This window comes from Vombatus ursinus, unplaced genomic scaffold (assembly GCF_900497805.2).
Source record: "Vombatus ursinus unplaced genomic scaffold, bare-nosed wombat genome assembly UNPS02006779.1, whole genome shotgun sequence".
Lineage (NCBI taxonomy): Eukaryota > Metazoa > Chordata > Mammalia > Diprotodontia > Vombatidae > Vombatus > Vombatus ursinus.
In genome coordinates, this window is record NW_020946557.1 from 16,495,349 (window position 1) to 16,783,706 (window position 288,358).

Below are 288,358 nucleotides of genomic sequence, written 5' to 3' on the forward strand. Positions count from 1 at the left end.
ACAGGAGTTGGCCACAAGGGCTGCCAACCAAACAACAAAGGATGAAGGATTGCTTCTAGAAAATATGGAATGCAAAGAGAATTTTTTAATGTTATATTCTGAATTTAACAAATACAAGTAAATATAACTTCCATGTACAAATGAGAACAGAAAAGGATTTTATATGAAACTGAATTCCCAATATGAACAGCTTATTTTTTAACTATATATTATTCTTAGCAAGTTAGTTCTAAAGCTTTCTAGTCTGACTGTAAACCGACAAGCAACACAAGTTTTGCAATGATTTGCAGAGAGCATCTTATATTTCCTTATATTTTTGTTTCTGTCAGTGACCAGTAATAGCTGTATATAAAAATTCATTTTGGCACAAGCATAACATTGGAAAGAATGCACTCTGTCATGGGTAAACATTTGGAGTATTGTGCCAAGTTTTGGTGTCACATTTTAGAAAGGAGATTTTTAACCTGTATAACATCCTGAACGTGCCAACGTGGAGAAAGCTTTCATGACATAGGAAGAATACATGAATATTTATCCTGGAGAAGTGAAGATGTGGGGAGGTCATGATGCTGTATGCAAATCTCTGAAAGGTTATCACAAGGAAGAGAGATTGAACTGCTTTTGTTCGGCCCCTGAGAGCAAAACTAGAAACAATAGCTAAAAGTCAAAATGAGGTAAATTTAGGTTGGTAAAGAAAAACTTCTTAATAATTAGAGCTGCTCAAACTACCTGGGAAGTTCATAAGTTTCCCACTCACTGGAGGTCTTCAAACAAAGACTGGATGACCACTCATCAGATATGTTGTAAAGGCTATTCTTGTTCAAATATTTGTTGGACTAGAAGACCACTGATCTCCCTTCCAACTCTGAGATTCTGTGACATCCTTTTAAAATTTTAAGTTGGTGGAAGATTTCCCTGTCCATTCACATTGGTCTCTTAGATATCTCTTTTTCTCCTCATAAAATTATTTATCTTTATGTCCTCAGAATTTCATTCTTGAGAGCTTACCAACCCTCCTGAGCTAACTTAACTGTAAAATTTTAGTCCAAGGAATACTGGCTGTCCTTTCCCTGAACCTTTCAAATCTGCTCTCCAAAACCTAGAGCATTTCAGACTGTGCCCATCTTTCTTCTCTTGTATTACATATTTTTTGATAAAGGAGTCCCTTCCGCCAAGGTTCGCATCATTTCTTTTCCTAGCTGTTTCTTCTAGAATCATTTATAAACTTCTCAGTGTGTCCTTTAAAACCCTCCACAGCCTGGCTCCAGCCTACCTTTCTCGTTTAATTTCTTATTATCTTCTCCTCTTCCCTATGCTCTATATTCCAGCCAACCTTTATTATTAGGTATTTCCTGAACTTGATATCCTATCTGTCATCAATCAATGCCTGGAATGTTTCTTGTTAATTTTTTTTTCCACCACTGAATCCTTAACTTCCTTTGAGTGCTACCTCCCATGTAAAGCCCTTCCTGATCCCACTATTGTTAATGTTCTTTCTCTCCTCAAATTACCCTTTTTAATTTATGTACATGTCAGATCCCATGAGTCCAACGTGAGCTCTTTGAGGGGAAGGGCTTTTTTGTTTTGCCTCTGTATACACAGTGCCTGCTTCCATACATGCTTCATACACAGAGCCTTGTCATATAGTAAACACTTATTAAATGATTGAATTAAACTGAAATACTGTAGATGGAATCCTTAATCATGATTGGACTAAATTGTATCTGAGGTTCCTTCTAACATTAACATTTGGTAATACTATGTGATATAAGTTCTAATTTACCTGTTGAAAAAGTATTATTTAATAGCTGTATTTCATAGTCCTTTGCTGATTGCCAGTAACAAGACTTTGTAAAGAGAAAAAACACTACATGTGACCCACATGTATATATGGAATAGATGTGCCTTTTAAAATATGTTGTTCAATATACCCTGGAGTAGATTTCATTTTCAAGTTGGCAATGGAGATTGACTAAGTGATTGATTATACCGGGTGTCTCAAAAGTTCTAATGCTGTTTTAAGCTTTAATAGCTTAAAAGGTTGATTCAATAATTGACTTTTGGTGTCACAAAAGTTTTAGTTCAATTTTAAGCTATTAAAACATTTAAGCTATTAAAACTTAAACCCAGGACTAAGACTTTTGGGATACCCTGTATTTGTAATAACCTTGTATTAGGCACTGTTGATGGAGTGGCCTTCTTTGGAATAAGACATAAAATTGTTTTCACCAGTTCTGATCATCTGAATTCCAAGAATATTTTGAGAAGAATAAAGATATGAATTATTCTTCTAACTTCCAGAAAAATACCAAGTGTCACTTCCTATGGAAGCTTTATTTGTTAATTTTATTTCCTTATTCAGTGTCCTCTTTCAATTATGATATGTTACTGCTGGTATAGTAGATATAATCACATCTGTTCCACCAATATTACTAAAATGGTATATAAAGGGTCACTGATACATATTCAGAGTGTTTTGATAAAGGTTATTAGATAATGATGAAATAATTACTGGCTTTTCTTGGAGTTTGTTTTTTATGCACATCCTTTCAAAATCAGTAGTGTTCCCCTCATTAGGGGTATGTGAGATATGTTTATACATGAATGGAACTTGTCATAAACACTGTTAAATAATCATTTGTAAATAAGTACCTGCAAACATCACAAGGCCTCCATTCTAGACCCCCAAACCACCTTGCATTGAAATTTCATAATTGCAGCTTTTAAAAAGCTATTCTTTTTAAAATCTCACAGAATCAGTGGCTAGTCCAATCTAGTCCAATCCACATTCCCAAAATTGTCCCCATTATAATAAACCTGACAAACGGTTATTCAGCCTTATCTTGAAGACCTCCTTGAGGGAAACCTGCTGCCTCCTGAGGAAGACCATTATATTTCTGGATATCTCTAATTTTTAGAAAGTCTCCCCCCCCCCGCTAAATTTACTTTTATAGTCTCTAACCATTGCTACTAGTTCTGCTTTCTGGGGCCAAGTGGAATAAGTTCAGTCCCTCATCCACTGACAGCCCTTTAAGTATTGACAGCCTTTTAAGTATTTGAAAATACTTAGTATGTCTTCCCTTCTCTGCCTGAGGTTAAATATTCCCACCTTCTCCAATTGATCCTCATTATGGCATGGACTCAAAGTCCTTCGTCATTTTAGTTATCCTTCTGTGGCTCTTCTCTTAAATTGAATAAACCAGAACCAGGCATAGTGCTCCCAGTGTGACCTAACAGGATAAAGTACAGCAAAATAATTATCTCCCTAGTTCTAGACACTGTTTTTCTTTTAATATAGCCTATGTTTACATTAGCTTTTTGGGCTGCCATATAACTTTGCTGATGCATATTAAGCTTGCAGTGAACTCAGATCTCTGGATTTTTTTTTTGGAGAAAAATCACTGTTTAACCATGTCTCCTCTATATTTTGATTGCAAAATTGATTTTTTAAATCCAAGTGCAAAACTTAACATCTGTCCCATTTTAATTAGTCAAAACAAACATGATCACACTGTGGAGAAATGAATTCTCCAAAGCAAGCTGGGCAAAGTTTTCCCAAGTCTTATCCATAGGGTAGAATTTCAATACAAATAGCAGTTCACTATTGTTTATTCCCCATACCCAAACTTAAAAGTACAAAAATTATAGTGTTACATCAGAAAATCTGATAGTCAAACATTTCTTCCTATTGAGTATTTCACAGGGTTAATCCTTGTGCACATATTTAAAATTTAAAATTTTTTTCAGTGATTATTATCAGTTCATAATTTCATGCCTATTTCATTAGGACAACTATTTACATAATTTATGATTGTGTGATTCATTTTTTCTTTGATCCAGGAAACAAAACGTTAATATGATAATAATAGATATTATTTATTTGGGCCTTTAACATTTCAAAGCATTTATACGTATTTTCATTTGATTCTCAAAAAACCCTGTAGTATAGATGCTATTATTATTAATATTATATATAATATTACAGATGAGGAAAATGAGACTAAAAGAGATTAACAAGTGACTTGTCCAGGGGCATATAGAGTAAATGTCTGAGACAGGACCCAAACCCAGATCTTCTGACTTCAAGTCCATTTATCCACAATGCCATGTTTTTTTCCTATTTCAGATGAAGTTTAAGGGGAAGACATGCTTTGAATATTGTCATCATATAATCTATAGGCTCTTTTCTGAGCTGTCTAGACTTTTTCTCTGAATATTCAGCAGCCAGTATTTAACTTCCTCTATCAAACATTTATGTGCTTGCTCTGTCCATGGTGCTGAGGATACATGGTGCGAAACAACATAGGTCTTGTTCTTGGTGACCTTATAGCATAAAGAGGACAAGTGCACAAATTACTGTGATACACTGAGGAGTGACATAAGTACAATGGGAGGTCCAAGAAAAATGTTATAAGAAATCTAGAGAAGGAAAGATGACTTCCCTGATGGAAGGTTTCCTAAGAAATCTAGTATTCCTCTTGCCTTAGCACAGTGTCTGGTATATAGTAGGTGCTTAATGCTTATTGGCTTTACTTGAGAGAGGCCATCAACTTAAAATGAATTCATACTGCAAAGGAGAGGAGAAAAAATTTAGCAGCAAGAGCAGATGAGAAATGAGGCAACTAGGTGGCACAGTGGATAGAGCTCTAGCCTTGGAGTCAGGAGGACCTGAATTCAAATCCAGCCTTAGACACTTGATACTTACTAGCTGTGTGACCCTGGGCAAGTCACTTAACCCTGATTGCCCCACCAAAAAAAAGGAGCAGATGAGAAACCAATAAAATATATAAACCTTTGGTTAATTTGATTTAAAAAAAAGAAAGAAAACCAAATTACCAGTATCAAAAATGAAAAGGGTAAATTCACCACCAATGAAGAGGAAATTAATATAAAAATTAAGAGTTATTTTGCCCAACTGTATGCCAGTAAATCTGACAATCTAAGTGAAGTGGATGAATATTTATAAAAATATATATTTCCCAGATTAACAGAAGAGAAATAAAATACTTAAATAACCTCATTTCAGAAAGAGAAATTGAACAAGCCATCAATGAACTCCCTAAGAAAAATATCTCCAGGGACAGATGTATTTACAAGTGAATTCTACCAAATATTTAAAGAACAATTAATTCAAAACTATTTGGAAAAATAGGTGAAGAAGGAGTCCTACCAAATTATTTTTATGACACAAATATAGTGCTGATACCTAAACCAGGAAGAGCCAAAACAGAGAAAGAAAATTATAGACCAATTTCCCTAATGAATACAGATGTAAAAATTTTAAACAAAATATTATCAAAGAGATTATAGCAACTTATCATGAGGATAATACACTATGACCAGGTGGGATTTATACTAGGAATGGAGGGCTGGTTCAATATTAGAAAAACTATCAGTGTAGTAGAGCATATCAATAACAGAAATCATATGATTATTTGAATAGGTGCAGAAAAAAACTTTTGACAAAATACAACACCCATTCCTATGAAAAACACTACAGAGCATAGGAATAAATGGAGTTTTCCTTAAAGTGATGTAGCATCTATCCAAACCTATCAGCAAGCATTATATGTAATAGGGATAAGCTAGAAGCATTTCCAATAAGATCAGGGTTGAAACAAGGATGTCCATTATCACCACTGTTATTCAATATTGTACTAGAAATGTTAGCTTTAGCAACAAGAGAAGAAAAAGAAATTGAAGGAATTAGAATAGGCAATGAAGAAACAAAGCTATCACTCTTTGTAGATGATATGATGGTATACTTAGAGAATCCTAGAGAATCAACCAAAAAACTACTTGAAATAATTAACAACCTTAGCAAAGTTGTAGGATATAAAATAAACCCACATAAATCATTGGTATTTCTATATATTACTAACAAGGCCCAGTGGCAAGAGATAGGAGAAATTCCATTTAAAATAACTGTAGACAATATAGAATATTTGGGAATCTACCTGTCAAGACAAACCCAGGAACTATATGAACACAATTACAAAACACTTTTCACACAATTAAAGTCAGATCTAAATAATTAGGGAAATATTAATTGCACATGGGTAGGCCAAGCTAATATAGTAAAAATGACAATTCTACTTAAATTAATGTACTTATTCAATGCTATACCAATCAAACTACCAAAAAATTATTTTATGGAGCTGGAAAAAATAATAACAAAGTTCATCTGGAAGAATGGGAAGTCCAAAATATCAAGGGAATTAATGAAAAGAAATGCAAGAAATGAAGCTGTATTATAAAGCAGCGATCATCAAAACTATTTGGTACTGGCTAAGAAATAGAGTGGTGGATCAATGAAATAGATTAGGTATACAAGACACAGTAGTCAATGACTATAGTAATCTACTGTTTTTGATAAACCCAAAGACTTTAGCTTCTGTGATAAGAGCTCATTGTTTGACAAAAACTGCTGGGAAAAATTGGAAAATAGTATGGCAGAAACTAGGCATAGACCAATATCTTATACCATATTCCAAGATAAAGTGGGTACGCAATTTAGACATAAAGGGTGATACCATAAGCAAATTAGTAGAGCAAGAAATAGTTTACCTGTCAGATCCATGGAGAATGGAAGAATTTATGAGCAAACGAGATAGATAACATTACAAAATGCAAAATGGATAATTTTGATTATATTAAATTTAAAAGTTTGTGCACAAAGCCAATGCAACCAAGGTTAGTAGGTAAGCAGAAAGCTGAGAAACAATTTTTGCAGCCAGTGTTTCTGATAAAGGCCTCATTTCTAAAATAAATAGAGAACTGGGGAATTTATAAGAATACAAGTCATTCTCCAAATGATAAATGGTCAAAGGATGTGACCAGGCAATTTTTGGATGAAGAAATTAAAGTTATCTATAGTCATGACAAAACAGGAAAGTGATAAGTGTTGGAGAAAATGTGGGAAAATTGGAACACTAACACATTGTTGGTGGAGTTGTGAACTGATCCAACCATTCTAGAGAACAATTGTGCCTAAAGGGCTATAAAACTGTGCATACCCTTTGATCTAGCAATATCACTACTAGATCTGTATCCCAAAGAGATCAAAAAGGGAAAAGGACCCACATGTACAAAAATATTTATAGCAGCTCTTTTTGTGGTGGCAAAGAATTGGAAAGTGAGGGGATACCCATCAATTGGAACATGGCTGAACAAATTGTGGCATGTGAATGCAATGGAATACTACTCTCTTATAATAAAGGATGAGCAGGTGGATTTCAGAAAAACCTGGAAAGACTTACTTGAACTGATGCTGAGTTAGTGAGCAGAACCAGGAGAACATTATACACAGTAACAGCAACATTGTGCAATGATCAACTTTGATAGACTAAGCTCTTCTCAGCAATGCAATGATCTAAAAGAACTATGGAGTCTGAATGCACATAGAAGCATACTATTTTCTCTTTTTTGTTTTTTTTCTTTCCTGGGGTTTTTCCCTTTTGTTCTGATTCTTCTTTCATAACATGACTAATGTGGAAATGTGTTTAATATGATTATACATGTATAATCTATATCAGATTGCATGTCACGGAGCGAGGGAAAAAAATTAGAACTCAATCTTATAAAAGTGAATGTTGAAAACTAAACATAAATAAATAAAATTTTAAGAAAAGAGCAGATGAGAAGATAAATACAAGTATTTATAAACATCTCTGGATCATCCAACTATTGATAGGCGAAAGTCTTATACTGGAGCTAATCATGAGGTTGTAGGGAATATTCATTCTTCTATTCATTCAATCACATAATACAATATAGCATGCTGAATTTGGAGTTTGAGGCACTGGGCCACATCTACTTCTCAGGCAAGCCACAACCTACCTGGGCTTCAGTGTCCTTGTCTGTAAAATGAAGGCATTGCTCTATCTGACCATTAAGGCCTCTTTTGAGTCTAAATCTATGATCCTATGATGTCTGAGGTTCCTTTCAGCTATAAATCTGTATTCTCTATGCTAGTGTTCTTTCACTACTCATTTCAAATTTCCTGTCTCTTCTGCTATGGTCTGTTGGTATGAGGCCTCTAAGGGAGAATGTGAATCTAAATCTGCTTTTAATCTTTTGCCAGCTTAAAAATAAAGTTGAGTTGATATAACTATAAAAGTTAAACACAAGAACACACTGATCTTAAAACAAAGTAAGTTTTTACAAATTTTGTTCTGTTTTTGGTGTTTTACCTACAACAGAATCATGTTTACAAAGTTTTGTGAATGTGTGTGCTGTGAAGTTGTTGGACTAAAAGAAGCACTTTAACTTTTGCTAAATGGAAGTGACAACCTGATTATTTTTTTACAAAGCTTTTAAAAAAAGCTTTAGATATTTTCATCTGCACATCTGTTATATTTAATGCTGAAGATATGAAAGTTGAAAGATACTTTGAAAGGAACTGTATAAATATACAGTAATTTTTTATGACTTTTTTTTCAGCTGGAAAATTAATCATTGCACCTCTGATCCTAGTTTTGGGACTGGCACTTGGGGCCATAGCCGTTGTAATAGGTAAGGCTAATTTTCTTTCCTCAGTTTTATGTTTCTGAGAAGGGAACTCTTTCAGAATGGTGAAAACATGAGAACAAGTAGACCAACAGGAATCACTTATGCCTTTCTGTTAACCATTTAAAAGAACTGACTTTGTTAGAGTAGTAGAAAAATTAATTCCTTGGAAAAATAGTCATCTCATGATTATTAAGAGCAGTAGCCATAGAGTACCAGCTCTGATACAAGTTTTGTGTCCTTGAGCAAAAGGCACTTTATCTCTCCCGACCTCTGTTTCCCCATATATTATATTCAGATGAACTTACCTATGTTAACCAAATGACGTTCTTTTGAGGAAAGTGCTCTGTATAATTTTAAAACACCATATAAATGTAAGCTCTTGTTAATTATAATTATTAAGTTCAGACTTAGAAGAAGTGTAGCATAGTGGATAGAAAGCTTGTCTCAAAGGGCAGAAAGTTCTGAGTTCAAGCCTTGACTTTATGACCCTGGTCAAGTCACTTAACCTCTCAATAACTCCAGACAACTCTCTGAAACTACAAATTGCAGAGAAGTTGCCCATCTGTATTAGTAGAAGTTTCTTATTGGGAGCTGCCTACACCAATGAAATTATAGGTTTGAATTTGTTTGTTTGTTTTTTAAATTGTGGGGATAGCATGCTTTAGTACTTCAAAAAAAAAAAACCCTGCAATTTCATTATAAATTGCATGTTCTGACCCTGTCATGCCTTAGTAAGTAGTCTTCATGAGTTGCTGTGTTCAAAATATATCATGATCTTCTGGCAAGCCTTATGGAGATGGGCATTTCTGTACCTGGCTAGGCAAGTCCCAAGATAAGAGATTGAGACTGTTACTGGACTTTTATTTAAAGCCACGATAAGCCCTGTCAGTGCTTGCTTCCCCTGAAATAGTCTTGGAGAACTAGGGCCATATCCACATCATTATGCAGCATCAAAGTAAGACTTTAGTGTTGGCAGTAGATTTCATTTAATAAATAATTCACTATCAAATTTTCTCTTTTTTATAACTATGGGCTTAACAGTTTGAGAAATTTATTTTTTGACTGGCATCAAAGAAATAAGATTATAGTCTTCTGTAGACATTTATTTCAGCTGAAAGTGACCTATATAAAAATAGTATTTAACATGATAATAGTCACAGTGAGGAAGTAATACATGAAATCTATCGGTATTATTGTGGATTTATTTGAAGAAAAAAAAATTCATTGAAATATTTGGCCATGGAAATTTGGAATAAGCTCTTGTAGTCTTACCTTATTATATATTTAAACAGTAAAATATTTTCATTTGGCTAAAGTAAGAAATCATCATAGCAGAATTATTCAAAGGAAGATGCCTGGTATAAAGTCAGCTGTCCATATGGTCTAAGAAAATGAATGGTATGGGACATGAAATGGCATTCCACCTTCCCTCAAGTCACATCCTTGGAAAATGGGCATAGGCTTTAACAACTTGTGGTTGAATATTTGATCCTTTCACAAATTAGGAGCAATTCTCAATGACTTTGTTGAATAATTTTTGAATAACATCTAAAGGATGATAGCTTATGTATAGTTCATAAATCACAGAAAAATATAAACTTCATGGTATTAAGTGTATCTTTATCTAACACATATTACATGATTTTTTTTCCAGGTTTATTTGTATTTCCCATCTATTGCCTTTGTAAAAAGCAAAGAAAAAGATCACGGACAGGTATGCCCTGGTAAAAAGCAAACTTTTTTCATCTGCACTGATCTGAGCCCTGCCAAGGGCTATACAAAATGGTGCAACGAAGAACATGGGCATCCATATACAAGGCGCCATCCTAAAAACTGAGAGGGACTTCTTGCCATCTCCTCTCCTCTTGGTTCACTGCTGCAGGCCAGAATGCCTCCTTGCTATGGTGCACTTCAAAAAGGGTAGCCTACCCCTTGTCCCCTTTCTGATTGCTGCTTTAAAAAAAAAATTAAGGATGCTCTCCAGGTTACTTTCATAGACTTCTGTATTTAAACTAAAATCCTTCCTGTTGTCCTATTAAGAAAGCATTTTTGTTAACAACATGGAGTTTATCTGTTTAGGATTTTTATGAGAAACAGTTGAAGGTAGTTTAAATTGTCTTTGTGTCCTGAACACTGAACCTCTTGCTCATCTTTTGGGATGTGCTCTGAATAGCTCACATCCTTTGTCTACCATTAAGCAAAGTCAAATTTCAGAAGACAGAGGCTCATCATGTCCACTTATTTCTACCTATGGACCAAGCAGTGTAATTCAGCCATTTGGCAGGAGTTGCAGTTGCCAAAAATCTCAGTGCCTAAAAGGGAACTAATGAAAACAAATCAATGAGAAGAAGCATGTGGCATAGTAAAATCCTTGTGTAGGTGTGTAAGTAAACATGTATTAGAGTTGGCCCCAATAACTTCGTAGTTGTCTAGTCACATGATACTATATTATTCTTCCATATTTTCATAGGGCTGTTTCAAATTGGGCTTAGGTCCTCTGCTGGCTCAGGATATACAAACGTCAATGTGGAAGATATCCAAGAAATACTGTTAAAAAAAAAACAGTGCTATTTAGTAGAGTATCAAATTTTGTGGACCATAGAATTGATAAAATGGTCTCAGAAGCTGAGTCCTGGGAAAAATGCTCCTTATTTTCCTACTGGTGCATCCTTTATTGTGCAGAGAACAATATGAATTTCCTTCCATAAAAATGCATGAGAATTTCATTAGTCAATCCAAAGAACAGATTTTATTTGAAATGAAAACTGTTTAACATCCTTTATAGAATCAGAAAATTTTTAAATTGTGGTCATAAAGAATTTGCAAATGTCATAAAAAACTCTGTATTATTTCCTTTCCCTTAATTTTTTTTTATCTTGGACTTTTCGCAGAAACAAGCTTTGTTTTCAGATGTAAGTCTCATGCCTGCTGTTCAAGTTTTGTTACTGTTAGTGATATTATGGAAGGGGTTCACTAAAAACAAGGTTCCTATGATCATGGTTATGTACTTTTTAAACAAACAAACAAAACCCTAAATCGCTGCTAGAGAAGAAAATGGAGAAAATAAATGAAGGAAAATGTTTCTGGAAGTTTTTCAGATCCCCAGTTTCTTCAAGAATAAGGAGACAAATAGATTACTATTTGCCAACCCTTGTTTTAATCATGAAAGTTCACCAGCAGAGTGAACAAAATGGAGCCCAAGAGGCTCAAATTCTTCATAACTGCCTCCACAACTTTAAAACATAGCTGTATACCCTGGATATAATATTTCATTGATCAGCATTCATTTTTTTTGAAACACTTGAAATCGATACACATAACTGCTCTTTGTTGGGAAAAGTGTTATTTTTGGTTGAACTGACATGTGTGGTAGAGGAGTTTACTAGTGTTAGTCTTGAGATAGTTTGCTTTCATTCTTTCTCATTTAATGCATTGTACAGGCGTAATAGAGCTCCTGGAGTAATCTTTCATTTCATGGTAAAGATATGCTATCCCTTAATGGTTCTAGAAAGACATCTTTTGAAAGAATAACTTCATACAAGAAAAGTAGTACTATTGTTTCAAATAGTACCAAGTTTGAAAGGGTTTCCAGATAAAACCCATGTATTTATATGTCTTAAACTTGTTGTATCTTTGCAATGCGTATTTTCCTGACTTGGGCCTTTGTTTTTATAATTTATGTATATAAGCATTTGCCCTCAATCTTGTATGTGTGCATATGTGAATGTGCATATGTATGTTATACATATATATGTTTATGTAAAATCTTTTTATGGTTGCATATAAATTGTATGCACATATATATTGACTAGTTGAATAGTATATGTCTGGTCCTAGATAATCTATTTTCTTAGGTCCATTATATCTGTTGTCTATGGCTTACTCAGGGATTTGTATTCCTTCCTTTAAATAACTTATCTTTTGGGAGGGGGGGTATTTTTATATTATTTAGAAAACTTTCCAACTTCTGGATGATAGAGTTGGTGTGTCTGATATGAAGTCAGTAAAGGCTTTTAGTACTTTGAATTGTTTCTGCATTTGGTTGCACAGGTTTTCCATTATTCTGTTTTATTGATTTTTTTAAAATGTAACTTATACATTTGTCACAGCAAATCGTTAGTATACCTACCCTTTTCCTTCAATATCTTGAAGTAATAATTTCTGAAGTTCTGGTGGTAGTATAATGAAGATCTTAAGAAAAGAGAATAGAATGAAAATAATTTTTATTTTAGTGCCATCATTGAGGGTAAAACCCTATTTGTAACTTGCGTGTGAATTTTAATTTTTCAAAAAATCCACTGTTAGAAAAATTTTAGTAGCATGTTTACAAAATATCTTTTGTAGTTTTTTTAGTGTAATCAAGTAGAGGAAAGTAATTTGGCTTCTACCTTGTATTTAGTTGTGGCATTTTATTTCATATCTTTATTTAATATTTTGCATTTGCAAAAAAAATTAAATAATCATTGTAAGTTCTGCATAGCATGTGCTTTTCTATCATTGTCCTCCAAAGAAATTGAAAAGACTTAGTCTAGAAGGTTATGATTATGTTTTTGTTTTAAGGACAGGGTGTTCATTTCACATCTTCGTTTCATCTACTCATTTATTCAGATTGGATACCTTGCCAAAATAAGGAGCTAGAAGATAATTTTCATCTTTTCCACTCAAAACAAAATATATGATTTGGTGCCAGTAGTTTGACAAGAGAAGTACAGTTGTCAGATCGCCTTATTGCTTTAAAGTAATCTACTTAAATAATGAAAATTTAGAAATAAAAATTACTCTCTAGAGCTATTTGAAAATATTTTTCACATTTTTCCAACATACTACCATTTTCACATTTACTGCCCCACTGTGTCATTCATTCTTGCTGTAATTAAGGGTCTTTTAAAATGTTAGCAGGTTAATGATATTGTTATTGCCATGAAAACCCACACTAATTCAAGAAGTATCAAAATGGGGTATGGAATACTCCGTAATTGGAAGGCCTTAGGATATGTTGATTTTCTTTCCAGTACATCAAGTGATGATGTGACATTTATTTTACCCCAAAGCCCACCAAGCTTCCTTGTGATGAAAGTTAAGAAGGGAAAATCTGTGTATTTTGATGTCCTGGCATGGGCATCATTTATTTCCTGTGGCTTAGATTTCCTGATAGGAAGTATTGTATCCTGACACTTGGACAGAGAGGATACAATCCATGATATCAAGGGTTACAACCTTCTATCTGATTGTATTTTTCTTGCTGAGGTATCAAGATTCAGAGGTGCCCATGAAACTATATCTACCTGCTTCTCCCCGCCCTTCCTTCTTGAATGGGTGGCCTTATTGCTCTCCTAAATCCTTCACTTTGTAACATCCTTGACTTTCTTTCCGCCAATCTTCTATCTCTCTGTTCCTTCTGGTTACTCCCTACTTTCCTTTCTCCTTGACCTCCATAACACAGATACACACCTCTTACTGATGAAATAATGAAAAAAATATTTCTGATATATTATGCAAAGGAAACCAGTATTCTTTTCTCGCCTTCTCTGAATGTGTTGAGAGCTAAATTAGAGTACTTCTATCAAACTGATAAAACTACTTGTATATTACATAGAATGTTTTTAATTCTTGATTTTATTGCTGCTTGTTATATTTGTATTTATATTTTTAATGGTTAAAAAGACATGGATAATACCGTATTTAAAATGTTTTCTTTGTTACTGAATCCCACAAGAACTTTCATACCAAAAGCCATAATAATATTTTAAATTCCAAAACAAAATGAATATATGCCTTAAAATTCAAGTTGTCATATTGTAACCTGTGTTTAGCCCTCTTTTGCTTCAGAGAGTGAAAGGTGATTCATTTTTGTCACTGAATTCTATACCATTGGTAGTGACTTTATTTTATTTTTCCAGCTTTATTATTTTTCTTAAGACCATAATACAGTTATAGCCTTAAAGTTAGCAAATGCACTTTAAAAGTCCTCTGTGCCATTTGAGTAATTATATTATGAAGTTGCGGTTTTTTATAAAGCTATGCAAAATTGAGCTGTTTTAAAAATACATTTTCATCAGCTATTCAATATACATATTTTGTTTCCTTAAGAGTATGTAAAATATTTTGCAAATATGTTTCACCCTTCATTTTTACTTCTGAACAAAATTTAAAACTGTAAAACAGACGAAGTAGACACACAGTGATCTATGTTTAGTTTTAGGATGAAAATGATTGAAAGACTAAGTTTATAAAAAACTTAATTCTGGCAGTTTGTAGCAGACGTTCCAAGACAGCATAATTTTAATATATTCATTAATATGCCTAGTATATGATGGATGCCTAAAAAATATTCATTAATAACCTTGTTGAAGCATTTATTTGAAAACATCTGGTGCCCATTACAATCTCATTGTAAGAAAGCTCTGCAACAGGGCCCTTTATTAAAGAATACACTAACTGGATTTCCTTTGAGTAATTGAAAAGTTATAACCAATTCAAGCATGTTGAATTTTCAATTTTGTTTATTCCTTACAGTTTCTTATTATTATTTACAATAAGTTCATAGTCCTTCCTGAGTATACAAACCAATAGTCCCTATCTTGTCTCAAAATAGGAAAAAGCAAAGAGGTTGGGAGACCATTTCCCCAAGTTGATTTCATATTGGAGACAGTAAATGGCAAACATTGATACATACAATTAATTTGAAGCAGGCAGGTCTGACATTTTTGCCTATTTAATGATCTGTGATAATACTTTTTTGATGCAACCTATGAATATAAAATTTGAATTTTTTTTAATTTAAAAGTTAGAAAACAAAAGACCATTCCTTCTTTCCCTTAATATTGGCTTTAGAAGCTAAACTAACATACATGTTAAAACTAACTGTCCTATTTGGCTTCTCTTTATGTGGTTGTCATGGTTCTGTGAATATAATTGGTCCATCCAACTCAACATCATTTTATCTATAGCCATGTTATAATGGAGTTTTGAGAAGAAGTATGGCACAATGGATAGTTTCACATCCTGCCTCTGACACATACTGTGACCCTAAACAAATCACTAGTCTCTTAGTGCCCCAGGGAACTCTCTTAAGACTTTAAACATTCAGTGTAGTTGCTAGTCTATTTCAGTAGTAGGAATTTCCCAAATCCTGGGGTCTCCCACATCAATGAAATCACAGGTCTAAACAAAGAAGTATAATTGGGTTTTAATATAGTTCTAATGTTTAAGCAGGGCATGTTTCAATTGCATGTGTTTTTATTGAAGTAAAGTTCAAATCAGAACGCCATTTGCCTTGTTGATTACTGAAAAGAAATGCTAACAATTATAGAACAGCAGTTGCAAGATCACTGGACTTCCTTTTGAACTGTGGTCATTACGTTCTTTTGAGGACCATGTGCTATACTTCAAATGCCATAAATAGTAGAAAGCATAAGGCAATATTATTACATTTGATCTTTCAAGGAATATTCTCATATAAGTAGGTTATTTTACATAGCATGGCAGTAAAATTTATGCATGCAAGGCAAGTTTAAATGACAGAGGAAAAAGATATCTTTTCTCTTTGTACCCCTGATCCTATCCCATTTATTTTCTGATCATATGTCACTTTTTTTCTTTAACATCAAATGACTTTCCTCCCTCAACTATGTGGGGCAATTTCAGCACATTGCAGTTTTTCTCATAGAAATCCCTACTTATTCTAGTCCTTTGGGGTGGTCGCTACCAAAAATTGCTTTGTGGCTAAATTGTAACTGCATTGGAAATAAGCATAATTTATAACTAGGCCTTACTTTACTTGGAAAGAAGAAAAACAGCAAATTAAGAGTGAATGCTAGCAGTGTGACCCTGGGCAAGTCACTTAACCCCAATTGCCTAAAAATAAAAACAAAAATAATTTTTTTTTAAAAAAGAGTTAATGAAAGAATTTTCCTTCTTATTGGTGCAAATGAGAAATGCCCACCATTTCCTAGAAAGAAGTTAACTAAATTGATTTTAAAGCAGTGTTCTGATCAAAAGACATAAAAATAAAGACCATCTCTGATCTATCTATATCCCTTCTACACAATGGGAAAGGCCAGTGGCCACATAAAATCCTATTCTTTCTCCTCTGCCTTTACTTGGGGTCTACCTTCCCCCAAGCCAATAGGAGAAACTCTGAAATTACATTCTGTTCTGTAATGAGCCAGGAAAGAAAGAAACCTTGGTCAAGAGCAATAGATAGTATCAGTAGAAAATGAAGCAGGTGGCTCAATCTCTAAAGCATGAAAAAGAAAAAGAGGACAAGGAGCCAGGCAGGACTAAGAAGGAAGTGGCTTTGAGGGTTAGCCTGAATATTTCTTTATCCTTGCAGGAAGCCCTGGACCCTTACTCCCCAAATAATTAAAGCCTTCATTCCTGTTTCCCAGTCTCCAACTTGTAGGAGTTTCTGTAACTGCTTCAAACTCATAGAATCACCATTAGTGACTTGTTCTGGTGTGGGAATCCTGCAAGGAAATGTTCTTTTATCCCAAATTCTGGGTTCATTTCCCCATAGAAACATTGTTTACATATGGTGGTCAGAATCTGTATTACTATTATTAGTACAACATTACACATCTCAGGCACATTATGGATTTAAATAGACTTTAGCGGGCTGACCCAAGAACCTAATTATCATGTTTCAAGTTTCTATGGAAAAATGAGTTCTGATTTCCAAATGACTAACAAATGAACTTTTAGAAAACAAGATATATTATAAGATTGGTGCTGCTCTAACTTTTCTAAAATTAATGTACTTTCATTAATTTGATGATATTTTTAAAAACCAACATAATATTTATTAATTAATTGGCTATTTTTTTGTCATTAGAGCAGAGAGTGGCCTTGGGCAGCTCCAAATTCTGTCATCTTCCGTCTAAACTGATACTAAGAAAAAACATGATGTAGTGGGGCTCTAAACAAGACATCAGACGACTCCTGCTCTAGTCTCAGCCCCAACCTGTGTGTTATTAGGCAATCCCTTTGCCTCTCTGAACCTCCATTTCCTCATCTACAAATTGAGGGTAATAATACTTGTCTTGCTGATTGCCTCAGAATTACTGTAACGATCCATTATCTCATTTGATTTGAAAGCACTCCAAAAACTTAAAATGCTATTTAATTGTAAAAGATGATTTTTAATGGAGAAACTGATAAACATGCAGTAGCCAAATGGAATTAGGTTACAGAAAAGTTTTTCTTCCTAAGGATTCTACAGAATTTTGAGGGGCCATAATATAGGTAGTATAGCTCATTTCTGTATGAGATCTAACTTGATCCAAATGTGAAACATTGAATTAAGGGTGCCATGCCATTAAATAATTTCTAGTAGATCATGTAAACTATAGTCAATTATCCCCTCTCCAATAGAAGTTACTTTATCAGTTGCAAATGCCTTGATTTCCTCTTTTATATAAATGTATAGATAAATGTTATTCTTAGACAAATAAGTGAAAATGATTTTTATCATGTATCTAGCTCCTAAAACAGTAGCACCAGTTAAGCCCAAACTTCAAGATGGATTGTGGTTTGGAAGGGGAAAAGGGATACTTATTTTGGAGAAGAGTTTGTTTAAGATATATGCTTATCAGTCAGATAATGCCCTTATTTACCTGAAATTTAGAACCAGGAAGTGCTAAAACAGTGACATCAAGCTGACCTGGATTGCTTTTTCACAACTGTTGACTTAGAAAAAAGCACACCAATTTGTCGAACATTTCTGCTGCATTCACCCCATGGCCTAAGTGGCCTATTGGTACCAAGAGCCTTCCAACACCCTCCCTTTTATTTCCCCTCTTGGAGTATGAGGAAGGAGATTAGAGAAGGGTGTAAACTTGGTACAATCTCTATAGTAGTTTAAAAATTATTACACTGTAGTCACTCAGGAATCTTAGCACTTTTCCTATCACTTTCTTTTAGTCAACTCCTATAGGAGCTCCAAGATATCTACTGACTGTCATTTAAGAAATACTCCTGTCCTGAAGCAATTATTATGTCTTCAATCATAGTTTATTTTCCATATACAGGGCAAGAAGCTGAGGAATGTGAAGATTGGGATGAAAGAGCTCCTTAGTGTATGTCTTCTTCTACTCAGACAGCATAAGAAAAAATAGCCCTTTCCATACACATACTGACACACACATACGTACACAAATATTTCTAATGATTTTTAAAGAAAGTTATATATTGCCACTCCTCAGTTCCTTAATTTTGCCATTTGACCATCTCAGTCCTACAAGTGTAGTAGCTGAGAGTATAAAGTTCTGCCATGATGAACAGTAAGACCTTACAGATATTACCTAAGGCATTAGAGCTAGCATTTTCATAAAGAAGATGTGTGTTCTCCCATTCATTCTCACAAGACTCATCTTCAACATTCTGCCACTAAGTTTCAAAAAACCATATCTGAAGATGCAGGACAGTCAAGAGAGAAATCAGATAACCTTCATTTACTTCACAAATACAAAGGACAGTAGTATAGTAAGAAGTGCAAGTAAATTAAAATACATTATGTATTGGGGGGGTACTTTTAAGTAACTGCGCTAAGAAATAAAAACTGATAAATCATGAAAAAATAAATCCTAGCCACCTACCAAACCTATCCTTCCTCCTGCCCCACCTCAGAATTTCGAAATATTTGGTCTATGTTTAAACAAAGTGGCTGATTAAGACATGGTCATAAATTAGAAGCACTGGGGCATAGTGGCTAGAATGCCAGATTTGAGCTCTAGATAATGAAGCTTCAAAATCCTACCCCTGACACTTACCTTCTCAGTACTCCAGGCTAAACCACAGAGGAGCTGCAGATAGACAAGTTTCCTATACCATTGAAATTACAGGTCTGGACCAGAAAAAAAAAAAAAATGGTGGGGAAACAAGGGGGAGGGAAGGACCATAAAAGTGTTCAATTCCATTGAAAACACATGGATGAAATTGATTTTTTTTTTCAGTGAGGCAATCGGGGTTAAGTGACTTGCCTAAGGTCACACAGCTAGTACGTGTCAAGTGTTTGGTCTGAGGCCAGATTTGAACTCAGGTCCTCCTTGACTTCAGGGCTGGTGCTCTATCCATTGCGCCACCTAGCTGCCCCTGAAATTGATTTTAATCTATCTTAACATTTTTCACATAAAGTAAATATATAAATGAATTTTGGTAATATAAATTATTGCTTCTAGTGAAATTGCCAATTCTAAGAAATAATTATTTCATCTCTTTCACAGACTTTGCCATTACTTACAGTCTGTAGTGAAAGTTATAACAAGAGAAAACTGTTAAATCTAAAACAATGCTTTAGCTATTAGCTTTTGGCTAGTGGTCAGCAGTTCCTGTAAAATGTTTCATTAAATTGAATAGAATTTATTCCCTGATATTTGTATCTGTTTTACAATCAGAATAATATAACAATTTATGGTATTTTGGGTTCAATATCAGAATACACCTTGAGAATTGATATTCTTCTTTTCTTTGCTTACTCATACAAAAGACAGTTAGCTTTGTGATTTCTTTCTAAGTCTTTCATACATTTTATCAGATGGCATCAGATTTTCAGTAATTCACTATACTACAAAAAACATAACACCAGCTATAATTAAAATAAAATCCAATCTATAAACATCACTTGAAAATGTTTGAAAGAGAATTGGAGAAGTGGAAGAAAACTTTGCCTTTTGTTTTTATGAAAATGTTGGAAAATAAGGAATTTACATTGCTATGGAGCTGGGTTTTGTCCAAAGCCATTATTTACTCTCACATTACTACAATATTTCAGATTCTTAGAGTTGCACATTGTTTTAATGAATAAAGTTTTCAGGACATTAAATAAGGTATGTATCATTGTAGTGCTTGTGCATTGTTTAATTAAAGGAAGAAAGAAATTGGTAATTAAGTGCTTGGAAAATGGGTTTATACTCATTTCCCATTAACACTAAAGTCTCCTCCCTTCAACCTTCAACTTTTGGTGCTTTGTGTAACTATATTTAACATTTTAAAATCCTTTATTGGTGCCTTATTGTTTCATTAAGTTGGACTTATTTCTGCTCTGAAAAGTCTCATGAAAATTCAGGAACTTTTGTCAGAGTTGTCTTTGCTTCCCTCTTAAAAACACCAAGGGAACTACATATTTTTCATGTGATAAAGACATGCTATTTCAGTGAATATAGCCAGTTTTATTATCATAGATAAATAATTGGATTTTTATCTAAATGTTGGTACCTGTTTTTAAGTAGTTGGTTGTGTGAAGGGGAAAAAAAAGGTATGATATTGAATACCCAAAGTTTAAACTGGTAAAATTGTAATTTCTGTAAAATCCACTAAGATTATAAACCTTCAAAGTTGATCCCAAAATGCACTGTGTATTTAAAATATATAGTACTTCCAAAGAAATTTATCTTCCCATCAGAACTTGAGCAGTTAAAGTATCTCTTAGCCTTTACCTGTCATGCTCTTTATTTATGAGTAGAACAGAATCACTGTAACAAAGCACTCAAAATTTGTAACCTCTGTAACATTTCCAGAATAGATTTTTCTCTAGCTCACGTTTGGCAATATCTTACCCACAATGCACCTTTCAAACAAACTCTGTAGAGTGATGGTGTGAGGTATTCACTTGATACTTTTTCTTAGCTTCTTGATCTGCATCTCACTGATTTGTCCATCTTGCTGGGTGATTCTGTCAGTCCCTTTTGTTTTAGGTGACCCACACAAACTGCCCTTTATCTTGTATTTTCTGTAATCTGTACCATAGTTGTATGGCATTTAGTTTGTCCTGATGAATGTATCATTAAAGCTAAAATAAATCATGTCCTCAGAAAAGATATTGACAGGATGTATATGCACTTGTACAAATATCTGAAGAGAAAAACAATTCCTCCTGCCAACAACTGTCCTGCTGGCCAGGATCTTAAAATTAATAGTTTGGTTTTTTTTAACACTGAATTTTGAAAAATCTTTTACCTACTATTCAGTTTTACATTTATGTATTGTGTTGCATGAGTGAATGTACTACTCCATTTTAGTAAATTTAATTTCATTTACTGCTGGCAGTTAGAATAATACAAGTGTCAAATCACAGTGACAAATTCTAGGTGAAAGAGCATTCTCAAGTCCAAAGTCTTGGGGATATTTTACCAAATAACTTATAGACTCACAACATTAGTCATCAAGTCTTTGGTTCTTTTTTTTTTTTTAAGAACTGAATGGTAGCATTATTTCATCCAAGCCTATGAAAGACTACAAAGACACTATGCTCTTATGAAAACTATTGTGGGAAATTACTTTGCTTGTTGTTATATGGATTATGCCATTTGAATTACAATGGGGTTCTTATTGACATGCACAAGCGAGTGCAGTACATCATGCAGTGTCATCTAATAAAGTCTAATAAAGTTTGGAAGAAAAAGACAACTGTTGTCTTTATTTATATGTTTGTGTTGATCATTTTTGCTTTTAAGGAAGCTGAATGATAGTGTCATGGAAAGAAGAAAGGATGAGAAAATTCACTTCTTTTTCTTGGAAAGGTGGGAGACTTTGAGTATAGAATATTCCACACACTATTAGACATAGCCACTGAGTCAGTTAATTGTTTAAATGTTTTCCTTTGTCACAAGAGAAGGTTGAATGGGGATAAGATTGTTATATAAAAACAAAAAATATTGATGAAACTTTTTTTTAAAGGGAGAGAATGGGCTGGATTTAGAGTCGGAAGATCTAAGTTCAGATCCCAAAAAGTGACCTTGGTGAAGTCTTTGAACATCAATTTCTACATGAGTTCTGGGATACACATTTATTAAGGATATTGATAAGCTGGACAGAGAAGGGTGACCAGATTGGTAATGAGCTTTTAGCTCATGTTTTTTAAAAGAACTATGGATGCTGACCTGGAGAAAAGATTTAAAGAATATCTAATAGCTAACTTCAAGTTTGAAGTTAAACATGTGACAAAGAATAAACTTATCCTAAGGTTTAGGAGAAATGGGTGAAAGTTGCAAAAATGTCAAATTAGCCTTGATTTTTAGTATGAACTTCCTAAAAATTAGATCTGTTCAAAAGTAGAATGGGGTGTCTGGGAAAGTGGTGGGGTCTTTTTCACTAGAAGGCTTTAAGCAATGGCTGAATGACCAGGTATGCTATAAGAAAAAAAAATTTATTTAGGTATGCATTGTATTAGATGGCCTCTGAGGTCCCTTCTAGTTGAAATATTCTATGATTCTGTCATTTCCATCTCTGCATTATCTCTTTCATTTCCTATCTATTCCCACTGCCACTATCCTATTCACACTTTCACTGCCACAGTCCTATTCATGATGTCATTAATAGCTGCCCAGAAATTATTATAACCTCTTTGCAAGTCTACAACCTCTTTGTCTGCTGAGAAAAATTCTAATTCATCACTAGACTAAACTAGAATGTAATCCACCTGCCTTCTAAAGTTTATGAAGATACCTATTATACCTCCATAGCCTGCCTCTGCAGCCCTAACTCTTGGACTCCAGCCATTTTTCGATGAGGCCAGGCCCTCTTTAGTCACTAACTAAATGACTAGGCCTAGGGGCAAATAGTAAAGGCATGCAGAGCTAAATAGAAAATACAAGGGATTCCCAGAGTAGAAAAACTGGCAGCTATAGCAATGATCAGGGTCAGGATAAGGAGGTGAAAGAGAATGAATACCATCTTGGTGGAATCCAGCCCAGAGGAACACCATGCCTAGCCTTGGAACTCCATATATACCTAATGCATTGACTTCGCTGAAGCAGCAGCAATAGTGGGTTTTCAAATTTGAGCATGCTAAGTTTCCTTCTCTATTCTAAACATCTTTAGTTCCATGAACCAGTCCTTTCATGGCATAAACTCAAAGGTTTGTTGCTTAAACATCCTGGATGCCTTATTCTGGACACTTATCAGTGATGTACTTCTTGAAATACAGCTCCCAGAGCTGAACACAATACTACAGTTGTGGTCTGAACAAGGTCCTTCTGGACCATAACCTTATTCCTGAACTATACCTCATATAATGCTGAATAGCCATGCACGCCCCTCCCCTTTTGTATGTGTGAGGTTTATTTTTAACCCAAACAAAATACTTTAAATTTATCTGTTATATTTCATCTTACTTGATAAGTCCCAATATTCTATCTGGTAAAAAAAAAAAATTGAATCCTGATTATGTCATCAATTGTATTAGCTATCCTTTTCAGTTTTGTATCATCAGCAAAACTGACAAAAATGCCACCATTGCTTTTACACAAATAATAAAAGTGTTAAATATCACATGGCAAAGGACAAATCTCTTGGACACTCCACTAGAGATCTTCCAAGTTAACCTCAAACCATTAATGACTATTCTCTGTGTCATATTATTCAAACACTTCTGAGATCATATAATTTTACTATTAGCTAGCCTATATTTCCCTACCTTTTCCAAAAGAGTAATAGGAAAACCTATATAAAATTCTTTGCTAAGTCTATTTATAGTATTTTTAAATGTACCAGTTGGTAAAACAAAAAATAAAGTTAACATTAATGGAAATAAAAAGGACATAAAAGTAATTCTTCATTAAACAGCCCAGTCTCTGATTTCCACTTTTTCTAGTTGTTCACTATCCACCCCTTTAATAATAAGTTCTACAATTTTGCCAAAAACCAACGTCAAACTTACTGACCTTACTGTCAGGATCCTTAGAAAACCATAGCTTATGAGCCCCCACTGATGTGTTTATTTTTACTAGTCATCCAGAAGACAGTTCGGAACAAAGGTATTTAATGGAATAACATAGGAATAAAAGTACATATGAAATAAAAGTAAATAAAAAATCTCCCCATAAACTTGGAGCTTGCCCCCTCAGTAGGAAAAATAGGCATGCATAGATATCTAGTGTGTATCATTTCAGTTGCTCCCCATTTGGCAATACATCACTGCTCTAGCTGATCTTAAACTAATCAGAGTCACCTAATACCCTATACAATATCAACTAGGGATGATATGATTACACACAGAAGGACTCCAGATTTTTCAATTTGCTCATTCAACCTCCCCATATGCCTTAACTGTAATCTTCAAATGAAATGTCTTTAAGTCTATTGCTATCCTGTCCTCCATCCACTGGGTGCAGCCATGTTTGGTAAGCTGTAACTCTCCTCAACCACCTCCATCAGCTAATGGTGATGAAATTTTCAACAAAGGGTAATGAAACTCTTCCCCTAGCTAGGCTGCTCACAGAAGAGAACAGATGCCTAGGCTAATAACACATCTGTTTTTTTTAATACTTCTTTGAACTCTAAATTTATGATCCTGTGACCATATGAATGCTTTAAAAAAAAGCTATTTTCTCTCTTACTGTCTCTTCTCAGTTCTTCAACTAAATTCTCATCTGAAATATGGTCAGAAACCCCTATCAATTGCCTATCCCTATCATACCCTCTGGCTGAAGCAAATTTCCCCCTATTCTGCTTCCTTAAAATGGAAAGGAGGTAAGTGATGCTAGAAGGAGGAAATGACTTTTACCTTGCTCCTCTGGTCTATGCAAATTATAAGAATTGGTCTCATTGGAAAAGAGTGAAGATGCTGGAGAAAATTGTCTTATTTCCTCTAACAAGAACTCAAAGCCTTTTTTCTCTCTAATCTTATAATATCTATTAGATCTTTAACTAATGATAGCTCATAGCAATAGCTTTTAATTCCTCTAAAATAATTATTTTATTATGTATGTATTGGATATATAGAAACATCTCAAATTTAAATTTTGGGTTCCCTTTAACCCATTTGAAATTTACTGATGCATTTTTGATAAATAACAATCTAATAAGCATTTAAAATTGTTCTATAAAAATAAGACCTGTTCCCCTATAAATAAGTGTCCATAAGATATAGGAAGTTCTCAAATGAAAAAAAATGCAAACTACTGAAGACCATATGAAAAATGTTCCAGATCGCTAATAATAAGAGAAATACAAATTAAAACAACACTGAGGTGTTACCTCATTCCTATCAGAATGGCAAAAGTGAAAAATAAAGGGAAACAGCATGAGAAAAGATGAGGACAAATAACAATGGAGGCAGAAAGAGAAATAATTTCTATTGCCATGGTCTAATTTCCAATTTATAATAATTTCTAATTTCTAATTACTAACTTATATATAAATAAAATAATTACTAATGACCATTTCTAATACTCCTTATATTTGTCTTAGAACATTTCAACAGGCTCTTAACTGGTCCACTTACCTCTAATAATCTCTTCCCTCTCCAATCTGATCTTCATATGATTGCCAAAGAAAACTTTCTAATTAATTTCTCTGATCACTTTACTGCTCCAAAACCTTCAATGATTCTTTAATACCTGTTAAACTAAGGCCACACTCTTTAGTACAGCATTCAGTGTCCTCAAGCCTAGCCCCAGCTTGCCCTTCCAGTTCTTGTTTATTCCCATTATTTCCACTCACAAACTATTCTCTAATCAAAACACATCCGTCTGCTCTCTTCGGTACCTTTGCTCACCGTCTTCTTTGTATCTCTTCTACCACCACTCTATCACCACCTGTTGAAAGCTTCTCCAACTCTAAAGACCCAGTTCAAAGCTCCCCTAAGATATTTTCCATAAATCTCTCTAAAGAAAATTGATGAATTTTCAAATTTTCAAATTTTCAAAATTATGAATTTTCAAAGCACCACATTTGAATTTTTCTTACATATATTCTGATTTATACTATAATTATTTGAGCAAACATTTTATTTCCCCCATAGGGACTTGTGATTTGGGGTTGGGGTGGGGGCATAGAGAACTCCTGTATGAAGAAACTCCCTACTAATGCATGTCAGCATCTTTTGATTTATAGTCTGAAATTTATAGTCTTAGAGAGTTACCTAGAGAACTGAAGGCTTAAGTAACTTGTTGAGGGGTCACATATCCAATATATGGTAGAGACAGAACTTGAACCCAGGTCTTCATGGATCCAAGGCCAGTTTTCCAACCATAATCCCATAATCATCATTATCCCCATACTAGATTTTAAGTTCCTTCATAGGAATAGGGATAGAGACTAGACTTGTGTTTTTATTGATTTAAGAAATTCCCTCTACCAATGCATGTCAGCACCATGTCTCATAGTCTTAGAGAGTTGCCAAAGAACACTGAAAGGTTAGGGCAATCAATCAATCAATAAACATTTGTTAAACACCTAGTAGGTGTCAGGCACTGAGCTAAGCACTAAAAATACAGAAAAAGTCAAAAGACAGTCCTTGCCCTCCAGGAGTTTATAATCTAATAGGGGAGATAATATGAAAATAAATATTTAAAAAGCAAGATATATACAGGATAAGTAAGAATTAACAGAAGAAAGGCACTAGAATTAAGAGGGATTTGGGCAAGCTTCCAGTAAAAGATGGGATTTTAGTTGGAATTAAAAGAAGCCAGGGAAGTCAATAGGCAGAGTTGAAGAGGAAGAGCATTTGAGACAAGGGATACAGCCAGAGCAAATGCCCAGAGCTGAGAGATGGAGTAGTTTGTTTGTGGAACAGACAGCAGGCCAGTATCACTGGATAGAAAAGTAACTCACTTGTTCTAGCTGACACATTCAATATGTGTAAGAGGCAAAATTTGAACCTAGGACTTCCTCGTTCCAAGGCTAATCAACTATGTCACGCTACCTTTGAATTCCTTGAATATGTATATATATATATGTATGTATGTACACATACATATTTGTAGACACATATGCATATATTTGCTTGCTAATGTATCTTTGAACCTCTCCTAGCATCTGTTTTGCATATACTTAGTACTCAATATTGCTAGATGCATTTACGAATAGCATGTAGCCAGTAACAGTTAATTTTCCTTTCCTAGAAAGCACATAAGTCATCTACCTTCCAGGGTTGTGGTGAGGGTGAGCACTTCGTAAACTATAGCACTTCAAACTTTATAATTAATCTCATCATCTTTATTCTTTATTCTATTGTTCCCAGAACTTCATGTAATGCCACAACATTATGATGGTGATGGTGGGACGCAGGGAATACTTAGTATGAGTTCTGAGACTCTTGAGTACACTAAGGGAACATTTCTAAAGTGTCTATTGTTTGGCACCACCAAGTGTTCATATAGGGTACTGTAATTCAAAATCAGCTAAAATGTCCAATACACCTGAGGTCATTGTCTGACTTGCTGCCTGTGTTTTAATTCAATTAGCAGTTTAGTGTGTTTCAGCTGTTGGTTAATAAAACATTATTGATTTATAGTGAGAAAATGATTCAGATACTTCACAATTGACTCAATGGTTTTTATCCATAAGGTAGATTACCTACATTTTGACATGACCAAAGTACTCAAAGTGAATTGATATGTTTAAAAAAAAAGTTCTCCCTGCCTGCATGCTACATTAAAGTCACTTGTTCTAGAAAGAAATTTAAGGAATTAAAAATCCTTGTATTGAAATAGGGATTTTTTTTTTGAGAGAGAGAATCTTTGTTAGAAGAGATTATACAGTAGAAGAGACAATAAGAGTAGACAAACAGTTACATTTCACAACAGGAAACTAATAGTACATATAAATCAGAAATTAGAGCAATGTCTGGCAAAAACTGAATGTGTGTGAATAGAAAATCATGAAAACAGAATCAAAAGTGTGTTGCAATAATTCTAACACAACCCATATGCAATTATTTTTCTTTCAGTATTGCATATGACATTTTAAAATACATTCTGGACTTCAGAATTATTTTTCTGGTAGTTGAGGCAGCAGTTAAGTCATCTGAATGGCATACTGTGGGTCATAAATTCCTAAAAGGAGCCAATGATGAATCTTAACAAAGTAAACCTTCAAAGTCAAAGGGAATCAGGGGTGGGGGGGGGGAGGGGGGGTTGGGAATATCAGACAGAAGAGAGAAAAAAAGGAACAGGAAAAATAGATGGAAAGGGCTGAAAGCAAAGCTCCTGAAGTTCAAAAGGAATCTAAAGACTGAAAAAATTATTTGTCACTAGATATTGAATTATTCGAGAAAGTTTAATGGGTTCTGTTTTTCTTTCAAATTGATATTATTCATGAACTCTTAGTAGACCTAATTTACCCATTTGACAGTTCTGCTGCAGTAATTATGCATTTTCCTTGCTGAACTTGTTTGAAATGTCAGATTTCTTCACATTTCTTTCAGCTTGTCAGAGTTTGTTAATTTGGCTTCATTTTTCTAGTGAATACATTAAACTAGGGACCTAGCTTATCATCACAGTAGTCTTGTCCTTTCCTATTTTCTGTGCCTCCTACTACAAAAGATACATGTGATTGGATAAAAGACATCCTTCTATACAAGAAAACAGAACTCTGCATCCAAGCATAAGATGCCATCTAGTATTTTAAAGTGAAATCAACTTTATTATTTCCCTTTTCTATATCCCTCCTTCACTGACACTCATTTCAGCCTCATTCAGTTACTGAACTTCACTCACTAGTTAAAGTGCTATTAGGTTTGTTAATACTTTTTACTATATAAACTAGGAGAAACAACATGGGGTAGTAGATAGAGTTCTGGTCTTGGAGTCAGGAAGACTTAAGTTCAAGTACTGCTCTTGTTACATACCAATTGTGTGACCGTGAGCAAGTCATTTAACTTCTCAGGGTCCCAGGCAAGCTTCTGAGACTGAATTACTGACCAATTGCCAATTTGCATTTGAGGAAGGGGGTTTAACACTGGATGATCCCAATGACATCATCAGTCCAGATTCAAAAAACTAAAAGTACTATGATTATGTATGCAGTACCTCCTCTAGCCTACTTCTTCAACTTGACACCCACAGATTGCATGTTAGGTTTCTAAAGGTGTGACTAGATTCTCACAGGTTCCAGGGGTACTCTCTGGATCTATACTTCTACAACACAGTTCATTAGCCCCCACTGGTATGTTTGCCCTTAACAGTCAACAAGTAGACATAATTAACTCAAAACAAAGGAATTTACTAAAATGGCATAATAAGAACAATAGCAATACAAGATTCCTCCCATAGACCTGGGATCCACTCATTCAGAAATACATGTGGAATCAGTTTGAAGAGTGGTTGCAAACTGGTAGTAAGGCACACAGGTAGGAAATACATATGCAACTCTTGCCTTTGATACTGCAGGACCCAAATTTCCTTTCTTTTCTCATGATGTGAAGAAATATGGCTCAGGACTTTTACTAAGCAGGTCATTTAGCTCTCTTTGCTCTCCCCCCTCTGTCTCTTTCTTTCTTTCTTTCCCCCATCCTCCTTCCCTTTTATTTTTCTCTCTTCCCCTACAACTCTGATGCAGAATTTCCACCAGCTCAGAGTAATTCAACTGAAAGACTTCATGGCTGATGGTAGGGAGGAAAGCAGAGTCCTTCCCAATGCTGTCCTTTAAACACCACAGGTCACGGATTAGGAATCTAGAGCAGACTCAAAGTCTTTGCTTTTCCATTTGGTGTTCTGTTGCTAGCAGGGACCTCTTATGGTTTTCCTTGCCATAGGTAGTTCATCAACATGGAGCAAGGGCAATCCAGACGCAGAAACTCCCCACTTCTCTACAGACCATAAGGCCTCTATTGTCTCTCTCTCTCTCATTAGTCCAATGACCTTGTCTGAGGCCCTTTCCCTTTGACAGCATATCTTGTTTTCTTTCCCAGGTTCAGTTCCCAGGGCAGCCAAACTCCTGACTTTTCTCAAAAATGGGACTGGAGGCAGGCCAGACAGAGTAAGGGAGATGCTTCTTATAGGTGAGAAAACTAAAACACATGGTGTTGAAGTTCTTGTCTCAGGGCAACATAACAAAATAATGATTGGCTGGGAATTATATTTCTCAGTTCATAAATGTATGGCCTGGATACCGACTGAATTAACTTGCTTGGTTTCTACCAATAATTATCTATTAGAGGAAAAATGATGAACGGTTAAAAGAAATAAAACTGGATTTGGAATTGGGGACTTGAGTTTTGAGTCTGAGCTCTGTCACTTAACAACTGTGTGACCTAAGATAAATCACTTCCCTTCTTTAAATGCCCATTTCTTCATTCATAAAACAAGAGAATTGGACTAGATTAGGTTTCTCTATTCTAAACCCTATGAATCCTATGTCAGGAAAGATTGCTTTCATTTTAACCCTGAAGAAGCATATGGGATCATACTAGTGAAAACACTTTTAGTGTTTTCTTTAGGAAGAAAAGTGTTATGTAGATAGAATATTTACTTGAAAACAATTACTTTTACTTCTTCAGGGCCTAGCATAGGGTACAATATTTATTGCCTGAATGAATATGGTTTTTCCCCCATTGAAAAAGTATGAATCTGATACTAGAACAAAGGGTAAAGGAATAGCAATCAATGCCTGGTTATTTGTCATCAGAGGAAATGGAAAAGGAAAGGAAATCAGTATTAGCTCATAGAAGTAAGGCACCCATAAACCTTAATTCTTTCCCTTCCTTTCTTCTTTTTCTGCAGGCAGAATGAGCTTTTTCATTCAACAATTCAATTTCGATTCAATTCAGTAAATGTTTATTAAGTACCTATTATGTGCCAGACATTTTGCTAAACTTATTTGTATCTGCAGTGCTTAGCTCAGTTCCTGGAACCTAGTAGGTGCTTAATAAGTGTTTATTAATTGGTGGATTGGCTTAATCTTTCAGTGTTCTTTGGCAACTCTCTAAGAATATAAGTTACAGACGTGGGATGACATGCATTGGTAGAGGGAGTTTTCTTACCTGGGAGTTTCTTATATCAGTGAAAACAAGTCCAGCCCCTATACCTGTTCTGATGAAGGAATTTACAGTCTAGTACGGGGATAATGAAAAGTAGCATGGGATTATGGCTGGATAATTAGCCTTGGATCCAGAAAACCAGAGAGGATCTTGGGAGTGTCTGAGTAGCTAACCCTAAATTAGGTAAATTATCTGTAACAGAAGGCTTTGATCTCCAGCCAGCTATAGGGTCAAAAAAGAAAATACATAATCTAAGCCTTGGGGGCACACTTCCTGGCTTTTGTTAACTGGTTGTGGTGATGATGAAAGAGATGGCAGCTTGCCCTTAACAGAGAAGCTTCTAAGTAATTACTCTAAAGAATTAAAGTTGAGAAGGTTTAGCTGGTTCTGCCATGAGACCAGAATACAGTAGCTCAAAAAAGTGCCTGTCAGAAACGATTCTCTCCAACAATTACCAGAGCACCACTCAGCAGAGGCCAGTAAAGTAAATTCACTAACAGAAACTATAAACATAGCACTCACCAGGAAAACAGCAGAGCTATCTGTGGAACAGAGATCATGTAGATAATACAAGCCAGAACCAACAGAGCAATAAGATATGAGTGTTCTATACTGTTAGAGGTATCAGGATCCCTTTGCCATGACCACTCCTCTCTTTTTACTATTAGGAGACACCATGTTTCCAGAGCTAAGACCCAGCAAGCAAGCTGAGCCTTGAGCTTGGCATAACAACAATCCTTTGTACTCACCCTCTGGATGAACTCTGCTGCAGCAAAATCCCAGAATTGTTTCATACCAGCATCAAGTGGTCTCTGAGTTTGGACAAGGACCTGTAGTACTCATGTTCTGGTCATGAAGTCCTGCTATGAATCAAACTTGTCTCATTGTTGCTGTTACCTCTCATTGTCAGGGCTACAGCTCACTGCATAGCCACTAGTATAAAGAATTGAGATTTGTCCACACTAAAGTAGGTCTCCTACAGAGGGGGAAGGGAGGCCATGGCACATACATGTCTAGTTTCCCTCCTCCCATGGTATAAAGAAAGCTTTTTTGCTTATAATCACTGTTAGCTCTTTGGTTTTATTTTATTTTTAGAGTTAACTGTGGTTTTGATAACCTGTGTGAGCTCTCTGGGTTTTTTTAGAGTTAATAGCAGTTGCAGAGCTGCTGTGGCTCTTTGGTCATTTGGTCAGGGTTAACAGTTGGTGTCAGAAGTGGGATCAGAAAAGGTTAATTCCTTCTGTACTGCCCCCAGTTCAACTCGAAGTACAGTACCTACAGGAGCCCTTTGAGTTCCCCTTGATTTGCACTTGAAGAGTGGCAGTGGGTAATTTCCCTTCTCTGATTCCTGAGCTCTTATCATTTGGTTGAGCTCCACATCCTTGGAAGACTGAAATTCTGGTTGTCATGACTGAGGAGAAGATATGTCCTGGCTCTTCTTGATGAAGTCATTTGGCTTCTTAGATCAGGTACCTTTGTTTTTGTTTTTGTTTCCCTCTGGTTGTAATATGGGAAACCTGGTAACTAATAATGAACCACCAAAAAACTTGGCTTCAGGGCATATGCATTCAGTCCACAAAACAGATACTTGCAAGATTCTTAAGTAATTGGCATAATTTGACATCACTGGTCAACTTGGAGTTCTTTTGATTGGGATAAATGAAGCCAGCAAGAAAATTAAATACCCTGAGTGAGATGTTTTTAATAAATGGCTACTCAAGACTATCAAGTGAGTAGCCTTTTGTAACTTAGATTCCCTTAAGAAAAGCTCAGATAGAATTATCCTATGTGTCTGTCTTGTCTTTCTGTCTGGGTTTGTGTCTTTGGAAAATGTAGGAAAATCTTTGTCTTGTATCATGTTTGTGTTGTTTGCATATTCTGTTACTTTGAAAGATTTAAAATACAGTTGGTCAGAAAAACTGCTACAGGCTGTACTCAAAGAGTTTAGAATAGTGGAAAAGATTAATGAATCTTCATACTTGAAGCAATTGTCCCAGTAAGCAGGACTAACTCCCACTTTAGGCTTTCTGAGGGAGATTAGGTTATAAGAAAAGAAAAAAAGAGGGAGAGAGAAAAAAAGAAAAAGAAAAAAACAACTTGTAAAACACTTTATTTTTTCCTGTCATTTCAACTTTGGCCACATTGGAAGTACAGAAAGAAAATCAGATAATCAAAGATTATAGATTTGCTAAAAAAAAAAAAAATCTTAGCAGATCAAGGAGTCTGGAGATTAATCATTTTAAGATTGCAGGGGAGAACTGGGATTTGGGGTAATTCCAGGAACTCACTCCCTTCTGAAATATCCTAGTAAGTTTTGGGGTTCTATAGAATTTATTTTAAGGAAAAATAAGAATTAAATTCTATAAGGTTTTTAAAAGTAAAATGGCATTTTCCCTGGAAGATTGATAGTCTCATTGTTCTAGGGCAATGAAGGAAGACAGTTAGTTGGGTAGTAATCTCGGAGTGAAGAAAGAAAAAAAAATAGGCAAACAGTTTGCATTTTATAGCCACCTCTTGTTAACCATTCCTTGACCATGAAAAAAGAAACAACTGTTTAAACTAGAGATGCCCTCTGATTCCCCCAATTCGGAGACCTTCTCCCTCTCCCTATTAACCCCTCTCATCTCAGGTCAGGTTCCCAAATAAAAGTGTTGAAAAAATCCTGGAAAAATGTAGGGAAACTTGAATTATATTCCAGTTACAGAAATTAGTTGTGAAATCTTAAGCAAGTTATTTTATCTAGGTTTTCCCCAGTTTCCTGACGTGTAAGGAGAAAAATAATAATGGTACCTACTTCCCAGGGTTGTTGTGAAGATAAAAATTATATAATGATTATAAAGTGCTTAACATAGTGACTGGCATATGCTAAGCAATATATTACTATTACTTCTTTAATTGAATGTAGTTGCTCCATGCCTGATATCTCTAAAATGAGTTTAAAATGCCAAAGGTAATAAGATTAATGATTTTTATATGGAATCATTTGGAAATGCAATTGATTGAATTGATGTCATCTGAAGTTTTATTTCATGTTTTGAATACCTGATATTGTTTATGTTATTATTGTGTTTCTAAATTATATGGTGAAATTTGAGAGACCCCTGTAACAGAAATGCTATTAGACAAAATAACTTCCCTTTTAGTCTGAATGCTGTTACATATGAATTGGGCTTTTAAAAGGATGTGATAAAACTAGATATTTGAAAATTGTTAATTATTTAATAAGGCATATTTTGTTATAAGATAGATAATAGTAATAATGTTTACTATAATAGTGAATTTTCATTTGAAAATTCTTGACTGTTACGAAAGTGTATAGGGTAGTTTAATGATGTAGCTTCAACATATTAATGATGAGTCAACTATCAGGTGTTTGCTGTATGTCTGAAGCTTCAGAATATGGTTAATTTTAATTTAAAAGTAAAGGAGAGATGAAATGTTAACTGTTAGGAAAACATCAGGAAGGATATTAAAACCCTAAATTGTGGTTAGTGAAATTTTGCTATTTAAGGTAAAAATTCTTGGGACTGTAATTTACTATTGTTTTGAGCTTTGATTATAGAGATGGTTGTCTGAATTGTCACAAAGCCAATAGTAGAAATGTGTCTAGGAAAAGTTTTGAGGACAACCTTTACCTGGTCTAAGGTAGGATCCCCCTGATTCTATTTCCTCATTGTGCTATTTCCTTTCTGAAAAGGAAATTTCTCCACTTGGTTAATCTTGAGCCTTGTAGTCACCGTGTGACTACATGATTGGCCATCAGATATAACTCATGCCTGGGATCAAACAGCTAAAGGAAATTTCCCCCCTGTTATGATATATGACATTGTTATAACTATGTCCCTTCTTCTCCTTTTACAGCAAATTTCTGTAATTGAGAAATTTTGTAAGTACAATACTAAATCTCTTAAATAATAGATTGATACCGGAACATCTCTGAATTACTATAATAGGATGCAAGTATAAACATAATTTTAACCCGTATTTGTGGTCAAATTATAATATAGGGATGATATCCTCATAAGGGAGAAATGATTAGACAATGTAATAAGACAAAGATGTAACGTGAAAGTTTTCTAAATAAATGAAATACTAAAATTTGAAAAAGCAACAGGATTAGACTGTTTTCTCTAAGAACTATATACAGAGGTATGTGATTGGCTTCCAAATTTATCTATCATGGAAATTCAGGCTATGAGTATGTTTTAGTAAAAAGTTCTCAAAATTGGATTAAAGATTTTACACATAAATTATATTGATAATGGTAAAGAAAGTGAAATTATTTCCCCACTTTTAAAGTGTCTGTTTGATAATTTTAAAAGGCAGAAGTGTTCATTTTATGGTTGAACCCTCATAAATTTTTCAAAGATTCTTATATCACAAATAGAATTTAGGTAAGAATAGAAACAACAAATGGTATATAAACTGAAATTCTCTAAGGTTGCAAAATTGGAGAACCAAATTTAAGTGATTGTACTAAATTACATTAAGTCAGAATTATCCAGGGACCTTTAGATTTGGAACCAGAGAAACAGAGCTCTTTTTAGAGCTGTCCTGAAAATAAAACCTATTGTCCAAGAAAAGATATCTGGGGACGAGATGACCACATGAGACATCTAGAACTCAAAATGTGCTGATTAAATGGATATTTAGAATGGATCACTAGGATACAAGGAGACCTGATGTTAGTTAATATTGGTGATAATTATTGCATTGATTTGCATGTTTAAGTTTTTTTGGTTACCTTGGTGACATGTGAATCCATTGTGAACCCTCTAAGTAGTTTGATCTATAACCTAACAGTAATGTAATATGACTCGTAATTATGATTGTGGATTTATAAAAAACCTTATTGCATTGTTGGAATCTAGCCCTGCATGGCTGGGAAACTGGACCATCTCTATGTATTGTTTAAAGACTCTTAAGCAAGGATCTACATTATGCTGATAAGAAACTCAGATGTAAAGATTGATGCAAGAAGTTTTCTCACAATTGTACATATCAAGAAACCCATATGTCTTATCTGAAAACTGACCCCGGGATGATCAATGATCAATCATTGTTTCTAAGGGCCCCCTAGCAGGTCCTTCTGACTACTCCCACAGCGGCCAAACTTGTGGGTGTGGACTCCTGTACCATCTGAAGAAAGCCCCCACTCCTGAGTGAATAGCAGAATCCTCGTGGGACCTCAAGGTTCATCTTGTCCAGACTCAGAAGCAGCCAACATCCAGACGAGACAGCTATCCCAAGATTCTGGATGAGGACTGAGTATACTGTCCTAGGTTATTTTTTTTTTCTCTCTTCCTTTTTGTTATATGCCCAAACCCCTGATTCAAGTGTGTTGACATTTTCTCCCTCTATAATCTTGGCCCTCCTACCAGGAACACACTTCCCAATAAATCCCCTCAAGGAATTGACCTCCTGGAATAAAAAATGACATTCCATCATTGCTAAGGGGAGGGGCTAACAAATTGTTAGATCTGCCACCTTAACCCCTAAGCTCACCAACCTAACCCTACAGCTGTCCCTCAACTCAACATCCCATCCTGGCCCAACTGGCCTCTTGTGGCATCTTGGCTTATACCTGCCTCTTTTTTATTGGTCAGAATGGGAGGGGTACTTTTAGATTCCCTCCCTTTGGCCAAAAGGGGAAAATGTCAGGATCTCTGTGCCAAGACAACCCCTCTCTTTTTACTCCTCTCTTTTTATTATTAGGAGACACCATGTTTTCTAGAGCTAAGGCCCAGCAAGCAAGCTGGGCCTTGAGCTTGGTATAACAACAATCCTTTGTGCTCACCCTCTGGATGATCTTAGCCACAGCAAAATCCCAGAACTGTTTCATAGCAGTATCAGCTGGTCTCTGAGCTTGGACAAGCACCTGTAGTACCCATGTTCTGGTCATGACATCGTTCTATAAATCAAACCTGTCTCACTGTTACTGTTATCCCTAATTGTCAGGGCCATGGCTCACTGTGTAGCCACAAGCATAAGTATTGAGATTTGTCCACAATAAAGCAAGTCTCCTACTGGCAGGGCTCCGGCACATATGTGTCTAGTTTCCCTCCTCCCAGGGTATAAAGAAACCTTTTTTGCTTATAATCACTTTTAGCTCTTTGGTCTTATTTTATTTTATTTTATTTTATTTTTAGAGTTAACTGTGGTTTTAATAACCTGTGTGAGCTCTCTGGTTGTTTTTTTAGAGTTCACAGGCAGTTGTATGACCTCTATGACTCTTTGGTCATTTGTTCTCAGGGTTAACAGAGATATGAGTTACCTATATATATATATATATATATATAGATAGATAGATAGATAGATATATCTATATATATCTATATATATCCTACATTTATTCTTTTGTGTGGATGGAAATACTCTTTTTGTGTTTAAATATGGTGGGCCTCTCATTCATAATCCCTATTCATGCTCACTTTTCCTAGTCATGGTACAAGTATATTTGTGGGAGAAAGTGCTCCAGGTTTATTGGGGGGTGGGGTGGGGGTAACGGGGAAAATGTTCTGTTGAAAATTATCCTACTGTGTTATTTCATTAAATGCCTTTGTTTTATTTTGAACTAATTATGTCCTCTGCGAGACCAGAGTAAAAAGTAAATATATTTGTAGGGGCTTATGAATTTTTTTTTTGAGGCAAACAGGGTTAAGTGACTTGTCCAATGTCACACATTTAGTAAGTATCTGAGGCTAGATTTGAACTCAGGTCCCCCTGACTCTAGGGCCTATGCTGTAACCACTATACCACCCAGCTGTTTGGCAAATGTTGTTTTTAAATTTTCTTTTGAAATTCTGAACTTAAACACCAAAAAACCTTATTTCCATATACAAAGTAGAAACAGAAGAAGAGACTTATATGTGAAACCACAAAGTTCTATTACATACAACTTGCCCTTTTCAAAAGTACATAATAAATTCAACATTACCATAAAAGGTATCCTACTTGTTTTGTTTTTCCTTCTGAATTTCACTTTGTTCTCTTCCAAGAATTTTTAAAAAATGCTTTGATGACACCTTTTTTCTTTATTTTCTTTTTTTCCCCCAGTACTATCACTAGTTCACCTTTCCTCACCAAGTGCCACCCATTGGGGAAAAAAAAAATTAAAGAAAGACATAATCCTTGTAACAAATAAGCATAGTCTAGCAAAACAAATCCATAGTCTGTCATGTCCAAAGTAGTATGTCTTATTCTGCACCTCTAATCTATCATCTCTCAGTAAAAAGAAAGAAAACATGCTTCATTATCAGTCCTATGGAGTCCTGGTTGGTCATTTCATTAATCTAAATTATTAAATCTTTCAAAGTTGCTTTTCTTTACAATGATATTGTTGTTGTTCAATTGTTTCATACATTTCTGACTCTTTGTGATCTCATTTGGGATTTTCTTGGCAAAGATACTGGAGTGGTTTGCCATTTCCTTCTCCTGCTCATTTTATAGATGAAGAAACTTAGGCAAACTGAATAAAGTGACTTGCCCAGGGTCATACAGCTAGTAAGTGTCTGAGGCCTGATTTGAACTCAGGTCTTCCTGACTCCAGGCCCAGCACTCTATATGCACCATCTAGTTGTCCTTCTTCTGATTCTGCTTACTGTATTCTGCATCAGCTAATACAAGTCTTCCCAGATTTCTCTAAATCATCATTTTTATTTCATTTCATGAAAGACAGTAATATTTCATCGTATTCATATATCATAATTTGTTCAGCCACCCCCAGTTGGTGGACATCGCCTTTGTTTGCAATTCTTTGAGGCTATGATTTTGAATGGATGTTAATCCACAGACTACGTTAAACTTGAAGTAGCTATTCTGGAAGCCTTATGTGAGATAGGATTGGGCCTACAGCTCTGTTTCCATTCTTCTATACAGAAACTGGGGCAGGCAACTCAACATCTATATTTCCAAGTGACCTAGTAAAGAGAATAAATAAATATGTGGCTCCTCTGGGTATTTGAGATTTAAATACATCTTCCTCTCTACCAGGCAATACTGGACATGAAAGCCAGGAAGGAAGCAACTGAAACCTTTGTAATCTACTCACTCTTTCTCTGGCCAAAGCAGAGGGAGTAATGGTGGGCAAAAGTGAAGGTAAATAAAATCAAAGATAACAAAAAGATGAGAATAGTCAATGTTGAAGGTGTTATGAAAAGACAAACATACTAGTCCACCATTGGCCCCATCATTCAGGTAAGTAATTGGGAATTATGCTGTCAAAGTATCTAAAATAGCTTACCCCTTGACTCAGAGATCCCATTGCTAAGGATATTCCTCAAGAAAGTCAATGATTAAAAAAAGAAATGTCCAACGCACATTGTGCACCAAAATAATTATTACTCAGAACGTCTATGAAGTAGCAAAGAATTGGGAGCAAAGAGGATGCCCATCAATTGCAGAATGACTAACCAAGTTGTGGTACAAGAGGGTAATGAGATATTGCATTACTGTAGGAAACAATGAATATTATAAATACAGAGAAGCATGGAAAGGTTTTGATGAATTGATGCTGTACTGTAAGAAGCAGGAAAGCAATATATATAATGACTATGACAATGTGGAAATAATAAAAACTAAACAATTGAAATGGAATGTTAAACAATTTAAAATGACACTTTTGTCCCAAAGAAGAAATATGTGAATATACCTCTCTCCCTTTTTTGCAGAGTGTTAAGATCCCTATGCCAAGATCACTCCTCTCTTTATACTCTTTTCTTTTTACTATTAGGAAATTAACCCTTTTTTCCAGAGCTAAGGGTCAGCAAGCAAGCTGTGCCCTGCGCTTGGCATAACAACAATCCTTTGCATTCACCCTCTGGATGAACTCTGCTGCAGCAGAATCCCAGATTTGTTTCTGCACCAGCCCCAGGTGGTCCTTCAGCTTGGACAAATACCTGTAGTATCCATATTCTGGTCATGAAGTCCTGCTATGAATCTAACTAGTCTCATTGTTGCTATTAGCCCTCACTGTCACAGCTACAATTCACTGTGTAGCCACTGCTTTATGTATTGACGTTTGGCCTCACTAAAGTGGGTCTCTTCCTACAGGACACCCCTGTACATGTATCTAGTTTCCCTCCTCCAACGGAATAAAGGAAGTTTTTTGCTTATGACCACTCTTAGCTCTTTGGTTTTATTTTGGATTTTTGTTTTGTTTTTATTTTATTTTAATTCTTAGAGTTAACTGTGGTTGTGATAACCTGTCTGAGCTCTTTTGCATTTTCAGAGTTAACTGTGGCTGTATAACCTCTGTGACTCTGGTCATTTGTTTTCACACTTCACAAGAGATAGGTAATTATGGATGTGAAATACTACATATAATGTTAGTTAATTGGGAAATGTCTGTGATATAAAAACAAAAAAATTGCCAACTTTTTTTCCAAAAGTGGTTTATGGCAGAGCTGTAACTAGAAAAAGGTGATTTGCCTCTGGTACATGGAAATTTAAAGGGCTTTTAATAGTACTTTTACTCCTTTAAAAGGTCACAACTGAGCTTTGAATCTTGTTGGTTTATCACTGCTTCCGTACCTGAGGTAAGCTCAGTACCTTTGGAACATCCCAGGATACTGCCCACATCTCCTTATGTCCCAGAGGGCTGAAGTCTCTCCTTACATTCTCTCCCCTACTTTAACTGAATTTGCCTTAAAACTTGATTTGAGGGTATCCTTTCCCTGTTGTTTTCCTTGGGCACATGTTAGGGTACTTGTCCTGAACCCCAGAATTTGCTAGTTATAGCTGTGGTTTATAGTTTATAGTCTGAGAGGACTTCAGTTTATAACCACACGTGAAATTTCAAAGGAAAAGAAATCTTTTATATAAATGCCACCTTTCAACCCCTTTATGAATAGTGTATTTACTCTCATAATTGTCCCCTTCAGTCAAACTGGCAAAACTTACATAGAGAAAATACAGCATAAAATCGTTGTTATTAATAACAATGAGAACTAGCAACAATGAGGAATTACGAATTTTATAGACAAAGAAAGTGAGGCATAGAATTTAAGTACAGGATAGATAGACTAGAGCTGAAGGATGATAAGAGATTTTTATTTCATTTTCACAGCTGGAAGTCATCCTTAAGCTGATGCATAATTGCCAGGGTAGAAAGGATGTGAACTGCTTGTTGATTTTGAGGAAATCCCACATACTAGTGGATCTTCAGGGTCCTAGGAATCCATGGTTTTATCAGCATCCTGTGCCTCACTTTTCATATTAATCAATAATCATTAGGCACCTACTATGTCCCAGGTACTGTGTTTACTGCTGGACACAGAAAAGTCTCTTCCCTCAAGGAGCTCACAATCTATTAGAGGAGACAATATGCAAATATATACAAATAAGTTATCAGGATAAACAGGACATCATTAACAGCAGGAAGACACTAGAATGAAAGGATACTGGGAAGGGCTTCCTGTGGAAGGAGGGATTTTTAGTTGGGAATAAAAGGAAGCCAGGGAATCCAGCAGGGCAGAGTTGAGGAGGGAGAGGCTTCCAGGCATAGGGAATAGTCAGAGAAAATACCCAGAGACAAGAAATGGAGTGTCTCATTCGTGGAACAACCAAGAGGCCAGTATCCCTAGATCAAAGAAGAGTACGTGTGGGGGGTGTAAGGTGTAAGAAGACTGGAAAAGCAGGAGGCGTAGGTTATGAAGGATTTTGAATGATAAATAGAGCATTTTGTATTTGATCCTGGAGATGATACAGAGCCATTAGACTTTAATGAGTGAGGGGGGCAGGAGAAGGTGGCATAGTCAGATACGTACTTTAGGAAAATCACTTTAGTGGCTGAATTGATAATTGATCAGAGAGGGGAGAGACCTGATGCACGCTTAACCACCAACAGAGTATTATAATAGTCCAGGTATGAAGTAATGAGGCCTGCACTAAAGTGGCAGCAGAGTGGAGGGAGAGAAAGGGGTTTATGTAAGATATGCTGCAAAGATGAAATCAACAATCTTTGGCAACAGATTGGATTGGGAGGGGGGTGGGGAAATAAGAGATAGTAAGGAAGCCAGGATGACTTCTAGGTTTCGAACCTGAAGGACGGGAAGATGGTGTTGCCCTCTACAGTAATAGAGAAGGAAGGAAATGGTAAGGGGTTAAGGGGAAAGATAATGAGTTCAATTTTGGACATGTTTAGTTTAAGATGTCTACTGGATATTCAGTTCAAATGTCTGAAAGGCAGTTGGAGATGCAAAACTGGAGGTCAGCAGAGAAGTTGGGGCAGGATAGATAGATTTATGAATCATCAGCATAGAGATGGTAATTAAATCCATGTGAGCTGATGAGATCATCAAATGAAATACTATAGAGGGAGAAAAGAAAAAGGCCCAGGATAGAACCCTGTAGGACAGAGGGTATGACTGGATGAGGATCCAGCAAAAGAGATTGAGAAAGAGCAGTCAGACAGGCCGGAGAACTAGGAAAGAGTGGTGTCCTGGAGATCTAAAGAGAAAAGAATGTCTAGGAGAAGAGGATCATCAACAGTGTCAAAGGCTGCAGAGACATCATGGAGAATGAGGACTGAGAAAAGGCCATTGGATTTGGCAAATAAGAGATCAATAGTAACTTTGGAGAGAGCAGTTTCAGTGGAAGTCTGACTGTGAGGAGTTAAGAAGAGAGTGAGAGGAGAGAAACTGGAGGCACCTATTGCAAATGGTGTTTTTACCAGGAGTTAAGCTACAAAGGGCAGAAGGGATACAGGATAATAGTGGGGATGGAAAGATCAAGGGAGGGTTTTTTCGGGATGGAGAAGATATAGGTATGTTTGTGGGCAGTAGGGAATGAGCTAGCAGACAGGAGAGATAGAAAATAAGTAATAGAGTGGGGATGAAAGAAGGGTCAATCTGCTGGAACTGATGGGATGGAATGAGATCACTTGTGCGGGTAGAGGGGTTAGCCTTGTTAATGAGTAAGGCCACTTCATCATGTAAGAGAGGGGTGAAGGAAGAGAAAGCAGCAGAAGGCATCTCAGTAATAGGAGGTGAAGAAGAGGGGGGAGGAATTGCCTCAATTATTTCTCTAAAATATGAGGCCAGGTTCTCAGTTGAGAGGGTGGGGTAGGAAAAGCCATGAGAGGTTTGAGAATAGATGAAAAGGTTTGGAAAAGCTGCTATACAGAGTGGAAAACTGAGCTGATGAAATAGGCATAGAAGGATTGCCTCACAGTAGTGAATTGAGGTGGTGTAAAATAAATTTGTAGTAGACTCAGGCAGAATGGATGCATACTTTTCTCTCCCTTCATTTAGCAACACGTAAGTAGAAGTGAAGGCAGTGAATGGTGGCTGTCAGCCAAGGATGAGGCTTAGCAGGGTTTAATCAGTAAAATGATAAGGGGGCTAAAGATTCAAGAAAAGGGGACAACATATATTCAAACTGGTTCACCAATGGGCCAAAATGGGAAAGAGGACAGAGTGGCTAAAGCAGAGGAGATAGCCTAAGAGAGAACTGAGTGGTCAAGGGATTGTAGGTCATGGTGCAGGTGAAGAGGAGAGTTTTGTGGGGGAAACCAAAGGGAGGGGTGAAAAGCCTCAGATAAGAGGATTTCAGGATTTTTTGAACATTATTGTGGATGATGGCAAGATCAAGGTGATAAGTATCTTTGTGTGTGGATGAGGTGGGTTAGGATGAAGGAATGGGAAGTGAGTAGGATGAGGAACTTAGTAGTTAGGGTATTTGAGCGAGAGTCAACATGTACACTGAAGTCCCCGAACATGAGGACAGGAGTTGAGATGAGAGGAAAACTGTGAGCCATGTACTGAATTCATTGAAAAAAAAGAAGAGGAGTGACTTGGGAATCTATAGACAACAGCTACAAGAATTTTGATTTGATAGTAGATATGAATAGCATAAACCTCAAAGGAAGAGCGGTTACCAAGTGATGAAGGTAGAAGGGAAACCTGGAAGTGGCAATGGGGAGCAAGGAGTGAACCAAGGAGAATGACCAAAGGTGTAGCTAGTTCTAGAAAGGATGGCTATAACAGCCATTCCCCAACTGATAAATGATCAAAAGATATGAACAGTTTTTAAATGAAATAATCAAAGCTATCTATAGCCACATGGAAAAAATGCTCTAACTTACTATTAGATTAGAGAAATGCAAATTAAACCAGTTCTGAGGTACTACCTCATATCTATTAGATTGGCTAATAGGACAGAAAAGGTAAATGATAAATGTTGGAGGAGATGTGGGAAAAATGAGACATAAATGTACTATTGGTGGAGTTGTGAACTGCTTCAACCATTCTGTAAAGCAATTTGGAGCTATGCCCAAAGGGCTATAGAACCATGCATGCCCTTTGACCTAATAATGCCACTACTGCGTGGCATTATTATATCCCAAAAAGAGATATCCCAAAAGAGATAAAAAAATAAAAAGGAAAAGGACCTATATGTACAAGAACATTTATAGCAGCTCTTTTATGGAGGCAAAGAATTGGAAATTGTGGGGATGCCCATCAGTTGAGGAATGGCTGAACAAGTTGTGGCATGTGATTATGATGGAATACTGTTGTACTATAAGAAATGATGAGCAGGATGCTCTCAGAAAAACCTGGAAGATTTGCATGGGGTGATGCAAAGTGAAATGTACTATATACAAAGTAATAGCAATATTATAAGATTATCAGCTGTGGGTGGCTTGGCTATTCTCAGCAAAACAGATTTATATTAATAAAGGAAGTTTTCTCAAAGAGAGTTCCCTATACCAATGAAATCACAGGTCCTGACAAGGCCCTTCTCCCCCCATCCCCCACACATATACATACACATGCAATTTTTTTAAAGTGTAATAGTGCTGATATAGATATGGATATTCCCTCTTCTCTTCCCCTAAAATGGCTTTCACTTTCAAGCAAAAAAAAAGAAGAACTCCTTAATGTTTCCTGGCACTAAACAATATCTTGGTATTCCTAATTTCCCAATGTAAGGAGACACTTGACTGTTGGATGAAATAGGGTTCCACTGATCACAATCAGTAGTGATTTACTACCCATCTGATGTGTCCAGCACTGTGGGGAATACACAAGTATGAGACAAGTATGAACAATAAATATTTTGGTGTATAGCCTGGTTTTAGAGAGAAAACTAGATCAGATGCTACAGAGATTCAGGGGAGAAAATCAATGGGAACAAGAGTAATAAAGGAAGGCTACTAAAGGAGGACTTAGAACTCAGCCTTGACGGATTGCTAGGTGGCTGATGATGACAACATAAATCAACCAACAGAGCTGAAAATTAATATGGTGTATGCTTGGCTTCATAAAGAAGACCATTTAGAGCAGATCTGAAAAATTCCATTCAAAATAAATACAAAATTATAAAATATTTGGGAATCTACCTACCGTGGTACACATAGAAATTATAAAACTATAACCACAAAATGTCCTTTATACAAATAAAGACAGACCTAAGTAAGTGCAGAAATATTAATTGTTCATGACTGGACCGTGCCAATATGATAAAAATGGCAATAATAATTAAAATGATTTACTTATTTAGTATTAGAACAATCAAACTACCAAAGGGTTATTTAATAATACTAAAAAAATTCAGGGGGCAGCTAGGTGGCGCAGTGAATAGAGCACCGGCCCTGAAGTCAGGAGGACCTGAGTTAAAATCTGGCCTCAGACCAAATACTTGACACGTACTAGCTGTGTGACCTTGGGCAAGTCACTTAACCCCAATTGCCTAAAAAAAAAAAAAATTCAGCTGGAGGGAAATAAAAGGTCAAGAATCTCATAGGAAATTATGAGGGGGAAGAAAGAAGTGGGGAGGAAGATGATTATACAGTAGCAGATCTCAGACTACACTACCAAGTAGTGATCATCCAAACCATTTGGTATTGATGAAAAAATAGAATAGTTGACCAGTGGAACAGTTTGGATATGTGACATAGAGAAGCATAGTGTTTGGTAAACCCAAAGCTTCCACTTCCTGATATAAGGACTCTTTGGAAAACTGAAAAGAAGTATGGCAGAAATTATGCTTAGATCAACATCTCATACCCTGTATCAGAATAAGCTTCAAATAGATACACAATCTAGATAAACACTTTAAAGGCGCAGGGAAAGAGCTATCTTCCACAATTATGGATAGGGAAGAACCATTTCCTGAACAAGGGACAGACGGGATCAGAGGAGTTAAAATAGACAATTTCAATTATATAAAACTGAAAAAAAAATTTGAGCAAATTAAGTTAAAATTATAAATAGTTAAATTAAGGGGAAAAAAGCTTTCCAGTAATTTCTCAGGTCTGATACCTAAGACATATATGGAAATGATTCAAAAATATAAGAACAAGAGCCATTCCCCAGTAGATAAGTGTTCAAAGGATTATGAACAGGAAGGTCTCAAAAGCAAAAAAGCAAACTCTGACAACCATATTTTTAAAATTATACAAATCACTAAAATGAGATAAATGTAAATTAAAAGTGCTCTGAGTCTATATCTGATCTTTAGTAGATTGACAAAGATGACAAAAAATGAAAAATGACAATTGTCAGAAAGGATGTGGGAGTCAGGCATGCTAATACTTCCTGAGTGGACCTAAACCTCTTTCTAACCATTCTGGAAAGCATTTGGAACTATACCCAAAAAATCAATAAACTCTTTATATCCACTATGTGGTAATACCCAGTAATACCACTCCTAGGCACATATTTCAGAGGGATCAAAGGAGGAAGGAAAGAACCTATATTTCTAAAATGTCTATAGCAACACTTTTTTGTTGTAGTAAATAACTAGAGGATAGAAGGGTACCATCAACTGGGGAATGGCTGAATAAATTAGAGTATATGCATATGATGGGGTATTATTTCAGCTGAAGAAATGCCTAAAGCAATGAATTCAGAAAAACCTGGGAAGAACTGAAGCAAAGTAAAGTGACTAGAACCAGGAGGACTATGTATACAATGATTATAACATTATAGAGAAAAATAACTCTGAAAGATATAAGAATTCTGATTTATCCAATGACCAACTAACCATGACTCCAAAATACAGATGATGAAGCATTCTACTGACCTTCTGACAGAGGTGATAGGTTAGAAATGTATAATGAGACATACATCTTTGAATATGGCCAATGTCTGTATTTATTTTACTTAACTATGTTTATTTATTATAAGGAAAGATTTTTTTTAAACATTTGGTAAAGGATTGGGGGAGAGGACAGGGACAGTAAGAGTAAAGCCAGAATGAAATAAGAGAAAAGAAAAGAAGAGAAAAGAAAAGAGAGAAAAGTATGTTATCAAAGTATTTTTTAAATTCACAGCAGACAGGAGAAGGAAATTCAGAGGTAGATACAGCTAAGCAGGACAGCTTCAGAACTCACATGTTGAATTTATTATATAATGTTTTTAAAATCATGTAATAGAGTATCATTATTTCATATGCCATCATCTTTTTCTATTTTTCTTCATAAATAGAAATGGTCATATTTGTTGGTACTTGTCAAGTTTAGAATAAAAAAAATTAAGAGAATAATGCCAAAAGCTGTACTGTTACCTATTTTATATGCTTTTCTCTGCATTTTTTATGTTTACTATTTCATATTTGGTTTTGGTTTTATTTTGATTTATTTCAATCACAGGCTCATATTTTGTAAAATTGAAACAAATACTTTGACTTTAAATGTAGAAGCAATGGATAGTTGAGTAATAGAAGTGAAGGGTATCCTAGGGGAAAAAAAGAACAATGGTCTAATTTTTGAGCTATGAAAAGATAAATATTTGCTAGTGGACTTTTAATTATAATTACAAAATAAGGCAAATTTAATTTTTAAAAAATCCAGGTGATTTCTGGTGACTTTTTTAAAGCATTCTTTTAAAAGTCACAATCTATTTTTCTGCTGGCAAAACATCTCTGATCAATAAAGTAATATTAAATGTGAACATAAAACTAACAAAATTGTCTTTTAAATACTTTTAATGATTCCTATCTATTTGGGAAAAAAGAAAAACCTTTCTTCAATTTCTTCAGATAATTTTCATCCAATCCTCTTAAAAATCTTTTTATCTTATTTTAATAGTAATAGTGGCAGAAATGTTCCCTTTCACATTTCTTATTTTCAAATTTTAAAGCCAGGGTAACAATGATGCTATACATCAAATGCCTGCCTTTCAAGATGTGCATCTCTACATTTATATGCATAAAAATGCATATGCATAAGAAGCACCATGGTGTCACTGATATAGACTAGGAGCCAAGGAGACCTGGATCCATATCCCTGCCTTTGACATGCATGTCTCCCTCATCCTTAAATATCCCTTATATGATTTGACCATTCCTGCTAGGTATTGTAAAATATCTCTTGTCCCCTTTCCTATTAAGGTCCTTAAGAAAGCTTTCCTGACTCGGTGCCTCCACTTCCCCTCTTCTCTCTCTGCAATCTGGTTTCCAACCTCTTCATCCACCTTAAGTTGCCCTATTCAAACTTACCAATGATCTCTCAACTGCCAAAACTAATGGCCCTTTCTCATCCTTCTTGACCTCTCCAAAGCATTTGACACTTGATCTCCTCCTAGATATTCTCTCCTTTCTAGCCCTTGGTGACACTGCTCTCTCCAGGCTCTCTTTCTGGCTGCTTGGCTATATTTTGCCAGTTCTTCATTCATGGCATTTCCACTCACTGTAGGTGTCCCTCAAATCTATGTCCTGGGCCCTCATCTCTTTTCCCTGTATACTATCTCACTTGGTCATTGAATCAATGGGTTCAATTATCACTTCCATTCTGCTGATTCCCAGATCTACAAATCCACTCCTTGTTTCTCTCTGAAACCTCGGTACCCTCAGATGAGGAAGAGAAGATAGTAAAAGATGCCTTCTAGTTTGAAAACATAAATGAAGGTCTTAACAAAAATAGGTAAGTTTGGGAGACAGATAGATTGAGGGTGAGGGAAATGTAATGAGTTTTCTTCTGGATCTATTGAGTTTGAGATGCCAATAAGAAACCCAAGTGAAGATGGCCAAGAGACAGCAGTGGCATGCTACTGGAGCTCTGGTGCCAGATCAGTAATGGGTTTATAGATTTGGAAGTTATCTGCATAAAGCTAATAACTGAACCCACAGAAGATGATGAACTTACCAAGAAAGGGTATGGAGGGTCTAAAGCAGAGTCTTGAGGTACGCGTATACATTTTTTAGAGTGGTAAGAAAGGGGCTAGTAGATAAAGAAAAAGATTAAAGATAAGAGAAAGAATAGAGATAATCAATCAGCTGGAGAAGTCAGGAAGGGATTGGATCAAGAGTACATGTAGAAGACTTGCTGTTGGAAAGGATCAGAACTCCCTTTTCATCTGAGACTAGAGTGAAGGAGGAGAAAGTTGGGGAAAATGGCTGAATGATGTAATATTAGGAGGACAGAATGCCTTAGTAGACAAGGAAGGACAAGAAGGTTTGATATAGCCATTGTGGAGAGTGAGATAGTGAATCCCTTAGGGAAAAGTTGAATGACTCCCTTGCTGTAGTGAGGGTGCAGTTTAGATTAGATAACATAAATTTATAGAGGTCCCAGTAAACCCATTTTCATGATTTCTTTTGGCTCTGTTCAGCTTCATGTGAATAGAAGTGAAAAAAGATAGATAGTGAGAATATTCCAGACACAGAGTTTGACAAGGTATGACTAGTGATAGGAGAAAGAGGCAAGGGTTTCCAGGTTAGAGGATAGTACAGAGTTCAGCTGATTAACCAAAAAGTTGAGATAGAAAAGAGAGGAGTATAGCCATTGCAGGAGCAATGAATTGGGAAAGAACTGTGAATATACATGAATACCCGGTGAAGAGAATGGAAATTAGGGTGAGAATGAAGAACAGGGTTAGATGTTATAAAAACATAAGGAAAGATGGAATGATAAAAGGTTACGATCAGATATGAAATCTTCAGAGCTTGGGAATATTGAAGTAAACACTTAACAGGTTTGGCAAGATCAAGGGTATAACAATTGTTGTGTGTAGCTGACATGAGGAGGAATAAGTTACAGAAATTTAGGAGATTCTCCACATAGTTGCCAAACTGATTTTCTTAAAGCATAGGCCTGACCAAGTCTCTCCCTCCTCCCTCCCACAGATTCCAGTGGCTTCCTATGGGCTCTAGGATAAAAACACAAACTCTGGTTTGACTTAAAGTTATCTCTATTATATCTTTTATAGAATAACTACCTTTTAAGAGTTAAATGAATTTGCATTTTAATGTTTCAAAAAAAGGAACATTTCTAATACATTTTTGAAAGAGCATTAAGATACTTTTGGATACCACTTTGTGTACTAAAAATGTGGGATTTCTTACTGTGGAAATTAGTACCATCATTGGTTAAAAACTGGTCACATTTGAGAGCCACTTATAGTTGCCTCACACTGTAATAAATGTGTTATTGTACAAACAATTGTACTGTAGGATAGGAAACACTGACGCTTGACTAACAATCAGAGAATTACTGAAGGTTAAAAATCAGTACCTATCAAATCAAGTCTATGCTATTTCATGTGCACATAGAATATAGATGTTGGTATTAGGCTGCCTACCAAACTGAAGATTTACAAGAGCCATTGTGCTGACTTCATTGTTGTATGCTTGTGAAACCTGGACAATCTACCAATACCATGCCAGAACATTGAACTACTTCCATTTGAATTGTCTTAGAAAGATTCTTAATTCTACCTGGCAATATAAGGTACTAGATACTGAGATCCTCTCTTGAGCTTAACTGCTAAATATTCAAACTCTACTCCACAGAACGCAACTCTGATGGATTGGCCACGTTGTCCAAATGACAAACATACTACTCAAGATACTATTTTACAGAAAACTCAAACTAGGCAAATACTCACACAGAGGTCAGAAGAAATGATACAAGGACACTCTCAAAGTCTCTCTGAAGAACTTTGGTATCGATTGTGAGACATGGTAGATGCTGGCACAGGACTGCTCAGCCTGGTGTGCCCACATCAAAGAAAGCTCTGTGCTCTATAAGCAAAGCAATAACTCAAAGAAATGTGAAATACACAAATCTAGAGACATCTCCATCCCAAATATCCAGATGGACTACTTGTGTCCAACCTGTCGTATAGCCTTCTGAGCTTGTATTGGTCTGATCAGCCACAGTTGAACACAGTGTACCTTGACCCCAACATCATGATGTAATTTTGGTTCTCTTCAAGTATGAAGGATAGACAACAGAATACGTATATTTATCATTCTTACAATACTCAGATTTTTTTCTAATATATTTTTACTCTATAACAATTAATCGTGGCTTTTTTTTTTATCATGGCTTTTAGGTAGTCCAATAATTTTAAATCATCTCTCCTCAATCTGTTTTCCAGGTCAGTTGTTTTCCAATGAAATATTTTACATTTTATTCTAATTTTTTCATTCTCTTGATTTTGATTTTGTTTTTTTATGTCTCATGGAGTCATTATCTTCCCACTTACCTAATTCTAATTTTGAAGGAATTATTTTCCTCATTGAGCTTCTGTATCTCCTTTCACCTGCCTCATCTCTTTGTAGAGGGGAGTGGTTCACAATTGTTGTTCATTGAATATATTTTCAGATTTTTTCAATGTATTGATCAATTATGTTAATTTTTTCCTTTTTTGTCTTTTAAAAATACTCTATGTTATATGAAATAATTCTCTGGGAGGAATCCTGGGGAAAATTATGATCATGTAATAAAAAAAAACAAAAGATAAGAATAAAAACTAATTTTTTTAGAAAAGCATTTGATTTGGTAGAAAAATAATAATAGCTAACATTTATATAGTACTTTACAGTCTGCAAAGTGCTTTACATTATGTTATTTCATTTGAACTTCACCAAACCCTGTGGAATTGGCTCCTTTTTGAAGTTGTAAGTTCCCATTGCTAGGGATGCTTCAAATGGAGCCTTAATGACCACTTCTCCAGGATGTTTTAGAGGAAATTCCTAGAACGTATAATGAAGATATACACATATATCTATATACACATATGTATATGTATGTATGTGTACACACACACACACACACACACACACACAGCTATATATATATCTGAAACTTAGTTCATAACATTGACATAAGAAATAACTGAGGGAGATTTAGTTCAATGTAGTTTGTAGTTTGTCTAAAAAAGATAGAGGCTCTTAGTGTACTGTAAGCTCAATGTGAATCAACAATAAAGTATGGCAAATACATGTTTATTGATTAAGTAAATGAAAGTATATTGCTTACTTTAATTAGCTATATAGGTTGGAGTAGATGACCTCTGAGGCCTCGTCTAGTTGAATTAGAGTTGTCCAAAAATAGAGCATTTTGCCTTGGGAGTAATGAGTTTCACAATAACTCTTCAAGCCAAAAAAGCAAAATTTGATTTTAGGTTGCATTACAAAACATGAGATGGGACTGGACTTGTAATTTCATCAATGTAATGATCTCCCAGTGGAGTACTTCCTCCACCTCTCTGCAACATAGATTCTTAGAAAGTTGCCTAGGGTACTGAGAAGTTAAGTGATTTGCCCAGGGCCCCACAGCCAGTAGGTGTTAGAAACCAACTCGGATCCAGGCTTCAAGGCCAGGTTTCTATCCACTCTATCACACTGCCTCTCTTGGTTCATGATAAGGAAACAATCATTTGTATGCTGAGATGAGAGTGAACAAGGAGAGATGGTGAGAGTCTGGGATTTGTAGACAGGAATTAAGGATAGATAATAGAAGAGTAAAGAGATGTGAAAGGGGAACAAACTGATAAGAAAGAATACAAAGAATGGACAGAGGTCATCAAAGTAGTACAAAGTGGGGTGATGACCATCAGATTTGCAAAAAAAGAAAAATGACAAATGCTGGAAGGACTTGAGGGGGACACAGGTAAATTGATGCACTGTTGGTAGAGTTGTGAACTGGTCCAACCATGCTGGAAAGCAATTTGGAATCATGCGTCCAAAATTATTAAACTGGACATACTACCACTACTAAGTATATATCTCCAAAAAGATCAGAGGAAGAGGAAAAGGATCTATATGTACAAAATTATTTATAGCAACTCTTTTTGTAGTAGCAAAGAACTGGAGACGGAGGTGGTACCCATAAAATGGGGAACAGACATTTCTCAGTAAGTTATGGTTTGTAAATGTGATGAATTCTATTGTGCTGTAAGTTATGTTGAAGGGGATGGTTTTAGAGAAACCTAGGAAGAATTGTATGAACTGATAGGGTGAAGTGATCAGAACCTGAAGAACAATTTATACAACAATAATGTAAAGACAAATAACTTTGAAAGACTTAGGAACTCTGATCAATGCAATAATCCATCTTGATTCAAAAGGATTCATGTTGAAACATGCTACATACCTCTAGCCAAGGAAGTCATGAACTTAGGGTGAAGACTGAGACATATTTTAATTGGCATAGCCAATTAAGGAGTTTTTGTTTTTGCTTGACATGTTTGTTACAATTTTTTTTTTCTTAAGTAGAGGGGAGAGGAGGGAGAGAAGGTAGAATTTCACAGACTGAAAGGAAAAGAAAATGAGAGTTATTAAAAAAAAAAAACAAGGCAAGGGAGTGGCCTTTCAAATCTGCAGTAACTCACCAAGGAATTATTATTGTGTCTTATTTCACACTATTCCTTTTGGACATCCTTAAGGACCAGCCAAATTACACTATTTCCAGTTTTCCATGGCATCCAGTTCTCCTGCTTTCTCAATACCTCCTTTTGCATGTATGGTTGACACTTCCTCTCCCTCTCTTCCTTGGAATGGGAAGCACCACCTGATTTTCATTAAGCAAAATCCTTCATCAGAGACAGCAACGCCAGCATTTACTAACTGTGCCACCATGAGCAAGTCACATCATCTCTCTGAGCCCCCTCATCCGCGAAATGGGGATAATAATATTTTCTGATGTTCCTTCACAGAGTTGTTTTGAGGATCAGATGAAATAGATTAGCATTTTTTTTCCCTTAAAGATTCAGTTGGATGCTACCTCCTTTATGGAACCATCCCTTTTTCTACTGAAACAAGAGGTGCTTCCTTCTTTCTCAGTCTCTTTTTGACTTCTTTCTGTTTGAACCCTCTTAAAACTATTCTAGTATTATATACTATTATATAATATATCCTAGCAATATATGCTATACTAATCCTACTTAATACTAACTTGATTCATAGCTATTTGTGTACTTATCCGCCTATAGAATTTTAAGCTGAACTGGCTTCCTTGTCTCCTTCTTGCTCCCTTCTCTTCCTTTGGGAATCATATCATTAAAAATTTTTTCTATGGATACGCCTTCTATATAGTCATATTCTATTATCAATTGCAAGTTATCATTAGTGATCAGTAACAGTGACAATTAGCAAGTATTTAATGGCATAGAATATACCCTGAAGTTACAAGAGGTTTTTCTCAAATCAGATATATGATCTAACATGATATGTTAAGTATATAATAAAATTTCATGTGATGAGAAAATTATTATACTAGTAAATAGTAATTCTTTTTATTTCTAATAAAATAATTTTGACTGTCTTAATTTTTTTTCTGAGTTCTGAATTCTCTCCCTCACTCACCCATTGAGAAGGCAAGTAATGTGATATCAATCATATATGTGAAATCATGCAAAATATAATAGTCATTAAACAATACTTAGTAAATGTTTGATCTAAATCAGTCACATAAGGTAGCTTACATCTATATGGTGACATTACAATTTGCAAAATACTTTGCCTCACAACAACCCTATGTGGCTTATGATTCAAATTATTACCATCGTTTCACAGAGGAGAGAACCGAGGCCCTGAAATCAAATGACCTGACCACAGTCAGCTAGTAAACAGGTAGAGTCAGAAGTTGAATTCAGTTCTCTAGGCTCCAGAGTTCTGGTGAGCTGATTCCAGACTCTAAAACAACCTGTTCCGCGCCCCCCCGCCAGGAGCGCCCTGGGGCCCGGCTGCGCAGTATCGGAGAAGTCGACGGTACTCGGCCTATCTCCTTCGTCTCTCGCAGGCGACACCTCGGGCGCGGGGTTGGGCCGCCCACGCGCCTGGCATTGTGACAGAGAGGGCGGCGCACTCTGTGGCCGGTAGGTGGCGCCTCCCGCTGAGCTCCCTCCGAGCGCTGGGCCGGGCTTCGGCGGACCGAGTGAGCGAGGTAACTAAGGAAGGAGCCGCGGGGGGCAGCAACAGCAGCCGCCGCGGCGGCGCCACCCACCATCCCACCACAGCAGCACTGCCATCCCCAGCAGCCTCCTCACACCAGCTCGGCGGAGTGCCGAGGGAGGGAAGGCAGCGCGGAGGAGCCAGGCCAGCCCTTCCTCCCCCGGCCCCCGACTCCCCTCGCTCCCCGCACGTCTCCTGGGCTTTAGGCAGGGCTGCGACGGCTCCTGGCTTCTTCCTGAGCTGAGCGCGCGGCCCCGACACCATGGAAGGGCAGGCACGTGGTGAGTGCTGGGCGCCGGGCTGGCCCAGGGAGCTCCGCCGGGGAGCCCGGGGCCGAGGGGAGAGGCGAGGACAGCGAGTCACTTTCCCCACCTTTCCCCAACTTTGCTGCTTCTGGAGGGGAGCGGGGCTTGGCCGCAGCCGTCTTTGCGAGCCGGCGCGCTGTCCGCTCCCTCTGTCCTCCGAGAGCCGGGGCCAGCGGCGTACCCGCTCACCCCGGCCGGCCCCGCTGGCGGGGCGCACGGCCTTTTAGCCGGGAGCGGCGTCCTTCAGAGATGCCTGCCCTCGGGCAGCGCCCGGAGCGCCGAAACCAGAGAGGGGAGCCTGGGACACGAGGCGGATCCCGAGGGGGGCGAGGGGCCAGGTCGGGCAGATCCCCTCCGGGGCCGCTGCCCCCCAAACCCGACGTGCACCCCGGTTAACTTGAGGATGCCGAGCGAGGCGCGGAGGGCCGCTCTGTTTACTAAGGTTTTTCTTGGGGACTGGGAGCGCTCCTACCCGCTTTCCCCTTCTTTCCCCCTCCTCCCCACCTCAGAGAATGACGGACGAGGCGGGTGCGACGTACCCTTGGTGGGGCCCCTGAGGACGGCTTGCTCCCCGAGAACCTGCCGGGCAGAGAACCTAAGAGCATGGCCCTTCTCCCCCAGCGTGACTGGGCACCATCCTCCCTCTCCACGTAGTGATATGGATTCTCTGTCGCGACATTTTTGCCTAGAAGGCTCTCCTCTCCTCATCCTCCGCTTCCCTCCTTCCTCCCACTTCCATTCTTCCTCTTCCTCCTTTCTTCTTCCTTCCATTCTTCTTCCTTTCCTCCATTCCTCTTCTTTCCCCTCATTCCTTTTCATCCTTTCTTCCCCTTCCTCCTTTCCTCTTCTTTTCCTTCTCTTTTCCCTTACTCCTTTGCTCTTCTTCCTTCTACCCCCTTCCATTTTTCCTTCTTCTTCCTCCTTTTGTCCCTCCTTCTTCCCGTCCTCCCCCCTTTTCTCCCCTTCTTCCTTTCCTCCATTCCTCTTCTTCCTTTCTCCCCTCCTTACCTTTCCGTTTCTCCCATTCTTTTTCGTCCTTTCTTCCCCTTCCTCCCCTTGTCCTCTTTTCCTTTACCCCTTTCCTCTTCTTCTTTTCCATTTTCCTTCCCCTTCCTCTTTTTGTCCCTTCTTCCTTCTCTCTCTCCCCCTTTTTTCCCCTTCCTCCGTTCCTCTTCCTCCCCCCTCCTTCCTCCTTTTTTCCTCCTTTCCTGGCATTTTTCTTCCTCTTCTCCTATTCCTCTTCTTTCTCCTTTTGTCCCTCCCTACTCCCTTCCTCCTTTCCTTTCTATTTCCCTCCCTTCCTCTTTCCTCTTCCCCTTTTATCCTCTCTTCCCTCCTTCTTTCCCTCCCCTCCCCTTCTTTCCTTCACTTCTTCACTTCCTTTCCCTCTCTCCCTCTGTCCTTCCCTCTTCCTCTTTCTGCTCCCTGGACCTCTTCCCACCTCCCTCCGTTCTTTTCCTTCGTTCTTCCTCCCTCCCACCAATCCCTCCTTTCCCCTTTGCCTCTTCCTCCCTCCTTCTCTCTCCTCCCACTCTTGCTAGCTTTCTTTCCTCCCTATTTCCTCATTCCTTCCTTCCCCCCTTCTCTCCTCCATTTCTCTCTCCTTCCCCTCCTCTCCCTTCCCCTTCCCCTCTCCCCTTCTTAATTGGTGAAGCTTTGATGTTTGGGGGAGGGTTTGTGTTGAGCAGAATCTGTTTGCTGTCAGAAGCTCAGGCCAGAGTCGAGATTCCTGGTGGGTTGGCAGCGGTGGAAAAGCAACAGACTCTGGGTGGGAGCGAGGGAGAGACAGGTGAGATCGAATTTGAGTGGCTGAGTCAGTCCCGGGACATTCAGCCTGGAGTGGGATATATTTATTTTCCATTTGAGTATGTTGAAGGGTAATAAATAAATAAATAAATAAATGACCAAACAACCTGACACTTTCTTTCTTGGAATTGTAGAAGACTTTATTTTCACTAGGAAAATGAATCATCTGTCAGAATTAAATAGCCGGTCTAAGAATGCAAAAAGTGGATTTCTGAGAGTGAATTGTACCAACTTCTTATAGTCCCTCTGACCTCTTCTGTGCACTTTTCTAATTATAATGTGTCCTGTATTCATTTATGTATCTTGTCCCCTTGAAAAGGTAGGGATTGTGTTATTTTTCATATTTTCTCTCCCCTGGGGCCAAGCCCAGTGCTTTCAGCATATAAAGAGCTTAATAAATGTTTGTTGGAATGAAATGAATTTAGGGATGAGACACAGTATGGGGGAGCATTTTGGAGTTGGCCAAGGTCTAGAATTGACCAATGGGATTAGAGAATTCCCCATGACTTTCTTAAAAAGTAACTGCCTAGGAGCAGCTAGGTGGCCCAGTAAATAGAGCACCTGCCCTGGAGTCAGGTAGGATCTGAGTTCAAATTTGGTCTCAGACACATAACACTCAATAGCTGTGTGACTCTGGGCAAGTCACTTAACCTCAATTGCCTCACCAAAAGAAAAAAAAAAGTAAAAGTTACTGCCTCCTGCATTTCCTCATATTCTAAATAGAGAAATTGTAGTGAAGAGTATTACCATTATAAAATTAGAAAATCAGAAAAAATGGTTGGTCAGATTAATGAACGGAAGTTACTTGCGTTCACTCTGACAGGTAAGAAATCCATTGATCAACACACATTTATTAATCCTTAGTTTTCCGAGCAATGTGTTCAATTCTTGGGATATAGAGAGGGGCAAAAACTTCCTGTCCTCAAAAAGCTTACATTTTAACAGGATAGAAAACAATTTAAATAACCACATAAATACAGGATGCAACACTTGATCCTAACCTTTTGGAACGTCACTTTGGTAGCTGAATGGAGGATGGATTGAAGTGAGGAGAGATTTAATGCAAGACCAATTAGTTGGAAGGCTGTTGGAATAACCCAATTTAAAGATACTGAAAGTCCTGAACTAAGCTGGCTTTGAGTGTAGAGAAGGGAGATGATGTAGAGATATGAGAGATGATGTGAGGGTAAAAATGACAGATACAGGTCTTGATCTGTTTTGAAGTCATTAGACAATTTCAGGAACTCCAAGTTGGAGATGAGACTTTTTTCATACCCTCTGTGAATAATCAGATTCCCTGATATATTCTGCAGACTGCCTTCTTATCTAAACTACAGGCACTGTACACTGGAGATTGTTATAATAAATCTTATGTATTAATAATAAATATACTCCTTTTTAAGTCGGCAGAGCCTTTCATTTAAAATAAAAGGTACATTTTCTGATCTTTCTCAACTTTTCTTTTGCCACCTTTCTGCTCAAATTCATAATTGTCCTTTATGATTTTAGTCCAACAAACATTTTTAAGTGTACAAAGTACTGTGCTGACAATGTAGGTACAAAAAAAAAAGTCTTTCCCCTTAAGGAACTCAAACTCTAATAGAAGAAATAGGACATTTAACAAAGATATGTGGCATAGGGGCAAAGGAGAGATCCAAACAATAGCAAATTGATATTTATATTGAAACTCAGATATAATATCCAGAACAAATTTGAGGAAAGGGAAATTACTTTGACCTGAGGAGATTAGGAAAGGGATGGCATATGAGCTGGGGCTTATGGCATATGAACTTGAGGGAAAAAAATGGTTCCAACAGATGGAGATGAGCAGGTAGTGGGTTTTAGGCATAGAAGATGAATCAACATTGTGAATAAATGATGGCAGGAGAATATAGACAGTGAACAGGGAGTAAAGGTAGTTAAATTTGGCTGGAACATAGAGGGCATGGTAGGCCATGCTATGAAGGGATCCTGAAAAGGTAAGTTGGAGCATTGTGGTGAATCGTACAGGTACTATGAAGGTTCTTGAACTAGGGAATGAGTGACATGGTCAGAGCTATTTTTTGAAAGGTGGTTTTGACAGCTGTGTGGAGGATGGAGAGGAGGGGGAAGAGACTGGAGGCAGGAAGACCCTGGAGCCTTAGATTAGGAGACTTCTATAATAGTCCAGGTAAAAGGAAATGGGATTTTGGCCTGGATTGATGGCCTTGGGCATGGAAATGAGGGGAGAGCTTAGAGATATAAAAATAAAATAAATAGAATTTGGCAACTGGATGTAGGGAGTAAGAGAGAGTGAGTGTTAAAGATGATACCTACATAGAACAAGGTTTAAAGAAATAATCCCTTAGATACAATTTAATATATCTGTCACTAAACTTGATGTCACTAAGCTTCTGTAATCCATAAGGAATCTACATTTTATCTAATTAGCAATATAGACTAGCCATTTTTATAGACTTTTGTTTCCAAGGAACAACTTACCAACATCAATAGGATTTAGATCAAAATTATTTCTAATAGGGATGGTTTCCTTTAGCAGTCGTAATGATTAGACATATTTATAGAGAGCTTTCATACAAATTACTTTATTTGATCTACACTTTATTTGCTTTACACAGCAACCTTGAAAGCTAGAAAGGGAAAGTATTATGCTTATTTGGCAGATGACATAACAGACACAAAAAGATTAAGCAATTTGCCTGAAGTCATAATAATATAGCACGCTTATGCATGTGACGCAGTCTGGATTTAAATTCCAATATTTTTCTGTTTTCAAGTCCATTATTCTGTTCACTCCCAAGGATTTTAACTCCCATTATAAGATAGTAGTAGCTGCCTTCTTTCAGAAAACAAAACTTGTGACAAATGGTTTTAAAAGTGTAGAAGAGCATAACACAGGTGTGATTGGTATCCTTCATTATACTGAAGACTTGTGTACTTTAATATAATTAATAAAGTGAACTGCTTCATGGTATAGCATGCTGTAATAGTATACTGGGATTCAATCAGGCAGGTTCAAATCCTGCCTTTGACAGTTATTAGCTGTGTGACTATGGGCAAAGCACTTAACTCTCTCATAAATTTCATCACCTGTGAAATGGAGGCCTTACAGGGTGGTGATGAGGTAAAAATGAGAAAAGTAAGGTTTGCATTCCTTAAAGTACTATATGAATGCATATGCATTTATATATACATATAAATCATTATAATAGTGAAGTGGTATAACACTTTGCATGTGTTTACCTGAGGATTTCTTCAGAGGATATTAAAATTACACACACACAAAAATTAGTCATAGTTACCAAATTAATTCCTGAGGTTATCACTTTGATCAAATGAAATTCCATATTTATGCCTGGGAGAGGGCATACTTCTGTTCTAGTCAAATGGAAAATACTAACCTAACTCAGTTAAGAAGCTAATGGTTTTATAATTTACATTTACTTGTCTATTTTTGCTTTAATAGCAACAGTTATCTTGAATGTGGATTAAACTTCCCTGGGAAATTTGTCCCTCCTTTGCTTTTGTTTTTCTATTAAATAGTGGGGGAAAATATAAATGAAAAGAAAAAATACTTGTTCAAAATTTCAATTTTGAACAGGGATATTTCAATAAAGAAAATCAGCCATAAAGCTGTTTGAGAGCAAGGAGTGTTTTGTTTCTATCTCCTGTACTTGGCACAGTACCTGGCACATAGCAGGTGCTTAATAAATGCTGGTTGAATTGAATTAAAGGAAATTGAATTGAATTAAAGAAACTGAATTTTATAAGATTTCAGTCCTTGCTCACTGGTACTTGTACACATCTCAAAAATTGTGTCCTACTTTGTTCTGTAGCATAAAAAAGTGACTTTTCTTCCTTGATGTGTAAATCATGGTGGTTGTTTTTTCCTCCACTTTTTTCTGGACAAAAATCTTTGAAAAGAAGCCTTATTATATTTCATCTACTTCATGTTAGCTAAAAACAATCATTTTTGAGGAAGAAAAAATGCTTCATATACCCCTATTGTAGCTAGGTCCTTAAAAAAATCTGATTATATAATTAATGAGTCCCACAGTGCATTGGAGGTTATATTGCATTGCTTTCCCCTGTTGTTCAGATTCCTTGATTAATTAATTATCTGTTGAGCAGTCATATTCTGTGAGGGTTCTTCAAGAAGCTTGTTAAGCAACAAAGCCAATTTCTGTTGCAACTGACAGGAAATGTCACTGAAAGACAATATATGGTACTGTACTGATGTATAGCTATTAACACCAAGAGCATTTTGTAGTGAATTATAGAACACTTTTTTGAATGACTTTGACGGCAGAATTGGTCATAGTTCCTTCCCACTGGTATTTGAGTTTGAAATCCCTCCCTGTGAGGGATTGGAAACAGCCATGAAGAGGACATAAAAATACACACACTTTGACTTCAGTGGGCTCAGGTGATCAGTGTGCAAAGGAACAAGTGGTACATTTTATTTTCTGCTCAGAGCAGATTTAAGCAGCTAGTATTTGTGTTTCACAGTTAAACCCAGTGCTTTGTGGAGTATAGTATATATATATATATGTATATACAGAGAGAGAGAGAGAGAAAGAGAGAGAGAGAGAGCATAGTGTATATATATATATATATATATCCCTCCCCCCAACACACTTCTTACAGAAGTAAGTGTATATCACAGAAGCAAAGTCCTATAAGCTCATTCTCTTACTAAGGTAGAAGAGACCTTAAAAATCATATAATCCAACCCCCTCATTTAATTAAAAAAATTTTGAACAAGTATTTTTTCTTTTCATTTATATTTTCCCCCACTATTTAATAGAAAAACAAAAGCAAAGGGGGGACAAATTTCCCAGGGAAGTTTAATCCACATTCAAGATAACTTTTACTATTAAAGCAAAAATAGACAAGTAAATGTAGATTATAAAACCATTAGCTACTTAACTGAGTTAGGTTAGTATTTTCCATTTGACTAGAACTGAAGTATGCCCTCTCCCAGGCATAAATATGGAATTTCATTTGATCAAAGTGATAACCTCAGGAATTAATTTGGTAACTATGACTATTTTTTTGTGTGTGTAATTTTAATATCCTCTGAAGAAATCATCAGGTAAACACATGCAAATGCCTTACATTCTCCACCTTCCCCTTCTACCACCTCTTCACACCCTCTTCTTCCCAACACCCCCTGTCCTTACCCCTCCACATATTAACATGACCACCTCTAGCTTCATTGAGGTTAGTGACAATTAACAATCAGCCTTCGGATCAGATGCTGGTTACATCTCCTCAGGGAGTTTCATGCCCTTTCCCTGCCTAATACCTGACATCCTGGGAATGTAACTGTTTATACTGTTTGTAGGTGGATTCAGAGACCTGGAAATATGACTATAGCACCTGAAAACATGGAGATAGAGCCAGGTATTGCAAAACAGTGTTCATTCACTATATCCTGTTGCTTTGATTTTAGATTAATTCACTCATTAGATCCAATGTTTATTAAGCACTTACATTGCCAAGCACTGTGGTAGGTGCTGGGGGAGTTATGTTTAGGCAAGATAGGGCCCTTGTCCTGATGGAGCTTGTAGTCTAGTAGGGAAGGATAAGACAAAAACACAGATAACTATAATATACCATATTACATGGTAAGTGCTGAGAGAAATGATATTAAATAAGCAATTATTGGGGAGATGTAGGGTTTTTTCCCTTCTTGTGTCCTCCTCTACTGGGTCAAGTCAGCATCTGAAGGACACTGTCAATAATGAGATTGGATTAACTTTCTTCTCAATCTTGTTCAGACCCCACCCAAGTTGGGAAGCTCCTTGTCTTCCACTCAGGCTTTGGAGGTGGCAGGTGGGGGAGATCCTTTGTTTAGACTTCGGGAGGCTGGGGGTTGGCTGGGTGGAGAGTGATCAAAGTCATGCCCCCAGCCTCTCATTAGAATGGGTCCACCTCTCATTATAATATTCATTCTTCTCATTAATTGTTAACTAATCAGATTTGATTGCCACCCTCAGGAACACCCACTTTTCCAAGGGCATATAAGCATTGAGTAGGTTCCATGAGGGGTCTTTGGCATTCAAGAGCACTCACCCCTTCAATTAATTATCCACTAGCATAATTAATAAAATGATTAATTACCCAGAAACTATGTCTCTTGAACTTTTTTGTGTCACAGTACCTTAAAGAGTTGCAAAACAAGTATTTTGTGAGGTTGGGGTTGGAGAGAAATCATCAACAAGGGATTAGGGAAGGCTTCCTAGAGGGGGTGGCATTTGAGTTGATCTTTAAAGATGAGAAATAATTCAACATGTGAAAAGAAGGAAGGAAGCAAGCCATTCTAGGCATAGGCAACAGCGTAAGCAAAGTCTTGAAAATGGGAGAACCTGGCTGATGTTTGGAGGCCAAAGAGTTAGGCTGAAGGGGATAGAAAAGGATTCATGATTTTATCTGAGTGTATATTCCTTGAACAAATGTAAGTCACAGCCTCTCTACCACTTAGTGGGTTGTTTAATAAGTTTCTGTGATAAAAAACAAAACAAAACAAAAACATTATCACCTAATGGCTAACCTTTTGGTCATCAGTCTCTTTCAATTTAGATAGGATGGTTCTTGTAGAACAATCTTTTATTAGACACAGCTTGGTAGGACCCTGCCTAAACTTGTGGTCCACTTTGGCATATCTCTATGCCATAAGGAAGCCTCTGAATAGAACTTTAGTCAAGGTTGTTAATGGAAAAATAAATGTATAACTATATGTACCTGATACTGGGTCTGTTGTAGAATCTTAGATTTAGAAGGGACCTCACAAATCATCTAATCTGACCCCTACCTAAAATACAAATCTCTATATCATTCTTGACCAGTAGTTGTGTGATAACTTGAATTCCACCAGGGATAAGAAACTCAGTATTTCTTTAAGTCAGTTCACTTCAATTTTAGACAGGTCTAATTGTTAGGCTGCTTGTCCTTTAGAGTTGAAATCTGTTTCCAGGTGTCATTGGTGGTCCAAAGGATACTTGCTCCTTAGGGACCAAAAGAAAAAGAGTGCTAATGCTTGATTTCAGGATCTTTGTCCCTGTTCCTCCATATTAGTGATCATATTAGAACTTAGTAGTAATAGTAGAGAACCCCAAGTCACCTTGAGGACTGTGCATATTCATTGAGGATGATTAACTGGAAAAATTACCTTAACTCACCAGTCTTAATCTTTTCCCACTCATTGTAATTTTGAAATCCCTATGCAATTCAGTCACATAATGCATTGAAACTCTCTCTTCTAAATTAGTTTGTAGTGAGTCAGTTAAGGATGCATAAAGGTTGACCAATAACTGCACATTATCAAACTGTTACTATACTACTTGTTGGATAATTAAGAGGGAAACTATAATTTATTTCAAAAACAGACTGAATTGAAAGTTATTGTTAAAGTGTCAGGGAGGGTAGGAGAATATTTTAATGAGTATGAATTGCCCAAAAGGAAGGTTTGGGTCTTTGAGGAGGGATGAATTTTAAATAGTCTTTCATGGTGTGCAGTGTTTATGAGTATGTTTTGATGTAGAGGGAATTAAATCCCAAAATTAAAACAGAACTCATTAAGAATACCCCTCATTTGGCAACTTGATTGAATTGTTCCTAGACCTGCTTCTTTAAGGTATTGTCTTTATTTCATTGGTGGTACTAGGACATAGCAATACATATATATGTATGTATGTGTATATATATATGTATGTAGGTATGTATGTATGTATATATGTATATATACACACACATACCTACATATATATATATATAGTGTGTGTATGTGTGTGTAACATTATTCACTTCTGAACTTACAGTCATAGTTATTTCAATCAGCCAATAAACATTTATTAAGTGCCTGCTATATGCCAGGCACTATGCTAAGTATTGGGAGTACAGATCAGAAAAAGAAAGACAGGCCCTGTCCTCAAGGGGCTTATAATTTAATGGGGAAAGATGACACACAAAAGGAAACTGAAAGGGGAGGGGGCACAGAAATATGAGGGAGAAGTTTGGGGAGGATATTGAAGTTGGAAATGAAGAAATGTCTAGCTCGCATACCCTCCTTAAATGGAGATTCTGGGAGGAACGCTCTGTCATTGGAGGGGCCCTAGGGGCAGTGAATACTGATGAGGTGTGAGTTCCAGGGCTGACGTGATATTGCAGAATGAAAAAGTCCCTGGGGCATACTGGAGAAGTCCAGGGGAGTGCAATGGGGAATCAAGAGATGGCTGGCTTGGGTTCCATCCTTAAATGGTTATTTGTATATTATGTTATACTTTTTTTGCTACATATCTTTATATAGATTCCATGACCCTTTGAGAACTTGCAAGATGCTAAAACCTTATAATTAGAAGTTGTTATTGGCACAGCTTGTCAAAATCCCCTACAAATTAAACTTAAATTCGAAAGATGAAACTTGGGGGAAAAATCACTTTGTACATCTCTTAAGTCTCTGTCAGTTCACCCATTTTGGCTCTTTGATTTTCTCAGATGCACATGATATTGAACCAAAGGCAGAACTTAGGAGCTCTGAAAATACCAAAAAACATTTCTCAACATCCTGGCTTCCAAAACAGGGTCATCTCTGCATAAAGAAGTTTGAGAAGTATTTACCTTTGGTGGATGAAAAGAGAATGGAAGGGAAGGGAGCAAGCGTTTATTAAGAGCTTACTATGTAGCAGGCATTGTGCTATGCACTTTACAGATACTTGATCTCATTTGATCTAGACTGAATTATATAGAAAGTCATAATCCTGGTAACCTTCAGTAACTATCTAAATCTGGGGTCCCCAAAAATTTTCAGAATACCTACCAACATTATTTTACATGTCTTCAAAGCTCTTGAGAGCTTGCCACCAATTCCTTCTGTTTAACCAGATACCTAGACCATTAAGTGGGTTTTCCATCAGGAATCCTCGATCTGGAGACAGGGTCCTCATCTGTGAGTTTCAGGTACCTTCTTAAATTGCTTTCCTTTTAGTGGCAATGGAATTGTTTTGGGGATTAGGACCTGAATATTTTTTTTTTTTTTTGCTTTTTTTTTAGTGAGGCAATTGGGATTAAGTAACTTGCCAGGGCCACACAGGTAGAAAGTGTCAAGTGTCTGAGGCTGGATTTGAACTCAGGTCCTCCTGAATCCAAGGCTAGAGCTCTATCCACTGCACCACCTAGCTGCCCCATTGGACCTGACTATTTTAGATCAAATAAATAATATAGATCAAATAACGTGAGAGAACTGATGGTCTACCACATGTTTCTCCCCAGGTGTGGTTAATTCAAACCAAATAACCTACCCAGCATAATCACCAATCCTCATGTTGGTACTTCAGTATTCTAAGTCTTTTAAAATTAGATCTACTTAATTTTCAGTAATCTCCACAAATGGAGGGAAGCATCATTTAAAATGGACTTGATATTTATCTTTGCTGTCTGTGTTTGTTGTATCATTAAATGTGTATGTTTTTAATGTTCAAAAATATTTGAAACAAAAAAATGGTGCCACAGTATGAAAACCTAACTAAAAATGAAGTGGAAATTTCTTGGGCTTTTTCAACATTGTCTCATGCTGCTTGATCCCTCCCTTCACCTACGGGATCAGTAGCATTGCCACTAAGGCAGATGCAAAGTCCAGTATAGAGTTGACCTTCCTCTGAGTTTGTCTATTTGACTCATGCTTTTCCTAGGCCTGAGGAAGGTAATGAAATAATTTTGTTTAAAAGGCCTTTCCTAGTATCTCAGCTCAGCTGAGGCTGGTTACCAGAAAAATAAATGACCACAAATGAAAATAATGAAAATGGTGGCGTTAAGTAGGTGACAATATGAATTGAAAGCTGAGTTTTTCTCATCGTACGTAACTATAGTTACTTTAGCTATAAGATTCTTAAATCCCAAATTTAAAATTTCCATCCCCATTATTTAGCAATTTCCTTCCTGTGGGTCATAAAATATTTACTCTTGAGTGACCTACTCTTCTTCCTTCAGGAGTACCTCTTTTGTTTCCTTCATTTTTCCCCAAATGTAGTTGCTTCTTATTCTGTATTTTTGAAGTGAATAGCTTGTTTTCTATTTTTTTTTATTCTTTGGAAATTCACACACAAACTAGATATTTTCAGGTTATATTTGGTCCCACAATTTTTATTCTGGATCTCCCTTCTTTTATGAATAACCACTACAACTTTGAGGAGTATACATAATTCTAGCTCTGCTACTTGTTACCTTTGTATCTAGGCTTTTTTCTTTTCCCTTGACCTCTGTGGACCTCACTTTCCCTTTCCTTAAAATAAGTTCGTTGGACTTTGGACTGGGTGAACTCTAAGGTCCCTTTACAGGCCTACAACCTAAGATCCTATGATACTTTTCCATTCTTAGAAGTAATTTAGTAAGTAGAGAGAAGCCAGAGTAGGGAAAAACAGAAAATGTCATGGATGGTGAGACAATAAAGCATTTGATAGGAAGATGTTTGGTTTTTCTTTTTTCTTGACAAAAACAATTCTAATGACAAATCGTTAATGACATCACACATAAGAGGAGACCATCCTAAAATATTCAGTAGTAGCTATCACAACAAGCCCTAAATCTCCATTTTAAATATAGTCATTTAACTCAAGCTTATTCTATCTTTGGTATACCTCCTACCACAAAATTAAATTTAGTTTTCTGAAGTCAAGCAAAGATGAGTGGATGGTACAGAAAGAAATCAAGTTATGAGGTGGGTTGGTAGAACACCTAGAACATATGCAGAATTTTCTCCTGAAATAAAATTTTACCTCCTGAAATAAATGGCAACTTTAAAAAAAAGTTTTAAATAATTGTAAATGGTTGTTCCATTGTTTTACTCTTCACTTATTTAGAACTGATCTTCCTAAAAGTAATAAGTTGGGAATAACTTTTTTTTCCCCAAAATGCAGATTTCACAAGTTCAGGAAACACTCATTGCATACCTACTGTTCATCCAGCACTGCTCTAGAAGTGGTTCCTGCCCTGCAGGAGGTTACAATCTAGTAACACAAAATAACCGTACTACAAATAAGAATGTGACCAGTGCCCAAGAGAGGTAACAAGAAAGTCCTGTGAGATTTCATGGTCATGGAGTATTGTGTTCAGTTCTGGGTATCACAGTTTAGAAAAGATATTGATTATCTGAAGGACTTCGAGAGAAGGGCAGCTTGAATGGTGAAGATGCATTGAAGGAATTAAGAGATATTTAGCCTAGAGAAGAGCGGACTAGAGGTAGGGCATGGGATGGGAAAGTCATGATAGCTATTTTCAAATATCTGATGGGATGTATTGTGAAAAGAGGGCTTAGATTTTGGTTCCAGAGGTCAGAATGGGTAGAAGCTGCAAAGAGGCAAAATTAGACTTGTTGTCATGGGTACCTCAGGAGGGAGTGGGGTTGACTGGCCTTTATTGGAGAACTTTAAGCAGAGAATGGATGGCCATCAGGGATGTTGTAGGGATTTTGTCTTTGGTTATGGATTCAAGGAGATGACCACTGAGATCCATCCTACTTCTGAAATTGTGTAATTTGGGTGATTGCTTTTAATTTGGTGATTGCTTTTGGCTAAGGGGATGAAGGAACACTTTACTTGAGGAAGTGGCCCCTGAGTTGGGTCTTGAAGAACAGGAACAATAGGCAGATTGTTAGATGGGGAAAGGGAGAGGGAGAAAAGAACTGTGTTAGAAAGGGGGAAAATACACACACACACACACACACACACACACACACACACTCACACATTAAAGAAATATGTTAATAGGTATACTGTTAGATCCTAGTATGCTTTTAAGTTGGAAATGGTAAATTTTTGTTTTGTGATTCTAATTCTTCACAAGTAGTTTAGTAACTAAGAACTAGATTTGTGATTTTGTTGTATAAGTAACTCACAGATGAGGAAATTCCCCTCTATCAATGCAGATTAGGACCTTCTCTCAAATTTATAGTCTGAGAGCTGCCTGGAAAGTAACCTGCCCCAGGGTCACACACAGCCAGTATGTGGCAGAGGCAGGCCTTGGACATTTGAAGTATACTCTTATACACTGTACCCTGCTATGTTTCATTTTACAGATGAGGAAAAGGAGGCCCAGGGCAGTTCAGTGGCTTGCTTCAAAGGTCACACATACATCAGAGGCTGAACTTGAACCCAGGTCCTCTGACTTTAGAGCCAGTGTCCTTCCTGTTATGCCATACTTCTTCCTCTGTCGAATAAAACGCATAGCAAAAAACATCTGTGCTCTTTGACTTTTCAGTTAGCAAGTTTTACTTTTCTGCTACAGCGCAGCTTTGGTTATGAAGTGATAGAATGTTAGAGATATAATATGTTCTAGGTGACAGAACTTCAGAAATCTAGTGTGTCTGTTGCTTAGCAGCATGCTTGGGACCTCTGAGGATTCTGAGACACTTCTGATAGCCTAGACGATTCTGTGCTTCTATAAGACTTGAAAGAGCATTTTAAATCTTTTTATTTTATTTTATTTTTTTTTACCAAAGACTCAAATATGAATGTTTATGAATTAGCACTGGAGGTTCATAGCACCATATTTCTAAATTTTTGTTTTCAAAACAAAACCACTCAAATTAAACTCTCTATTACAATGCTACACATTTAAATTTAGGACTATTCTGAATAGGTTTTTACTACAGTGTATATATTCCAACAGAAGCTCTTATAAGGAAAGCAGTATTAGGGTGACTTTAGGAATTTTCAGCACTTTCCTATTACTTAAATAATAAGTTATATATCTAATTTAAATTTACTACACTGATGATATAGGTTTACAATTCCTTGAGCTGCCTGACAGAGCCACAGTATGAAATTCAGGAATTCTTTTTTTTTCTTTTTTCCTTCCTCCCACATCTAATTTACAGAGGGGGTTATATCTACTTATAGAAACCAGAAAAAAAGACTGTCAGCCATATCATTTAAGACGTTATAAATGTTTACTAGTATTTGAATTTTCTATTATGTCCAGCTATTTATTTCCTTCCCCTTGTTTTACTTTTGTGAATTGTGGGAAGGAACATTTAGCTGAATAATTGGAGTATGTTATTTACTTAGAGTCATATGCATATTATATATATATATGTATAAATGTACATATACATATTTTTTTCTACCTCATGTAACCACAACATATAACACTATGGCATTTAAGACAATGTTGGTTTTAAGTCAGAAAAATGGCATACAGAGTTTAGACTTGATTATTGAATTAAGAAAAGATGACAGGAAAATCAGCCTGAAGTTACTAGCCTGATCAATTTGTCTTATAACTGGGACCATTAGTAAGGCTGCTTTCCTGGTAGGGACATAAATAGTAAAATGATTGTTTGAAGGAGCTCTGAGCCTTATTTACTTACTGTGCCGAATGTCCCAAAAGTCTTAGTGCAGTATTAAACTATTAAAACTTAATCTTGTACTCCCTGTGTACAGTGGTGCAATCTATGTTAATAACCCTCACATCCCTTTTTCATTATTTTCTGTGCCCATATTTAATAAAATATAGGTCCAGAAAGAAAAATAAGGAGATATAGTCTACCTATATTACCTTAGCCATTCATATAATTAAGAAATAATCTAAACATTATTATGCTTCCTTAGGCAATATTTACAAGATAGATGCTGGTGTTCAGGTCTTTAGATGATACTTAATTTTTTGATAGGTTAAGAAAAGCAGAGAAAAATATTTGAGTTGGGGTTGGGGATGGAGTAGGGCATGGGAATGTCTGCTCCTCTAAATAGAGTCTGAATCTTCTTCCTACGGTCATTTTTGAACTGCTTTTTGCTGGTGATTTGTTATTAGACATTCCCAGACAAGAAGACACTGTAGAATTGGATAAATCTGTCAACATGTAGTCAAACACACTTTGCCATTCCATGCCGATACGCCAAGAATCACGGAATATTAGAACTTAAATTTTAGAAATTACTTAGAGCAAATCCCACAATTTATAGTTGTGAAAACCAAAATACAGAGGGTTAAATGGCTTCCTGAACGTCACACAGGTTTTTAGGGAAAGATCAAGAAGTGGAACCCAGGTCTGTAGACTCCTAATCCAGTATTCTTTCCATCATACCAAGATGCCTCCCTTCTTGATTATATTGGCAGGCTGCTGAGAGAGTATGGAAGGCATCTTCTTTTTTTTTGTTGTTTTAAGCCTCCTTAGCACCATATCCAGGATCTAACTAGTTAATTCTTGTTGAATTGAATAGCACTGGAACATTAGAAAAGAGGCATCAAATTATCAACAAGTCTATAAACGATGTCTTTTTTATGAAGCAGTATTATGGTGTATAAACGAATGTGAGTCCTTTCCTGATTGTTGACTTGTGCAATAATAATAGTTCACATAAACACAGCACTTTAACATTTCCAAAATACTTTACTTGCCTTGTCTCATTGGATCCTTATAACAGATCTGTGCTGTAGAGTGCTGTTATTATTCCCATTTTAGAGATGAGGAAACAGGCTGAGGTAGTGTTTGAATCAAGGACATTCTATCTATAAGTCTGTTACTCTATCTACTATATCATGCTGCTATACCCAGCTTCTGAATGTATTTCATCTGTTGGAGTGTCATGTTTAGTGACTACAGATGCCAAAAGAAAGTCCCAGGAATGGCATTTTGGAATAGTCACTACAAAGTATTGAAACTGTACCTTCTATAGACAATAAACTTCTCTAGGACCCCCTAGAAGGTAGTTAACTCTATAACTACCTGTAGGTGGTGACTATTTGTCAATCAGGGATGCACTAGGCTGCCTAGCCCACATGCCTAGAGGGACAACCTGAAGGCATGTCAAATTGAAGACAGTGTCTGAGAAGCATATCCTGACCCTCCCAAACAATGTGAGATAGAGCATGGCATATTTAGAAGGCTTTTATTCTGAGCTTGAAGCCCAAGTGTGGTCACAAACTGGGAAAGATAGGCTTTCAAGTAGGGCTGCAGTTATTAGCCAGAGGACATGATAGAGGATGTGATATACCCAGAAGTATACTTGGCTTTCCAAGACTAAGCCATAAATTAGTGCTTGGAATGAAAATTGGAAAGTTGCTGATATACAATAGGCCAGACTCTTCCAGAACATTTGAGAGATAACCATGTTCCTCATATATAGAGGAACGTCTTCTACAATTCTGCAGTGATTTTGAAAAAAAAAGAGCAGAGAATAAATAGCTTATATTTATGTAGTAGTTTTTGGTTATAAAATACTTTGTTGGCATTATCTCAGCAACTCTGTGAGGTAGGTAATAGGGCGTCCCCATTTTACAGATAAGAAACTGAGACCCAATAAGGTAAAGTGATTTCCTTAATATCACACTGATCCTAAATGGTAAAAGCTTTGAGCTTCAAGGGATCTTAACAAATGAAAGTTTTGGGCCAACTCCAATAAGAGAAAATGCCCAGACTTGAGAACTGGAGTGTCTTGTTCGTGTAACAATAAGGAAGTCAGTGTCACTGGATTAGAGATTATGTGGGGATGTGTAAATTGTAAAAAGACTGGAAAGGAAGGAGGAAGCTAGGTTATAAAGTTCTTTGAATGCCAGAGGGTTTTGTATTTAATCCTCGAGGTAATAGAGAGCCACTGGAATTTGTTGAGCAAGGGAGGGGTGACATGGTTACAATTGAGTTTTAAGAAAATAACTGGGGGCAGCTATGTGTGCAGTGGATAGATCTCAGGCCTTGGAGTCAGGAGCACCTGAGTTCAAATCCAGCTTCAGACACTTGACACTTACTAGCTGTGTGACCCTGGGCAAGTCATTTAACCCCGATTGCTTCACCAAAAAGCAAAAAGAAAAGAAAAGAAAAAGAAAATGACTTTGTTGGCAGAATGAAGGATGGATTGGATTGGGGGTGTGGCAGGCAGACCCACCCGCAGGTTATTACAATAATGAAGGTGTGAGGTGAGGAGGACCTTCACCAGAATGGTGTTAGTGTCAGGGGAGAAAAGGGGTAGTATTTGAGAGATGTTTCCTAGGTAAAATTGACAGTCCTTGACAACAGGTTGGATATGGGGCATGAGTATAGTGAGGAGTTGAGGATTGACCCTCAAGTTGTGAGCATGGGAGACAGGAAGATTTGTTGGTGTCTTGAAGAGTAATAAAGTTTGGAAAGGGTGAGGGTTTATGGGTGGTGAGTTACATTTTGGACATGCTGAGTTAAAGATGTCTACTGATGCCCAGTTTGAGGTGTTGGAAAGGCAGTTGGGGACATGATACTGGAAGTGAGCAGAGAGGTTAGAGCTGGATAGGAAGATTTTAAGAATCATCAGCCTAAAAGATGGTAATTAAATCCATTAGATTTGGATGAAATCACTAAGTGGAACTATTATAGTGAAGAATAAGGAAGGCTCAGGACAGAGTCTTGTGGGACATCTACAGTTAGGGAACATGACCTGGATGAGGATACAGCAAAAGAGACTAAGGGGTGGTCAGATAAAAGGGAGGAGAGTCAGGAGAGAGCAGTGTCCCAAAAATCTAGAGAGAAGAAAGTATCAAGGAGAAGAGGGTGATCAACAGTGTTGTTAAAGGCTGCAAATAGGTCAAGGAAAATGAGAGTTGAGAAAAGGCTGTTGGATTTAGTGATTGAAAATCACTGGTAACTTAGGAGAAAGCAGTTTGAGTGGAGCAAAAGGTCCAAAATGGAATTGTTGGGGGAGTGGAGGTATTTGTAAACAACTTCTCGAAGAGTTTGGCCACAGAGGGCAGAAAAGATATGGGACAGTAGTTACTGGAGATGGAAGGGTCAAGTGGGGGAGTTTTGAGGATGATAGAGGCATGGGCATATTTGTAGGCAGGTGGGAATGAGCCAGTAGATAGAGATTGAAGATAAGTGATAGAGTAGGGATGACCTGAGAGGGCAGTCTATTTGAAGAAATGAGATGGAATGGGATCACTTGTACAGGCAGAGGGGTTTGCTTTGGCAAGGAATAAGCCCACTTCATCCTGTGAGACAAGGGTGAAAGAAGAGAAAGTAGCAGAGGCATCTGAATGATAGAAGATGATAAGAAGGGAGGGGAAGAATGAGCTCATGAGCCTCAATTTCTTTTCTGAGATATGTGGCAAGGTTCTCAGCAGAGGGGCTGGGGGTAGGGGAAGCTGCAGGATGTTTGAGGGGGTTGAAAAGGTTTAGAGGAGCCACTGTGGAGAGAGGGATAGTGAATTGAAAACAAGTTTACTAGGATTGCCTAGCAATCTCAGTTGAGATTGGCCCAGTTGTGGTAATCGAACACAGATTTGTAGTGGACCCAGTCAGAATGGTTGCATGATTTTCTCCACCTTTGTTCAGCAGTAAGTGTGAAGGAGTGAAGGTAGCAGATAATTGGACTAGGTGGCTGTTGGGGTCTCTTCCAATTCTCAGATTACATTATTCTGTGTTTTTTCAATGAACAATCATAGTGCCTACTGTGCATAGCTAGAATTAAAGGATTTCTAGTATTTTTTTTATTTCTTTGCTTCAGAAGGGGTCTTTAGGCTTTACCAGGCTGCCACAGGGATTTGTGACACACAAAAAGCTTAAGAACCTTGATCTAGTCATTGATTTTGAGCCATCAGTCATATGAAAAAGAGTTACTTATTTGTTCTCTTTTTTTTTTTAACCACTGCTTGTTCACCACCCACTTCTTTACAAAACCATCATTCATTTCTACTCGAAACATCTTCATGGCAGCTTAGTGCTGGATTAAATTAGGTCTTTGAAGAAGTCAGACAGAAAAATCTCTATCAGTCACCAGAGTAAGACTTATGTCAGTGTGGATTGATCTACTAGTGCATGACAATATTTCTTTCGCACCCAACAAATATTTTATTGACTTTCCCAGATAACCTTTTAAGCATTTTTTTTCTTTTGGTTCAACCCATGATTTCCTCAGTACAGTATACTTCTGGTATGAAAATTCCTTTAGGATTTATAGGATCATAGATAATAGATTTAGAGTTGTAAGTGACCTTGGGAGGGCATTAAGTCCTATTCCTTATTTTTCAGATGAGAAAGAAAACTGAGGCTGAGTTTGGTTCAGTGATTTTCCCAGGGTCACACAGCTTAGGTAGAATTTGAACTCAAATTTTCCTGACTCCCAGTCCAGCACTTTATCCATTGTGCCATGTATATAAGTCTTAGAGAATTGCCTGGGTCGCTAAGAGGTTAGAGGCTGTATTTGATATGATGCTAAAATAGGATTTTGAACCATATTTAAGACTGGTCTTTTTTTGGGGGGAGGGGCTAGGCAGTGGAGTTAAGGGTTAAGTGATTTGCCCAGGGTCACACAACTAGTAAGTATTACGTATCTGAGGTCACATTTGAATTCAGGTCCTCCAGACTCCAGGGCCAGTGCTCTAGCCACTGTACCACCTAGCTGCCTCTAGACTGGTGGAAGTAGGTGGAAGAGATAGCCACTTATATGGCGTGATTTCAGGGATCTCAGGAAGACTTCTGCCTAGCTTTTGTCTTTCCTTCCCGTCAAGTTCACAGAGGACTGAAATTCTGCATCTAGTGATTCTTTTCTTTGGCTTAAGGTTCTGACCTGTTTTGAATGTAGATACCTTAGCTGGAGGTAAAGGTCCTAAGTTTTAAGCTTCAATATGAAGTAATTTGAGATTCTTTCTTGAGGGCAGATTTTTACTTGTGAAAGAGTGAGGCTAGTTTGAGGGTACAAAGCACTGAGTATGCTAGCATCTTAAGTGGGTAGAAAATTGGTTGGGTCATTTAGGGGAGAGGGAAAAGGAATAGAAAGGGTAGAAGAATGGATGTATAGTGACTTTTCCTAACTTGACTATGGTGAACTTGTCTTAAAATAACCTAATTCGAGTAAGTATTTAAATTCCAGCTGAATTTGGAGTTGGAAATCCTAGATTCAAATCCCAGGTCTGCTATTTATAAACTGTGTGACCTTTGGCAAGTGACTTAGTCTGTCTGGGCCTCAGTTTGTTCATCTGCAAAATGAAGGAGACTGAATATACTCCATGATCTTTAATGCCCCTTCTGATGTAGAATCCATGAACCTGATCTACTGATCCAGTTTCCTACCTTATATAAAGTATAATTCAGTCTTGCACAATTTAAAATTATTCTGTGAGCTTAATTTTAAAAATTCTTATGGTATCAAAAGAAAGGAAAATGTTTTACTTAGAATCATGGAATCTTAATGTTGGGAGAAATCTCAAGTCCTGCCCAGTGCATAATACCCCTCTACATCATCCCAGACAGGTCAGTGTCCCTCTAAAATGTATTGAGAGGAATTAACTACAGCTGCAGATGTTGTAGTACAAGCTGTACTGATTTTCTGTGGGCCACATGTACACATAGGGCTTTTACTGAAGAGGGGGTCATCATTGCATTTTTTAACTTTTAAAGTTGCTTATTGGTAAAAAAAAATATGTATTTTTAACTGAATTCTGTTTCTTGGAAGACTGACTGCAATTAACCCTCAAGCCAAAATCATTGGACTGACCTATGACCTGGGATATGATCTGACTGTTGGACCATCCTATACTCAAAATTTATATTACTGTGGCTTAAAATTGAATTATCCTTCCCCCTCCCACCTCAGCCACATTTTTGACTCATTGAGCTTGCTGTTAACTAACCCTCCTCTAAACTATTGTCTAGCCACATTCTTTGTCCACACGTTTGATTTTTTTAAAAAAATCTAATGGCAAGAATTTATTTATCTTTAGTACATTGTGTTATATTTATCTTCTCTTTGGATCCTAATTCTGCTTCCTACTATATTCTCTATGCCTTTCATTGTTGCATCAATTAAAATTTGCTAAGCAGTCTGCCATCTATCTAAGTCACTGATAAAAGTGCTAATGCCTGGAGGAATGTTGCTAGGGACCTCTTTCCTGTTTGACATCAGTTGAACTTTTCCACAAGTTATCCCTAGATCTTGTAAAACATAGTGAGAAATTTATTAGTGATAATTGTGGATAATAATTTCCCTAACTGTTTTTTTATAACTTTGCCGATTTTATTGTGTCTGATAAACAGCTAATGGATACAACCTTCTATTTATTTTAGTTGCTTACACAGGTTCATAGATTCTGGATCAGAAGGGCCATTAGAGATCATGGAGTGCATTCAATCTCCTCATCTGCAGATAAGCAAACTGAGGCCCAGACAGACTTGCCAAAGGTCACACACAATTTAGAAACAGCAGACCTGGGATTTGAACCTAGGATCTCCAGCTCCAAATCCAGCTAGAATTTAAATACTTATTTGAATTAAGTCTGTTTAGGACAAGCTCACCATAGTACAAACTTTAAAGTAATGGCTATCAACTGCATTACTAGAACTATGTTCTTTATTGACAAGAATTCCTTATAATCATGAAATCACAGGTCTTGGCTTTTCCCTACTCCAAAATCAATTATTCAACTCTGAAAATATTTTCCAAAAATTTAACAAGCATCTAAAAGAGACAAGGGTCAGCTAGGTGGTACAAGTGGATAGAGTGCCAGGCCTAAAGTCCAGAAGACCTGAGTTCAAATTTGGCCTCAGATATTAGCTGTGTAATCCTGGGCAAGTCATGTAACCTTGTTTGCCTCAGTTTCCTCATCTGTAAAATGAGCTGGACAAGGAAATGGCAAACCGTTTCAGTATCTTTGCTAAGAAAACCCCAAATGGGGTCATGAAGAGTCAGGCATGACTGAAATGGCTGAACCATTATAACAAAAGAAACAAATTTAGTTCTTCCCAGTCTAAAGGAAAGAACAATGACTATTGAATGCAAGAGAGAAGAGAGAGACTGATTCCTGCTGAATCTGAGGGAAAATTTCCTAAAAATTATAGCTATACAAAAATAGAATTGCTGTTTCTATATGCAGTGTTCCAGCTCCCCATCTCTGTGCCTTGCCCCATGCCTGGAATGTACTTCCTCTGCCATTTTGAACCTAGTTCTCTTTGAAATTCAGCTCCCACTCTACCACATACACAAAACCTTTCCTGAGGTCCCCCTTGTAGCTGTTCCTCCTCCCCAAATTATCTTGTATTTATTTTATATAGATGTTGTTTGTAATTGTATGTGCATGTTCTCCACGAGAATGTAAGCTCCTTAAATGCAAGAGACTATTTCATTTTGGTCTTGGTCTCTCAGTGGCTAACACATAATAGGGTTTTTTTAAATAGTTGATTGACTGATACCTGACTTTATGCAAGGGCAAGGGCTTTATGACGACTTTGGGGGAATGTTGTACTACAAGTTCTTGTTCAGATGCTGATTGGACCATGTGTCCTCTGAGTTCCCTTACAACTCTGAAATTCTGTGATTCTAGGATTCCTTAAGCCACAAAACTATCTTAACATTTTAGCTTGGATTGTTACCAATGGATAGGGAGGGTACAGAAATAGACAGTGATGTTGTTTTGGTTTTTTGTTTGCTGGTTTATTTGTTTTTTTTTTGCCTCTGGTACTCTGTGCTTGTTTAAACATACTAAGAACATTTTAGGATTACTTGAAACAGAATTGGGTGTCAGTAATGTCAAAAGCTCAAATTAAAATTTTAAATCAAGATTTGTTTGAAAGGGAGTGTGTTTCCAAGAACACCTGCCACCTCCCTGGTTAATTGGACACAGCTGGTACCAAACATGACTTTAATGTTTTTAAATTTTAGTATTTAGTAAAATTTAGTATTAAATTTAGTATAAATTATTGGCTCAAAAGAGCATACAAAAAGAAGAGTTACATAATTCCACCCCACTTCTTAGTTTGCAATTTTATGTAGTGATTACTTGCTTATGGAACACGGACTGCATAAATTAATTGTGTTCAGAGTGCACCTAACGGAAGGGACAAAGTTACTGCTTTTGTGAAAACCTTTACTTGTTTTTCATGAACATTTAATGATGCATCAGGTCACAGTGGTACTTTTCAACCAGTTTCTTACTTTAAAATAAAAGAACAAAACAGTTCTGGCTCATTCACGTTGGGCCCCATAGAAAACGAACTTTAGTATTTGGTATTGCCTAGCACTTTATTTTTTCAGAGTAGTTTTCAATACATGCTATTATTCTGATTTTTCATAATATTTTTAAATGGCATTGCAAAATTGATGTGTTGGTGGTAATGCAGGTTCCCTAGGAATCTGTAGTTCCCCAGGGAATAAAATTATTAATCTAGAGTTAGTAATCAAAGAAGCAAGAATACAGCCTTTGCCCAATAATGCTTTTTCCTGTTTAGACTCTGAAAGTGGGAAGGGCAGAGCTGGGGTGAGCTAATTAAGGTCATGACGAAGTAGTGAAAGGCATATTTAAGCATGGGAACAATTAACACTTTACTTCAGGGCTGACATAAGAAAAACTATCAATATGTAAACTTAAAATGGCCAAGAGATCAAGTGGCATATGTCAAGGGTTGCTCATTAGAGAAATGGATGCACAACTTTGGAAACAAATGAGACCCAAGAGAATTTCTCTGTATTCTCTGTGTTCAGGCACAAGGTAGGGACTGGAGAAATCAGATATTTCAGGGTTACAGCATTGAGAGGCCAAATGACCTACTGTAGCTCAGGAAATGTAAACACTATTCATGAGAGAAAGAAACCTATGGGACAGGTGAAAGGAAAGAAACCAAAGTCACTTGGGGCTTAGAATATCAAGACTATCCCCAGGATATCTCTTGTTCTTTGCCTCTAGGGCAGTCTGATCTTGCCTGACCTCTTGTAGGGAAGGTAGGACTTAGCCAGTGTCATAGTCAGATTATTGATCATAGGAGTGCATAAGAAATGAGAGGGTGGCTGCTGAGTTTGTTGTCCAGGTATTTTTCATCATCGTTAAAGACAAATCCGAATTGAATAGCTTAAAACTAAAGAAAGAATCTTAGCTACAAGATAAAATAGGAAAGCCTTAAGGAGGTAGTGGTATGATGGAACCTAGGTTCTTAGTGATCTCCCACAGGCCTCTAAAAGCCAGATGTATTCTATAATCACTTCAGTCAATCAGCATGTTTTTATTAAACACCCACCATAAGAACTGACGATAAAAACACAAAAGCAAAATTGTCTCCATATCAAGCAAATTAAATAGAAACTGCACGTTCTCTAGGAGATGACTTATGGAGAGAGAAAGCATATACAGACAGGAAGCTAACTTAAGCATTAGACAAACCCACAATTGCTGTGCTGCATTTGTGTTATCTGTGAGCCAAAGGGGGCAGTGTATTTTAGGGAGGCATGGGAAGAAAAAGAATTTTTGAGTTTTGATTAGGATGAGGGGCAAAGGAAATCATTGCCTCTCATCAAGTTAGTCCAAGAAGGTGTGGTTGAGGGAGTGGAATTTGGGAATTGCTTGAGTGAAAGAAGGTGAAGAACCATCAAGCTCCAGTGGAGATGATACTGTGTTCTGTGCTTTGCATACAGCCTGACAAAGAGCTCAGACATAGGATTAGGGTAATCAAAAGGAAGGGCACTGGATTGGGATCAGAAGGTTTGGGTTTGATGCCCAGATCTGCTCCTTACAAGCTGTGTGGTCTTGGTAAGTCACTTCTCTAGGCCTCAGATTCTCCATCCGCAAAATAAGGGATTTTGAATGGTTCATTGCTAAGTTCTCTTTCATCTGCTTGGACAAATCCAGTCTTCCCTCTGAGCTTCAAATTCTCATCTGTAAAACAGAGTACCTATATCACAAGATTATTGTAAGGAAAGTACTTGGTAAGCTTGAAATATTAAATGATTGTGAATTATTGTTATTATGTTATATCATTTTATATTACATCTTAGATAATATCATGTATCGCATCATGTCATGTCACATCATATCATGTCATCTTATGTTATCTTTTATTATATTATACCATATATCATATCATATATATTCTGTGATTCTGATATTAAATTTTTTTTCTGAGAGGCTGAGGGAGTAGACTGGGAAGTCACAGACAGCTGAAAGTCATCTATGTCACCTCTCACTTTACTGATGAGGTAACAGGCTTAAGGAGCTTATACACAATTTTTAACAAAATTACAGTTAGTTGCAGAGCTGGGGGTAGTAATAGTAATAATAGCTGATTTATTTGGGGGGAGGTTAAGATTTGCAAAGCACTTGGCATAAATTATCTCATTTGCTCCTCAGCAGAAACCCTTCAGGTTACTGCCATTGCCTCAAGAAAACTGATGCTGAGGGAAGTTCAGTGATTTGCTAAGGATCACACAGCTGGTAAGGAAGGGTCTGAGGCCAAATTCGAACCCAGGACTATCTTGACTCCATTGTAGCAGGCTGCTTCGATAGAGCCCAGGGCTCAGAAATACCAAGTTGAAGACATTTGTAGGGTCATAGAATCATTTAGTCAGGACGACCCAAGACATTGGTTAAACCAACATCAGAGGCTATTATAACTGAGTCTTAAGTTGCTGGGCCTAGAGAATTATGGAACTTGTTTGCAGCTGCATCAGCAACTACATCTGTCTGTTCCATAGACCATAGGACCATAGATTTTTGTAGAGCTGGAAGAGAGCTCAGAGACCTTGTCCAGCTCTCTGTTTATAGATAGATGCCTGGGGAAGTTAAGCAAGTTGCCCATAGTCACACAGGTAATAAGTGTCATAGATGATGTTTGAATCCTTCTGATTACAAATCTTTTTATTTCATAATCAGTACTCTTTCTACCTTCTGCCTTTTAACCAGCTGGATTTTTGAGAGTAGTGCTCAAATATATAAAATAAGTAGGGGTAAGAACCTGAAGTTTTGTTCAAATCACATTAGCCCTACCTTTATGCAAGTTGGCATCAGCTTTTTACATGCTCTCTGGCCTGCTTAAAAGAGACTTCCCACTATTTCCCATTTAAACCCTTCTTTTTCTTCAGGATAATCTTAAATGCTCTCTGTCCTAGGAAGCCTTCCCGCACACTCCTTCCCTCTTTTCTGCTCTCCTCCCTGCTTCCCCGTAATATCTCCCATATATATGACACTGCTCTCTTGGTTTTGTCTTCTCCCTGTCGGTCTTTCTCAGTCTCCTTTTCCGGATGTTCCCTAAGGGTCTGTCCTAAGCCTTCTGCTCTGCTCTCTATACTCTCCTTTGGTAATCTCATTAGCTCCAAATGTTTAACTTTATCTGCATGCAGATAACTCCCTGATGTTTATATCTGTTTTTGCCTGTTTCTCTTCCTGGCTGAAATTATCAATCACCAGCCATTTAAAAGAAAGTGGTCCCTAGCCCCCACCTTCCTTTAATTCCCATCTCCCTCAAACCAAACCTCCTCCAAGTCTCACTCCAGCTCTGCCCACCCCTTCTACTGAATACTTTGTAATTCCTGTTCTATAGTGAGCAAACTTGTCTTTATACATCTTTTTTACCTCTAGACCTCTTTTTTACCTACCGCTTCAGTCTGTTATCTCTCTGAGACCTGGCTCCCCTTTAAACAGCACTGTATCTCCAGCATTGGATGGTACCTTCTTTCACATCCCTTGACACCCTAGTAATGGTCAGTCTCAAGTGTCCGTCATAGGTTGAGAAAGATGAGGACTGACAGATGACCATCATGTTTAGCAGCATATTTAGTAACTTTGAAGAAAGCATTTTCGATTGAGTAATGAGCTTATAAGTAGAAGTCAGATTACAAAGGGTTGAAGACTAAGTAAGTGTACAGGAAATGGAGTCAGTGAGTGTAGGGTTTTTGTTCTGTTTTGGCTGAGAAAGGGAAGAAAGATGGTAGGCTGGGGAGATGGTACGGTCTAGTGAAGGTTTTTAAGAATGGGAGAGACTTGGACATCTTTGAAGGTAGCAGAAGGACCCAGCTAGATGGAACAGTAGATAGAGAGCTAGACCTTAGAGTCAGGAAGATCTGAGTTCAGACTGTGTCTCAAACATTTATTATCAATGTGACCCAGAAGCAAATCACTCTGTCTGCTCCAGTTTCCTCAGCTATAAAATGGGCATAATAATAACACCTACCTCCCAGGATTGTTGTGAGGATTATATGAAATAATATTTGTAAAGCACTTAGCATAGTATATGGCAATAGTAGGTGCCTAATAAATTGTTTCCTTCTTACCTTTCCCCCGTTTGATGAGAAGATAGTGATGGTTTGAGCGAGAAAGATATGATTAAAGATGAAGTCTGCTGGAGAAAATGGGTGTGTATGGGATCAAGTGCACAGGTAGAAGGCTTAGCCTTGGCAAGAAGGGCCACCTTTTTTAAAAAGTTTAATCTGCATTATTAAAATTTTCTCCTTTATGAAGTCTAGATAACCCACAAAATAATAAAGCTCTGATTTGTAGTGTTTGCTGATCCCCGAGGCATAAATGCTCACACTGAAATTTAACAGTTGGCTCCTGTAAACCTTCATGTATCTTTCACAGATATCAAGCTCCTTGAAAGCATTGACTCTTTCATTTTTGTCTTGGTATCTCTGGCACCCAGCCCAGGGCCTGGTACTTAGTAGATGCTAAATACATACTTACTGACTTAATGATTCACAATTCAATTTTTAGACAGAAATGTTTTGTTATTTAATTTTTTCAACTAATAAAAAATCTTTTTTCTCTGGCTACATCCCTCCTGTATTAAAAAAGAAAGAAAAACAACTGCCTTGTAATAAATATGCATAACTCAAGCAAGAAAAGTTCCCTCGTTGGCTATGTCCAAAAAAAAAAAAAAAAGAAAGGTCACATTCAGCATCCTTAGTCTTTCACCTCTTTGACAGAAACATGCTTAATTACTGGTCTCCTAGGAATCATGGTTGATCATTGCATTGATTAGAATTCATAAATCTTAAAAACTAGTTTGTTTTTCCAGTGTTGTTACTGTATAAATTGTTCTCCTGAGTTAAATTTATAAGAATACAAGTCATTCCCCAGTTCATAAATGGTCAAAGGATATGAACAGGCAGTTTTCAGATGAAGAAATTAAAGCTATCTATAGTCATATGAAAAAATGCTCTAAACACTATTGATTAGAGGAATGCAAATTGAAACAACTTTGAGGTACCACATCACACCTATCAGATTGGCTAACATGGCAAAACAGAAATATGATAAATGTTGGAGAAGATGTAGGAAAATTAGAATGCTAATGCATTGTTGGTGAACTTGTGAACTGATCCAACCATTCTAGAGAGCAATTTTCAACTATTCCCAAAGGGCTATATAACTGTGCATACCCTTTGACCCAGCAATACCATTTCTAGGTCTCTATCCTGAAGAGATCATAAAAACAGGAAAAAAGACATACATGTATAAAAATATTTATAGCAGCTCTTTTTGTGGTGGCAAAGAATTGGAAATTGAGGGGATACCCATCAATTGGGGAATGACTGAACAAGTTGTGGCATATGAATGTAATGGAATGCTATTGTGCTATAACAAATGATGAGCAGATAGACTTCAGAAAAACCTGGAAAGACTTATATGAACTGATGCTGAGAGAAATGAGCAGAAACAGGAAAACATTGTTTTAAGGATAGGTAAGAAATGAGACAAAGAACACCTGTTTTACCTAGTCAAAAAACAAATCAATCTGGGAGGGGAAGACCCTTAGAGTTTCTGGCCAAAACAAAAACAGTTGCTATTTACATTCACTCTGAGCCATCTGGGCCCAAACAATGACCACTAAGTAGACTTAGGTTGGGACCTATTGTTGGCCAATCAATGAAAACCAGAGTGAATTGGGTTTAAGGCATGGTCTTAAGACAGAGAACTAACCCATAAACCCCAAGATAACTTTTGAGGTTTCAGCAGTCTAAAGAGATAAGGCGAAGGGAGAAGAGGAATGATAGGAGGTCATGGTCAGATAAGGGAATGTCAGTTACCATGACTTTGTTCATTCCTTTTCCCATTTCCATCCATTGAAGTCTCTCTCTTCAAGATCCAACTTAACTGCTACCTTGTTCATGAAGCTTTCTCTGATAACTCTTCCCACTCCATCCCTAGACAAACATGATCTTTTCTTTCCTAAATTGCTTATAGATCTCCTTTACCCTTTTCTCAGTTATTTTTATACTTGTCTCCCAATTAGATTGTTATCCTGAGAACACAATCTCTAATATATCTATTTTATATCACCAGCATCAAACACATAGTAGAAACTTTATAATTTTTTTTAAAATGAATTAAAAAGAAAAGACAAATTTTGAGAAAGGGCTGTGAAGAAAAATAGTAGGGATTGACCATGGATTGGCTGTATGGGCTGTGGGATAAAGGACAATGAAAAGTCAAAAACTGCCTTACTGTTTCTTACTTTAGAAAAAGATGGAAGGTGTGAAGGAAAGATAATCAATTTTATCTATTGTGTTTAATTAGAGTTAATAGTTAGAAGTTCAGATTAAGTTTTATAGACCAACTACTAATTGAGTCTGTCTGATAGACATAGTCCCATGTAGGACTAGATTGAAAAGGAAAAGGCAGTAAGAGAAGATGATATACATGTCATTTGTATGTAGGTGACAGTTGAACCCACAGGCATGGTTAATATCATTAAAGGTGCAGATAGCAACCTAGTCCTGAAAGACCTTGTCATCCATGTGAAAGGAATTAAAATAGAGCCATAGGGTACATTGATGGTAATGCCCAGTAAGTTAGGAGGAAGTCTGGCAGGGATTTTACAGAAGAAGATGAAGGGGGAAAATGACATTAAAAGGAAACTTTAAAATGTCAATGAGACAAGATACACTGATGTTCTTTTCCAGGACCTTTTTGAAATACAGTATCTGAAGGGATACTATTCTTTCCTGTTTTTGTGTTTGGTTCGTATGGATGAGACTTCAGAAAAGCAAAATGAAAACTGAGAAAAAAAGAACCATTTTCAAAGATGGAAATATAGGCACAGAAGAGATAAATCACGTATCATTTCTAGAAAAAAACGTGGAAGATGAAAACAAGGTCTGGATTTTGTAATGAATAGCTCACTAATATGCTGAAGAATAGCTAATTCACGTATTGATTTAGCAGTTTACATCCAAATGGTTGACTGTTGTTATGACATGGCCTCTTGGACAAGAATGTGTTACGGTACAGGGGATTAATTCCCTGATTGTCTTTTTTTTCTTCCTACTTAATAGTATGTTAGTTTTTTCCAATTATATGTGAAGATAGATTTCAGCATTCAGTTTTATAAGATTTTGAGTTCCAGTTTTTTTCTCCCTCCCACTCTTCCTTCTACCATCCCTAAGATGGCAAACAATCTGATATGGATTATACATGTACAATCATATTAAACATATTTCCACATTAGTCATATTGTGGAAGAAGAATTAGAACAAGAAGGAAAAAAAACATAGGAAAGGAAAAACAAAAATAAAAGTGAAAATCGTATGTTTCCATCTGCATTCAGACTCCATAGTTCTTTCTTTGAATGTGGATAGCATTTTCTATCATGAGTCTTTTAGAATTGTCTTGGATCATTGTATTGCTGAGAACTAGGTCTGTCATATTTGATCATCTCACAGTGTTGCTGTTACTGTGTACAATGTTCTCTTGGCTCTGCTCACTTTACTCAGCATCAGTTCATGTAAGTCTTTCCAGGTTTTTCTGAAATCTTTTATTATAGAATAGTATTCCATTACATTCATTACCACAACTTGTTCAGCCATTCCCCAATTGATGGGCATCCCCTCACTTTCCAGTTCTTTGCCACCACAAAAAGAATTGATATAAATATTTTTGTACTTGTGATCCTTTTTCCTTTTTAATAATCTCTTTGGGATAAAGACCTTGAAGTGGTATTGTTGGATCAAAGGGTATGCCTAGTTTAATAGCCCTTTAGGCGTAGTTCCAAATTGCTTTCCAGAATGGCTGGATGAATTCACAACTCCACCAACAATGCATTAATGTTCCAATTTTCCCACATCTTCTCCAACACTTAGCATTTTTTCTTTCTGTCATATTAGCCAATCTGATAGGTGTGAGGTGGTACCTCAGAGTTGTTTTAATTTGCATTTCTCTAATCAATAGTGATTTAGAGGACTTTTCATGTAACTATAGATAGTTTTAATTTCTTCATATGAAAACTGCCCGTTAATATCTTTTGATGGTTTATCAATTGAGGAATGACTTGTATTCTTATAAATTTGGCTCAATTCTCTATATATTTTAGAAATGAGGCCTTTATCAGAAACACTGGCTGTAAAATTTTTTCCCCAGCTTTCTGCTTTCTTTCTAATCTTGGTTGCATTGGCTTTGTTTATACACAACTTTTTAATTTAATGTAATCAAAATTATCCATTTTGCATTTCATAATGTTCTCTATCTCATCTTTGGTCATAAATTCTTCCCTTCTCCATAGATCTGACAGGTAAACTATTCTTTGCTCTCCTAATTTGCTTATGTGTAAAGCATGTACCCATTTTGACCTTATCTTAGTATGTAGTGTGAGATGTTGGTTGCCTAGTTTCTGCTATATTATTTTCTAGTTTTCTCAGCAGTTTTTGTCAATTAATGAGGTCTTATCCCAGAAACTGGAGTCTTTGGGCTTAACAAACAGTAGATTAATATAGTCATTTCCTACTGTGTCTTGTATGCCTAACCTATTCCACTGATCTACTATTCTGTTTCTTAGCCAGCATCAAACAGTTTTGATGAATGCCATTTTATAATATAGTTTTAGATCTGATATGGCTAGTCCAATTGTTTTTGCATTTTTTTCATTAATTCTTTTGATATTCTTGACCTTTGGTTCTTCCAGATGAATTTTGTTTTTATTATTTTTTCTAGCTCTATAGAATAAATTTTTGGTAGTTTGATTTGTATGGTACTGAGTAAGTAAATTAATTTAGGTAGAATTGGCAGCCTACCTATGAGCAATTGATATTTTTCCAGTTGTTTAGAGGTGACTTTATTTGTATGAAAAATGTTTTGTAATTGTGTTCATATAGTTCCTGGGTTTATGTTGGCAGGTAGACTCCCAAATATTTTATATTGTCTATAGTTATTTTAAATGGAATTTCTCTTTTTATCTCTTGCTGCTGGGCTTTGTTGGTATTATATAAAAATGCCAATGATTTATTTATGTAGATTTATTCTATATCCTGCAACTTTGCTAGAGTTGTTAATTATTTCAAGTACTTTTTTAGTTGATTCTCTAGGATTCTCTAAGTATTAAGCTGCAAAGAGTGATAGTTTTGTTTTCTCATTGCCTATTCTAATTCTTTGCATTTCTTTTTCTTCTCTTACTGCTAAAGCTAACATTTCTAGTACAATATTGAATAACAGTGGTGATAATGGGCATCCTTGTTTCGCCCCAATCTTATTGGGAAAGCTTCTAGCTTATCCCTGTTATATATAATGCTTGCTGATGGTTTTAGATAGATACTACTTATCATTTTAAGGGAAATCCATTTATTCCTATGCTCTGTAGTGTTTTTCATAGGAATGGGTGTTATATTTTGTCAAAAACTTTTTCTGCATCTATTGAGATGATCATGTGGTTTCTGTTAGTTTTGTTGTTGAGATGATCAATTATGCTGATAGTTTTCCTGATATTGAACCAGCCCTGCATTCCTTGTATAAATCCTACCTGGTCATATTCTGTATTATTCTTGTGATAAGTTTCTGTAATCTATTTGCTAATATTTTATTTAAAATTTTTGCATCTATATTCATTAGGGAAATTGGTCTATAGTTTTCTCTGTTTCGACTCTTCCCGGTGTAGGTATCAGCACCATACTTGTATCATAAAAAAAATTTTCTGTTTTGTTATTGATATGATCCATTATGCTGATAGTTTTCCTAATATTGAACCAGCCTTGCATTCCTGATGTAAATCCCTCCTGGTCATAGTGTATGATTCTGAGGATAAGTTGCTGTAATCTCTTTGCTTGTATTTTGTTTAAAATTTTTGCATCAATATTCATTAGGGAAATTGGTCTACAGTTTTCTTTCTCTGTTTTGGCTCTTTGTGGTTTAGGTATCAGCACCACATTTGTGTCATAAAAAGAATTTTGTAGGACTCCTTTGCCTAGTTTTCCAAATATTTTATATAGTATTAGAATTAATTGTTCTTTAAATATTTGGTAGAATTCACTTGTAAATCCATCTGGTCATGGGAATTTTTTCTCAGGGAGTTCAATGATGACTTGTTCAATTTCTTTTTCTGAAATGAGATTATTTAAGTATTTTATTTCCTCTTCTGTTAATCTGGGCAATTTATGTTTTTGTAAATATTCATCCATTGTCTGATTTATTGGCATGTATTTGGTCAAAATAACTCTTTGTTACTGTTTAATTTCCTTTTCATTGGTGATGAATTCACCTTTTTCATTTTTGATACAGGTAATTTGGTTTTCTTCTTTTTTTAAAATAACTTAACCAAAGGTTTATCTATTTTATTGTTTTTTTTTAATAAAGCTAGCTCTTAGTTTTATTTATTAGTTCAATAGTTTTCTTCATTTCAATTTTTTTAATCTTTCCTTTGATTTTCAGAATTTCTAGTTTGGTATTTAATTGGGGTTTTTAAATTTTTTTCTTTTTCTCTTTTTTAGTTGTATGTCCAATTTATTGTTCTTCTCTTTCTCTATTTTATTCATGTAAGCATTTAGAAATATAAAATTTCCCCTAAGAACTGCATTGGCTGCATCCCCTGAGTTTTGGTATGTTGTCTCATTATTGTCATTCTCTTTGATGAAATATTGATTGTTTCTATGATTTATTGTTTGACCCATTCATTCTTTAAGATTTGATTATTTGGTTTCCAATTAGTTGTTAGCCTATCTTTCTATGACCCTTTATTACAAGTAATTTTTATTGCATCATGATCTGAAAAAGGATGCATTTAATATTTCTGCCTTTCTGCATTGGACTGTGAGGTTTTTATGACCTAATACGTGGTCAGTTTTTGTGTAGGTGCTATCTACCACTGAGAAAAAGGTATATTCCTTTATATACCCATTCAGTTTTTTTCCAGAAGTCTATTAGATCTAACTTTTCTTAAATTTTATTCACCTCCTTAACTTCTTTCTTGTATTTTGTAGTTAGATTTATCTGGTTTTGAGAGGGGGAGGTTGAGGTCTCCCAATACTATAGTTTTGCTGTCTATTTCGTCCTATGACTTACTTAACTTCTCCTCTACGAATTTGGATGCTATACCATTTGGTATATATCTGTTTAGTATTTTTATTACTTCATTGTCTATGATACCTTTTATCAAGATAGAATTTCCTTCCTTATCTGTTTTAATTAGATCTATTTTTACTTTTGCTTTGTCTGAGATCAGGATTGCTGCCGCTTATTGTTTACTTCAGTTGAAGCATACTATATTCTGCTTCAGCCTTTTACCTTTATTCTGTGTGTATCTCTCTGCTTAAAATGTGTTTCTTGTAAAAAACATATTGTAGGATTCTGATTTTTAATCTACTCTGTTATCTGCTTCTCATCTCATTCATATTCACACTTATAATTACTGTGTATTTCCCTCCATCCTATTATTCCCCATTTATACTTTTCTTTTTCCTTTCACCCTGTCCCTCCTGCCCAGTCTTTTTCTCCTGACTATCACCTACTTTAATTTGCCCTCCCTTCTATCTGTATCCCTTTTCTTTCCTCTTTCCCCTCCTAGTTCTACCTTCCCTTCCCCTTTTCTTTCCCCTTTCCTTTCCTACTTCCCTGTACATTAAGATCAATTTCTATACCCAACTGAGTGTGTATGTTATTCCCTCTTTGAGCCAAATTATATGAGAGTCAGGTTCAAACAATGCTCACCCCCTCCTTTCTTTCTTTCTACTGTAGTAGGTGTTTTGTGCTTCTTCATGTGATGTAATTTACCCTATTCTGCCTCCTCCTTTCCTCTTCTCCCAGTACAATCCCTTTTTTCATCCTTTAATTTTTTTATATCATCACATCAAAATCAATTTATACCCATACCTGCTGTCTATTTATACGCCTCCTAACTGCTGTAATGGAGATATAGTTCTCAAGAGTTACAAGTGTCAGCTTCCCATATAGAGATGTAAACAATTTAATCTTGTTGAATGACATGTATTTTCTTTCCTGTTTACCTTTTTATGCTCCTCTTGCATCTTATATTTGAAGATCGAATTTTCTGTTCAGCTCTGATCTTTTCATCAGGAAAGTTTGAACGTCACCTATTTCATTGAATATCCATGTTTTCCCCTGAAACATTATGCTCATTTTTGCTCAGTAGTTGATTCTTGGTTGTAATCCAAGATCCTTTGCCCTCTGGAATATCATATCCCAAGTCCTTCAATCCTTTAATGTTGAAGCCGGTAAATTCTGTGTAATCCTGACTGTGGCTCCTTGATATTTGAATTGTTTCTTTCTGGTTGCTTGATATATTTTCTCTTTGACCTGATAATTCTGGAATCTGGCTACAATATTCCTTGGAGTTTTCATTTTAGTACCTCTTTCAGGAGGTGATTGGTAGATTCTTTCAATGACTATTTTACTCTCTGGTTCTAGGATATCAGGGCAGTTTTCTTTAAAAATTTCTTGAAAGCTGTCTAGGCTCTTTTTTTTTTTTATCATGACCTTCTGGTAGTCCAATAATTCTTAAATTCTCTCTCCTGCATCTATTTTCCAGGTCAGTTGTTTTTCCAATAGAGTAAGTTAAATTTTCTTCCATTTTTTCATTCTTTTAATTTTGTTTGCCTGATTCTTGATGTCTCGTAGAGTCATTAACTTCCATTTGTCCTATTCTAATTTTTAAGGAATTATTTTCTTTAGTTAGCTTTTGTACCTCCTTTTCCATTTGACCAATTATATTTCTTCAGTGGATTTTTTTTCCATTTGGCCAGTTCTGTTTTTTTAAGGAGCTATTTTCTTCAGTCAATTTTTGTGCTTCCTTTTGCAGGCTGTTGACTCTTTTTTTCATAATTTTCCTGAATAACTCTCATTTCTTTTCCCAGTTTTTCTTCTACTTCTCTTACTTGATTTTTTCCCCACTTAATAGTATTTTATTTTTTTCCAGTTACATGTAAAGATAGTTTTCAACATTTACTTTTATAAGATTTTGAGTTCCAGATTTTTTCTCCTTCCCTCTCCCCTACCCTCCCCAAGACTACTCTGATACAGGCTATACATGTACAATCATATTAAAAATATTTCCACATTAGTCATTCCAGATTAGAAAGGAGAATCAGAACAAAAGGGAAAAACCACAAGAAAGAACAAACAAAAAAGAGAAAATAATATGCTTCAATTTGCATTTAGACTCCATAGTTCTTTCTCTGGATGTTGATAGCATTTTCTATCAGTCTTTTAGAATTGTCTTAGATCATTGTATTGCTGAGAAGAGCTAGGTCTATCGTATTGGATCTTCTCACAATGTTGCTGTTACTATGTTCAATGTTCTTCTGGTTCTGCTCACTTCACTCAGCATCAGTTCATGTAAGTCTTTCCAGGTTTTTCTGAAGTCTACCTGCTCATCATTTCTTATAGAACAGTAGCATTCCATAGCATTCATATACCACAACTTGTTCAGCCATTCCCCAATCAATGGGTATCCCCTCGCTTTCCAATTCTTTGCCACCACAAAAAGAGCTGCTATAAATATTTTTGTACATATGGGTCTTTTTCCCTTTTTGATAATCTCTTTGGGATAAAGCCCTAGAAGTGCTATTGCTGGGTCAAAGGGTATGCATATTTTTATAGCCCATTGGGCATAGTTCCAAATTGTTCTTCAGAATGGTTGGATGAATTCACAACTCTACCAACAATGCATTAATGTTCCAATTTTCCCATATGTTCTCCAACATTTATCACTTTCTATTTTTGTCATATTAGCCAGTCTGAGGTGATAGCTCAGAGTTGTTTTAATTTGTATATCTCTGGTCAATAGTGATTTAGAGCATTTTTATATGATTATAGATAGTTTTGATTTCTTTGAACATCACCAGTTAATATCCTTTGACCATTCATCAATTGGAAAATGGCTTGTATTCTTATAAATTTGACTCAGTTCTCTATATATTTGAGAAATTAGGCCTTTATCAATGATACTTGCTGTAAATGTTTTTCCTAGTTTTCCACTTTCCTTCTAATTTTGGTTGCATTGGTTTTGTTTGTACAAAAGCCTTTTGGTTTAATATAATCAAAATAATCTGTTTTATATTTTGTAATGCTCCCTATCTCCTATTTGGTCATTTACCTGTACCTCTCATTTCTGTTCTGAATTTTTCCTCTACCTCTCTTCTTTGACTTATAAAATCCTTTTTGAGCTCTTCCATGAAGGCTTTTTGGGCTTGAGACGAGTTCATATTCCCTTTTGAGGTTTTGCATGTATGTATTTTAACATTGTTGTCCTCTTCTGAGTTTGTTTGTTTGCTTGGTTTTTTTTTAGGGAGGCAAATGGAGTTAACCCAGAGTCACACAGCTAGGAAGTATTATGTGTGTAAGGCCGGGTTTGAGCTCAGGTTGTCCTGACTTCAGGACCAGTGCTCTACCCACAGAGCCACCTAGCTGCTCCTTGAGTTTGTGTTTTGATATTTTCCCCTGTCGCCATAATAGCTTTCTATGGTCAGGGCTCTTTTTTGTTTGTTGCCTATTTTTTAGCCTATTCCGTGGGTTTAAAGTTGAGCTCTACTACTGGGGCACAGGTTTCTTGTGCTGGTGGTCAGGGGCCTGGTCACTGGCTTTATATACTGGGGCTTCAGGCCCTGGCAGCTTGCTCACTACACTGGGGTGGCCCAGCCGAGTGCACCTGTTGCTGCCTGGGTACCAAGGCTGGCAATTTGCCTTCTGCACTGGGGTGGAGGCCTCACAGCTCTTCTGCTGTGTCACTGGCCTGCTGAGCCAGGACTGAGGGACCTCTGCTACTAATCTGTCCTGTGGCTAAGAGTCTCCTGCTGGCTTGCTGGACACTGCTATGCTAGGCTGCACTCCCTTTTTCCCCAAATGAGACAGACCTTTCCTGAAGTCTTTATAAGTTATGTTAAGCTGGAAAATTGTTTCATTCTGTCTCTTTGTAGGTTCTGTTGCTTCAGAATCTGTTTAGAGGCTTGATTTAGTGTTGTTTCCTAGGGAAACTGGGGAGAGCTCAAGCAACTTTCTGGTTTTTTTCTGCCATCTAGGATTCTCTACCTGCCTGTTTTTCAAGGACTTATCTGGGGTTGTATAACCAGATGTTGCATGTATGTATTTTAACAAAACAAAAATATATATCAGAGTATATATATCAGAGGCAGGACTTGAATCCAGATCTTACTGACCCTAAGGCCCATTCTTAATCCACTATTCCTTGTTGCTTTATCATCAGAGTTGCTATATTTAATTTTTGCTCCTTTCATCACAGCTTTGCCAAGCTTGAAATGCTTCTTCAATAATTTTGTCTTCTGCCATTTAACAAATGTTGAGATCCTTTCCTCCCACATCTGTATTCTGAATGAGATTAAAAATAGCACCACTCTTTTGATTTACCTCCTCTCTTCCAGAGAATGTTTCTGGTAGTATATGAATAGGTAAAAGTTTCATCATTTAACTCCCCACTTGCAAAAGGTATCTCTTTTGGTCTTCTACCAAAATATATGCCTCAAATCACGATCTGAAATTTTTTTTTATACAGGTTATTTCTGTGAGTAAAGCAAACATAGGCTAGTATTTGCTCAGCAATATTTTGTTCCATCCCGCTATGCCAAGGAAGGCAGCTTATGTTGAGTACATTCCTGAGATCAGCCCGCTAAAATAAAGTGGTATTGTTTGAGGCTTAGTTCTTCATTAAAATAATACTGTGTATTAAAGTGTGTTTGGTAAGAACTAGGATCCCAAATGCTTAGAGGATCAGAGTAGTCTGCAGCCAAAAATTCCTTATTTTCACCATGAATTCCTAAGTGGCTAGCATTTAAATTTTACTTCAATAAAGTTCTCCAGTCGTTGAAGCTGTCAGGTTCAGGGCACCTTGATACAAATAAAAAACTTCTCAGATGATTTAATTTATATTATCCCCAAGCATTCATAGAGAAGACTATTTAATAAACTATTTCATCCAATATAAGCATATAATAGTAACTCTAGTGAGACAAATCCCCCAAAAAAATATATTTCTTAGAAGTAAATACAATTACGCTCTATTCTAAATAGAGTTTCTCTACATATAAAGCACAGTGGTGGGCATTGTGGCTTCAGGTGAGGGGTCACTTAGAACTGTAGTGTCAAACTCAAATGAAAGGTATCCCTGTGAGGTACATATTTACTTAGAAAATCACAAATTAACAGTATTTCTATAGTATTGTATTTTATTTATTTTGTTAACTATTTCCCAATTGCATTTTAACCTGTTTCAGACTCAAATTAAAAACACTCTTTTTGAGCCTTTTTTGATACCTCTGACTTAGAATACCTGATTTGTAACTGGACTTTTTGTTTTATAAGACTGACTTCATCATCAAAAACATTCTAAAGCATAGTGAGGTGAATATGACTTCATTCTATGGCATCTTTTTATACTAATTCCTGTTTTGGAGGGGGTGAAGAACCTGTTTTGGAAATTTGCTAGCAAATATAGACCATTTTATCCCTTAGTTACCTTTCTATTTTTGTTACTGATTCATTTTTCTCATAATGATTCATATTGATTCTTTTGATTATATAGATATTATTGAAAGGTAGTCTGCCAGGGAGGAAGAAAGGGAGGAGATGAGTGCTTCCAATTTTTGCTTCAGTACTTTTCCATACAGTCTTCTCCCCTCCTCCACTCAACTTCCCTGTTTCCTTTTCTCTCTGAACTGACTCGAAATCTGATGGTGAATGATTAAATCATACAATGTTAGAGCTGGAAAGAGTCTCAGAGATCATCTAGTTTAACTTCCTCATTTTACATAATTATAAGCAAACTGAGGTCTATGGAGGGGAAGTGGCTTAGTCAAGGCTAAAATTCAAGTCTCCTGACTCAGAGCCCAGAACTTTTTTCCCCTGTTAAAGTCTCCGTTGTTGTTGTTGTTGTTTTTCAGTTGTGTCTGACTCTTTGTGAACCTATTTGTGGTTTTGTTGGCAAAGATACTGGAGTCTTTTGCCATTTCCTTCTACAGCTCATTTTATAGATGAGAAAGCTGAGGCAAACAAGGTGAAGTGAGTTGCACAGGGTAGTAAGTGTGAAGCTGGATTTGAATTTGGGTCTTCCTGACTCCAGGTCCAAAACTCTATCCACTGTTCCACCTAGCTGCCCATAAATCTCCTCCACTTCCAATTAAATTCCCAAGTTCAGAAAAAGGGGCTACAGAGAAGTGCCTACGCGACCTGTTTGAATACACTCATAAAATTTGCAGAGGTCTATTATTAGAGCTTTGCTGGTGTGAAGCTTTTCTAAGGCTGTGCCAAACAGCAAATAAACTCTTCCCCACCTGGAGCTCTTTAAACCATTTGGCCCTACGATCTCCTGCTCAGAGCTCTGATGGCACAATACTCTCAGATTTGGGACTTGTGGCTAAATGAGAGAATAGAGAAGTGACTACCTTGCTGTTTAGGACCCAGAGGCTAACATGGCCAACCATTGGCTCAAGAATTCAGAGGGAACCTGGCTCAGCAGCCAAGAGCTTTGGGTGTCTGGATAGATAATATGGCTTAGATTGGTGCCCACTGACTCTGCAGCCTTCCCCTCCCCTTTAGTTTAGCAATTAGGGGCTGGCCTAAGGATGAAGTCACAGTGGGATGAAGCATCAAGGAAGGAGGCCAATAGTAACTTTAGGAAGAAAAGTACTTCAGTGAGTTGGGTAGATCCAGCCAAATTATTGGAACAGTCTGTTGAGCTAGTGTCCTGGTATGGTTTATTTAACCTGTGGAGGCTGTTGTTCTTCACCTGTTTTGCCCATTTAGCCTAGAAAGGCCTGGAACTTGTCCATCCAGTCCTCACCTAGAATCTTTGACCTCCAAGAACAGCAGTGTAAGCAACTTACAGTGTAAGAAAAACTTTACGCAAACCTTGAAGCTGACGGGCAGCTGATCTAGTGCTGTTCAGCCTGTATCTGTGAGTTCTCTGGACCAGCTGACACCCTAAGAAATGAACATCTTTAAAGTACAAATCACAGTACTACAGGAGTAAGCTGCTAGGAACTATAGCCCGGGTCACCTCAGGATTAGGTATGCTCAGGCTTTCCCATTAGGAATCTTGCTTTGCTTTTGTGCTTTTGAATAGCAAGGTCATCAGAAAGTTAGCTCCACTCCCAATTTATTTATTTTTAAAATTCAAACAAAGGAAATTAGCTTTTCTTTTTGGGATCCCAACCAACAGTCTAAGTATTTTGGTGATGTTTATTGACACCTTGAATTGTTTCTCAAAGACTCAAAATCAAAAACTCAGATCAGTGTTCTTGAATGAAATTCTCTGGTAGCAGATTTTTATTTTAATTTGGTTAAAACTTAATGTTAGTATTTTTTGAAAAGTTATTTAAAAACAGATATCTTTTGTTAAATATTACACTTATTTTCCAATCTGTCCATCATCCCTTACAACAAAGAATCGGAAAGAAAAGGAAAACAAAAGTTGTTTAGTAAAACTCACCAACATCAATCACATGTAATAGTATCTGCTGTTTCACCACCTCCCTCCCCCTCCCAGTCACCTGCAGAGAAGGGAAGATGGTCTATTTTCATCAGTTCTTTTTCACCAAACTTAGTCATTGAAATTATACATCCCTCTAGTTTTGATTTTTTATTTTTCCTTTTATTTACCTTGTTGTAGTCACTACATATATTGTTTTCCTGGTTCTTCTTACCACTTCACTTTGTATCAGTTCATATAAGTCTTTCCATTCCTCTTTGTATACACCTTTTTAGGATATCATATTTCACTAATTCTTGTACCACAGTTTGTTTAGCTATACTCTAATAATCTTTGTTTCCAGTTTTTTGCTTTCACAGAAAGTGCCTCAATGAACATTTTGGTGTTTTTAATCACCTTGATTGGTTTCAAGATACTTGCCAAATTATTTTTGAGTTAACATGACCAAATTATAAGTACAGAACTCTAGAACAAAAAATCATAGTTAGTAGGTGTCTTCTATACAGAGAGTGCTGTGTTAGATGTTGAGAGACAGAGAAATTTTAGTCAGGCTCAATGAGAATGCCCTCATGGAGCTTATCAAAACTGGTGATAAAACAAGTATAAATGAATGAAAAAGCATGTTAAGGATTTAGTATGCGCAAAGCAGTGGGCTAAATTCTGGGGATACAAATAAAAAGTAAGACACCCTCTTGCTTTCCAGTGGATCACATTCTAATGATATAGACAAAACAATATAGAAGGTTTCATCTACAAGCTGGATGGAGTTCATTGGCAAAGCAGGTAGTTAATGAGTTTTTTCTCAACATTTCTGATGTTGAACTATTTGATAATACCAAGGACTTTGGTTTTGAGAACTTTCTTATTCTGGTCCTCAGCTGCTGTGGCTGCTGTGGAAGTGAGAGCTGTAGCACTTGACCTGATTAGTTTTGGTAGTGGCAGGTTCTTCCCTCCCTGACAGCTGTGGAGGTCATACTGGAAGCAGAGTGATGGTTTAGGGTGACATTTTGCTTGACTCTTGAACTCTGGGTCTTGGCTTGTTTCCTCCTGGGCTCAAGGAGAGATGGTGGTAGTGGTATGATCTGTCAGCACGTTACCTTCTTTTTCTTCCTTAGGATTCCTTGTTGCTAAATAATATAGAATAAATAGATAACACATTTACCCAAATATCCACAATATACAATAGAACATGATAAATACATTTAAGACCAGTTACTCAACAAATACTTATTATGTACCAAAATAGAAAGCAATGTTAGGTTTCTGGAAAGGTTGTTATAAAATTGTGGAGTTAAAGAAGTTTGCCCAGAAGAATTTGAATTGGGTTTTAAATGGTGGTTAGAAATTGAACTAAGGGGCCAGCTAGGTGGCGCAGTGGATAGAGCACTGGCCCTGAAGTCAGGAGGACCTGAGTTCAAATGCGGACTCAGACCAAACACTTGACACTTACTAGCTGTGTGACCCTGGGCAACTCACTTAACCCCAACTGCCTAAAAATTTTTTAAAAAATTAAAAAAAAAAGAAATTGAACAAAGAAGAGACAGATGTCAGTTCAGTCACAGGAAATTTTTTGCCAAACAAAGGCACAGAGATATGTTTTAGGGCGACAGAGAGTTGATCAGTTTGGCAGGAGTGTAGAGTATATGAAGAGGAATATTAGATGTTTGTAAAGGTAGGGTCGAGCCAGATTTTGGAGAGCTCTGAATGCCATAGAAAGGTGCTTAAACTTTATTTGGTAGGTATATTACCTACCAAAATAGCCCCTGAAAATTTGTGAGCACAAAGGAGTGTTCTAACCAGATCTGTGCTTAGAATTAATTATTCTTGCAGCACTAAGAAGGAGAAATTGGAAGAGTGAGAGAGAATCGATGTGTGAAGATGTCAAAGAAGGCTAATTGCCTATACAAGAAAAAAATATATAGGAAATTTGGAGGTCAGGCACAAGCCAAGGATAGACAAGAGAATAAGACATAATACCCAAATACAAAGATCTAGCAGTCCACTAAATGCAAACAATTTATCTTTCTTCTTCAGTTAAAAATTTATCTGGTACTGCATTAGAGTTTGCCAAAAAGTATGTTTTCTTAATGCTCAATCAGGACCAACACCCCCATTTTGCAACTTGTTGGGTACGGGTGGAGGGATATGGAAAGCTACCCAACAGCTGCTTCATTCTAAATCTGAGCTATTTAACCTTAGTGTAGTTATTAGCTCATTAGAGTGAGGAAGGAAGAGACTGTAAACAACATGTATTATTAACTAGATTGCCCACTCTGAAACAGCTCCAGCTCTAACTTCATGGATGGAAATCCTTGTCTTTCTCTGCCCTTAGCATTTTCATAGAGAGCATAAGAAAAAACTGTGGCCATTTACCTCAGAAGCACGATTATTAAAGGTGAAGATGTATCCCTTTTCTCCATCTGTCATGGGACATCAGAATATCACAGTGACCTATGAAGATAGCATTGGTAAAGTGACATTTGGCTGCCACTGTAGCAAGACAGCTGACAACAGATAGCAGTCAAATAAATCTGTGTAGATGTGTAGGTTGTCAGTCAACTGCATATTTTGACTCTAGAGATTTCTGGACTGCTATTTGATATGTCCGTTTGCTGGGTGTATACCAGGGAATTAATCCCAACTGTTTCTTTTGCATCTCACTACCATTTTGTTCTGATTATTCTTCTTTGAAGTGCAGTTTATATCATGTAACAAAAATAAACTATCTGTAAGCTTCAGCATTATTAAGAGTAAATTACTTTCAAAGCTATCATGAACCATTTGTCTCTAAAGTTGAATAAAACCCCTGCTGAAGTATTTTTCCTCTCTCATCTACTTTTTCTCTGTTTCCTTTGTTTCTTTATTCTTTGGAATCATATTCTTAAAGCCCCCTTCCTCAAAAATAATTTAACAGAGAATAAATTGTCTTCTGTCACCTGAAAATTGTTTCTTGCCCACTTGTTCACTTCTTGAATCCCAGACAGGGAGGCCATTTGGGCCAACTAAGTAGTAGGCTAATTTTTCATTAACTTTTAAAGTGGAATGGTAGAGGGGTGGTGATTTGTGGAAAATTGAATGAATGACATTATTTGGCTCTAACTGAGACTTTGATGTAGCAAAACCCTTTTCACTGGCAAATATTTGAGCAATCTTTCACCCATTTCAAGCTTAAACTTTTCAGACACTCAAAAAATAAAAATATTTCATTGTTATTTTTTTAATATCATTAATTCCTAATGTTTTTCTGAGGATATATGTTTTACTGTCTCCTATGAGGTTAGACCTGTCCACAAGTTTGGGATTTGTGATGAAGGAATAAAAGAAAGAGATGTTAGGATGTCTCCTGGTTCCAAGTACTTCACAGAACCTCTGTTTTTATTTATTTTTTCCTTCTTATGACACTTCCAGTTCTTTTATTTATTTATTTATTTTTGGTCATGAGTAGAGTTTATGGTTAATGAGAGGGGCAACAATATCCTTTGAAATTTGATTATATTAAATTTAGGACAAATGAAAGGAAGTAATGCAGAGGTTGATAAACATGGAATTCACTATATCAGGCAAGGATACAATCAGGAAACAGAATACTCTGGATAAAATTGTCACTGATGGCAAAGTTCCCTACTAGCACCTTTGAAGTGTTGTTGAGGAAGATACCTATGACTGCCCAAAGCATCTCTTTTTATTTTTGTTCTTAGAAATTTAATGATTTTTTTAAAAAAGAGTGAAAGATGAGTGGTATTCATCTGATGCCCACTTCCTCAATGCCTTTTTCAATGTTTTTATGCTCTTCTTGTGTACTTTAGTTATGAGAAATAACAAGTTTCACACACCTCTCCCTTCCTCCTTTTTAGTTTACTATTTACCCTCCTTTTTATTTCCCCTCTTCTAAGTCTCAGAATAGGAAATATGTGACAAAAGGGATAGTGCACTGGACTCGGAATTACAAAAACCTGAGTTTGAATCCTGCTTCAGCTGCATAATGGTCCTGTAACCCTGGAAAAATCATTTAACCTTTCCCAGCCTCAGTTTCCTTATCTGTATAATGGGGATTATAATAGTACCTACCTCACAAGGTTGTGGTGAGGATCAAATGAGATGCTTTGCAAATCTATTGTGCTATATAAAGGCTAACTATTTACAGAACCAGGGATTTCTGTTTTCCTTAATAATATGTTACATTTTTGAAGGGATGTTTGTTTCTTTTCCCCCCTTAGAATGTTAGCACTACATCATCATACAGTCCTTTACAGTTTCTCAAATTTACCATTCTAGGTTTCTCTTGACTGTTAGGTCTGTATTTCAGAGGTCCTACTCAACTGGGTTTTTGGGGGATTGTTTTTGCTTTTAAAAAAATCAGAGGGTGCAATTAGGTGGTATAGTGGATAGAGCACCAGCCCTGGTGTCAGGAGGACCTGAGTTCAAATGTAGCCTCAAACACTTGACACTTAACTAGCTGTGTGACCCTGGGCAAGTTGCTTAACCCCATTGCCTAGCAAAAAACAAACAAAAAAAAATCAGAAATGCATGAAAGTTCTCTTTTCCATTAAAGATCCATTTCCTCTCAAGCAATAGAATTATACTCAGATTTGGAAGTGAGTTACCTATGTTTATAAGTGTATATATTTTGTGAAGTCCTTAGTCTTGAATTGTTTCTTTATGGATGCTTGCAGGTTTTTGTTTGTTTTTTACATGAAAGCTTTGGATTTGGGGTATAACATTACTGAGAATTGTCCTTTGTAGTCCCTTATAATCTTTCCTTTGCCTTTAATTCTAATAGATCTGAACAGTTTTAATTTATAATTTCTTGAAATAATGTAGTGTCCATGTTTTTTTAAAAAATGTATCATGGTTTTCAGGGAGTCCAGTAATTCTTAAATTCTCAAATTAACTCTCCTTGACCTGTTTTCAGGTCAGAGTCTTTTTATTTTTTAAATATCAACTTACATTTTCTTTTGTATTTGTTTCTCTTATTGTTTCATGTGGTGATTGATTTCTGTTTGATCTATTCTAGTTTTCAGGGAATCCACTTCTTCAGTATGATTCACCATCTCTTTTCAACTATTTATTGTCCAATTTTTTTCCTCCAGAACTTTCATTTTGTTTTTTAATTCTTGATTCATCTCTTTTGTGTATTTTTGTAGTCCTTATGGAAAATTCACTTTTTACTTTGCATGAAATTGTTATGGAGTTACTTCTTGTTTCTTTTGGGGGAATCTCTAGATTTGCAGTAATTTTTTTATATCAATGTTTTCTTTGATTTAGTCATCCTTCCAAGTTTAATTAGAGCTAAATGCCAGGGTCAGACTCTACCTCCTACTGTTCTTTTGTGTAGGTTGTTCAGATATGTTTAGTCTAGCCCAGGATTTTATGAGTTTTTATACTGACCTCTGCTTACTGAGGATTAGGTTCCCTGCATCTATGAGATTCAGAGTCTTCAGTCTTCAGAGCCCTCTCTGGTGTCTCAGGATAGAATGTTAGGGACCTCAGAATACTTGGGTCTGGGTTGTCCCAAGCTGAACGCCCAGGCACCATGCTGGTCACTGTCTCAGGGGATCTAAGATCCTTAGGCTTTCTGACCACAAAGAGGCTTTCTCAGTAAAGGCTTCTGCTTTTGCTGCCTCCTGACACAGATCTTTGCAGCACGCGTGTCCCTGCCAGTCTTTGGAACACCAGGAGGCCACCCCTACTTTGGCATTGGCTTTGCTGCTCTCCTTTCTTATTACTCCTGGGTTTCTGGGCTGAACTCTTAGGTTTCTTGATCATTATTTGGTTTGGTGTGAATTTCAGGGTTTTGCTGTAATAGTTATGTAGGCACTGGGTGATTTGCCTCTTATTCAGGAACCATCTTGGTCAGACATATATTGCCATTTCTTTGGGCATTTCTGTTGCCCCTGCTGGCTATCAGGGAATAATAGAATCCCAGAAGGGATGTCAAAATAGACTTCTAACTACAGATCTCATTCCAAAGGCAAACCAGGGCTCTTTAATCCCTTTCCCCCCCCCCCCCCCCCCCCCCTCTGCAAAACACACACACACACACACACACACACACACACACACACATACACACACACACAAACTTTAGCTGCAGGCAAAAGTCTTATGTTGAACACCTATGAGAGCTAGCCCTGTCCTATAATATTGCTTCAGGAGCTATTTTAGCAGTCCGGTTTGTTCTGGTCACTCCTCTATGCAGTGAACAAAATTTTATGAACCTGTGAGATCTGGATGTTCTACAGGTTTTCCATCATCAGCTTTTGAAACAGTTTCATTGACATCTTGTGTCCTCCATGATGAGCTTGAATTATGAAGTTTAACGATAGAGTACTGTAACTCTGCTTGATTGGATGTGTAAAAAGATGGCTTATGATAGAATAGCCAAATCACTTGCCGAATATAGATGGTTCAAAAAGCCATCTTCATACTAGAAATTTTCCATGGCTTTGTAATGCAGGACAAGGCAATGACTGCTGGCAGGCCAGCAATTTTGCAGATGCAAAATTAAGTGGGGTAAATCTGAGCATTAGTATGCCCACTTTTCAGTTCAATAGATAGCTCTATAAGACCAGCACATAACATAGAATTTTTTATATTACAAAGTGGGGATTTAATACATATTTGTTGATTTGAATTGAAAGCTGCATCACAGACTTAATATATGTTCTCTAGAGAGACTAAGTGACTCATCTGTGATTGTTACACAGGTAAGGGAAAGGGCTAATAGTGAGTCATCAGTTTATTCTGTGTCCCTCACCAATAGGGCATTTAGGCAGATAGCATAGTTAGCCTTATCCTAGAACACAAAAACATGTAAACATATCTAGTTATACAGCTGCCACTTTATTTCAGGCTCTGAGCACTTCTCACCTGGATTATTGCCATGGCTTCCTAATTGGATTCTGCCTCAACTCTCTCCATTCCAGTCCTTCCTCCACACTGCTACCAAAGTGATTTCCTTCAAGATGAAATATTAAATATAAGTGCCTGTTAAGCTTTTAAAGCCCTTTTTAACCTTGTTCCAACCTATCTTTCCAACCTTGTTGTACATTATTTCTCCCACTTAATCCCCTTCTCCCCATTCCATTCCACACTCTAAAATGCAGCCAAATTGGCCTTCACTCTTTTCCTCACATATGACACTCCATTTCTATGGCTCTTCAATGGCCATTCCTCATTCCCAGCATATCCTTTCTCCCCACTTCTGTCTCATAGAAACACTTTCTTCCTTCAAGATGAAGCTCAAGCACCACCTTTTACAGCCAATCTTTCCTAACCCCTCCCTCTTAATCTGATTTGTATTTAACTGTTTAGTATTTCTTTGTATTCTATTTGTATGATTTATATGCTTATCTATGCCCCTGTTGTCTTCCCTTTAGAATGTAGGATCCTAGTGAGTATTCATTGTATTTGTATCCCTAGTACCTAGCAGAGTGTCTCCTATACAGTAGTATATAAATACGAATTGATTAATTATATCAGAAATGCAGACTATTGTAGGTCATGAAAACCAGTAATTAACTCATCACCACAGCAGCAAATATTAACTTAGTAAATTAGCCATAGATAGCTACTTAGGTATGAGGTAGACATAATATTTATAGAATTTTTTTGTATCTACTCAAGTCGTGACTTTTTCCTACCATGCCTTAGAGTCACATCTCCCACATTTAGATGTGGAAAAAGAGAATTTATCTATATAGCATCTATCACTTTGGAGTCATGTCTTTATTTCCAAATCCTTTTGGTTATTTTGGACATTTCTAGATTCATCTCCAAGAGATGACTAATCTGTCTCCCAGCTAGTGAGAGAAGAGTAAAGAGAAATGAGTAGATTTGCCCAGAGACACACAGCCAATAAGTGGCTGAATTGTGCCTCGAAATGAGGTCTTCTGTATACAGGGTGTACTGAAATTCATTATGCAGTTTTAAGCTTTAATAGTTGAAAAATGCACTAATACTTTTGGAACACTCTGTATATAATTGGAAAGATCTGAAACTGGTTGAATATTTGGATGCAAAGAACAGTGATTAATGAATTGATGTTAATCCAAGAGAGGCTATTAATAAAAAAGAGCTGCAGTTCTCTTTCCTTGCCTTTGTTCTGTTCCATGTTTTTTATCAATGATTTGGATGGCATGTTTGTCATTTTTGCAGATACCTTGAAGCTGGGAAGGATAAATATGTTGGATTACAAGAGTGAAATCCAAAAATATCTTGACAGATTTGAATCAGAGGCTTATAAGTTTAGACCTGAGGAGAACCTTCCAAGTCACCTGTCTAGTTCAACTCCCTTCATTTATTGATGAGGAAACCACAGCCTCCACAGGTTAAATGACTTGCCCATCATCACACAGGTAATGAGTAACAGAGTCAAGATTCGAACTCAGGCCCTCTAACTCCAAATGCACCATGGAATTACACTTGGGATTAAAAAATTATATGCAAAAGTACAGATTCAGGGAGACATGACTAGACAACTGTTTATGTGAAAGAACTTGAGAAACTTAATGACCTGCCATGCAGTATAAATCAATAGTGTGATATGACAAACTAACACATCAATTTGCTATTTGGCTGCAGAATACTGTGCTCAGAAAGTGGTGTGTCCAGAACAAAGGAAATGATAATCCTGCTCTGCTCTGTGCATTGCAGGCCATTTTAGTATTTATGTTCATTTTAAGGTGCCAAAACCGACAGGCTATGACATGAGAGTCATAGGATCAAAGGGTCAGACATTTAGGGCTGGAAGGGACCCAGTTTTATAGATGAGGAAACTGAGGCTTAGTGACCTAAGATTACATATTGGTAAATGAAAGAGCTGGGATTATCTCAGACTCCAGATTCCATGGCACCATGCTTCTTCTCACATAATGATCACATTGACCAGGAAAAGCACACCTAGAGGAGGCAAACCAGGCTATTGAGAAACCTTGAAATTATGATATGTAAAGATCAGTTGAAGGAATTGTGGAAGGGAAGGCTTTAGGGGACGGACACCTGGTAGCTATTGTCAAGTATTTGAAGGATTGGAAATATAGGTTAGAGGCTGTTTTGCTTTGCCCCTAAAGGTAGAATTAAGAACAGTGAGTGGAAGTTATAGAGACTTACTGTAGTGAACAAGTTGATTTATCTATTTTTCCTTGGCAACTTTGTAGTTGAAAGAATACTGAATTGGAGTTAAAGGACTTGAGTTCTAATTACATTTCTACTTACTAACTCTGTGACCTTGGCAAGGGGTGGGGATTAAATGCAGTCAACATTTATTAAATGTGATCAACATTTATTAAATTCCTGTTTTATGACAGACACTGTGCTAAGTGGGTCCCTTCAACTATCTGGATCTCAATTTTACAATCTGTGAAACAAGGGGATTGGACTAGATGACTTCTTAGTTTCCCTTCCAGACTTAAATATATGATTCTGTGATCCTTCAAGCCTATTTTCCATAGTAATGGCTAACAGATTTAAGTAGGTACAATAACAAGGAACAGTGGGGGGGCAGGGGAAGAGAAAGTGAGAGAGAGAGAGAGAATATGCTGACTTGAGAAGTGTCCTACTTTGTGGCAATTTATTGAAAAATGAACAATATCAAACCTTTCACTAATCCCCAAAGGTGTAACTAAATGAGAGCACAGTGCAATAATGTATCTTCATTAATCTTAATCAAGAGGATAGCCTGAGTAACATAACAGTATGTACTACCTTCTAGAAAGTTTTCCCTAAAAATTGATAATATAAAAAAAATTTGTCTTTTAAAGATAGACTTCACTCATATGGAAAATTCACTTTCATAGAACATAACCTCATTTCCTCATGTTGTTGTAGAAATCAGCATTATTATATTTAATTATTATAGTATCTAGAGAGTATGGGCAAAATTTTTTGATGGGGGAAATATTAAACAATTTTTATAGTTTGCAGAAATTATTATTTTTAAAAATTTTCTATTTTCTATTTGCATCTGTTTTTGTGGGTGTGTTTTCTTCTCATGTTCTTCATTTTTGTACCTAAAAGAGAGAGGTAATATGAAGATCAAATACAATGTTGCATTAGCCACGGAAGCATCTGGGCTAACTCAAATGTTCTAATCACTGTTTCCCTGATGTACAAACTTAATTATGGTCTTTAATATGTAAACATGTTTTGATGTGTTGTCTTACAAAAAGGGAAATAGATGTTTGTTGGGCATCTGTCTGTATCCATGGAAGACCAACAATCTCAAAGTATTTTTATAAATAAACTATTTTGTTAATGTAATTGTATTCTCTGTTCTCTTGTACAAATAATAACAGCCAATCTTTATATAATTCTTTAAGGTTTGTAAAACATTTTACAAATATATTATCACATTTGGTCTTCACAGCAAACTTTTGAGATAAGTGTTGTCATCCTCATTTTATAGATAAGGAAACTGCAGCTTAGAAGGTTTGAAGGACTTTAAAGTCCTGTATCATCATATATTTAGCATCTTATTAAATATCATATATTTAGCATTAGTAGGTGTCACAGCCAGATTTCCAACTTCAAATCCAGCACTATATCTATAATGTCATCCTGCCTGTTAGACTTTGAGGTGGATAACTCAGTAATGCTCAGTTTTGTCTTTGATATGCACAAAAGTGGTTGATAGCTAAATGAACTCATCCTTTTCTTAAGGTGCTCAACCTACCTTTCCAGCCTTATTTCACAATACTTCCTTTCAGACATACCTCATTCCAGCTAAGCTATTCCCAGTCTTATGAACACTCCCACCCACATGTGTTCCCATTTTTGCCATTGATACTTTTCTCGTCTTTCAAAGCCCAGTTCTGGTGCCACCTCCTCGCTGATCCTCCATGATCTCTCTCCCTAAAAGTTTTATTTATCTTTTTTTTAGGACACTTTGGATTTTTCCCTTTCTTTTATCACATTGAACGACCAAAATGAAAGAAAAAGCATTTATTAAGTGCTTAGTGTGTGCAAAGCATTGTGCTGAACTCTGAGAATACAAATAGATAAGTGGACGCAGTCCCTGATCTGAAGAAGCATATATTCTAATGGGGAGGACAATATATAGAAGACATCTCAGCTATAACTAAGATGAAAAGATCCCATGGTCCTTAGGGGTTCAGTGGCAAAGAATCTGATCATGAATGTGTGTCTTACTTAGACACATATATCCATTGATAAAACCATATCCATTGATAAAACTATATTGGATTCAGATTTTGAATTGACAGTGCCTTTGGTGGTAAGAGACTTACTTTTCAGGTCTGCAGTAGCTATGGCTGCTGAGGATGCGTGGGGACTGATAGGCCTGCCAAAGCAGTTCACAGAGCTTCCCAGATGATGACTATGGGGTTTGAGTTGAAAGCCAGGCCAGTGTCCAGGCCCTTGGCCCTTGGATTGATCACCTTGTATCAGTCTCATTTGTGCACTTATTGTATCTGCCTTATGAGATTTGCAAGGACTATGTCATTTTTCAGTTTTTTACCATCAGTGCCTAACAGTACATTGCACGTAGTACTTAACAAGTGCTTGTTGAATTGCATATATCAAATTCAGCTGTTTATTGAAGCATAGGCCAGTGTCCAGATAAATTACCATCAAAACAGTCCTGTTCTTTTTCCTTCCACATTTAGATAGGTAACTATGCAGTGTTTTATCCATCTCATCACTTGGGTATCTGGGGAGAATTACAAGGATTGCATCCTGTTGTCCTAATGTTACATGACGAACAAGGGTCATAACACAGCCCAGGCAACCGGCATAGAATTAGGATTCAAGTTCATCATCCTACAGGTGTCAGATTTCGAGTAGCTGCAGAATCCTTAAATGATTAGATATGAAGGGCTGTGACTTTAATCAGGTCAGTTTTATGCTTAACTCTCCTAGAGAGCTAAAGAGAAGATTTCCACATGACATACGCCCTCTGAGTTATGTGAAGCTTGTTTTACATTCTGAAAATATTTCCTTTATCATGTTTGCTAAAATTTTACTTATCTGTTTGCTTTTGTCCTGTGTTCAGATAACATCTGTTTATACTCCTTCATATAGCAATCCTTACCATACAATCAGGTATTAGGTCAATCTTTAATTTTCTTCTGCAGGCTAAAGTTTAATGGTTTTCAAATTTTTTCTTCAATTTTATTTTCCAACCTAGTTAATTTACTTGCTTACCCTTCTCCATCTGATTTCTCCTTTTTTTGGGAGATGAAAGAGGATCTGTGCTTATGTGGGGAACATTGTAGTATGGAAACTTCCTCCACTAATGCAGTTTGGTATCTGTTTTGTAATTTACAGTTTTAGGGAGTGATTGAAAGATTAAGTGACTTACACATAGCCACATAACTAGTATGTATCTGAGACTGAACTTGAGATAGAGTGAGCTAAACACTGCTAAGCCCTGGAGATATAAATACAATTAAGCAAGACAGTCTTTGCTTTCACTGATGTTATATTCTGATAGGGGAACAGAATGAATCAAGGAATGGAGGTAGGATTACTGGCAGAGGTATGATTTGGGGCTGGTAGCTAGGAATTGAGGTGGAGACCTGTTTCTAGGTAAGATAGGGCTCATCTGTCAGAGCCCAGGCTTGTTCCACTAGAGTAATACAAACCTTTGATGGGAAGGAGATAGGGGTTATGGCCAGTGGAGGTGGCATGGTTTGAGACTGATGACCAGGAAGAATAAAATGGAAGCCTAGCTCCTGGAAAGAATTAGAGTTCAGGGTGGTTCCAGGGGCAGAATCCAATGTTCTAGTGGACTTTATGAGTGGAATATAAGTAACATAGTTTGGAACTAGTGACCCTTGAAGTCAGATGGAAGCCTGCACGCAATCCACTATGTTGCACTTTCATGATTTCTCCATAATGTTTTATACATAGCGTAAAAAGAGTACCAGGTCAGGAGGCAAAAAAACCTGGGGTTCCTATCCTGATTCTGTCAGTTGCCTTGGGCATTTAATTTCCCCATTCCTCAGTTTACTCTTTTGTAAAATGAAAAAAGTCAAGTAAATGATTTCTAGGGATTTGTCCTAGCTCTAATATTCTATGATTCTATGAAATGCAGACTGGATGCCCTAACCATTGGCCACTTAAAGAATATGAATTTTTACCTTAATAAGCCCAAATTCCCAAACTACTGTATCTCCCTCCAGGGAAGAGTCAGTGGCTTTGTGAAGGGTTGACTCACCAGGGCTTTTTGGTAGCATGTTAGAGAACTGAAGTGTTATACTTTGGGATGTGCACCTTGTAATGAAGTATTGAATAGTGACTGCTGCCCTCCCTCACTCAAATTAAAGTCAATTGCAAATCTTGATCATCTCCCTGATGTCATGACCCTGTTCCAGAATGAAGGACAAACCACACACACTACAACTGTAGCAGGTTAAAAAGAGACACTCTTGATGAAATTCCTCCTAGTCTGTCAGTTTAGAATAACTCTTTACCAGGGTGTTGGATGTCATATATAGACTGATGCTTACTATGTTAGACTGGTACTTCAGGTTTGAGATTGAAATGAAAGAAGGCATTTTGTAGTCCATTTAACAGGAGGTTTATTCAGCCTTCACAGTGGAAGGATATTTAGGTGAGGGAAAGCATACTCAGTTGAGGATCTATTAACTACAATTAGAGTGCTGCTTCCCTGCCTCTCTGCTGCCTTCAGTGGTCTCTAACTGGCCAAGCCTCTGAGCCCAACCAGAGCTGGGGGAGGCTTTTTATACTTAGCTGACCAGAAAGCTTTGTCAATAGCTCAGGGCTTTATTGTGTCCTAAAACAATTAAATCCCAAGGATGGTTTCACTGCCATTTAACTAAAAGAATTAGCCCATCCTCCATGAATGGAGAGTCTGGTAGATATTCTTTCTACCACACAGGGCTTTGGCAGAAATGTTGTACTAATAATGTCCCAGAAATAGTTATGAAGAACTTAATAACTATGGCTTGGAGCAATGGAGAGGATATAGAAGGAATATCTCTCTAAGCCCAGGTTAGAATTCTTCCCCCAAATTTAGTTTTTCCAAATGCCCCAGTTGTTTAGGGTACTCCTGTGATCTAATCTGTATTGTTTTACTTTTTCAGTTCAACTTAGATATTGCTATCCTCTCCTAGTTTTCTGGATCAGGAAGAAAATATATCTTTGATGGCTTAGGCTAATTAAGCCAAAGTGAAAGACCTGTACAAAGACTTTAATTTCTTTTGGTTTATTTCTTTTTATGTTAAAAATAGGATTCCATTTTGGGGAAACTATTTGTTTTCTCCTCTGCTTTTCTTTACTAGTTCCTTGAATAACCTCTAGATTAAAAAAAAAACTTTTTCACAATAGTTGCACATACAACGGATATTTCAATGCATTCTTAGTGAACTGTCTATAGTTCTCTATTATGCTGTATCATGTGTTCACTTATAATCACCATATTTTAGTAATTACATTGATACATTGAAGTATGTGCAGGGGAAGATGACCAGGGTAATCAGAGAGTTGTAGATCATAAGCAGAGCACTGGAAAAATGGGATATTCAGCTCATATCATTGAAAGGAGACTTCTGGAAAAATATGATAGCCTTTTTAAAAGAATTTGAGACACTATCATGTGCAAGAGGGATTAGATTTGTTCTACTTGGCTTCAGAAGATAAAAACAGTAAGTGGAAGTTATAGACAGAAAGAGTTAGGCTTGAGATAAGCAAAAATTTCCTAACTTTCAAAGCTGTTCAAAAGTGGAATTGTCTGCCCCAGGAGGCAATGGATTCTTGTTCATTGGATGTCTCCAAGCTGAGGGTGGATGGAGGGTCACTTGTTGCCCATGTTGTAATCAGGAGTCTTGTTTAGGTATAGGTTCAACCAGATGATCTTTGAGGTTTCTTCTAACTCTGAGATTCTTCAAGTCTGGGAGTTCCTTTTGTTAAGTTATAATAATTTCAAGGGACACAGAAAAAGAACATTTTTTGGTAATTTTGCTCATGTAAATTTCATATGCACTTGTGCAGGATGTCTATTTATATGTAGGGCTATCTCCAGAACTTCGAAAGATCAAAGAAAGAACATTGTGTCCAGTTTCCTTTGCTGTTACTCTCAGAGCTACAAAGCAATTTTGAACAATACATTCATATTTTATAACATAATTTTAGCATAAATATTGTAGCCAAAAGCTTAGAAAATCTAGACCATTACTCAAAGTGACATTATAATTTTTAATTTTTAAAAAACTCATGTTGTCTTCTATACCTGGAATATCCTCCCTTTACTTTTCATTTAGTTTAATTATTCTATTAAATATATCCATTAAGTCCCATTAAATGCTACCTCTTCCATATATCCTTCCCACATTCCCATAGTGAGAAGTGATCTCTCTCGATTGAATTGAATTGTCAGAGTTCTTCATTTTTATCTCTAAAGATTTTACACTCCAATTTGTATTACAGATATTTATCTCAGTTTCTTATTCTTTATTCCTCCCCCCTGCGCCACAAGTAGAGGTAGAATGGCATAATCAGGAGTGCTGGACTTGGTGACAAGAAGACCTGGGTTCAAATTTCATCTGAGATACTGTGTGAAACCCCCCTTTCTTTCCCGCACAGAAGTCATTTAGCCTCTCATGGATTCAGTTCCTTCATCTATGAAATAGAGGAATTGCACTAGATAGTCTAAGTTCCCTTTAGCTCTAACTCTATCATCCTAGGATATGAACTACATACGAATCATATACTCTTTAAAGACAGAAATGGGACTGTTTATTCAGCACCCAGTGCCAGTGCCTTGGATATAATTAGTCAATCAGCAAATGTTTGTTAAGTTCCTGCTATGTACCAAGTACTGCGATAGATATTGGGGATGCAAGCAATAGCTGACAATAGCTAACATTTATGTAGTGCTTACTGTATGCCAGGCATTGTGCTAAGTATTTTACAATTATTTTCACATGTGCTCCTCACTACAACCCTGGGAGGTAGGTGCTGTTATTATCCTCATTTTACAGATGAGGAAACTGAGGCAAAGAGAGGTTAAGTAACTTGCCCAGGATCACACAGCTAGTGACTGAGGCAAAATCTGAACTCAGGTCTTCCTGACTCCAGGCCCAGCATTCTATCCCTTCTGCCCCCTAGCTGCAAAGAATGAAACAGTTTCTACCAGCAAGAAACTTACATTCTAATGGACTAGACAAGGACATATGTAAGTATGTATAAAATCAATACAAATTAATTTAATCCATAGTAGTTTGTGAGTGATTGCTCTCTAAGTAGTTAAAAAGGATCAGGAATGGTTTCATGTAGGTATTGAGCTATATCTTGAAGAAAGAGGTGAGGAAGCATTACAAAAGCATGTTGTAGATTATCTTTCTATTTATAATACAAAATATAATTTCATGTTCTATTAAATCAACACGTTTTTAGCATGCTGATGTGTATTCTCCACAATTACATGTATGGGAGAAGAATGAGATTAATAAGTAGCTAATCAAACTCTTCTGGCCTCTATGTTGGTACTCAGTCAAGCCTTAGAGGATCAGATGAAGACCTTTAGCACTTTGAAATTAGACAGAGTCCAAAGTTTGAGAAGGGGGAAGTCAATAATAACCCCACATCCCTTCCCAACACAGCATTGTGACCTAGTGAGTACCCTGTAATAGAGGTTCTGGTTGGATAACTCTTTGTCAGGGATGTTTAGAAAGATTCTTGTATTATGTGGGAAGTTGAACTAGATGACTTGTAAGGTCTCTTCTAGTTCTCCTGTGGATAAATCAACAAAAATGTTGATAGACAAGAGCCGTGCTATTGAATTGGGAATTTATCCCGGGGAAACTTTTTTTTTCCCTAGGCAGAAGCCATTGGCCCTCTGCCCTAGTTTCATACTTATTCCTGCTTGGATGAAAACAGTCAAGGACTGACATGTATGCATTTTCAGCCCTGAGGAAGCAGAACCCCACAAGTCTGGTAGATGTTGCTTATAAGAGGGGCACAGAACTAATTCTGGGGGTTGGAGAGAAAAGGGGAGTTGAAGTTGTGGGTAAAATGATGATTTTGCTGGGAAGATAATGATGGTATACATTTAGTCCTTCCCTGTCCATTGGCCTACTTGTCTCCACAGACACAACCCTGGCCTGAGCCCCTATCCTGCCATCTTATATCCTGCCCCCCTGTTCTAGGGCACTTGAGTTCTTTGTTACAGTGAGTAAAAAAAGGCCAGTAGTAAGTAGGGGGATATATGTCCCGAGTCTGGGGCCCTTAAGTCCTCTGCCCTGGAGGACCCAAACATAGAAAGAAAGAGGGGAGAGGGAACGATATGAACATTTATATAGTGCCTTCTATCTGCCAGACACTATTCTAAGTGGTTTACAAATGTTATTTCATCTAACCCCTTCTCTTTCCGCATCCCCCCTCAGCAATTCTCTGCCCTGGAGGCCCTGCAGAATGAAAATGCTGTGCTGCTTTTCTGGTAGAAATGAGATAGATGCTATGGAAGCACAGCAGGCTTGTGGTTGCCAGGGCAACCTCCCTCTTGCTAAACAGATCCCAAACTGGGGTGGAGGGAAGTTCTAGGGCCATGCAGGGAAGTTGGTTTTTCTCTGTTGCCAGGGTATGGCTAGCTGGTATGCTAGCACCCTCTTACACATGAAGAGCAGAAGAGACTCCATTCAGCAGCTTTTCTTTTTAATGGACTAGAGAGGGAAAGGAATGGACATTGTTCATTTATACCCTGGTCACTAAAATGAGAGACCACTACTTGACCTAATTTCATTTGCTGTTAAAATAGAATAGTCTAGTTTAAGAGTTTGAAGGGAAAGTCTATGGATATATTTTCAGAAGATAATTAATTCCTCAAGATACCCAAGCTGGTTGTATCACAGATTAAAGGATGATTCACCTGAAGCTGGAGGGTGGGGAATTACTAAAACAGCCAAAACTGTTCCTATCTCAGCCAAAAAACAAACAAACAGACAAACAAAACAAAACAACCATCCAGATAGACCCAATATAAGCTTTTTATCTACAGGTTTGGTAGGATCTTAGATTTAGAGCTCCAAGAAGCACCTCAAAGGTTATCTAGTGCAACCCTCCCCTTTTTACAGATGAGGAACAGAGGCACAAAGAGGTTAAGTTGTTTACTTACTCTTTGATCAATCAGAATCATGTGAAAATTCTGACTCTTTGAACTTACTGGCATTTGTTTGAAAGGTAGGAATATCAGAAAGCATGGTGTAGCTCCTGTTTTTAAAGAGAGTGTTTTTTTTTTTTCAAATTAAATATGAATCTCAGGGAAGAAGCATCACTATGGCCTCAAGTGAAATACATAAATTATTTCCTACCATGCTATACAGAAATTTGTTACATTTATTGGAGGTGATTGATGAAAATCATAGCATGCTAGAGCTGGAAGGACCCCAAAGATACCAGCCCCTTCATTTTATATAGGAGGAAACTGGCCCAGGAAAATGAAATGACTTATCCAGGGTCACACATTTAGTTCACAGCTGAGCTAGGATGAGCCCCTAGGGCTGCTAGCTCCTCCCTAGTCCTGTGTTCTTTGCATAACACCTGGAGTATGCTGGTTAATATTTAACAACTGGTTCTCCTTGTGGTAATCTGTGTTATATTTAAAAGTCCAAAAACATGTGCAATGTGTAACACCTATGACTTTCTGCCTCCACATGAAGGTGGATTGGAGGTGTCTTCTTACAATTCTTCATTCCAATGTACTTACTCTTTTTAATTTTGTTCCATTCGCTTTTAATTTTTGCATTGTGTGGTTCTTTCTATTTATGTTGTTGTAGTTACTATGTGTATTATTTTCCTAGAACTGTTTACTTCACTGCAATAGTTCATATAGATCTTTTTATGCTTCTCTATATTCATCACATACATCATTTCTTTTTTTAATTTTTTTTTTCATTTTCACATTAGTCACGTGGTAAAGAAGAATTAGAACTGATGGGAGGAACCACAAGAAAGAAGTAACAAAACAACAACAACAACAAAAAAAAAAGAGAGCAAATAGTATACTTTGATCTGCATTCAGACTCTATAGTTCTTTCTCTGGATATGGACAGCACTTTCCATCATGAGTCTTTTGAATTGTCTTAGATCCTTGCATTGCTAAGAGCCAAATCTATCAAAGTTAGTCATCACACAGTGTGGCTGTTACTGTGTACAATGTTCTCCTGGTTCTCACTTCACTCAGCATCAGTTCATATAAGTCTTTCCAGGTTTTTCTGAAGCCTGCCCGCTCATCATTTATTATAGCACAGTAGTATTCCATTACATTCATATACTACAACTTGTTTAGCCATTCCCCAGTTGATGGGCATCCCCTCAATTTCCAGTTCTTAGCCACAACAAAAAGAGCTGCTATAAACCTGTTTGTACATGTGAGTCCTTTTCCCATTTTTATGAACTCTTTGAGATACAGACTTAGAAGTGGTATTGCTGGATCAGAGGGTATGCACATTTTTCTAGTACTTTGGGCATAGTTCCAAATTGCTCTCCAAAATGGTTGGATCAGTTCACAGCTCCACCAACAATGCATTAGGGTCCCAATTTTCCCACATCTTCTCCAACATTTATCATTTTCCTGTTTTTTCATGTTATCCAATCTGATAGGTGTGATGTGGAACCTCAGAGTTGTTTTGATTTGCATTTCTCTAATCAATAGTGGTTCACAGCTTTTTCGTTTTTTCTTTTTGGCTAGGCAATGGGGTTAAGTGACTTGCCCAGGGTCACACAGCTAGTAAGTGTTATGTGTCTGAGGCCGAATTTGAACTCAGGTCCTCCTGACTCCAGGGCTGGTGCTCTATCCACTTCAACACCTAGCTGCCCCATTTGGTGTTTTTTATCTGACTATTTATAGCTTTAATATTTTCACCTGAAAACTGCCTGTTCATATACTTTGACCATTTATCAATTGGGGACATACATCATTTCTTATAACACAGTAATATCCCGTTACCTTCCTGTTATTATAATTTCTTTATTCACCATTCAGTGGGAGATTTACCTTGTTCCATTTCTTTGGTAATAGAAAAAGTGTTGTTATAAATGTTTTGGTGTATGTAGGAGCTTTCTTCTTATCAGTGTCTTCCTTGGAGTATAAGCTCAGTAATAGAGTCTCTAGTTCAAAAGGTATGGACATTTTACTCACTTTATATGCATAATTTGGAATTTTTTTTCCAAAATGGTTGTACCATCTCATACCTCTGTCAACAGTATATCAGTATGCCTATCATTTCACAAATCCTCCACATTGATTATTGCTTCTTTTTGTCATCTTTGCCAATTTCCAGGGCTTTAAGATGAAATGTCAATGTTGTTTTGATTTTCATTTCTCTTATTAGTGATTTAGAGCAGAGGTGTCAAACACACTGCCTGTGAGCTGCATGAGGCCCACAGTACTCCAGAGAGTAGCCTGAACCAGATTAAAATGTAATTGGAAAATATTTAACAAAATAAATAAGGTCCCAAGGTCCATTGCTTTTTGAAACACATTATTCCATTTCCTCCTGTGTTTTCTGGTAGGCATAGGGTAGTCTTCTGTTATTTAAATTTTCTTTGATTTGAAGGTCTTTCTCCTGTATTCTTTTAGAATTTGTTTCTGAAATGAAGTGTAAATTTAAATACTATGCGTCCTGGAATTTTCAATTTTGAGTTTTTTCTGGAGGCAGTCTTTGAGTTCTTTAAATTGACATTTCATTTTCTGTGTTCAGAAGTTCTAGATACTTCTGTATTATTTCTTGCATTATGGTGTTTAGGTTTTTTTGTCCTGTCATGTTCTTATGGCAAGCCTATGATCCTTAGGTTGTCTCTGTGCATCCTATCTTTGAAATATGTATGTTTTGCTTGGATAGAGAACACATTTTCTTTTAGTATTATTATTTTTGTTGCTCTCCTTCTAGATTGTCTTTCATTTCTGTGTATTTGCATTCCCAATCAATTGTTCTTTCTCATTTCTTTGGTGAGACTTGCCATTGCATGTACAATTTGTGTTTTGTTTTTTTTTTATTCTGCCAGTTATTTTTGCTGTGCAGGCCATAAATTCTGCTCTTATAATTCTCATTTCTCTTTTAAACCACTCAGAAACAGTGTGTTGTGGTTTAATGTTCTCCTCAAATTCCACAGCATCCTCTGTCTCATCAAGTGTTGGATTACTTTCCTGTATATTGCTGTATTTATTCATAGATCCCTGAACTCATCTGCTAGCTCTGGAAGCTATATTTCCTTCTACTGTTAATGTTTTACTTAATTCTTTATGTGCTTATGTTTAAAGACTTTGAATTTTCTTCTTCCCTGAAATCTTTGGTAATTTCAGTATATTTTTCTTTATTTTCCCCTGTTGCTTACTTTCTGATTCTTTCCCCTGTGATGGTAGTTTCCCTAGGGGAAACTGGTGGTGGTACTTTTTTAAAACTTTTTATGTTAGACCTCATATGTCTCTGTTGTTTTTAATGTAGTAGCTGAAGCCTTCTTAGTTTGATGATGAACTGAATTCCCTACAGTAGTTTTATGTTCTAACGTGTTAGCTTGGCTGCCTGCCTGCCATTATTACATACTGTAACAGAGTCAGCAGTGTGTAAAACCTCTTCGAAGATACATTTCTAAAGAGGTTACTACGTTTGGAAAATGGGTGATTATTAAACCTTTCAGTTACCTAATGCTGTCATAGATCAGTGTTATTTGTCGAATTTAGTGTTTAAGCTCCAAGCTATTATTATGATTATCATATGAAAGTTTTTCTTTCTGGTTGTCCCCTTAAAATAATTTTTAAGAATTTTCTAAAAAAAAAAATTGCCTCCAACTTAAATTTTCTCTATGTCCAGTGTTTCTAAAGCTCTACCTCTTTATTGGGGCTTAGCTTCTATTTGTAATACGTTATATTAGAATCATAAGAGGCAACAGTGTTTAAGAGATGCAGCTTCTTAGTCAGGAACACCTAACTCAGTTTAAGTCTAGCTTGTGGCACACTGGCTGTGTGACCCAGGGCCAGTACTTAGTAGCTAATCCCCAGGTGAGAAGAGTTGTAGAGCTGTATTGGTAGAGTAGGCTTCTTACTAGGAGTTGCCTAAACCAAGGCTTCTTAAACTTTTTCCACTCCTGACCCCTTTTTGTAGTTTGGCACCATTTGTTAGTGTTGTGTGGCCTGAGGGCATGCACAGGGCCAAGTGCGCACATGCTTTGTGTTCAGAACCCAGGCTGCAGTGAGGTTGCCCAATGCAACACAGGCAAGCACAGCCAGGAACACCTTGGATTCATTACGAGTTTGATTTTTAATTAATTTTTGGTCACTGAACAGTCAAAAACCTTTTACTATTGCCAAATTTTTCATGATCTCACATGGGGTCGAGACCCACAGTTTAAGAAGCACTGGCTATTGAAATCAGGTTAGTCATAGCTTATTAAAGTTGGAAAAGACCTTACAGATCACTTCTTCATTTTATAGGTGAGGAAACCAAGGTTTAGAAAAGGGAGTTTAAGATCTAATTAGTTACAGGAGTAAAAATAAAATCCAGCTTTGCTTGATAATACTACTGAGGGTCTAATTCTGAACTGGGAAATATGGGGGAAGTGGATTAAATCGTTTTAGGAGAAAAATGTTTACTTATTTGTTATAAATTACCATCTTCTATGGCACTAGCCACAAGAAGATTTAAAAATTTACTTATCCTTGAAATTTTCTTCCACTAAACATTTATTAGGTTTTATTTTAGAAAATGAACAAGAGAGAAAAAAATCCAAAAATTCAATATGTTCTAAATTTTAAAATATGCTACCACTTGGCCTTAGAAATAAGTTTTCTCAAGAGAGTACTGTCTGTCCAAGAGGATTATTTATTCATCTAACTTTATTTAAATTCATACATGACAATAATATATATTTTTAGAGAACTGACACCATGCAAGGCTTTTATAACCCTGAGTCTTTGGAGATGATACAGTGGCTAAAATGAACCCTGCCCTCCTGGAGCTTATATTCTGTTGGAGAGATAAGACATGGAAACAGATAAGTAAATATAATTTGAAGAGAGGTAGGACCCAAGCTGAGCCCTGAAAGAAGGAAGACAAGAACTATTCTTACTTAAGGTTTCGTATGTTATGTCTGAGATGTCCCAGTATTCCAGAGCTATGCCCATTGCTTAAGGGCTTCTTTGGCTTTGCCCTGTAATCAAACCTTATTTACATAATTACATAGCTACATAATTCAAATGGTCATAGATTTAGAACTTGAAGGGAGCTTATAGGTCATCTAATCCAGCTACTTGATTCTACAAATGAGGAGACTAAGACTCGGAGTGGCTAAGTGACTTGTACAACATCACACAGGTAGTAAATGAAAGAGGCTGGATTTGAACCCAGTACTTCTTGCTCCAAATCTACTACTCTTTCCATTTTATTAATATATTAGATTCTTAAAGGAGGGAGGGGAATTAGAAAAGAACTGAAAGATGACCTTCATAGTTAGACTTAGGGCATGGCCTTAAATATCATCTATTCATTTGTTCATTCATTCAGCAACTGTTACATTCCTACTGTATACAGAACACTCTTCTAGACACTGGAGGACATAGAAAGTTGAGATAAAATGCAGATCCTGATGCCATGGAGTTTACTGTTTAGTAGGAATATAAGACACAAACACAGAAAACTGTGACATGATATTGTAAATGCATTACAGGGAACAAAGTTACATATGAGGTCTGAGATAAAAGGCCAGTGAAATCAGAAAAGGCTTCCTGGAGGAAATAGATTTTGAGTAGAGTTTTTAAAGACTAAGCAGGTATTCATCAAGCCAAGTGGGGGTCAGAGGGAGGCAGAGTTTATCCAGGAATAAAGAATAATCAGTTGGAAGAGCACAGGGTGTGTTTAAAGAGGCAGAATAATCAATGCAGTTTAACTGGAGCATGGAGTACAAAGAAGGAAAGTAATATTTAAGTCTGGAAAGGTAAGGTGGTTCCAAATTGTGGGGGCTTTAAATACCAGGCAGAGAAGTTTGAACATTATTTGGTGGGCACTAGAGAGCCTGTGAAGATTTTTGTGTAAAGAAATGATAAGTGAAGAGGTATATAATAGATTTGCAGTTTCATGTGCAATTTTCTCTTTGTTTTATTCTACTATGTTATAGAAATGCTTTATTTCATAAATTAAAAATAGAATTAAAATAGATATGAAGCAGTAGGAGATTATTGCAATAGTACAAGTGGAAGGTAATGAGATACTATACTAGAATGGTGTCAGTGGAAATAAAAAGAGGATGTGAACATGAGATAATATGACAATAAAATTTAAAACTCGCGAATTATTTGGTTATGAGAGGTGAGGGAGAGAGAAAGTTGGAATATAGCCCTAAAATCTCAAGCATGGAAACTGGGTGAATGGAGGTACCATTAGGAGTGGTAAAGTTTAGCATGAAGGAGGTATAGGGAGAAGTTTGATAGGCTTAGTTTGGGACATATGGAATTGGGGTTTCCAGCAAGCAATGTCTTATAGGCAAATGGAGATAAGTAGCTCCAGAGCTAAGAAGACAGGTGATAGTGGTAGCTGTGTGCATGAATGAGATTGCCAAGGGAGAGAATATAGAGAAGAGAAACTGAGGACAAGCCCTTGGGGAAGCACCAACAACATTAAGAGATTGGGGAGAAGGAGAAGAGCCATTGGTGGAGACAGAAAAAGCTGCTAGGGAAGTGGGAGATGACTAGGGATCTCTGAAGGTAACAGGGGAGAGAGCATCCAGGCCTGTGACTTGGAAATTTCTGGATAGCACCCACTTTATTCTGTGTTTCTGGAATCCTGCAGAAAGGGTGGGAGCAGGTGGCTCCTTCAAAAGGAGCTTATGTATGTATTGGAAATGGAATAAGAGAGAGAAGGAATATAGCTATAGGCCAAATGAGAAGAATGAGTACAGAAAAAGGAATGAGCAGTCTTTGAAGGTGTTCTCTTTAATAATTTTGCCTGCAACTGGAGCTGCTTATTTCTGTTTCTGCTTACTTTAGCTGAATCTAAAACAGTTACTTTTATATATCTTGTATATATGTCAGCTGTCCCTCTGGGCCAATTACATGTTAGTACCCATCAAAAGTTCTATGTTCCTACCAAGCCAGCCTGCTTACTGTTCCCAGCTCTAATACTATCCCCCTACAAGAGTCCTTTCTTGAATCTCTGATTTATTAATGCTTCTCCTCCCGGCTTCCAAATTATTTTGTGTGTGCATCTTATTATCAGTATGCGGGTTGTTTTCTTTGTGTAGAATATAAACTCTATGAGAGCAAAAACTGTTCCATTCCATTCCATTAATTTTTGTCTATGTAAATCTGCTATGAATCTTCCTTGAATTGAATCTTGTCATTCATCCATTCTTTGTACCTGTCAGAGTTGTGAAGCAGCTCATATTGTTGATGGCCTGTTTGTCTTCCAGGCCCCCACAACTGATGTTACTTACCATCATTTCAGTCAGTATTATGTAGAGTAATAAGTGATGCTAATGAAACTGTTGCAAGGGTTGGATGTCATGTCATGAACAGAACCTGAAATGTGGCTGCTGTAAAGAGGGTTGGATTTTGTCACTACTCAGCACATGAGCTTCCTCCTAAACTTGATAAGCACTTATATACCTTGTCATCCCTTTAAAAACTAATACTACATTATGAATCTTTTTAGAAAGATTCTGAGACTCTCCTGGGATATATATATATACACACATATGTATACATGCATACATACATACATATATACATACACACACACGTATGGGACTTCATTGTCACGGCTGCTCCCCATACCAGTGACAGTCACAGTCTCTCTTAGGAGATGGTCTTTGAGGATTGTGAGGGCTGAAAAACCCATCATAGTGTTGAGGCCCTTTGCACTTAATGAGGTTGGTTCTCTGACAAGCTAGTAGCTTGGAAGGATCTACCATAACTTGAACTTCTCTGGCTCAACCTTCAAGGACCCAGAGTTACCTTCACATCATAATAAGCAAGATTTTAATGGAAGAATTTTAATAAAAATAACATATTCTTATGCATCAGTTTAAAACAAACACATTCAATGATTCTCCACATATTTGAACTGATTTTGTATCCCATGTCAAAGTCATTGATTTCTTTATTTTGATATCAGGATCAGTGTAGAATAATCATAAACCCTGCAATTCTGAATTGGCATAATTGAATTGCTGCTGTTGCAAGGATTTATTAAAGACAAACCAATTTAAAGCATCAAACTGATTATCTTTGGAAGATAAGTATAGTAACAGTGACCCTTATCTGATGTTATTTTCTGAAAAGACAAATGTCAGCCTACCCAGAGCTCACACCTAAATTTAGACACTCAGACCCTGTGCAATAGCTGGTAGGATTATCTAGTGGAATCTCTCATGGAGAGATTACATGGCATAAGGAATCAAATATTAGACTGAAAGCCCTGAGTTCAGATGCTACCTCCACTAGTTCTCATTTGCCTCTCTACCACCCAGCTGTTTGCTTCAGGAAACTGCTACATATCTACTGCCACTCGCCTGACAATCCCAGTATTCAGGAGGCAAGACACCCCTGAAATCTTATTAATTATAGCATTTTTCAATGAACAGAAGCTTCACCCACGTCAGGACTCCCTGGGCAAACTAGAAAGTAACTGTTAAGAACAGAGACTGTCTCTGCCCCTTGTTGTGTATGCTAGCTGTGTGACCATTCAGGTGACTTAAACTCCCTGAATTTCAGCTTCCTTAGTTTCAATTGAGGATAATACTGGTTGTATCTCTGTCAGAGACCTGCTGTGAGCCTCAAATGAGTTGATCCATGTGAAAACATTTCACAAACTTTAAACCACCACAGAAATGTCAACTGTTACTGTTACTTAATCTTACTGAGTTTCTTGTCTTTAAACCATATAACACAAGTAGTTTCAAGAGTGTAAGAGTAGGAACTCTGTACCTTTGAAAAGAAAATCTCTGAGTATCTGCTTATAGGTTGATTTTTCCCATTCCTCCATACTACTTTAGGGATTTGAGGCCAAAGAATAAGGATTTAAAAATGGAGGGTAGGGCTGTAAAGCAACTTAAGTGGAGGACAAAAAAGAATTGAAGATTGTTTTTAACCAGCTGATCTGTTTTCCTTGAGGACAGAACAATAAGGGCAGGATTTGAAAGTTTATGAGAAAAATTTGAGTTAGATGTTAGGAAGAATGTCTTGACTGTAAGGGACAGGGAACACCAAAAATACTTAAGTCAAAAAAAAGCCTTAATATCTCATTTTCTGAATATTTTTAAGAATAAGTAGACCACTACATGTATGATTTGCTCTAATTCTACCCATAGTCAGTCCATCTCTAGCCATAAAAATTTGGGTTTCTACCATTTTTATGTATTTTCACTTTACTTAATTATATTTTATGAACAAATTTTATGAGTCAATAATTGCTTTTTATTTACATGTTTCTTTTTGTTGTTCAGTCATGTCTGACTTGTAGTAAAACCATTCCAAATTTTCTTGGAAAAGTTACTGGAGTGGTTTGCCATTTCCTTCTTCAACTTGTTTTTTTTTTTGTTTTATTTTTGTTTTATTTTTTGTTTTTTGTAACAGTTGAGGAACTCTGAAGCAAACAGGGTTAAATGACTTGTCCAGGGTCACAAGCTAGTAAATGTCTGAGGCCAGATTTGAACTCAGGAAAATGAGTTTTCCAGACTCTAGGCCCAGCACTGTGTGTACTGTGCCACCTGGTTGCCCCGTGATCAAGACTACTGTGTAACATAACTTTTACATGAAAACGTGTGGGGTAGGGCAGGACACTACCTTTCATGACAGGCTATTCCACTTTGACATAGCTCTAATTGTTAGGAAATCTTTTCTTATGCTGAGCCAAAATTCCCTCTCCTCCTCAATTTTACAGAGAAAATATAGGGTTTTTCTCCTCGTAATTTTCAGCAGCCTCAGAATATTGGAGATCAGTGGAACAGCTGTGAGCTATTTTTAAATAGAACCTGTTTGCTGAAAGTAAATGGCATAATGCTTTTAACTATTCTTCATAGCTCTTCAGCTGCTCTTCAAACCTTCAGAAGCTCCTTTTAAAGAGATTCTTATGACCATGATAATACAGTACTGCCCTTTACTTTTCACCTTGTTTTCATGGAGTATTTTCTTATCAATGCTGTTTTCTGGAAATGTATTTTGGAAACAAGCTCATTTTCTTCATCGTAAGGTCCATGGCGTTGCTAGTGATGTTCTTAGTTTTGGTCCATGAAACTTGCTCCACAGGATGTCCCAATATGTCATAATGACTAGTGAACACCTAAGGGATGACACAGGCAAAGAATCTAGCATTGTGTGGTGTTCAACCTGGTCATGGAATGCAGAAAGGTAACAATCGCATAGCTTTATCTTTAGTCATTCTCCTAAGATATTTACAGGAGATGAGAACTTGACCCAGTGTCATCATTTGTAGTTTGATCAGCCCAGGACACGAGAGGTTAGTACAGAGAAAATTCTGTTTTCAAGTCATTGGGGATAAGGGGATAGGTAATTTTCTTTTAAATATTGAATCTCTTCTTTTCTGTTAGGTTGGTTCTAAACATTTTATTCCTATGTAATTATCTTCTCCATTAGGTGAGCATGTTTTCCTCCTTGCCCAAGGCAAAATCTCAGGAGGAGAATTAAAGGTATAGAATTAGCTTTTAGGGGAAGAAGAGCTCTTTCTATCTTTTTTGTAAATGTATTGATTTAATTTTTCTTTCTGTTTTGTTAGGGAGTGACCAAGGTAGTTAATTTAGTTTGCTGGGCAGCCTGCCCAGAAGGATTTAGAGATACTTAAGATCTAGAGAAAAGAAGTTTTTGGTCAGTGCCATGCCCACTGAGATGTATATTTTCCCCGCTCTGGCTAATATTATGCACGAGTTGTTTCCAAAGAAAATTCCTTAAAGAAAGATGGCAAAAGTTTTGTTGTTGTTGTCCAGAATTTTTTTAAATGATTGTTTATTATTGTTTCCAACCACCCCCCTCCTTGGGTTTGTTTGTTTTTATACTTTTGTTTTATTCTGGTTTTGGTTTGTTTTTTGCATGGTAGATTGTTAAAACCTATATGCATTGATTTGTTATATGTACACATCAATGTATCTATTTGGGGAACTTTCATTGGATAACTGAGCTAGAATAAAGTGGAAGTATTAAAAAGAGACTTGAGGTAAGGATTTTTGTAGTACTAAGTGGACTGAAAACTGAGATAGCATTTTGTTCCATGGTTCTGTAGCTTGTTAAGAAAATGGAGGAGTCCATTGGTAAGTTGGGGATAGTCATGTGACGTCACTTAAGGGATAAATGCTGACCTCTCGGGAGGCTTTTGGAATGTTAACAGTTGGTATTGCAAAAGTAAAGTCCAGACCTTCTGCTGGAAGAAACACACCTGTTTCATTGCCATATGTAAGGAATTTTTTAGATTCATCATTGATTTTCTTTTTCAAAAGCTTTTGTCTTTACCTCAAAACCTATTTCCTGTAATCTGTTTTTTCACTCTTCTTTCCAGTAGCAATTGTCTTTAAAAGCCTCTTAAGTTAATTTCAGAAAAGTATTCAAGGACCAATAGAAATGTTCCTTTTATTGAGCATATCAAGCATAAATGAATATAATATTGGACAAATCATTTATATCCATGTATAGTGAAAAGGTTGCAGTATACTTCACATTGCAGATGTTCTCAGAGATGTATACATTTTCTTTTTATGTATAATTATAGGCTCTAGAATATTTGTCAAAGCCCAAATTTTGTTAAATTAGTTCTTTTTGCCTATTGTCTCACCTCTTACTTTTTAGAAAGAAATAAACTTTAGAATTTGTGTATGTGTGTGTAAAGGTAGTAAGTCAACTGGAAATACCCTAAAGTGGCCTATTCCACATAACATAGATAGTATTAAATGAATTTACTCCTACTATCTGATTTATTGATGTTTCAGATATTGAGATGTCCTTTTGTCTCCAGCATATACCCATCTTATATTGATTTGTTGTCCCTTTGGAATTATGCCTGTAGTCAGAATATGGGGGTTATCAGCCCTAGCATGTTATTTATTTTGAATTTGAGAATAAGTGAGGAAATACTCCCTCTGAAATTTAAATTTATAAGAATCAACACACAATATATGGGATTTGCCCATATTCTGAAGGGAAATCACCCTAAGAAATATTGCTTATAAAATGTTGCAGGTGAGATTAGAATAATTAGTCTAAATATAAATTCATGTTAAATAAAATGAAATTTTGAAAATTATAACATTATTGGCAAATGAAAATAAGGAGATGGCATTCTGCATGAAGTCCATAAAAAAAAGTTCAGAATTGGAAAGTAAAAATATGTATCTCGAGAATAATCTTGGCAACACTCAACTGGAAGGTACATATTCTAGTCTTCTTGGCAGATATGTCCCTGTTTCAGAGGAAGTTGTATCAATCAGGCTGTCACCCTTTCCAATACTTATTGGTAAAGTTATCCTTACTTAGATTATGTATTTACTATTCAACCTCTTGATCTTAAGTTGTGTTGCCATGTACAATATGCTAAATATACTGAGGGGCACAATAGATTACAATATTTGACTTGGAATCAAGATTCCAAATTTAGATACTTCCTCAGACACTTACTAGCTGTATGATCCTGAGCAAGCCAATTAACTTCTCTCAGCCCTAGTTTCCTTATTTGTAAAATGAGAAGATTGGACTCTTTGGATTCTAAGACCCCTTCCAGCTCTAAATCTGTGATCCTAAATCAGAGTTCTAGCCTGCCTGGCAATTATATTTTTCTGCATAAATTAATAAATTGGCATATTGGTTAATCAACCTCTTGAGAAGTTTGATTCATCAGAATAATTTCCTTAGACCTTGATCACCCTTTAATGAAATGATAAAATGGATTTTTTCAGTTGAGGACTATCATGTAGCCCCCATTCATTGCAGTGATATCTAGAAATTTTCTTCACATTTTCCCCCTTCCAGTTTTAAGCCTAGTGCAATAATGCACTCAGTGCAGATGTCACAATTGCTATAGGTTAAGTGGGCCCCAGCATCTTTTCCTGTACCTAGATATTGTTGTAAAACAGCTAGAAACTTAGCTTATAACCTGAACAAGTCTAGAGGAAACCACAGATGAGTAAGAAATTCTCCCCAGAAATTCCAGTCAACTCAGAGGGAAAAGAAAGGCCCTGATTTCATCTGGGTTTCCAGAACTTAGTGGTTTGATGGATTCCTCAGTTAGCCCTTAAATAACATAATTTCATTGGAATATGCCATCTCTAGATTGTACACCATTTTTCTATATACTGATTGTTGGTTGCCATGTTATTTTTTTCACGTCTTCAGTTGTTTTGTTTGTTGTTTAATCAACTTTGATTTGAGTGAGGGAGTCATGTCATCATCTCCCTGATGTCATGGTCCTCTTGGAGAAGGAAGGACAAACATAATCTGTGAGTTATCCGAGCTACCAGAACAAGAACCCAGCTGACCAGTTCCAGTTGGGTAACTCAGCTCATCAAAAGACTAAGTCGTAATTCACTCTGGAGGTCATAGATTGAAGAATAGGGAAGCACCACTTAATGGTAATTTTTTGAGCTGAGTGAATTGTATAGATAGTAACTGTTTCTCTTTTGGCCAGCAACTTTGAAGGTCTTCCCCTCCCAGTTTGATTTTTTTTTTGGTCTAAAGGGACCATCCCTAGACATTTTGGGGGGGGGGGGTGAGATAGTCAGGGTTAAGTGACTTATTCAGGGTCACACAGTCAGGAAGCGTCAAGTGTCTGAGGTTGGATTTGAACACAGGTCCTCCTGACTCCAAGGCCTGAGCTCTATGCACTATGCCACCTAGCTGCCCCTCCTAGACTCACTTCTTACAGAGGCCTGTTCCCTGAATGGGTGTTAACCTCACTCAAAGTGAGAACCTGAAAAGACCTTAGCTTAAAAGGTCCAGGGTCTCCCATTGCATCCTGGGCCATCTCCAGTCATCCTGATGAATATCTAGTCACTGGACCCAGATGTCCCTGGAGGAGAAAGTGAGGCTGGTGACCTTGTAACAGCCCTCCCTCACTCAAAGTCAATTGCAAGTCATGTTATCATCTCCCTGATGTCATGGTCCTCTTCGAGAACAAAGGAAAAACACAACAACAACAACAACTTTGTTGTTTAGTCGTATCATGACCCCATTTGGGGTTTTATGGCAAAGATACTGGAGTGGTTTATCATTTCCTTTTCCAGCTTATTTTGCATGTGAGGAACTGAGGCATTCAGGATTAAATGATTTGTAGTAGGTTTAAGTCACACAGCTAATAAGTATCAGAGGCCACACTTGAACTCAGGAATTTGAGTCTTTCAGACTTCAGACCCAGCACTCTATCCACTGTGCAGCCTAGCTGCCCATACCTTCAGTAGTCCTCTGAAATTAGGTCATCAGTTCTTGAAGAGTATATTCTTAGTTGGAAGATATTTATCCTAGACTCTAATGCTATTTGCCTACGGGAAAGAGTTTTCTAATTGAAAAAAAAAAGTAAAAAAGAAGAGTGAAATGTGTAATTATAAATTTTGGTAATAGTTCCTTTTAATCCTGTAGAATACCTATAAAGTTTTATGTTGCCCTATCACAGATATTTTAATAGAATTTCAAGTAATTGTAATATACATTTAAGTGTTTGTATCATCCAAACTAGATGATCATATTTGGCTTTCAGAATTAGCCTGAGGATTTTAGGAGAAATGGATTTTTTTTCTTTTGAGATTTTCAGCTCCTAAATGACCCAGAAATGAAACCCTAGCTATTCTCATAACATTTTATCCTCATATTAACTTCTAATGTCAGAGAGGCCTATGAATAAGAGATGATAAGAGTTCTGGTAAGGGAAGACAGCTTTCTAGAACTTGAAAAACAACATTGGTTAGAGTGTTAGTGAAAAGCACAAATTATTCCTTTATTCACCTGGACTGTCGAATCACAAAATGACCAATGCCTATACAATACCTCTGTGTTTCATTTAATAATATCATCTAAGGAAGGCTTGGGGTGGGGGAGAGGGAAGTAATGTTTATGTCCCTGACTCATGTTGTGTATATTTTGAATAATATATGTGTGGAAGGATTGAACAATTGCCTCAACATCTGAAATATTTCCTTTGTATCTCTTTATGCCTGTTTGAGAGGCATAATATCATAGTGGATAGAGACCTGGTCTCAAAATGAGGAGCACTTGAGTTCAAGTACCACTTCTGACATAGTGGTTTTATGATCCTGGACAAGAGATGGATGTTAGTGGTATTCACACTAACTTTTTCATAGATGTGGGAGTGGAGAGAAGTCTTGTCACTCATGTAGGATTTGTATAGATAAACTAAAGAGGAAATCACTGGAGGACGGTATTGGTATAGACACATGCAAATGTTTAGGCCCTGCAGAGGTGGGAAACCTCGAGGCCACATTTGGCCTTCTAGGTCCTTGGGTGCAGCCTTTTGACTGAGTCCAAGTTTTACAGAACAGATACTTTTATTAAAGGAATTTGTTTGATGAAGTTTGGATTCAGTCAAAGGGCCACACTTGAGGACCTAGACCACATGTGGCCTTGAGACCACAGGTTCCCCACCCCTGTATGTTTAGGGGAAAGTGGGTGCTAAAGAGTTTATATTTAAGAATATTAATAATATCAGTTCAGTTAACATTTATGTAACTCTTTACAAACCTCACAGCAGGTTTGGGAAACTGAGATTCAGAGAGTTCATTGACTTACCTGAAATCACAAGACTAGTAAATGTTAGGGCCAAAACATGATACCAGGTATTTTAACTCCAAGGCCATTATCTTTTCCACCAGGAGATGAAGTTAGAAATGTAGGTTGTGATGCCTGGAATCTGACCTGGATCTTATTGGCAGTGGAAAGCCATTGGCTTTTTTTTTAATTTAGGGAATATTACGGTGACATAAAATGAAGATTAATCTGACAGTGGGAGGGATAGACTATGTAGAGAGACTATTTGAGGATCTGTGAAAATAATTCCAGCCTAAAACAATAAGGACTTAGTGCTAATATCTAGTCTCTTATTCAACAATTACCAGGACTTTCTTTAGAAGTTCAAATTAGCAATTGAGTACCTAGCTATGAAGCCACAAATGGGACATTTTCATGTGACTCAACCCCTTACTTGATAGATTTCTCCAAAATGGTCAATAAACCAAGGAAATCCAACTCAGTTTATTCCAAAGTTTTAAGTCAATTTCAGCATTGATCTTTGGCAGGATGGTTGGAAGACTCCATACCCTAGATGGTTAGGACTAGCAATGTAATTTTTCCAAACCATTTGTTAGTGTAACAGTTTTATTGACAACCCTCTCAATATTTCTCCTCTTTTGTGTATTGTCATATGAGTAAAAAATATGTGTCAGTGCTACAGGCATAATGGAACTCATTTACAAGATACAACATCAAATTTATTTCTTTTTTTTTAAATGCAGTCTCATTCATTTAAAAAATTGCATGAGAAATAGTTTTCTAGGCCACCTTTAGGATAGAGTGGACCATGATGAAGAGTTTGTAGTAAATTTAGTAAATGGATAGACAATGACGTTCTAATAAGGTAACTTGTTTTATATCTTTAATTTTCAGCCTTTGGGAGTTAAAGTATTTCAGCTTTTTGTTGCACTTAAGGAAAATCATAAATCCCAGCAGTAATGAGATGAGATCAACATTTATCTTTTCTCTTGAGGAATAAGTGTGGGGATTTCGAAAAGTCTCATGTTAAAAAAAATATACTTGAGGATATTTTACCAAGCACCATGAAACAGTATAATTAAGTAATAAATATTGCAGTTTTCACTTTATTATTTAAGAGTTGGTAAACTCCCATTTATACTAAAAGTCAAGGATAGTGTAACGTTTTACTTTACTTCTGGATATATGCTTTATGTTTGATAAGCTATACAGAATTATTCCATGTGGTAGTACTACTTTATATTTTTTTTTGTTTGTTTCAAATTTATTTACTTGTAACATTCATTTTTTTAAAAATTTTGAGTCACAAATTCTCTCCTTCCCATCCTTCCCCCGCCTATGGTGAAGGCAAGAAATGTGATATCAGTTATACACGTGGAATCATGCACAGCATTTTTCCATATCAGCCATGTTACAAAAAAAGGCAAGAAAAATGGTATGCTTCAATCTGCATTCAGATGCCAGCAGTTCTTTCTCTGGAGGTGAATAGCAATTTCATTGTTAAGTCCTTCAGAATTGTCTTTGAGCAGTGTGTTGATCAGAATAGTAGCCAAGTCATTCACAGTTGATCATCAAACAGTATTGCTGTTAATGTGTACAATGTTCTCCTGGGTCTGCTCACTTCACTTTGCATCAGTTCATAAGTCTTTCTAGGTTTTTCTGAAATCTTCCTGTTTATCATTTTTTATAGCATAATAATATTCCATTACATTCATATACCACAACTTGTTCAGCCATTCCCCAATTGATGGGCATTCCCTCAAGTTCCAATTCTGTGCCACTGCAAAAAGAGCTGTTATAAATATTTTTGAACATATAGGTCCTTTTCCTTTTTCTTTGATCTCTTTAGAATATGGACTTAGTAGTAGTATTACTGGGTCGAAGGATATACATACAGAGTTTTTATAGCCTTTTGGGCATAGTTCCAAATTGCTTTCCAGAGTGGTTGGATCAGTTCACCAAAAGCGTATTTGTGTTCTTATTCTTCCAAATCCCCTCCCATGTTTGTCATTTTCCTTTTCTGTCATATTAGCCAATCTGATAAGTGTGAGGTGTACTTCAGAATGCTCTAATTTGCATTTCTTTAATCAATAGTGATTTAGAGCACTTTTTCATATGACTGTAGGTAGCTTTGATTTCTTCTTCTGAAAACTGCCTGTTACATTTTTTGACCATTTATCAACTGGGGAATGACTCATATTCTTATAAATTTGACTCAGTTATCTATGTATTTGAGAAATGAAGTCTTCATTAGAGAAACTTGCTGTAAACATTTTTCCCAGTTTCCTGGGCTTTCCTTCTAATCTTGGCTGCACTGGTTTTGTTTGTGCAAAAACTTTTAAATTTAATGTAATCAAAATTATCTGTTCTACATCCCATGATCCTCACCATTTCTTGTTTGGTCATAAATTTTTCCCTTATCCATAGATCTGATAGGTAAAATTTTGCATATTCTCCAATTCATAATTTGCTTATGATACCACTTTTTATGTCTAAATCATGTAACTATCTGACCTTATCTTGTTACATAGTGAGATGTTGGTCTATACCTAGTTTCTGCTAAACTGCTTTCCAGTTTTCCCAGCAGTTTTTGTCAAATAGTGATATTGCACTTCTAAAACCATGAGTTTGGTATGGAAAAGAAACTCTTTAAAACTGTACATTGGCCAGTGACCCAAGACATGGTTTCTTTCAAAGGAAATCTTAGCTTTGGCAGTTATGGTCTTGTCACACACCTGTCCCTGACTGGAATACAAAGCGCAATCATAAGCTGCTGATGATGGTGATTTGCCTGGTTGTATTTAGCTTTAAGGGCAACTAGATGGTATAGTGCAGCACTTCTTAAACTGTGGGTCACGACACACAAATTCAAAAAATTTGGCAACAGGTAAAAGGTTTCTTAATGCTTAGTGAACAAAAATTAATTAAAAATTAAACATACAATGAATCCGAGGTGTTTCTGGTAGCATTTGCCCATGTTGTATCCTCCAACCTCATTCCAGCCATGGTTCTGAACACAAAATAGGTGCACTTTGCATTGCGCATGCCCTCAGGCCACACTATGCCAAGGAATGCTGCCAAATCACAAATCACTAGTGGAAGAAGTTTAACAAGCCCTGGTGTAGTGAGTAGAGTGCCAGGCCTAATGTCAGGGAAACTCATCTTCCTGAGTTCAGATCTGGCCTCAGATACTTACTAGCTCTGTGACCCTGGGCAAGTCACTTAACTCTGTTTGCCTCAGTTTCCTCATCTGCAAAATGATCTAGAGAAGGTAATGACAAACTACTCCAGTATCTTTGCCAAGAAAACCCCAAATGGCGTCATGAAGAGTTGTTGGACACGACTGAACAACAACAACTTTGTAATTTAACATCAAGTTAGTGTTGATAAGACTTGTGCATTTCATTTTTAGGCTGCCAGTACTCCCTAAAAATGGGAATATCTGGTCTAGATCCCAGTATTACTTCTCTTAGGCCACCTATTTGGCCTTACTTGGAGGAAGGTAAACTGTCTCTTCATGTTGAATCCTTCTCATTTTGGATTCACAACCTTGGGGCTTGAACTAAACCAGATTAGCTTTTGGGTTTAAAGTGGCAGTTTGTTGTGACATTAAGCACTAGGATACCAGTATCACATATTTCTTCCTGCTGGAATGATTTAAACCAGGGGTGGGTTTAAAACCAGGATTTAAACCAGGACCCCTCTAGGTCCTCAAGAGCAGCCCTTTGACTGAATCCAAACTTTACAGAACAAATCCCCTTAATAAAAAGATTTGTTCTGTAAAACTTGGACTCAGTCAAAAGGCCGCCCTGGGGACCTGGAATGCTACATGTGACCTGGAAGTCGCAAGTTCTTCACCCCTGATTTAAACTTTGTCAGGGAGTATCCTACTCATTACAAGAGTTAGGCAGCTGTCTATTTTATATAATTTTATGATCTCTCTTAAGTTTTTGCCATTCTGCAGGGTAGCTGAAATTCCAGCTACAGGTCTCCACCACTTACCTTCATTATTTGGGTTGAGGAGAATATTGTGTTAGTTAAAACACTAACAGACTTAGGGTAACATGATAACCATCTTTTAAGTATCTGAAGGGCTGTCATTTAGATGATTGATTAGACTTGTTTTCCCTGACACTCAAGTTCAGAACCAGGAATAGTGGGTTGGAAGTTAGATGGATTAGAAAATTCCTACCTATGTAGATTGGCACCTTCTACAGATTTTAGACTTGTCTCAAGTCCAGTCAAGTAGATAATTTATAAGTGCTTACTTTGTGTCAGGCATTGTGCTCTGGGAATACAAATACAAGGAGAAAGAAAAGCAATTCCTACTCTCAAGGAGCTTACATTCTAATGGGGGGGAGGGATGACAAAAATTATATGCATAGATACATTCAGTATATGTAAAAAGTGGATACATACAAAGGAGTTAAATAAGGAAAGGCTTCATGCAGGTGTTGTTTACTGTGTCTTAAAGAGAAAGGACTGTATGAGGTAGAAGTAAGGAGAGATGACATTCTTGGTATGTGGCATTGTCTGTGAAAAGAAAGGCATGAGAAATAGAGAGAAGACAAATTTGGCCGGATTGGAAGTAGAACAATGTCCACTGAGGTTGGAAAGATAGGTTGGGACCATAATGTGAAGAAATTTGATAGTTAGAGAAATTTGTTTTATCTTAATCACTGGAAGTCACTGGGGTTGATTGAGTAGAGGAGTCTAATGGTTAGATTTACTCTTAAGAAAAATTACTTTGGGAGCAGAATGTAGACTTGACTGGGGTTCAGGGAAACCAGTGAGGAGGCTATTAAAATAATCTAGGCAAAAGATGATGAGGGCCTGAACTAAGGTGGTAGCTCTGTGTAAGTAGAGAAGGGCTTAGGTGTGAGATGTTGTGAATGTAGAAATGCTAAGATTTGACAGAGAATGTGTGGTGATGTAGAATTAAGAGCTGGAGATAACACCAAGGTTACAAACTTGGGAGACTGTGGAGTAAGGTAAGCAGAGCCAAGAAAATGATAAACATGGTATAAATGGAGGGGGTGGGGACAACCACCACAAAACAATCAAAAGCAAATGTTGCAAAATAACAAGGAAAAAGCATGGCTCCAAAGAAGATAGGAGAACATCCCACCCCACCCCCAATTCCACTCCTTTGCAAAGATAGGAGGTTCATGGATTGTAGAACATTGCATTTGTTTTTAGACCTTTTATATAGATTGTCGGTTTTGTTATTCCCCGCCTTTTCTCTTTTTCTTAAAAAAAATTATTTGTGCCATAGGTTTGCCTTTTGGGAGGGAGCAGGAGGAAGAATGGTGAGAGAAATTTTTATGTTGTAAAAACAAAAGATAACAGTAAAAATTTTATTTTTTAAAAAAAGGATGAGGACTGAAAAAACCATTAAATTTGAAAATAAATGATTATTGGTAACTTTGAAGAGAAAAGCTTCAGTGGTGGAACTGGAAGCAAGATTACAAAAGTCTGAATAAATGACATGAAATGAACAGGAGGCAATGGCTGTAGACGACTGTTTTCAAGGAGTTTGGCTGAGAAAGGGAGAGGAAAGGTAGGATGAAAGCTTGAAAAGGAGGGCCATAGAGATTAATGAAGTGTAACTGATCACCTACCACCCTTCGAGGTGCTGTGGATTCAAAGATAAAGATGAAATAGTCCCCACCTTCTGAGTACTTTCATTCTATGGAGGGGGGCAGCATGTACATGGAAATGACGCTTGCCTTAGAAATAACACTTTGGCTGTTATATGGAGGATGGATTATAGAGGAGAGCGGGGAGGAAGGATGACCAAATGGAGGGCATGGAAAGTTATTGAAAAATTTCATATTTTGTACCTACCCACCACCCAAAAAAAAGGTAAAAATTGTCAATAATTACTACTCCATATGTCTCACTTTCCCATTTCTGTGAAATTTTTATGAGATTAATGTAGATATTCATTGAGGGCTTCCTTGCTGAAAAAATGAGAAGAATACAGATATATTTTTACAAGTGGTATCCTATAGCTGGCCACATCTTTACAGTCACACAGTAGGTCAAAGGGAACAAAGAATATCAGGTCACCTTGTGCCTTTTTTTTAATATAAAAAACTTTATGTTGGTAGAGGAGAAACCTCTAATGAGGTGTCTCCCATGCATATGTCAAAAATCATATGGCATTCCTTAAAAGATATAACAACAGAGATAACTATTTGATGACCCTCTAATCATTAACATCAATGGAGACATAAACAGAAAGATGAATGCTTGCTAAAGGTATTTGCCACCACTATGGAGGATGTCCAGCGCAAAGTCCAAATCAAAAAGGTATTTCATATATATATATATAGTGATACCTTCATAAAATCTAGATCTGGAAGGGACCTGACAGCCCACTAGTCCAACCCTCTCATTTGTTCGATGAGGAAATTGAAGTTAGGTAAGCAGCAGAGGCAGGATTTGAACCCAGGTTCTCTGATTACAGAGTCAGTGTGCTTTCTCCTATGCCACTTATTATTGTCTAGACACAAAGATAAAAGCAGTCTGTATCCTCAAAAAGCTTAATGTATCTTATGAGCTCTTTGCAGTCATCATTATCCAGTTCCACAAACTAAGCCCCCACTATGTGCTTTGCACTGTGATAGATACTAGGTACACAAAGGTAAAATGGACTATCCCTGGCCTTCCAGGGCAGTTCCACTCTATGAAATGAACACATAGCCCCATTATTCTCTTAATGCTGTCCTGGCCTTCTGCCCAGATGCTACTGCTTGTGTATTTCATTATGCTAATTGTAACAGTCTTGGCATATTGCAGAGCCTCCTAAATGAGATCCATAATCACGTTGAAGAAATCAGTCTATATACACAGTTGGTCAACAAGCATTTATTAAGTACCTCCTGTGTGCCAGGTATTGTGCTAAATGCTGGGGATACAAAGAAAGTCCCCACTACCACCACCAAAGAAAAGGAAGACCCTGCTCTCCAGGAGCTCACAGTCTGAGGGAGACAACACAAGGCAAACAACTATGTACAAACAATATATGTACAGGATAAATTGAAGATACTCAACAAAGAAGGCATTAAGGGGGAATCAGGAAATATTTCTTGTATAAAGTAGAATTTTAGCTGGGACTTAAAGGAAGTTAGAGACACCATGATATGTGAATGAGGAGTGAGAAGATTCCAGACATGGGGAACAGCCAGTAAAAATGCATGAAGAGTGTCTTGTATGAGGAACAGCAAGGAGACCAACATCATTGAATCACAAAGTATGGTATGAGAGGAACTGACTGTAAGGAGTAAGAAGACTGGAAAGACAAGAAGGAGACTAGTTTATAGGCTTTGAACGCTAGACAAAGGACTATAGGAAAAAACAAATGGATAATGAAAGCCAAATTGTTGTGATAGTTAGATAGTCCATGATGCTGGTTCATTAATACATATGGCTTGGATAGACACTGAAAATGGACAATGAGATGATTCCACGACTGAACAGGCAAAAGGAAAGTGGGCTGGAAATTGATATTGTTCTTTTAATAACTCCCAGCTTCAGCCTTAAATAAAACCTCACCTTTTTAATACCAGTGTTCTTCCCAGGTGTAGTCATGAGCCATTGAATACCACAGTCTCTTGAGAATTGAAGATAAAGATCACCCGATAGAAAGATGCATTGGGTATGTGAACAGGTTGCAAAACTTTCTAAACAAGAATTTTTGCAGAAGTGGAGTAGAAGATGTCATTAGAGAAATGTGTGACTAGCAGAAAAAAAAGGATGGGTCATTCATACAGCACTACAGATAACTGAGGGGCAACCTGAGTGCTCTATTGATATCCACACAATATCAAGAGATCTAGAGGAAGACTCCCAGTATATTGTAAAATTGGTTACAGATTTGTGGACTTAAATTGAAATGAGTAGGATAACATCAGCAGGTATTGACAGGTCACAGTTTTGATTGCTGGAGGGAGTACCTTTATTGAAAAAATCACAGATCCATAGAAATAAGAAGTAATGTAAAACTCCATTGGTCATGGCAACTTGATGCCAGGCATAGAATGTTATTTTGGTGAAGAGATTTTGTGCCCTGCTAAGACATAATGGGTCACCCTATGATGGGTAACACGTAAGCTATTAGCATGCATTGACAGATTTGTTATTTGTTAGATTTGTTATTCATATTTGCTAGTTATTAACCATTGCTCTGAAGGGAATAGAAAGGATCATTTGAAGGCTATGAAGGGCCAAAACCTGATGCTTCTTAGTATGAACATCATGAAAACAATAAATGTTTAGGATACAGGATAAGGAACTGAAATGAGTGATGCAAATGCCTGATACAGCCTTCATCCACTTAGCAAGTTTGCTTAAGACCCAGCTGTGTAAATGGATGAATTTATTGTAGATAACCTTTTTTTCTAATTTTTTTGCTGTATATGGGATTGTTTCCTCAGCCCAACTGTTATGTCCATTGTTTAGGGAGTAATTAGGCCATTGTAACCACAAATGGTTAGTCGTTCCAGATGTTTAGTCAAAAGTATATTGAGCTTTTTCAGTGAGCAATAAAATATCACTATATGATGGAAACAATTTGGACATACCCAGAGGAGAGCAACTTCTCAAACCCTTGACCTATGACATATTTGCAGCCGTTCAATATTGTACAGTTGATTTGCTTGCTGATGCTTCCTTTCATCAAACCTGCTTTTATTTCCTTTGATATCTATCTCCATAGTAACTAGGTAACTAGTCATTTACATATTCACTGGCCTGACCTATATTCATCTATCCCTTTTTACCTTTTTCCCCCTTTGGTTTATTTTAAGGTTCTGACTCTGTTTTACTAGCTTATCATTTTTTTTTTTCTCTCTTTGCTTTCTACCCCCACTGCCTTAACTGTACTTTAATCCTTCTACTTGGTATTTTGATATACCTCTCTCTGCCTTTGCAAAGTGAACCTATTGAGTTATGGCATAAACAAATGATTCTGGTTTTCTTCTGTGTCCATGTTTATATGATGCCATTATATCTAGCTACCTGACAGATAAATTAGCAACCATGATAGAAAGTTAATTATGAGGAGGAAAATAAGTCAAAAAAAATTCATTTAGAGGGGCATTCTGAGAAGATGATAGAATAGGTCAGAAAATTCCAGGCTCTACAAATTTCCTCTATAAACAGACAGAATATCACCACAAAATGAACATAGAGCAGCAAAAATAAGCAGTTGTCCTCCTAAGACAACTTGAGAGGATCTCAGAAAAGAGTCAGAACCTCCAAGGGGTGAGGTTTGGCCTGAGTAAAGTACAAACACCTTCAAGCCAACTCCCCTGAATCAACAAGCAGCAGGCCCCGGGGCAGCTACATCTGAAAATAGACTAGCCCTTGGGAAATCGCAGCCTCGGGAACTTTGACCTGATGAACTTTCACTTCACACATTTTTATCTAACAGCAGATGGCTGAATGGGGAAGTCTGGGGGACTCTAGTGTTCCTGGACACCAGGCCTAAGGGTGCTGACCAGACGTGGTCCTTGGCTGTGGCCGTGGGCTAGGAGCAGGCACCATACCTCAGTAAACTCAGTACCAGTACCGCAGGGAGCAAGAATGTTTTCAGGACAGCATGGCTGGGGTAACCATGTACTTGACAAGTATAGAGACTTAAGATTTTGGGATAAGAATTCATTATTTAGGTAAAAAAAAATTATTGGGAAAACTGGAAATCAGTTTTGCAGAAATTGGGCTTAGACTAGTATCTTAAACTATTTACCAAGATAAGGTCAAAATAGATACATGATCTAGATATAAAGAGAGATATTACATGAAAATTTGAAGAACATACTTATTACTTATCAGATTTATGAATAGGTGAACAATTTATAAACAAGAGATGGAGAGCAGAGTGAGGTGTAAATTGATAATTTCAATTACATTAAATTGAAAAAGTTTTATACAAGTAAAACAAATGTAGCCAAGATTGAAAGGAAAGTAGAAAATTGAGGGAGGGGGGATTTATAAAGTTTCTCAGATAAAGGTCCAATATCTCAAATATATAAAAATTTTGTCAAATTTATAAGAGTATGAGTTGTTCTCTAATTGATAAATGGCCAAAGGATATGAACAGGCAGTTTTCTGATGAAGAAATCAAAACCATTTACAATCATATGAAAAAATGTTCTAATCCATTATTGATTAGAGAAATGCAAATTAAAGCAGCCTTTAAATATCATCTTACACCTGTCACAGATTGGCTAAAATTAGGAAAGTGACATGTTGGGAGAGATGTGGAAAAATTGGGACACTAATTCATTGTTGGTGGAATTGTGAACTGATCCAAACTTTTTGGAGAATAGTTAAAAAGCTGCTTATACCCTCTGACCTGGCAATAGCACTAATAGGTTTATTTCCAAAGGTGATTAGGGAAAAATGAAAAGAACTTTAGGTTCTAAAATAATTGTAGCAGCTCTTTTTGTAGTGGCAGAAACTGGAAATTGTGGGGATGCCCATCCATTGGAGAATGGCTGAACAAGTTTGGTATATAATTGTGATGGAATATTACTGTGCTATGAGAAATGATGAACTCAGTGATCTTAGAAAAACATGGATAGAGTTGCGCAAAATAATGAAGAGCAAAATGAGCAGGATCAAGAGAATGTTTTATACAGTAACAGCAATATTGTTTTAAGTGAAGAAGTCATTTTGACTGTTATAAATACCCAAATTAATTACAAAGGACATATGAAGGAAGATGCTATCAGCATTCAGAGATAGAACTAATAAATAGAAGTATGTATAGAATGATTTTACATATATATAGATATTTGTATCTCTATGATGGTGGGGGGGTGGAGAAAAAAAGAAAATAAATTTACAAGAGAGCTTTATTATATATTTAAAAGGAATAGAAAGTTTTACATAATAGATTCACACTTTCATATGCAATCATATTTTTATTGTACAGTGTTACGGAAATGTTTGCTTTATTCCATAAATTTATAATAAAACAGATCAAAATTAAAAAATAAATTAGATTTAAACTCAGATATAGCTAAATAACATTTGACTTAACTAGGGTTGAATGCTTTGTTCAGAGGCATTCCAAATGGACAAAGCCTGAGGGCAGGCTTTCTTATGGAAGGACTTGAAGGGATTTGTGATGTCAGTGAGGAGTGTAATGAGAGAGAGAGGTAAAGAAAGAGAGCCCAGTAAGGAATGAAGATATCAGAAAGGCCCCTCCATCTTTTCTTCTTCTGTCTATTTCTTCTTATCCTTTTTTTTTTTTAAGGCAATTGGGGTTAAGTGACTTATCCAGGGTCGCACAGCTAGTAAGTGTCTTGAGTCCATATTTGAACTCAGGTCCTCCTGACTTCAGGGCTGGTGCTCTATCCACTGTGCCACCTAGGTACCCCATTTCTTATCCTTCTTGTCATTATCTATTTCTTCTTCTCCTCCTCCTCATTCTTCTTGTCCCTGCCCTTCTTATCATTGTCCTTGTTCTATTTCTTCTTCTTCTTCTTCTTCTTCTTCTTCTTCTTCATTGGGCTTTTCTTATGAGAGGTAAGGGAGAAGGAAAAGAAATAGCTCCTATTACATGTCAGGCACTATGCTAAGTGATTTACAAATATTATTTCATCTGATCCTCACAACAACTCTGTGAGGAAGATGATGTTAACCCCATTTTACAGTTTAAACCGAGGCAAACAGAAGTTGTGATTTGCCTAAGGTCACATAGCTAGTGAGTGTCTGTAGCTGGATTCTAACTCAGGTCTTCCTGACTCTAGACCCAGTACTCCATCTGTTTCATCATCTAATTACCTCTAGGTAGCCATGAGAAGGATTCTGCTGACTAAATTCATTTGCCACTTTCCACTTGTGAATTTTCTTTTGTCAAAAGATTTTTGATTTTTTTCTTCCTTTATTAGAAGGAAGAAACCGATATTTTGTAATGTCTTTGCCATTTAAAGCAGAGTAACTAATTATCTTGAAAGGCAGTGTGATGTAGTGGGTTAGAGAACTGGCTTTTAAGCCAGAAAGACTTAGGTTCAAGTTCTGCCCCATGATTTATAGCTGGCTGTGTGATCCTGAGCAAGTCCTAAGCCTCTAAATGCTCTTGGTCAGTGGTGTCAAACTCAAATAGAAACAGATCTCTGCAGGCCATATTGACTTGAAAAATTACAGATTAGCATTATCTATGTTGTATTATTGTGTATTTTGTTAAAAATTTCCTAATTACATTTTTTTTTTGCTTTTTGATGAGGCAATTGGGGTTAAGTGACTTGCCCAGAGTCACACAGCTAGTGAGTGTTATGTGCCTGAGGCCAGATTTGAACTCGGGTTGTCCTGACTCCAGGGCCAGTGCACTATCCACTGCACCACCCAGCTGCCCCTCAGAATTACATTTTAATCTGGTTCTGGCAGCTGAGGACTGTTGTGGGCACCATGGAGCCTGCATGTTTGACTACTCTGACCTAGGTAGCTCTCTAAGTCTGTAAGTTTCAGAAAAGGTGCCAATTTATTGTATTGATAGGAGTTTCTTATACCAATGAAATCACAGATGCCCAGTCTCTATCTGAACAAATTGATATTTACTAAAATGGTTGGGACTCTACAGTAAAAAAAAAAAAAGCCAAAATGTAAGGTTGAGCATTTAGATCTATCTTAATTAAATATTAACACTGTCCTTATGTTGCTGTGTCAGACTGAAGTACAACATCAAGGAAATGAGAACATTCTTGGAACAGTAAACAGGCCAATTTGGTAGGAATATCAAGTCAGTAAGGGATAATAATAGGAAGTGAGTCTGTAAATATAAGTTGGAGCCAAGTTGTGTGAAGGGCTTTAAAACCAAACAAAGGAGGTTGTATTTTATCCCAGAGGTAATAGGGAATTACTGATGTTTCTTGATCTGTGGAGTGCCTTGGTCAGATTTGTGTTATAGGAATATCACTTTGGCATCTGTGTGGACAATGGTTTGTAGAGGATAGGGACTTGAGATAGGAACGCCAGTTAAGAGGCTACTGCAGAGGATCCATTAGAAAGTGTGAAGGCCGTGGGAACACAGAGGAGGGGATAGATATTGTGGGAGTAAAATCAATAAGAATTGGTAACTGATTGGATATGAAGGGTGAAGAAGAATGACATGTTAAGGATGACCCTGAGGTTGTCAACCAGGTTGACTACAAAGATGGTGATGTTTCAACAGAAATAGCAAAGTTAGGAAAAGGGATGGGGTTTGTGGGAAATATAATCAGTTCTCTTTTGGATGTATTGAGTTTGAGATGCCTATAGGATATCCTGGGGCTGTTGTCCAGCAGGTGCAGTGGGGAGAGAGATTAAGGCTAGAGAATCAACATACATTGATAAGATAGCTGATACTGTTGCTATGTTGATGCCAATAGAGTGATATAGGTACCAAGACAGTCATAGATAATGCCTTGCTACAAACCGGACACCATCAACATCTGTGGAATCAAAGCTAAGCCAGTAGCCTTGTTAGGCCAGCTGTACATAGACAGCCATGTGTTATGGGCCAGGATACCCTTGGAACTGGGAAGATTTGAGTTAACCTCATACTCCCGTAAAACCAGATGAGACTGTTTTAAATGAAGAAGTCACGTGGTGGATCTGAGGCAGTTTGAGTTAACTTTGTACCCAGGTGGGTTGATTTGGGATCCAGCTGTGGAGCCTTTGGGAAAGAAAACTATAAAAGGTGTTCAGACTTAGGCAGGGAGCTTCTGAGACTCCAGGGAGGCTTTCCTTTTTGACTGCTTTTAATTCTCTTGCTGGTATATTTTACTTGCGTTTATTTTTACTTTTTAATTACCTTGGGAACTGCTTTTACTTTAGGTGGGTCAGTGGGATTGTATATGTTTTTATTAAAGGAAATGATTGTTTCAACTCTTGAACATGACTGAGACACCTTGGATTATTAACTGGATAGTAGTCCACTTTCCTACTTTGCTTTGATTTTGTAGACTAATTTTCTTTTCTTAACTCTGTTTTTAACTCTTTCATTAATTCTGTTAATATCTTAATTGATCCTCTTTTATCTTCATCCTTCAAGGTTTATTGGAGACTGATCCACTGCATGAACCTGATGAAGAAACCATCTCTCATATTGACCTCAGTAGTATGATATCCGAAGAAGAAAGAGAAGAGTTGAAAACTGAACTAGTTAAGGTAAGCTCAGTTAAACCCCTCAGTGTTCATATTTCTACCTTTAGAACTTGCAAGTTATTATTAGTACAATGAAGTTCACACGCTGTAATTATTTTGTCCTTCACTTAATACAATTTTACAGACTAGCGTACTGTAAAATGAGTCATTTTGCCAGATTAATTCTCAACCCTGATTGTCCATTGTCAGGTTGACTATAGAGGTAAAATGAATGGTTGAGCTGTTTTAGCAAACAGTAGTAATTAGTTGTAAATTTGAACCATTTATTATACTATGGAATAATGAATCACTAAAATGACTATGGAATTCATTCAGTATTATGACTTTCAGCATTGGTGCTCACTATCCTTTTAAAAAAAAAAGTAGTCCTTGTTTTAGGTCAGCTATTGCTTAGAGTATTTGGAGAGGATTTTTTTTTTCTTAAAACAACAGAATAACAAGTTGTGCCCTATTCAGCAAGACAACAAAAACTCAGGCGATGCAGTTCACAAGGAAGAGCTAAACCTTATGGTTAATTAAAAGGCCCTAGTAAATAACAAAGTCAATGAATAAACTTAAAGTTCATGGACATATTTAAAATACTAAGTCTTCAACATCTACCCACCCAGTATCCATTCAAAATAGGCATGGCACAAAAGAGAGTGAGTTTTTGTATCTGTGGCTTTAAAAGTTTGAGACCTACAAAAATATTTATAACAGCCCTTGTGGTGGCAAAGAATTGGAAATTGAGGGGAAACCCATCAATTGGGGAATAACTAAACAAGTTGTCACATATGATTGTGATGGAATACCATTGTGCTAAAAGAAGTGATGAGCGGGATGTTTTCAGAAAAACCTGGAAAGACTTATAGGAACTGATGCAAAGTGAAGTGAGCAGAACCAGGAAAACATTGTACCCAATAATAGCAATTGTATTTATTGTAATGTATTGTAGCGATGATCAAATGTGAAAGATTTAGCTACTCTGATCAAAGCAGTGATCTAAGATAATTCCAAAGGACTTAAGATTAAAAAATTCTGTCCACCTCCAGAGAGATTAATGGATGAAGTCTGAGTGTAGATTGAAGCATAATTTTTATCACTTTCCTTATGTTTCTTTTTTTTGTTTGTTTGTTTGGTTTTTTTTGTTGTTTTTTTTTTTTGGCAACATAGCTAATATGGTAATATGTTTTGCCTAACTTCACCTGTATAGTTGACCTCAAGTTCCTGGGGCACAGAGGAAGAGAATTTGGAACTCTGAATTTAAAAAGAATGAATATAAAAAATAAATAATGTAAAAGGAAAATAAAGAATGAAAGTATGAGACCCATGCTATAGTTTTACCCACTTATATCTTCCATGTTACCACCCATCATAATTTTTCCCCCGAAGAGCCCTTGTTTGTCTCCTGGGTAGAACTGCAAAGTAGGTGAAGTTTGTCTTTCATGCCTTCTCTCTTTAATATCTATAACCCCTTCCTACCTTCTAGTATATATATATTCTATCCTTCAAGCACCCGGAACCTTATAAATGTCTTCTGGCTATGCAAAGCACCCTACTACTTCTGGAATCCAAGCTCCTAGGCTGGTAGATCTCACGTCTAAGGAAACCAGGTCATAAAATAATGTTTAGTAAATTGTGACTGTTAAACAGGCTTAATCCTTTCAGGGATTGTTTGCTTTCTTAAAGGGGGAACTTGCTAACCCAAATGTGTCTAATTAGTTGAAAGTATTGTGGGGAGTATTGTGGGGAGTATTTTTAAGCAGGGATTGAAGAATGAATCAGTCTTTATATCAGCCTTCTATATTGAACCTGCCACAGACCATACTTCATCCCATACAACTATCCACCGGGGTCAAGCAGTCAGGAGTATGGTAGGTAGTTTGTCAGGATTCTTGTTTAGGGAACAATGATCAAATCAGTTATTGCTATCGATACTTGAAGGGTAATCTACTTTCCCTGTGGCTCCATAATTGCCCTGGCCAAAGCTCTATTCCCTGGCTTCTACTACTCTATGTAAAGTGTTTTCTCTCTAGTGCAGAACTTGTTAACTTGGGGCCTGTTGACTTCTGGGGATAGATTTTAGGGAGTCTTGAATTTAGATAAAGGGAAAAAAAACCTACTTATTTATTTACAATAATCCATGAACCCTTTTCAACAAAAACAACAAGAAAAAATGGGTTGTAAACACCAGAAATTTAGCATTTGTCTGTTATTTAAAAACATTTTTCTGGAAAGGGCGCCAGATTGCTGAAGGGGGTCCAAGACATGAAAAAGTTAACATCCGCTACTCTAGTAGAGTATAAGATTTTTGAGAATAGGGGCTAGCTTGCTTATTTGTATTTCTAGTGCTCAGTACAATGTCTGGCTCATAGTAGGCACTTAATAAATGCTTTCTTATATATGAAGTAAACCTTCCAAGTGCCCATTGCTCACTCTGAGCCTCTGCCTCTCAAGTCATTGTAGGTAAATTAGCTTATCTGGTTACCTAGGAATGTAACCTTGTCTTCTCACACTGAGAACTGAGTAAGCACTTAATAAATAAATGTTTGTTGAATTAAAGTGAATGAAACATAACAATTATAAAGGCCATGGGAACTTTTCTTGTATCTTCTCAAAAACTGACTTTTGTGTTTATCCTTTTAAAAACTTTTTTTAAAGGAGTGTTATTTTGTTATTCAGCAAAATCGATGATAATTGTGATTTTACACATAGTGAATCCTTATATTACCTCTTTATCTGTAAGCAGATTCTAACATGGCTATACAAAATGCTTTAATTGCTCTTAACAGAGTAGATCTTTTCATACTATGCCATCATGACTTCATGAAAGGGATAAATACATTGCCTTTTGAGATTAGTTCCTTTTTAGCCTATTTAAAGCTGCTGAGAACATAGGTTTACAAAGAGGGGAAGAAGACTGTTTCATAGCCATAGACTTCACTGTGTTCTAGTCATTCATCTTCTCCTTACGTGCTACTGTGTGCATTTCTTTGAGCGGTTTCGCTTTGTCAGGTACTAATCGGCAGAAACAGTATTAGAACCAAAGTCCTCTGACTGAAGAATGCTTAGCTTTTTCCAATGGTACTCGCTGCCTCTTGAACTAGTACCTCTGGTGTGAGGGTTTTCCAGTCCCTTTTCAGGGATGCTCGTCCACCTTTGGTGTCCACCTGACTCTGACCTGTGGCTCCAAGAATCTGTATCGCATGCATCGGCCACACCCCATCTCTACAGATGGGCTGAACCGAGTTAAGGGTAACTGACAGTCCTCATACCTGTCAGTGAGGTAGGAAGATGTTTACCCCAAGCATGCCCCAGTAGAATGGGGGGATGAAAACAGTTTATTCGAATGGCCAAGAAGATGGCTTAAGCAAGCACTGTGGAATGCTTAGAGCTTGCTTAGACATCAAAGATGCCAAGGTCATCCATTGCATCCTGGGCCATTGCCAGTCATCCTGACTTTTGTCTTGCCTACTGGACTTTGACTCTGGAAGAGAGAATGAGGCTGATGGCTTTGTGTAACTCTGCCACACTTAAATCTAGCTCACACGAGTCAAGACATCACCCCATGATGTTATTGGTCCTCTTTGAAAACGAGGGACAAACAACAACTCTGTGCAAATGGGGCCTAGAGAAGGAGTATGCATAGTTTAGTACAAATTTACTTTGGGGAAAAAATAACTGACAGTGGGCATATCTGACTGTGAATCAATGGGATCACCCTTATACTCAAAATATAACCTGGACCTAAGAATTTTCATTAAGAATAAAAAAAAAAAAAACGCATGTTCAGACAAACTGACAAAACCACTTGCTCTTTTCTTGTTACTACTTAGATCACACTTCATATAGGATCTAAACATCATTCATTCCTTCACTACATATGTTTCATTGCCTATTGTATGCCACGCTAGTCTTTGGGGATGCAGAGAAAAAAGTGAACTAGTACTTGCTCTCAGGGAACTTGCCTTATATTGTGGGAGATAGGAAAAAAGATGTATACTAACATTTAAATGTAAAATAGAGAAAGTAATTTTGGGGTGGGAAGTGGAATTTTTTTGTCTAAGTCATAGCAAATACGTGCTATGTACATAGTACAGTTATTAGGCAGTAGTCCTTTCAACTCATGTGAGTTTCTTAACTTTTGACAGAAAATTTTCGATTTCTAGCCAGTTAATAAATATTTATTAAGCCCCTACAATGTACCAGATGTTATGCTAAGGCCTGGGCATACAAATATGAAAAAGATAGTCCCTTCAGTCAAGGAGCTTACCATCTAATGGGGGAAGCTGAAAAGGTCAGGAGAAAGGAAGGTAGCCAGCAAGGGGACATGATGGAGAGGTCTAAAGGCGTGCAAGTGGGAAATGTGGAAATGGCAGGCCTGGGCACTTTTCCTAAGCGGAGGTTCTAGGAAGAGCTCTTTACTTTTACCTTCCAATCTGAGGGGTCCCAGGGCCAGAGAGGATGTATGAGGTGTGAGCATGTGATCTTCCAGGATGATGAGGTTCCTGGGGGCATGATGGAGAAATCCAAAGGAGTATAGTTGGGAGGGAATTAATAAATGAATACAGATTTTCTAGTCATTACTAAAGTATCTGAACAGGTTTTGGTAATATATTACCAAGTGCTTAGAATTTCACAGTGGAAGCAAAGCAATAGAAGAGTCTCTGGAAAACAATCCAGTTTAGATAATCAATATTGGGATCCTAAACTTAGATCTAGAAGAGATCTAGGAGGTCATCTGGCATAATCTCCTCATTTTATAGATGAGGAAATTGTCTCATAGTGGTTAAATGAGTTGCCCAAGGTCACAGACAAACAGTAGTACATGCAGAGTCAGGAACCCAGATTCTCTGATGCCAACTAAACTAGTCAATTAAGGAAATACCGTGAGTATGATTTCCTTGGATTTTAGCAAAGCTTTTGAAAAATTACTTCATGCTATTAAATATATTCAAATAGATTCAGAACTATTGGCATGGCCAGACTGAAAGAGTAAGTTGTGAATAGTTCAGTGGCAGCATGGCAACAGGTCTCTAATGGGAGTTCCCCAGGGATCTGAGCAAAAGCTTTAAACTGTTTAACACTTTGTCAGTGATTTTGACCTAGGCATAGGCAATATAATATACACAACAGATTTGCAGATGACACAACATAAGAAGAGATGGCTAACATACTAGATGAGAGAGTCAGGATACAAAAGGTTTTTGATAGGCTAGATCATTGGGCTGAATCTAATAAGATGATATTTAGTATGAATCAACATTTTGCACTTGTGTACAAGAAATCATCTTCATAAGTATGGGATGAGGAAGACGTGGTTAGACAACAGTTAATCTGAAAAAGATAAGGGGAGTTTCATTGGATTCACAAACTCAGTAAAAGTTGGCAGTGTCACGTGGCAGCCACAAAAGTTCATGTGGTCTTTGGTTGCATTAAGGAGGGGCATAGCGTTTTCGGGAAGAAGGAGATGATAGTTCTACTTTATTCCACCCTCATTGCCCTTTAATCTGGAGTATTTAGTTCTATTTTAGACACCGTGGCTTAAGGATATTAAGAAGCCAGAGAATTCCAGATGATGGGAACCAGATGGTGAAGAGCTTTAAGTCCATGTCACATGCGCATCATTTGAGGGAGCTCCTCTTCTTACCCTGAAGAGAAGCCTGGAGGTGGTAAGATGGAGGAGCTGAGATTCATCTTCATCTGGAGGGCTGACCCATGGATAAGGGATTAGATTTGTTGTGTTTAGTCCGAGAACATTGAACCAGAGACGGTGAATGGTAAAATGTCCAGTTAAAGCGCCGTGTCAGCAACAATTCCAAATAGGTAAAACTGCCCTTGAGGGGGATGGGCTGCCTAACAAGGTGGAGGGTTCTCCCTCCTTGTAGCTCTTCAAGCAGAGATTGGACGTCATTGGGTATGTTACAGTGGAACATCCTTTTGTTATATGGTCAGGACAAGGTGGTAACCAAGTTTCCTTCCAGCTCTCAAATTCTGTGAACCTGTAACTCCAATGGTGTAATAAGAATCTTTCCATTATGCTTTATTTTTCCTCCAAAACATGCCCTTGGCATGTTTCATTTTAGCTTAAATTCGCAGGAGGCACCACTGCTACTATTTTTTTTGAGAAGATAACCCCATGTGATATTTTTATAACTTTTAGGTTTGTTAAGGATGTTAGGACTTCATTTTTTTCCTGTGTAAGGTTCCCTTCCTCCCTCCCCCCATTGCCTAATGTGGACTATGGTAAGACCCAGCTTTTCTTGAGGTAAGATTTTCATATCTCAGTCATCCAGGAGATATCCTGGAATCAAAACAACAACAACCAAACAAAATTCTGAGGGCAGAGGAAAACAACTATTACAAAGCTGTACACTTCATTCCTTGGGAAAGATGGAGCTGACCTAAGATCCCCTGACTTAAAATTATCTGTAAACTAAATTTAGAGACTTAAAGGAATAATCTTCAGTTATCTGAAAAAAAAATTTATTTTAATAACTTGGTGATGCTGGATTAATTAGGTGTTATTGTATTTGGTTTTGCAGCTGTCTTTTTATGTACCTAATTGCTGATTGCATTTCCCCAATATCTATGCTGAATCTAATTTTAATAAGCCTTTGATTACTCTAAGTAATTATATACATTCTATGTCACAACATACCACATAACAATATGTTTACCATTAGTACATTTCCTTTGCATATTAAAGGTGATGGTTTGACATAGATAATGTTCTTGACTTGCTCATAATGGAGTGATTTTGAGTTGTTTTTTTCTAGTGGGAGTATTGATTCTCATTGTGACAATCTCCAGTAATCAGTGGTGTATATTTTCAAGATAACTGGCTTGGGTTGGTACTAGTCTGTGATCAGGGAACAGTGACAATAATTGATTGGGAATCAAATCTTCACAGTGTTCTAACAAATTGAGCTAACTAACTAGGTGGATTACATTGTCTTCTTATTTAATTACTATAACACCTCAATGGGATGTACACACTTACTTTCTGGGCTGGCTCACTCAACTTAAATCTGCCTTCACATTGGGTTCTCAGACAAGGATCACTACCATAAAACTACATTTAGTCATTCATTAGGGATACAAAAAAAGGTAAAAGATGGCCTCGGCTCTCAAGAAGCTCACAGTCTAATGGGGGAAGTAACATGAAAACAGCTATGTACAAACGGGCTATATACAGGATGAATTGAAAATAATCAACAGAGGGAAGGCACTATCATATAAAAGGATCAGGAACACTTGGACTGTCAGGTTCTGAGGGGTGAAAACCCTGTTGTGGGGGAATAAACGTCCTCTTCATCACTGGATCTCTTGAGTCCCTATGGATGTGCTTCTATTTACACAAACCCAGCAATTCAAATGACACACTAGATTTTAAACATAACCTTTTACTTAATAATATCAGAGATATGTTTATAAGTCAAATGCAGGGATAATAAATACATCACAGTTCACATTAGCCTGGGTCACATCCTAACCACCAATGCATTCCATTTATATCTTTGGGAATGCATCAAGGGAAGTACATGAATGAGGGGAAATCCATATGCTTCAGGGTAACTCGCAATTCTATAATTATATGCTTCAGTATCTTCTTTCTTAGGAATTGTCCATAAAAGTTTCTTGATGAACATAGCTTCTGAATTAAACTGATGCTTCCACTGCTAAGCTGAGTTGATCCATTGAGCTGTGTCTCACTGAATATGAAATCTCAGCTAAATTAGTCACTCTACTGGATTATTCCTTTGATTCTCTGCTTCTGAGCTGTTCCTGTGTTCAGCCGAACTTAATTCTTCAATGGCAACTGTAGTATCCATCACTTCCAAATTCAGGCTTAGATAATGCCTTCAGATGAATGAGTGTTATGCCCTTTTAGGACAGGGCAACAACCTTTATCTTAAAACTGGGAAAAACCTTTCCAGCTCTGCTTCTTTGCAGGATTCTTTATCACCACCACCTCTTGGCATTAACAGATGCCAGTGCAAATCGGAGTCCTCCCCCTCCCCCTTCCCTTATCTCCATTTCTTGCAAGATAGCAGAGTATATTCTTTCTTTCCTTCTTCCTTTCAGCATCGGGAGTGTTAGAGAACACTCCTGACTCTCATTGGACAACCAATCTACCCAGTAACAAATGATAGAATAGAGAATGTTAGGGTCTCTCTTTACCTCATTTCTTACGTCTGTCCTTTCATCTGTGTATGTGTGTGTGTGTATTTATGTCTGTCTCTTCCTCCCCGCCCCCACAAAGTACATTTTGTAAACAATATCCCTTTAGCATGTGTTTATAACTATCTTCTGTCTCTGATCAGTTAACTTAGTTTTGTCCCATAATCATAAATGGTTCTGGTGTCTTTATTTTATGTATTTCTTTAGTTTTGTATTTCTGTATTTCAAAGTTCTGTATTTCTTTAGTTAGTCATATACAGATCACTGAAGCATACTGTGCTCTCCATTTGCTCTCATATTTTACAGCTTATCCATTCAAATGAACAGCTGCTTTCTCAGAACTCTGAGTCAGACTTAACTTCCATAACTGTTTTTCTTAGGACTCTGAACAGACCTATGCCATAAAATAAATGAATTGTCAAGGCAAACCTAGCTCAACAGTTGCTTTTCTCAGAAGCAGACATGTGCCAGAAAAGTGACCTGATTCTCTTAAACTAATAATATTGTTTTGGAGAGCCAAAATGACATAGTATTGATAGGATCATAGATCAGAAGAGTGGAAAGGGACCTCAGAGGCAATTTAGTTAAACCCCCTCATTATACACATGAGAACAGTATCATACAGGTGTTATTTGAAGTCAGGAAGATCTTTATTCAAGCTCAGTTTCTGACACCAAAATGCCAGCTGTCTGGCTATGAGTAAGGTACTTAATCTTCTATTCCAGTGCCCCTAAGAGTATGAAATATAGATGAGCTGCCAATTTACATTGGTGGTGGAATTTTCCATATCAGGCATATTTCATACTGATCGAAACACAGGTCCTGACTACAAAAAAAATCAGAATATCCCATGTATCTGGAGATAAAGCTTTGTTCTACCATCAGTGCAGCATATGCTTTGAATTGTTTTTCCAACCTATAGGTTTTCCCCCTTCACTTTCAAGTTCTTTTCCCGTGCTAAATCATGCCTTAGAATAACTAGTTTGCATTCGTGAGAACCCTAATTGTAATGGAATCAAACAATCCTCAAGCGTTGGAGACTTTAAAATGATTTTAATTTTAAAATTGAAATAATAACTTTAAGCATCTAATTGTTGTTCCCTTAAAAGCAATCCTCTTGGGATTCTGTATACAAATGTTTTAGTGACACTGCTATTGCTCAGAGCATTTTTAGACTTACTTTTTTGGGATAACCTTCAGAGCCTGATACTCATTCTTCCAGAGATCCAGGTAAAAGCACCAACCTCAGAGGATGGATTTTCTTTGTGGTAACAACTGAATGTCATTCGGAACCCTGTCTGGTGAATTAAATGGCTGATAAGATATTTTTATAGGAGGAGTGAATTTGATGATTTAAACTAACTTTGAAGAATGTAATTTTGAGGAAGAATAGCCATCATCAAAATAAGTATGTAGCCTCCCAAGGTGTCCCATTTAAAAGGGATAACACCTAGTTGGATGTTTTAAATTGAGTTCTCATGTATTTGTTAAGGCAGAGGGGTCTTACGCATATAATTAGGAAGAGCTGGTTTTAAATCCTGCCTCCGACACATATTCTTGTTATGATCATGAACATATATCACTTAACCATTCAACACCCCAGGCAACTCTTTAAAAAAGACAGTAAATTATCGATAACTTCATTGTTGGAGAGAGTATCTGTGCTGGGAGTTACACAGGTTCATACTGCACCTTCCCCCACAAAACTAGTAAAAGGACAGTCATTATTTATAGTTAAATATTATATATGTTATGGGCAAAGAATAAATTAAAACTGTAGGGAACTATAATTTTGTTATTTGTCCTCTGTACTCAAAGAGATCCAATAACATCACAATGTTGGGTCCAGGTGCAGGTGTTCAACTGTGGCTGATCTTTCCAATTAAGAGCTCAGAAGGCTGTACCACAGATCAAGCACACAAAGTCCATTTGAACATTTGCAATAGAGATGTCTCTAGTTTTCTTCATCTAATGTTTCCTTTGTACTTTTGCGATTCAGCTTTGCTCATAGAGCATAGCGTCTTCTTTGATGCAGACACACCATGCTAGGCAGTCCTGTGCCAGCATTTTCCATGCCTCACAATTGATACTAAAGTTCTTCAGGGAAACCTTGAGGGAATCTTTGTACCATGTCTTTTGACTATGTGAGTTCTTGCCTTTTGCAAGTTATTTGTAAAATAGCCTTTCAGAGTTGTGCTTTCTGCAGTAGAGCTTGAATGCTTTGTAGTTCAGCTGGAGAGAGGGCCTCTCAGTATCTGGTACCTTATCTTGCTAGGTAATCTTCAGACTTTTCCTAAGACAATTCAAATGGAAGTGATTGAATTTTCTGGCAAGGTGCTGATAGACTGTCCAAGTTTTACAGGCATATAACAATGAAGTCAGTGTATTGGCTCTATATATCTTCAGTTTGGTATGCAGCTTAATCCTTCTTCTCTTCCATACTTTCTTTGTAGGCAGTCTTCCAAAAGTTTCTGAGGCTCCTAAATTATCTAACCTGGTATTGAGTTTCTCTTCACTCAGCTGGGCCAATCTTTGCATAGTAGGAAAAATAGGCTTGATTTCTAAGGTCATGATCTAAGCCTTTTCAGAATTGTGGCACCTTCTAGAGCATGTGCCTTTTTTCTGTTGTGGATTGCTTTGGCAGTCTGATGAAGCCTATGGACCTCTTCTCAAAATAATCTTTTAAAATATATAAAATAAAAATACATAGGATTACAAAGGAGATCGGTTGTGTTGAAATACATTGATCAAAATGTTTTTTAAAAAAAAAAAGATCCTGTGCTCCTTGCTTTAGAGAACCCATGGTCACATTCACATCATAGTAAGGCATCAGAGTAGGATTTTGGTTAAGAAAAACACCAACCCATACCACCAAAGCAGAAAGGGTTAACCTTAGGGATCTTACCTCAACAAGTGGATGTCACCTTTCACTATTAGTACACTGTAAGTGGCTTTTAGGTGAATCTTTGATCCAAGGTAATGTTTTTGGTCTTCAGTCAAATTGACAGAATGAGATCTCTTGACTCTATTAACTATTGTTATGCTTGTATCCTCTTTAATAGTATAGGATACAAAAAATTTCTATGCTGGAGAAGCCTATTAAATAAAGAAATTAACATTCAGTAGCCTCTAAGAAAATCTATTACTTAAAAAGGGAACTGCTTTCTCAAAGGATCACTAAAATAATACACAGGTCATACCATAGTATAATTGAGATAACCTTTCTATATTATATACCAGAGAGTTCTTTTCTTAAAATAATGCCATTATGTCACCAATAGCTATCTTAATGCTTTGAGCCACTGGAGCCAGTCTGGACTGGATACAGATATCCTTGAACAAATCAACTTTGTATTGACAAGACTGATGCAGACATCGAAGCTTTATTGTTTCTTTTCTTTTTTTAATTTATTTTGATTTATCAACAATCACTTCCATATGCTTTTCGGTTTAAAATTTTTTTTCCTTCCTCCTCCCCACCTCCTTCCCCAAGACAGCACTCAATCTGATACAGGCTATACGTATACATTCCTATTAAACATATTTTCATGTTAGTGATGTTATAAGTAAGAATTAGCGCCAATAGGAGGAACCACCAGAAAGAGGAAACAGAAATCAACAGAAGAAAAAAAAAATGGCAAATAGTATACTTCGATCTGCATTCAGACTCCATAGATCTTTCTTTGGATGTGGATAGCATTTTCCATCACGAGACCTTTGGAGATGTCTTCGATCCTTGTATTGCTGGGAAGGGTTAAGTTTATCGATATTAGTCATCGCACAACGTGGCTGTTATTGTGTGCAACGTTCTCTTGGTTCTGCTCATTTCATTCAGCATCAGACCATACAAGTCTTTCTAGGTTTTTCTAAAGTCAGCCTATTCATCATTTCTTATAGCACTATTGTTTCTTTTCTTAATGAAATCGTATGGCACACACAATTTTACATGTCCTGAGAAAGTATGGGAAACTGAAATCTAGGCCCTGTATCACACTAGCATCGTTTTCTTATTCATGTGTTGATTTAAGTATCCTAATAAGCATCCGTAAGCAATGGAAATTGGTAATGGCAGTATGAGGAATTATAGTCTCCACTTAGAATAAAAAAGAGAAGTTGGATGTAAATCATAACTTGAAACATTCAAGTTGGACTTGGCAAGAACTTTGTCATTAGAAGTAGATGAGTAATGTAGTCGGTTACCATGGACTAATGATGACAGTAGCTAGAATTTAAGTAATGCTTATAGGTTTCCAGAGTGTGTTCAGGAAGGAATGTCAGCAAGCATCTATATAGGGCCTACTATGTTCTAGGCACTGTGCCAAGTATTTTTTCACAAATATTACCTCATTTGAGCCTCACAACAACCCTGTGAGGTAGGTGCGATTATCATCCCCATTTTACAGTTGAGGAAGCCAAGGCAAACAGAGGTTAAGTGATTTGCCACAGATAGTAAATGTGTTTGAGCTTAGGTTTTCCTGACTCCAAGTCCAGCACTCTTTACATTGTACTACCAGCTACTCTATGTATAAGTATATAGGTATGTCATTTCATTTGTTATTTCATATTTGATATATAATTTCATGTCACATATGTTATTTGATCCTCATAATAATCTTGTGAGGTAGATGCTATTATTCCCATTTTACAGACAAGGAAAATGAGGCAGAGAAAGATGTTAAGTGATTTAGCTGTAGTCAAACAACTAAGTGTCTGAGGCAGTATTTGAACTCAGATCTCCATATCTGAAGAACCTTAAGTGCAGGATCTTCAACTTAATATAAAGATAATTTTCCAAATAATTAGAGCTGTACAAAAATGAAGTGGGCTATCCTGGCCTTTAAGCAGAGGCTTGGTGATAACTTGCTTGGGATATTTTAGATCTGATTCATGTTTGGTATATTTGATTAGATGACCTCTAAAGTCACTTCCAACTTGGTGATTTGTAATTCTAATTATTCCTTCTGGTTTCTAATGAGGATACAGTTATTTGTATAGTATATTTCAAGTGGGGCCAAACACAGAGTTAAAATGCCCAGAACTAGAATAACATATGTCGTCCCTTGGAACTGCATGATAATTCATTCTGTGTTTGTATTCATTAAGATGGTTTTTAGAAGGTCTCATTTTCCTTTTTTTTTTTTTTCAAATTTTCCTATCTTGTATCTAGCTAGAAGACGAAATCACAACTTTACGACAAGTGTTAACAGCCAAAGAAAAGCATCTGGTGGAAATAAAACAAAAACTCGGCATGAATCTGATGAATGAGTTGAAACAGAATTTTAGCAAAGGCTGGCATGAAATGCAGACTACGACTGCGTAAGTACAGAATTCACACCACTTCCAACCCATTCATTCTTTTTACTCCCTTTACTGTATTTTTTCTTTTCAGCTTTGGGTTAGTATTTTTCAGCTGCATAAAAAAGGGTCACTTTCCTGGGAGGAAGATTCAAGGTTTTAAAACTTGGTTACTGGTAGTGGTATTAGATATTTTTCTCAATTAGGGTTTTTTTTTTTGTTTTCCTCATTAAAATTTTTAGAAGGAACCTTGTTCCTTTGCCCAGAATGTTTTTGTGTATCCTAAATTACTGCCGGGCTTGGTCATTCTCAGTCAACCTTTGGAGTGTGAGCAGATGCATGCGCTGTTTAAAATTCCCTAGCAATTGCAGTAAAGTCACGTAGGCAATTTTAAAACACTTAGCTTTTTCCAACTTGCTTCAACACTGTGAAGGTGGATATTTGAAACAGCATATAGGGCAATCTTAGTAACTTCTTCCTACTTTACTACTATTTCTGCAAGTCATTTAACTTGGTTGCACAGTCAACACATGATTTTAACAGCATTGTTTGTTTTTGATCTTGGGTCATTGCTGTAGTTATTGATGAGGGGACTCCCCTTAAAGTCCATCAGTAGTCTTCAGTTCAGTGTAGTCTGTGACCTACAGGGAGTCAGCCAATTACTCTAAGTTGCTAGTATTTATAATGTCCCCTTTATCTGAAGTGTTCTTGTACTTAATGTTCATCTTGGAAGCCTCTGTTCTTAGATTCCATCACATGTTCTGAAAACCCAGGAAGCAAAAAGTGCCTTGGATTCGGAGGTAGGAGCCCTGGGGTCTAGTCCTCACTGTGCCATCTAACGTGTGGCTCTTAGACACAGTACCATCTGAAAGTGTGAGCATTTGGAGAACTTTGCACTAAGAATGCCTGTTTTGTGCCTTGCTTGATGTTCATGATCAGAGGCTTATTGAACCAAGTTATCTCTGTAATTGCATTTATCATAAAATCTGATATTAACTTGATCAGTAGGAAGAGAGCCTTTAAGGTTGGATTTTATTGAGCCAAGGCAAATCCTTTTTATAATCAAAAGACACAGCAAGATTTAGGGTTCTGTACACCTTTCATTTAGTTGTTTGACTGCGAAGACATGATCTGCTATAACTTGTTAAAACCTGGCTTGTTTCCATATATATATATTTTTTGAGAGATAACCTTAATCTATGCATATGTCATTCTCATAATTGTATAGAAATGAAAAAGTAGTTATATGTTATGTATTGATGTCATCTTGATCAAGCTTTTATATTAATACCATCCATATTAATACCATTAATACAAAACTAATACTTTTATATTAATAACCAATACCAATAAATAGCATTATTTCTTTCCATTCTTTTACTTATTCAGATATCTTGAACATTGATACTTCAGTTCTAGTCCCCTGGAATGAAGACTGATCTCTGATCATTAATTGAAATGATATTTATAATAATGGAAATCCATCCTAAAATTGGGCTTAGATGTGTGACTTGGGCATTTCTATTATAATAGCCCCAGCTATATCCTGATAGAACCAAGATTTTCATATGATGAAATCAGTTTGTAAAATGGACTTTTTCTTGGCCATCATCATTCGGTCCAACCAGAAGCAAAACCTGTATTATGCACAAATAAAATGGCCAATTGTTAAGTATACTATTTCAGGGGTGCTAAAAGGTCTAGAAAACAGCTCTGTAGTTGGCCTATTACTTAATGCCTAAGATTCTAACTATTAAAATCACTACTGTCAGTCCCTTTCCAAAATGCAATGGGAAAATTAGGGTCCTATAGTGCCATAGCAAGTGTTAATTCATCAGATATACTAGCAAAGAGCTAGTTATGTTAGGTATTTGAGGATGCTGTGCTTCCTGGAGATAAGGAGACCTAACTGAGAGAATGTGGCAGGGAGTCCTAGAAGCATTGACTGACTTTCCTCCCACTTAGGCACTCTGTACTCTGGGAAAGAAGTGATAAAATAAGAGAGAGATTGGTTTCTAGAAAGAAACTAAACAGTTTAACTTAGGGCAAGACCATGGTCCTAATTATAGTTTTTGGGAAGGGACAGGAGTACTTTTCAGGGTAGCTAGAATGGCTAAGTCTATCAGTTCTTGAACAGAGAATAAGTAGGTAAGCAGACAATCAAGATTTTTCTCCTGCTAAGAGTTTGAGATGCTTGTGCCCTCCTCATTTTAAATAGAAAGTCAGGCTCATATTCATTATATTATTAATTTAATGAATATATATATTTTCATTAAAGAAACATACTTCTAGAGGTAGAAAAAAAATATTCCATCACTTAGGAAAAAGCCACAAACCTACATGTTATAACCAACATGCTAATAATTTTGTTTCTCAAAATTGCTTACTTTCAGCTATCTGTTCCATAGTTGTTGCCAATGGTCCATTTTATGTCTTAGTGATAGTATTGATGGGAAGCTCTATCAAGATAATAGAATCCTGTTAGACTTATTGCTTTCCTTTTATACTTTTCTGAGGCTAACTGTTGGCATTAATAGGGCAGGATATCTGGTGTAATACCCTTCCCTATGGCTGGGGAGCTTCAGGAGTGGGCAGTGGAAGTGACTGAATAGATAGGACCCAGAAAAGTACTTTTGCCTGGCTTGACAGGTGATGTAGTTATTTCATTAGTTAGACTGTTCTGTCTTTGCTAAGTTAGAGCGGGGACCCTCACTTTGCCTAATGCTTAAGGACTATAATGGTTTCTAACACATATCTGCCGCAAAAGAGAGAGTGACTTCAAAGTGTATTTCAGCCAGCATTCATCTTCCAGGAATATTTAATGAGTACAAGCTGTACAGAAGTCAGGACAGCTCACACATTAAATATTTATAACATGCTCTGTTTTTGAACTTTGACATATGTATACAACCAGTATCCTTGTTGGTTGAAGTTCCCAACCACGTATTATGATCGGTAATGGAATATATTATTATCTTTCGTATTAGTGTTGTGTTATGGCAAGGTTGATCTCGGTACTGCCTGTGAAGATAAAAGGCTTAATACACAGGCCACGTAGTTCTTATCTTTGTTTTTAATTCTTATTACCTTTTTAATCAAATTGGGAAGGTTTTTATTTGGGAGGGTGAGGAGAGTGGGGCAGAGACCCATGATTACACTTGTCCAGGGAATGCCAGATGAGGAAATAACCTTGGCTCATGTAGCCTTGCACCTTCTCTGCAGCTGTAGAGTCTCAGAGCTACATACAGTCAGTGTGTCAGAGCCAAGCCTTGAACCCAAGGCCTCCCTGGCCTTATGGACGGCTTGCTCTCCATCTTGCCATTGCCTCTCAAGGTTTTCTTCTAATCTTAGAATCAATTTGGTAAATTGAGATTAAGATATTCAGTTTGACAGACTATAAAATATGGTTCAGTTTGGCTTTGTGGTCCACTTTTATGATTTCATTGTTGTGGGGAACATTTGTTTTGGAAATTCCCTCTACCAATGCAGAACTGCACTATGTCTGTAAATGAAAGATTTTGAGGGTTGTCTGGTACACTGAGAGATTGTGACCCATCTATGATCACGCAGCCTCCATGAGCCACAGGCAAAACTTCAGTCTCAACTTGTCCTAACTTTCAAGGGGATGCCCTGTCCACTATGCCATTTGGGGTTAGGGAAGTAAGGGAAAGAAAGGGAATAAACATTTTTATAGCACCTACTATGCGCCAGAAACTGTCTACTTAAGTGCTTTATAAATATTATCTCTTTTGACCCTTATGACAACCCTGTAAGTTAGGTGCTATTATTTTCCCTGTTTTACAGTCGAGGAAACTAAGGAAACTGAGGTTAAGTGACTTGCCCAGGGTCACAAAACTGCTAAGTGTCTGAAGCCAGATTTGAATGTAGGTGTTCCTGACTCCAGGCCCAGTACTCTATCCATTGTGCCACCTAGCTACCTCTGAATAATAAAATTCATTTTGAAAATTAATTTGTTATATTTAGTAACACTGAGTGTGCTGTAATCATGAACATTATGTGGCATTAAAAAAATAATTCCCCATGGGGCAGCTAGGTGGTTGCAGTGCATAGAATTCTAGCCTTGGAGTCAGAGGACCTGAGTTTAAATGTGGCCTCAGACACTTCACACTTAACTAACTGTGTGACCCTGGGCAAGTCACTTAACCCTGATTGTCTCACCAAAAAGCAAAAACAAACAAAAAAAAAGTAATTCCCCAAATAGGAAATGCCCTTACCCATACAAACTATTTTAACAAACATCAGAGGATTTGTTTTAGACCAGTGTAGTCTACTAAATCTCCCTTAAAAATTTTAGTTAACATTTTCTATTTCAGAATAATAACATTGAGTTTAAATTATTTCAAATCAAGAACATTACAAAAAAAGAATTAACAAGAAAACATGTGGCATAAAAAGCAATTTATAAAATATGATATATGAATTGATAATTTTTTCTGAAATAAGCAATAAATTCATGAAAATAATTTTATTGAGGAAATTGCTATGCATTGCTGAACATATCAAAGCTAATTATGATGGCGAAAAAATCTCAAGAATCTAATGAGTTATTTACAAGTCTTTTTTCACTTTAGACACCTAGCAGAGTTGAAGGGTGAATTCTTGTAAAATGAATAGTTTTTCCATTGGTTTCCGTTGGGAAAAAAAAAAAAGGAATGAATCTTAAAATTCTGTAAAGTAGTAACCAGTTTTATGGATTGTTGGAAATTGCCTTATTCCAGGAGAGAGTTGCTCTGGTATTATCCAGACTTGGGGACTCCTATCCAGTAAATCTTACCTCTAGCACCTCCATCCTTAAAAGTCTGAAGCCTTCTTCGCCTTAGACATTGTGCATTATAATTTCTGAGCATCCTTTGTTTGTACACTTGCAGTTCCTATAAATGACCTGAACTCTGTTTCCTTCCCCTTTTCTTGATTGTTTAACAGTGTCTAATTGAACTTTATAACATGTCTCTGCTGTAGGAGGTCATGAGCAGGAATGTTGATTTCTTAAACTCTCCGCTTTATCACCATGAAAATGCTGGGAGATCTGTTCCATTTTACTTGAACTTGTCGTTTCTTCTAGTTTCATTTATTAATGGTCATGTGCCTCAAAATTCTATTCTTTTGCTCTTTTTTATCCTGTTTTTTTATCCTGCAAGATATTGCTCTTCTATCATGTTTTCTTCTATATATATTTTATAAAAGAGATTTTCCTCTAAATTGGTGTGCCTTTGACATCCATGTCTCTTTGAAAGATAAAATAAATGTAAATTGAGCCATCAAATTTAGGCTGTGGCCCAAAGAGAGTCCTGAAACATTCACAGAACTGCTTCTCATTCCAATATGAATATGCAATCCCCAGATTCAATCTCAGACTCAGAGATACAATTCAGGAAACATAAAAAGAAATCAACAGTGAATTTTGAGTAATTCACTTCTTGTTTTTAGTAAAGGCGTTAAAGAGAGAAAACTAATTACTGCCCATTTTATTAACATTTAGCTGGTCAGTGATTACTAAGGTAGATTTAACCTTTGAATTACTAGAATGAGATAAACCAATAGCAACAAAAACTATTGTATTCAACATTCGTTTTTAAAATTAGTTCCAAATTCTCTCCCTCCCTCCCACTCTTCTCATTGAATCAATTTGATATAGGTTATACATGGATAGTCATGCAAAACATATTTCCATATTAGTCATATTGTGAAAGAAAATCTAGACCAAAATTTTTAAAAAAAAGAATAATAAAGGAAGTAAAAAAAGGTATGCTTCCATCTGTATTCAGACTCCATCACTTCTTTCTTTGGAGATGGATAGTGTTTTTCATCATAAATCCTTCAGCATTGTCTTGGATCATTATATTGCTGAGCAGAGCTAAGGCATTCACAGATGATCATCTTACAGTATTGCTGTTACTATGTACAGTGTTCTCCTGGTTCTGCTCATTTCACTTTGCATCAGTTCATGTAAGACTTTCCTAGAATCTGACACTCATTAGCTGTGAAAAAGAGAAGGAAGCTATACGCGGAAGAGAAACTGAAACAGAACCAAAAGACCGAGTCCTAGTTTTACTCTTTATCAGACATTTGACTTTGGACAAGTCACTTCACTTTGCTAGGTGTTAGCTCCCTCATTTGTAAAATGAGGGAATTAAATTAGATAATTTTGACTGACTCTTTGAGCCCCTCACATCCTGTGAGGTTACTTAAACTTCTCTAGCCTTGTCTGTCAAATGAGAATAATAATCGTTATGCTATAGACTTCACAGGTTTGTTCTCCAGATCTAATTCGATTTTAAAAATTTTGGAGCTTGTAAAAAATGGAGCTTGTAAAAGCTCCATATAAATGTAAACTATTACTGTGTCAGGAAGCTGCCACTCATAAAAGAATAGAGCTGGTTTCCCTAGAAAGATATCACATCTCATACTGGAGTTTAATTTTTACTAAAGATATCTAAATTTTTGTCCACATCTGGAGGAAAGTGATCAACAGCCCTGGATTACTGATCTGGTATTTAAATTAGCAATTTCTGCTACATTGTTGGATTGTAATTAGTCCATAGTGATTTTTAAAACCCCACAACTTTGTACAGTACTTGTATTAATTTTTTGTGTATGTTAAAGAATATAAGGAGTCCACTAATATCAAGATTGCATTTTGGAAAAATAAACACTTGGGAGAAATTGTGGTGGTCATGTGAATGACCTGGGGTTTTATTTAATCTCAGTTCAGAAATAATTATGCATAATGAAGTTGAACATTGCAAGGATTATTGTATGTATCAGTAGTTACTCTCTGACCTTAACTCCAAGTCATTGGTCACTCAGGTACTCTCTGGGCATTCTGTGAGTTCCATCCTGTCTGTACAGAATCCAGGAGGAATCCTTTAAATCCCAGGAGGGATACTGGCATCATTAGTTAGTGCCTCTGCTCTTTGTGCCTTTCTTCTATAAAACTGCTTGATGTCTAATGACAGCAAGTCTAACCAACTTCCCTAAGCCCACCTGTCTTTCACAGTCCCTAAACACTGCATCACCCCCATTCCCTACTTCCTTATGAAGTATTGTGCCCACTGCAATTAGCCATGTTTGATTGTGACTCCTTCCGGTTTTCTAAATCTAACTTTATATTGGGTCTTTTCTTTTGATATTTTTTTAAATAAAAAGTTGGCATTTGAAAGGTTTCAAGGAATCTGACCACTTAAGACAGCCTTAACACTAAAAAGGGTAGGCAGATACCTACCTGGTATAGATTTTTTTAAATAGTACCAAACATTACTTTTAAACAAAATTCCCTGGAAAAAGTCCCTTTGCTTCTCCCCAAAGTAAAAATGAGTCAGAGTTGATGAAAGAATGTTCACTGGCCTCTGGAAAACTTTTATCTTCTGTTTTTATCCCCATGTTGCTGAGGGAAAGGGACCTGAAGAAAAAAAAATCAAAAAATTGAAGAATGTTAGAGGTAGATAGATGATCTCTGAGATCCTATCTAGTCCTTCTCTCTTCTTTTTACCTGGAAGGAAACTGAGTCCAAGAAAAGTGAAATGATTTTTTTTTTTTACCCCAGTCATATTGCCAGTTAGTGACAAAGCTAGTCTTCTATCTAGGGTTCTTTCTGCCTCCAATCTACAGGACTCTTCAATTAGGCCGCACAGTCAGTAGAGCTCTAGACCTAGAATCAGGATGACGTGAGTTCAAATTCAGCCTCAAAAACTTGCTAACTATATGACCCTGGGCAAGTTACTTAACATATCTGCCTCAGTTTCCTCATCTGCAAAATGAGAATAATAATAACTGCTACCTCCTATGGTTGTTGTAAGAATAAAATGTGATATTTGTAAAGTTCTTTGCAAACCTTAAAACTATATAAACTCGAGCTGGTTCAGAACTTTTACTGCATTGGCCACTCAAACCTTAAAGCTCTGCATAAACTTGAGCCAGCTCAGAACTTTTATTACAGTGGCCGTTCAGGAGAGCATTGGGTCACTGAAATGTTTCTGTGATGGCATTGTCATTGTATACTCATATCTGTCTCTTTAAATTTACTCCAAAGTTCAAATTTTAAGGAATATGATTCATTCAAGAAGGCAGCTTGGTCTAGTGCATAGAGCACTTAACTTGGAGTCAGGAAGACCCGAGTTGAAATGATGCTTCAGACACTCTGTGACCTTTGTCAAATCACTTACTTTATCTTGGCTTCAGTTTCCTTATCTGTGAAGTCAGGATAATAGTGCCACCTAACTTACAAGGTTGTTGTGATGATCAAATGATATAATAATGTAAAAATTTTTTGTTTTTATAGAGTTTACAAACTGCCTCAGCACCTCATCTTTCAGCCATATCAAGCCATATCAGCCATATCAAGTTCTTAAAGGACATATGGAATTTTAGGGCTAGAAAGGACCTTAGAACAGCCCCCTCATTTTCTATAAGGAAATAGAATCCCAGAGAAATGAAAAGACTTAACCACATGGAGTTCAGTTCAGGGGAGGGTGGAAAAGGAGGATGAGATTATATTTTAAAGTGCATGTAGTTTAAAAAAACAGAACATCAATATCTTTTATGTTTAATGGCAGAGTAGGGATTAGAACCTATCTCATAATTTGGTGTTCTTTCAGCTATACCATACTGCCTCATTGGTGAAGGTTCTAAAGACAGCACCTCTGAGTTATTTGGTTTCTACTGGCTTTGAGTTCTAAGAGCTCAGTGGAAAACCCTTAATATTCAATTCCTTTATGTAACACCACTCGGTATATGATTTAGCAGCTTGCATTAATAAGCGTCTTTCAAACATCAGGCATTTTCTTGTTTATTTTCTTGAACTCTGTGGTTGATTTTATGGCCGAGAAAGGGATGTTTCTTTTTTCAGGCAACCTGATGCAACACACAATGCCAGGGACCAAGGATTCATTGTTAATCTCCTGGCATGCCACCGTTATTGTTGGGCACGTGGAGTTGAAATAGAAATGCAATCAATAGGGCTTCCCAGAGTCTGGTCCTTTTAGAATAGCAGGGGGGCACATTCTCTAATACAAACTCCTTTTTTTCTTTAATATTCAATAATTGCATTTTTAATGAGGTATTAGAAGTAGGCTTGCTGGTATTTTAAAGTTAATAACTTGGTATATAAAAATTGCAGTGCTTCTCTCATTTAAAAATGAACAGTGACAATTACTTTGAACAACTTTTCCTAATATAGATTAAGATAATTTTCCCCCCTAAAAAAAAAAAAAAAAACTCCCAAGGAGGGTTTGTATGGGGAAAATGAAAATAATTAGCCACATCCAGAGAAAGAAAGGCCCTGTCTATAGAAGACCAAAATCACCATTTGTCGATGTGGTCAATTCTGTGGAAAAGAATTTGTTAAATTGATTTCTATTAGTTTTTTGAGAAATTTTAAAATGCCATTTCCTTATACTTGGAGATTTCTGTTGTCAGTGTTTTTGTTTCATCCCACCCACTAGGCCAGAAGCCCAAACCCTAAAATTAGTTGAATTGGCAAATTCACAAAAGAATTAGGAAGTGGGGTAGGAGGTTGGGGTTGGGTAACCCTTGAATACTTTTCTCAAACCTCTAGCTCTTGGCCTTTTGAGCCTTTTATTTTTTTCAGAAGAATTGACATGGATCAGGAACCACATTTAGGAAAGCTGAATCAGTCATTTAATAAACATTTATTAAGTACCTATTAACTGCCAGATAACTATGATGGGGACTGGGGATACATATTCAAATCTGAAACTGTTCCTGCTCTCAAGGAGCTTACAAAGTAATAGAGAATACAACAAAACTATGAAAATAATGTCTAGGTCTAGCTTTGATCTTAGAGCAGCTAGGTGGTGCATTGGATAGAGTGTCAGTTCTGGAATCAGGAAGACCGAGTTCATCACTAGCTGTGTGGCCCTGGGCAAGTCACATGACCTCCAAAAACTAATCTTTTACTAAAGAGTGCTGAAAATACACTTTATAATTCTTTATAATTATAATTCTTTATAACAGAACATTAATTCTTATAATATATACTTTTCCTAAAATAGTAACCATGAAATAACTCAAAATGCAGTATATAAAGTAAGATTGGTAACATGCAAAAGCATTTTTTCTTGCTAGTAATTCCTTAAAATTTGACCTTTTGTGCTAATGTCCTCCCCCAAAATGTATTTTAGACAATATTCCTTTTCCTAACACATGAAATTTACAGTACCATAAACACTATACAGCAAATAAAATTCTTAAAACTAAAACCATTTTTTAAACTGAATCTTACCTTCTACTGTGTCAGGTGGTAATGTGAGGGTGTTATACTGTATACTATACTGCTGTAAACCTCTCTACCTTGTCTACCCCCTGAAAACTAAGGGAGAGGTTGCTGGAACTTTAGTTTCTGCTGTCAGAAGATGCTGAGACTGGCAATTATCACCTCTGACTTTTGCTCCTTTACTGCTGGGGGATGGTATTAAAGATCATGAAGGATGCACCAGCTTGAAATAATCTTTCAGTGATGTCTGCTTTGTGCACCATTTGAGATCCTTAAGGGTCTCAGAGTATGGGAGCATAGCAGAGGTGAGTTGACACTTAACTTTGAGGCTGAAATTGATAATGGGATCAATAGCCTCAATGTCTCTAGCCAGCTGGTCAATTATGCCAAGCCACCCTAGTAGGATACCAGCCCCTCCACAAACTTGTGTGCGTTGTGCCTCTCAATTTTTTCTCTACAACACATAGCTGAGAATATGCATGGTTGCCAAAGCAAAAGTAAAAATGAGGTTACTGATAAAATCATGCAAATGCTTGAAGCTGCAAAAGCTAATAAACCTGTGAATGTTGAGGGTTGGCTAATTCCTTTTTATGAAAGCAAAATGTGACTTAGAGCCACCTGCCAAAGACTTAGACATAACTTTGTCTTGTAGAATTGATGGCATTTTTCACTGTCCTGGGAGTATCAGATACATTTCAGACACACTCAAAGACCAGGACTCTCAGTAAGTCCTATTGCCATATTAAGTATGGGGAGAATTATGGAATTTAAGTAAATCATTCAGTACTAACATCAGACCTGATTTTTTTATTTCTCTTTCCATCTTAAGTAGTTAGGTCATGTTGTCATCTTAATATATTTTACCAATCATAAGGCTATAAAGTATCTTGAAATCATTGTGGGGGAGAAATTCAGATGGGCTTCAATGGTAACTTTTAATTATATAGTTCACATTTCTATAGCACAGTAAGGTTTATGACAAGCTTTCTTTACAACAACACTATGAGGTGTAGATAATGCAAGTTTTGTCTGCCTCGTTTTATAGTGGAGGAAACCAAGGCTCAAAACTTCGGAGGATTGTCCACGCTCACACAGCTAGGTCACAGTGTAGAACGAGGCCTCTGCCTCCAAGGCTACTGTTCTTTCTACAATACTATGTTGTCTTATTATAACAAGAAATCTCTGGTACTCATAATTAAACACTTTCAAATTAATAGAATTATAATTTTAGAGCTGGAAGGGAACTTGGAAACCATCTAGCCCAACCCTCTCATTTTACTGATGAAGAACTAAGGCCCAGATAAGTTAAGCAGCTTATTCAAGGTAACACACAGTAAGAAACTGAGCAAGAAATTGAACCCAGGTCCTTAGAATCCAAATCCTGCCCTCTCTCTGCTGGTGTTGAGGGTCCCAAGCAATGTAGCATTATGCAATGGAATGGAATAAAAGTGAGAAAATATAGGTTCTGCCTCTGATAATGATTCTGAGTGTGTGGTATTGGGCAGTATTAATCACCTACAATGTGCTAGGCTTTTTGCTTGGTGCTAGTTGGGGAGCAGAGGGGGTATTGAAGACAAAACAGTTATATACGGACAAGGAAATACAAAGTAATTTCAAAAAGTGATCAATCATTAACTACAAGGAACAAGAAAGACCTGTACGAAGTGATAACTGAGCTGTCTTGAAGGAAGCTAAGGGTTCCAAGAGATGGAACTGAGGAAGGAGTTTATTCTAGACATTAAAGACCATCTCTGAAAAAGCACAGAGGAACAAAATGGAATATTATGAGAGTAGCTAGCCCACCAATTGGACTGGAATAGGTTACATGACAGAGAGTAACCTCCACCCCACCACTGGCCAAAATGCTAAAAAGATAGTTGAGAACCAGACTGAGGAAGCCCTTAAATGCCAAACTGATCATTCTGCTTTTTGTCTCTAAGGAGAGACTTTTTTGTTTTTTAAACTAGAAGTGTTACATAGTCATATTTGTGTTTAGGAATATTAAGTTAAGTGAAGACAGGAATAGAGAGGGGGAGATATTGGAAACAAGTAGTTCAGTTAAAAAGCTGGTTAAAGGGGCAGCTAGGTGGCACAGTGGATGGAGCACCAGCCCTGAAGTCAGGAGGACCCGAGTTTAAATCCGGCCTCAGACCAAACACTTGACAGGTACTGTGTGACCTTGGGCAAGTCATTTAACCCCGATTACCTCACCAGAAAAAAAAAAAGAAGCTGGTTAAAAATCTACCCTAGCAGTCCAGATGAAAAATGATAATAGATTGAACTAGGATAGAGGTTGGGTGGATAGAAAAATGGGATGAATATGAGAAGTGTTAAGGAGGTAGAATCAATGTGTCTTGGCAACTTAATGGATCTGAGAGGTGAGGGAAGGGGAAGTCAAAAAGGATGACTCTTAAGTTTGCAAGCCTAAGTGATTAGAATGATGGGTGGGTATCCTTAGCAGAAATGGGGAAGTTCAGAGGATGTTTGGGAAACTAGGGGTGCAATGAATAGAATACAGGACCTGCAGTCAAGAAGACTCATCTTCCTGAGATCAGACATTTACTGACTGTGTGACCTTGGGCAAGTTACTTAACCCTGTTTGCCTCAGTTTCCTCATCTATAAAATGAGCTGGAGAAGGAAATGGCAAACTTTATCTTTGCCAAGAAAACCCTGAATGGGGTCATGAAGAGTTGAAAACGACTGAACAACAGAGGATGTTTTGGGCAATAAGTATAACAAGATCCATATTTAACCTTTTAGACATTTTTCAGAAGTCTGCCAAAACAGTAAGATTCAGCTTATCTCTGAAAATTTTAAGTTCAACAATTGGGTGAAGATCTGTTGTAGGGAAACTAAAGACCTAATTGGTGGTCACATAATATAATTTCATTAGATGATCTCATTTTTCTCATCTATAAAATTAAGGGGGTTTAACTAAACAATCACTGAGGTCTTTTCCAGCTTGAAAATTTTATGGTTCTAATTTTTTTTGGAGGCAACAAGTTATTTCCCTTATTCAGAGGTAAAAAAGGAGTGGAAAAATATACTTCATATGCATATGCCCTGTCTTCTTTAGATAGTAGGGATAGTAAGTTCCCATAAGGCAATGAATTTTGGTTTTTTTTTTTTAGTACTGTATATTGAACTCAGCTTACTATTACATTTAATGATCCTTGTAATTTATCTTTTCATAAATGTTGCTCTTGATTCAGAAAATCTATGGTTGTGTCTGTGTCTGTGTCAACAAGGAATTCAGTTCCTTTATGACTTCGTGGTATTTTGCCCAGTATGTTATAGAATATGCCTGAAGTTACAATATACTTATATTCCCTTTTCCTATTTGGAAGTGTAATCCAGTCTTCTTTTTCTGGGAAGTACTACACTTAAAGTCCTCATCCATAAAGGGGATGGACTAAGTAACCTCTAAAACTCCTTCTGTTTCTAAATCTGTATAATCTTTTTCTTGATTTGTGCACATTTTATTTTAAAGAATATTCATGCTTTATAGTCTAGTGTACAAAAATACAGGGTAATGTTTTTGTAAAATATGTGTCCATTAATATGTTTCAAGCCTGTGCTACTTCAAGTTAATGGATCATTTAAAATCATGCCATTGTGATTATTATCTTTTATTTGAGGCCTTAAACTGTGGAGATAGGAGCAGCCTTGATCTATGACAACTAGTTAGACTTTCTAACTTGACTACATTTGTAGGCTGCCTGCCTGAAATTCTAAGGTTTCACATGGTTAGGCCCTAGGTTTTAGCTGTCTTAGGGTTCTTGCTGTGTTAGCCATGTGAAATCTTGTAGTCATTGAAATGGAAAAAGTAAGATGAAGATCTGAAGGATCTTGTGACCTAATAGAGTGAGTTGATTTCATTTAATTGAACACATTCAATAGATCGAGAAAACTGTGGGGAGTACACGGAGCAGAAAATTTGATCTCTATCTTTAAGAAACTTCCAATCTAACATGGAAGATAAAGCATGAACAGTTTTACAGGGAAATAAACAATTATGGTTATGACCAAGTACTGAATTACATAGTCATATTTGTATAACAGGATTGGAGGCCAGATGGGGTTAGTCTGGAAAATTTTCGTAGATGAGTTGAATTTTACTAAGTATTTGTTAGAAGACTTCTGAAAATTAAAATTTGTAAAACACTTAGCACAGTCTGCGCATAGTAGGCACTGTGTAAGTGCTTGTTCTCCTCCCTCTTCCCTCCTCCCTTTCTGTGTGATTCACAGGAAGTAAGTAGTAGTTATCCGGTTTGACAAATCTTCAAGTTCTCCATTATGTCAGATATATACCTTAGGGGGAGACACAATCACTTCGTAGATTGGAACTAATGTTTCCTGATTCTCAGCTCATTGCTCTATTATACCATGCTTATGCCTACTATATGATTGTTAACTACTTACTTATACATGTCTTTTTATGCTAAAGAATCACTCTTCAATTATATAACAATATTATATTAACTTTAGCCTTCCATTATCTCATTGTTTAGAATTTCCTCATCTATCTCCCACTTTGGTAATCTTGGAAACATATCTCAGTAACAATAATCTCTCTTATATGAGCAGCCATCTGAGGCAGACAATACAGGTATTATTATTCACCTTTTATTGATGAGGAAGTAAGGTTCAGAGAAATTGTTGTGTCTAGGTATGGCAAGAAGCAGTACCAGGATTCAATTCTGGGTCTGACTCTAAATCTTATTTTCTTTCCTCTATGCCATGTTGCCTTTATACTAAATCTCCATTTTAAGTAACCAGTGAGTCACTAAGAAACAAATGATTTCAGTAGTATGATATATTTCTATACTGTTGAGTCAAAAGATCTCATGATGGAATCTGTTTTTTCATACATCAAACTAGCTACACAACTGATGCTTTTCTTTCCTAAGCTCCATTTTTTATTGGTCCTGTGTATTTATCTTCCTAACCCTAGTTCCTGTAAACCCTTCTATATTCTCTTTGTAGTTTATACTCTAATCTATGCCTACTCCTATATGTTGGCTTAGCTCCATTCATGGTCACCCATATTTTATACCATGTTTTCCTCTCCCCTTGTTATTTCTGTTACTGATAAATAGTATGGGATATGGCTATATTAGTGTTCTTTAAAAATACCAGTCAGGATTTATGAATTTCAGTCTGTTTCTGGTTCAGAAATGACATGAGTTGATGTGTCACACTCAGATGTCTACTTTGTAAATCAGGGTGGTTGCCTAAGCAGACAGCTGGGATTTGACCATAAATGTGCTTCATGTTCTCTTGAGAAGAAATAATAGTGTTTTTAGGAGGAATAGACCCCATCTCTTTAATAGCACCAGATGCACATTTGTTGGCTAGTGATTTCAGCATGTGGATTTCATAAATCATAGTTTACAGCAGTCTTGCAACGTGTTGCTTTGGCATTCTCCTTTACTGCTTTATCTGTCCAATCTAAACTGTTGGAATTGTAGAAGATGAATTGTACTATGGCTTTCAAGAACTTTTCTGTAACAAAAAAAAAATTTCATTGATGCTTTTTAAAAACATCACTGTGACTTTTCAAGGAATCCCACACATTAGCCATGTCTGACAGTGCCTTCCCCATTGTATCTCTATAGAGTGCCAACACTGTATCCAGAGCTATGTTTTTCCTCTCGGGCATCTGATATGGAAAGCTTTTCTAAAGCTGAATAATAAAGGGACTTTTCAGAGTTCCACATTCCCTTCAGCCGAATGCGTACACATTAGTTATAAGATGGGTATGTCTGTAGTTATGAATAGCTTTAAGCAAAGCAACAATTGAAGTCAGCTTAAGACCTTTGTATTAAAAAAAATGAAATCACTGGTTAATAATCAAGAACTTTTATATACACACACACACACACACACACACACTTAAAATTCTCTGAGAGAGCATAGTAAAATGGGAAAACATCGACTTCAGACTTGGAGTACCTAGATTCAAATCTTGACTGACACTTAATACCTTTGTGACCTTGCACATGTCACATCCTCCCAGGGCCTCAGTTTCCTCATCTGTAAAATGAAGATGTTGGACTAGATGGCCTCTCAGGTCTCTTTCTAGCTTAGATTGCATGATCCTATGAACTGATTCCAAAGAGTTTCCTTTTTCAAACAAGTTTGGTGATACAATCACATACATTGTTTAAAGTGAAGTGAACATGTAACTGGCTGCAAAGTTAAGCACATATTTTGGCTTTTATTCATGTCGTGCTAGATTTAGTCAGGAAGGAATGGTTATTTTCAGCACTTGTTCATAGGGATGAATGAGACATATTTCATTTGGTATCTTTGGTGGGTTGTACTGCTTTTGAAAGACCACCTAGGGTGAAAGGGGTTTGTCTGACCCCTGCTGGTCATGATCACTCTGTTCTCCAAAAGTTAGATTTGTTATTAGGTAGCCAGAAGAACTGCTATTACTCAGAGGTCAGAGAAAGCAGTTACTTGAAATATGATCCTAGTTCAAAACTTCCTCTGTGAATTGATGACCAGTATGTTAATTCAGCAATCTATTGATCATCTTCTTCAGGCATATGCTAGGAAAGAGATGTGTGTCAGTATGTGAAAACACATCTGTTAGTACATGCTCACATTTCTATGCTTCCTTCAATGGATTTGTAGAGAGGACCTGGGTTTGAATCTTGGTTTTGCCCCTTAACACCTGTGTGACCTTAGTTGTTATTTTAAGTCCTTGGATCTCTTTATTTCCTCATCTGTAAAATGAGAGGGTTAGAGTAGGTACCCTCTTGATTTCTTCCAATTCTAAATCTATGATGTTATGATTCTGTTATCTTGCTAATATACCTATTTCCTCCACTGATGTAATCTATTCACATTATATTATCCTTTGTAATTCTATGTCTTTTCATAAATCCTCCATAGAAGATCTAGTTAATATGTTGCAGGGTGTTTTCTGGTTATTTTAATATTTCTGGTATGTGACGCACATGGGCAACACAGCATGAAATCCTCAGTTACACTTTAAGTGATTTCTCACTTCTTTGGCTAATTCCCCCCCTCCCCCCAAATAGAAAATCAAGGGAAATCACTACCAGCCACTAACATCCTTTGAAAACACAGTTTAGAATTTAGAAGATGGAAAGTTTTATTGAAAGAACCAAGGTAAATTAAACAGAATGCTTGGAATACAAATGGAAACTTACCCTGAGCATTCCTCTTCTAAAGATCTGTGTAAATTTCTAGTTGTTTATGGTCCCAGCTAGGCAGATTCCTCTCCCTCTGCAGTTCTCCATTGCTCCTAGCTCCCATGCTCTTATCAGGCATTGCCTCCGATTACAAGGTCTTCCTGCAGCTCAGCTTCACTATAAGCTGATGTCATTTACTGATCTCTACCTGTTGATGTTCATCCTAGCTCTTTCTATAGTTGGTTCAGTATTGCCGCCATCTAGCACCACCAACCGGGTGCTGCTGCCCTCCAAGAGAGGCCCTCTTGTAGTCTTCATTAGGTATTGCAGCCCATCAGGGCTCTCCTTGAAATATTAAGTATCTCCAAGGTGTCCCCAGGCAGTGCCATCCAGCATAGCCTTATCTCTAGCCCCTGCTATAGTGACTCATCACAGGTGGCACCAGCTGTGGCTGTCCCCTGGCAGTTCTTTTTGCTTTGGCCATACAAAACCATTTACCTCTGAGGTAAAACTTCCTCAGTCATTGGGCCTCATCTCTGCCACCAATTTTTGAGCTTTTCCTGAGGAGCAGAAAGTGTCCTAACTCTGCATCCCAACTCTAGTGATTGCAGTTGCAGGCCTACAGACCTAGGCATTCACCAAACTATTTCCCCACTTTTCATTTACTTGCCACGCAACCCTTTGCTGAGGGAGCAGGGTTCCTTTCACTCTCTAACCCTGTCACCAATTCCATGTTTGGGTATGCTGACCACTGCACAATTTCATGTATTTTATCCCCCTCACATTAGGGAGAAATGTCATCTATGGAGCAGAGTATTCCTCGACCCTTGTTTAAGACATGACAAAAACATCCAACTTTAGGGGATACTTAGTTATCTCTCAAAAATTGTGAAATTTCTCTTAATCAGTTGAACAGGAGGATTGAAATCCAAGAAGACTGTTAACAGTCTCTGCTAGTTACCCTTTAGCATGAATATTTTCCATACAGAAGGTGTTCATTCTACGCAGTTGTAGTTGCTTACTGGGAAGAAGAGAAAGGCGGAAAATTCCCAGCATACACTATAAGGGCAGCCATTAGGCTGTTCATCTGGTCTTTGCTTTCTCACATGTGCATTCATTTAGAGCTGGAAGGAGCCTTAAGGATCATCTAATACACATCCTCTCATTTCACAGATAAGGAAATAGAAGCCCAGGGAAATGAAGTGATTTTTCCAAGTCACGCCAGGTACTGAAATTTTAACCCAGACCCTCTGACTACAAAGAATATTTGCTTGGTTGTTTTTTGTTTTGTTTTTTTTTTTTTAAACTGTGCTTCACTACCACCTCCTCCTCATAAGACTAACCTGCCTCCTTTTTTAGTGCTACAAGTTCATGACTTGTATTTCTTATACACAATACAGTGTTGGTAATATCCTGTAGCCAGTCTTTTAGGTTGGTGAAAATTTGATTATTCTGTGATCATGTTATTCCATAATGTATAGCCATAGAACATGACTGGACGAATATTGGGATTAAATAAAGTCAGTTAGTTGTACAAATATTTGTTAACTGTCTACTGTGTACAACATTATTTATTTGCCATAGCTATTTACCATAGCTTTCCTGGTTGACGCTGCCTATAAATTTCTAACCAAATTGAGCTATTGGGGAAAAATATCTCTTGTTGGGGGGAAAAATATCTCTTGTAATAGAAGGATAATTAAATCCCCTAAATCTTTTAAGGTTGTAGCCTGTCCAGTCAGAAAACCAACAATAAAAGCAAATAAAATGTAAACATCTGGTGAGAGGAGAGGACAACAGAAATATTGGAATAAAAGACTCAAATAAGTGTGTGTGTGTGTGTGTGTGTGTGTGTGTAAGCACTTTGCAAACCTTAAAACTATACACATGATAGCTAATATTATTACTAGTAGTAGTAATGATAAAAAATAACATAGGGGCAGCTAGGTGGCGCAGTGGATAGAACACCAGGCCTGGATTAAAGAGTACCTGAGTTCAAATCCAGCCTCAGACACCTAACACTAGCTGTGTGACCCTGGGCAAGTCGCTTAACCCCATTACCTAGCCACTCCCTTAAAAAAAAATGTAGACTCCCTGCTTTCTTGGATGTCTTCTAATGTGTTGTCCTATAGCTATCTGACACCATCTGTGTTTAGTCATTACCAACATAAAATGGACTTGACACCACAGTTGTGAAAAAGTACTACATTAATAAATATTAAATGTGACATTTCAAACCCTTAGAGGTTAGGACATTTATTATTAAAGTTTCATAGAGACCTGAATTCTACTCCCTTCATGCATTTATTATGGTAGGTCTGTATTGTCATTCAATCATATGTTAAACTCAGATAGTATGACTTAACTCTGGGCAAATACCAGAAATTCATATTTATCCTTTCTAGTTACGTTGTGATTTTTCATGTAGACAGTTACGGTCTAAATGTAGCAGGTGCGAGAGATGTTCTATGTCTGATCTCGTCTTATGTTTGTGCTATTAAATATACATGGCATGTGGCAAAAGAAGAGAAACAAAAAGATGCAAAATGTTGTTTTTATTTCTTCTTCCTTACACTTTCTCTTCCCAACATACATCAACACACCTGTTGGGTGTACAATAATAATGCTCAGTTTTCTTGGTCACTGTTCTCATCTTGGGTTTATTAAGAGCTTTGTGTCATAATCTAGAGAATGAAGGGCTTTGATGTCATTGGAACATATATCCTTAGTCTAAGAACACTGTGAACAGAGATGAGGACAGATTAGTCTGATTTATGAAGCTTCCTCTTAGGGGAATGTAAGCAAACAGGGCAACTGAAAACATGCTCTATAAATCAGTTTTGTGTAAGCTTTGGAAGGTCATGGGTGAGGACACATGACTTAAGATCCATGGTTGATGGAAAGCAAGCATACTAAACAAATGAGAACTTGCCAAACACATGAGAATGTGCACCTGTGAGTTAGGCGTCATCAGTGACGCAAGGGCTTTTTATGGCTGTCGTGACAATGAGCACACTCTCCAGTGAATGGACAGCCAAGTGTGATCACTAGCAGAGATAGTGTGATGCAGGGAAAGGAGCTATTGTCTAGGAATTAAGAGGCTTGATGGCTCTAGTTGTGTCTCTGACACTAGCAAGCTAGAGTCCCCTAGTCAACCCACTTAACCTCCTTGGGTGGGCCCCAGTTTTGCCCTCTTTAAAATGAGGGGACTAGGTTAGCAGTTCTCAGATTTTTTTGGTCTCTGGACCCTTTCCACTATTAAAATTATTGAGGACCTCAGAGAACTTTTGGTTTTGTGGATTTTACCTATCATTTTTTTACTCTATCAGGCAGATAGATGGTGCAACGGATAGAGTGCTGGACCTGGATTGCTCCAGACACTAGCTGTATGACCCAGGGTAAGCTACTTAACCTCTGTTTGCCTCAGTTTCCTCATCTGTAAAATAGAGGTAATAAAAGCACCTACCTCCAGGCCTGTTGTGAGGATAAAACAAGATATTGTGTAAAGTGCTTTGCAAACCACAAAGCACTATGTAAATGCTAGCTATTATGCTATTATTATATTAACAATTAAAACCAATAATTTAAAAATACTAATTCATTTAAAGTAATGATAATAAATCAATCACATGTTTAACATAAATAACATTTTTGTTTTAGAAAATAGTTATTTTTCATAAATTAGTAAGTAGTTTTATATATTTTTATAAATTTCTTTAATGTCTGGCTTAATATAAGACATCTGGATTCTCATTTCTGCTTTTGCATTCAATCTCTTGAAATCATGTATGTTGTTTTGGTTGAAGCATATGAAGAAAAATCAGACCTCACATAGAGATATGGTTGGAAAAGGGAGAAATATTTTAATAGGCAAATTACTTTAATATTGTTACAAAAGTAATTTTGACTTCACAGAACCCTTCCTTCCGCAGCCCCGTAAGGATCTCGGGATCCCCCAGAAGTCCTCAAACCATACTCTTAAGAACCACTAGTCTAGACATATTTGAAGTTCTCTTCCAAGATATACCTTGTATATGATTCCATGACCTTTGCTGTTCATAGAGAATTCTTCATATAATATGAAAAGTAGATTTTAAAAAAAAACAGGTGCAACAATCTGAAGAAGAATCTGTTTCTCTTGTACATTTTTACTTATGGTAACTTCTTGATTTGCAAGGTATCTATATATCAGGGTATCCAAGGTTGGTATCTTCCTTCTGATGCTTTATGTCAGTGCTATGTGACCTCTTAACATTTCTGAACTTCAGTTTTTTCATTTGTAAAATGGAAAAATAATATTTGTACTTGTTAGGAGGAAAGAGTTTGTTTTTTTTAACTTAAGTGAATTAAATGTGAGTTATTAGTATTATTGCTAAATAACTTTGGGGAAAATCATTGTTTTTCTTTGTATGTTTATTGGAGGTGTTAGAATGTTTATCTAACTCTTGGTGCTTCAGTCAGTCAGTAAACTTTTATTAAGCACCTACTATGTGGAAGGCATAATGAGGATACAAAGATGATAATGAAGCATGAAAAATGAAACAGTAGCTGCATATTTACCAACAAGGAAAGTCTTTCTGGCTCTAGAAGCTAGAAGGCATTTCAGTATGATGCTAAGAGGCCTTTGTAATCAGTATTTGCTTTATGGAGGCCACTGTGCCAGGTGTTGTGATACACAGAGGCATAAGAAATGCTTTTTTACCCTTAGTTTATAATCTAGTTGGAGGAAATCAGAAATATACTTAGGCAAAGACAAATAACAGTGTGTCAAGTGAGTGACAGAGAAAAGTACTATATGAGTTCAGAAAAGAGAGTGATCACTGAGAGGTGAGTGTGATCAAAAAGGCCTCATAGACGATCTAGAATTTAAACTGGGCCCTGAAGCCATTGGGCCTTCATTCTAGTTTCAGAAGGAAAGGTGGCTGTCCTCTGAATAATAGCTAACATTTATATAGCACTTTTAAGGTTTTCAAAGCGCTTTATAAATACTTCATTTTATCCTCAAAACAACCCTAGAAGGAAGGTGTTATCTCCATTTTACAGATGAAGAAACTGAGGCACATTAAGATTAAATGACTTGCATTGGATCCCATAGTTGTCAAGTGTCTGAATCTAGATTTGAATTTAGGTCTTCCTGACTCAAAAGTCCAGCACTCTATCCACTGTGTCACCTAGTTGCCTTATGAAAGCTAAGCTCTCTCTTCATGCTATTAACCATATCCCTTTCCATCTCTAGAATCTTTGTGTTCAGTCAGTTTTGAGTCATGTCTGACTCTTCATGACCCCATTTGAAGCTTTCTTGGCAAAGATAATTGGAGTGGTTTGTCATTTCCTTCTCCAGCTCATTTTACAGGTGAGGAGACTGAGGTAAACAGGGTCACACAGCTAGTAAGTGTCTGAGGCCAGATTTGAACTTGGGTCTTCTGACTCCAGGCCCAGCACACTATCCATTGTGTTACCTAGCTGCCTAGAAGCTTTACACCTTCTTCATTCCCTCTGCTTCCCTCATCTTCAATTTCTCCTTATCCATTGGCTCCTTCTTCACCACCTAAAATATGTCCAGGTCAATGAAGATCCATAAATAATTGTCCCTTGACCCCAAACCATCATCCTGTACCTCTTCTCCCTTTCACAGCCAAACTAGTAAAGGTTATATCCACACTTCCAAATTCTGTTTGTGTACCATCCCTTCTCTGTTCAATCTCTTGTAATCTTGCTTCCAACTCAACCACTTAATACAATGATTTATTTCTCAACTGTTAAATCTGTCTTTTTTCAGTCCTCATCCTTCTTGACTTCTCTGCAGCTTTTGACTTGATTAACCATTTCCTCTTCCAGGACATTGAATCCTCCATTTGCCCTCATGTCACTATTCTCTCCAGATTCTTCTACTTGTTCTTTATTATTACTTTTTGTAGTTCCTCACATCAAGGGGCCCAAATGTAGCTTGTTAATATTACCTATAGATCTCTCACATCCTCCTTTCCTGCAACTCTACCCTAGTTTACTGATTATCGCTTCTGTGTTGAAGGTTATGTTGACTCAGTTACTGTTTGTTCCCTGCCCTATTTATCAAACAGTGTTGGGGGAGTCTCTAGTGGGGAAAGAGACACCGTCTACAGTTTTTGTATCACCTGCTCTTTGTCACATACCCCTACCTGCAGATTGTCACATTCTTGCTACCTTGGGAAGGAACTGAGATTCAAGGGTTTCGCTTCTTTTGCCGAGGTGCCTATCTGGATTACCTTCAAGTTACTTATAAAAGCTGTCTCCACCTTGAAGCTATTGCTTATCTTCAGTGATCAGCCTGACAGTGTTACCTTGACATACTTATAATAAAAACCTTTTGATTCTTTTTGCCCTGAGTTTTGCCTTGTTAATCAGGGTGAAAGCCCAAATGAAGAATTTTTCTTTCAATATATACCTGGAGTATTGCAATAGCATCTTAATTGGTCTCTGCTTTACCTGATCTCTTTCTTCTCTATTTCATCTTCTATACAGTTGCCACATTGATATTCTTTTTTTTTTTAATTTTTTTAATTCAGGATTTTTTTCTTTTTTTAAAATTTATTTATTTTTAGTTTTCAACATTTACTTCCATAAGATTTTGAGTTCCAAATTTTCACCCCATCTTGCCCCTCCACCCACCCCAAGATGGCATGCATTCTGAATATCCCTTCCCCTAGTCTGCCCTCCCTTCTATCTCTCCCCCCTTCTCTTATCCCCTTCCCCTTCTACTTTCCTGTAGGGCGGGATAGAATTCTGTACCCCATTTCCTGTATTTCTTATTTCCCAGTTGCATGTGAAAACATTTTTTTAAACATGTGTTTTTAAAACTTTGGGTTCCAAATTTTCTCCCTTCCTCCCTCCCCACCCACCCTCATTGAAAAGGCAAGCAACTCAATGTAGGTTATACATGTGCAGTTATGCAAAACACTTCCATGGTAGTCATGTTGTGAAAAACTAACTCTATTTCCCTTAATCCTATCCCGTCCCCCCCCCATTTATTCTATTCTTTCTTTTGACCCTGTCCCTCCTCAGAAGTGTGTGCTTCTGATTACCCCCTTTGCAAATCTGCCCTCCTCTCTATCATTCCCCTGCTTTCTTGTCCCCTTCTCCCCCTGTTTTCCTGTAGGGTAAGACAGATTTCCATACCCAATTGTGTGTATGTTACTCCCTCCTTAAATCAAATCCTATGAGAATAAGATTCACTCATTTCCTCTCACTTTCCCGTTTCCCCTCCGCTGTAAGAGCCTTTTCTTTTTTTTGTGAGATAATTTACCCCGTTCTACCTCTCCCTTTGTCCTTCTTCCAGTGTAATCCTCTCTCATCCCTTAATTTCATTCTCCAGATATGACCCCTTCATCTTCAACTCACCCTGTACCCTCTATCTATCTATCTCTCTATCTATCTATCTATGTACATACATATAATTTTTTCCCTCCAACTACTCTAATACTGACAAAGGTCTCATGAGTTACAAATATCATCTTTCCATGCAGGAATTTAAACAGTTCAGCCTTAATAAGTCTCTTATGATTTCTCTTTCTTGTTTACCTCTTCATGTTCCACTTGAGTCTTGTATTGGAAAGTCAGATTTTCTATTCAGCTCTGGTCTTTTCATCAAGAATGCTTGAAAGTCCTCTATTTCACTGAATGACCATTTTTTTCCTCTGAAGAATTATACTCAGTTTTTCTGGGTAGGTGATTCTTGGTTGTAATCCTGTCTCCTTTGTCCTCCGGAATATTATATTCCATGCCCTGCGGTCCCTTAATGTAGAAGCTGCTAAATCTTGTGTTATCCTGATTGTGTTTCCATAATACTAGAATTGTTTCTTTCTGGCTGCTTGTAATATTTTCTCCTTGACCTGGGAACTCTAGAATTTGGCTGTAATATTCCTAGGAGTTTTCCTTTGGGGATCTCTTTCAGTAGGTGATTGGTGGATTCTTTCAATTTCTATTTTGCCCTCTGGTTCTAAAATATCAGGGCAGTTTTCCTTGATAATTTCTTGAAAGATGATGTCTAGGCTCTCTTTTTGATCATGGCTTTCAGATAATCCAATAATTTTAAAATTATCTCTTCTGGATCTATTCTCCAGGTCAGCTGCCTTTCCAATGAGATATTTCACATTGTTTTCTAATTTTTTATTCTTTTGGATTTGTTTTACAGTATCTTGATTTCTCATAAAGTCACTGGCTTCCAATTGCTCTATTCTAATTTTTAAGGAAGTATTTTCTTCAGTAAGCTTTTGGACTTCCTTTTCCATTTGGCCAATTCTTCTCCTCATTGGCTTTTTGGACCTCTTTTGCCATTTAGGGTAGGCTCACATTGATATTCTTACAACACAGATATTCCTATGTTACTACTCTGCAGAAAACTCTTCAGTGGCTCCATATTGCCTCCAGGATAAAATAATAAACCCTTAGCCTGGCTTTTTAAAACCATCCACAACCTAACTCCCACCTGCTTTTTCAGGTTTTTTTTTTTTTATGTTACTTCCCTTTATGCACTCTACATTCCAATCAAACTGGCCTGCTAGATGTTCCCATCTTTTGCCTTTGTACTTTTGTGTAAGTGGTCCCCTACATCTGGGATGTCATCCCTCTTCTTCTCCATCTTATAAATTTGAATACCTAGCTTCTTTTAAAGGTTAGCTCAGTGAGGCCTTTCGTGATTCCCTAGCTCTAATCACTAGGACTTATTAACGCTTGAAAATATTTTGTAGATGCTTTGATTTACTTGATTCAGTACATGGTGTATATCTTCCTCCACATTCCCCGGTAGAATTCTAGTTCTTTGTGTACTGGAATTGGTGGTGGTGGTGGTTGTTGTTTTATCTGGACCTACAATGCCTTTCACCTAATCGGCACTTAATAATAATTCCATTGAATTAAATAGTGAAGGATAGACAGAGAAGTAGAGAAGTAAAGAGCAAGTTGGTCAGTCTAGGTAGGGAGAACAGCCAGAGCAAAAGCATGGCAGTGAGAAAGAGTAAGTCATGCTTTGGAAACAAAGAGTTCCCAAATGAGTGACCTAGTATGAAGAGCTGGGTTTGTTTGTGTTAGAGTAGTGAGAGACTGGAGGCTAGATTTTAGAGAGACTTGGAAATCAGGCTTGTATCATGTTTGTTGATAGTGGAGAACCACTGATGATATTTGAACATAAGCATTTGGAGTGAGATTGATTTGGCAGCAATGTTTACAGTTAAGATTAAAAAAGAGAAGAGTTGGAAACAAGTAGACATATTGGGAAACTTTGTAGTCATCATCTGAACTTGATTTGATGAGATCCCACTCTTTGAATATTGACAATTAAAGTAGAAAGAAAGTGAATTTTAAAGATATTTTGAAAGAAGCAACTTAACCTAGTGATTGAGTGAAGGGAGGAGGATGCCCCAACAGGAGAATGATAACACTGTTACAGAAATAAGAAAATCTAGAGTCAGACATTGTTTTAGAGAAAAGATGACGTATAGTTTTAGATAAGTTAGGTTTGAGGTTCCTGTAGAACATCAGGAGATGTCCAATCTATGTTCTGAACTGAAAATGAAGAGAAAGCCAAGATTCTGAAGTTGGAGATTGGGATTCATCTACAGAAGAGATTGTTGAAGCCATAAGAAGAGATGGACTTTTTGGAGGAGGGAAGTCATGCCAAGACAACAAGCATTTATTAAGCACCAGGCACTGGGCTTAGCACTGGGGATACAAAGAAAGACAAAACATTTTAGATGATCAACAGAAAGAAGAGATGTTATGACTCACGCTTGGCATACACCTGCATTGAGAAGCCGGTGAAGGAAGGCAGTATCAGAGCAGCCAAGGAAAAAGAGGAGTGGTGAATAGGATTTAGTTTTAATGAGAAGTTAAGAAGATAAGGGACTGAGAAAGAGGCTTTGGATTTGGTTGTGCTTGTCCAAGCATCCTCTGAAGCCCCAGAGCACATTGTACTTTCTACTTAAATAAGTCCAGACCTATTGTTTCATTGGTGTAGGGTATTGGCAGACAGGCAGGGAGGCTGGAAAACAAGCATTTATTAATCACTTACTATGTTCCAGGCATTGTGATTATCGCTGGGGATACAAATACATGCAAAAAAGAGACAGTCTTTGCCTTCGAGGAGCTTACATTCTACCAGGGGAAGAAAACACACAAAAGGGAGCTGTCAAGGCAGAGGGAAGTCACAGGAGAACGGGAATGGGGGAAACAGAGAGAATGAGGATAGATTCTGAGGCTGGTCCTTCATCCACTACACCACACTGCCTCCCATATACTTATTGAGGAAGATTTCATATGATAAATTAAACAAATGGGGATGTATTTGTTCTTTGCAAATATCCAGGGTCAAGCAGGAGGCTGGGACATGACCTGCCTCACCTACATGACGGCCACAGAGCCTGATGACTTAGGAGTCCTCTATCCACAAGCTGCTGAATGTTTATGTGATGTTTCTAATCCAGTATGCAGACTCCAGAAAGATTGTTCATTGGAGAGATTGTGGGATGGTCTGTGCTCTGGGCTGGGCCTGACTTGGGCCAGTCCCCTGGTAGTTTAGGGTTCTGTATTGGAAGAAAGCAAGATATGTGTAGCTCACTCAACAGTTAACAAAAAGAGATTTGCTTAGCCATAGCAGGAGAAGGATATTCAAGGATTGGCATTGAGGACAACTTGAGTTCAGCTGAACCAGAGATGCTCATCATAATCCACTGGCAAAGCCTCAGAAAATATCTGAAGCTCCTCTTAGCTGGTCTGTAATCACAGAAGATGAGGAAGTGACATCAACATCAGAACTTTAGTCCCCTGAGCCAACCACTTCTGAAGGAATGTCTCAGAACCTCTGTAAGGAAAGTGGATTTTAGTGTGTGTAAGGTGGATTTTTGTTCTTTCTTAGTCTTCTTTCCCAGGATCCATAGCTATAACAATCTCTGCTTCCCAGGTGATAGATGTGAGTTCTCACAATCATGGTTGAAAATAGTTTCTACTGCACGATAGATATATGGATGAAGTAATGTAAAATTGTGAGACTGTTGCTGGCAACAACAACACCTTCTTTGTCTGTTGCCCTATAAAGCAAGTGGGCACTGGTCAGTGAGTGGGGGACCCCCTTAGGGGTGAATGCACAAGCTGGAAAGCTGTGCATGCCCTGATCGGCCCCCATCGAGGCTTGGGAGGGGGAATCTGTGTGTTTGCCTCAACTGGCCCTCATTGAGGCTTGAGGGGATTCAGGGGAGAGCACAAGTTGTGCTTGTCCGGATTGATCCCATCAAGATGGAGGGGTTATTGCACCTCTTTCATGCCGTCCCCTATAAGAAGGGTTGTTAAGGGAACGCTTTGGAGTTCGTGCTCCCATTATCAGCAAACTCCCTTTGAGAAGACTAGACTAGAATAAAGTAAGCTTATTTAACCCTTTATGATTCCATTCCTGTCTTCCTGTCTGACAGGATCAAAATCAAACCTGCTAGAGAGGTGCTAGAAGCCCTCCTGTGTTCCTACCAGAAAAATGGCATAATCAGTGTGTTTACCTGTCTAACAACCTGTTAAGGAAAAACTGACCTAAATTGCACGGGTGGAAAGGTTGGGCTGTTGTTTCTACTACAATCTACATTCCCAGAAAGAGACAAAAATTTAAAATACCTATTATAGCCAAGGGTAGAAATTTCAAGAGAATGATATGGATGAACTACCATCATAGTGTCAGGGGTGGTGGTATTATGAAGAATTGTCAGTCTTCCCCCACCCCCACAACATGTATTGCAAGGTACTATACAAGCTGTTTCTTTTGGCTTTGTCAGACTGATGGTACAGTTTTGAGATGCATATTTAAAGGTCTTAATCTGTATATTACTTTGTCACCTTCTACAGGATTTAGTAGGCTGAGCTATGACTTGGAACAGCAAGGGTTAACCCTCTGTGTTTCTCTAATAGTATTTAGCATATCCTATCTTGTGAAGTAATTGTATACTTGTCTTGTTTCTCCTATTGTATTATAAGTTCTTCAGGGGCAGGCCCCATGTCTTGTTCATCTTATATCCTCTACAGTACTTGTGCCAAACTCAAATAGAAATAGATTCATTTGGCTACATATTGATCACAAATTAACATTATCTGTGTTGTAATTTTATTTTATTAAACATTTCTTATTATATTTTAATCAAATTCAGCCATACTAGGGAGTTTTGTAGGCCTTGAGTTTGTCGCATTTGCACTAGGGTGTTTAGAATGATGCTTTACACGTAACAGACAGTGTGAATTGGAGTGAGAATATAAACTTTTGAGTTCTATGGCTACTGTGTGAGCAGGGGGTTAGCAGAAAACTTATTTGAGCATCATTTATGTCATCTGTGAAATGAGGATTACTGTGAATGAAGTACTGTCTAAACAATAAAGGACTGTAAGTAATCATTATTATACTAGACACTCAGAAATGTTCATAAATTGAATAAAGTCATTGGTGGTTTTGAAGAGAGAATGCCTTCAAGATTATGATGGGGGCAGTAGCCAGAATGCAAGATATAAGTGGATGTTGAAAAAATAGAGACAATAGGTGGGCTTTTCTACCTTAAGAAGTTTGGTAAAAGAGGATGACAAATAGATTTGCAAGAGCTTAAGAATATAGTAGAGTCTAAGAAAGGCTTTTTAATTTAGTTTAGTTTTGTTTTACTGTGTCTGGTTTTTTCCTTTTTAAACATCAAAACCAGAACATATGTATAAGTACAGGGAAAGAGCTGGTGAAGAGGGACAGATTTTGAAGATTTTTTAAAAAATCATTTAAACTAACTGTGCTTATATAGTGTTTGTCTTTCTCTTGGATTAAAAGCTCCTGTGGACAGAATCTTGTGTTTTATCATCTTTGTAACCAAGCATCCTATTTAAATACATTGCATACTTTACACTTCCCTGAAAATATTCAGTAAATGAATATTTTATGAAATTGAGTAACTGGTGTATCTTTAAACTTCTGGAAACTGACACTGAGTAAACACCAGGTGGTGGTGGTCATATCTTATGCACATCATTTCACTCTGTTTGAAGAGTTTGAATCTGGAAGTGCAAGGTTGTTCGTTGTTTTTGTGATGTGGTTTGGGGTGCTAGGAACCTTGACAACATGGTTTGGGGTTGCTGCGAACACCGGAATGTAAGTGTACAGGGCAAGTCGGCCTAAAATGAATTTGACCACTCAAGACTTCTTTCAGTCAAAGTATCAAGGTTTATTTGTGACACCAATAGATTCTAAGTGAATCTGAGGGATTTTAAGGGGTTAGTGGTACTTATATACAAGAAAAGACTGAGAAGATCTGGTACTGATTAAGGAGTTGTAAATAGCCTAGGGTGGGCAAGGTGCAACTAGATGGAATTAAGGAGTATGAAGTCAGCTAATTAAGTAATCAAGGTGGGCTGGTGTGGGCCAGATGCCTCAGGCTGGGGACTGGGTTGTGTGTGGGGAAAATTCTGGGTCCAAGTTCCGTCACCCCATCAGATGTTCTAATAGAATCTATAGGTTTAGAGTTGGAAGGACATCTAGCCACTCATTTTACAGATGAGGAGACCAAGAGACAGAAAAGTTAAATGGTTTGTCCAGCCATTAAGAGTATGAGATGGGATTTGAACCCAGGTCTTCTTGACTCCAAATTCAGTGCCCTATAGATTGTTTGTTTTAAGCATTTCAGATACTTTCTTTAGGACTGAAATCAAAAAACACTTATTTTAACAGGAAAGGAAACATTTATCAGTCTTATGGCTGAAAAAGGAGGCAGATATGGTACTTAACACCCCTTAGGTAGAGAACTAGATATGTCCATTTCCACAAAAGTTAATCTTTTACAAATTTTTCTCAAAGGTACAATTATAGATACATAAGGCAGCAATGGAATTGCCCATTATGAAAGGAAGAAATTGCCTGGTGGGGTCCTGTCTAAAAAAGCAGAAATTCCTTCCTTAGGGAAAGAGGGCTATTGGGATTCTTCCTTTTGACATGCAAATAGCTGACCAATCCTAGCCTCCGGCTTACAACTGATTTACTATTTCCTAGATTCTAGGAACTATGTGAGTTGTCTAGTACTTTAAAGTTTTAGGACTATTTTATTGAAGTGATTCTAAAATAGCTATTCATTTTATTTTATTATTATAATATAATATTATTTATTATCTCCTTAAATTGTTATGTTTGAAAAATATTAAAATACTATGGGGAGAGAATTCTGGGAAGATGGAGGAATAGGTCAGAAAACTTTTGGCTTTCCAGTTTCCTCCACAGAAAAAGACAGAACGTTGCCTCAGAGGGATTGTAGAGCAGTGGAATAAACAAAAGTCAGGGTAAAGTGGTTGGTCTCCAAAGACAACCAAAAAAGGCCCCAGGAAAGACCTGACCTCTGGGGGCACGGGTTTGGCCTGAATGCAAACGTATCCAGGCCAACTCTGGGGAATCAACAAACGGGCCCTGGGGACAGGTGAGTGGAGAGGCAGCCTTAGCCTTAGAAATTTTCATCTCCCAGACAATGTTGGTGACCAATGGCTGGGTAGAAAAAGATTGAAGGACTTTCCACTGCCTAGGGATGCCAAGCACAGCTGTTGCTGACCAGACTCATCTTGGGCTGGGCTACCACTGCAGGGGAGAAGGAGTTAGCATACACCTGGTGAGTGCAGTAGCAAAGGGGCAGGGACCCTACTTACTGTGGGCACTTGCAGGAGAGTAGAGTCCCTGGTTTCAGTTCCAGAGCATAGAAGACAGCCGTAGTTTGCAGCCACTGGAGGGACCACAAGGAATAAGATCATTTGTGAGACAGCATGACTGAGGACTCTAGCTGTAGCTTAAGAGTGGAGACAAGAGCCCATGGTTGAGCCCCAGGACAGACCTCAGAAAATAACAGTAAGAAGGACCTGAGGCTTGGGGCATCATTCCCCATACTTCAGGACTGGAACTTGATTACACTAATAGCTTTAATAAATAAATAAGCAAGCAAGCAAAGGAGAAAGAATCCAACCATAGTTAGCTACAATGGGGATTGAGAAGATCTGAGTTCATATTCAGAGGAATATAACCAAGCTAAAAAAGCCACTCCTTTCTCAACGAAAAATATCAAATGGTCCCAAGCACAAAAGAGTTCTTGGAAGAACTTAAAGGGCTTTAAAAATCAAATAAGAGAGATCAAAGAAAAATTAGAAAAAAAAAATGAACAATCCAAGAAAATCAAGAAAATTATGAAAAGAAAGTCAACCAACTTGAAATAGAGAATCAGAAACTTAGGGAAGAAAATAATTCCCTGAAAACTAGAATTGGGCAAAGGGAAGCTAATGACATTCTAAGACATCAAGAAATAATAAAATCAAAAGGAAGAGAATGTGAAACATCTCATCAGAAAAACAACTGATCTGGGGAACAGATTGAGGAGAAGTAATATAAGAATAATCAGACTACCTGAAAATTACAATAAAAAAAAGTCTTGATACAGTATTACAAGAAGTTCTCAAGGAAAAATGCCCTGAAGTTCTAGAACAAGAAAGCAAAGCAGAAATAGGAAAAACTCCACCAATCACCACCTGAAATAGATCCCAGGAGGAAAACTTACAGGAATATCATAGCCAAGTTTCAAAGCTTCCACTTTAAGGAGAAAATACTGGAAGCAACAAGAAAAAAAATTTAAGTATCGTGGAACTACAATAAGGATTGTGTAAGATCTAGCAGCTACTATGTTGAAGGACCATGTGTCTTAGAATACTATGTTTCATAAAGCAAAAGAGCTAGTTTCAACCAAGAATAACTTACCCACAAAATTAAGTATAATCCTGAATTTTTAAAAATGGATATTCAATGAACTAAAAGACTTTCAGGTATTTCTTACAAAAACAGCAGAGAACATAAGGGAAAACTCGACATTTAACATCTAGGAGAAAAATAAGGTAAACATGAAGGACCAATATAAGGGACTCAATAAGGTCAAATTGTTTACTTCTTATATATGAAAATATTATCGGTTCTTTCATGACTGTCATTTTTATTTGGGGATTTTGAAAGAAAGACTTGGGCTGAACTGAGTATGCTGGGGTAATTCTTAAAAAAAAAACTGTAGGGAGAGTTTAAAAAGGAGCAATTATCTCATACAAATGAGGCATAAAAGGAAGAATTGATAGAAAAGAAGCTAATAGGAGAGAGGGTGAATAGTGCTGAAACCTTATTCCCATCGGGAATGGATTAAAGAAGGAACAACATATACATATACATACATACATACATACAGATGGATATAGATAGATATCTAGAAGGGCATAAAAGTCTTCTAAATTCAGAAAGAAATAAGAGGGCCAGGGGATAGAGTGGAGGAGAGGATAAGGAGGCGCTCTTGGAGGGGTGGGTAGGTTAAGGAATAGGAGGGCAAGGTAGTGGGTAGAAGTAAAGCAGATGAATGAGGAGGGAAGGAATCGGGTAAGAAGGATAGTGAGGGAAAATGGGAAGGAGGAAAATATACAACAAATAATTATAGCTTAGAATATGAATGGAATGAATCTATCCATAAAGTGAAAATTGATAGCAGATTAAAAATTTGAATTTAACAGTATGTTGCGTTCAGGAAATGCTATAAAAATGAGAGATACACACAAACATAAAATAAAGTTCAGGAGTAGAATTTATGTGTAAAAAAAAAAGCAGGGGAAGTAATCATGATATCAAAGTTAAAGCTAAAATAGATTTAATCAAAAGAGAAAAATAGGAAATTTACACTTTGTCAGCCATATTATTCAGTATTGTTTTAGACCATTTAAAATAACTAGACAGTATAAAATACCTGAGAGTATACCTGCCAAAACGGACACAGGAACTATATGAACATAAATATAACCTTTTTTATATATAAGTAAACTCAGATCTAAATAATTGAAGTATTATGTTATTGCTCATGGGTAGGTAAAGCCTATATAACTTTTAAAAATGACAATTTTACCTAACTGATCCATTTATTCAATGCCATCCCAATTAAATTACTAAAAAATTATTTTACTAAGTTAGAAAAAATAACAAAATTCATTTGGAATAACAAAGTCAGGAACTTCAAAGAAATGGATGGGTGGGGGGAGGGGACAGATGTAAAAGGAAGCAGATTCGATTAGTATCAGACCTTAAACTATATTATAAGGTGACAGCATTGAAATGTAAAGTGGATAATTTTGATAATTTTGACTATTTTAAATTAAAATTTTCTTGTACAAATAAAACTTAAAGAGTAGAAGGAATGCCGAAAATTGGGGGGAAACTTTCATAGACAATCTCTCAGATAGAATGTGACTGGATTGGAATATTGCTGTGGTGTAGGAAATGATGAGCTGGTTGATTTAGAAAAACATGAAAGATTTGGACTTAGGAAGGAAGATGCTATCCACTTTCAGAGAAACATGACAAGTGAAAATAAACATGGTATGATCTTACATATATGTGTATGCGTATATAGGTCTATGCATGTGTATGTTTATAGATATATTTGTGTGTGTGTGTATATATATACATATCCACACTTAATTATAGTCTTCTAGGGGGGGATAAAGTAGAAAATACACAGCAGAGAACAAAAGAAAATCTACAAAGAAGCAAAGAAAAGCTAGACAGCTTTGAAAACAATGTGCAGCATTTATTATATAGGTTTTCTTGAAGTAGAAATTGTTTTATATTGAATCCTCTCATGTTCTGCTGTGTACATGGCAATATTTTTTTTTCTTATTTTGTATTTAAGATTAAAATTTTTAAAACTTACAAAAAAAGAAAAAAAGACCCTGGGAATCACATATTAGCCCCATCAATACTTAGGAGGTATAGCTCAGTGCCATGAAAAGAATACTGGATTGGAATTCAGAAGACCTCTGATTATGATTCTTGGCTATGCCACTTACTATCTATGTAACCATGAACAATTCTGTTAAACCATCTGGGCCTTAATTTCCTCATATTTAAAATGAAAGGGTTGGATTAGGTGGTTTCGAAGGTCACTTTGACCCTCTGAATCTGTGATACTGTGGTCTTAAATAGGGAGATAGGAAATTAAAACAACTTGAAGTTGGTTATTTAGGATGGTGGTATCAAACTCAAAGAGAAATGGGGGCTTACCCATATATAAGGATCCCTGAGGGCCTATACTGATTTAGAAAACCACATCTTAACATTATCTGTGGTGGGTAGGGGTTGTATTTTTATTTATTTTGTTAAATATTTTCCATTTACATTTTAATCTGGTTCAAACAACTCAGGAGGCACATTTGCAAAATGCTTATTTGACAGCTCTGATGTAGGTAATTCTTCAAGTTCCAGCTTAAACTTTCTTGCAGGTTGGGTATGGATGCCCTAGACTTTTCTAAAGAAAGTAGTGGTTAACATATTGATTTTCTTTAACAGAGGTGGAGTCTTCAAGGAATTATTTAGTTCACGCCTACCCCCTGCATCCAGCCATGCAAGGCAAATGGTTTATCCTAGTTTATGGTTGCTGAGTATCTTTGTCAATCTGACTGATAATGTAGGTTAAATAACTAAACTCATTTTATCTTTCCAAGTTACTTTTACACAAATTAAAAGCCTAACAAAAACTGAAATTTCCCATTAGGCACCTCCCTTTTGGTCCCTAGGGATAGCTTACTTAGACTAATACCTTAGAAAGTCCATCTAGGCTGAGTGGTTCTTGAGCCTTTTTGCATGCCGAACAGATTGGTTTTAAAAGACATAAGCTCCCGTTTTTGCAAGTCCCATGTTTACTGCTGTGGTATTCCAAGGCCTGGTTCTCATCTTAAGTGAACTACAGTCAACCAACCATCTGTGCATGACGAATAGGAATATCTACTTCTATGGATTATCTGCCTCCTAAATATATAATACATTAGAGACAACTTTCCAAATAAGGATTTGGGAGTCAGATAAAGGTTATACTATTTGTTATTTGAACTGAGTTATTTATTGCTGCTTTCTTGTATTTCTAGCTACAAGAAAACACATGAAACTCTGAGCCATGCAGGGCAGAAGGCAACTGCAGCTTTCAGCAACGTGGGCACAGCCATCAGCAAGAAGTTTGGAGACATGAGGTACTTCTAGATTGAATGAGTTTTGAACTTGGCTTTGAAAAAGAAAAGAGGATTATTTACTTCATGGTCAGCTGGTCTTCCTTCCCTTGCTATGCAATGTCTGCCAGTAGCCACTGCTAGTACATGAGAAGTGGTTATTCCCTGAGGTGTGCTGCCTTAGGAAAAGTGTAGTGAGCCCATGGCAGAGGAGTTCCTTCCCATACTGCAAGTCCCAGTGGAAATCGGAGACATTCTTGACATTTGTAATCATTACTATTGAGAGCAAAATAGGAGGAATTTCCTTTTCAGACACCACATGCTAGGAGAGGCTTAATTACTATAATCTTAACATTGAAAACAAAATGTGTGAAATGGAATCTTCCTGGAAAGCTGCAGCCTGTGTAGCAGCCTAACCTTTAACTGATAAATCTTGCCACATCTGGGCAGGGCTGCTCATTCATGTTGAAAATATCTGTTGATTCTTAGTAGTGAAAATCAGTCAGAACTAGTTTCAGCAAAGCAAGACCCTTCATTCTTTGATTCGTATTTCCTTTGTTGTACAAGTAATGTTGAAAAGTTCTTTGGTGAAAGAATTATGCATATATGTGTGTATCTGTATATATGCATTGTATATGTATGCATATCTATAGCTAAACATTTACATAGTGCCCTGTACTGTGCTATTAATTTTTTATCATACTCTAGTGCTAAATAGAGAGGCAGCATAGCATAATGGATCGAGTCTAGAAAACTTAAATTCAAATCCTGCCTCATATACTTCCAACTGAGTGACCATAGACCAGTCATTTACCTTCTGAGCCTCAGGCTCTTTCCTAACAATATAAATTATAGAAGAACTGTGAACTACAGTGGTAGAGGCAGTCTGCCCACCAAGAATTCCCATACTAATGAAATCACAGACTGATCATAGCATTATAGATTTAGAGCTAGAAGGGGCCTCAGGCCTCCTACCCCCACCTTCCCCAGTCACACAGATGAGAAAACAATCAGTCAATTAACAAGCACTGATTAAACACCTAGTTTCTGCCAGACACTGTGCTTGGTACTGGGGAGGTAGAGACAAAAATGAAACTGACCCTGTTCTCAAGAGCTTCCCTTCCATTTGATGAGAGAATATGTATATATGTGTATGAGAATATGTATATATATGTATGTGTGTCTCTATATCTCTCTGTATGTGTCTCTTGTTTGTGTGTCTGTTTCTCTCTCCATATATTTATGTATATATACATATACACAAATATGCATATGTATGTACACACATGCATGTATGCATATAGACATACATATATGCATATACAGCATGCATTTTATCTCCTTGTATATATGTGTGTGTGTGTGTGTGTCTGTGTGTCTGTGTGTATACAAGAAAAAATACAAGGTAGTTGGAGGGGGCACTATCAGTTTATAGAAAATAGGCTCTGCAAAAGTGTCAGGTACATAGTAAGAGCTTAATAAATGCTTGTTGATTGACTTAAGTGGCTCATGAAGATAAAGCTGGGGTTCACAACCATAGCCCAGGACTCCACATTCAGCCATCTTCCCCATTTTCTATGTTCCCTTAATCTGTCAGTTTATGTAACAGTCTACAGATACTTGTAGATACAGATGCTTGTTCTTCCTGATGGTAAATTAGATAGAGGAAAGGAATGAAGGAAAAGCAAGAAAAGAGACAGAAATGGAATAAAAGATGAGTTCTTTGCCCTTTTGTATATATTTCAAACTTTACTCCACTCACCGTGCCGCCCCCCCCCCCCAGTGGTTGTGGTATTCACTTGTTTTCAGTCCTGTCCAACTCTTCATGACCCCATTTGGGGTTGTCTTGGCAAAGATACTGGAGTGATTGTCATTCATAATTACACACACATATGTATAGACATATACATACGGAGAGGGGAAGAAAAAGGGGGAGAGAGAGAGAGAGAGAGAGAATTTTCAGAAAGGAATATTAAGGGCAATGGAGCATCTCCCCTCAGTCATGTGAAAATATGCTACACATAGTAAATGGTGCCACAAAAGAGACTGGCTATTGAAAGAAAATCGTGCGGAGAAGCAGTAATGACCAAAGAAAAATGATGAAAAATTTGGTACTGTGTCTGATGACTGTAAGTTCTTTGGGGAAATCTGCAAGCAGTTCAGTTAGGGATTTTCTGACATCAGAAAAGTTCATCACTGAAATCCTTTTATAGTTCTTGTCATTCATGGCCACTAAGGGTAGATTTAAAAAATTATAATAAAGTGATAACTGTCTGTAAGACAGACATCAGTTGAACAAATTTAGCTCTGCCCTGACTGTATCTATTTTTGATGTTTATTGCAAAGTTAGAATAGAATAGAATTAATTACACTTGAGATTTTTGGGGTTCCTTCTGTGCCTATTAGTTCAATAGGGTTTTATAGAATCATAATGGAAAAATTCAGAAGGGGCTATAGTCCAACCTTCTTATTTTAGAGATGAAGAAAAACAAGCCCAGAGAGGTTGTGACTTGCCCAATTAGGGTCAATACATTTAGTTAGTGACAGTATCAAGACTTGAACCCTCGTTTTTGTGTCCCAATCCAGTGTTTTTTCAGTCATATCATTAAGTATTGCAGACCTCAGGAGAATGAATTATATTTTTTTAATGCATTTCCTTTAAAAATAAGTAAATTTTTCATGGGTACCCGTACAAATAACCAGCAAAACTATTCTTGTAGCTTTGTCACATGAGGTGGAAATATTTGTGTTTTAGAATCCAGACTTTTTCAACAAAAATAAGTTGACTTCCACTCTTTCAGGCACCTAAGTTAAATAATTCCATAGGCAAGCATCTGAGTGCAGGATTTTATTTTTTCATCTTTCATTAATAAGGTGACATCAATAAAATAGCTCGAGTTCTTCAGTGAAAGAGTGATACAAATGTAAAATTTTGGATTATATATTTTCTTAGATGTTATTAAAAACCTAGAAATAAATGAAAGGTAGCTATGTAAATAGTTAATAAACATTTATTAAGCACCTACTCTGTGCCAGTTACTGTGCTTAGTGTTGGGGATGGAAAAAAAAAAGGCAAAAGGCAGGCTCTGCCCATAATGAGCTCACAGTCTGAAGGGGGAGACAAATGGGCAAACAGACATGTTAAAACAGGCTATATACAGGATAAATAAGAAATAATTATAGGAGAGAAGGCACTAAAATTAGGAGAGTAAAGAAGAACTATACCTTTTCTCTGACCACACACCTTCTTTCTTGTGCTACATGTGTTCCTGGAGGGATAATTCATTATTAGCTAAATTTGTCAATAGAGTTTTAATTGGTCTCATAAAATGAGAAAAGTCATGTTTCATGTTGTGACTAAGATGTGATAACTTTAAAATTTTGTTTTAAGAATGACTTTTCATACTATTCTGGGAGCTCAGTATCATAGTACCCACTAATTCCTTCTAATTCAATTATTCCTCTACAAGGTAGATCTATTTTGGAATCCATCTAAAAAAAATAATTACTGAGGCATTAAAAAGAACTTTATTCATATGGGATACATCATTTATACAGGATATCCTAAAAGTCTTTAAGCTATTAAATGTTTATAACTGCTCAAAGATTTCTGGGATGCCTTGTACAATGGTGAGACATGTAGACCGAGGGAGAGCACTCAGGCAAGGAGCCATTCATTCTGTTTCACAGAGACACAGGTCAGTTTGTTTGTAGAAGTAAAATATGAACAGTGTGCCTATAAATATATATGAAGGCATATGTATGTTCATGCATATATCACATATAGGGATTGGTTTCTATTATGTTTCCACCATTTTTATTCCTGGATGATTTAAAGTATATTTCTCAAGACTTCTCAATATTTCTTTAAATTATTACCTACTATAAAGTACTCAAGCTCTCTCTCATCATAAACAAAGAAGAAAACTATAACTCAAATAAATAGTCAAAGCAAGCTATGATTTTTAGGGTCACACTGTAGCATAGAACATCTAGGTATAATTTTTAAAATTCAGTGACAGTTTTTTCTAAAGTAATAGAAACTGACAATCCATTTAAATAAGGATGTTTTTCTATGTGAAAGCTTGGTTGTTTTCAGGGAATGTTTAGATTCAAGGGGGGAAGGTCTACCAAAGTACATAAAATGCTTAGATATAATAAAAATTGTATATGCTTAAACAAAGTCATTTAATAAGCATCCATAGATGAGAGAAAAAATAAAGGAACTTGTGGACCTTTTGGGGTCCTTAAAAGGGTGTGAATTTATGAAATGAAAGTGAACATAACTACTGAATTTTGTCCCAGATATGTTTACTTTAAAAAAACTTTTTGAGCAGAATTATATTATATATATATATATATATATGTATATACATGTAAAATATGTGTTGTGTGTGTGTATGTGTGTGTGTGTTCCAACCCAAAAAAGTCAAATAATTTTAAGCATATGTACGTTTTGGTGTTAATCATAGACAAATGCTTTGTATATAAGATTGTATAGCAAAGTTGGATCCAAAGAAACTGAATCCTGCCTCTAACACTTATTTGTGTGACCTTGGCAAAATTAATTCCTAGGCCTTGATTCCCTTCTCTGTGAAATGAAGGGTTAGACTTGGTGACTTTTGAAGGTACTTTTGAGCTAGAAGGGACCCTCAGAGGCCATGGCATTTAAATGATTTGCCTACAGAGTCACAGAAACAAGATTTGAACTCTGCTCTTTTTGACTCTAAGTCCAGTAGCCAATTCATTCACCATGATGATTCTATGATCCCTCCGACCTTACTGTAGGATTCATTTTGTATAAAAGTGAACACATGCTCATATCCATCATCATTTTATATATAAAATTCCCATTCAGCTGGAGATGCCCTAGGATCTATTTTGCATAGAGAGACAGAGAGAGATAAATGTAAACTTTTTTCCATGTATCTTTCCTAAATATATAGCTATGCACTACACTATGCTGATTCTATGTTCCCTCCAACCTGACCATAGGGTTCATTTTATATAAAAGTGAACACAGGCTCATATCCACCATCATTTCATATATAAAATTCCCATTCAGTGCCCTAGGATCTACTGTAGCATAGAGAGATGGAGAGAGAGAGAGATAAATGTAAACTTTTTTCTATACATTTTTACCTAAAGATATAGCTGTAGATATATAACATATCCATTGATATCTAGATATGAATATCAATAGATATCTAGTTAGCTATACTAGACAGACACATATTTATACCCCTTAGCATATTATACCAATCAGGGATTTCTTACTGTGCATTCCAGATTTTTGGAAACTCAAGTTGAACTTTCTTTAGAGAATTCTATTTCGTCCTCCATGATTTTCCTTATGTGAATCTTTCATAGTATGATGGATTGATAGGTATTTGGGCATGATTCTCTCTCCATGGAGTTTTTGGGTTGAACATAGTATGACTCACTTTTTCATAGTGCTGTCTATAGTTTATAAAGTGTGTTTTTCACAAATATTCTACAAGATGTTAACAAGATGTTAAGTTATAAGACACAGGCTCAGGGGTGTCCAGTTGCCACATAGCAACAAATATAAAACTTGAAATATAATTCTTGAACCTATCTGACAGTCCACTATTCTTTCTGCCATGTCATGTTCACCTTTAATATTGATCAACAATCCCTGTTTCAACCTTTAGTATTAATTAGGCCATGAAAAGTTTGATATTTGAATAGGAATGATGTTCATAGGTTTTTTTTTTTAGTGTTTTGATTGCATTTAATTTTCTTCTAATTTTTTTTTTTAGTAAAAATCTGGCCTGTGGATTATTTCCTGGACTTACTGATCAAGTTTACATTCTCTATTCTCTTTGGGATTCGGAATCTCACAGTTCAGGGTTATCATTTTAGTACTAGAACTTGAGTTTTATTTCCAGTTCTGTCATTCATTACCTACGAGACCTGAAAAGCTTCTGAATTTCTCAGTTAATTCCTTTCCCCATCTGTAAGATGGGAATAATGATACCTGTCCTGCCTCCCTGATATGGTAGTTTTAAAGATAAGCTGAGAATACATTAAGTGAAAGTATTTTTAAATGTGTTGTACAAATGGAAGGAATTAGAAATATTTTCATTAATAACATTAAAAACTAAACACCCTCTGGAGTTTTAGTTCTTACAGCATTTATTTAGACTATAATCAGGCTGAGATAAAATGTTTAATTTTGTCATATTTTTGCAGCAGATTCATGAACTTAACTCTGTATCAATAGCAACAAAGAAAAAGGTATTATATTTAACTGAAATCCAGGTCATAGTAAAAGTATGTTGGAGTAACTTTGCTTTCCTACCACATTTATTAGCAAAACTCAAAAAAACAAACAAAAATAGTGAAATTAAGAGATTTGAGTTACATTTCTTCTCTTTGACTCTGTCCAGCCATGGATAAAGACAAGAATGAGTACAAAGTGGACAAAAACTTAACTCAAGGAAGAAGCAATAAAAATTCTGTATGCTATACCCCCTCAATAATAAATATCAATTCTATAACATGAAACTCGAAACTCCAATCATCATTATAAGTGAAGAATGTTTAAGAAAAGCATAGGCCATGTAAGAGTAAATAGCAAATGAAACCAAGTTCTTGTTCATTGGCTCCTTAAATAAGAGAACAAACAAATGTTGCATGCAATAGTTTCTCTCCATACTGTATCTAAATATGTTCTTACTACTACTGTTCTCATTTTGCCTCTCCTGCTACAGATCCCATTCCATTGGGTAAGCTTTATTGCTGTTTGTTATTGTTGTTGTTAAGCTGCGCTTTGTCTTACTCCTTAGAAGTGAATGGTATATTCTCTTTTTTCTTTTACACCCGGGCCGACATAAATTTGTTTTATTTGCTAAAGTGTTTAGATTTTCACTTCACCAAATGAACAGGAAGAAAACTGAAGGGTGTTATACACACTGAGGTTTATTGAACAAAACATTTGTCTTTTTTTCTGAATAATTCAGATTAACATTCATTCTACAGTCTGGGAAGTAATTCTCCTAGGAATATATCGTTTTTCTTCACAGATTCTTCCCACACATATAAAAGACCTGGCTTTATATGCACTTAAAACAGAAAAAACAAAACCTCAATGAAAGTTGCAAAAGTAATTTGATGTATTTTACAGCTTGCTAGGTAGCTGCTAATATGAAAGTTAAAATTTAAGATGTCTTACTTTTCTTCCTTTTCCTAAATTGATGCATGCCTCTTGTCTTGCTCTTCCTACTTCTTTGTTAACATTTTCTGTCTTGATTCTTTTTTCCTCTTATCACGATATGGTTTACTTGTAATTTGAAGGCTAACCATTTCATGGCCTTTCTTATCCCATGTCTATTTTCTTTTGGAAAACAAATTTTCTTGAATTTGAGGAAATCAACAGATTGATAGTCCTAGCATCTAGTGTGAAGCATCTTCTCTAACTGCATTTTCTTGTAATTTATGAGAAAAAGTTTTTGCCTGCAGTTTGTAAAAAAAAATATATATATATATAGATATAGATATAGATAGATATATAAAGGTAAACAGTAAGTACCCATAGTCTTAATTAATTAAACCTTTTCTTTATGCCTCCCAATAGAGTGCTGCATTATTGATTCCCTTGAATGACATTTTAGGGAAAAGTTAACAAGGTACACAAGAGTCTTAGGAAAGTATAAACAGTACAACAGAAAGTGTTATTGGGAAAACGTTAGTCTAGGTAACTGTGTCGGTCCCCTGGGTTCTCATAGGACATAAGAGGGAATCTAGACAAAGAATAGGGTGCTTTCAAAAAACACAGTTTTGGCTTGAGTTTATCTCAACAGTATGGGACAAGATTCCTTTAAAAAAAAATTAACCAGGAAAGTCTGAACCAAGTATGTGAAGAGAAAGATGAGTGATACTTTTTTCACATATAGAGATGAGGATAGATCCCCATGAGATGAGACATTTAATCTCATTACTAAATGTAAGTAGAGGAAGTCTAGAATTTCCTTCACCCACTAAGCAGGATACTTAGAAAGCTGTTTTAATGGCAGAAAACATCTGACCCTTATCTTGATTCAAGTTCCCCTGGCTAAGATTTTATAATATAGAGGAACGATTTGCGTATGACATTTGACCTACCACAAAGTCAGCTTATGTATGGCTCATCCTTTAGAGGAAGTCTCTAAGTTTAGTTCTTTTTTATTTCACCATTAAGATTTTTTTCTTTGTTCCACCTTTGCATTCATTACCCAAAAAGAAAATATACTGACATTGTGATTTGGGCACATATTTACAAGAAATAGAATGATAACAAAATATAGTATTGAGACTCACAAACACCAGCCCACTGCTTAGGCAAGTAAGTTGACTATACATAAATGACTATTTACATGTTTACTGAGGTAGCTTAGCAGTTTGAATTCCTCCCAAAGGAACCATTGCTTTAGCTTGCTGGCAAAGGAAAAATGTTGTTAATCATTTGACCCAGTTTCATAGTCATAGATAGGGGAAAAGGGATGGCCTCATCCCGTGGAGTCTAAGGTGGCAGTCCCACTCTGATTCTGGAAACTTCCACTTAAGGCAGTATTGGCCTTACTTTTCTCCAGTGCTTGTGGTGAGGCATGCCAGAGAGGGAAGATAATGGATCTGATACCAGGCAAGGTGACTCACACTTCTGTGCTATGTGAGTCAGGCCAGGCTGTCTCTCAATGCTTCTTCATGGCTCTCTGTGCCTACATCTCTGGCAGCCCCCAGCTACATGGCCCAGTCTGTCTTTTAAAGCACCCCACTCAGCACAGCATTTTGACCTCCCCTCACACTCCTCTTTTAGCTCTACTCACTTTCTTTCAGCTTTGTGGTTCCATTCTGGAATAGACAGGCCACAAACACCAGCAAAATGAAGTTTCTAACCTCCAAAATTTCCAACTTCCAAAGGAAATATACCTCAACAGAAATGGCCTTTTTCTGGCATAGCACTGTATGTGTAGTGGTAGTGTTTGCATGCCTCTTTGCTTTTTGGAATCTGTCTTAATAGTTGATAAAAAGCCTAATGTAACCAAAAGAAAGGCTTAGCGATCAACAAAGCAATCTTTGGTTTCTCTTCATGGAAACATAATAATAATTCTAATTCAAGTAACAGCTAGCATTTATAAAGCACTTAAGATTTGGTAAGTACTTTACATATGTCATCATTAGAACCTCACAACTATCCTTGTGAGATAGATGGTTATTGTTATCTCCATTTTACAGATGAGGAAATGGAAGTTGAGAGAAGTAGGGTAACACGGCTAATAAGTGTCTGAAGCCGGATTTGTACTCTGGTCTTCCAGACTGCAAATCCAACATTCTGCTATGCCACTGGAATAAATGTTCCAGTGTTGGATTATCCTCTAGGCTCACTGAGTATGTACTCAGAGAGTCCAGAGAATTAGTGGAAGCTGAAGTAGCTAGCCTGGGTTCCAGCTTGGAGAATTTTCCCTTCTATGGCCCCAGTGTCCCCGAAGTATGGGGAAATTAGGCAGTTTCTTCATCCCCACTTTGGGGCCTGAATCCATTGATAGGAGTTCTCAGGAAGGGACTGATGTCTTTAAGGGCTGGTGCTAGTGAGTCACATCTATGAGGAAAATGAAAAAGAAATACAGATAGGAATCTATATTACTCTCCCGTTTACTTCTTTGTCCTGCATAATATGCTTCTGGTAACTTTTCAGAGAACCAGGTGTTTTGAATTAGTCCATTGGGGAAGGAGGCAGTCAAGGGGCCTTCCAAGGGTCTTAATTTGCTACTGTTGCAGCCTGTCTTCAATGGTATCCTGTTAAAAGGCAGATAAGAGTGTCTCTAGCCCATGCATATTAGTAAATGCCCTTTGATGTTTTGTTAGATAGTATCAAGATTGTGATAACAGAAGTTTGGACATTTGTAGAGAAAGAGGTCATCTGTCAGTGAACAAGTCAATCAGCAAGCATTTATTAAGTGCTTATTATGTGCCAGGCACTTTGCAAAGCACTAGGGATACAAAGAAAGGCAAATACATAGTCCCTGCCCTCAAGGATCTCACTTTGTGTACTGGGGAAGACAACATTTAGATAACTTGGTAGGGATAGCTTTGTAGAGACCCCTGTAAATTGTGAAATATGTGAAGACTGTTTTTTCTCTCATTTCTTTCACCTGGCTAATGAGCACATTATCCTAGCTTTGAAGCCATCCTTCTCTTTCCTAAAATCTCTACCTTCCAGGAAAAAACAAGGTTGGACTAGAGAGGTTGGATTTGGCAAGTAGACCTGCCTGGGAGGAGCTGAGATGTGCAGCAGTCCACACTTGTATGGATATCTTAAGTAGTCTATTCAGAAGAGCATGCAACGATCCATTATTGTCTATTCACTTTTGTCATCTTTACAAATGGATCCAGACACCCACAGCGCTCAATAAAAACAGTGTCCTGATGGTGGGTTGGCATGGTACACTGCATGTATCTGAAAATGCTAACTGAACTGGTAGAGGGTATTCTGTACTTACGGTAATGTTTTCTTTTTTCTCCTCATCTGCTTTCTCACTGAAGTTATTCTATCCGCCATTCCATAAGTATGCCTGCTATGAGGTAACGTGCTTAAGATATTTTTATATGTCAATGTAAATGTGTATAGAGTTACTGTTTGGTGTTTATTTTGTTTTCTCTTTGTGAAAGAGAACAACAATAATAATAATAATAAAATAACAATAATAACCTGATTTTTCCAATCTCGTTTCCAGTATTCTTAAGCAGCCAAGGGAAAGTAGGTTGAAAAGTATCAACCAATCAATAGGAATTTATTAAGGACTTAAAGTGACTGTGTTAGGAATATAGAGATAAGAATTACATAGTTCTTGCCTTCAAGTAATTTAGGTTCTACAGACATGTAGCAGATAAATATTATTGTAAAGTAGGGTGTGATGGGGGCAAAGAAGAAATCCAAAGAAGTTCTAGGAAGATTTGGCAGGAAAGAGAAGCTTTTTAGCTGAAGAAAACAGGGAAGGCCTTAAAGAAGAAGTAGCTTTGGAACCACCATCAGATTACAGGAGAAAAAAGAATTCTGAAAGGCAGAGGTAAGGTAGGAATGAGTGCATTACATTCCAGTCTGGGCAAAAGCTCAACCCAGAGTTGAGAAACGGGCCGTTTCCCAAAGAAGGCTCCCCAAACTGTGTATTATCAAGGGTTTAAAGGGTCAAGTTCACATAACAATACTAATAGACATATCCACTTCAAAATGAAAATGGTAAGAAAATATAGGTGAAAATGATTTACAAAGTTGTGGAAAAGGCTCTTATTTCCAGTTGGAAGTTGGCCTCCATGTTTGTGTGACCTAGTGATTCAATTTGGTGAAATCAAACAAAACAGAAGTATCTGATTAAATAATTTCCCTCATGTTCTTCATCTTGTACAGAAAGGTAACTTAATTAGGGGATTTTCTCTCGTGATTTCTGATGCTGGCTCACATTACTTGAGGCTATACAGTTTAATTGGTTGTTTTGGGGATACAGTAAGATTGTTCGGTTTGCTAATTTGGTGAAGGACAGAGCATAGATTCAAGTTTGCCATCAAGTCTGCCATCATCACCAGACTTGAACAACTAACCTTTCCCAGAGTGATAACACACTCGAATTGAATTCCCTACCCTGTGTCATAACTGGGGCTTAAGCCCCTTTTCTTGCTATTTGGGTATAGAAGTTTACTGAAAAGAAACATTTGTTACTCTAACAGTGATCTCTGCAATATTAAAATAATTTTTAGAAAAACATTTTCTTTATTTTCCCTTTAGTTACCAGGAAAAAGGTGCCCTGTTTTTGTTTTGTTTTATATCAGATTACATGGGGAAAACTTACATATTAAAGCTCTGTCCCCAAACCCTCAGTTTTGTGTGTTGTCCTTTCTACTTTAGCTTTTCCAGCTATAGGACAGAGAATGTAGACTAGCATCCCAACTATTTATAATATTCATTGTGCAATTTTTAAGGTTTATTTTTAGCAGTTAAAAAGAAAAAGGCAAAAATGTTCAGTTTGGAAATAAATTCTGTTTTTATCTCTTTACCATAAATGGGTTATAACCACTGTATCCTATTCAGTTGGCACACATTTTCTATGACCAAATGGCAAAGCCTCTTGTGAATTATTTCACAAAGGAATGTGGTGTGTATGTGCATGTGGAAAAAACAATAATAACTAGCATTTATATAACTCTTTAAGGTTTGCAAAACATCTCACATATTACCTCATTTGATCCTTACACAACAACCCTGTGAGATAGGTGCAGTTATTATCATCATCATTTTACCAAACTGAGTCTGAGAGAGGTTAAGTGATTTGCCTGGGATCACAGAACTAGAGAAGATTCAAACTTGGGTCTTCTTGACTTCAAGTACAAGTATCCATTATGCTGTCTACCCATCTCAGTGCAATTAATATGAGCTGCATGCATTCTGTTTAGTGAAAGAAGAGATAGATCTTTTGGAATCTGAAACAGGGATAGCTGATAACCATTGATAGGGGGTGGTAGCATTGATATTAGAGATTGAGGGGCAGGCCTGGGTGTCTAGAAGACCTAGGCTCAAATCCTGCCTCAAACACTCTGACTCAGGGCAGGTCACTTAACCTTTCACTGCCCCAAGCATTGTCTAATTGTGGATGGAGAGAGTTTCTACACTGGGAGTTCCTGTACTGATGAAATCACAATCCTGGACAAAACCAAATTTTAAAAAAATGTCTGACATATCATTGGACAATTAGTATATTTCATTTTAAAGAATTAGAGCATTACTTTCTAGCAACAGCAGAAACCGATCTCTCAGGAAAGGTTGCCCAGCTGCTGTAAGCATTAGAAAAGGGAATCTTTTGTGATAATCTTTTTTTCCTGAACTAGTCTAACATTCTTTCTTTTTCATTAAAGGGATAAATATCCAATTTTTTTTAATTGAGAAAATTCAAATGAGGTTATTTTCAATTTATTCTTTTTTCTGTAGCCTGGCCAAAAGTATGGTAGTGGTAAAAATCTCTATTGTGACTGAAGTTTGAATTGTGTGTATTTGAGGCTGTTGGTCCTTTTGATTCCTAGGAAGCCATTTAAGTTGCTGCCTGGAATAGTTAACCAACATAATATTGCAAATTCAATTTTAATTATTCTACAGTTTAGTGCCCCACTGGCTTGATTAGTTTTTAAAAATGCTCATCAGCTTCTAGTCTCTGGATCTCTTGAGTGTGCTTGGGAGTTGCAGTGGCACAAGGTACCTTTAAAGCATAGCTGGTGATGGATGGTAAATTGACAAGTGGTTTCTCCTCTGCACCTCCACTATTTACTAATAAAAGCAGCAAATCACACAGCATGGTTGCTAGGACAACTAGATCTGTGGAGCTCACTTCTCTCTTTTTTTTTTTTTTATTATGTTTTAGGAATTCTCCTACTTTCAAATCATTTGAGGAGAGGGTTGAGACAACTGTCACAAGCCTTAAGGTACAGATTAAGTGCTAAATCATGTGAATGAGTCTATTAGGTGGGGACAGCCCAGTCATTGGTGCCACTCATGCCAAAGTAGGCAAGCACCCTATACTATACCATCCAGGAGGCCTTGCAGCATAAGGGCAGAGCTGCTGTAAGCCAGACCTTGTTACAAGTAATGTTAATATGGACCAGCACCAATCAGTTCTTGAAGAATTGGTCTGAGTGAGACATGGAATGTCAAATTGTTCTTTTAAGTGGAGTTATTGTTTTCCCTGTTGACTTCACCTATTTCTCTTAGGTTACAGTCCCCAGGATGCCCCATACACAAAGTGGGTGCTTGAATACAGGATATTAAAATCTAGGGTATAAAAATCTAGATTCTGGAAATCTGCGATAGAGGGGACACCTCAAAAGCTCTTTGTCTAGTGTAATGACAAATGGAAATGAGCTAGCTTGTTGCTGCTATGTGTCCCCATTCCATCAGTTTTCCCAAGTCACCTTCTCCCTGTACTAATCAAGGACTAGGTGGTAGAAGAATGTAACTAGATCAGAGTACGTTCTCTTGTAATGCTAACTAAATTCAGCCCAGGGATTGAAGTGAAATGTCTGGAATGGGTGAGTGTAGATGTGTTGCCCCATTTTGCAGAACAAAAAAGAACATAAGAGAACTTGTTAGAAGAATATGCATGTGAGCTCTTTTTAAGATGAACTAAATTCAGTATGTAAACAATTGTATGTATGTTATCTTACATATCTTATTATATTACTCTTTTTGGTCTTAGTATCCCTAGGCTTTCAGTAAACCTTCCCATGTATCTTCTCTTAAATAATGAAATCTGTGCACATGAGGAAAAAAATAAATTTCAATAGGTGATATAGTTATTTACTAATTATTAATTATCCCTTGAGAAGCTTTTCATACCATCTTGGATTACATATAACCCAGGCTGAATACTCTTGCTTTTATAAAATGCTTTCCTCACAACAATCACATAGTTTTATCCTCATTTTATAAATGGAGCTAACAACTGATTTAACCACAGTGAAAAGTCAGCTGGCATTCAAATCAAGGTCTCCCAACTCCAAACTCAGTGTTTTTTCCACTCCGCCACAATGTGTGGCATGTAATTATTAATGTTTTGTAAAAGAATGATAAAGAAAAGCAATAAACTACAGTGAAGAGGGTAAGCCTTTGAGTCTGACAAGCTAGTCATGTTACTATGGGCAAATCCCTTAAATTCGTAGTTGCACCAGATAATTTTCTAAGACTGAAAGCAACAGAAGAGTTGTGAATTTGTACCAGTAGAAGTGATTTCCACACCCCCATTTCCCTGATGAATCGCAAGTCCAGATACTTGCATTCCCATCCTTACCCCAAGGCCACTTTTATGATATATTCCAGTTGCTACTGCAGAGCATCTTTCTATTAAAGGAAAATATATTCTGATTCTGGTCATTCATCTACTTTGTACTTAAGAAATTTCATTCATTTGAGAGACTGATAACATAAGATTATAATTTTACTGATACTTTTCCTTCATAGAGGAACTATTGATTATTATTGTGAAGGGCCCTTTTCCATTGGTCCATTTTGCACCTTTTTACTATATAAGTATATATGGTCCAACAAAGAAATCAATATTATGTTTTAATCCTTTTTACCACCAAAATCATTGGCACTATGCTAGGTTTCTCATCTCTGGTTGTCATTCTCATCACAATGAACCACTTAGCTAGGGACCTTAGGATCCAGTACGTTGCCTGGGCCTTCCTTGGACAGAGCTTACACAGATTAAGAGATGGGTTTTCTTTCAGTCTTGGTTTCATTTCATAGTCCTCTATTACTATAGCAGTAATTTCAGCTCTTCACTGTGCCAAAGGCTGAGAGAACCCAGAAAATCAATATCTCAGACATTTTATCAATACCTTTAGATACTCCCAAGCAAATGGGTTTTACATACTGGTAGTGAAGTTCTGATACAGGAGAAGTTGTACTTTTTAGGTTTCCATTAGAAAGAGAAGGGGATATGAAGAAACAAAAGAAGAATAAAGAACAATCCTATTTTCACTTGCTATTGGGAAATGCTGGTATGCCCACATACTCTTAAATGTTTGAGCCCCATTTATAGCATCTCTTACTTTGCTATACTCCTAAATAGAGATAAATTAATAGCATTCTCACTGCCATTTATAGAGGTAATATTGAAGGATTATCTAGTCCATCTTCTGCTTTCAAGTAGACCTATAACTAACTCATTCTACTGAGATCTGTCTTATAAGAAGAAAGCTTTGTGGAAAGTAAATTCTCTAACTGCCCTAGCTTCTCACTATTTAACAAGCCTTATATGTAACACTGTCTCCTTGTTCCTTTTTCTTCTGTTGATGCAATCAAAGGAAAATAGTCAATGATCATTCTCTAATAATAACTTCATATATTTGATTACAAAGTCATCCTCTTTCCTTCCTTACCACCCCCCACCAAATAATCGTAGTTCTAACCTTTATTCTTGTAGCTATCTCCCATTTTTAATCATCTTTTGTTTCTCCAAACCTCCAAGAATGCCACATTCCTCTTAAAAGTTTGTGAACCCCAAGATTGCGGTCTGTGAGGGGACAAACTTGTGAGTCAATTCACCAATGCTATTCTGTATTCTTATTCACACATCCTCATGTGATATTCTTTAAAAAAAAAAAAAAAAAAATCAGCCACCATACTACAGACATTTGGCTTGTACTGTGCTATAAATAGAAGGCCTACCTCTACCATACTTTCTTAGACTGTGGCATTTGCCATGTGGCATTTGCACATAGTCACCTTTCCTCTTTTCAGGTTGATTCTATATTTGCTTCCAAATAACTCTAATTCATCAAGATCATTTAAAATTAAGTTCCTGTCCTTGCAAGGCACCATTTTATCTTACTCCAGCCAGATATCATCTGTAAACTTAATGAGACTGCTTTCTATTTCATCTTTCAGGTCACTGGGAAAATGTTAAGACCATCTCCTATGAAACTATATTCATTATGTTGTCCTAGGTTGACAGTGAATCATCTATCGATAACTATAGCTCTTGTAGCAATTCTACACTCACCTAAAGAAGCCCATATTTCCTTTTTTTATTGATGAATATGTCATGTGGACAGAAGTAATGAAGTATATCAAAGAGGCAGAATTGAAAACCTTATTAAAACAACCCAAAGTAAAACTATTACATTCCCATGCTCTATCAGCCCTTTTTGTCTTTCATAAAAGATTAGTTTGTCTTTCTTGGTAATACAAATGACATCTTATGCAAAGGGAATTTGTAAACATCAGGGCAGGGTGACAGAATATTCTTAATTGCAGAAAGTGTTATTCTCTTGTTCCTGTCATCTAGTCCACATCACTGCACTCATGTGCAGCTGCGCCTAAATTACTCAAGTCCATCACAGCCCGAGTATGAGCCATCTTATAAGTAAATAAGGTGAAAGAATGAGCTTTATAAAATTTCCTTTTCTTAGGGTCATCAGGACTGACTGGCCTTACATGCTAACTCTTGTCCTTTCTTTCTGCTTTTGGCTTGAGGGAACAATACTGAGGGAGAGATGGGAGAAAAAGAGTTAAACTGACAACAACATCAAATATATATATTATATAAACATATATATATATGTATACACACACACATATATATGTATATGTATATATATATAAATATATAGTCATAATATTACTACTTGTTGCATCCTGTGCAAGAGAATTAAATTCAAACTCCAGAGTGGCAACTAAAGAAAAGAGTTACTTGGGTGGGCAGTATGGCTACTACTCATCTCCTCTCGGGGAAGAAGGAAGGAACAATGGGAAAACACCCAAGGGGAGGTAATATTATGCTTCAGTGAGAAGACTGCAGCAGAAAGGAGGAATAGGTCCTGCCACCTCCCACATACCCCTAATATAGCATGGCAGGATAATTAAATCTAATAAATATGGAGCTAAGATATAAGGACTACTGGTTTGGTTGTTTTTATAAAGTTTTTTTTTTTTCTTACCTTTTGAATAAGCATGGATACATCCAAAGTTATAAAAGGATTAGAAGGAAATGTGGTAACAGGCAAAGTCAATAAGCACAGCTTTTTGCCAAGAAGTATTTTCCCACATTTGCTAATAGCTGCAGAAGTACCAGTGTCACTATTAAATGCTATTATGTCTTGTGAATGTGTCAGCTCCATTGAGACACCCATTAAGTCTTTAGGGGTATTAGGGTACCCATTACATATTTCATACTGTTCTAAATGGCAGCCTATTGGCTTGTAAGATGATATATTTATAAATCTGGTTTTCAACTGGAAAGGGCAGGATCTGGCCCATTTATAAATTTAAAAGTTGATCATAAAATCTTAAAAAAACACATCCTTGTTAATCTCCTTTAACCAGAAGTATTTTTTTATACTGTACTGTACTTGACACAAGGGTCCAAGGAAACTTAAGATTCATAGAGAACTTTAAGTCATAAAAGCTCTTAACACAACACTCAACTCTCTTACTGCATCTTAATATTTCTCTATTTCCCCAACCGCCAAAACCCCACTGCTTTTAACTGATAACCTCAAAAAAAGTCAAAGGCTTCTTGCTGTCTGCCTTGGAGTTGGGGGAAGGGTGGTAGATTTATGTGGCCCTCATAAATATGCAAACAGACAAAACAAATAGATGGGTTTGAAAAGCCACCCAGAAGGCTGTGTGTAGTAAAACCCAGTATTTTAACTCTAGCCCACAAACAAGAGACCTTTTTGAGTGAGTCACAGGTCCATAGCCAGAAGTTGAGTTTTCCATGCTAAGAAGCCTGATCCTTCCAGTTAGCACCTGAATACAAAACTTGAATTCTAGCCATTTCAATTTATGAAATTGCAAAATAGGTGGGGGAGGGAGAAAATATGAAGTTCATTTAAATTGGAAACTGAAAAGGTTGTAAATGTGATATTTTTGGAGAAGAGCCTGGGAAATAGAACCTAAGAGGGATAGGAGAGAGGACCTTTCTGCTGTCACCCCTCCTCCATCATGGTCCCTTACCTTATCCCCTCCCTTTTCACTATTAAAGCTTGGGATTAAATATTTACAGTAAAATGAAGCTGGGAAACCTACCCCCTAAAATACACATTCTGTTAAAGGAGACTTTTTGCTAGGTCCAGTGTAAGGAAAGAAGCATGTTGATAAAATGAAATTGGAACTGCTGCCTACCTTGGTTTCCCTATCCTCTCGTTTTCTTTTTTTCAGACGAAAGTAGGAGGCACCTCCAGTGGAGGGAATTTTGAAGAAGTGCTCAGTTCCACAGCCCACGCAAGCGCACAGAGTGCTGCATCAGCCCCTCGGGTACCTGAGAAAGAAGGGGAGCTTCGGTGCTAAAGAGGCCCAGGGGGACCATGCTACAGCCTGAAGCTGCCACCCTGTCCATGCTATGGGTTCTGTCACTTTTCTCATAGCCAGATGTGAAGGCCAAAAAGCCTCTCTACAGTGTTGTACTTTTGAAAAAAATTCCATCCATATTTGTACTTAAAAACAAACCATTTAGTCATTGTGGATGCAGGAAACATGCCCGGAATGTGATGCTCAGAATGTTCTAAATTTCTCTAATTAGCAGATATGCAACTGGCCACAGCGCCTTTCTGCCATTCCAAGTGCTAACCTTTTTGTCCTGTTGGTTTGCTTTGCTTTCCTTTTTTGTTTGGCTATTTCAGCATGTGCCTGTGTGTCTGTTGCTGTGTGGGTCCTTAAAACCCCACTGCACTTTTTTTTTTCCCTCTGGGCACAGTCCAGTAGACAGTGGAATTGCTACTTACGTACCCATTTTCAGCTATATGAAGTATACCAAATGTCCACTCAGCTACTTGTGTCCTCCCAGCCCTGGCACATATGTAAACTGTTGTTTACGTGTAAACTGGTTATTTAAGGGATTAGCAAAATGATTTTGAAAGTACGAGGCTTTTTTGATTTTTAAACTTTTTTCAAGTATACAGTTATCTTGGAAATCTCATTTCCAAGTTTATTTTCACTTCCATTCCTGGGCATGATAAAAGATATACGTCATTATGCTATGATTTTTCAGCCACCCTGAGCTACTTTTATAGAATCTGCAGTTCTGAAATCTTCTATAATCTACTTATTCAGGTCAAAGGGCAGCTGTTTCACTTCAAAAATAGGCTATTTTCCATGGGGAAATAGAGGAAGTATAGTTCTATGACCCCTTGATCCCAGTAGTATTAAATTAATATAATATCAACATCAGATTTCCTAGAGTAAATTAAATGCCTGCTAACTACTGTTATACTTTCCTTTTGTCCCCCTCTAATGGAAGTTATATGCTTTTCACTAAAATATCCCCCACCTTAATTTATGACTGCAGTATATTTAAAATTTTCCAGTTTAGAAAAACTATATAAAAAGGATTAAAAGTTTACTAATTGGTGAATTTTTTTCATTCAGTGCTAATTAGAGATGGGTATATAATCTGCAAAATAAAATCAGTGATTGTTAACATGTAATAATCAGGCTGTTTGGGGTATACACATCTGTGTGACTGGTACTTTGCTGTAAGGATTTAGGGCCTCAGTCCTAAACCAGTCAGGAGTGTATTATGTACTCGAGGATACTGCCAAAAGGAACATGGCATATTTTCCACTTTAGTTCCTTTCAGCCTATCATTCATAACTCTAAGCTTCTTAACTTTTAGTGCTTTTTATGAAAGTGTAGGAAAGTTCATGTTTTCATATCAAATCAGTAAAATGTCATTAATTTGACTCTTTAATTCAACCAGAGCAGGGCTGGGGTTTTTGTTTACACTATTTATCAGCAAGATTCAAGGAGTACTTAATTTACTTAGGGGAATGAATTGTTTGTAAGGACTCTAGCACATTAACTATTCCCAATTCATTCAACATTAATTAAGCACCTTAGCTGTGCAAGTCACTGTACTAACTGCTGAGGAATTTACAATCTATGGATGCTACTAATTAAAATCCACTATTCATTAAAATAGGATCTTTCCTCAGCTACATGGTTAGCAGTTACTCCGATTCCCATTATTTATTTCAGTAATAAAGGACCACTGTTTCTTAAACACCCCCAATGCAGAGTTTTCACTGGACCCCGCCCTCCAATTAGTGAGGCTTTGCTATATAAACAGCATATGGTTCTTCAGCTAACCTTTTTAGCTCCCCAAATTGTATTTACATTTTGATAACAATTTAGCTTTAAAAAAAATCAGACCAGTTGCTTGTCAGATTGTAGGTTTCATGTCCTTACTACCTGGTCTCTCAAGGCCTGCCTCCTTTTCTGAACCTCTTCTGCATGTCTACTGTTGGGTTCTTTACTCCTTACATCTTAACACAGGTTTTTCTTGAAACACATATACATAAAATGCCTTTTTCTTGTGCTTGCTTCTTAGAATGTTATATAAAAAATTTAAGTTATCCTTTTGAAAATACGAAAAGCTAAAGTACATCTGGCCACAAACTTCACTTTCACTAAAAATCAAAATTACAATTCAATACTTTGTTCTCAAAGTGATACCCGTTTAAATAGCTTCAGATGAGTAAACCTTAAACACACTGCAGAAGCAGACACCTACCAATTTTTAAAGACAACTCTTGCAATGGAAAATATTAGTCATAAAGTTATGTTTCAATTATATTTTATAGCATATGCCCCATCAAAATGATGAGTTATGCCAGCAAAGTACCTGGCATCCACACTGAATTGTGTATCTCCCTATAAATCTGATCCAGAATCATATAAAGTATAACGACCTGTACACTTTATTAGAGGAATTCTGAAATACTGCACTGTTCACAGTAGTTAAAATCAAAAGAGTGTTTGTGGCCCAAGATACTTTTTTTTTTTTTCCTGTACTCTTCGTAGTTTCAAAATTTTCTGTCAACTGGAACTTTTCAAGTTCAGTTGCACTAAGGTAAATAAATATGGCAAACTGAAACACGCATAAATACCTTCATCCATTCAGGAATTGGTGTCTGAGGATGATAATGGTGAGAGGAAAGTGGTGGGTGGAGGTCATGTGATTGGAGTTTTATGTAAAATCATTTCTGCCAAACTAAGTGTTCAAGTAAAATTTCTAAATTCTAATTAAAATGTCAATCACAATTTTTAGTGACTGGTTTTTTTTTTTAAGCTTAATTACCTAAGATTTATAAATGGAAAAATTATTTGCTGTCAGATTTCCTACTGATCTTAATTTCAAATCATGATACTACCCATTCATAATTCACATTCACACAGTACTTTAAGGTTTATGAAGCACTTTCCTCACAACCCTGATGTGCCACCTTTAGAGAATACTTGTGCAAGTATTCTTTGAAGGTAGCACACATATATCCCCATTTTGCAAATGAACAAAATGAGGCTCAAGAGTTGCAAAATGTGAGAATCAAGTGATTTATGCAAAACTCAGTGTGATAAAAATATCCAATACATCGATGGCTTAATCTAGCACAGAAAACGACGTCAACACCACCTTTGAACGTGACCTACAACGAAAGGTATAAGAGTGATATAAAGCAAAGAGCACTGGATTTGAAGTCAGAGGGCCTGGGTTCAAATTCCAGTTCTGCTATTGACTGCCTTTATAACTTTGGGGAAGTTCGTTAATCTCTCTGGTCCTCAGCTTCCTCATCTATAAAACAAGAGGGTTAGACTAGATGTTTTTAGAAGAGGTCAGTCCCAGTTTTAAATTTATGATGCTGTGTGTGAATATCATAAGAATTGACATTTAGATAGATAGTATTCTACAGTTAATCTTCAATACAACCTTGGCCATAGAATTGACCCACAGATTTAGGGCTGGAAGGGACCTAAGGTTACTTTTACCATTTCATTTTATATATAAGGAAACAGGCCAAGAAAGATCAAGTGACTTGCCCAATGTGGTCCACAGGGGTGTAAGTGGCAGAACTGGTATTTGAAAGCAGTTTCTCTTGGTGCAGATATTATCAAGTTACAGACTAGGAAACTAAGGCTAGGAGAAGCCACATCAACCAACCAGCAACCAAATAACAAGCAACCTGTGTGCCAGGAACTGTGCTAACTACTGGAAATACAAAGACAAAAAATGCAGGAACCCATATTTTCATGGAGCTTACATTCTATTAGAGGAAAAGGCATGTATGCGTATAAATATACACAGAATAATTGGTAGGAAGGGAAGGGACTAGCAATTGAGGGGGGGGGACAGGATTGGGAAAGGCTTTATGTAGAAAGTGGTATTTGAGCTGCACCAGTAAAGAATCTGGGAAGTTCTTTTCCCAAAACATTTCCTAGCTCTGCAACTCATTTTACCATGTGTTTTCATTACCAGGCAGAGAGGTGGGCAAGATATGGAGGTTGTATACCAGCATGAAGATTTTCAATGGCACAGGCTTTCAGAATTATGTTAACATTTCCAGAGTCATAAATAGTAGCCTACAGAATATGAACATATGGGGAATATCAATAAGAAAACTACTTATTTCATATTGGATGCAACCCAAATGAAATTGTTTGTATTCTAAGTAAACCCTATTAAAACTTACTAAAAAAAGAGAAAAAGGCCTTTTTTTGAGGAAAATAGGTAACATTTTGTGCTTGGGGAAGGCAGCACTGTGGGGTTGATAACACACCAGTCTAAGTAATGGGGGCTCAGTTCTAAGGTTCATCCTGGCTGTGTGACTTTGGACAAGGAATTTCACTTTTCTGACTTCAGGTTTCTTTTCTAAAGGGTTGGGGGTTGATCAGGTGGTCTCCAACGTCCTTTTTCACACCAATATTCTATAATTCTGTATTATAGGGTTGTTGTGGGGATCAAATGAATATGTGAAATGCTTTTACAAGCTTCAAACTACACAAATGTTAGCTATTATTATTTCCTTTTAGCCAAGAAATTTATCTATTGCTGTTAAGCTTCTTCATTTTATCAAATATTTTATATGGCTATCCTAATTTATTTATAGCCACAATCTCAATGAAAAAAGGTTTAGGACAAGCTTCAAGGAATCAAATTAAGTGACCTTAACCAAGACAACAGAACAATTAATAAGAGATAGGGAAAAACACAAATGCCTGGGACTTTTGTAGGCCTGGAGCTTTACAGCTGGAAGGGCTCCTAGAATCTACTGAGTCCAACCCCTTCATTTTACAGATGAGTAAAGTGCAGGACAGAGATGAAAAGATTTACCCATGCATACTGCTAGTGTCAGGATTTGAACTCTAGTCTCTGTGATTCCAAGTTTAGTGTTCTATCCACTGTGTCACTTTCCATTAGAATGTACTCTGTTAATCCATAACACTACACACAGTTTCACAAGATCTCAGCAGAAGGAAAGAAATGATAACAATTAACTGGCCAGTAACACAAACTAGGCTCTAAGGTGACAGAGAGACCTGGTTATATTGACTTTATCAAAGGAAAATTATGTGCATGTAGCCAACTAGAAAAAAAAAGTGACAAGTGACAGATGGAGTTCTGTTTTCTCATTAAATAGTATCTCCAATAATAATCACCTTCATTCTTTCTGATTGTTGATGGAGAGCAGCTATAGACATACAATACCAAAAAGAAGATACCTTGTTTGCAGCAGCCTCTGTATCCAGGGACGCTATCACTTTGTAAGTTCTATATCATTTTCTTACCTTAGCCAATCGGCCATCTTTAAATAGAACCCAACATCTGAATTTCAAGGACAAAAGATAAACATCACTGTTTCAAGCAATACTTTTAATTTGTTCTGCAAAAGCAAACTTACCTTCATCACCGTACAAGGCTTTTAAAGGCAAGCAGAGGCATTAGTTACCCTACTCAGGTCAACTCCTTGAGAAAGAGCTTACATTTTGCCACTTTTGATGGAGAAGTTGAAAAGATTGAAGGGAGCCAGTTTTTTCTATAAGATGCCCAATAATCATATCATCATATCAATATTCAGTTCCACTCTTCTGTTTATCTGATGAAAGTTAACTCAAAATCAAAAGGTCTGAATCAGGAAAAGAGGAACTGAAAAGAATTCATAGAGGCATTTTAAAAATTTTATCCTCCCTGCTTGGCTCTGAATTTAAAAGCAACCTTTTAAAGGCTCTACATCTACTCTATGATCACAGGCACAAATCAGAGCCCAGATCATAATTCAAAATTTGATTTAAGGCAACAGGTGTTTCAATAAAAAGGAAATGGTTCATCTGGAAAGAAAAAGAATATTATCAATGTAATTTCCTTCTCTTCTTGGTCACTCATCATTAGCCAATGCTCTGCTGAAGGATCTGTGCCTTAGAGACAATAATAATTAAACTTTCCCCCAGCATCAGAACACAGTGACATATCCTTCTGTCTTTTAATGAGTTTGGCCTGGAGGGATATATGCTCCAAATTCAGAAGAAAACATGCTTTATAGCTTCTAGCAGAAATTATAAATTTTGATTTTTTGCTGTTCATAATAAAGATAGCTCCAACCACCACATATAGCATTTGGTCTCTAGGACCCTACAGTCCTGGTCCCTGGAACATACTTTATATCCAGACAGAGCTTTCATTTCTCACTGGAGCCCATGGAAAATGAAAATAAACAGACTTACACCTGGGGAAATCAACAGTGCTATAGTGGCAAACACACCACGCCATGAGACTTAATCATAAAATAAAATATTTATTACATGATTACAGAAGCTTTAAAAAAAAAAAAACACCTCAAGGGTGAGGTTCACTGGTTCCTGTAGCAATTTTAGCATTTCTTTCTGCTGTAAGTTCAGAAACAAGCTGGACTATTTCAGGATGGCTGAATTTTCCTGTAAAGGAAAAAGATAGGGGAAATTAACCACAATGTCTCTCCCACTGAAAAGTTGGTAATCCATTTTCTTAAGGCTGAGCTAAGGAGTTGGTGTGGGCCATATTCTGGAACCTGACCCAGAAGCATATCTGGATTTAGAGGGGTACAATTTTCGGTACTGGAAGAGGGCCACACTCCACTATTTATATTCGCCCTCTGATTCAGCCAAGGCTAAACTAGGAATCCAGCAAAGAGGCATCAAAGCTACGGTATCCTTCCTGGCCATCATCCTCCTTGGTACATGGCCTACCACCACTATCATCACTTTCTCTAAGTCAGCAACTGTACACTGCTGCTGCTGTTGCTTTACAGGTCATCAACTGTCCACATACACAGGACAGTACTTCAAAAGGAGGGATATCTATTTCTTTGATCCATCAGGGATGACCTACTACTGAACTGACAGGTAATTAAAAAAAGACAGCTTCCTTGGATCACGTCAGTCAACAGGCATTTTATCAAGTCCTCACTATGTGCCAGGCACTCTGTTAGTGCTGGAGATACAAAGAAAGGCAAAAATTGTGCCTGCCCTCAAGGACTTCAAAGTCTAGTGCGAGAGACAACATGCAAAGAACTATGTACAAATAGGAAATATCCAGAGTAAACGAGGTAATCTCAAAGGGAAGGCACTAACTAGCATTAGGGTGGTAGGGAAAGGCTTCTTACACAAGCTAGGATTTTAGCAGAGACAAAAAGGGAGGGCAGTGAAGGCACGGATGACGGCCAGTGCAAATGCAGAGTGGGGAGATGAGGAAGGAGCTTGTGTAAGGAACAGCAGGGAGGCAGTGTCGGTAGAGTGTAGAGTATGCGGAGGGGAGTAAGTGTAAGAAACTAGAAAGGCAGGCAGGGCCTCGGTTAGAAAAGGCTTTAAAACAATAACAGGATTTTATATTGGATTCTGGAGATACTAGGGAGCCACTGCAGTTCAGGGAGTAGGTAAGTAACATGGTCAGTTCTTTGCTTTAGGATGATCATTACCTTAGCTATGTCACTGGTGGCTAATCAATCAAATAATCTACTGAGTACTTACTATGTACCTAACACTGTGCAAGACACTGTGGGAGATAAAAAGAAATATAAGCTACAGTCCTTGCATTCAAGAAGCTTGCAGTCAGGAAGACAAAGCAAATTAATGAGGAAAATAGAAATTTTGGGAATGTCAAAACAAACAACATTAATAAAAATATATTTTTAGAAAGCTAATTAGCAAGACAAAATGGTCCCCAGTTATAAACACCTGACTTCTTATCATATGGGCGTCATTGTTATGTGTGTTTCCCCTTACTAACCTCATTCGTGCCCCACCTGCTCTCTTTCCTTATTATCCTCACCCTTATTTCCGTATTAACACCTTTCTTTCCACCTGGGTTCCCATTCTCTCCAGGTTCCCTTTGGAAGAGGACACTCCTTATCATTACTAAAATAAGCATTCACATTTCCTTTCCCTCTTTAAAGGGATCTGTAACCTGCAGGTACAGGGAAACTGGAGAGATTTAAAACAAATCAAAGGGAGAAGTTACCTTTCCCTTCTGCCACCCTCATGTAGCACCCTATCCTCCTGTGACGAGTACTCCTCCTTTGCTATTACCCTATCCAGACCCTCGGTGCTGTTTTCACTTGATCCCCCTCCCCTCTTTTCCCAAGGAGCTTAGCACTTGACTCACAGCTTTTGATTCTACCCGAACACCTACTCTAACACTTGGTGATGTCAATGTATGAATGATGTCTCTTCAAATAGTCTAGCTTCCCGTTTCATCCACTAAGTCATTAGGCATACAGCCTTAGCCATCTGACTGATACTGTGTTCTCTAAAGTTATAAATAACTTCAAAGACTGTTTCTCAATCATCTTTCTTGAACTCTATAACATTTGACACTACTGACCACCTAGTTTTCCTAGAGAATCCTTTCTGGATTTCTGGGACACTGCTTCTTCCTGGTTTTCCTCCAATCTGGCCAACTCTTCCATCTCAGTATTCCTTTGCTGGGCCATAATCCACATCCCGCCCCTATGGAGACTATCTCTTCTACTCCAAAGATCTCATCTACTAAAGTAGACTTTAATTACTTTAATCACTGCCTATAATGGAATGGTTAGACCTTCAACCTCTCTGTCTCACAGAAAAAAAAAATCCACCTTTGAGATCCTACATTTTAAAATTCTACTCTCTAATCACAACTTCTATTCCTTTCTTTCTCACAATATGTCTGCTCTTCACGCTTATTTCTGTTCCTTTGTTTTGTACTGGACCTGCTGTTTCTAGTTTCATTTAGATCAGAGAACTCCCCACAAGGAAACTTTCTCCAACAAAGCAAATTGTAACCTGTTTTACAACTTACAGTCTTAGAGAGTTGGCCTGTGTCACTAAAAAGAAGTGATTTACCCAAGGTCATACAGCCAGGCTATGTGAGAGGTCAGCCTTGAACCCAGCAGGTTTTTCTGACCCTGAGACCTGCTCTCTATCCACTATCCCGTGCTGCTTCCTCTGTTTTCTTCATTCTCATAAAGACTTCTTGGCCCTATACTCCTCCACCACCACCACCACCACCACCGCTCCTCTCACGTGACTGAAATGTAAAATGTCTGGCTTCCCTAAGCTCTAAATCCAGACTCGATTACATAGAATGCCACTTTAATGATTCACTAGCCATTACCTTTGCCTGTAGGACCTGGTTACTTTCAATAACCCCATCATTTGATTCCTGCTTTCCTGAAAGCTGCTAAGCATCACCGGACCAACTAACAAAATCAACCTTTTTAACTTCAGTGGGGGTCTTCACCACTGCTCAAGATTCCTTTATTTTAACTCCAGTTGATTCTCTATCACATTCCCCTGGGATTGTCCCAAACATTCTCATCACTACTTATGGAATCAACTGTGACCCCACCTCACATAATCATATCAGCAAACTTAGCCTCCTGTATTACTGAAAGGATAAAAAAAAAGTTTCCCTCAGCTTCCTTCCTCTTTCAACATTTTTTCAGCCTCATTACCCATTCTCTCCTCTTGCCCTCCATCTTGGAAGAAATGGCCCTACTCTTTTCAGCCTTTGGGTAAAGATCCATGAAGGAAAACATATGAATGCTATGGTCATGAGTATATACCACAAGCCACTTGGAGAGTAGGAGGTCTAGGAAACAATCACAAACCTGTCATAAAAGCACAATATTGTAGAGATGGAGGGAATCAACAATCTGGAAATCTGCTGGAGCTCACTCTGCTAAAAGTAGAGGAGTTGAGCGTGGAAAAAACTGTTGTGGTTCATCCTTCTAAGCTTAAAGAGTGGGACTCTGATAGCATCCTATGTCGTTACTCCGAGACTGATAGCCTCCAATAACTGGGTCAAGGACCTCCCCCCGCCCTTGCCTCCTTGCTCAAACCCCCCAAGATACCCTGTTACAATAACCTCTTGTTACGGCAATCTAATTTCTCCAAAATGTACTGCTTTTCCCCTTCCTCCCCTCCCTTGAAACTGCTCCTCCTCAAGGTCTAACCATGAGGTTGGAATTGGTTGCAATTAAGCATGTACAGCAGAATACTACCTGAAAACTGGCTATGAAAAGCACTTTTCCTAGAGGCCTTCCATCCCAGTATCTACCCAACTGGCTATACTCTGACTTCTCCTTACTGCTACTCACCAAGGCTTGGGCGAATACTGGACCTTAGGGCCCGAGTTCTACCACGAGGCATTCCTGACTGCCTCTAAAACTGACAGCTAGTCAGCCACTTCTCCACTCCCTCTCTAAATCTTATTTCCCTCTCTAACATACGCAACATTTTTGCTTATTATATCCCTTCTGTACTTATTATTGGGGCAGCTTGGCTCAGTGGATAGAGTCCCAGGCCTGGAATTTGGAAGACTCATCTTCTTGAGTTCAAATCTTGTCTTAGATGCTAGCTGTGTGGCCCTGGGCAAGTCACTTAACCCTGTTTGCCACAGATTCCTCAACTGGAAAATGAGCTGGAGAAGGAAATAGCAAACCACTTCACTATCTTTGCCAAGAAAACTCCACAAGGGGGTCACGAAGAGTCAGATAAACTAGAAACAAGTGAACAACTTATTGTGCCTCGTTTTAGAATCATTTATATCAGTGTCATATCCCCATAATAGACTGTAGAGACTGAGACTTATCTAAGCTTTGTACACAGTCTGGCAGCCACTGAGGTGTACTGTACGGAACATGCATGGAATAAAGTATTTGTTGAATTGAAACAGATCAATATGGCAGTACATGGATTATCAGTCTTGTTTTGTTTTTAAGGACTAAGGATCTTTTTCAAAAGGATCAACAACTCAATCTCTCCTCTCCTTGCTCTGGCAGCCAGCAAAAACTGAACACTGCTCTTTCAGAAAATAGGTCACACACCTGCAGTTGAGTCATAGAATTCCTGAAGTCTTCCAAGTTTGTTCTCCAGGTCCTCATACTCGAATGCCTGGAGAATCATTTCACACTGGTCCAGTTGTTTCACAAACTTGGCTTCCTCACTGGACTGGTTCTCATACTCCTAAGGAGGGGGACAATCAAAACCACCTGTAAGTGTGTTCCCACGGATCTTTCTGGTTTGTTTGGATTCTCCCACCCCAAGTGAAAGTGGCAGAGCAGAAAGCTCCCAGCTTTGACATCCAACCACCTCCCCCCCCCTCCCCCGACACAAAGCTGCATTAGAAGGGCTTCACTAAGGAATTCTAAGGCTGAGTTTTTAGACTCCATAAAATAAGGATGTATTCATGGCTCCTTTGATTTCAGTGCTTTGTGGATTCTCATTTATTCACCTTTACTTTCACGTCAGATTCTTCCTATTTAATTATCCTGTCTTCCTTTTATGCTCATTGTTCTTTAATCCACCTAAATAGCTTAGGTCTTTATCCTTTTTACTTCAACTTGACATTTCATTTTCACGCCTCTCATCTCTTCACTTCCCTCTTTACTTAATGTCAAGTTTCTTTTTTCTCATGAATTTTTTTTTTTCATTTCTGGGCATGCCACGTTGGTCTCAGTTATAGAAGGTTCTTAATTCAAAGCAAGTCCTTGTTTCTTTCCTGTGCCTGATTCAATCTCAGAGCAGTCAAGAGAATCCGGAGTCATGACTACTTCATACAACTTGTACACATTAAACACATTAAGACTCCTGACCTCATCACATATTGCTTTGTACCTCAGTTATCTATTTGTGTCTCTTCTCCACCCACCCCCCCCACTTCCTGAAGACAAGAACTGTATCAGATATAATTTTTTTTTATCTCTTCTACTGACTATCAGAGGGTTCTAAACACAAAAGGGACTTAATGATTGTCTTTGCTGTACCTTTTCCTCCTGTCATTCCCAGGACCTTGGTGGTGATATGATGCTGGATGCAAGGACTGCTTAAGGAACCCAACATTTACTGGTGTGTCCAGTTTTTATAACAAAGAAATATTTAGCATAACACATATGCCCTTTTAATGGCATACAGATTCTTGCTTCTAATGAGAGAACTGCCTGTGGCCACTAGGTGGCACCATAGTGCACAGAGCACTGGGCCGGGAGTTAGAAAGACCTGAGTTCAAATTTGACCTCAAAAACTCACCAGGGGGGTGATCCTGGGCCAGTCACTTAACCTCTGTTTGCTTCAGTTTCATTCCAGTAAAATGGGGCTAATACTATAACATCTACCTTGAAGAACTGTTATAAGGATCAAATGAGATAATATTTGTAAAGTGTTTAGCACAGTACTTGGAACATAATAAGCACTATATAAATGTTAGCTATCATAGCCTATCTATGGCAAACTTCTAGCCTGTAATTCTGTCCCTGCTGTATTCAGGTAATGAATGCATCGTGTCTTCTTGGCAGTGTAATATACTAGGTATCACTGAATAGCTGCATGATTGCTATTACCTTCCTTGCTCTTACAAATGCTTCTGTTTGAAATGTGACCACAAATTGCCCCCAAAAAAGGTAAAAAAAAAATTCTTTTTGAAAATACGAAATCCATTACATTTCATGTCACTGGTACTTAAATCAGTATTCTTTGATAATGATCACATTTTACTTTTTAACAAATTCTCTTTTGGCCCTAAGTATTTTATTTAATCAGTCCAAATTCATTTAAACAATCAGAAATCTCTCTGAATCTATTTCATTTTGCTTTTCTTTCTGGTTATACACCGTTCCCCCCCTGATTTTATCAATAATCACTAGCTCCTTCTCCTCCATTTTACCTTTTTAATTTAAAATGGCCCATCAGGAGTAATTCTGTGCACACGTAAATATGTCACACATGAGAAAATGGAATGATCAATTGAAAATGAATTTCTCTCCAAAACTTCAAGTGGAAAGATCACCCCAGACACTACCCATATATTAAATCCAAGTTTCTTTGCTTCAAAGACACAGAAAAAAAGAGAAGTTCAAGGATTCCTATTTCTTTCAGTAACATGAAACTGGACAAGCCTGTGGCAAAATTACAGAGGAGTTTGCACTGTCCTCCTTCCCCTCATGATCAGGAAACAGGATTAAAAGACCCATGTCAAACTAAATGTCAACTACTGACTTAATTTTACAGAGGCCACAGGACAAATACCAACAGGTAATGTCACTTAGGCCTGCAGCTACAGGAAATACAGGTTGGCTTTAAAGGTCATCAACACAGGAACCATAAGAAATGGCAAGACGTCAATGTTACTTCATAAAAATAGAGCCCCTGTTGAAAATAAGATATCTTTCAGTCCAGATCACAAGAGCAGAGATTTGGGGCTAGAAAAGAGTTTAGAGGCCAGTGAATCCAATCTTTTCATTTTACAGATAAGGAAACTGAAATGTAGAAAAGAATAATGACTTAGCCCAAGGTCACACAGCTAATCTGAGCTAAGATTTGAACTCAGGTCTACCTGACTAGAGTCCCAGTGCTCTATTGACTACAACATACTGCCTACCACAGTAATACTGCCACCAACAAGGCACCTTCTAGGAAAAGATGAGAAGCTAGCCCAGGGCTGAGGTGGCAGGGACCAATAGCAGAACAGGGTACATGAAGGGTGGTGGGGAAGAGATGAAATCCCAAATAGCACTACTGAGGGGGAAAAAGGGAACGTTAGCAGTGGGCTTTGCCCAGCTAAAGTAGCAATTTATGTCAGAGACACATGTAAGTCAAGCACTCCTAGGTTGCTGACTGCCTCTAGTCACAAACAAGCTTCAGTTAGAATTACACAAGATGGTGTATCCTAATAACTCACTATATCACCAATCAAAAAACAGTGAAGAGACAAACCAATACATTCAATAACAACAAAATCTAATTGTATCAATCTATCAATCAAAATCTAATCATCATTTACACCTACTTCCCAGAGATCGTAGATTTCCTTCTTGACATCTTCTGATAGCAGCTGGGTTAACCGCTTCATAGCTTCCTGAAATATTAAACCATAATTTGAAGAGTATGTACTTATTCTAGCTATTATCCTATGCACATATAAATGCCAAGTAACAGAGAGGATCACATCCTCATAAAATGACAGAATTGAAAGGGACCTAGGAGATCATCTAGGTCAACCAACTCATTTTACAGATAAGAAAAACAAAGGGAGGCCTAGAAAAGTAAACTAGAGTTGCCCAAGTTTCCATATAGGGAGTGGCCAAGACCCCTATCTTTTGATTCCTAGTCCAGTGCTCTTTGCACTACAAATGCCTCCCAGATTGGAGGGACGCTGATGCGAGAAAATATTTACACCTTGTATTAAGTGTCTTTTTTATAGATTAGGTAAATAACGATAGCTATACACTAAAAGTTACAACTATAACTAATCAGCAAGTACTTTACTAATTAGCTACTATACATTAATCACTATACTAGATAAAGTATATCTGGGGGATATGGAGGACAGACATGGGGGACAGCCTGTGAAAATGCCTGGAAGTAAGAAGTTGAGTGTTTTATTCAAAGAACAGCAAGGAGCCCACCTGCTGTGGGAGGGTGCGTGGGGAGTGTAAAGTGTAAGACTAGAAAGACAGGAAGGGGCCAGGTCATGAAGGGCTTTGGATACCAAACAGGCAGGTGGGGCAGGTAAAGATGGTTGGTTGATAAAAATACAACAAGAAGTCTCTATACTCAAGGAACTTAAAAATCTAGTCGGGGAATCAAAACACACACACCAAAAAACAACAACTCGAGAACAATTTTGAACATATTAACAAAATTGAACAAATGCAAACTTAGATCTTTTGAAAGGTCAAGTTGGTTAATGCTTCTGGTACTTATTTTAACTCTTATGTATAGGTCTGACTATAATGTGTCCTAATTTTCAAAATCTTCTTAATTGGAATTAAGATTAGGGAAGTAACACTGAAATTTTAGCTCCCCTGAAATCCAAATTAATTGAACATTCATTGTTTGTAATACTACACTTACAAACACATACAAATAACTAGTTTTATATGCACACATAAGCTCCTTGAGGGCAAGGACGATTTCATTTTTGTCTTTGTATCCCAAGCGCCCAGCACAATTCTTCATACAGAGTAAGCACTGAATAAACGCTTATTGAATTAGATTTTTTTTCTTCTGTAAGGTGAAGAGTTCAAATAATAAAGTTAGATGTGCTAAATAGTAATTATAATCATAGTTTAGTAACATTTGGGATTTATGCTTTCTTCCACAAAATTTCCACTACTGGATCCTCAATTCATTAAGCTACCAGTTTTTCCCACAGACCCTGTGACCATATACTGACCTTTTCTCGCCTGTGTTTTTCTTCTTTAGGAATGTTATCTGAAGGGGCTATATCACCAACGATGCACTCTGCCATATCGTGAACCAGAGCGAGCCGGACACATCTGACCAGAAATGTTAAATGATTATACAGAATCTTATAACCTTTTACACATTGCTTTGAGGTTACATAGCTTATTTGTCTTCTATTCTCAGAGTATTTTAATACAAAATGAACTAAAGTACTAAATTTGTCCAGTCTAAGCCAGTCCTGAATCATAATTTCTCGTTACCATTCAACACATCATATGTACCATTTGACAACATTAATAAAAGGGAGTTTTAGATATACATCATTTATCCAACGATATGAAACAGAAAAATTTAAAACTATATGATTAATATTTCACATATGACCTGGTTTGGTCCCACATGGTCTAGTTAGCTTTTTTTATTTCTACTGCTACCAACCAGGACTATACTATTAAAATAACTCCTGATTTTCCTGCTTCTAGTCTCTCCTCTACACCCCTGAATCACAGAATATCAAAGGTGGAGACCTCAAGTCTACTCCATATTTGAAGAGGAATGCCCCCTACAAAATCCCTGATAAGTGATTATCCAACTTCCCCGTGTGAAGATCTCCAGTGATGGAAAACTCATATCTGGGGCTGTCCATTCCACTTTTAAACAGCTTTAACCTCCAAGCAGAATAAATCTAAATTTCTCTGCTTAAAATACTTGAAGACAGCTGTCACCTGCCCCTTCAAGTCTTCTCTTTTTTAGGCAAGTTCCTTTAATTGCTTCTTATATGTCATATTCTCTGATCTCTTTATCATCTTATTTACTCTCCTTTCAATATATTTCACCTTGTCGAAGTCTTCCATAAAATGTAGTATCTATCACTAAGCAATCATCTAGATCACTTGTTCCCAACTTTTTTTGAGTATGATGATCCCTTTTCAATTAAAGGAAAAAAAAACCTCACACCTGATAGTACAAGTATCTGTTGATAAAGAAAATGCATAATGATAAAAAGCTACCATGAATTCATTGTAACTTTTAAATGAATCTGTATTTTATTACATATATTTGAAAAATAGCGATATACATACATATATATGCACACACACATATGTGTAAGACCTTTATTCATTCTAAAAAGATATTTTTATTACATTGAATCACAACATATATTTTGATGAAGAGAAATAAAATCAAAATGAGGAGGGAATCATGGAATTCATGAATAACTCACAACCCTAAGGATCTATGGCTCACAGGTTGGAACACTGTGCTCTAGATGTGGTTTGACCAGGCACAGTATAGAAGGACAATCACACCCCTTGCCTTCGATATTATGCCTCTGTTGAAGCAATCTAAGATCACAGTGGAGTAGCTAGATGGTGCTGTGGCTAGAATGCCAAGCCTGAAGTCAGGAAGATTCATCTTCCTGAATTCAAATATAGCCTCTGAAACTTATTAGCTGTGTGACCCTGGACAAGTCACCTAACTTCTATTTGCCTCAGTTCCTCATCTGTAAAATGAGCCGGAGAAGGACACAGCAAACCACTCTAATATCTTTTCCAAAAAAAACCTAAAAGGGGTTATGAAAAGTCGGACATGACTGAAAATAACTAAACAACAAAATCACATTACCTTGTATGGCTGCCATGTTGTATTACTGCCTGTTTTTGAGTTAACAGTCCATTAAACTCTTCTCTCATCTATTTTCCCACACACAAACCACTCTCTAGCCACACCAACCCCAATCCATATTGTGCATTAACCTAACTCTACCCCTATTTTATAGATGAAGAAAATGAGGCCCAGAGAAGTTAAGTAATTTGGCCAAGAGCACATAACTAGTAAGTGTCTATAGTACAATTCAAACCCAGGTCCTTCTGACTCCAAGATCAATGATCTATTCACTATACCACATTGCCTCTCTTAAAGCCCAACTATAATACTTTGTATGTATTCATAATAAATTGATCTAGCCTGCCCAGATTCCATTTAGCTTTGCGTCAACTACACATTTGACTAAATATATCAATATTCCAAGTCATTAATAAAAACATTAAGCACCATAAGGGACAACTCCCTGAGAAACTTAAAAGACACTGAGTTAACACTGATTCGTTAATAACTGACTATCATTTGGATCCAATCATTCCACCAGTTCCTAAACTACATTTCTCTATCTTTTCCATAAAGATAGCAAGAGAGAGACTTCTTTCCTTCCCTTCCTTCCCTTCTTTCCTCTTTTCCCTTCCTTTCCCCCTTCCTTCTCCTCCAGTGCTATAGCATAGTACTCCATTCTCTATGATCTATGAAAAATCACTACCAGCAGTCCATCAATCACATCCACCAGTTTTGTTTTTTGTTTTTCAGTACCCTGTTAGGCTGTTTCTCTCAGCCTAGTGTCTGGAACACATTAAGGGTTTTGGTTTTTAATTCTGTTAACCATTTTTGTTCTATCCCTGTCAGTCCAAAGATAATTTTCCTTGGAAGAGAAAATCAAAGCAAAAGAGTTAAAACATTATACCTTCTCCCCAACATCTATAATCTTCATTCCAAGCACCCCTATTTTATTATCTGCCTCTTACCCCAACACAGCTAAAAAGTCCTTTTTGTTGTTCCTTGTATTCATCACCAACCTCACTTTATTCTGAGCTTTAGCATGTCAGGCCCCATTCCTAAGGGCTGTGCCATTCATCTATATATTCATCCTTATTTACAAATCTTCTAGGAGTGTCTTTTTAAAACCTAAATCAGTAGATGAAATTTTTACACATTCACAGAGGTTGATATAGCTCCTCATTTTCTTCTTCTTCAAAACTATCCTTTGGGCAGCTGCCAAAATAATATTTCTAATACCCGTCAGACTATATCACACAACACAATCTTCCCTCTTCCTCCCCAAAAAGGCTTCAGTGACTATTCTCTGGAGGACAAGGTACTCTTTAACCTTGAACTTAAGCCTCTTCCACTATCTGATTCCAACCTTCTTTTCCAGGCCTGATTCCAAGTTCTATAAGTTTTAGAGAACTAAGCACTACAAAATCTTGTCCTTTACTCTGTGCTTTTTATTTCCCCTCCCTCTCAGCAAAGGACTTCACCTCCTATTCTACTGAGAAAATAGAGATCAACGGCACCTTGGAAAGAGCACAGGACACAGGAACAGGAATAGCAGAGGACCTGGCTGACACGTACGAGCTTTGTGACCTGGGACAAATCACTTTGTGTTTCTGTGCTTGTTTTCTCATGTGCAAAAAATGAGGATGTTGGATCAGATGACTCCAGGGTCACTTCCAAATCTAAACACCTCGTCCTCCAATCCTCTATGCCCTACTTCTATGTGCTTTTGTTCTAGTCTCTGAGGAAGTCAAAGCCTTCTTTCCAAGGCTAATCCCTTTTGTGTTCTTGATCCTATCCTATCCCTTTTCCTCTGGGAGTTTTCCCCTTCAGTCACTCAGTCATGCTTGCTCTCTCATCTTTAGACTCTCTTCCTTAATATGCCCAGACCTCCTCCATTCTTAAAAAACCCTTTCATTTGGTCGTGCCATCCCCTCAAGCCATGGTTCTCCATCTCTTCTTTCACAGAAAGAAAACAGCCTTTCATAGCCAAAAGGGTCAAGCCTTTGCGTCATCCATATTTACAAACTGAGTTATTCTTGACTCTTCCCTCCCCCTCTTTGCTCCCCACTACACCCACTATATCCAATCAGTTGCCAAGTTCATTCTATCTGTAACATCTCTTTTATCCATTCACTTCTCTCTTCTCACATGATCACTAGTCCAGTTCAGACCCTAATTATCTCTCAACAGGCCTATTGCAATAGCAGCATAATTAACTATTGCTTCTAGTCTCTTCCTCCAAAGGAAATTCCCTCTACCAAGGCAGATTAGCAACCGTTGGGCAACTGCAGTGTTATAGAGTTGCCCTGGGCAATGAGAGGTTAAGTTATTTGCCAAGATTCTCTTAGCTAGTATATATACAGTCAGAGTGAGTCTACAAGTATTTCTTGTGGAAACACACTCACACACAAAAAGAATCTGGATTTACCGTCCATTTTGTTTTATATACTCAGGGCCCACCAAAAGTTAATATTGTGCCTACCTGCCTCTGACACTGAATAATACTTTAGCCTTCCCCAAGGGTGAACACAGTTCATTGGTTCTTGGCAGGCATCCCTTCCCATGTCTCTGATACTAAATGATCCACAATGGCACAATGACCCAGCAGCTGGCCCTACCTGTTCTGAGACAATCAAGTTTAATCAAGTGAAAGAATGGGATTAAGGCCTCAATTTTGAAAACTGGCATACCCTGAAAATAGACATTGTTTCATTCCTTGCATTTGCATCTCCAATGCCTTCTAGTGTCTATCACATTATAGACACTTAAAAAATATTTGTTGATCAAACGATTCAATCCCCAGCATTATATGTGACCTCAAGGGAGGTCAAATTGCTCACCTGTCTTTATTAAGATACTTATCTTCAGTTACAAAAGCCATGATAGCCATTCTGTACATATGATCAGATACACTTTCTGGCTTCTCCACATTTCTGTAGACCCAGCCTGTGCGTGGTACTCTCTGGTCAATAAAATAAAAACAAAAATAAATAAATAAATGAAAAATCAATTACTCATCATTACTTAAATAATGGTGTGATAAACAATTAACAGAATGCATAAAAGCGCTTGATTTAAACATAAAAGTATATATTTAAAAGTTGGGAGGAACCTTACAGGCCACCCCAGTCCCCTCATTTTAGAGATGAAGAACTGAGGTCCAAAGAGGTTAAATGAGATCAAAGGAGATGATATTTGTGTTATCACTGCCTGGCACATAGTTAGCACTTAATAAATGCTTGTCCCTTTACCTTTCTTCCTTAAATGACCTCCCAAATGTCACACAGGTAGCTATGATCCAAGGCTCTGTCCTGGGCCTACTCTTTCTTTCTACATTTTCTCTCCATAATCTCACCAGCTCCTTTGTGTTCAATTATCATCTTTATGCAGGTGATTCACAGACAATAGATAGATGTGTCTACTGATAGATCTATGTATACATATAGATCTGTGTCTATAGATATATACGTTTGTATGTGTGACAGATATATCACATAGATCTGTGTCTGACAGATCTATGATAGACATCTATATTTGGATCTATAGATCTATATCTACATATAGATTTATATGTGATAGATATAACTATCACACACATATATGTAGATCTATAGATATAGCTCTATATGTACATACAGATCTATAAATAGACATATCTATTGTCTGAATCATCTGCATAAATGTACATATAGTTCCATATATAGATATATATGCAGATGACAGACAGATAGACATAACAGGCATATAGACAGATCTATAGATATGTCCGTCTGTCTAGCTATCTATCTATCACCAGCCCTGATCCCTCTTTCCAGTTCCAATCCTGTATCACCAATTACCTTCTGGATATTTCCAAGAGGATGCCCTATAAGCATCCGAAACTCACCAAGTCCAAAAAAGAATTCATTATCTTTTCTCAAAAAACTCACTCTTCTTCCAAACTTTCCTATTTGTGTCTAGGATAACGGCATCCTTCCAGCCACCTGAAAGGTTTGCAACCTCAGAATCATCTGCCACCTTAGCCCCTCACTGTCCCACCATATTCAATTAGTTACCAAGTCTTATCTACTTCCAAAGAATCTCTCATATTCAACTACTTTTTTCTACTTAGACAGTCACCACCCTAGTTCAGTCTCTCATTACTTTCTATCCATAATACTGCAACAGTCTTCTAACTGAATCCCTCCCTTGTCTCTCCCCTCTTCCACACAGTTGCCAAAGTCATTTTTCTAAACCATAGGTCTGATTATGTCACTTCTCTGCTTAATAAACTCCAGTGGCTTCCTAGGATCAAACACAGCCTCTACTATGTGGCATTTAAACCACTCCATAATCTCAGTAGCTAGGTAGTACAGTAGCTAGAACACTGGGCCTGGAGTCAGTAAGACCTGGGTTCAAATCCAGCCTCAAATACTTACTAGCAACTTAAACTCACTTAACCTTGTTTGCCTCAGTTTCCTCATCTGTAAAATGAGCTGGAGAAGGAAATGGCAAAGCACTACAGTATCTCTGCCAAGAAAAACCCAAATGGGGTCATGAAGAGTTAGACATGACTGAAATGAATGAACAACAAATCTGGCTCTAGCTGACCTTTCCAAGCTTATTACATGTTTCTTTTCCATAAATTTTCTATTCCAGCCCTGATAGACTGACTACTTACCTATGACATTCCATCTCCCTCCTCTGCTCTGCCTCTTAGAATTTCTAGCTTCCTTCAAAGGTCCACTCAAATACCACCTGCTATATAAGATTTTTCCTGACATCCAGATAGAACATAATGTCTCTACTTCTAGGAGAATCATCTTTTCTTTCCAAACCAGAAATCCTGGTGCAAAACAGTACAGTATCTGGCACACAGTAAGCATTTAATAAATACTTTATCTACCAAACCTAAGGTTATCTGGAAAAGAATCTACCTACTTTTGCTGGATATTCTAGCAGAGAACTAACCCTAAAGGCTTTTTTTTTCTTTGAGGAGGGGGGACACAAGACGGTGATAAGGAATATATGATGTCTGCAATATGAGGGAATTCCCTGCTGTGGAAATTCCCTCCATAGATGCAGAATGACAACTTGTCTGGCAAGAACACCTGGCTGTTGGGCAAGGTAGAAGGGGGGAGGGGAGCTGCTGAGCAGAAGGTAGGTGGGAAAATAAGCAGGAGCCACAGCTTCAGGAGCCCCAGAAGCCCCAACTAGTCTTGGCAAAGTTACTCAAGGCACTCAAAAGCCAAATGACTTACCCATCTGGAGAAGGGTCAGCAGAGGCAGGAATTCAAAACAAGTCCTTCTGATTCCCAAGATCAGCTCTCTAACCAGTACCCCCTCACTCTGCATAGCTCATCTATTAACATACATTCCAGGATCAGAGGTGGAAGGGATCTTAAGATGCATGGGGTTCAACCCCCTCACTTTACAGATGAGAAAACTGAGACACAGAGCAGTTAAGTGATTTGTACAGCACAGGGTCATACAGCTAGGCCTTTCCTGATTCCTCGAATGCTAGCACTCTCTGTCCCAAACTATTTTGCATTTAAATACTTTGTGTATGTGAATGTATTATTAAATACATATATAACATATATGCTAATATGTAATATTTATATAGGATATAAATATACATTTGATAAATACAAATATACACTATATGCATATATAAACATTCATAGATAACTAGGTTTATATATGTTATATAAGTATATAAATATGATAAATACATATGTTTATACATTTATTACATAACCTTTATGTTGTACATTTTTTATATGTACTTGTTGTCTCCCCATTAGAATATAGTAAATTTCATTCTTTGTAAAGACATCTCCAATACCTAGGATACTGTCTGGCACATAATGGACCCTTAGGACTTACTTTATAATTATCTATATTAATTAGTATCATTATATTGTATAATCAAATAATTGACTTACTTAAGTACGTGAAACGAGATCTGAAACCAGGATCTTCCAATTTGCATGGCCCCAAGTCCACTACTCTATCCACAATGTGATACTGCCCTCCAATTTATCTTAGTCTGGATTTCTAAACCACTGCTACCATAGCAACCAGGGAAGATTACTTCCTGTGATTCTCTTCCTTCCTCTATCGCCCAGGCTGCAACACTGCAGCCCCATAGGCCTGGGGGAAGGTAGGAACCCCCTTTCAAGTACCTGTTTCTACATGGGACTGGGCTCCGAGGTGCTACGGGAACAGCACCTACTCCCGCCCCGCCCCGCCCGGGCAGCTCCAAGCTCTCGCGGGCTCTGCCACTAGCCTCACAGCAGGAGGGCCGCCAGGGCTGGCGTACGCGTGCGCCGGCTCGGCTCTCCCAGCCCCGGGAGGGCCCCCTGCCGCGGGGCCAGGCATCGCCTCACGGGCCGGCAGCGGCCCCAGCCGACCCGGTTTCTTCGCACGCTCACCTTCAGCTGGCCCACCAGCCGCAGGAACTGGAGCAAGCCCCGGGTCCCGCCGCCGCCACCTTGAGCAGAAGACATAGGGCCCGCCAGCAGACCGGCCTGGTCGCTCAGTATTCACGTGTCGGCCGCAAGCTCCGCCCCCCGGACGCTGGGGCTCCCGCCCGCCTTCCTGCGTGGGCGGCAGCGGCCGCGGCCCTTCTTCCGGAGTGCTTTCCGGAGACCAGAACAGTTTCTGCCTTTCCCATACTATGTAAAGATGATGTGGAGGCAGTAGTGGGCCCGAGAATGATGACCGTACCTGTCACTGGTCTCCGGCTCTGCGTGGTGGATGCCTGACATTCCTGGCCACTACGTCTTTTTTTTTTTTAAATAGATGTAAAATATTTTATTTGTAAATGCAGATCCTCCAAATCTGTTTCGACAAATTCCAAAACCCATAACACTCTGTATACTTAAAAAAAATTTTTTTTGCCAACATTAGTTACTACTATACAGAATACCCCCCCACCAAAAAAAATCGTCAGACCAAGATTGGTAGAAGAATATTGTTCAAGAGAAGAAAAATATTCAAGAAACAATTTCATATAAAGATTTATCAAAAGAAAAAATATATACCGTTGATTTATTCTATATGACAAAAATATATCACCCATATATACATTACAAGTTTAGAATTGTTTCACTGATATACTAACAGTTTTACAATTGACTTTAACTGTACACACACAAGAAAAACTGCATTTTATACTTTACCTGTGAAGTGTCAGTACCAGAATTTTAAGTATAAAATAAAAAACTAACCTGGTTCAAAATGCTAATTAAGATTCAAAATGCTGATTTAGTTTATACAAGCAAACAAACTTTTTTGCCACTACATCTCAATGATGCTGTTATAACACTTCTGAATTGGTTGCCAAGAAAGGGATGGGGATTCCCCACATTTACAGTTAAGGAAACTGAGTCTGAGAGAGGCTAATTGACTACTTTGCACACTAATGAAATGTAATGTATACACCTATTTTCATGATAGTGTAGTCTAGAACTAGCCCTATGAAGCAAGTTTCTGGAAGAAGTTTATTTTTTGTTGCAACATTTAGTTTTATCAAGTGATACAGGCACTTTAAGCTCTTTATCTGAAGTGGGGTGTTGGAAGTCCATTCCTAAGGCGGAACCAGCAGAGAGAAAATCAGTAAGAGGTAGATTTAAGTCAAAACTAGCAGGCAGGTTTAAGTAAAGAACATGCTTAAATTTGCCCTTTTTAATAAGTTTTACAGAGGATAGACAGATATTCCCTGCCTGGTTCGAATGCAACACAAGGAACTTTGAGAGCTGGTTTCCAGCCAGAGAATTCAGGCAATTGGCTCTAGAAGCTGACTCATGCTTAGCTCAACCAGAACAGTCAAAAGAGTCTTTTCTCCATGGTAGACATTTCCAGGCAGTGACTGTGAGTTTGGAAGATCCAGAAATCCAAGCTCCTATCTGTGGTCAAAGCCTAATGGCAGCAATAGGAACAGCCATCAGAGTAGTAGGGGGGCCAACGCTGCGGGCAATTACAGACTGATGCAGAAAGACTATTACCTCAGGTTGATGATAGTTTCAAGAAATGAGGTCCTCTTGTGGCATAGAGAAGTTCTGTCTGTGGACTCAAAAGAGGCATGAACTTTTGGGACTCAAGCTGCTGGCCCTGCAGAGAGTAGGTAGATGGTGGTGCAGTGCATAGAGCCCTGGGCCTAGAGTCAGGAAGATCTGAGTCTATATCTGGCCTCAGACCCTGGACAAGTTATTTCACTTCCATTTGCCTCCGTTTCCTCAACTCTGAAATGGGGATAATAATAGCACTTACCTTACAGGGTGGTTGTAAGGAACAAATAAGATAATATTTGTAAAAAGTACTTAGCACATAGTAGGCCCTATATAAATGTTTATTTCTCCCTTCATCATCAAGATACTATCACATTTAGAAAGTCAGAGTAAGAGTGTCAAAACTGATTAGACTTTTGTATGATGTGCTAGGTAATACAGGAAGTGATTACTAATATAACCACAGTTCTTTAATGATGACTATATATATGTTTATGTGTGTTTGTATTCAATTACATTTTGCCCGTGTTATATGCCATTCACTGTTGTTGACATGTTTTTCATCATTTATAAAATGTTGATATGTGTTATTATATAATGCTCATATTCCTTGTACATTTCAGCATGTATTACTACATTTGTATTTACAGTATTATGACATGTGAGTTATATATTTTGTTTATGTGAAATATAATTATTTAGATATTAATTTTCATGTATCATAATGTTTACTTTGGCCGAAATAATTGCAGATACAGTTATACAGTTATCCTTTGACATTTGCAGGGTTGGAGGCAGAGGACCCCGTGAAAGTGAAAAACCATGAATAACTCTAGGTCCCAACCCAAACCTTTATTTTTAATTATTCTGATTTAACACACACACACACACACACACACACACACACATCCCAGGTAAAACCACACACTGTACCGATAAAATGCTGCATTATCTACATGAGCGAGATTAGTATCTCACACACAGTGCAGAGTCTTTACAATGCCTTTGTAGTTGCAGCAACTGCTTCACAAATTTCCTTTAGGAAAAGCTGCAGCAATCACTATGGGAGAAAATCGTGTGATTGTATCAGGATGGTAAAGAGACAAAGGTAGAGCAGAGAGTACAGTAGCCCGTAGTTCTTTTAATGCACTGGAACTTTTAACAAATTTTACTGTTTATAATAAATTTATATATGTATAATTTATAATGTAAAGAATAATTATGCATGTGTAATAAATTTATAATGTTTATAAAAAATTATGTACATATACTTATGATAGGGCAGTTAAGTGGCACAGTAGACAGAGTGCCAGGCCAAGAGTCAGGAGGATTCATCTTTGTGAGTTCAAATCTAGCCTCAGATACTTACTAGTTGTGTGACAAGTCACTTAATCCTGTTTGCCTGAGTTCCTTATCTGTAAAATGAGCTGGAGAAGAAAATGGCAAACCACTCCAGCATCTTTGTCAGGAAAACTCCAAATGGGGTCATGAAGAGTTGGACACAATTGAACAACAACATACTTATGGTATTAAATGGTAAAAATAAATGAATAATATACAATATTTATGCATTTATGACTTACTAAATTTTAAAAAAAAGTTGTCTTTACATATGCCATCATCTGCAATTTTCCACCACACATCATAAATCTTCACATATTCCCAATTAATTATTGATGACCAAACCATGAATAACAACAACCACAGATGTGAAAAGGGATGACTATATATGGTGATTACTGTGAATGAAAATGTTTACTTCTCTTTCAGTATATATTGGTTGTCTTGAATGAGAAAACTTTATTTTGTATTGACCTAATGTAAATGTAGTGAATATGTTCTGGGCCACTATCTCAGAGTAACCCCTGTTACTTCTCTCCTCCACCCCAAACCCAGGATTCTACTGATACCCTGAGAGGTTTGGGATCACATGGCCCAAGTGGAGAGAGGACTCAAGGCCTCTTTCCTTAACAGAATTTTCTCTCTTTGGACACTGTCAGCAGAGTCAAAATCAGACCAGAACAACCAAAGAAGAAACTTGGCTGAGGCTGACTTAGGCTTTTTTTTTTTTTTAATGCTTCTACCACCAAAGAGCATTCTATTCACCAGAACAAGTTACAGAATGTCTATATATGATCCAATATCTCTCCAAGGCACTTCCATTATATGTTCATCATGAATCTACTTGAAGAAGGCTCTCTAGTCTTCCTTGTGAGGAAATGTCATCAGAAGTACTCTGCACATATGCCAGACCATCATTTCCTATGTGCTATTTGCATACCCACTCCTATTCCAAATTTTTTATTAGCAGAAAATTGTAAATGTTTGCTAGGGGTAGAGTGAGATTCAAGTACTGCCATTTTTGTCAAATGTGGACATTTGTTTGCTGGAAGGGGCAGGAAAAGATCATTTGTATGAGGAAAATTGATTTTAAAAAATCAATTTAAGAAGCCCTTCTGATAAAATGTTGAGAGACTAAGACTTTTCTAAGGACCTAAAAGAGAACTGCCCCTCAGATAAAGTATTGAGAGGACCTTTACTAAATCAGAGCATTTACTAAGAATGGCTGCAAGAAGTAATTCATAGGCTTATTTGCTTATGATTGTTTTCATAGTTTTAAAGGATACAGCTGACAAATTATAAAACAAATAATTGTTTGGGGATGTTGGGGAGATTATACAAGAAATGTTGGAGTCATGCCTGATAGAAAGGAGGAATTTTTTAGTTTTGCATTTTAAGTTAGAGATGATTCACTGCTTACAAAAAAGCCCTTGATTTTAGGCATTGGAAGCTAGATGAGAGGAGAGGAACACAGCAGAGGGAGGAAGGAGGAGGAGGAGAAAAAGAAGCTGAATGTAGGAGTCAGGGAGAGAAAGTAAAGGAAGGGAGAGAGGAGGTGCTAGGAACAGATTAAATCTGACAGTCAGGATCTTCAACTGTTTTTCTGGAAGTTATATTGTTTGGAAGAGTGTTGCTTTGCTGAGAGCTGATTGGCTGGAAAAAGACAGGCTTGCCCTCCAGTGCTAAATACAGCCTAAGATAGGGGGAATCTCTCAGAGGTTTGCCTGTATTGCCTTTTACTACCCTTTCTGCTTTCTCTGGGAAAAGGAAATACAGACTTTTCACCTGCACTGAAAAGATGTATGGTTTTTCTGAGACTTGATTTTTGGATAAAACAGAATCCCCTGCTGTTTGAAGAGAAGAGTAGAGGAAAACTGCATGGCCCTATTATTAGGTACAGGGGCAGCTAAGTGGTGCAGTGGATAAAGTGCTGAGTCAGGAGGACCTGAGTTCAAAGCTGGCCTCAGACACTTACTAGCCTTGTGACCTGGGGAAGCCACTTAACCCTGTTTACCTCAGTTTCCTCATCTGTACTATGAGCTGGAGAAAGAAATGGCAAACCACTCTAGTATGTTTGCCAAGAAAACCCCAAATGGGGTCATGAAGTATCAGATATGACTAAAACAACTGAACAACAAAAGTTATAATCTATAGTCTTAGAAAGAAGAGCCTGAAAGCAAAGCTAAGAAATCTTGGAAGCTCTCTGTCTTAATGGAACTACTTGCCAATTTTAATAACTCTGTCGATACAATTTGTTTTCTTTGTAATCATATGTGTTTTATTTTCTGCAATTAAAAATCCTTTTCTGAGAAGGGGTCCAAGATACGAAAAAGGTTAAAAACCTTTGTAAAAAGGTTAAATGAAAAGGTTTCAACAGGTGTAGTGGATACAAAACTGGATTTGGAGTTTGGAAGACCTTGATTCAAATCCCATATCCAACACTAACTAGTGTGATCCTGGACAAATCAATTAACCTCTCTTTGCCTTGAAAATTTGATGTCCTCTAAAGATAATCCTTGATGATTCTAAGATTCATCACACCTAAGATAGTAAGCCAGATATCCTGAGTCCAAAGCCAGCTTTTTCCAAAACACTAGGCTGTACCTGATGAAATGGTAGTCAACAAAATATTCAATGAGCTCTAAGAGCAAAATACTGCTTCTTTCTGCCAACTCTTCATAGGTAATACCTATAGTGTACTCACCGTTGATCCAAATTTTGATCAAAGAAATGCTTTAAAATAAATTCCTTTTCTTGTCTACAAAATATAAAAAGTTTTTGTTTGTCCTAAATAAAATAAAAATGATTTAGTATTGTAGGCAAAAAAAAAAACCAAAAAACCAAGTTGTATATGATCATCTCTTCCTCCTGCCTCTCCCTCATGCCAGAATAAATTTGCTTCTGAAGCAAGCCTCTCAAGTCTGGATTTGACAGAGACTTTGGAAATGAGGGGAAATAGAGAGAGGCTTTGATCATTTATGTAACTAGGTTAGGGAAAGCAATTCGGCTTAAAGGAGATAAATGTAGGATATTAAGTCTGGAAGTTAGCAACTTTTTTTTTTTTTAAATAAATGTTTGTTCAATGGCAAGAGGTTTTGGCTTGCTCCCCTCCCCCCTTCTTGCCCGTGGCTTATTTATTATTGCCCCTGCCATGATGAAGTCTATACATACAAAGCATTTGTTAGCGATAATTCCACAGACTAAATGTGGATTGTGTGTTTAAGCAAAGTAAAGTCAATTTGGTCCCTGAGCTTCTTGCAAATTACTAGTCGTGTTTGTGGTAGATTCAAGTTGAGGCACAGCTAAATTAACTGCTGGGGAGATTAAGAAAGACCATGCCACTGAGCCAAGGCACTCTGTATTTCAGGAAAACATTTCTGCTTTGTGTCTGAGAAGAAGGTAATCCCTTAAATCACGTGTCTCTTGACAAGTCAGTCCAAACCCTTCCCCACAGGTAGCTGTTTTAAGTAGATAGTCAAAGATTTTCATAATTGCATGAGGCCCTATCTAGTTCCCACCCTGTACCATCAGATAAGACAACCAAGATTCCATTCCATTAGTACAAAGCCCTCCCCTTCTCTGCTCTCTTGCCCAAGTTTGTAGTTCAGCCAAGACTCTGAAAAGTCTTGTTCAGAAAAACAATAGACTGGTTTCTCAAGATATACTAATGTGGATGCCTTTTATGTGCGTGGGTGCATCAAAGAAGCATAGGTCTGAAGCATCTGGGGCAGGTCCATCCTGGTAGGATCAGGTGTGCCCTGCCAGAATTGACAGGTGTGCCCAGGTGAAATACATTACCCATACTCTTCCTTAAGGATCTAAGTTTTGTGTAATTAGGGAAATAACTTGAATCAGAGGCATCATGGTTTAATGCTGGTAACCTATAACACGTGCTTGGAAAGAGTACTGGGTTTGCAGTAAAAAAACATCATATCCATCCTGCCTTTGACTCTTGTTGTGAGACCTTGGGCAGCCATTTCAAATCTCTAGACTTTGATATCTTTATCTGTAAAATGTCCAGGATTAGATGGCCTCTGAGGTCCCTTCTGCCTTATCAATTCAGTAATTCTTTGAAGATGGTAGTCTGATTTGTGTTGCCTCATATACCTCCTTGAACTTGTCAGTACCACAACATCTTTCTCCCTGCTGCAAGAGAGAGCCCCGTAACCGCACTCTGAGAATTGTGGTGAACACGTGTCTACCCATTCTACCTTACACTGTCAGGAAACAAAGAAAAGAATGAATGGAAAAAGTAAGGTTTCTAGGCCATTCTTAAAGAGGCAGCTTTATTCCTTCTAGGTATTCTGCCTTTCCCTTTGGTAGCTGTCACCTGGGGATTAGTCAGACTTCCTTATGACAGGGCAGTCCCATCAGTTTAGCCTTTTTTCAGGCATGAAAAAAAGAAAGAAAAACAAAGACATACTACTTCATACATACTTACCAGTTGTGTGTGCTTGTTTTACATAAAGAATTATTTGTTCAGAATAACAAAGCAATCCATTTTGTAAACATAAATATAATTTCTAATAACCAGTTTTCAGTACTTCTACATACTATCTCATATACACTCATAGCTTCAATTACTACATCCATGCAAATGATTCTTAAATCTAGTCTTGTACTTTCTTCTGAGCTCCTGACCTAAGTATCCATCAGCCTACATGGGATTGCTATCTAGCTGTTTCACTGGTACCTCCAACTCAACATATCTAAAACTAAGCCTAGTATCTTTCCCCCTAAACCTTTTCCCCCCTATTGACATGTGTATGTGTGTGTGTGTGTGTATATACATATATATATGTGTGTGTGTGTGTGTGTATATATATATATATATATATATATCCTATGAAAATGCCATTCATTTAGTTTCCCAAGTTCAGGATTTAAACCCAAGTCTTTATGACTACCTTTCTATATTACCTGTGCTTAAAAAAAAAAAAATCATTCCCAGTTCTCTTTCCATTGCACCGCAATAATAGATATTCAAAAGTCTAACTTGGAGTCATTCAGAAAAGGTCACATTTAATATAGTATATTTTAGAAAGCAGAGAAACAGGTAACAGTTTTCTAAAGGTTTTCCATCAGAGCAGCTAAAATGTCAAATGTCTCTTGGTTACTTCTTTAAAGATAGTGGTAATATTAGGAAATGACCACTATGTGGCACTGTTTCATCAATGTTCCCCCTTTATGTGATGGAAAGGGGCCAACCCTTCATTTTCATGGCTGAAGCTCTGCCCTGTGGCCCTGAAGAGACTTTTTTAAACAGGCTCCCACCTTGTCCCCTCATTCTATGGCGCCTACTGCAGCGCTCTGCTGGTGTCTATCCCTTCCTCCCAGTTCTTTTAATTGGAAGGAGGGAGAGGGAGCAATGCTTAAGGATTTGCGTCAGAGTATATAACAACAACAAAATAATCATCCAGGACCTTTGGAATAGAAATCATAATTTTCCCTTCATTAGTATCACTTATTGAGTTTTGTGTTCAGGATATCTTGAGAAATTACAGAATTGTAGGAAATGAGATCTTGTAACCTCCACAACTTGTGCAGTTTTGTGAAGGAGAGAACATAGATTAATAAAGAAGACTAAGAAAAGCACTCTTACAGGGGCAAAGTGAAAAGCAGTGATTCTTTGAGGTTAGTGTCCAATCTGATGAAACTTCATTTACTATTGATTGTATTTTAATTGATTTTTTTTTGAAGTTTTGTCAACTAAGATTTGTGGGGCTAAAAGGGTTAATTCCCCCAAATTATTTTCCTCATCAGCTTCCACCAATGAGTGAGTCCTAGAGAGAAGTGCCATGTCTTTATGCCTTTCTCTCCCAGTGCCTAAGGCACAAGACTAGGCAGCTAGGTGGTTAAGAATCCCCCTAAAGGGTTAAGTGACATGGAAGAAGTATGGAGCAAATGGATAAAGTGTTTAACTTGGAGTCAGGGAGATCTGAAGTCAGATCCTGTCTCAGATATTCATTAGCTATGTAACCCTGGATGTGTCACTCGACCTTCCTGAGCCTCAGTTTCCTTAGCTGTAAAACAGGGATAATCACAGCACCTACTTCACAGGGATCAAAAGCACTTTGCAAATCTTAAAACATAATATAAATATTGTCTTTATCATCATTATTATTATAGCTCTTGAACCCATGCAATTTTCATCATTAATATTCTGATTAAGATATTATCTCCAGAAAAAAAAAGCTCTGTTAAAAGACAAATGTATTATCTGCAAGCATATAGAATGGATATCAAATGCTATTTTTAAATGACCCTTAATAAACTTACTGAAAAATATTTTTCTAAATTTTATTCCAAAAAGAGTGAAAATATTTTCCAAAATTTTATTACAAAAAGTATGAAAATATTTTCCCAAATTTTACATGGGAAATGTGAAAGATTTGCTATTAAAATTCATTTTAGAAGGAAAGAGCACTAGGTTTTGAATCAGAAGACCTGTTCTATAATCTTGCTTCTGTTAGTTACTGGTGATATGACCCTAGGCAAGTCTCTTGATCTCAGTTTCCTTATCTGTAAAATGAGAAGAATGGACCAGACAAACTCTGAGGACCCTAATCTATAAAACAGAGATAATAATATTTGTACTATATATTTTATAAGGTTGTGACAACCAAATGAGATCGTGTAAAATGAGATTATGTAAGTAAAGTACTTTGTAATCCTTAAAACGCTATACAAGTATCATATTATAATAAGGTATCATGTTATAAGAAAATTCTAATCTATATTTCTCTTGAGCATCTGCTATCTTTAGTATAATATAAGGGCTTCTTAAAGTTTCATTAGTAAGAATCTTATTGTTATTGAGTCATTTCAGTCATGTCAGACTCTTCATGACACCATTTGGGTTTTTCTTGGCAAAAATACTATAGTGGTTTCCCATTTTCTTCTCCAGCTCATTTTAAAGATGAGGAACTAAGGCAAACAGGGTTAAGTGACTTGCCCAGGGTCACCCAGCTAATAAGTGTCTGAGGCCAGATTTCAATATAGGATGAGTCTTCCTGACTTCAGACCTGGCACTCTAGCCACTGCACCACCTAGCTGCCCCAGGAATCTTGAAGGTATAGCAGTTATTCTCTAATATCTAAATTGCCTTCCAGTTAAATTCCATCATTCTAAAGTGATAGTGTGGTGTACTGTTTGGAGCAGTCAGAATCAAAGGATATGGACTAGTTGGCCACACCCTACCACTAACTAACTAGATGTACAATCTTGTTTTTATTTATCTTTGGGGTCGGGGTCCAACTGGCTCTGTGATTTTATTGGGATAATATAGCTGAGCTTCAGCTCTGCAATTTGCCCGCCTTAGTTGCCTGGGATGAACCTGGTTAGAGCACTTTTATATCTTTAGGCTTCCTTACTTGTAAAATGAAAGGACTAGACTAAATAATCTCGACAGTCTTTTTCCAGCTCCAGACTCTTATGAAAAGGATTTTCAATTTACATTAAATACTAGGCGCCAAATTGATAAAGGTGGTCAAGATTTCAAGAAATTTAACACAAAGGGGTTCTTGTCACTATATCTAGGCTTTGTCCATCTTTTACTTTGCTTTCTGGCTATCTTCTTGCAAGTGACTGCTTTACTACAGGTGTACCCTCCTAACCTGCTACTCCCCTTTCCAATTTTGGAATCATAATCACTACTCCCTTTGCTACTGGGAAAAGTGTATCAATCTACTCCCTGTTGGTTCTGCTCACCATCCCGATAACATTCTCAACCAAAATGCCCATGTTTGACCACCACTCATTATTTGAATGTAAGCTCCTCAAGGGTAGGAACAATTTTTGGATTTTGTATTTATTTCTGATGTGCTTATCACAGTTCTTAGCACATACTCAGTGCTTAGTAAATGTTTTTTCATTCACTTGAACTCAATATTGATCTATTGTTACTTTTATAACACTAAAATATCTTTCCAAATAATAAATATATATATACATATATATATATATATATATAGTTGTGAAAAACTTAGTTTTTCTCTCTACAACATGGTTCAGCTGATTCTCTCTTTGTCTCTATATGAGGGATAGGGATTAGATCTGTAATTTCATTATTTAAGAAACTTCCTCTACCAATGCAAGCCAATACCTTCCTCTCAACTTAAAGTCTTGAAGAGTTGTCAACAGATCTTAGACAGATCTTAACTTGCCCACAATTATACAGCTAGTATCTGTCAGAAGTGGAAATTGAACTCAGGTCTTAGCTCCAAGGATAGTTCTCTGTCCATTATGCCATGCTGCCTCTCATGTTCTTGTGTTGTTCTGTCTAAAATTTTATACAAATGATACTCCAGCCTTTGAGTTGGGAAGCTAACGCAATGACTTGAAAAGTAAAAATACTTCATAAATATTTAACACCACCATTCCATTTATTGGTGTCAATGACCTCTGCTTTATATAGGTGTCATTTTGGTCCACTGATGAAAGGTGGCACTCTCATCCAGCAGATCCTTTCAGCAAACATTCCAAGTGTCGGAGCTCAGAGACTTCAGCTTACCATTTCTTCTTCATAGGTTAATGCAGTCTTCTAGGAAATTCAGGAACATCAAGAAGCACTCACAGTGTTGCTATGATTCTTTAGATTTGGCAGGCTAAACTCAAATGCTACAAAAATACTCTCACAAAAAATTTTTCAATGCCTTCAAGAAAAGTGATAGTGCTATTGGGGATAGGAAGGAAAGTGGAGGTTTGGGGAAGGATTCACTCTTCAACAAACATAAGGATTCAACATCGTAGGATACCACAGATATAGGGAAGTCAAATCTACTATGTTGCTAAGATGGAATGAGGGTCACAATTCTTTCCATGCTTCACCGTATCAAGATATTGATATAATACTTTAAAGAAGTGAAGTCAGAGTCAGAGTCCAATCAGAAAAGCAGATACTATAAGCAGAGTAGCCCAAAATTGACACTTTCCCCTGCAAGTCAGGGAAAAATTTCAGAACAGTTTTGTGGACTGATCAGTCAAAGTCCCAGAACCAGGTTACACAAAAATTATCTTGTGGGGGAGGGGTGATGGGGGGGAGGCAGAGGGAGATTAAAGAGAAAAAAAAAGCTGCAGGTTTCAAGGCTCGAGAGAGAGGAACACCCAGGGATTTAGTGTTGTGATTAGTCATTATTCACACTCCTGGAAATTAACCTCTGTGTGTTTAAGGGATGCAAAGTGGTTCTACCCTAGAGTTTCATCTGAGCATTCTGATGGTTATTGATATAAAGATTACTTGGTTTTAACGTGTTGCATCCTTAAATCAAACATAAACTACTGGTAGCAACTGCAGATACATCCAGACCTATGACTTGTAGAACTAAATGTATAAAGTGCAACCAGCAACAGAAGAATGATTATGAAAAGACTTCAAACTTGGAATAGAGCCAGTCAATAGTCAACAAGCTTTTATTAAGTGTTACTATGTTCGAGGCATTGTGCTAAGCCCTGGAGATTGAAAGAAAGGCAAAAAATAGTACCTACCCTCAAAGAGCTCACCTTCTAATGCAGAAGACATACATGAAAATAACTATAACTAGGTATTTCGATATAGAAACAGAGTAACAGAAGGTACAGAAGGTGCCAGAATGTACAAGGAACACCTCTGCTTAGCAGTGACAGGCTAGGCATATGATGGCCTTCCCAATGGCACTCCCTGTGGGAATGGTTTAAAAAATCTGAGGGGTTTCTCATCATCATTCCACAAGTAGGGAGAGACAGACAGACAGACAGACAGACAGACACACACACACACACAACACACACACAGATTGCTCTATCTCAGGTTGTTGTTGCTGTTGTTTTTTAACAATAGCAAAATAATAATAGAATTTTCTCTGGAGGAAGAAGAAAGTAAGCAGGAGGTGAAGGATTTGAGGGATAGCCAGCAAAACTTGAGAGAAAGTAGACTTAACAACCAAAGAAAAAAGTCAGCTCCAGATAAAATCATTCCTATAGAAAAGGGAATGTTTATAATGTAAAGAGACAGCTGCATTAAAGGATTAGGTCGCACTGCCTGATTAACAGCATTTGATCTTTTGCTATTGAAAAGACCCTGTGTTTTTCAAAGCCAATGGGCTTCTTAAATAAAAGCAGGAGTCTGGACTAACAGAAAGCTGTTAAGGAGAGAAAACAGCTCATTTTTGCTTAGCAAGGCCTTTGTCCTACCTGTTTCAATAATCTTCAGTTTCCTTCCCTCTATCATTAGAGGATGTACCCAAATCTGAAAATTGGTGCCCTGGGTAGTTTGATATGACAAAAACAAACAAACAATAAGAAAAAAGAAACACAATGCAAATTGAATTGGTAGCCTCAGACTTTTGACTGGGAGATAGTACTGCCTGAAATGTGTTGTGATTTCCTTTTATTCCTCGGCTTATATGCCTCTTAGAATAAGAAATGGGTGCGAGGGTTTAGTGAGCTGGGAAATCGAGGAATACCCTCCATCTTTAAGCTATACTCCCTACTACCTACTTTTAGAGGGTCAGGTAAGTGGCACATTGAATAAACCACTAGAGTTGGGAAGAACTTAGTTCGAATTCTGCCTCAGGTACCATTCACAGACTGCATGACCTTGGGCAAGTCAAAATGCCTTTGTTTCCTCCTCTATAAAATGAGGATAATAACTGCTATCTCACAGGGTTGTAGTGAGGAGCTAATGAAATATTATATGTAAAGTGCCTTCTAAAACTTAAAACATTATACAAATGTTAGTTATTATTTTAGATGGATATTTTCATCCTGTCCTATTTCTAATCTTTTGCTCTCTGTCCCTCCCTTCTGAGATTTAGCCTCTGGATAAAATAAAGCTATCTGGCCAATAGACATGATGTAATCACAGAAGGGAGTAGATCAGCATCCTGTATCATTTCTGTAACTTCACTTCTACTGGTTTCTCTTTCCCATTTTTGCATGTTTCAAGTGACTCTAATGCTCAGGCTCTGTTGAAGGATTGACTTGTCAGGAAGCCAAAATCAGTTCTGAACCGATTTGGTACATACGCTGTATTTGGTGGAAGGCATGCAGACTTGTTCCCATCCACATTGTCTTGTCGGTGTGCCTGAAGCTACAACATGGGGAGTTCTCCTAGCACTTCAAGAGTCCTGAGCAGCAGTCAGAGCTAGTTCAGTCCCTGTGGCCTATTGAGCCCTTGGCATTGCTGCCAAGACTGCCAACAAAAGAGCATTGTGATCCTGACAGCTTCCCAGCAATGCTTGGACTCAGACCACCAGCCTTCACTATGCACTGATGTTTTTCAAGTGAAAAGAGAGAGAGAGAGAGAGAGAGAGAGAGAGAGAGAGAGAAAGAGAGAGAGAAAGAGAGAGAGAGAGAATGAGAATGCAAATATTCCATATCCTGCTAGAATTGGTGTCTAGGCTTGGCTTTTTCAGGTAACAGATATCCCCTTACGCCAGGGACTGCCAAATGTAGCTTGGAAGCACCCTCAGTTTGTCTCCAGTTGTGTTGAAGTGTATGTAACACCTAATTTTCAGCAACAAAAACTATCAGAACAAAATTCATTTTAATTTACTTTAATTTTAAAAATGAATACATGTCATATGACCTTTCTGGGAGGCAAGAAGTGTCACAAAAATCAAGTAAAGATAGGATGGTGATATTACCAAAAAGTTGAGACTGACTGCTGTAGGAAATATTTATCAATGTCAGCTATTAGAAGTTACTGGGGTACTTAACTTGAATAAGTTATAAAATAATTGTCTTTAACTGAGGAATAGAATCATTTTTAATTACATGTCAAAATTCTGATAGACAATCAAAGAACATTTGTTCTCCTTGCATCAGATGTAGAACAAGCACCTTTCTGTGTTTCACTGTGGCTGAAAAGGCAGCCTCATGTAGCTGATGGAGCTAGCCTTGGACCATGGAACATCTGAGTTCAAATGCTACCTCATGTAACCCAAGGCCTGACAGTAACCTCTCCATGTTGTACGTGATTCTCTAAGACAAGAAGCTGCAGAGAAGGTGTTGACCTGTACTGGTAGAGGAAGTTCTCTCACCAAGAGTTCCCAATTCCAATAAAATCACTGGTCTAGTCCCTATACCTCCATGCCAGCCGCTTTGGTAGGTGGTGGGGATAAATTCTCTGCCCCGCCACCCCCCCCCCCAAAAAAGGATGCTCTCAAGGAGCTTTTCCTGGGGGATAGAACATGGTCACTTGTCACGAAATTTTATGTAAAGATGAATGTTATTGACACTCATGTAAATGTTCTTTCAGGACAAAAAATAAATATTTTAATAGAAATTACAGCATGATTATCTTTGTTGACAGTGTTTTCTTTCTTGTTTTAAAGTATAAACATAATAGATGAAATGGTTCTCTTCCTCCCTCTCCAAACCCTGCCCCCCTTTCATTTCTTTCTCCTTACACAAGTTATTTTAGTTAAAAAATGTCAGACAGAATCAACAGCCCAGCCTGTTAACAAGAGGGCCTACAGATAATCTTCCAGCAACCTTTAACTCACTAACACTGTGACTTCTCATTTACATTAACTTCTGGTTTCTCTCTTTCTTTCCTTCCTGTTTAGTTGCTAGAGGAATGCAAAAGGTTGTAAAAAAAATGTATTATTACATAACCTCAGCATGGTTTATCTTTCTGTATCTCTTCTAAGTGTAGTCTGTGGACTTGTTTCAGATGAATTTAGAACCGATAGAATGTGCCCTCTTGAATTGTCAAGGAGCATTGGGCATGCCAGGACCTGTCTCTCTTTGGAGTAAGTACCTTTGCTGACAACTAAGCTTTGAGGAGTTTTTACAATAGGTCAAACCAAATGTCACATTATGATAATTTTGTAAATATATGGTATGTTTCTGGGTTGTTTCTTATCCTGTGGATTTTAAGAAAGGGGATTAGTATCTCCAGCTTCTTTCAGACCTCAGCTTAAGTTCTGTTTTTCACATGATAACTTTCCCAATGCCTGCCCATCCCAACTACAGTGCCTTCCCCCAAATTATCTTCCATTTACTTTAAGTGTATTGTGGATCTACTTATATGAATATATGTTATTTCTTCTGATAGAATGTAAGCTCCATGAGGGCAAGGAGTTCTTAAATGTTTGTCCTTATATCTAACCTCATTGGCTTGCACAGTGCCTGGAACATAATGGGTGCTTAATAAAAATTATTATTGTTCCTTATTTGCTTTTCCATCTTTCTCTTGTGTTCTACAATCTAATGCTAGCCCCACATTTTACAGAAGAAACTAATTACAGATCAAGGACTGACCTCATATGGGAATGTTTGATTCCTTTATTCATTTATTCAGGCTCTATTGAAGGACTGACTTGTCACGAAGCCGAAATCAGTTCTGAACTAATTTGGTACATGCATTGTATTTGATGGAAGGCATGCAGACTTCTTCCCATCCACATTATCTTGTCTATAACATTTTAGCCACTATAACATTTAGGAATGAAAGGAAAAAGTACAAGACATCAAGAAGAAAATTTCTTTATCTTTTCTTTTGCCTTTGTAAACCAGGGACATTTCAGAATTTGTATCCAAAATGAGTATGTATCTAACCTATTATCTGAATAGAACATTCGATTTCAAGTTAGGAAAACCTGGGTCTGTATCCTGTCTCAGATACATATTAGCTGTGTGACCTTTTCAGAGCCTCAGTTTCTTCATTTGTAAAGTGGGGATAATAATAGCACCTACCTCACAAAGTTGTGAGGATCAAATATGCTAATGGATAGAAAGCATTTTGCAAACCTTAAAGCACTATGTAAAGGTCAGCTATTATCATTTTATTATTATTGCCTATCTTACAAATACCAATATATTCACAAAAATCTAGATACCTAGATCTTGCCAGTTTATTTATACTTCAGTATTTTAAAAGATCCATGTTCTACTCGTCAGCATTGGATGCACCCTCCCCCAGTGCAGAGCCCAACCCAGGGGTGGGGGACCTACAGCCTCAAGGACACATGTGGCCCTATAGATCCTCAAGCTGGCCCTCTGACTGAATCCAAATTTCACAGAACAAATCCCCTTAATAAAAGGATTTGTTCAGTAAAACTTGGACTCAGTCAAAAGGCCGCACCCAAGGATCTAGAAGGCCACGTGTGACCTCCATCAAAAGGCCTCGGGTTCCCCACCTCTGGCACAAGCCATCCATATCCTCACATACTGTAAAGATTCTTGCCCCTTTCATCCTATAAATCCTCTTACAGATGAGCTACCTGATATGCTCCAGCCTTCCTCTGTTTTTGTTTTTAAAAATGTTTTGTGTATACCAATGCAAAACAGGCTAACCATTTGTTAACTCTTTGCTGTTATTGTTCAGTTGTGTCTGACTCTTTGTGACTCTGTTTTCTTGGCAAAGACACTGGAGTGATTTGCCACTTCCTTTCTTCTCCAGCTCATTTTACAGATGAGGAAACTGAGGCAAACAGGGTTAAGGGATTTGCCCAGGGTTACACAACTAGTTAGTGTCTGAGGCAGGATTTGAACTCAGGAAGATGAGTCTTCCTGCATTACCTAGCTGCTCCTTAACTACTAGTATTACTTTCCCCTTTTCACAGGTGTGAAGACAGAATCAAAATCAGAGCCCATAGTCACATAGCAAAATAAATTTAAAAGACAAGATTTGAACTCAGGTCTTCCTGACTCGAGGACTTGTACTCTATCTAATACACATTACTGAGTTGCTATTATTCACTTATATTTATACTAAAAGGAGTATTAGACAATTGTTAACTAAAGGAGAAAAAAAACCCAGTTGGCAAATACCTCTTGAAAGTTCATAAATGTATGTAATAAGTGATCTGTATATGTATATATGTTAACAGCTGCTGAGTCTGGGAATCTTTGGCACTGTGTCCTTTCTCTCCCTCATCACTAAGGGGCCTCTTAAGCTCTGGATCCGTATGATCAAGTTCGGTCCTGGGGAGCCTGACCTCCAAGAATAAGATTAAGGTCCTTCTCACACTCTTTTGCTCTTTATGCCTCCACCTCAGTGCCCCGGGGAAAACTGCTCAAAGTTTATATTCTGGCTCATATCTAGAGTCTCCCCAAAGCAAGGAATAGGAAGGTACTATTGTACAATGTAGATTTAGTGGAGGACAGTTATTTATTTCCTCTACCCAAAAGGAATGTTTACTATACACAAGATCTACAAGCATTCAGTGACAGAAAAACTTAAGAAGCAGTAACTTATAACTCCTGTCATATACTCACAGGGAGATGATACTTAAAACATTAGGACTTAAAGCAGTTCGTAGCGCTACTGACTGGGCGGTTGACATTTGTACTTCACTCTACATGTATATTGCATATACAAACATATACATAGGTGTATATGATACATAAACATGTACATATGTATACATAAGCATATACATATCATTTATATAAAAATTTAAGGATTACAAAGTACTTTACACATTCTATATCATTTGAACTTCACAATAGTTCAGTAAGGAAGGCTACTATTATCTCCATTTTACAGATGGGGAAATTGAGAGTGAGAGGTTAAATTACTTACCCAGGGTCTCTCAGTATCTGAGACAGGATTTGAACTGAGATAGCAATAGCAAGCATTTATATAGCACTTCAAGGTTTGCCATGTACTTTACATATATTGCCTCGTTTGATTCTCACAACAACCCTAACAGGTTCTATTATCTCCATTTTACAAATAAGGAAACTGTCTGGGAGAAGTTAGGTGACTTGTCCAGGGTCACACAGCTAGTAAGTGTCAGAGGCCAGATTTGAACTCGGGTTTCCCAATTCCAAATCTAGTATCTACTGTATCACCTATGTTATATAAATGTTATACATTCCTAATGTTATAGAAATTTGAGGCTCCCCCGCTTAGGGCATGTGTATGGTGCATAGGTAAGTACTGCCTGAAAATTGGGTGAGTACATAGTATAGTACTGTGAAATGCATTTCAGGGATGATTCTGTGATCCATTGACTTACACTGCCTTGGGTTAATATAATTTGGTTTATAGAATGTTTTTAATTTCTTGGATCAAGTTGCTACTTAAACCTAAAGTGTTATTTGGAAATGGGAACTAAAAAGACTATTGAAGGCTGACAGAGGTGTGCTGGTGTTTAACGATCAGCTTTCCAAGGGAAGATGTACACAGGGCACATTTTAAAATTCAATCTACATTATTAACATTTTATCCATCACTTTCATAAGTCTAGACAATTAACAAAACAATAAATCAAGGACTGATTTGTAGAACTTGCCAATGTCAAAGTAAATGGTCACACTGAAAATTTAACAATTGGCTCTCAGGAGCCAGTTTGAACTAGCTCCAGCATACCTTCAAACCCATGCAGTGGAAAGAACCCTGGATTGGGAGCCAAGAGACCTGGGTTCTAGTCTTGGCTTTACCACTTCCTTGCTGGTTTTTCTTTGTTTGGTTTTAACTTCTCCAGTCCTTTGTTTCCTCATCTGTGAAATGACTGGGTTGGCTTAAATGATCTCTGTGGTATCAGCTAGCTCTCAAATTTCATCATTCTTTGATTTTATTGAATTGCATGTTCTCCTTTGGGGCAGAAAAGAAAAAAAAAACACTTCCCTATTGTTAAGAATAGTGTGTCCTGCTAGAAGGTACCATATTTTATATGAGATGTGAAATCAGGACTTTTTCAATGGCTGGGTTGTTGTCCTGGCCAAATCCCAGTACACTTTGTGTAAGCTAATCACATTCCTCCCCCACTGCCTAAGTTATTCTTCACTTCCCCCATAAAAACCATCATGTTGTACTTGTGGAATAGAATGGCTTCTGTGTTCTACCACAAAAATGGTTGTTGCATTTCCAGGGAGGCTGGATGCTTCTCTATGGGAATAATGTGAGGACTGCATTGAGATCTATATCCATGAAAAGCAGAATGTGAGTTTAAGCTAACTGAAGCAATGGAGAAATAGGATACTCTATTAAATGGAGTAGTATAATCATATATGCTTTTAGCCATCTTCCTTATGCCACTTATTCTAAGGGATTTGCTATTACGAAGCAATGTATTCTAATAACAGGATTAGGTTTAAGAATAAGGAGATCTAAGTTATTGCCTTCACTATGCTACTAACTCACTGCTCAGCCCAAAGCAAAGAGTTTGTTACTTTCCTCATGAATACAAGGCCTGAGAAGCCATGAGAATTTTTAAAAAAGAATTCGTTCATCTTAAAAAACAATAGCTCAGTAACCATAGAGCTTGTGATTATAAAGTAAAACAGAACATGTAGCTGAAAAAAAAAATTGAAAATCTATGGAGCCATTTGTTTTCATTCATTTGTTTACAGGTTCATTCAACCCATATTTATTGACTACCTATGTTAGGTGTCTATTATAGAGGGAATGATACAAAGATGAATAAAACAGAATCCCAGCCCTCAACTTGAAGGTACTCTTTAGTGACTTGCTTCAGTGATCTGTCCTCAGTCAGCACTGTGCTACTTAACACTCTTATCAGTGACTTGATCAAGACAGACGTAACATACTTTTATCAACTTTGCAGATGATGGAAACTGAAAGGAATTGCTAATGCACTGGATGACAGAACCCAGAGGTTAAAAGATCAACTAATCAAATCAAATGAAATTTAATAGAGATAAAGGTAAAGTCCTACTCTTGATTCTAAAAACAACTTAAAAAGCACAAGTTAGGTGATACATGACTAGCTAAGTTTGTATATATATGAGGGTTTTAGTAAACTTAGAGTTGAAAATTAATAAACAGTATGACATGGCAGTCAAAAACCATGTCAGTCAGTTAATTAGCATTTATTAGGCACTTACTATGTTCCAGGCACTGTTAATCCCCACCCACAAGGAACTCATGATCTACTGAGATTCAATCTGTATTTAGAGAGGAATAGAGTATAGAATAAGAGAAGTAATAATCTCACAGCTCTCTTCTTTGATCAGATCACATCTGGATCATTGATTTTACTTTTGAGTAGAACATTGATAAGCTACAGCATATTCCAGAGGACAGGAAAATGAGGGAGATCAGAGAAGACTTGATGAAGGAGGTGTCATTAAAACTGAACCTTAAGAGGATGGGTAAGATGGTAGAAATGCTAGAGCCTTCTCTCTGTCTTTAATCTTCAATTTATCTTGTATATAGCTGATTAGTACAAAGTTGTTTGCATGTTCTCTCTCCCATTAGATTGTGAGCTCCTTGAGAACAGAGACTCTTGCCTTTTTTTTTTTCAGTGCCTGAAACATAGAAAGTACCTAATAAATACTTGTTGACTTACTTATTGGGGTTTTAATTTGAACCCCATTTAAAATCCAGATTTTAGCTATTGAGATTTATCTTTCCAGAAGACAGATGACAGAATTGGCTGGAAGTACTGAGTGAATGTAAGCAACAGTTTGTCCTCACAAGAGGACAGCAGCTTGGATCACTAGGGAGCAGATGAAAGCACTTAGGTGGTGGAGTCCAAACCTCCACTACTCAGAGCATGCTGAGAAATTCTGCTGCTGCTGAGAACTCCACTGGGGGAGAAAAACACTCATCCTTGCCGAGCTCATGCAGCATTCCAATCCTCCATCATGGATTAGGAAAGGATCTTGAAAAGTCATCAGGTCCTTTCCCCTACCTCCGAGTAAGATTGTCTTTAAGCCTGAACTATCCTACACAGATGGCTTTTAAACACCTCCAGGGAAAACAGTTCTCAGCCCACTCAGTTCCCCTTTTCAGCCTTAAAAGTCCTTTAGGAAGTTTTTTCTTCTATCTCACCTAAATTCCTCTTGCTGTCACATAAGCACATTTCCTTGTGTTATATCATTAGTGTAGATGAGGAGCAACTACTTAATAACTCAGTCACCTGATCTTTCTGGGCCTCAGTTTCTTCATCTGTAAAATGAAGGGGTTAGATGTTCTCTTATTTGTTTTAGCTCTAAATCTATGCTCCTCCCCACATATGTGAAGAATTAATACTTCACTCCTTCCTTCTCTATTTTAGGCTAAAAGAATCTAAGTCCTTTCCTTTTTTGCCATAGTTCTGTCATACTTTGCAAACTTTTAACAAATGAGTTGCTCTCTGACTCCTTTTAAGCAAGGTCTCCACAGTCAAAGCAGAGCAGAGAATTGAAGCAATTATCTGGGTCATTCCTGCCCAAACAATTGCTGGGACCTAAAAGAGACAGGATCATTCATGTGAAAGTAGGTGTCTTGCCTGAATGATTCAGATAATCACTTCAATTCTTTATGTCTCTTTGGTGGTATCTACTCACAAAAAGTGTAGAATTGATGCAATTATCTGGATAATTGAAGGGGAAAATGTTTGCCTGAAGTAGCAGATACTTGAGGGAAAAGAGTTTTAGGGGAGAAAGGGAAGCATGGATAACCTTAGCCATTGACTCATTTAGTAAGTAGATGCTTATTAAATTGAATTATGCAGAGGCAGTCTGACCTGGTGATATAGGTTTAAGTTAAGAACCCCAGAAGCAGATGCTTTACTTTATTCCTAGCAGTCTGATGGTTCTAAGATTATCTCATGGATCACAACTGCTAGAGCATGCTTCTTCACCCATTTATTATTGTTACCTGTGTTGTTATCTATTGTTTCCTGTATTGTTACATTAATCCTTCTTTCTAGGGTTACACAGATTAGGTTCAATCTTGGGGGCAGTCCCTCAAAAGTAATCTAAGTTTTTTCCCCCTACCTGTAGGTCCTTCTGGGAAATCTCAGAATATGGCTAAAATATAACATGTGTCTAAGTCTGTGAAGTTGTGGGTTAAAGGATTCAAGATAACACTGCATATCTGGTACAGGACAACCTTCATTTAACCCCACAGAAAATGCAAAAAAAAAAATGTGTAGGGTCAAGATGGGGGAGAGACAAGTCAATATTTTTTCCCCAGCTCACTCAACATACTTCCTACACAACAACCTAGAAAACATACTGGACTGAATTCTAATCAGGAAAGCCAAGAAAAAGTAACAGTGACTCATTTTCCAGCCTGGGGCAACTTAGGAAGAGAGATAGAAAGGTCTGTGGACACTAGGGTGAGGGTGGAGAAAGCTGACCAAGAATGCAGCACTGTGGCAGTGGGGAACATTCTAGCATCAAGGGACATTAAAGAATGAACACAGCAGGAAGCACCAGGGCAGAAAGAGATCCCAAAGGATCCCCTAATCAGTCCAAGGGACAGGAATAGGTGCCATCTGGCAGCTCTGTTGCTCATTATCTAGTTCCAGGGAAGAAAGGAGTGGTTGCCAATGAGAAAGGCCCTACCTGTGTATGGAGCAAGCAATGAGTTCCAAAAACTTAGCTATGTGACTCTGAGTCCAGGAGCAGTGCTGTGACTCAGTTCTAAACTGAGTTATTTCCCTACCCATAAGGAAGGAAATAACTAGGGCAAGAAACCAAGACCAAAGGGAAACCAAACAGTTCAGTTTGCTCTAGACCTAAAGAACTTCCCAGGGGGGCAACAGTAGCTGAGGTCATCAGCAGTCTACTGAAATTCAACCACGCATAATCCCACAGAAACAAACCTGGGTGAGGAAACTGCAGAGCCCGTACTAGGAAGGCAGTGAACAAACCTCTTTCCACATCATACCTCCTTTTGAGCACCAAAAACTTGCAGGTCCCCAAACTAAGCTGTATAAACAGACGTAAAAAAGATAGAAGCTCAAGCCAGACATACCCCCACACCTCTCAGAAGTGAGCAGAATTGAACATAAAGTCCAAAGTCAATAAATAGGCTGGAAGAATGAGCAAACAAATAAACAAACAGAAAAAACCTGACTATAAAAAGCTACTTTGGTGTCAGGGAAGCTCAGGACACAAACACAGAAGATAATGATTTGAAAATATCTACAAGAAAAACCTCAAAGAAAAATGAAGATTAAAGCAAGTCCAATAAGAATTCTTAGAAGTGTGAAAGAAAGTGATTTTTAAAAAGCAAAAAAAAAAAAAGTTTTAAACCAAATAAGAGCAATAGAGGAAAAAATGGGAAAAGAAATGACAGTTAAATGAAAAAGGTATAAAAAGAGGATTAGCTTTGTAAAAGGGTACAAAATATTACTTAGGAAAATAACTCCTTAAAAATTAAAATTGCCTAGATGGAAGCCAATGATTCCATGATATATCAAGAAGTAATAAAATAAAGTCAAAAGACTGAAAAAATAGAAGAAAAGATGAACTATCTCATAGGAAAAACAACTGACTTGGAAAATAGATCAAAAAGAGAGAATTTAAGAATCATTATACTACCAGAAAGCCATGAATGAAAAAAAAAAAAAGGCCTAGACATCGTATTTCAAGAAATTACAAAGGAAAACTGCCCAGATCTTAGAACCTGAGAGCAAAGTAGAAATTAAAACAACCCATTGTTTTCCTCCTAAAAGAAATCCCCAAATCCAAAATTCCTGGATCAAGGAGAAAATATAACACATACGCAGAAGGAAAGACTTCAAGTACCATGGAACTACATTCAGGATCACACAAGATTTAGCAATCACCACTACAAAGAAACAAAGGATTTGGAATATAATGTTTCTGAAGGCAAAGAATCTAGGATTAAAATAAAGAAAAACCTGTCTAGAAAAATTAAGTATAATCCAAAATTAAGTATAATTCCAATACTACATGATGTTTTTTTTAAAAATAGGTAAAGAGGGAGCCCTATCAAATACCTTCTATGACACAAATATGATCTTGAAAAAAAATGATATCTAATGAATGAAATAAAGTACTTTCAAGCATTCCTGATGAAAAAACCAGAGACAAATAGAAAATCTGACATTCAAACATAGGATTTAAGAGAGGCATAAAAAGGTAAACATGAGGGAGCAATCATAAGGGACTAAGCAAGGTTACACTGATTACATTTTTGTCTGGGGAGAAGAAACATATAACCCCTCAGAACTTTGTCATCACCAGGAGTCTCAAAGTTTAGTTAGACAGAGGGCCTGAGTTTGATTCTATTATTTTGGAATGATCTCAAAAGAAGAATGGAAGGGTGAGGAAGAGAAATATACTGGGAGAAGGGAGAAAGGAGAGGAAGAATGGAGGAAATTGTATCACACAAATGGTACACTTAGGAAGAAAAGTTTATACAGTTGAAGGCGACATTTGGAGGAAGTGGGCAACACTTGGACCTCACTCCCATATGAATTGGTTCAAAGAGAAAAGAATAAACATACACACACAGGTGGGTATAGAAATTCATCTTACCCAACAAGGAAGTAGTAGGGATACAGATTAATAGGAAGAAATGTGGGGAAAGGGAGGGTAAATTAAGACAGCCAGTGGGCAGAAACAAAATAGATTCTTGAGGATCAAGGCAAGGGCAAAAAAGAGAAGGATAGATATTAGAGAATAGGATAGAGGAAAAACACAATTAATAATCATAACTGTATATGTGAATAGAAAGAACTCACCCATAAAACAGAAGAGGATAACAGAATGGATGGGCAACCAGAATCCAACAATATGTTGTTTATAAGAAATACACTTGAAACAGATAGATACACATAGAGTCTGTAATAATATAAAGCTGGAGCAGAAGCTATTATGCTTCAAGTGAAGTAAAAAAAAAAAAGCATGGATGGTGATAATCATGATCCCAGACAAAACAAAAACAAAAATAGACCTAATTAGAAGAGATAAACAAGGAAACTACATTTTGCCAAAAGGTACCATAGACAATTAATTAATATTAATACTGAAAATATATGCACCACATGGATAACATCTAAATTCTTAAAGAAAAAGTCTTAAAAAATTTTAAAGTTACATGAGTCATAGGAATAGACAGTAAAACTATAATAGTTGAAGGCTTCAATTTATCACCTCTCAGACCTAAAAAAACCCCCACAAAATTAACAAGAAAGAAGTCGAGGAGCTAAATAGTATTTTTTTAAAAAACTTAGATATGATAGACCCCTAGAGGACACTGAATGGGAATGGAAGGAAGTATGCCTATTTCTCAGCTGTGCATGGAGACGTCACAAAAATTAACCATATATTAGGTGATTAAAAATCTCACAAACAAATGAAGAAAAATTAAATATATCTTTCTCAGTCCATAATGCAATAAAATTACATTCAATCAAAGGTCTTTGAAGCATAAATTTAAAATTAATTGGAAACTAAATAATAATCCTAAAGAATAGATGGATCAAAGAACAGATAATAGAAATAATCAATAATTTCATTAAAGATAATGATAACAATAATACAACATACCAAATTTTGTGGGACGAAACCAAAGAAGTACTTAAGGGAAATTTTATACCTCTAAATGCTTACATCAATAAAAGAAAAAGTAGATCAACAAATTAGGCATGCAACTAAAAAAAACCCTAGAAAAACAACAAATTTAACCCCCCTAATTAAACATGAAAACAAATTCTGAAAATCAAAGAAGAGATCAACAAAACTGAAATTTAAAAATGAACTAATAAATAAAACTAAGAATTTTTTTGGAGGGGGAAACAATAAAATAAGTAAACAATTGGCTAATTTGATTTTTTTAAAAAAGAAAACCAATTTACCAGCATTAAAGATGAAAAAGGTGGATTTACAATCAATGAAGAAGAAATAAAAACAATTATTAGGAGGTATTTTGTCCAACTCTGGGCAAATAAAACTGACAATCTAAAGAAAAGGATGAATATTTATAAAAATATGAATTGCTAGTGTTAACAGAACAGGAAATAGAATACTTAAATAGCCCTGTCTTAGAAAAAAAAAATTGAACAAGCCATAAATGAGCTTTCCAAGGGAAAAAAAAACCCTGACCAGATGGATTTAAAGTTGAATTCTACTAAGTGTTTTAAGAACAATTAATTCCAATACTACATGATTTTTTTTTTAAAAAATAGGTAAAGAGGGAGCCCTGTCAAATTCCTTCTGTGACACAAATATGATCTTGATACCTAAGCCAGAAGAGAATTAAAACATATAGATCAATTTCCCTAATTAATATTGATGCAAAAATTTTAAACAAAATACTAGCAAGAAGATTACAAAGATCATACACTGTGACCAAGCTCAGTTTATACAAGGAATGCAAGGCTGGTTCAATATTAGGAAAACCATAAACATAATTGACCATATCAATAACAAAAACTACAAAAATCACTATTTCCATAGCTGCAAAAAAGACTTTTGACAAAATACAACATCAATTCCTATTTAAAAACCTGAAGTTCTTTGAGTAGCAACCCCTCTCCAGACATTCAAAAGATTCCCACATTCATTCAGGGAAGCATGCAAGTAATGATATTCTAAGGGCTTAGAATTCTTCCAGAAGAGAAGCAAATTTAGGCTTACCAGAGAAGCAACTCCAATATAGGTGCTCCTACTTAGGAATCTATCTTCTGCTATCTAAGAAGCTGGGTCCCCAAACTTTCCAGAAAGTTGGCTTCCCTCAGTTGATTATTTCTTATTTATCCTGTACATAGCTTGTTTTTACATAGTTTTTGCATGTTGTCTTCCCTATTAGACTGTGAGTGCCTTGAGAACAGGAATTGTCTTTTACCTTTCTTTATATCCCTAAGGCTTAGCACAGTGCCTGATACATAGTAGATGCTTAAGAAATGTACATCAGTTGTGTGACTGACCTTAACTCTCCTGTTCCAAGTTTCTATACATCTCTGCCCCCTCCTTTCACAAACTCTTGAACACTTTCCCATGCCTTAACCCTTTCCTGCACACTCATTGCCAGCGAATTCCTTTCTTCAAATCTTTTCTTCACATACTCTCTTGGTATTAATTGGAACTCAGCTTTGCACTTTGGACACCATATCCTTTGATAACTTCTACTGAACTGAATTGAAGAGTTGAATTATATTTTCCCTGCCTCTGGTTCCCTTGTCACCCTTTCCTTTGCTAGCTTTTCCCTAACTCCTGGCTTATAAGGCCAGGAGAAGGAATTGACATACTCTTTGTTCTCCACAGTCACCTCTAGGATGTTGTCCTGCTACTACCTCTCAACAACCTCTCTTCCTCAGAAATTCACAGCTTCTAGGGATACTACACTTTTTTAATCTTTTTTGATGCCATATGCTGAAACTCTCCCACTATTCCCGATGACTTTAACATCAGGCTTATCATATTTCTCTTCGCTTCTTCCCCATGATCATCTTCTGACTTTTATCCCCACTGATGAACTAACACCCAGATCCCCCGTTTCCTTAGCTTTCTCAATTGCAATGACCTCTGTGCCCAATCTACTTTGAGCCACCTTAGGCATGATCACACCTTAGATAGTCCTATGATTCAAAAGTTCTCCACCTACAAGATCCTGAACTCTGAAATAAATGCCAGCCTCTGACCACAGTTGCTTTCAACCTTTCCACAGACTCCTTCTTCTAGAACCCAATCTCTGCCCTTGGTATGGCCTCCAAGCCATGTTTTCTCAGTACGTTATTCTTCCACTGACTTCACTTCTTCAAATTAGGTATGTCTAATTGGATTGCTTCTTATGGATCATATTCTGATCAATTCTGTTCTCTTCCTTCTGTCTATGCCTTTTCTTTGCTGATGTCTGCTAAATGAATTAACCCTTACAGCCCCCAAAGAGACAAGCATTCAGGGAAGTACAAGGAGCTATCTAGAGAGCCATAGCAAGGAGAAATAACATGAATAGACCTAATTACATAATTGGATTTCTATTTGTGGGGCAGCTGTTTGTTTTTGTCTGTATTATTGTAAAGTGGAAAAATGCTAGCTGCCAATTAAAGGCATCTAAGCAAACTGTGCTGTCCTATACCTAGAAAGGGTATGAATTCCTCCCTAAAAGAATTAAGCATCACTTTGGAGCACCCGGTGAATGTCCCTGAATACAGGCAACTAGTGTAGGAAATAGACTTTGTTTTAGAAATTAGCAACAAGGATTAGCCAAGATAACCATAAAAAAGGAAGCCAAAAGATTAAGGATCTTCCTTAAATAAAGCAAGAGGAATTGTAAAATGACCTATAAGAGTGTGCTATGTTTCTTTTTGTCAGTATCAGATAATACTTATGTTGGTCTCCATTCTGTAAGGAAGGAAAAAGGAACATGAACAACATATCTTTCCTTGCTAGCTAGTCCTTACTTGTTAAAACAAAGACTTGTTCCTTGAAAGAAGGGAAGAAAGAGGAAGAGAAATATACTGGGGTGGGACAGAGGGAAAGAAAAGGAAAGGAAAACATCACATAATTGAGGTGCACAGGTAGAAGTCTATACAAGCAAGGAGAAAGATGGGGGAAAGGTGACACTTGAACCTCACTGTCTTCTGAATTGGTCAAAGGAGAAAAGAATACATACATATGCAGTTGGATACAGAAATGCATTTCACTCAACAGGGAAAGGGGAGAAGGGAGAATTGGGGGCAGGGAATAAAGGAAGGGATTAATCCCAAGCAAAACAAACTCTAAGGATATAAAAAATATTGATAGCTTTTTTTGAGGTGGCAAAGAATAACAATCTGTGGAGGTGCCTATCAACTGAACAAATTATAGTATGTAAATATGATAGAATACTACTGTGCTATAAGAAATGATGAAAGGGATGGCTTCAGAGAAACTTGGGAAGATTTATATGAACTGATGTAGAGTAAAATGAACCAGAACAATTTACGGTGACAATAATATTGCAAAGACAAACAACTTTGGAAGGTGTAGGAACTCTGATCACATAATGACCAACCATGACTCCAGAGGAGTAATGATGAAACATGTTTCCCATCTCTCAGTTGATTGAGAGGTGAAACACTCAGAATGCAGAATGAAACATATGTATAGGTATATATATATTTTTTCTTCTGGACATGGCCAATGTGCAAATTTGTTTTGCTCGACTATACATGTTTGTAACAGGAGTTACACTTCTTTCTTTTTCAAGCTAAGGGGGAAAAAGGTACATCTTTGCTGATTGAAAACAAATTTAATTTTTTTATTTTTTTAAATAATTAATTAATTTATTTTTAGTTTTCAACATTCACTTCCACAGGATTTTGAGTTTTAAATTTTCTCCCCCTCCCCAAGACAGGGTGCAATCTGATATAGGCTCTACTTATACATTCAAATTAAACATACTTTCACATTAGTCATGATGTAAAGAAGAATTAGAAATAATGGGAGAAACCATGAGAAAAAAGAAACAAAACAAAACAACAAAAGAAAAGGAGAGCAAAAAGTATGCTTGGATCTGTAATCAGACTCCATAATTCTTTCTCTGGATGTGGATAGCATTTTCCACCATGAGTCTTTCGGAGTTGTCTTAGATCCTTGCAAAAAAAATTAATTTTTAAAAAATTAATCTTTCACAAAACACTACTTATTTTTTTTTCTTTTGACAATTGGGGTTAAGTGACCTGCCCAGAGTCACACAGGTAGTAAGTATCAAGTGTTTGGTCTGAGGCTAGATTTGAACTCTGGTCCTCCTGACTTCAGGACCAGTGCTCTATCGCCACCCAGCTGCCCCCAGCACTATTTAATCTTATGAAAAAGGAAATGAGAATGTTATGAGGTAGATACAAAAGGGTAAGCAAAGGAAACTATGGGGCTAAAAATTCCATGGATATGTAAGTATCCTAGAGAAGAAAGGAAATATCATGCTGCCACTTAGTTAACCTCTGTTTGTAAATCTTACTTGTTCATCCATTTCCTTCCCTGAGAGGTCCTGAATAAATGGGAACACTCTATGTTCATGCACAGATAAGAATTCTGGCAAACTAATCTTAGAAGCTGGATAAGGAAATGGGGGTTTAAATAAGAAATCACTTTTATGTGGCAAAGAATAATCATATATTTTGTCTGTTAGTATCCTTCAGAACAATATTCTTAGTTAATTTCTGTACTATTTGGAATTGTATAACAGAACAACAGCAACAACAAACCTTTATACTGTAAGAAACTGAATCTGGACACATATGAAGATCATAATGGACTTGGTTGTGAATTAGCCTTTCATGCACAAAAGTTATTAATCTATTTCTTCATTCAATAAGCATTTATTAAGCACCTACTTTTTGAAACATTGTTTTAGACACAGGGAATAGAGACAAAAACTAAGAGTTCCTGCCTTTGAGAAGCTTATATTCTAGAACAAAAAAATAACATAGGTTGGGGTAGGAGTAAGCAGAATAAAAATATAAAAACTATTCTTAGCTCATGGGCAGTACAAGAACAGAGATTTGACCCAAGAGTCATAGTTTGCTGACTCCTGGTTTAGAGTGTCACCTTGCTATGTAGGGGCCAGTAGAGTAGAACATGTTATTATTGTTGATCTTTACTTCTACTTATAGCTTATTTTAATAAAAGCATTATAATTTTGGAGGGACAACAAGTTTTTCAGCATGTTAAATCCTGGATTAGAAGAGTCAAGATGATCATTGTAATTACTGAACACCTGCCCTTTTTAGTACCTCAGAAGAGATCATTTTTTATACAGGTTTCCTGATGGCCTGAAGGGGTAGCAGTGAACACTATTATCAGAGTATATTTTATTTTCCTTAATTCACATTAAAATTAGTCCCTGTTGAATAAGTTAACTCTGTATTATATTTACAAAGAGTAATCACCAAATCAAATGGTTTTTTTCTCACCCATTTTCTTGTTTCTACTCTTCAGATTATAACATAATTGATTGATCATTTGACTTGAAATTCTCCTCACTTAGCTTCCATGTCCCTATCCTGGTTCTTCTTCTACCTCTATGACTGCTCCCTTTGTGTCTTTCATTACCTTTTCTTCTTCCCTTCTCTCCCCCATTCTCCAAATATGTGTTCAATCTTTTTTTTTAATCTTTGTCTTTTTATCTATCTGTCTCCTCTCCCATATGCCTCATCTCTTCACCTCTCTTTCTCTCAATCTAGGTTCAACAATACCTATAACTCAGCAAATTCTATTCCATTTAAATCAACAAACATTTATTAAATATTTCCTGTAGAGGAAACACTTATTCCTGAAGGAAACAGAAAATTTATATAAGACTGAGTCCCTGGCCTCATGGAATTAATAGTCTAGTAAGGTTTCTTCTCTACTACTGCCAGAGAAAGACAAGGGCTTTAGAAGAGAATGTGAGATTTGGGAAGTAAACAGCTGGTTAAAAAGATGATATCTAAAACAGAACTTGAATTTCTGGGCCATGGCTTCTAATATGAGTGATGAGCTCCTAGGGAGGAATGAAATACACCTAGTAAGTTCACCTGGGTTGGGGTGGTGGGAGTTCTCTTTGAATAGCAATATTTGTGACTTGTTTAGATCTAGGGTTCCCCCTAGGAACATAAGCATTTGGCTTGTGGCTCTACCACAAAGTGCCCTGAGCTTCTCTGCAAGTATTAATGCTATTAATACACTGAAAAAGAGGTTTTATTTCACTTGATATGTGTAATATGTAATGAGCTCATAGCCAAGGCCCTTGCCAGTTAAGAAAATTCTCTTTTTTTCCAAAGGAAACCAAAGCACCATGCGCCCCTCTTCTGGCTGGTCTCACTTTTTCTCCGCATCTATACAATTTCATAGATTTTTAAACTGGAAAGGACCTTAGAGGTTATCTAGTCCAACCCCCTCGTTTTACTGGTGAGGGAATTGAGTTCTAGAGAGGTTAAGTTACTTGACTAAGGTCATATAGTTAGTAAGTAGAAGAGTGGAAATTTGATCTGAGGTCTTCTGACATGATTCCAAGTACCAGTGAAAGGAAAAGTCTATGCCGCTCCTCCTGGTTATGCCAAAGAATTCTCAATCCAATAAACATTTATTAAACACTTACTATGTGCCAGGCACTGTGCTAAATACTGAGGATACAAAGAATAAAATGGCTATCCCTGCCTTCAAGGAGCTTACAATTTAAAAGGGGAGAAAACACAAAAAAATGAGGCAGGAAAGAGGGGGTAGGAAATGGGATGCCTAGAGGGTACCTGATGCAGGGACATTTTGTTTTGGGGAGTTGAAACCAAGGAGGGCAGCATATGCAAAATGGAACAAATGCAAACTTGCCCTTTGGGACTATGCAGATAGTGTGAACAAAGGGCTTCTCTGTAGGGCCAAGGCTCTGAATCCTGTTCCTTTCTCCCAAATTAAAGCTATCTCTCTCTGTGATTCTGACACCGGCTTTCGCAGAGATGTCCTATGCAAAGATTGCTTTCTAGGTCCCCATTCAGTCCTGAAGTCAGGAGGACCTGAGTTCAAATCTAGTCCCCATTCTGAAAAACTATTGTCCCTCCAAAAGTATAGTTTTTTAAATTGAAATAGATTCGCTCTCTCTCTCTCTCTCTCGCTCTCTCTCTCTCTCTCTCTCTCTCTCTCTCTCTCTCTCTCTTGACTTTTTTCAGGTATTTCTTTATACTTTATATTTCTTCTTTTGAAAACAGTACTTTACTAGTCTTTAAGAATTTATCTATTGGAGGAAGACCTTAATCTTATATATATCAATTCCATCTAGATTTTAGATGTCAGACTTTTATCAAGACACTTAATGTGTTTTTTTCTAATCTGTATGTTTTCTATGTTTAGCTGCATCAATTTCGATAAAACCAAATGTTTTTAATTTTGCACAGTACAAGTTTTCTATTTTGTCTCTTAAATAATAAATAATCTCTTCTGTCTTTTCTGCATGTAACTTTTTTCCTAATTCATAGTTATGAGAGATGTAAATGATATAATTTTTACATTTAGACAAAATAATTAAGATTAATTGTGATATATTATGTAAAACATCTGTCTAACCATGGGTTCTTAATCTGGGGTCTGTGATCTTACTTTTTAAAAGATATTTTGATAATTATATTTCAATATAATTTTTTTTGTAATCCTCTGTATTTTATTTTTTGCAGTTAAAGATACTATTCTGAGAAGGTGCCTGTCTTTACCAGACTTCCACAGAGGTTCATGACACAAAATGGATAAGAACCTCTGGTCTAAATCAGTTTAAAAAAAACAACATAATGCTATCCAGCTTTTCCAGTTCTTGCCAGATTAAAAAAAAAAAAAAACTTTTTCCAGGAGTTTGTTTGACTTTAGAATTCTGTGTTTGTTTCTAGTAATTATTTATTTTTTGTTTAGATCTAGGGTTCCCCCTAGGAACAGCATTTGACTTGTATTATATTCCACTGACTAATTTTTATATTTTTTATTCCATTATTAGATAGTTTTGAAAATGTAGTTGGTTATTATTTTATCTAATTGTATAGAGTGTATTTTTTGGTAATTTGATTGGTATAGTGCTTAATCTATACAATAATTTGGATTTTTATCATTTTTTCTATATTGCCATAACCCAGCTATGATCATTGAGTATCTAATCAATTATTAAGGTCTTTTAAAATCCACTAAGAATTGTTTCATGATTGTATTTATTTAAATCCTATGTGCATTTATCTTAGATGCTATGACATTCTATTCAGATATATTTGGCATTAATATTGCTTCATTTTACAGTACCCTTAAGTATAACATAGTTCCCCTGTTTGTCTCTCTTGTGTGTATCAATTTTTACTGTTGCCTTGTCTGAATTCATGATTACCACTACTACTTTTTAAAATTCCACTGATGCATAGTAAATTCTACTTCCCTCATTTTACTTTGCATGAATCTTTATGTTTTAAGTCAGGTTTTTTTTTTGTACAGAAAAATTGTTAGGCTGTATTTTCTAATCCATTCCAAGAACCTCCTCCATTTATGAGTAATTTCAGCTCATTAACATTCAAGGCTATAATTGTTACAATTTCTCCCCACTATTAAATACTATTATATTATCTTTTTTTCTACTTAAAAAATCAGCACTAGGTAGTTGCCATTTATTTTGCTTGAAGTAATCTGATTACAGTCTTGTCCCTTTCTTTTAGATCCTTCTCCTATCCCTATACCTAGCCAGGACCTAAATCACAGGATCTTGCCAACCTTTTTTTATTTCAATTAGCCCTAAGAACTTGTATCCCATTTTACTTGAAGCAATCACCTTTCTGACTCTACCTTGTGATTTATCTATAATTCCTTCTCTACAATCCACCCCCTGCTCACTTTAGTCTACTTTTCCATGTCTATCTGTCTGTCAATAGATAGATATTCTCCCAATACTTCCCTTCCCTAGACAAGATAGGAAACCCCATTCTTTTGACCCCACCCTTTTGTTTGAATGATCTTTTGTGGTACCCTGATTATAAAATATACCAGATCCTTTCCTCTTCTCCCTATCTCCTCCATAGTCCTTCTTTATCAACACCTAATTTCATAGCTTGTGATTCTTTATTCTCTGAATGAGTCATAAGCAGTATATTACTTATAAAATACAACAGTCTTATCTTCTCTTTGCAGCTAGTCAACATCTAGAACTTTGAAACCATTTGGACATTTTCTATTTTTAAGTTTATTTTGCCCATCGATTTTACATTTATTTTAACATTTTAATGAAGAATTTAATAGTCACAACAAATAAATATTTCAATATATAAAGAATAAAAAAGAGAATTATATAAGAAACTATGAATTGTTATATACAGATTGTTCTTTTAAAAGCATATAATTCAATTTAAAAGGTAGTAATAACATTGCTCTATTTGTGTACCCCTTTGTTCTTACTTTTGCTTTTTCGTGCATTTTAACATGTTTTACAGTTTTATATTTATATGTATGTGTATATATATATATAAACAGATACAACAGCTCATTCCACTCCAAGTAGAAACTATTCCTTGAATATATACACACATGTATATGTATACATGTATACACACATACACATTCATGTGCACGCATATGCACGCATACTTACATGTGTGGTACATATATGTATATATGCATACATAAGCAAAACAAATCAAGACATTGACTGTGTGTGATAATAAATGAAAACAACTATGAAAGATTTTAAAACGTGAATCAAAGAATAAAAAAAATTGTTATTTGTTGATGACAAAATATGTATCCTACATTTTGGTAAAGAGGTGATGGACCAGAGGGGTACATTGAGGCATGCGATTGCATTTCAAAAATTTTCCTCAAATTTAGTTTTCTCAGAATGAATTCTTAGAATTAATTAATTCTGATGTATGTGTATTTCCCTTATAGGATTATATTCAACTTTGTAGTATAAATTACTTTGGGATATGTAATTTTCCTTTGCTTTTATGTATATAATATTTCAGTTTTTTTCTCTTTCATTTATCTTGTTGATGAAGCAATTCACACTGGTATCCCTTAGTGAGCTATCTCCTTCTAGCCACTTACAAGTTCTTTTACTTGAAAGTTTTGAAGTTTCACAACTACATTTCTTTTTTTTATTTTATTTTTTCCAGTTTTTATTTCCTTTTATTGTCCTTTTGTCTCATTGTTTTTTTTAAATAATTTATTTATTTTTAGTTTTCAACATTCGCTTCCATAAGATTTTGAGTTTTAAATTTTCTCCCCCTCCCTCTCCTCTCCCCTCCCCAAGATGGCATGCAATCTGATATGGGCTCTACTTATACATTCATATTAAGCATATTTTCACATATGTCATGATATATAAAAGAATTAGAACTAATGGGAGGAACCATGAGAAAGAAGAAATAAAACAAAACAACAAAAGAAAAGGAGAACAAATAGTATGCTTCCATCTGCATTCAGACTCCATGGTTCTTTTCGAATGTGGATAGCATTTTCTATCACGAGTCTTTTAGAGTTGTCACAAGGTCCTTGCATTGCTGAGAAGCCTGTCTATCAAAGTCAGTCATCACACAATGTGGTTGTTACTGTGTACACTGTTCTCCTGGTTCTGCTCATTTCACTCAGCATCAGTTCATATAAGTCTTTCCAGGTTTTTCTGAAGTCTTCCTGCTCATCATTTCTTACAGTACAATAGTATTCCATTACATTCATATAGCACAACTTGTTCGGCCATTCCTCAATTGATGGGCATCCCCTCATTTTCCAATTCTTTGTCACCACAGAAAGAAGTCCTATAAATATTTTTGTACATGTGGGTCCTTTTCCCGTTTTCATGATCTCTTTGGGATACAGACCTATAGGTGGTATTGCTGGGTCAAAAGGTATGCATAATTTTATAAGCCTTTGGGCATAGTTCCAAATTGCTCTCCAGAATGACTGGATCAGTTCACAACTCCACCAACAATGCATTAGTGTTCCAATTTTCCCACGTCTCCAACATTTATCATTGTCCTGTTTTGTCATGTTAGCCAATCTGAAAGGTGTGATGTGGAACCTCAGAGTTGTTTTGATTTGCATTTCTCTAATCAATAGTGATTTAGAGCATTTTTTTCATATGACTACAGATAGCTTTACTTTCTTCCTCTGAAAACTGCCTATTCATATCCTTTGATCATTTATCAACTGGGGGATGAGTTGTATTCTTATAAATTTGACTCAATTCTCTATTTTAGAAATGAGGCCTTTGTCAGAGACACTGGCTGTAAAAATTGTTTCCCAGCTTTCTGTTTCCCTTCTAACCTTGGTTGCGTTGGCTTTGTTTGTGCAAAAACTTTTCAACTTAACGTAATCAAAGTCATCCATTTTGCATTTCATAATGTTCTCTATCTCTTGTTTGGTCATAAATTCTTCCCTTCTCCATAGATCTGATAGGGAAACCATTCCTTGCTTTCCTAGTTTGCTTATAGTATCGGTCTTTATATCTAAATCATGAACCCATTTTGACTTTATCTTGGTATAGTGTGTAAGATGTTGGTCTATGCCTAGTTTCTGCCGTACTATTTTCCAGTTTTCCCAGCAGTTTTTGTTAAATAGTGAGTTCTTATCCCAGAAGGTGGAGTCTTTGTATTTATCAAATAGTAGATTACTGTAGTCATTGCATAGCTAACCTATTCCACTGATCCACCAATTTATTTCTTAGCCAGTAACAAGTAGTTTTGATGTTTGTTGCTTTATAATACAATTTAAGATCTGGTAAAGCTAGGCCACCTTCCCTTGCATGTCCTTTCATTTATTCCCTTGATATTCTGGACCTTTTGTTCTTCCAGAAGAATTTTGTTATTGTTTTTTCTAAGCTCTACAAAATAATTTTTTGGTAGTTTGATTGGTATGACACTGAATAAGTAGCATAAATTAGGTAGAATTGTCATTGTTATTATATTAGCTCAGCCTCCCCATGAACAACTGATATTTTTCCATAACCTACATTAGTGAGAGAGGAAAACATAAGGTTCCTTTCCACCCATACCCTATGGATTCTTTTAAATTGTACTTTGCCATCTAGTTTCAATATTTTCACATAATTTTAAAATATAATTTCTTGAAATATGGTATTCAAGATTTTTATTTCATTATATTTTTATGTGAAACCATTGATTTCTGAGCTGTCTTTAAGGTCAATTGTCCTAGTTTGTAGAGACAGCATGTGATTTTCTCATTTTCTATCTTTCTCTAACATTTCTCATTGCATTTCTGCATTTTAAAATTTACTCTTTTCTATTCTTTTTCTGGTTAGTCATTACGTTATCAAGATTTTATAGCATATGTTCAAATAATCAATTGGTTTTTTTTTAGTTTTTCTTTAAAAGCTCTATTTTTTGCTCTTTATTTTTTCCTTTAACTCTTTTTAGTTTTTAAACTTATCTAAGGAGTCCAGTAATTGTTCCACTTTTTTTCTGGATTTCTAACTGTAGTTATTGCAATATTATTCCTTTCCTCATTTGGTAATTTCCCCTCACATTTTTCTACCTCATAATAGTTTTTTTTTCAATTATTCTACTTTCTTTTCTGTCTCTGTTTCTCTCTTTCCTTATTTCTTCACTTCTGGATTTTCTATGTTGGCTATCTTGTTAAATCTTTACTCCTAGACCACACCTCCCCCTTAAAATTTTATTTGGCATATTTATTTATGGTTTGAAGTAATGAAGGGGAGCTGGATTGAGACAAAATCTCTCACTAAGGCAACTTTCCAGAGTCTGACACCCACTATGCTTTCTTTTCAAAATGATGGTTCTAAAATTAATGCATCTAAGATAACAAGGAAAGAGGCTAACTGGGAAAAACCTTTGTATCACATATCTTTGATAAGGGTCTGATATCTAAGATACTTAGATAACTAACAAAAATATATGAGACCCAAACCATTCCCTAATGGATAAGTTGTCAAATATTATAAACAAGTACTTCTTAAAAATTATAAATCATTAATATCCATATAACAGAATATTCCAAATTACTAATATGAGAGAAGTACAAATAAAAATACCCTGAAAGTTTCACCCCAAATCCAGTAAATTGGCAAAGATGATAAAAAGATGTGAAGAGTCAATGTTGGTGTAGTTATGGAAAGATATGCACCCAAATGCTTTGTTGGTAGAGCTCTGAATTGGTTCAAATATACTGGTAAGCAATGTGGAATTATGAGAAGAAAGTCACTGAAATGTTTAGAAATTTTGACCCAGAGATTCCACTATTAAGCATATACCACAAAGAGGTCAATGACACAAAGGTTAGTCACATAAAAAGCCGAAATATCTAATGCTAAAATATTTATTTACAAAAATATTTATTTACAAAAATATTTAATTATAAAATATGTAATACTTTTTTGTGGTAACAAAGAATTGGAAACAAAGTAGATGTAAGTTCCCATTGATTGGGGAATGGATGAATATTACTGTACTGTAAAAAATGAAGAATATGAAAACATAGAAAAATAGAAAGACTATGTGAAAGTATCCAAAGCAAAGTACACAAATTCAAGAAAATGTCATATATAATGAATACCTGAATGTAAATGAAAAGAACCACAACAACAAATCATAGCACCTGAATGCTGCTAAAATTATAATGACCAAGGTTGGCGTCAAAGAACAGAAATGAGAAAACACCTCCCTCTGCTTCTTTGCAAAGGATGGGACTAATGCCATATATAATAGCTGCCCTTTTTTGATACATTGGTTAGTTTGGCTGAAGCTTTTTTTTTCCTGTTTTTTCTTTTTTATTGTAAGGCTAGCACTTAACAGAGTGTCTGACACATAGTAGGTGCTTAATAAATGATAGCTGATTGAATAAGGGAAATCTCTCTGGGAGAGGGCAATGGGAGAGATAAAATTGGAAAACTAGGAGCTATAAAAACAAATGTTAATACATTTTATTTTTTTAAATATTGTGTCAAATTGCTAATGCAAAAACTTTTATCTCTAAAACACTTTCCTCCACTCTTTCACATAGTTCATTATTCTTTATCTCTTATTTGTGTATTTCCTTTTTCCTTCTCCATATTATAAGGATAGAATTTTTCTACTTTGAAATATTATTTTATTTTTATTATTATTATTATTATTATTATCTTCCTGCAGTTGTTCTTCCTGAATTTTATTCAACTTTTTTAAACCACTTTTCCAACTTCCTATGGTCACTGGGAATTTTGACCCTACCCTCTAATTTACTGGCCAGCACCAGCAGCACACTTTGGTATCATTATTAAATCTAATATGACTACATTGACCTAGTCTATCATTCATTTAAGTGATGATAGTATTTAAAAATGCTGGATCCCTGGAACTCATCTATTCTGCCATAACTGAAAATGTTTGCTATAGAGTACAAGACAGATTTCTAAAAATCTTGTTGGGACGAATATTGTGCGGTTGTTAATACATGCTTCTGGGAACTGCATGCATTGTTTAATTCCTCCAAACTGTCTGTTTCCCGTTGAGCAGACATATGCTAAGTGCTTGTGTACTCAGTGGGATGAATGGAGTTCATGCAAAATAACCTTAAACAATATCAATTAAGTCCTAAGCCCTTGTTTCTACTGCAAATAAAACTATTAGTGAAGGTATACAGTACTGAGCTTGATCAGAATATTTCTTAACTCTGCAAGTTCTGCTTACAAAAATGAAAACAGCAGTATACTTCTATTATAAAGAAAAACTAAAAACAGCTTTTAAAAAATGTTTTAGGTTGAGTTTCTTGCTTTTAAAGACTGCTATATTCTAGGATTAAATGTAAACCTTGTCACAAATGGTTTATGAAGTGCTTATTTACACCCACATTTTTTTTTACTGTTTCCTTTTAAGTGGCCTATGCAGATGTTCTCAAAGCTAACACATCTTCTAATTTTTAAATATCCCTAGGATTCTTTTAGTTTATAGATTGTTTTTGAAATGAACTGTAATTGTTGCATCACATGAAAATCTACTCATATCAACAAAGAGCTTTTAATCAAAAAGTTAAGATGAATATTGTTCACTGATCTCTGTTTATTAAGATTGTAGAGCTGTGGTTGAACTCTTCTATAATATAGCTTGTTACTTTGTGGATCTGGATATACCACAGGCCAAATCATCTTCTGTGAAACATAATTCTGCAGTCTGTCTCATTGAACATGCATCTCAAACAACTCACTGAACATTGTTAGTTCATAAATTAGGGCTAATCTTTGCTCTCTATCTTCCACGTTAGAAAACTCTATTATATGCACCATATGTGAATGTCTGAAAGAACTTGGCTGCTATATCATATATGTGGCTGAGCATTTGAGTTTCCAGCTTTGAGTTTCTCAGGACAAATTACTAATCTTGGTGTTCAACTTAGTATTAATATTATCAGTCTGCTAATATCTTTCTGTTGGTTGGTCTGCATTTTTATTGAATTAAGAAACATTTAATTCTATCTAATGGAGTGTAGGAGAGGTGTAGGTTCAAATGTATTCACTGTATTCATCCATCAAATATTTATTCAGAGCTATCTATTTGTAAACATGTTAGGAACTAGGCAAGGTATAAAGACAAATAAGACATGTAATCTACTCATATGTGCTTGCTTGGGTATATTCTGTATTATTACATATTACTGTCCTTGATTGTAGGGCTGTGCCAGTATATACCCCAAAGTGTAGTTTTCTTTGTTAAGAACTAATGCTAGATTCTTAGATTTTTAGATTACAATGAGATCTTAGAAAATCATGTAATCCAACTCCTTTACACAACCAATGAAGAAGTTGAGGCCTGGAGAACTTATTAAATTTACCAAGGTCCCATAGCAAGTTGGCTGCAGAATTGGAATCTGAACCCAGATTTCCTGACATTGTTATATTCTTTGTGCCATGCTACCATGATCACTTGAAGAAATACTATTGAGGATCACTCTCTCTTTTACCTGAATGCTTTAGAATGCCAAAATGCACTATAATTACATATAACATATACACACATACATATACACAATATAACACATACATATGGGTACAGATATATGTGTGCATATATTTTGCTGCTAAATATATTATTCTGATATTTTCAGTATAAGGCTCTCTTTGATAAACTGGTATATAAACTTTTATTTCATTCAAATACACTTCATGTGCTGACAAGTCACTGGATGTTAGGGCTAGCAGAAATATGCAAAACTCTTGTTTTTGAGTTTATTTACAACATGGCTGCAAATGTCACACAAGGGTCAAATGGGAAAGGGTTTAGAGGCAGCAATCATGATTACTTATTAGGATAATAGAATTGACAGGTCTTATTTAATTGCCAACTGAGCAATTAGAAAGTGAGATAAAATCTGGATCCAAATTCCTGTATGACATTGTATTGGTAAGATAGTGTGTTTCCCATAGGAGAGGTATTTTTATAGGTTGTGCCTCTGTTACTTTTATTCTGCACCTTACAAAAAAAAGTTCGTCAACTCATGTGAAGTGAAAACAGTGAAATATGACAACTTTCTGAATCATAGATGACCAGTGATTAAGCGTCTATTATGTAATGTGAGAGCCCCTCTTCTAGGCTAATACTATTGTACATTTCCTTGATTCACACTTTGGCTAGAGGTACAGAGGATTCATAGAGTAGACTTTTGGTTCTTTTTTTGACTGGATTTCAATAAATATTTCTGCAGATAATACATATTTTCTACTCTGAGCAACAGGAAGGAGATGAGTGTGATTCGATGTTCAGCTCAAATGACTGCTTAGAAAACTATGTTATTTACTTTTCATTTGATCTATGTTCTTGGATAAATCACTTAATATCTCAGTGTGCCTGATTTTATTTAATGGAAATGACTATCTGTAAAATGAATTCTTAAGATAAAAGTTTTTGCATGGTTTTATTGTGTATTTACTTGCAACAAAACTCTGCATAATTCTCAGTGCTCATCTTTCTCAATCTATCTGCTGCAGTTGACATCATTGACCACCCTTCTTTTCTGTACTTTCTCCTCTCAGGGCTTTTGTGACACTGTTGTTCCCTAGTTTACCTCCTACGAGTCTGACTACTACTCAGTTTGCTATCTCAGCATCCATATCATGTCCCTAACTATGGGTGTTCCCAAGGAGTTCTCTCTTTTCTCTTCCTGTCTATAGTCTCTCTTTGTTGGTAACCTCATCAACTCCCATGGCTTTAACTTCAGTCCTGTATTACCAACTGTTTATTGGCCATTTCACACTGGAAGTTCTAGTGATATCTGAAATGCAACATTCTAAAATGGAGCTCATTACCTTTTCCCTTAATTGATCTCTTCCTCCAAACTTTCTTATTTCTGTTGAAATCAGCCCTATCCTCCTAGTCTCCTACATTCATAGCCTTGGAATTATTCTCAAGTCGTTACTTTCCTTCACCCAACAGAGTCAGTAAATTGCCAAATCTTGCCATTTCTATCTCTATAATATCTCTCACATGTGATCCCTTTTCTTCATTCACACAGACTACCTTAGTTCAGGTCCTCATCACAGCTTCTCTAGATTCTTGAAACAGCCTCCTCATTGTTTTCCCTTTCTCAGCTCCTTTACAATTCCTGTCTACACACTGTTGTTAAAGTAATTTTTCTTAAGCACTGAGTTGATTGAGTGACTCCCCTATTCAATCAACTCCAGTGGCTGCCTACTGGCCTCTAGGTTAAGATATAAATTCCTCTGGTTAGCATTTAAAATTATATTTATTTATTTAATTTTGAATTTATGAAATAAAACAAGCATTTCCATAACAAAATAAAAAAGATGATTGCACATGAAACTGTACAACTTGCTTTTTAATATATAATGGTTTTAATATTATTTTTAAATATATAATAGTTATCATGTACATTTCCTTTTTTTCTCTCCCCAAAGATGGCTAACATTTGACACAAATATGTGTGCATGTGTATGTATGTATGCATGTATGTATGTATGTATACGTATGTGTGTATGTAAAATCATTCTATACATACCTCTATTTATCTATGTTTTTCTGGATACAGATGTCTTAATAGGTCCTTTTTAGTTAATTTGAGTATTTATAATAGTCAAAAATGACTTAGTCATTCAGAGTTGTTCTTAAAACAATATTGCTGTTACTGTATACAACATTCTCTTGATTCTATTTATTTTGCTCTTCATTATTCTGTGCAAGTCTATCCATGTTTTTCTAAAATCGACAAGCTCATCATTTCTTATAACACAATAGTATTCCATCATAATCATATACCACAGCTCGTTCAGCCATTCCCCAATTGATGGGCATCCCCCATAATTTTCAGTTTTTTTATATCCACAAAGAGAACTTCTATAAATATATTAGAACATATAGATTCTTTTCCTTTTTCCCTAATCATCTTTGGAAATAGATCTAGTAGTGACATACTGGGTCAAAGGGTATAGACAGCTGAAAATCCCTGTACAATCTGGCCCAATCTATCTTTCCAGGCTCGCTCATTGGACATTATTCTCCCTCCCACACTCTGGCAGCCAAACTGGCCTACTCTGATCATGACATATTATAATTAATTTCCTAACTTCATGGCTTTGCACCAATTATCTTACATGCCTGGAATGTACTTTTTCCTTATCTGTGTCTCATAGAAGTCCTCTCTTCCTCTAAGATGTAGCACAAAGCACTATCTTAACATGCTTCTAACTGCATCTTAAAGGAGAAGAAGGACTTTGAGACACAGGTAAAATGGGATATCTGGTGCAAAGACCAAAGACAGGAAACACAACTGAGCTTGTTATTAATCTGACAAAATATGTTTTACAGTTTCTAGGGTATTATATTACCATGTAAGAAATAGCCACTGATAAGGAATCACTCAATCAACCAGCATTAATTAAATACTTACCATATGCCAGGCACTGTGTTAAATGTTGGGGCTACAAAGAAAAGGCAAAAATAGTTCCTATGTTAAGAACATAATGGGAAAGAAAAGCAATAAGTATCATGTGGAGATTTTCTGATTCAATTTCATTTGGCATATAGCTATGAGAAGTTTTCAATGCTGGTTCATTGATGTTATTGAATTTAATTAAATATTAAGCATTTATTAATTATTAAATATTTGTTAAACATCTATTACATAAAAAAAAAAACTTGGTTGAGAATATAAACATGAAGAAGGCACAATCCTTTCCCTCCAGGAGCTTATAAGATAGTAGAAGAAATAAAACATATACTAATAACTGTAACAGGAAATTATATGAGAAGTACATGGGAGAGGTACCAGTCCTGTGGTGAGAGATCCAAGGAAGGAGAGATTACATCTGGCTATGGGAAATAGGGAAATGTCATGGAGGGGGTAGTGTTTGAGTCAGGTCCTAAAGGGTTTAAACAGGCAGAGATGGAGACTGTACAAAAGAGTCAGTGTGTTCCAAATAAGTGAACAGAGGCACATAAAGATAGGACAAGTTCAGTCAATAGCGTAAGCAAAGGTAAAAAGGTGGAGAGAACATACTATGAGTCTGAGAGTGTACCAGTTTGGCAGGATCATAACTCAAAGTATGGTAGTAGAGTGAGACAAGACTGAAAAGATGCAAGTTGTGGAAGACATTGGATGTTATTCTAAGGAGTTTGCAGGTTATTCTGTAGGCAGTGGAGACCACTGACAACTGTTGAATGGGGAAGTGACATCCTCAGGACTATGTGGTAGGAGGTTACTCTGGAATTTTATTATCATTGTTGTCTTATATGAGCGGGCTATTCCTTGGATCAAAATGAAGGGAGAAGCAGTGATTCTTTCACTTCCCCCCAATTGAGTAGCTCAATGTTCTTTATCCCTTAATTTAAGTTAATAGCATACTTATTTTTAATATAGTGTTCTACTTGTTAGTATTGATAGCATAGCTGCTAGTAATAAGAAGAATAATTTAAAATTATATTGATTTGTATTAACATTATTCATGATTTAGAAAATTTAATCTATAAATTATTTTCATGATCTCTGAAAAATAGCTTGCATTTATATGGCAAGATGTGTAGTATGAGTACAGAAGTGAAGAGGACAGATGGCATGTTTGAGAGTAGAGCAGTTCGATACGTTCATAACTCAAAGTGTTGTGGTCGTGTGAGACAAGGATGGTCTCAAAACCTTAACGTTTGCAAATGTTTATAATATACTCTACAAATATAATCTTGTTTTAATCTCATAACAACCCTGGGAAAGAGGTGCTATCACCATCCCCCAACTGAAGCAGGTAGAAATTAAGTGACTGGCCCAGGGTCACACACCTAGTAAGTTTGAAGGACATAATTTGAACTTGTATCTTTTTGACTCCTGGCCCGACTCTATATCCACTGCATAACCTAGTTTGTTTCCTTACTCTCAGCAGATGTGATCATTATAAATGGTTCCCCATTTCAATCCTTTGAGAATGCTATTATATTGCTGTTGCATGATTTCTTCTTAAAATTTTTCTTTTTATTTTAAACCTGGAAGAAATTATCATTTCTTTGCTGAGGTATTACACATGATCTTGTTGCAGATTAATCAATTTTCCTGACACCAGTGAAGAATTAATTACTATATTCAATGTAGATAGTAAGTGGATATTTAACAAATAGGCAAAGCCCATATAAATTCTATAAAGAAAATAAATGTGCATTGCAGATTAAGAATCATAAGATAATAGAGTTAGATCTGAAAAGAACCTTCTAGACCATCTAGTCCAACCTTCTCATTTTACAGATGAGGACGGTGAGGTTAAGTGACCTGCCCAGGATAACATAGGTGTCGAGTGTCAGAGCCAGAAATAAAACTCAGCTCTGGTGACTCCAATTTTAGCTTTCCAGTGTTTGCACTGCACTGTTATTCCAATAGATTAGGTTAGATTAGATAAAACATTTATTAAGTGCATACTATGTGTTAGGCATTGTACTAAGTGCGGGGAATACAAATATGAGCAAAAAGATAGTCCCTGACCTTAAGGAATTTACATTTTAGTGGGGGAAAGATAAAACATAACAATGAGCTGGAAAAGGGGGACAGGTAGAAATACCTGCTTGGTAGCAAGGTAGAAAAGTTATCTGCAATAATGGTGTCATTGCTCAAGACGTTTTTAGATGTCCTCATTTGAAATTCCCCTCAGCACCTGCATGTGGCATACTCTGATGGAGCTTCCATAAACTGACTGGGAAAATTAATCTCTAAGGGAAATTCCTAAGATGTTTTGAGAAATGTAATCATTGGAATAAACCCTAAGGGGACTCCTTTGAATGGTTGTATTTTTTAATGTTTAAATTCTATTATGTTTGTTTAAAAACAAAAAATCAGTTCTACTACTTTTAAATCATATTCAGGATATGTTCAAGTATGTGGGTGGATTGTATAGTATTATATATTTGTTATGAAGAGCAATTAAATTTAAAAGGATTATGCAAAACATACTCGATTGTAACACATTAATTTCTGACTTTCCTTTAAACAACTGCGATTCACTTATCATAAAGTTATTTTCACCCATGATACATATATTCTTTTGTCATTTTATTCTTATTGCTTTTTCTTCCCAAGCCAGATCGCCTCATGTTCTTCCACCATTCAGATGTCATTTAATTCAAGTCATATTGATATACCGCACTCCCTTTGTCACACTGTCCTTGTGAGACAAGCATTTTAAGTGTTACAAGGAGGAGCTGTTATTATGACAAAGGTTATTATAAAAGAGCTAGGAGCGCTTGTTGGGGAACCGTAGCCTCACACATAAGAAAAAAAATGTTCTACACTTCAAGAAGTGCTGTAAAAAGGGTGGAGTGTACAGAAATGATCTCAGGTCACTAGATTAGTTCCAATGACTGAAAAGGAAAAATGTGAGCACAAGTTCCCTGTGTGGCTATACACGTGGAAATAGTCGAATCTGCTGCCCTGTGTATTACAAGCAGTACATGGGTGCAAACGTATCCTGTGACCTGGTTATCTATAGAAGGCCGGGACTGGATCCAACCACTTTGATCCTCTAGAGAAAAGGGAATGCAGCATCATGTAGAGCTAATTTAGTAGAGTTCATTGAGAGTACAGCATCAAGTCTGAACCAGGCTGCCTGTATGACCCCACTGCTATGTGCCGAGGGTCTCTGCCCACGTGCCTGCATGCCTGCCTACTTGCCTAAGCAGGAGCTCTTGACGTTGCTCACGTGGACTCACGGGCTTTTCTGCTTATTTTTTTTTCCTTCTCTAGATGTAGCTTTGTCCTTGTCAGAAGTTCCCTTAAGAGTCAGAAGCTTTGATGAAACGGGATGAGGTAGGAAGGGAGAGGATGCACAGTGGGATTACGGCTGTTACATTAGTTTAGGGATAAAAGCCCATCCTTGAAACAGAAGCCGTCTGTCTCAGCCCACGGAGAGCATTTGGAAACCTTTACGGCATTCCAATGGAACCCGCATGACTTTGATGCCTTATTAATTGGAGGCCCACCAGCAATGGAACATATTACCTTGCTGAAGAAAACCTAACTTGTGTTGCCTTGGTGCTGGCAGAAGTGGTCTTCACACAGTGCATCCCAAAGTGCCTTACAGAGTAATAAATTACATTACCAACAGCTATTATGACCTCAGCGAGAGATGCGTACGGCCAAGAACAGCTACATGTTACTCTCAGTTAATTAGCATTGGTATTCATTAAAAGGGGGAGTGTGAGCCAGGAAGTTATCCGTTACTCCTTGTGAATGGTGTCATGGGATGGCATAAAAGCCATCCGAACAGCCACTGAAAGCAGACAGCCAAGAAGTGGAATATAGATCAAGGCCTGGTTACCCATTTATCTTTGAATTTGTACATTCATACACAAACACATGTACACATGCGCACTTACCGTTAGACCCAGTCTGCACACCCACACTCAGTTCGGGCTTTCCTATTTATATTGTTTATTTTCATATATGATGATTCATGCACGCATGATCATTCTCCCATGTACCCTTTTATACTCATTTGTATATTCTTAAGTGGTGATTTTAATTTTTCACTAATTCTGTCATTTCAACAGTGTAGGGAGCCACTTAGTAAGGAGCTTTCTTCCCCAGTGAAAATCAATATCTGCTTTGCCTCTAAAAGATACAGAGAACTGTTAGTGGCAGAGAAATGTTAAGTGACTTGCTCAGGATCTATAATTCAGAGTCAGGATTTGACTTCTTGACTGAGCAGCCCGAAAGCAAACATATATTTGTTCATACAAATTCAACACTATTTGTCAAGCAACTATAAAGAAGAATGGAAGGCAGGCAGGAAAGAAGGAATGAAGGAAAGGGAGCCATTTTTAGTAAGTACCTACTTATGTACCAGTCACTGTGCTAAGCCCTTTCCAAAGATTATCTCATTTGATCCTCACAACAACCCAGGGCGGGAGGTAGGTGCTATCCACATTTTATAGCTGAGGAAATTGAGGAAGACAGAGGTCAAGTGACTTGCCCAGGGTTATACAACTAGTAAGTGTTTGAGGCTTGATTTGAATTCGGGTCTTCCTGACTCCAGATTCAGTGCTCTACCCACTGTACTACCTAGCTGCATCTGGTGGCATTACTTTGTGCTAGGTACTGGGGATACAAAGAGAGAAATCAAAACAATCCCTGCCCTCAAGGATCTTGTATTAGCATGTGTACAAATAAGTAATTAAAAATATATAGAAGGTAAACCCAATATGTATGATCATATGCTAACAACACTGAGAATATGAAAGAAATAGAGAAATAACTTCAAAAATGTAAAATATTCAAGTATCTGAAGAGCAGACAGAAATCTTAAATAACACTAACTCAGAAAAGGAAATAGATCTAGCTGTAAAGGAACTACCGAAGGGAAAAAAATTCTTGGGCCTGATGGATTCACACAGGAATTCTATCAAACTTCTAAAGAAGAGTTAGTAACCCATACCTAAAAATTATTTTCAAAAATTGAGAAAGAAAGCACCCTACCAAAATGAACCCAAAGTATGGAAACTTCCTACACTTCCACTCTGACAAACACCCCCAACAGGCTGTTGATTTAGTTTTTGATTGGAAAAGGACTCAATATTTGAGACAAAATGGTTGGTCCTTATTATCTTATGGTATATAGCTAGCTCCTTCTGCACTGAATTAAGAGAGAAGGAAACCAATTCCTTAATTTTTCTGAGTCACCGATCTAACACACATCTGTAATTGAAAAGTAATAAAGTCTCGCGAATAGGTTAAATGCCCATCCCCACAACTCCTGGCTAATGATGTTCTCTTAAGTCCTTTGATTTAAGAGTAGTTTATTAATTGCAAGAGTGATAATTACTTGCTTTCTCTATACAATTGTATGCTTTTGGAAACCTCAAAACTCTTGTCTCAACTAGTTGAAGTAGTTCTTTGGTCAGTTTTCATTTGGCTATTTTTAACCAATTTTACATTTAACCAATTTTAAATCTTGGCAGAAAAAAGGCTTATAAAATATATTAAATACATATTTTAATAAAGTATTTAGAAAATGCAATATGTCCTTCTGTTTGTTGATTAATATTGTTTAAAGATAAAACCTCTCTAATTTGTCCAAAATGGTTTTGTTTCTTAAAAAATAAATTATTTGCCAGTTGTTTATTCAGATGCTATTCTAGCTATTGCCAGATTACCAGGATATCAGTTTAACATTTCACTATACATTTGCCTTGTAGGAACTGAATCATAGGATCTCAGAGTCGGAAATAACCTGAAGGGCCATCTAGTCCAACCCCACCCTAAATGAAGGAAGATTTCCTCCTACTTCTCC

General features: G+C 37.0%; 3 protein-coding genes across 5 annotated transcripts in view; 2 read left to right on the forward strand and 1 right to left on the reverse strand.

The window, feature by feature from the left end:
• The window catches only part of RNF217 (ring finger protein 217), a 133,626-nt gene extending 121,461 nt beyond the window's left edge, over window positions 1-12,165 (forward strand). The window contains exons 5-6 of the mRNA XM_027848639.1: window positions 8,443-8,514; window positions 10,166-12,165. Coding sequence (XP_027704440.1) covers window positions 8,443-8,514; window positions 10,166-10,239 — 146 coding nt within the window. The 3' untranslated portion in view covers window positions 10,240-12,165. The remainder of the gene's footprint in view (window positions 1-8,442; window positions 8,515-10,165) is intronic.
• A 43,340-nt stretch (window positions 12,166-55,505) lies between these two features.
• Window positions 55,506-217,143, forward strand: TPD52L1 (TPD52 like 1). Of its 3 annotated transcripts, none has more exons than XM_027848613.1 (7): window positions 55,506-55,614; window positions 145,552-145,667; window positions 158,995-159,143; window positions 195,490-195,591; window positions 206,113-206,151; window positions 208,974-209,034; window positions 214,274-217,143. In XM_027848613.1, the coding sequence occupies exons 1-7, from the start codon at window positions 55,596-55,598 to the stop codon at window positions 214,400-214,402; spliced, it is 615 nt and encodes a 204-aa protein (XP_027704414.1). In that variant the 5' UTR covers window positions 55,506-55,595; the 3' UTR covers window positions 214,403-217,143. The 3 variants fall into 3 exon arrangements, with proteins under 3 accessions (XP_027704414.1, XP_027704415.1, XP_027704416.1); XM_027848615.1 differs by lacking the exon at window positions 55,506-55,614 and adding an exon at window positions 126,218-126,246; XM_027848614.1 differs by lacking the exon at window positions 206,113-206,151 and having other exon boundaries at window positions 55,508-55,614.
• A 3,518-nt stretch (window positions 217,144-220,661) lies between these two features.
• HDDC2 (HD domain containing 2) lies at window positions 220,662-237,730 on the reverse strand. The gene is made up of 6 exons (XM_027848640.1): window positions 237,607-237,730; window positions 234,031-234,152; window positions 229,572-229,674; window positions 228,183-228,251; window positions 225,226-225,364; window positions 220,662-220,816 (listed from the first exon to the last, which is right to left on the reverse strand). The coding sequence occupies exons 1-6, from the start codon at window positions 237,679-237,681 to the stop codon at window positions 220,719-220,721; spliced, it is 606 nt and encodes a 201-aa protein (XP_027704441.1). The 5' UTR covers window positions 237,682-237,730; the 3' UTR covers window positions 220,662-220,718.
• Window positions 237,731-288,358: the final 50,628 nt, after the last annotated feature.

Excerpts from the sequence above, each read along its gene's own strand:
- HDDC2 (XM_027848640.1), bottom strand. The coding sequence starts at position 237,681 with ATGTCTTCTGCTCAAGGTGGCGGCGGCGGGACCCGGGGCTTGCTCCAG. Across the intron at positions 225,365-228,182 it reads AAATCTACGATCTCTGGGAA|GAGTATGAGAACCAGTCCAG; the intron begins GTAGGTGTAAAT and ends CCCCCTCCTTAG. Across the intron at positions 220,817-225,225 it reads ATTCTATGACTCAACTGCAG|GAAAATTCAGCCATCCTGAA; the intron begins GTGTGTGACCTA and ends TTTCCTTTACAG.
- TPD52L1 (XM_027848613.1), top strand. Across the intron at positions 159,144-195,489 it reads GAAATGCAGACTACGACTGC|CTACAAGAAAACACATGAAA; the intron begins GTAAGTACAGAA and ends TTGTATTTCTAG. Across the intron at positions 206,152-208,973 it reads ATAAGTATGCCTGCTATGAG|GAATTCTCCTACTTTCAAAT; the intron begins GTAACGTGCTTA and ends ATTATGTTTTAG.